This window comes from Hesperophylax consimilis, chromosome 25, assembly GCF_061612785.1.
Source record: "Hesperophylax consimilis isolate HC1 chromosome 25, BYU_Hcon_1.0, whole genome shotgun sequence".
NCBI lineage: Eukaryota > Metazoa > Arthropoda > Insecta > Trichoptera > Limnephilidae > Hesperophylax > Hesperophylax consimilis.
The window spans coordinates 22,778,450-23,066,807 of NC_142860.1; the positions used below are offsets into that span (position 1 = coordinate 22,778,450).

The following is a 288,358-nucleotide window of genomic DNA, read 5'->3' on the forward strand; positions in this document are numbered from 1 at the left end:
AATAACAGCAAAACAAAACTGCAATTCTAACCTCCAACCAATTTTCGAGAATCTTCACTTTGACAAAGAAAAAGTGACATTTGACATTCGCGAAAGAAAAAAAGGTGCTGCCACTCGATAAAATATTTTACAGTGAACGTGATAATTCTACAACGGCATGCATTAAGTATACACCAAAGAGTTAAAGGTGGTTTGAACGGTATGTTGTCGTTTTGCAACAATATGCATTTAAGGGTTAAGACCTGGCGTTTCGAATTCACGTGTTCGAAGCCTGGCGTGCCCTAATAAATTTGCTTTAGGTATTTCATTTTATTTATTTATCATTAACACCCCTTTTAAGGCTTCTTTTTTTATTTTTTTAATTTTAATTTTTCGAAGAAAAGTTCTTCTGAAAGCTTATCACTGTGTGATGGCACTATTTATTTTATTAAAACACAAATAACTTTGTTTACATCACTTTATTATATACAATCTCTACATGTTTCGTGAACGAAGGTCACCTCAGCAGGACGAGGTGAACTTCGTTCATGAAACATGTAGAGATTATAATATATAATAAAGTGATATTATAAACAAATGTATTTGTGTTTTAATAAAATATTGCTATTTTATTAAGAATCTGTTGAAATTATTAGTGATTCGGTTTAAAACATGATTGCAGGCCTTTAACAATAATAATAATAATAATAATTGGATAATTTGCAGAGCGCCGTTTTTGTGAAAAATCACCTCAAGGGCGCTGAACGCTAACGAATGAATTGAAAGGATTTCTCATAAACTTTCATTAAAACATCTATTTCGTTGTCAATGACAATGCATTCTATCACTTTTGAGTGGCAATCGCGTTCACACACGCATTTGTCATATGACATTATAGCAGTTAATATACGAAATAAATGTCGGTCCTACCCGAAAAAGTTATGGCTGAGTTGTGAGCGCGGTTGATTCTACTAACTGTAAATGTGGAAGTGGGCGCTCGTGTGTGTGCTTCAATAATAATAATAATATAGGTATGGCTAATTTACATAGCGCCGATTTCGTAAAAAAATCACCCCAAATACTAAAATTTCTGAATGCCACCATTGATAAAATGCATTGTCATCGACAACGAGTTTCAGCTGGATCGGATGTCGAGAATTGAATTAATATCCACTTACATGATTCCATTACATTCATTCAGTCATTTACTCATTCAATCATGAAAACAAAATATAAATTCAAATAAATACTGTTACGTATTTTAAAAAATCAATTCATAGTCAGATATAAACTAAAACTATTTTAATATTACTAATTCGTTTTTGCCTCACCTTCAATATCAACAGTTCCTAGCGGAGGATTCCTTATATTATTAATAATAATAATAATAATAATAATAATTGGATAATTTGTATAGCGCCGTTTTTGTGAAAAATCACCTCAAGGGCGCTGTACAATTTATTTCCTAGGATCTACATTTGTTATTTAGACCAACTGTGCCAGCACGAGGTTCGTCATCCGTTCAGGCATGTGTCTGCCGCCAATATAGCGCTGACATGTATCTGCTGCCAATAAAGAGCGCTGACACAACATCCTCACATAGACAACAAACCTTGGCAGCACCGCTGTGACGCTCGACGAAGACAGAAGATGGAGACTCTGCTGCAAGAGTCCTAGGTAGCGAAGGAACTGTACCAGCTGCTGCAGGGAGAGAGACTACCCCGTCCACCAACTGTGCCAGCACGAGGCTCGTCATCCGTTCAGGCATGTGTCCGCCGCTAATATAGCGCTGACATGTGTCTGCTGCCAATAAAGAGCGCCGACACAATATCCTCACATAGATAACAGACCTTGGCAGCACCGCTGTGCAAAATCACCTCATCCTAGTTTACCTTAGTCTCTCCAGTCACCTCCCAGCCTTTCATGCCACCTAGTGCATCCTCTCGACCCTTTCAGACTCCTTCCTGGCTCCAATACATTCTTTCTATTGTCGTGATCCGACGATTTCACACCTCTGTCTCAGACCCTTAGGGCTCGCTTATCGCAGGCTATCATAAGCAAAATCTTGAACCAAAGTCAAAGTGAAGTTTATGAGTGTCATCTGTAACAAAATACATAAACAAAAACAGAAAATAAAAGCAAAGACAAAAACTTTAAACAAAATATGGCTTATCTGTCCTCCATGCAGACATCCTCGGTTGAAAAGGTCCCGTAAATCCCAACACCACTTGACACTTGAGTCAGGTATAAAATCTTCGACTGCATTGAGAAATCTTCGTTCTAGCTTCACTTTTAAAAATTAATCGGTTTAAAATGCTATAATAATTGCAAATTCCGGCTAAACGGTAGAAGTTACGCACATTTCGTGAAATAAGAAGGTAAGCACTATATAAAACACGGATGCTGAACAATTTTCAGCGATCTCTTAGCAAGGGAAACCTTCTGAAAGGATCAAACAAACCGGAGCGGTTAAAACACGTCCGCAACGAAGAATAACTAGTATTACCATAAACAATTAAGCAGCTGGTACAGTTCCTTCACCACCTAGTATTCTTGCAGCAGAGTCTCCATCTTCTATCTTCGTCGAACGTCACAGCGATGCTGCAAAGGTCTGTTATCTATGTGAGGATATTGTGTCAGCGCTTTATTAGCAGCAGACACATACCTGGATGGATGACGAACCTCGTGTTGGCACTGTTGGTGGACTCTCTCGCTGCAGCAGCTGGTCCAGTTTCTTCACCACCTAGGATTCTTGCTGCAGAGTCTCCATCTTCTATCTTCATGTCACCTGTTACTCTTCTTCATTTTACTTTACTTAACTTCACTTTATTTTGGTAATATTTATATATTTTTTAATACCTGCATCAACTGTAAAGCGCCCCTGAGGTGATAACTCACAAAAGCGGCGCTATAAAAATTGTCCAATATTTATTTATTTATTACACAAAAAACATAAAAATTAGCCAAAGTGGCGCCAAAAGAGACCACATGCAATCACGAGCACCCATTTATCCTGATCTATTCCTTGTCTAATTCTTGCCATATTTCTAACGATTCTCTCAGCGAGCTGTCATCGCCGACACGGGCGGCTCATTAAAACAATCAGAGGACCACGTGGTGACACGTGTACTTGTGTTAACACGTGTCAATGCATTGGCGGAGATTTTGTAAAATATAAGAACGGTTAAAGTAGCTAAGTAAATTACTAACTAACTTAAGTACTTAAAAAAATTCTAAAATAAACCTTAAATTTAAAATAAACCTTGAACACAATCTCGCTAATGAATCCTTGATAAGACCTATCTTTTTCAGATGTTTCTATTTTAAATTTTCATTCAGTAATTAAATATTACAGTTTGAGGTTTTACTCATAAAGTGGTTCTAAAACATAAATATTCATCCTAGATTTGTGTCAATAGATGACGTTCATTAAAAATAAAAATAGCATAGGTATATTTATCCAAGACACTGTCTAGATTACATTTAAATCGAGTTAAATATTGGGATCATGCATAGTGATAGCAGCCAATAAAAATGTGCGGTGAGAAAATTAAGATACTTTTGGTAGTTTTTATTAAGTTAAAATACAGTAAAAATATGACTGAAAGAGACAGGGTCCCATTAATTCAGTTGGTAGAGCGGCGCCCCGGTAAGGCGAGCGTCCTGAGTTAATTTTGTAGATGCGACCATATATTTTTCTGTTTCAAATTTTCGACTTGAATAATTAAATATTACATTAGTCATTCAGAATATATCTGACCACATATTCACGCAGGTGACCTTTTCGGAATAAATATATTGTAATAAATGAGTTGCAAAAATATTATTATTTTGAAGAACAAGTGTTCCGACTTCCTCATAACATATACGAGCGTTACCGATAGTGTGTGATGCGCACAGCTCATGCCCCTAGGAGGCGCTAGTGTAGCAGGTTGCCAGCAGAATGTATGGGAAACGTCAGAAGTTGGAGATATTATATAAATAGAGATGTTGATCTTCTTCTGTTTCGAATATTTTGAATTAATTATTGACTGTTGCTGGTAGGTACCGGATACAGTATTAACTTAACTCCATTTAATCTACATGTTATTTTCCTTCAATATGAAAGTATCACGCAAGTTTAAAAGAATATCTAGTTAGAGTAGAATGTCCCTGATCATACGAAAGGAGAACATAAAAAAAAATTAACTAGCATTATTTATATTTATTTTAACTTATCTCCATCTACACCACTGAAAGAGCTTGTAAAAATCTTACACTTAAAAAAGCTCTACAGTTGAACATGTGAGAATTTCGCCGTTAAATTTATAGTTTAACTCCTGATTCCACTTTGGACCACATCTGCTTTGAATAAAGGCAGTTTTTGTTAAGTTAATGCGTGTATCCAATCACCACTAATCTTTATCAGTTCTCAACATACTTATACTTAACTCTGATTGGTGCTAACAAAAAAAATTGCTTTTGGGAAAGGCGCTGAAAACTTTCATATTAAATTGGTGTAGGGTGTAGGAAGTACTTTTGACATGATCTCACTCAAGTATTTGATTTATTTTTTTGTACCATATCTTCCTATGGCATTTACAACTTATTTTATTAGTTATTTTATTTTTTGGAAAAATCAGAAAACAATACGACCACAACTAGGATTCAAATCCAGGACCCTTGCCTTGCCGGGGCACTGCTCTACCAACTGAGCTAATCGGACCCTATCTCCTTCGGTCATATTTAAAAATGATAATAATAATATTTGGATGATTTGTGCAAAATCACCTCAAGAGTGCTGTACAAAGATATAATACATTTCTAAAATGATCTATGTTGTTACTAACTATATATGAAGATAATATACAATACAATACTTACCTGGTAGGTCACTTGAGATTAACATTAACTAATTGTTTATTAGCGAAATGTAGATACATGATTTAGGACATAATTGGAAAATTGGATATAATTGGACTTTCTCTCAGGAATAATATATTTAATTCAAGGGTATGATAGCTTAAAAAGCTAAGTTTTTAGTTGAGACCTGAATTCTGTTAGACTTGTTATGGATCTTAGTTCCGGAAGAAGTTTATTCCAAGCTTCGGGCACAGATGCTCCGAAAGCGCGATCACCAAACTTAGTATTTGGCTTGCGCTTAGGTTCCGTTAGTCTGCCTAGCTGTATCATACTTCGAATAAGAACTACCGACATTACCTTCATTTTTCTCACCGCACATTATTATTGGGTGCTATCTCTATGTATAATCGCAAGATTCAACTCGAACTAAATGCAATCAAGACAGTGAATTAGATAAATATATCTTATTTTTATTTGAATGTGCGACATCTATTGAAATTATCTGCAAGTCTAGGCTGAATATTTTTATTTTTTTGGAATAACTTAGTGAGTAAAACCTCAAATGCAAGGGTCCTCGTTTCGAGTCCTGGATGAGACCGTATCGTTTTCTGATTTTTCTATTTCAAATATTCGTTCAGGAATTTTTAATAGTGTCTTCAATAATTAATTATTTTATTCACTTTAGTCTACTTTCACATAAGCCTATTTATAAGTCAATTTTCTCTATAGCACGCCAAAAATCTTTTCTCGGTCAGAGGTCCTGAAAGAATCCAGTTCAAGTTCTGTTGGATGGTATTTAAGTCACTTAAAGAAATGGCTCCCTCTTACTATCGTAACTGTATATTTCTGAAAATGCAAATTCATCTAAGTCAACCTTTGAGTCCGCAGCGTCATCAGCAGGTTGAAGGAACACAAATTCAGTGAGTGTCCTTTCAAAATGTCAGCACCAATAGTCATGAATAAATTTTCATATGATTTAGAACTAAGCTGAAAATGCATGTTTTCAGACACCTATTATATCCACAAAGTCAGAAACCGTCCACTTTCACAGACCGTGGCATTTTAGATAATTAAATATGTAAAAATAGTTAGTAACTTGATTTTGTATTTTGGTATTTTTTTACATTAGATCCAAACAGGAGGCCTTGAGGAATAAAAATACCCTCAAGGTCTTCATCTTTGGGAGCGCAGTGTGGAGATCCTTTAGGGAAAGGAAGAATAGGAAGTTCTGGTAATGAAAATGGTATGAGGGGTGGGTAGGAGTCTGAGGTTCCTGGTGGTCTAGAGTCCGGCTGGAGAAGTTGAAAGGTCCGCCTTGCAGTATGGTACTCCATATTCCAAGGTACCCCTGCGAAGTCACAAAACGTAGCGAACTACTTGGAGTGACCTACGGCAGGAGTGTTGGTTATCTAATAAATGGTTGCCGGTGCGGCGGTACCCACACCCGCCTTAATATCGCATTAAGCCTAAGTAGAATTTTTAGGCTTTTCAATGTCATTTAATAAAAAATATCTGTCACAAAATTGAACAATGTTAATGCAAATATTTAAAATAAATATCAACTCAACTTTTGCCACTAATCTTCTAATAAATGCAACATCAATAGTAATGATGGATAAAATACATGTAAAATCATGCAATACGCAGTGTTTTGTAGTGTCATCTGCGTGCTAAGTCGTATCTTCTCCAAGCTTATTTTATAATAAAAGCGAATTTTTCTGAAGTAAGATGGTTTCTGTGTCTGTTTGTACGTAATCAGATAAAGCTTAGTAAGTCATATTTGTACAGCGTCCTTGTGGTGATTTTCCACAAAAAATGAGGCTAAAAATTATCAAATTATCATTATTACTTCGATACTGAGATGGTAAACAAAAATTCAACCAAATTCAATCAAATTTTAGTTTTATTTCACATCCTGATGAAGCTCGACTGTAGCGAAACCGGTAGATGTAATAATAAAAAAGTCGTGGTTAATAAACAAAGTGTTTTATTTGATGTACCGATGGCTAGTTTCATACCTAAACGGACCCTCCCAGATAATAGCAGTAAACGGTTTCAATTCTGAGATTGTCAATGTACCTTCAGGTGTCCCTCAAGGATCTCACCTGGGACCGTTGCTTTTTACTATGTTTATCAATGACATTGTAAATGCTTTAAGCATGCTAAAGTTTTACTTTTTGCTGATGACATGAAAATATTTTTTTCTATTAACTCTATTACTGGATGTTATAAACTGCAACAAGATCTTAATAGGCTTAATGATTATTGTACTGTCAACTATCTCCACATGAATACTGCCAAATGTTATGTAATAACCTTTACAAAAAATACAAATAAAATTGAATATAATTACCATATTACAAACAGTCAACCACTCAAAAAAGTCAATCAAATTCGAGACCTCGGTGTACTGATTGACGACAAACTTTCATTCAAGGCACATGTGGATAAGATTGTCAAGAAATCATTGAGCATGTTAGGATTTTTATTCCGTATTGGAAAGGAATTCAACAATATCCATACACTCAAAATTTTGTATTACTCCTACGTCCGTAGTCATCTTGAGTACGCTTCTGCCATATGGAATCCTTTTTATAACATTCACACAAAACGCATTGAAGCTGTTCAAAGAAAGTTTGTACATCACTTGAACTTCAGGAGACAATTACGTTATTACGATATGGAAAGCTCTATCAAGCACTACGGACTTAAAACATTAAAAAGCAGGAGAGACACTGCGGACATGATTTACTTACACAAAGTCTTGAGTGGTCATATTGACTGTCCAGCCCTTTTGTCATCAATCAATATTAGAGTCCCAAGTAAGAAAACTAGAGACAAATCATTGTTTCATATCGAAATTGCTTCAACGAGTCTCAGGCAAAATTCTTTCTTACTAAGAACTTGCAATTATTATAATAAAACTTATTTTGATGCTGATATCCTGTCGTGTACCTTAGGAGCTTTTAAACAAATTGTTAACAGAGTATTGTAATAATTAACCCTTTTCTAAATTTAATACATATTTAATACATTCATCATTTATGCATTATCACTCTTATATATTATTTGTATTTAATATCAAATGTACGTGTGTGTATGTATGTATATATGCATGTATGTATGCGTATGTATGTATGCAAGTATGTATATGTATGTGTGTACATATGTATTTATAAGTGTATATGCATGTGTATGTATATATATGTATGTATGTGTTTATACATGTATATATACATTTTCTCTTATTATTTCCTTGTTTTTAACATTTCTTTGTTTTTAACCTTTCTTTGTTTTCTTTGTTTGTTTATTGCTTTTTAACCTTCTTTATCTTTATTGCATGATGAGAACATTGGTTATTGGGTTGTAACCTAATTCTTTTACTTATTTTTTCTCTCTCTCTATGCATGTTATGTTATAAACCTGTTAATGTTCCTAATAAAATAAAAAAAATAAGATTTAATATATAATGTCTAACCACAAAGTGATTGCTTCCTACGAAAAAAAAAATCAACCATTTTAGACAGTATAACTTAATGCTTTAAACGTATTGTCGAGCATTTCATATAAAAAATAGCGTTACTAACATTCCAATGCATTCCCTTATAATCCTGACTAGAGACCACCTATCAAAGCTTGTAAATATGGCATAGTGGCGGGTTCAGACGTTTCGATTTTACTTGAACAACTTTTAGTGAACGACAAAAATTGAAAAATATTTAACTCGAACCGATATTGATAATCAAGATTGCGTCAACTGAAATTATTCGTGAACTTAAGAAAATATCATTGAAAAAGCACAAATTCGTCATATTTGGATTTGAAAATGGATTTTTGAGAAAAATTGAATTAGTCGCATATAATACTATTTTGAGAGAGATAGCATTTAAATATTAGAAGATACTGAAGGGTATCGAAATCATTTACGAAATTTGGATAGGCAATTTTGTACAGTTTCTGAATTCCACTGCACGAATAGTAAAAAAATATTTATAAATAGCAATATTTTATTTCAACTTAATTAATACTAAGAACAACAATTTATGACGGTGAGATGGAAATACATACCTACACAAATTCGGTTATGTGCTTGGGTTATAAGTTATAAACCGTATGAAGCGTATAACTTTCAAAATTAACAAAAAAAACGATTCTGAAAAAATGGAACTTTAATGCATCTTTACTATCTCCCCCGAAAAATTATGTTATTTTTTGAAACTTTGCATACTAAGCGTGCATCGGAATTCGACAACTTTACCCTCATAAAAAATATAAAAATAGCTACATCTACTAGGAGTTTTATTTTCAAGTCTCCATTATTTTTTGATTTCAATATGTTTTAATGTTAAACCGAACTAGAGATTGCTTCCCACCGTCTGGAGCCAGTGAAACTGGCATCCCCAATTGGGGTATTTTGTGAGGCTGTTAATAGTGGGGAGAGGAAGGAGATGGGGAAAAGAAGGTGGAGAAGTACCTGGCTATTTAAATCTGGTTCCCAAATAGGCCGAAACCATTTCGAGCAACGTTTAAATTCTGAATAGTGGTCTTACACCAGGGTGATACTAAGAGTATCTTCCACTCTGGAAATAACAATACTAATCCTAAATCTTTCTTGTACATTGTTCTTAGTATTTAATTTTAATTATGTCCCATTTAGAAAATAAAATTAAATTAAATTAAATACATCTTTTTTTGATCCCAAAGACAGGCATCGCTTTGGCAGATGTTAATAAACCAGAACATTATGTCATCCAAAAACTACAGACACTTTTTTACGAAGATGCTATGTTCCTAAATAGAAACGTCTTCTTGCGCTAAAGGACACAAGGAACTAAAAATCGAGTTGAAACACGTGTCGATTTGGTGGAAAACTCGAACGATGACTCATACTTGAACAGCAAAAGTAGACGGGCTTTCAACTCTAGTCGCTCAGCTTAAAACTGTGTCGATTAGCTTTCGAGTGTCATTCAACAGAGAGTTGATCAACTAAAATCGCCACGTCTGAACGGGGCATAAGCTATGAAGTTTGCTGTCAGATAGGCACTTTAAAACATAACTTAATTGGTACTAGTACCAACTATGATAGTCCTACTGGTTTTCGAAACCAATGCTTAGATATTGAATAGTATTCACATAAAACCACGTCCGTAATTTAGAAATTACGTGTTATTTACACAAATAGTCCAACAATGCATCCACGAGAATTTACAAGCAGAGATCATAAAGAAATTCCATTCAAACGATGCGTGAATAATAATTTTGTGATTTATGCGCAGAGTCAGCTGGAAAGTACCTCTGTTAATTGAACGCCATCGTTACCCGCATACTTCTGTGCCTATAAAATAAACACTCACTTAAATGCGGGCCTTAGCTAATGCCCATAAACTATGCCTTTCAAATCCACAATGCTTTCTCGGGAACATAAACACGTCAACACTTTGTATCGGGCGCTGGAATGGTCGGTGAGAGATACTTCTTAAATAAATAAGCTCACTTAATATTGTGTGCGTACAAAACATACCGACACTATTATTAAAGTTAAAAAAACGTTTTGCAGAATCTGAGCTTTATATAGCTTAGATTTTTTGCTGGAGCTTTATGTTAAGAATGACGAGAAAAATGGGAAAAATTTAATTCAAGTTTTCTTTCAAGTTTTTAGGTCAAAGTTCGTAAATTATAATACATACAAAATTTTGACTTCAAATTCAATTTCAAACCCCTAATACAGAACGCCCCGGAAAACATGGCAAGACCAAATTTATAATAAGCCAGATCACATCTGCCCTGATGATGGACACTGTAATGCTATCTAAAACGTTGGCTAACGAAGGAGGTAGCGCAACACGGCATAGTACCCCAACAATAAGCCAGAAATTCATAGGAGTACCTAATATTTTTCCTCATTACGAAACGCTCGTCGAACGTGCAGCAAATATACTTACTACATGGTGTTTTTAATGAAAAATTTATGAAATATCCCTAAGTAACTCTTGAAAATTTTCGTTTGAGTCGATAATATTATCTTCAATAATTAAATATTACGATTTGAGGTTTTACTCATTAAGTTAATCCAGAAAAAAAAATATTCATACTGGTTTTGTAGAGAAGTTAATAGATGTCGCACATTGAAAGAAAAATGGATATATTTATCCAAGGCACTGTGTAGACTGATTGAAAAATCTTGCAATCATACATAAGCTGCTAATAAAAATATGCGGTAATAATGATGATAACAATTATTATCTTCCTTTTTGTAATAATTAGAGATAGTGATATAACTGGGATCTCCCGTGCTGAGGATTTCATTCACATATTTTAAAAATGAAGATGATGTTGGTAGTTCTTAGTCGAACTATGATACAGTTGAATATGACCGAATGAGATATAGTCAAATAAGCTCAGCGGCAGAGCAAGACCCCGGAAAGGCTAAGGTCCTGGGTTCTATTCCTAGACGTAAACACAAAAACAAAACAGTGATACACGACTTTTACGGAATCAGTAGATTTTTTACCTTTAAGGTTAAACGCAACGCTCGTTGTATTCTACGTGTTCACAGATGGCGTTAATTAATTAATTTTGTTTAAATACGCTTTTGCAAGGTATTGCTTTACAATATTAAGACAAATCATTTGTTTGCGCCCGTATATACGCAATATGAATATGAATCAATAGTTTTGTTCGTTTAAAGCAGTGATACTCAACCTTTTTCTTCTGGGGGCCACATTCATATGTTTGTAAAGCTACGCGGGCCGCAACACTATACTGGTCAGTGTTGCCAACGGTGTGAGCTTGATTCCCCCTTTTATTATTCGAAATCCATGGGGGGGGGGGGTTGTTAGAGAATTTCTGTAAAACATAATAATTCCCCACAAAAAAAATTCAAAATGAGTGCTCCCCGAGTGCGATACATCGCCTTCGTTGGTAGTAACAAGTAACACTGGTAACCATTTAACTTTGGAACTGTCAAAAATTTATGTGTTGCCACGAGCAAAATTATTTGCGCGCATATTTGTCTGTCAAATCTTTGTTTTTTAGAGATAGATCCAAGCTTGTGCAGTTATGGTGTGCAGTAGCAACACTCTTATACCATATTATATTATATAGATAGTATATTATACTTATACTATCCTCTTCGGGTTTCAATGTCTGTACGTCAAAGTCGCAATTAATCTCAACTTAACGTGATATAGAATGCCAGATTTTGTAAATCATGTTCCTGATATTAAATGTATTGAGGGCCGCACAAAATAGCTCGGCGGGCCGCATGCGGCCCGCGGGCCGCAGGTTGAGTATGACTGGTTTAAAGACTTAATTCTTTCGAGAAAGGCACACAAATACAATATTTTACCGATGATTCAATCCAATATTGTATTTGTATGCCTTTCTCGATAGAATTGAGTTTTTATATGGACAAAACTATTTATTCATATTCATATTGCGTATATGAGGGCGCAAACAAATAATTTGTCTTAATACTGTAAAGCAATACCTTGCAAAAGCGTATTTAAACAAAATTAATTTATTAACGCCATCTGTGATCACGTAGAATACAACGAGCGTTGCGTTTAACCTTAATGATAAAAACCTAAATATGAATTGATATACCTAAACAGTATTAAAAATGTTATTTATTTATCATATATGTGGGAGTATATAAGAGTGTATTTGCAAAGACCTGTTAGATAGGAAGCCTCAATATCAAATCCTGCAATTGTTTTAACTGACCAAAGTACCCATCCTAAAATGTCTCCACGACTGGAACAATTGTTGGAAGAAGAATAAGATGTCAAAACCTACCATACAAACTCACAATATGCTCAGTGAAATTCCTCAGACAAGAAGGATTGATGTGTGATATAAAGAAGACCGCGAAATAAAATTTTGTGAATTTAACATATTACTAGTGAATCATCTTGAAGCAGGCATACTTGGTGGTTTTTGTCGAGTCCTTTGATTCCTATAATCCAATCTGGGCTTATCTTATTTTCCAGAAGCCCAGATTTAAATTATTGACGAGAACTGTCCATCGAGTTTTGCGGATGTGGAGAAATTAATTGCCCCATATACCTAATATGATTCCAGGTGATATAGTTTTTGGATTGGTCCTTCGAGTGTGTTGTCACAGCAGCACCTTCCAACACCAACTCATACAGTGAGTCGCAGTTTGGTGACACCATTTATTATATGTTATGATTTTAATCGCATTAATTGCGTTTGCATGTATGTAGTGTAAGAGAACAAAATCTAGGTTATTTAATCTAAATCTGTAACATGTGTAAAGCTCATCACTAAAAGGAATTTAATTGATGTTAATTCGCTCGCGTTTAAACATTTAATATTAATACTACGTACTGTTTCTTTCTTATAAAAGCTTTAAGTGTTTCTAATCTCGGGAACTTTTAGCAGAGGTGATGAATGGCGAAAGCTTTACGGCAATAAACTAATGGAGCGCTTTTATTATTACAGGGAATTAAAACCTAGAAGCTTTCAAATTACTCATTTGTTTTTCGGGAAATAAAAACACAGTTAAGTGATTCATATCATATCTCGCTTAACTTGCGCTCGTAAATATAATTTAATAGCAGATAGGATGAATGGATAAAATGTCACATGCCAAGCAAGGCTGAGGTCCTTCAATGAATAAATATTACAATTTGAGGTTTTACTCACTAAGTTATTACACAAAATAAAGAAACATTCATTATAGACTTGCAAAAGAGTCAAAAGATGTCGCACATTACAATAAATACAGATGTATTTATCCAAGACGCTATCCCAATAATACTCCAAACTAGACAAATGCCTGCAGCATGGTGGCAACACAATATAAAGAAGAACATATTATTATACAATAATATAATTATATACATATAGGTAATAAAACTAGTAATTAAAATAAAATAAAATAAATAGCTTATTGTCATTGATGTCGCTATTCCAAATTCCTGTATTATTCAACAATCTGTTTCTGAAAAAAATAAGAAAATACATAGATTTAGGAAATGAGATTAAAAGAATTTGGCATTCTCAGACTATAAAAATATTACCATTTGTTATTTCGGCTACTGGCATTATACCTAGCTCTCTCATTCAAAATTTAGGCGTATTAGATCCGTCAAAGAATTTATATTTAAAAAATGCAAAAATCAGTCATTTTAAATACAAGTAGGATTACGAAAGATTTTTTAAATATTTATGTTGAGGGATCAGTAGGATTAATAGGTCCAGTTAGGAGTTCTACCGAGCCGAACCCTCTGATATGAAAATATCTGGAGTCGGTATAGTTTTGTATTTATTATGCTTATATGATGCACTTGCATAATGTGGATTGACTAGATGATCATTTGTGGAAAAGTGTGTGGAAGGGTTTAGTTTTTCCTGTGGGGAAGATTTCATCCATTGAATCCACCAGGAGTGAATAAAATATGAAAACATTGTCTAAACGATTTAGTTTGCGAAGAATCTTGCAATCATACAGAAAGGTTGTACCCAATTAGCGTTAATAAAATGAAGATAATGTTGGTGGTACTTAGTTGAAGTTACAGATAAAACATGACAGAAGGGGCTAAGGTCGAATTAGCTCAGTGGTAGAACAAATCCCTGGCAAGACTGAGACCCTGAGTTCAATTACTACATGCAACCGAATATTTTTCTGTTTCAAATATTCGTTTTAGAGTCTTTAATATTGCCTTCGATGATTAAAACAGAATCTCACTGTTAGCTTTTTTATTTTCATTTATTTAATTCTTACATTCTATGTTGTATTAAGGCGATGCCATACGTAGTAATGAAAAATCATGTGTTTTTGGTTTGAAAATTTTGTCGCCTAGAAATGTTTCAGATGCTTTAATTAAATACTGCGAGTAGAATACATCTTGGCCTTTGAAATAATCGAGTATTTTTTAGATTAGTCTTTTTATAAGGACAGAAAAAATAATGTATAAGGCCTATGAAAACTGCTTTAAAGTTCAAAATCTCCTACTTACGAAACCATTTTTGGTTATGACTTTATTGTATAATGTGGAAAATTAAGTTATCTATAAAATGATCGAAAAAAATTTAAATATTTATGCCTGAATATCCAGATAATAAAATAAAAGTCACTTTTTGGCCATGTTTTTTTCTTGCATAAATCAAAACAGGCGGATGGATGATTGTTAAGCGGGTATTTAAACCTTATCGCCCTTTACGTAAGGGTTGTTATTGATAGAGGCTCAATTAAAAATAATACACAACGTAGTGTATCGCCATAAACAAAAATGACAAAAACGGTCACACACTAACTCCATTAATTTTTTTTTATTGAGGTATTTACATTTATAAGTATTGTTGGAATACAGTTTAGTTGCAAAAGTTTACAAAGGGAATCTAGGGATCAGTGTATCCAGTATGCGACCCACTGCAGCACAAGGCGATGGGTTTAGAGACCAATTGTAGAGATTAAAAGGTCTCTCCCGATCTGGCACGCCACTCAGTTGCTGGGCAGGCGCGTTCTGAACACACGTCACCCGATGAACCCGGGCACCCCTGCTGAATCCCCAAACGTAGCGAATCACTTGCGGTGGGCAATGGCAGAGGTGTTGGCTATCCAATAAATGGTTCCCAAGGCGGCGGCACCAAAACCCGCCTTCAAATTTAGATTGATCTTTCAATGAATTAGTATTCCAGACTCTCCTTTAATAATAATGATATTTGGATGATTTTTATAGCGCGGTTTTTGTGCAAAATCACCTCAATGATCTCTTTTATTACTAACTATATATGAAGATAATATACATTACTATACTTGCCTGGAAGATCATTTAAGATGAACACTTAATTAACATTAACTAATGGTTCATTAGCAAAATTTAGAAACAGGATTTAGGACCTTTGTCACCATTGTTCTTCTATCTACAATCTACATCCTTTCACATTTCCTACAGCTATTGGTGAAGTTCACTTCAGGCGTATTATTTCATTCATTGCGAAGCAGTGTTCAGGTTAAAAAATAAAACAGGCTAATGTGGAAAACAACATGAATGTGATGATATTAAATATCACGGCCAAATGCATTATCAAATTTAAAAAAAAAACACTGTGTTTTAAACCACTAATTTATTATTTTTTTTACAATAGGTGTCGCATGACTAAATTTCCATATCATTATCAGGCAGTTACAGAAAATAATAACAGAACTTGAAAATTAACTTTGAAATTTGACGAATTGTTCGAATTCTATGAAACAAACCATCATTAGTCGTTAAAAAAAAGTGTTTGATTCATTTAAGCCTTCAGTACTTTTAACACTTTTGTTACGTTTGTAATTTTTTCTGTGTATTTCAAATGCGATATCTACATCTTATTTTTTAATTTTGAGTAAAAACAAGACAAAATTATCTTACCGATGTATGCATTTAAAATAATCATTTCAAATTGTAAATAATAAAATTTTAATATCAAACCTGAAAAATGTTGTCAAAAACGCTATACTCATTTTCACTTAATTTTTTTACTCCAATCGTAGAAAAATTGTAATAACTCGATGTTTCAAAGACATATTCGTTTTGTTTGGTGAATTTGTATGAAAACGTTTACTTCACTTATATCTCGTTTATATAATAAAAAAATATATATAATAATAATTAATAAAGTTAAGCCGACTGTTACGATAGCGGCGCAAAATATGAATTGTTTATTTTAGCTATTTTTTGGATTTTATTAATGGCATCTAGTATAAATATTTTAGACAAACTGGAAAGAATAATTATTTCTATTTCTAACATAAGATAAAATAAAAATTCTAAAATATGGACGCCCGGTCATATATGACCTTAAAATGCTGGAGGGGTTAATTACGTTTCAAACCACAAAGATCTATGAGGACAAAAGTATTATCGTGATTAATTTGTAGGTTATCACATATGCACTGATGATGGAAACTGAAAAGCTCACCGAAACGTTGGCTAAAGAAGGATAAAGCGCAACAAGGCATAATAACGCAAAAATTAATCACGATTACTACGTAATTGTTTGATTTCTTAATTAAATTGTATTACGCTCTCATAAAAATCGATAAAAAGTCGAACATCGAATGTAGGCTTCGTGTATGTACGTTGCCATTTTTATTGTTATATTTCATGAACACGAAAAGTTTTATAGCTGACAAAAGAATATTGATAACATAGATGTATTGTATTTAGATGAGACATGAAGCGAAAAAATTGGTTCCGCTTTTCTATCTCCAACTGACCTCCAATTCCCCCAACGCTCAATTCGTTCTACGCACACTGCTTATCGCGTTCTAATATTGGTTCTAAGTTTCTAAGAGATATAAGTTCGCAGTATCGCCTCTAATTGTAGCTATGTGATCGATAAGCAATAAAATTTATCGCATGGCTTAAGGAATCACGCTACCCGATGAAAAAATTCAGGACTAACCACAAAAACAAATTATACCCAACTATAAACGAACTAATTATTTTACAGATATAATGAGCTGTTACAAAGCTTGGTACCTACTGAATATTATTGGCACACATCAATCATTTTCCGATTTTTGCAATGCTATAAAAAAAAGTATTGCAATGCTATAAGAAACTATTACCAATGTTGAATTTGTCTAATTTGAAACCCGATACCAAAAATAGAGTACCTAACTATTCGATTACACTGTCTGAATTTTGACAAATGTGCATATTAACCTGCATAAAACATAGATTAACTGACATTAATAAAAAGGCAAAAGCATACATTGTTGACTGGTTACGTAATTTGTTGTATCAAATCATTATAAAATAAAATATTACTCCCATTCTTTTTGTAAAGAGCGTTGATATTGAAGTATTATGACGTGTTCGATTGAAAAAAGTATCACTAGAAAGGTTTGATCAATTATTTATCTGTCTTTACATGCTTTTTGCTTATCGTGAAGGTTTATCTGGTCAATTTGGAACATATAATGACCGAATTTTGCACTACAAACTACACTCACTGACGGTCAGACATAAACTTTCTGACGTACTGGTCCTACACAAAATTATACATGCATCAGTTGATACACCAAACATTTTATCCCAAATTAACATCAATATTCCATCAAGAAAATCAACAAGGAGGATGAAATAACATTTTCTATATTAAAGCCTACCACACAAATACAGGATATTTTCCCCTGTACCGCAAACATTAAGAAATTATAACATTATACATGGCTTTAATAATGAAATAGACATTTTTAATGACCAATTTAAACACGTCAAAAAAATGTATTACATTTAATCATATTTAACTGATATTGTGATGAAACCCTTTATTTAAAGAGAAGCAACATTGTACCTACCTAATCAGTGTCTCACCAGTACAGGTGTGACAATAACAAATCTTTTATGAACATATTTGTATTTACCTTTTACCCATTCTTATTTGTTATTTACTTCTGCATATTTAGCTTATTCATTTTGTTACTATTTTGTTATTATCATTTTGTTATTATTATGTATTTAAACATCCATGTATGTAAATTCTTGGGCACCATGCCTGTTCTATGTAATTAAATAAAAATAAATAAATTAAAGTGAATTTTTTTCAGTAAAATTATGACATTCATTAAGTATTGATATTAACATGAATGGTAGCAAGTCTCAGTATTTCCTATCTTTCTCCGTTTCCTTCAGTCTCACAACATACCCCACACTAATTGGGGATGCCATAGTCCCACTGGCTCCGGATAGATGGGAGCAGTCCAAGAACAATGTTCGTCTTCACACCATTCATCCATCCATGTTTAAGTCTCTCGCAAGCTAACGTATTGTGCCCCATCGTCCTGTAGTCTTTAGTTTTGGTTTGAAAATAGTGCGACGCATACGCCTCGGTCGCGTACGGTAATATTTAGACGAATGAATGAAAATCTGTAGTGCTGCGTATGAGGACAATTGATCTAGCCCGTCAGCGTAACGTCATAGGTTGACAGACGCTACGCCTGTTAGGTACTATTTCTGGCCTTAAAATATGTCTATCTTTGGTTTCCCTTTTAAAGTTTCATTGAGTCATAATTTTACAAAATTTTGAAGAAAACAGTATGTTTAAAATGTTGCTTGTGTTGTAATGGAGGACTCCAGTCGAGGAATCGAACGCAAAACGTCTGTGTCGGACCCAAACGCCAAGCCAACTGATTCACTGACAGGTCATTGTGAGTCGTATATGAGTTTGTGTTTGACCAATTTGTCTTCGAGTATTCGGGTCAAGCATCGGGTTCACATCTAGACGTCACGGGTTCAATCCTCGTTTAGCTAAGTCTTCAATTATTACACATGTAACATTGACTACTTTTAACGACAGTAATTAATATTACTTACAGATTTATATTTGTTCACATGTTACGCAAACCATAAATTCGTTGAAAATAGTAAGAACATCATTTACAAATAGCAAAAATTAAATTGGTCCCAAAGACGTTCCTTGGGGAACACCACTGAATGTAAAGTTAGAATAAGGGAGTACCGAGATATCTACCGAATTGTTTTCAGGTAATTCGTAACCACAAATGTTTGTCTACTTTAAAAAATGTACCCATTAACTATTTATTAATTATTGTATGACATCGTATCATAATTAAAGATTACCATTTTCTACACATTCGCGCAAAGTTTCATCCAATCTAATGCAAATTATATCGGTGCCAGAATGAAATAATTGTAAATAATAATCCGCAATTTACCACCCACGGTATTAGAATAAACAGCCAAAGGCAGCCTCACATAAACACGCATTAATGTTCCAACAATCAATCTCTCAGCCATCGGATAAAACAAATTTTAATAAATCATCAGATTAGAAATCGTGAAAAAACTCACAGAACCACGTAGATACTTGGCTATGAGGCTGGGTGTCTATCTCAAATCATCTCGCTCAATTTTCATACGGATTCTAAAAGTTTTTTTTGTTAATTTTCAATCAATGTATTTATGTGAAGAAATTTTGTCACAGTTAATGGTAATATTTGTGATCTACGATTAATGTTACTGAGTAAAGATAATTAACCTACAATTGCAGATAAATATCACCAGAAGAGAACAAATGGAAATTTTCGCAAAAAAGAGATTTTTTTAAAAACAAAAGAGTTTTGAAAAAAATAAAGGAATTTTATTAAGTTAGATCGACTATTGTCTAAATAAAAGGAGCATTATCATATTCACAAGAACTTTGAATGTTGGTTATACAAGTTTGTATTCCATAACAATTCGACTACCATAATACGGACATGTGTCTAGTGTGGTAGTCGAAAAGCATGTAAAAAACCTGTTTCTAAATATATTTTTATGAATAAAGAAAAAAAAAAAAAAAACAATTTATTTTTGTTGTGTGTTTTTTAGAACACATACAGTTGACATGCCGATGTTTAGTTTTGTTTTAAAATATAACATATAATATAAAAAGTGGCGCAAAAATCACCATCTATCGGAATATGCTCTTATTTTTGCAAATGGCGTCTAATTTGTGACCTAAATTATGGATCGTATAAAACATTGGGAAACCTTGGCTCGCTCGATTGGACACATCGATTTTTTTTATTTACACACAAAGGAAATCGAGTGATGGCTTTTGCGTCACCTTGTGCAATTATGTAAAATGTCGATTTAAGAATTTTTAAAGCATTGTTAAAAAAAATATACATATGTGAGTCCCAACTCCTCCCAACCGTCTGGAGCTAGTGAGGCTATGGTACCCCCAATTGGGGTATATTGTGAAGATGAAGGTAGTGAGGAGGGGAAGGAGATTGAAAGAATAGGAAGAGGAACATGGGAGAGTACCTGGCAATTCAGATGTTTTCACCAAACAAGGGTAAAACCATTTAAGCCAACGTTTCAATTCTGAATGGTGGTGTTACACCAGGGCGATACTGGGAGTATCTTCCATTCTGGAACGTGCCGGGAGTAAACTACATATATTTTGTTAAGAATAAGTTGTGAAATGACACAAATTAATAAATAAAATTTCCTTGTGCACGCCGGGATTTGATCCCCCGACCTTAACCCTCTACCACTAAGGACGTCGAAGAAACATCAAAATCTAATGCCCTTTTAAATTAATTCATCTCTGAGGACGGGTTGTTTCAGAGAATTTGAACAATTCATCAAATTTCAAAATTAATTTCCAAGCTCTGTGAAAGTCCTATTGAAGTTTATAGTATATCAACATGGGCCAGTTGCTTCACAGAACTGAAATGATAATAAAACTTGAATAGAACTTTCACAGTTCTTGAAAATTAACTGTGAAATTTGGTGAACTTTTCAAATATTCTGAGTATTACTCAGTATATACCCGTCCTAAGAAAACCACTTGTATTGAAGAGATGTATTATAGAGACATATTATTATGTATCCACCATGTACCATCTTTTAGAACAAAAATTAAAATGAAACAAATCATTTGGAACACATATAACTTGGTACCAAAACTCGGTACCTACTGATAAAAGGACACTTAGAAATAAATTTTATTTTTCTGATGCTGGGTAACACTGTTTGAGAACCCCTGCCCAATCACGCCCTGATATTCCACATGATTTTATTTTCACAGATTTATTAAGCTCTGATGAAACTCTGCAATCCAAACACATCCATCAATCACGACTTGAGTTTGAGCCGTGTAATATGTGCTTTACAATAGCCACGACCGTTACAATGTACCAAAATACATATACTTAAGCTCGTTGTATTAATATTACGATCGAGACGAGATATTGCAGTATAATGATATGATATATTAACAATTTACTTTGCTTTTCCCACAATATTATGTTTGCATCTGGTTTAGGTTTTGTAATTGGTGTAAATTATATCGTGGGTGATTTTTTTTTAGTATTTGGTGTAAGATTGCGTTGGCTGGTTTATAAGTATATATGTAAGTAGGTACTTTTAGCTTAAATTGAATGGGAAAACCTGTCTAATTATGATTGTCTTTTTTAATTATAATAATAGATGTTTTATTATCTTCCTGTTTCTGTAAGAATACCCTCACTGTACCTCATGATATCTTCTCTGGGATCTCACGTGCTGATGATTTCAATTACATATCAACAATAATGCAAAAGTTAGATAATGGAGAAAAGTGTCTTGAATTCTTCATTGATCTCCGCAAAGCATTTGAAAGCATATCACACTCAAAACTTACTGAAAAACTAAAGCAAATTGGATTGGATGGAATAGTGCTATCATGGTTCCAAAGTTATCTTAAAGAGAGATTTCAATCTGTCAAAATCAATAATACCCTAAGTGAACCCAAAACCTCATATTTTGGCATACCACAAGGAACTGTCATCGGTCCAATCCTTTTTTATTATCTATGTAAATCAAATGTTCACTCTTCCTATTGTTGGAGAAATCATTTCTTAGCAGACGACACTGTAGTTATCACAAAAGGCAAATCATGGGAAGAAACAATGAGGAAAGCCAACATCAATATAAACATACTTAAAACATGGTTTGTCCTAAATTTTCTCTCACTAAATACTGAGAAAACATATTTCATCCCACTCTCTTTGAAAGAGAAAAAAAATTACACAATATTACCATTAAAATCCATTCATCACAGTGTGAAAATAAATAAAATGCGACAATGCAAATTGTTTACCAATAACATGCCAAAATAGTATAAAGTATCTGGGTTTCATAGTAGATAGACACTTAAAATGGAACGAACAAGTTCAAAATACGGCAACCAGAGTAAGAAAACTTCTTTGCATATTCTTTAGATTGAGAAACATCCTATCATATATTATAGATTAAAACTATTTATTTCTCTCTTGCCCAATCTTATGGTATAATTGGGTGAGGGGAGACTTTCAAAACCAACCTCTTACCTATAAAAAGGCACAGAGTTTGATTCTAAAAGTCATCCTACGAAAATATTTCTAACAACACAGTTATTTAACTGTTTTAGGGTTCTCAGTCTAAATAATATATTCAAAAAGAGCTTATTGTTATAAACTCATAAAGATCGTTTCAATCCTACAATAACATTTACAAAAATAAGTAACCGATCAAGATCAAGTGGCAACTTTGATCTCCCTAAATTTAAATTGAGTGCTTATAAACACCTTATATACTTATCAAGGTACATCATTTTTTAATGCACTTCCACAAAAAATAAATTCAAATCGGAAAAAAATTTAAAAACCTTTAAATCACAAATAAAACAACTACTTGATCAACCCAATAATAATTAGAAGTTTTAATTTCATAGAACGAATTTTTGCGTGTCTTTTGATTACATGTAGGTACATATTACTAATAAATTCAATGAAAAAAAAATACACTTTGTAAAACACCACTTTTATTATAAATTAATATTAACAGCCAACCAGGTTTCGCTTAGCTTAAGCTTCGTCAGGGCTTATTATATCAACTAAAGTTATTTTCATACAGACACATGTATATAGAAGAAAATAAAACAATGAGTGAAGGAGATAGAAATAAAAACAGACACCTTATTAGTGCTAGAACGAGAAAGGATGTAGACTGATTACAGGATGGGTAGGAAGGGAGGGGGAAGGGAGGAAACAGTTTTATCAGAGGTTAACGGAATAAATAAAATTTTGGACTATCAGTTAAATTGATTCGATTGTTGATTATATTTGATTTATTATTGATGGCTTTTTTAATTTCGAGGGCTTCTAAATTGTTTAATTGTTCCTGCGATAAAAATATTAGTAATAATTGATCAAATGCAAATTTTAATGTTACATACTTAGTATATGATTAATGATTTAATTTCTTCATTAATTAACAAAAATATATATATATATATACACATACATATTTTTTTTCTTTTTTTAACAAATCCTCTTGAAATGTTATACCAGCATTCGAATTACAAATAGCTTATTGTCGAAATTTATTATGTACCTTTTCTTGCAATATTATCAGCTCTGCTTTATTCCATCTGAATAGAATAACCTACTTATTAATCGAAATGTAATAATATTATTTTTATTTTTCAACATCCATATTCTTAAATTTATTTACATTTACCTACTGTGTATCTAATTTAGTAAGTGCTATATTAGTCTATTTTCATTATCTATACTTTTGTTATCATGCTATATACATTATGTTTATTTCTTTGTTTATAAATAAAAACTTTCTTTCTTTTCTTTACCTTGCGTATACTGTAATGGCACTACTCCCCAACTCAAATACGAAAAACGTTTTTTTCTATTGAATTGGGAAGAAAACATTTTATTGTAATTAGTTTTTAGTACCATATATTTTGCTTCTGTAATATGTATAATATGTATGTATTTCAAATTAAAAAAAATATATATATATATATACATAAAAAAAAGTAAAATGTATTATTATGGATAATAATACATTTGAGTGGTTTTAGTTTCAGTCTGTATTTGGTGTCAGTATATTTTCTAATTCGGATATCCCGATGTTTCGTATCTAGCTTTTTATTTGAGATTTAAATGTTATAATATTTGTGTGTGTTTTGAATGAGAGTGGGATTTTGTTATAGAGTTTAGTAACATGGTATAGGAAGCTTTTTTGACCAAATTTTGTATTTGTAGTTGCTTGTTGGATATGTTTTTGACCCTGAGATCTAGTGTTTCAATTACATGTGTTAGATGTAAAGGTGTATTGTTTATGATGCGTTATAAATGTCTGGAATCAGTGAAATTGGGTAACGCATAACCATTATTTAATGAATGCCTTGAGCTCTGTGTACGTGTATGAGGGAGAAGGAAAAAGTTGTTGATTGTTGGAATGTGCTAGTTTATTAATTTATTTCTAGAAACTTTTCATATTCGTTTTCTGAAACTGCAAAAACTCTCCTACAGTGAATTCTGGACAAGGCCGACTAAAGTATAGAGTACAATCAAGTGTCACGTGATCAAGTCAGTGCCGCCGAACAACGACAGTTTGAAAATGGCGGCGATTATCGTTTATAGATACTCGTTGTTACTGCGGATTTCTGTTTTCTTTTACCGCAAGCATATTAAATAAAATAAGAATGATTAAACTATTATAAATAGTGAAGCTTACTTAACGACGACATCGTTTTGTACCCACCGCGTGTACTTACCAGCCGCATGACTCTATAGCTTTGAGATGTTGATTTAACTGTCAAAACATAGAAATGATGGGTCATGTTTGGTCCATCTCTTCATTTCAACCCTACTGCATATTACCTAATAATGTTATTTTCATCCTGACCCATAGAAATGATGGGTCATGTTTGGTCCATCTCTTCATTTCAACCCTACTGCATATTACCTAATAATGTTATTTTCATCCTGACCCATAGAAATGATGGGTCATGTTTGGTCCATCTCTTCATTTCAACCCTACTGAATATTACCTAATAATGTTATTTTCATCCTGACCCATAGAAATGATGGGTCATGTTTGGTCCATCTCTTCATTTCAACCCTACTGAATATTACCTAATAATTTTATTTTCATCCTGACCCATAGAAATGATGGGTCATGTTTGGTCCATCTCTTCATTTCAAGCCTACTGCATATTACCTAATAATGTTATTTTCGTCGTGACCCATGGAGGTTTTAAAAAACTAGCAATATTGCTTATTCCTGATTTTTCATATATGTATTACAATGTTGAAACACATCCAATGTCGGATAGTAAACGATAATAAAATTTATTACAGTAAAAGTTCCGTAATAACGAGCACGGTAGAAATATTTAATAAATTTCATATACTAGATGTTCGACTAATTTATACAAAAAAAAAACAATGTTAACTCATCTCTTCAAAAACAAACAACATTTGTTTTTACAAAACAAACGAAACACGCGGCGTAAAACCAATGTGCTCTTTCAAATGAACAAAACAAATTTAACATTTTTGACAAACTTCAAATATCATGCAACTATAATACCTATACAATTACCAGACAAAAAAAGCAAATTAATAAAAATCTAGGCAAGTTTAACATCCTTACTAAACAATGGATCATCAACAAAGATCATGCGATAATTAGTTACCCAACCTAAATATAATTTTAAAGTTCTCTAATCCCAATATTGTTACCAATACCAACCTGATATAACTCTGTCAAATGACTTGTGAACATCATCATTATCACTGAAATGGTGAAAACTAGGATAAATAGGTTACCTTAGGTTAGGTTAGGTTAGATTCATAGGCCTTTTTTTATCACTTTTATTCAAAAATGTGTGTTGAACAAAGATATTAGAGTGCTATGAGCAGTTCATACTGTGTGGAATTGTTTTGCCGAGTGTCGCCGGTTTTGTTCACCAATACTACTGCACACCTTCGCTTGCGCTAAGGTATCCGCACTAATACATAGAACAGATTTCTGTGCGTACACGTCCCGATACCGTTCAAAGTACCCTAATTAGATAGTACTCCGGCTACGGTCCGGCGGCCAACATAGCATATCTCGTTCTTCTAATATCTTTGGTGTTGAATCACCATAATTTATTTATTTATTTATTTATTTATTTACGGACAAATAGTCCATTAACAACATATTAATTACACGAATAAGTTTTATAAACAGAGATGACAGTGAAAGGAGAGCATATATAAATGAGGAGCGAAGACAATAACAATGACAATAATAATATAAAAGTAAGAATGGGAGATAATAATAAGTCAAAGCATGAAGATGGTTCAAAGGGCATTAGAAATTAGACATTGCGTATTGACTGTCGAAAGTCATTTAGGCATATACCACAAAATTCAATGCTTTGACTTGACAGTGAGTTGACAAGTCTCGACATTCTGGACAAAGGAGAATGGTATCCATAATTGGTAGAATGTTGATTGACGAACAGCAATTCATTATTTCGGAGTCTACGGGAAGGGATGTTGAATTGGATAAGTTGCAACAAAGCAGGTGAGTCTGTAATACCATTGATAATCTTAAATATGCAAATCAGATCAGTGTCCCTTCTACGTTTCTCCAAAGAAGAAATGTTAAATAATCCTATCCTAATAAAATAATCCTGAGTTGACATGGAACCATAATAAAGTTTTTTTTAAAGTAACTTCATGGTTTACTACTCTGCACTGAAATGAGATATAGAGTCGAATTACAGACGATGTAATGTAGTTTTTTAACAGTACTAATACGGTATACTGTAGTGAATGGTAGAAAAAGCCGGGGACGCCCGTGGAAGACTTATCGCACTGGAATGGGAAACGGAATCAATTTAATGTAGTTTTTTAACAGTAGCAACGATACTACACGAAATAAATGGTTGATGAACTCGGAGAAGCGAGAAGAAGACATGGCACGACCAAGTAAAACAAATGTTTAAAAGTAAACTTTTTCAATTTTGTACAATTATTGCACTGGACACCTACACCAGTGACATCGACTGTAAAATGCCGGTTTCCTCTCGGGGGTACCTTGGGTAAAGATTTTCAATGAAACACAACTTCGCGAATGTCGTCTGACAACTGAATGGTTGAGTCAGTTGTTTGCGTATTGGGTTAAAATACAGTTTCTATTCGTGTTAATGTGTAGCAAGTATTCTTATATATCAAAACAGAAATATTACAATGCGTCATAGCGCCGAGAATTAATAACTAAGGTCCCACAGTTTTGTCGTGCGAGTAATTCATCCTTGAACTGGCGATATGACACGTGTAAGGTGGTTTAAAATCTTATCAATATGACTCATCGTGCGAGATAAGCCTCAAAGGTTTCGGCATCGTAAAATGTGTGATATCAGAATATTTATTTTCTTAATTATTAGGTATATCCATTTGCTGTCCGGTACAATTATATTACACTAGAATCTATAACTTCAAAACTTTACCCCAAACCATTTATATCCCGAGCAATGCCGGGAAGACATCAGTTAGTAATAATAATAAAATTGATTCTGCCAATCAATAAAGCTGAAAAATTCAAATTAACCGTAAAAGAAATTGAAAAATATGGTTTATAAACGCACATTTCCTGAATCGTAACATGTATCTTGCCGATAATTTAATGACGTATAATTGCGTCGAAATATAGCCCCAACGCGAATTCTCAATCTTGGATTAATTGATTGGTAATTTCATATATTTTTGCGTTATTAATAAATTCACAACAAAACATCTGCGTGAACCATTATTTCGTTTATTTCTTGAGCCAGTTGGAACCAGGAAACCTGGCTTGTGTTGGTGTGGTATAATTACCTACGAGCCGTACTTTTAAATAAAACAATTTAATAACTTTTGCACATGATTATCTTTCAATTTTGGCACTTTAAATATGCTTACCTAACTACCTATTAATTATTGTGATTGATAATTTCTGGTAACATTAACTATTGTGATTGATAATTTCTGGTAACATTAACTATTGTGATTGATAATTTCTGGTAACATTAACTATTTTCATTGATAATTTCTGGTATCATTAATTATTGTGATTGATAATTTTAGGTAACATTCATTATTATGATTGATAATTTCTGGTAACATTTTAGTAGATGAAGTTAGGGACGGACAAGGAAGAAATGGCACGATCAAGTAAATCTGATTCTTCAGACGGGCTGTGTCAACAGAACAGCATGTTCGAGACTATGTATGAATGTAAATGAAGCAACGACTTAATAAATATTGACCTTACCCTTATCTTATCAAACCTTCCCGTGGCCACCCTATAACAAAGTAATTTAACCAAACCAGCCTAAAGTTCCGAGCACCGGGCACACTGGTCAGTGGTGCAACATTCCAGTGGGGCATGAATATTGATAAGTGTGTTTATATGCACGCCTGACCAGGGGCGTACCGAGGAGTATTTTGGGTAATTTATCAATAAAAAGCTATCATTAACTCGCTATCAGAGGCGATGGCTCGTCATCGACATTGTGGGCAGGTAGGGATGGGGAAAAACACCGATGTTTAGTTTAAAAACATCGATATAATAATTTTAATTTTATGATTTCGATATTGTCCATTATTTACGATTTTAACACATGTTTGATAAGAAGATCGATGCAATATCAGTAGACCCTTTTTATTGATAATTTTCATACGATTTTTTTTCGATGTTTTCAAAACATAATGTTACATTATTCAGAGAAAATACCTAACAATCATTGCATATAATGTTATATATAAGATATATCACCATAATAATGCTTGGCTTTTATATAAGAGGAATGTGTTATTATGTTATTTATTTATATATTATGTATTCAGTATACATGTTCAGTGTGTTTTTTAGGATTAAATATAAAACCTTTATTTTTTTGTATATTTCTGACACTTTCTAGTAATGTATTAAAAATCTTAACTCTGAGATATTTAGCGTTGAATTGCCCCATTATTTTTTAACATTGAGAGTTGGGTTGATTGAAGTTTGTCTGGGTTTTCTATTATGTTAAAATGGTGCAGTTTAATTTAGAATAGTATCATTGTAAATTTGTAATTTTGCATGGTAAAAGTTTATGATAAATATAATTTTATAAAGTATACTCGTAGTTTGTTAAGTATTTTACTTGATCGTGGATGAGTTTTTCATTTTATTCATAATAACCTGGAAGATACCTAACCTTTACACATTTTTACAAAAATAAAAATTGTGTAGGTGCCTACATAATAAATATAAAAACATTCAAGTGGCAGGTTAGCAGTTGCATTAAGGAAAATATATTTATTAACGGATTTTTTTTACTTCTAAGAGTCCCAAGTCCTCCGAACCGTCTGGAGCCAGAGATACGATGGCATCACCTATTGGATATGTTGTGAGAGTAAAGAGGTGAAGGAGATGGGGAGGAGGAAGATTGGCAAGTACCTGCTATTCAGATTGAGTCATTAACCACAGCTAAAACCATTTCAAGCATCGTCTCGATTCGGAACGTACCGCAAATATACCTGCTATCCGTATCATTATTTTTAATTATTAAATTGTAAAATAACACAAATTTTAATTCTATAAACATACCGGGAATAGATCCCGCGACCTACGAATTCGTTGTCTAGGATCTTAACCTCTAATGATAGTAGGTATCTATCATATTTCCAAGTCACTAAAATAGCATCGATCTAATTTATATTCGATGTTTATATAATGTTTAGATGTTTAGAGAAAAATCTCATCCCTAACTCGGCAACGGATAAAGATGACTGCGATTAGACCTGTAGTGAAACACGAACTGATTCCAATCGATATTATAATATTATCGACTATCGACATTTCCCTGTATTTATCGATTATTAAATTGGAGTTTGGGTATTAATCGGTCGACTGGATAGAATGGTAATCATCCTGCTGGCGTCGATAATAAATGATTTATTTATTTAAATAATGTTGATTATTTGATGGTGGATTAATAAATGATTTTATTTTCACATTTTTGTATCATTACAGGAACTTAACAACGAACTGCAAAAATACTGACCGGTTTGTGGCGGATGGATTTGGCATCGCATCTGGGTCCAACACAGGCGTCGTGTCCTGGGCTAGCAAAGTTCTCCATCACGACACAAGCTAAATTTTCCGCTTATTGTGGTGGTAGTAGGAGATTTCAAATTGTTTATTTTCAAAGATTGTCAGATTATTCGTAACATGGGAATATAAAAAAATGATATATCGTATCATTTAATATTTTTGATATTGTAGATATGTTTGCAGGAGGCATTGTGCGGTAGATGGGTATCTAAAAAGAGTAAGGTTCGATTCTTACGAACTCGGTCTTGGCACACACTCCTTGCCTCATTTACATTCATACATCGTCTCATAAATACTGTTATTCTGTTTCTTGACATGGCCCAATTAAAGTATATTTTTTAGAAATATTGATAGTTCTAGTCTAATTGTCAAAAAGGGTATTTTTTAACGAAACTGCCCAACTCGATTAAGAAATTATTTCTCGTGTTAATTAAAGTTAACAAAACAGAAAAAATAATTACAAAAATAAGAGAATTTAGTTCACTTGATCGTGCCATGTCTTCTACGGACGTCCCAGACTTCTTGTACCGTTCACATTCGTGTCATATATCACTCCGTTCTTCGTTCATTCGGCCTACATGCCCAAACCATCTAAGCGTCCAGGTCTTCATTTTATTCACCATTCTTAAATCAGCCTTGCATTTTTTGCGATTCTCCACATTTTTCACAGAATCGTACATGGTTTTATCACACATACGCCTAACGGATCTCATTTCTAGAGCATTCAGACTACTCTCATCATTACTCTGCCTCACTGTACACTTCTACACTGATATATGTATCAGTGTATGTACCAGCACTCCATTGTGGACTGCTACATATACCAAACATAAAATCAATTACAAATTTCTTAATTTTTGAAGACAATATTAGCGATTTTTTAACGAAAATTTGAAACAAAAAAAAACACAGTCTCATCTTGGACTTGAATTCAGGACTTCCCGTCTTGAAGGAGCGCTGCTCTACCAACTGAGCTAATGGGACCGTATTTCGTTCGGTCATATTTAACTGTATCATACTTCAAATAAAAACTATTTTCATTATCTTCATTTTCTCATCGCACATTTTTACTGGCTGCTATCTTTATGAACGATCGCAAGGTTGATCTCGAACTTATTGCAAACTAGATAGAGTCTTGGATAAAGATCCTTTTTAATTTTAATTTGCAACATTAAAATACACATAGGATAAATTAATATATCAAAATTATTAATTATTGTTAAGTATTGAATTGTAGTAGGTATTCTAAGATAATTATTATGCAGAAAAAATTAGGAATGTTGAGTGTGCGACAGCGAATAATTTACAATACCCTAATATTTATATTGCTAAAAAATAAGATGCTCCCAAAATACATGTTTAAGAATGTTAATTTTAATTTCGCAATACATGGCTATCCCACGAGAGACTGTGGAGATTTTATACTTCCAAAAACAAATTTGTCAGGACCCAAAATAATCTCTATTTTAAAGGATTTTAGATTTTTAATGAATTACCGACAGATGTTAAAGGAGCTAAAAGCCTTGCTGCTTTTCGTGGTTTAGGCCAAAAGACGATAAAGTTTTAGATGCATTGTAAAGTGTCCTTAAGGCGAAGCATAATTCTAAATCACTATTTTGATAAATCTTTATAACGAATTGGTGTACATTATGAATACCAAAAAATATGCTTTAGATAAATTGAAGGTTTTCCTATCGTTTCGCTTCTGTAGAATACAAATAAATAAAATAATTACTCAATTAAAAATATAAATGTAAACAACTAAATAATTAAATTTACAACAATAGAAATGTATGAACGCATAAAGGAAACAACTTTTAAAAAATACAGTATTATAGCTAAGATTATCTGTGACAGTTTCATTTGATTAACTTTTTTGTTTTCTTATAAAATTATTTTCAAAAAAATTAAAAACTAGTTTTGAGCTTGAAATTGAACCGTTTGTCAAGTGATTTTAATGCATATTACCTACAATATAAGGTATACCTAGAATATACACATTTTTGGCTTGTAGCTTCATTTTAATGTAATAGAAATAAGTTCAAAGGTTTATACTAGATATAAAAAAGAAAAAAAAATTATAACTAAAAAAAAATATAAAAAAAGTAATTGTAAAAGAATAAAACATATACACGCAACACAAAAAATATATAAAACACGCAACACGCACAAACACATAAATCATTATAAATGCCGATTTACATTCTCTTTTAATATTTTTCTTTTAGTGTGATAATTATATTTTAATTTTTAATCTTTATTTTTAGTTTAAATTTATCTTTATTTTAATGTTGTTTTTCTTTTTTTTAAATGTATAAATTCTTACATTATAAAATGGGGGCCTCAGCACGGGTAAACAACTCAGTGAGGCCAACATTACTGAATTAGAATATGAAAAAAAAAATGATATATTTAAAAAAATGTAATTTTTTCCATCAATAAATAAACTACTAAATAAAATAAACATTCCGAAATTATAAAACACTATTCCGATTATCAAACTCAAAGATATTAAAAATAATTTCCTGTATCCCACTCAACTCCCGACAAAATATTTGAGTGGGAGATTCAATATCAAAAATAACACGCATTAATAAATTAATGCTTTCATCCTATCCCATTAATATTATTAGGCAGTTGTTAGATCTGACACGGTTTAATGTATTTCTATATCGGGTTCAACACCCAGAACAGACAAATGGAATCACGTTGTTTGCCTTACACCTTGCATTGGTATCCCGTTGAGATTACTAAACGATATTTTATAAAAGGGATAGATTCCGCATGCTAGATTCTATTCGACAATTAACTCTGGCCAGATGTTTCGGTTGATAGTGCTCGTTGATAGTCTCGCTTTGAAGATTCGTGATTAAAATGTGATGTGATAATTTGAAAATGTGGATTGAAATATTTGTTTTGGTCATGCATTGCATGAATGTTGAAAGAAATAAATCTGTAATTATTACATCGAACTGATTTACCTTCAAGTAGAAAGGTATTTTTATTTATTTTTCATGCGAATGCCGTGCAAGAGTCTCAACTGCTCCCGACTGTTCGAAGGACTAAGGCCCTACACGGAGAAATATGAGTATTGCTTATTTATTAAGAAACTTTACAAATTATTGGTAATCCAGTTAAAAACGGGTTTGCAGGCTTTAATTTAAAAAAAATGTTATTTTTGAATATGATAGAGATCTCTGTTTTGCCGAAATATTAATCACATTAAATTCCTTCGATTGAAAAAAATCGCAAAGTAAGCTCATAAAATTATTAAAAACACATTTTTTCAGTTATTTTGTATGTTATTGTATGAAAAATTCCACATTATATCTTTAAATGCAAATAAAGCATTATTCAAGAAGCTTAATGCTAAATCACTATTTTGATTAATCTTTATAATGAATTGGTGTACACTATGAATGCTTTAGATAAATTGAAGGTTTTTCTATCGTTTCGCTTGAGTAGAATACAAATAAAATAACAAATTACTCAAAAAAAATATTTTTCCAATAGAAATGTACGAACGCATAAAGGAAACGACTTTTATAAACATACAGTATTATAGGTAAGATTATCTGTGATAGTTTCACTTGATTAACTTTTTTGCTTTCTTATAAAATTATTTACAAAATAAATAAAGACCAATTTTGTGCTTGAAATCGAACGTTTGTCAAGCGATTTTAATGCCTATTACCTACAATATAAGGTATACCAAGAATATACACATTTTTAGTTTGTAGCTTCCTCTCAATTATTGTCGTTTTTTTAATATTAGCGCGCCCCCTCTAACATTCAAGTTTACATATCTCCCTTTCAAACGATCTTTTAACGCTTACTACGCAGCCTTAAGGCGATGCACTACGTCGTGTAAAATTTTAAATTGAGCCGCTATCAATAACAACCCTTACGTAGATGGCGATAAGGTTTAAATTCCCGCTTAACACCAGCCGCCTGTTTTGATTTATGCAAGAAAAAAACATGGCCAAAAAGTGTCTTTTATTTTATTTTGTGGATTTTCTGATCATTTTATAGATAACTTAATTTTCCACATTATACAATAAAATCATAACCGAAAATGGTTTCGTAAGTAGGAGATTTTGAACTTTAAAGCAGTTTTCTATGCCTTATACATTATTTTTTTCTGGGCTTATAAAAAGACTTATGTAGAAAATACTCGATTATTTCAAAGGCCAAGATGTATTCTACTCGCAGTATTTAATTAAAGCATCTGAAACATTTCTAGGCGACAAAATTTTCAAACCAAAAACACATGATTTTGCATTACTACGTATGGCATCGCTGTACCTATGTTGATATCACTACAGCTGCTTGCACTAATAATATATTTTAGAAATGTATTTCAACACAGAATATAAGATTTGCACTCAGATATCTCAGTGTAAGTGGGCTATTCATTTTAATCGTTATTCTTTAACGATTTATTCATTTTTATTAGCAAACGTGAGTAAAAAATCCACTGTGAAAGGATTTCACATAAATTTGATGCTTTTGTTATCTTAATGTCTTCATTTAGAAAGTAAGTTTCTAACATTCTCGTGCTTCGGTACATTGATTAACGTTACACCAGTAAATGATGGCTTTTGTATGTTTTAATTAATTAAATTACCCATGTTCAAAAATATTTTGTTAAATTATGTTGATAGTTGCTTTGTCAACAGGGATAGATGATACTCTGGATGAATTCTATCATCTTAATCGGATTTTTAATGAATCTTGTAGGAATCCACTATTCGTGTTTCTGAAGAGTAAAAGCATCTTATGTTTGGTGAATCTAAAATGAGAATAGGTACGGCAGAAGAGTCCCAACAGCTTGAAGTGTGGCATCCGAGATTTGTGGAATATTGTCAGGCTAAAGGAAGAGGAGAGGAGCACGATGAAGTTTGTTACTGGTGTTTTCAGATCTGGTCACTAAACATGGCTAAAGCCATTTTAACGTTTCGATCATGAATCAAGTATTGTGTCTTTCATCGAAGTAGCAGATAGATAGGTGCTTACTCTCAGTATCATAAAAGTCCCTCCTGTTACCAGATCTGAATAACCATGCTTGGTGACCATATCTGAATAGCCAGGTACTTTCAAAACCTCATCTTCCCCACACCCTTCAGTCTCACGACCATTGATGAATTCTTTGGCAGTATCTATTATATAAAATTGATTGTCACAGGCGACGGTGTGGATTTGATTTGTATATAAATCTACAGTTTTATTCCGAGGCTTATGAAAATTTGCACACCTGACCTTTGAAACAAGAGGAAGGTCACTGTTTAAGTCTGATTATGAACAACTATTTGTGAAGTGAGAGCAACGCCGGGGAGTTTTACTATGATCGCTCTTTTAGTGTAACAGTCTCTCATCTGGAATAGACTTCCCCCAGTTCTTACTAATCTCCAGAATTTGCCTCAATTTAAACGGGCTTTAAAACAAAATTATTTAAAAAATTTTACGATTCATAAAACTTCACTTCTTTTCAATATTTAATTATAAGCCATATTCTAAAACTTCCGGTAATTGTTTGGTTTCGATAGCTTCCTTATTGTACCTTTTTAAAATGTCTGCTCAGAAGATTCTCATTTCTGAGCACAAACTGCCTGCTTTTTTATATTTTGTTTTAGTTTTAATATTCTTGTTTTGTCCTGTCCTGCGGTTATTGTCATTCTAAGTTTTGTAATCACTTTGTATAAACAGGATATTTAGTGTTATAATATTAGATCTGTATTGGGTAAGGCACACTGTAGGAATAATTTTAAGAACATGATCACTAAAACTGAATTACCGTTTTTAAGTTTGTTATAGTTAAGCGCACTTTAAGTGAAATGACACTAATAAATGCCATGTTATTATTATTATTAACTTATAAAATGTGATGCTGAGAGTATGAACAACTCGAGATTTTTTTCCTTAGAATTAAAAATTGTGGTTGGAATCCATTTTAATTTTAACTTACAACAATACAAAAGGCATGGCGTTATTCTATTTACATACTGAATTTTAATTTTCTAACAAATCCTAGGAGAGATAATGGCTGCCATTAAAACTGACGACTGAATTATGTTCCTGTTAATTTTCTATGACCGTCCGGCGCTCTCGAGAGACTGGGCACCTAATTATTTCCCATATTATATTGTGTTGGGAAAAACAGTGGCGTGCAACGAGATTTACTGTGTACGATATATTTATTTATTTCGTAATTGTAAAAAGCATTCACTTTGTGGCTCATCATAATTTATAATAAAAACACATAAATTTGTTTTTGACCACTATTGTTTTATTTTCACTCTACCGGTTTCGGAAGAACCCTTCCTTCGTCAGGAGAATATTAAAAACTGATCTACTACACAAAATATTGACATATATATATACAAAAATGTTAAGTGTTTGGGGGAGGGGTGGACAAAGTGTAAGGGGTAATTACAGGAATTCCAGGAAGAACAGAGCTGTTAACTGGAAATATGTCTAGAATAGGACTATAAGACAGATTAATTTGGTTATTTATTATACTGGAGTTATTATTGAGGGATTTTCTGATTTCAAGTGCTTCTAAATTATCTAATTTTTGCCTTTGTTACTACGGTGAAGAATTTTAACCCCTGTATCTTTACTAAAAGTATGATCGGTGGAAATGAGATGATTGGCAAACTCTGAAAAATTATTGTTATTTAAACATCTTAAATGTTTCGTGATTCTAATATTTATATTTCTAGTTGTCTTACCTTATGTAGAACGATGGACAATCATTGCAACATAGTTGGTAAATGCCTGAGTGGCTAAATTTGTGATCTTTATCTTTAGTATTTTTAAGTAATTTTCCCAAGTTGTTATCAGTATAGAACGCGGGTTTAATGTGGGTAGGCAAATTTTTTGTACTAAGTGAACTAAAATTGGACATGTATAAGATTTTACGCCATTGAAAGGGATTTAATCCCTTTATTTTATTGCTACATGATTTAGAGAGTACATGTGGTTTTTTGTGATATTTCACCCTCCATGCTAGGGATGACCCTGTGTTAGGGTGGGTGAATTTTACAGTTTGCGTAGACATAGAATCTATACATTACTATAATATTTAAAAAAATGATGTATAGCTAGTTTGTGTTGCAAGAAGAGAATGGAGAAGTTAGAGAATTAGATGAAAAATTTGAGAAATCATTAGTAAATAGATCACACTAATTAATTATGTGTATACTATACCACTAAGGTAGAGAATAAGGATATATTATGTTTTGTCTGAAAGGTAATTAAATTGATAGAGTCTAGAATGAATGGGTATTTTAGTTGTAATGTATTTCGTGTGTAAGGATCTATTTCGTAATTTGTTTTTTAAAGGAATGGGGTTGACTCACGGTTGACTCGTTTTTAGGTTTTCAGGGATAAGGTTAAAGATTTTAGGAGCTAGTATAAAAAATTGCCTTTGAGCTGACGTGGTATGTAGTGAAGGTACTTTGTATTGACCTTTGGTTATTGTTTTGGGGGTGTAGTTGTGTTGTAAGAGAGTTTTCTTTTTATATTTGAACAGGAAATGTATAAGCGAAAATTTTAGGTGGACTTGATGATAGTCAAGCTTCGATAATGATGTGAACTCGTAAATAAAACAACAGCTCATACAACAAGTGTTTCGTCAATTTTATGAAACGAAAATACTTCTTAAAATTGAAACGAGGAATGACATTCTAGGACACCAATGTGTCTCTGACCTTATGTGCTATTTTATTACTCTAGGTCTAGAAATCTACCTTACCGACAACTTTCGATAACTCTGTTACTAGAGCCATCTTTGCTCTGTGACTGAAAATCACATCTCAAAATATCACAGATAAATATGGCACCTGAAAAAAGGAAGAAGCAATCGAGGTATCTTTATAAGGGTGCGTATAAACAAGCGAACCGAACTGCATAGTTGAAACACAACGCATGGAAAAGGAATGAAGCAACTGAAAATCCAAAAGTAAGCCAAAATACTGTTTCTTAGTGACCGGAGTCGCAGATATTGCATGCGAATCATTTTGTGATTTTATTGTGGACTGTGGTTAACAGTTAGAATTGGAAAGGGATTCTGACTTACCCGTAGTCTTTGTTTTACGTCTTGTTGCCAATTGATATTATGGCCTTGAGGGATACTGCGAAGCATTTTTTTAAAAATAAGTTTTTATATATAAATGCAGATTTTGTAAAAATATTGTCTATTATATATTTATATGAAGAAAAAAAGGTTTCCATCAAACCAAATAACACTGAAAAAAATTTACAACATATATGCATTAGAGTAGTTTTTTAGCTTTTTTTCGACATGCCTGGTACACATTTTTAGTAAAATATTATAATTCTAATTATAATATCAAACATTAACGGGAATATAAAATTATAAAGACAAATTAGACACGTTATTCGAAAACAGATTTACAGATTATACCAAATGAACGTAAAATGTAAACACCAAGTATGAAACCAGTCAGGCCTGTAATTGATTACCAGTAATTCGCTTGACTGCATCAAAACGTAATAATGTAGGTTTATAATTTGGTTAATAATGTAGGTTTATAATTAACCCTTTTCTAAATTTAATACATTACATTCATCATTTATTCATTATCACTCTTGCATATTATTTGTATTTAATATCAAATGTACGTGTGTGTATGTATGTATGTATGCATGTATGTATTCGTATGTATGTATGCAACTATGTATATGTATGTGTGTACGTATGTATTTATATGTGTATATGCATGTGTATGTATATATATATATGTATGTATGTGTTTATACGTGTATATATATATATACATTTTCTCTTACTATTTCCTTGTTTTTAACATTTCTTTGTTTTTAACCTTTCTTTGTTTTCTTTGTTTGTTTATTGCTTTTTAACCTTCTCTATCTTTATTGCATAGTGTGAACATTGGTTATTGGGTTGTAACCTAATTCTTTTACTTATTTTTTCTCTCTCTCTATGCATGTTATGTTATAAACCTGTTAATGTTCCTAATAAAATAAAATAAATAAAATAATAGTTACCGTTCGGACTGGCCTCTCTACTCGAATTAAACGCACTGAGAGAGCACTTTACATGTTCACTGCACAGGTTTTCTTAGTTGAATCATGTATAGTAAATTGTTGCAATGTCACTGATGTAAGTATTTCGGTACACTGTCAGAGAGGGATAGGTAATTGGGTAACAAGTAAATCGGGTGCAGAGGAGTGCAGGAACGTATGTTAAAGAAACTTTTGACAATATCCAAACTGCTCGTGATACTAGAACCAAAGGACATAATTTCTTACAAATCCCTTTCGCTAAAACAACTTTTGGCCAGAGAAATTTTAGATATTTTGCAACAAGGCTATATAATGCTCTCCCACTAGCCATTAGACTGAACGATTTTTTTCGACATATAAAACAGACATCAAGTCTTGGATCATCAGCCAAGACAGATCCAAGATCAAAAATTTTATAAAAATCCCTTCATAAGTATGTACTCTAACTAGATGCTGATTAAAACATTTATCATTTATTATTTTTTATCTTTTACACAATGTGATTTAATGTAATGAAATATTTTGTGTATCAAAAAATATGTAAACATTAATTTATGTATAAAATACGTCTGTCTCGACACAGGTTTATCCTAGTGAGACAGACATCGAAAAAAAAACCTGTAAACAAAATTTTATCTTGATAATAAAAAAAATAAAAAAGGGAGATCCATATTCCGTCATATATACTTCGTCAACAGTAAAGTTTTTCAAAGAAATACTGAACAAGCACTAAGTGTATTGGTACATACATTCACAAATACACACCATCCCAAGTTGTTGCTTGCATTGGTCTCTTTTGAACCTAAACGAAGATAATTGTGTACCTACTGCTGATTTAGTAAAACGATTTGTAACAAACGTGATGGAACGCCTTTTCTCAACAAAATATCAGTATATTCAGAATATATCGGAACACATGCCCTTGCAGCTGCGCCTGATGAATATAACGACGAGATGCGAAAATATTATAATTTTTATGAACACGATGTTCCGACATCTTCATAACACATTCGTGTTTCACTGGTAGTAGGAAATCCATTCTTTACAACAGGAATATGAATATTTGACAAAATTTTCAATAAATTAGCAATGTTTTATATCAGTATGTTTTCTCCGTGTATTACTACATAAACTTCTTACAATTCTCAAATCATAATTAAAATTTCCTTCGCACGCCACTGACTCCCATAATATTATAATGGACACGAAATGTGAAACCTAATGTTTGAATCAAGCCATGATTGCCAGTAATTAAAAACACGAGGAGACATTTGCATGTCTAAATTAGCCGCTTTGTCAAAATAAATTGTTGAATAAAAATTAAATTAATTAAGAGTTAGGTACTAATTTCAAAAAGTAGAAATTTAAGTTTTAAGCTGAACGTATAATTTCATTAATTAATATATAAGATCTGTCTCTTTATTTGAATCTCTTTTGTTTGGAGATCCAACACGCTTTGGCAATGAACTTGCTTAGAGAAAACATGCAGATAAGCGTACATTATTTAACTTAATTAGACAGATTTCCGTTTCGATTTTCTTAATTAGGATACGACATGTTTTTTAATGTAATTATCAACTTGTTTATAATCATTAAGTTTTTTTAATTTTTGAAATGGGACAATCAACAACTTTTATTTTATTATGTTTTTTTTGTTATAGGATGTCGCGAAAACTTGCAAGATCTTTGAATATGGACCCAGAGGTCACGGGTCTGAAGCCCAGGCATTTCTAAATAAAATCTTGCAATAATAATAATTGTAGAATTTTTTTTCGTTAATCCACATAGGAATGCTCGAAGTCTTGAAGAGACCCATGTTAAAGGAGAGAGGAAAAACAAAGTCTTTCCACAGTCGAGCTGTTGAACTCAAAAACGAGTCCAAGAAACGATCCGTTCTCATGTGATAAATTTCAAGCCGTGTCCAAATGTTCGGCGTGAGTTTGACATATTTTTTCGACTATGCACCGGTGTCGAAGGGATCAATGACGCCAGTTCCTCGGAGCATCTTACATTGAAATACTTGTAGAACGATGACAGCATTCCCATCTGATGCCTTGTATTACAATCGGGAATCTATCATTTTTTATAGCGCAGTTTACTGATTGTGCACGTTATATAAAAAAAAAACAATTATGCGAATATCGTACAAGAGGCCCAACTGCTCCCATTCGGTAGTGGAGAGGGAAAGGAGACGGGAAAGAGAAAAAAAGGTGAAAACGTACTTTGCTATTAAGATCTGGCCACTAACCACGGGTAAATACATTTCAAGCAACGCTTCAATTCTGAATGGTGGTCTTACACTTTACTGAAAGTATCTTCCAGTCTGGAACGTTGGATGCTTTTATGTCTCATCTATGGTTATTGGTAATGTTGAAGGTGTCAAGACTATTATCTAATAATAACAGAGGACAAAGCATATAATATGAACTTTAATCAGTAGCAATGAACAAAGAAAATTGTAGATACCTAGCTACAAATTAGCTACAGCTGAAGAAATCAACAAAACATGCATAGGTAATATTACGTTTTCTGCACAAAAACATACATCAGTTATATTAAGATTTCTGCACAAAAACACACATCAGTAATATTAAGATTAATGCACAAAAACACACATCAGTAATATTACGATTTCTGCACAAAAACTGACATTAGTAATATTATGATATCTGCACAAAAACATACATCAGTAATATTACGATTTCTGCACAAAAACTGACATTAGTAATATTATGATATCTGCACAAAAACATACATCAGTTAAATTACGATTTTTGCACAAAAATACACATCAGTTAAATTACGATTTCTGCACAAAAACACACATCAGTAATATTACGATTTCTGCACAAAAACCTACATCAGTTAAATTACGAATTCTGCACAAAACACACATAGTTAAATTACGATTTCTGCACAAAAACACACATCAGTAATAATACGACTTCTGCACAAAAACATACATCAGTAATATTACGATTTCCGCACAAAAACTGACATTAGTAATATTACGATTTCTGCACAAAAACACACATCAGTTAAATTACGATTTCTGCACAAAAACACACAGCAGTAATATTACGACTTCTGCACAAAAACCTACATCAGTTAAATTACGATTTCTGCACGAAAACACACATCAGTTAAATTACGATTTCTGCACAAAAACACACATCAGTAATGTTATGATAGGTCTGCTAGGTTTTTACTAGGAGTGTCATTAATAGCTAACTATGTATAATTGTAAGTGTCATTAATTAACAGTTCTTAGACTCCCCCTCTACACAAGCCAATCAGCCATTTAGTTATTGAACCGATGTAGAACATTTTGCAAATTTAAATTTTAAATTCTGTTAGGATTTTACTATATAATTTCAGTCCCAGATTTGAATTTATCTTTTGATTCTTTGCCGTATTGCTCTAGGGACTATGAAAATATTTCTGGTGGGTTCTTGTTATTTTATATACGTCCCGATGTAGTTTTCATGTGGGGATCGGTATGAAAAAGAGCATCGTGTAAAACGCTAAAAAAAGTTCGAAGCCCGTGGGGCCATGGCATCACCAGTTGGGGTATGTTGTGCGACTGAAGGGAGTGGGGGGGAGAAGGAGATAGGAAAGACGAAGGTTGAGAATTAACTGGCTTTTCACCAAACGTGGCTAAAGCCATTTCAAGCTTCGTTTTGGTACTGCGCTGTAGGTACCACTAATTGGTCACAGTTTGTATAAAACACTTTCATATTGATTTCCCAACAATCTGGAATCTTGTCTATCAGGTAATTATTTCGTTATTTCACTTTCAGTAAGAAATGTGACTCGTCCCTCGTATTATTTGCTATAACGAGGAGAACGTGGAATTTCCACCCTCGTTACAACGAATAATAATTGAAATAATTAGACCCATAAATCCGAGAACCGCTTTTACGAAAATGTCGGTTTCTTGAAACTTTCGACCATTTCACAAGAACGACGGTTTTTTTAAATAATGTATCGAACCTCACGCTTTTTAACAAGCTGCTAGACTCCAAGTTGTCTACCAACGTTATTTTTAACTTAATGCGTGAGAAGAAACTCAATAAAATTATAAATGTAATTTGTTTAACTCGTCGGGTCTAGACGGAGAAAACTTACTGATATGAATTATTGTTAATTTATTAAAAATCTGGACAAATTAGTCGTTTTCCTGTTAAAGACGGGAATGGAGGCCAATAACGAATGATTTGACAAATTTTATAAGACGAATATGTTTTTAGAAAGTCACAACATGTGTTCTTCAAAATAATATTATTTTCGCATCTCGTTCATTATATTTATTCGGAAAACGTTACCTGCGTGAACACGTGTTCAGATATATCCCGAACGACTAATATTTTATTAGTAAATGGTCATGCAGTAATAACATTACTAACAATTTTGTTAAAAAGCTGTGCTTATTTTTCTCCGTGAAGACAAAAAATCACGTCATCGAATATTCTCGCTACATAATATTGATTCACTTGTTTTAAACAAATCCCTAAATGAATTACTGTTTTTGAGAGCATATGAAAGACTCTGTCAAATTTTAATATTACAATTGAACATATGCAATAAAAATAAAAATAATTTTTTGATTGCCAACATTCAAAATACTTTTTTTTTTCTACTGACTTCTGAAAAATCCTCAGGTACATCTATATGCAGACGCATGAAACTTATCCAAAGTTCATACACCATATAGACTTACTTGAAGTAACAAATAGATTTAGCCTAGTAAACAGACGTTATCCAAATCTCGCAATACTTAGTTTTAACATATTTCATAACTCTATTGGTGGCCCGTACCTCTTAGAATGCTATGGCTTATACGTGCCTGAAAACTGCAGCCGTAGTCGTCGCCATGACTTATTAAAAATACCACACGGCAGAGCAGATGTTCTAGCACAACATTGCATGACACGAGGAATGGTGCTATTGAATGAAATTTTTAAAATAGTGGATGTATTTAATTCCTCTTTAAATCTTCCCATATGCTTAGAATGTCAGAATGAGAAGATTGTACTGTAAATAGATTCATAGTCTGTCGAACAACACAAAAAAATTACACAACATTGGTAAATCTTATGATATGTAAGCTGATGTTTTTAATACGGCTGTATTTAAGTATAAACCTGTACTAAACATTTTAGGAGTGTATATTTTAACGAAGTCACTTTAATTTCTTTCACTTAATTTGTATATAGGAATTATTTTGTTTTGTTTATATATCTCATAATTTTTCTTTTCTTTCATCCTCTATATTGTACTATGGCTGTCAATAACTCTATTGTATCTAAATGGCATTTGTGCCGTTAATTATACATGAATAAACGAATAAATAAAAATAATATTTGTTTAATTTTTGACTGCGACTATGTTAGGAACACATTTTATATGTTATAACGCATAGACTAAATTATAACGCCATCTGTTAATCAATGGTGTGTAGTATGCAATCAACGGTACTACCCAGCCTTGATTAGTTTACAAGTTAAAGTATGCTAAGTGACACATGGTCCTTTCGCGCAAAAAAGAAAGAAACTAAGTATGCCTAATTTTAATTTTGGGTTTCGATTGCACAGTAAATTTACTGCGACAAAGGTTCCTACCAAACAGCCTCATAAATCTTCATATTATTAGAAACTCTATCTTTTTAATTAGATAATTTATTAATAAAAATACATTTTATTACGTGAGCACTTTTTAGTCCAGTATAATTAATTTATTATTAATTACGCTGCCTCTAGTTTATAGGTAACAGATCTGGAATAAATGCGAGCACTTTGTCGCCTCCGGGACATGCAGATATACAACTCAATTACACATTTCTGTTAACGATTTTCGTCACCTCCGATAAGCACCTTTCTACTTAATTAACATAGATATGATTATAACTGTAGGGATGAAGCTCGGAAATGAAAATATGTAAAAGTATTGCCTAAATATGGCAGCACACAAAACCGTTTTATTTTATTTTAGATTATACAAACAAACAGTACATTATTTACCGAGATGAAACAATATACAGAATTAGATATTTCATGTTGGGTACCTATGATATGTTTCCTTGTAATGTCTGCTAAGTGGTATATTTATTCCTTAATTACCAGGTGATGTATGTAGTATATCGGTGTGTGTGTGTATGTATGCGGATTGAACAGTTTATATTATTGACATGATGCCACGTTTGAATTTGGACAGTGAATCCGAAAAAATGTCAATGTTTGAGTTTAGACAAATATCATTTAGAGTATGAAGAGCTGGCCTTTATATTGCAAAACGTAAAAAAATGTGTGTTTATGTTCATAATATTTAAAAAAAACTTTACTTTAGTTCAAGTGAGTAGGGAAATATGCAAAAAAAAGTATAAATTTTGTCATCCACCGAGGTCAAGGGGTAAGGCTCTCGACTAGCAAGCTGGAGGTCGCAGATTCAAATAAATGTTAATTGAATAGTTTGTGTTATTTCACAAATCACTAATTTAAAATAATACAGGGTTTTCCAATAAGAGGTGTTATTTTGATATTCAATCGTAAAAGATCAATGGTTTCGTTGCTTGTGTGGGACGTAGAGCCGATTTGTTGAAAGTAAACGTTTTCCAAATCAATACCATCCAATTCCGGCCATAAAAAATCATTAACCATCTCTCAATAGCGATCCATTCACGGTAACTGTTGCTCCAGCCTCATTTTCGAAAAAGTAAGGTCCAATGACTCCGCCGGACCATAAACCGCATCAAACAGTCACACGTTGAGAATAGAGAGGCTTTTCAACAATAAGTCTTGGGTTTTCCGAGCACCACGTGCGACAATTTTGCTTGTTGACGAAGCCACCGACGTGGAAATGGGCCTCATCACTCAAGATGATTTGCATTTGATGCACTCAAGTGAATTTTAATAATTTCAATGCCTTGTTGAAGCGTGTATCGTTCCATTTTAATTAATGGCGTAGTTTCTACTCGCTTCAAAAGTAACATCTACCGAAATAGCGGGCTATTCAAAATAACACCTCTTATTGGAAAACCCTGTATATAGTATGTTAAGCTCTCAGTATCACCCTGGTGAGAAACCATCATCCAGAATAGAAAAGTTGCTTCAAAAGGCTTTAGTCGTGTTTGGTGATTAGCTCTAAATAGCCAGGTTACCCTTCAAACCCTTCTTTTAACCCTTCCTCTTCCCGATCTCCTTCTCTTCCTCGAACCCCTCAGCATCATAACATACCTCAAATGGGGATGCCATATTCCTACTGGTTTTAGACATACGGGGGAATTTGGGACTCTTGTACTGTGGTATTCACATAATGATAGATTAACAAGTTGATCATCAAAGGTTCAAAACAAAAAATAACACGTTTTCATAATTTCCATAAATAAAATCTATTTCATCATCCTTAATTTTTTGCACATGTTTATCAATCCCCCTATCTATTATTTTAATTAATTACCATACTTAATTAATCTTTATGGATCCTGTTCGCGAATTTTTTTCGGCAGCTGGCGTGTTAACTATTCGTTTTATTACAACGGCATTATATCTCTGAATTCGCGTGGATAACTACACGTGAATTGAAATAAAACATGTCATGGTAAAATGATACTAGTAGGTAGGTATTACGTTTGTAGGTAGATAGATATATAGTTTACCCTTAAACAAAATAAAAAACTTTTTAATATAAATACCGCACAAGAGTCCCAACTGCTCCCAACCGTTTGTAGGTAGTGAGACAAAGGCATCAACAATTGTGGTATATTTTGTTTTTTATATTTATATTTTATATTTTATTGTATTTATTTATATTTTTGGTTTGTATAAAATCATTGATTCAATGTTTGATACCCCTGAATTATCTCTTTTCATTCTCCAAGCAGGTCAATTACAAGACTGTACCTACCATATTATTGAAGCAATTCTATATCAACGTCCCAATATCACACTCTTATGCGACGGATTCAACAGCTAGGAAACAAATACTATCTATTTAGTACATCAATTTCAATATATAAGCATATCCTATTGAGATTTTTTTCATCAAGTAGTGTAATATTTTAATACAGGTATTTAATTTGACTAACACATAATAATTTTGTCAACTCAACAACAAGAAAAAATATTTTGGATTTTTTATGTTTTATGCTGTGTAGATCAATTTCAGTGATATTTTGACTTTATATTTATTTTTCTGCAATTGTTTTAAATAGTCGTTTCCTGTACTATTTTCGTGTATAATATCGTAAATATTTTTTATATATATATGTATGTAAAATCATTAATAGGCGTGAAATAAAAATAAATAAATATTGTGAGTTTGAAGGAAGTAGCGCTCCCTCTAACATTAGTATTTTCATATCTCCCTTTCAAACAATTTTTGAACGCTTACTACGGGGCCTTAAAAATATGAAGGAAAAAAGAAGGATTACCGAGCAACTTTAGTCAGTAAGATACAAAATGAAGTAAAGTTTTATGGTGATATTTCACAAAGAATGGCGCTATAGAAATCAGCCAACTGCAGTTATTATTATTATTATTTTGGCGTTCGTTTGGTTAAAACGGTCTTAAACCAGGCTTGAGGCCGCCTTTAGCACAACAACGTTGAACAGGCGTGTAAGAATTTAATTAGTGAGACTAACTAACTAACCATCACGCCGTTTCCCCGCACGGGTAGGCAGAGAGGACGGACCGCCAAACAACTCGGTCTTGGCACACACTCCTTGCCTCATTCACATTCATACATCGTCTCATACATACTCTTCTATTATTCTGACTCTTGACATGGCCCGACTCGAGTATCTGATTCACTTGATCCTGCCATGTCTACCTCGGGCGTCCCCGACTTCTGCTACCATTCGCATTTGCATCATATATCCTCCTTACACTCCTATCTTCGCTCATACGCTCTACATGCCCAAACCATCTAAGCGTCCCTTTCTCAATCTTACTCATTACGCTTACATCAGCCTTGCACTCTTTGCGGATCTCCACATTCCTCACACGATCAAACATGATTTTACCACACATACGCCTCAGGGATCTCATTTCAACAGCATTCAATCTACTTTCATCCTTTTTTTGCCAGTTCCATGCCTCACTTCCAAACATCAAGGTAGGTACCAGCACTCCGTTGTGGACTGCTAACTTCGCTTCTTTGGACAATGATTAATAAATTGGTTATTCTTGACTATGCATGCAATTTTGTGTAGGTATAAGAGATTTTGAATACAAAGAAATTAAAAAAAATAACAAAATATGTTAATGTTTCAGTGGTAAACAAAAAAAGATACCTACATTTTTGCGAACAAAGAAACAGATAAAATTACGATGTAGTGTTCGTTGAACAATACCGAGTCATTACCAAGATTATGCAGCATTTGATTGGGTTAACTTTACAAGTAAATTACTTCCAGACAAACACAAAACAATTCATAACAACTGTCATAAGAGACATTGAAAAATGTTTAAGTAAAAATCAAATTGATTGTGAAAAAGTGAACAGTATACATTAGTCCCAACAAAGTGTGAATAACCCTTATAAAAGCAATCAAATTAATTACCGCTGCTGCTGGAGAATTATTTTCGCTCATTTAACCAGAAAGAAGGACGCCCCGCCGTTTTAAAAAAATTTGCAATCGCCAGAAAGAAACACTAAGAGTAAATGGCAGTTTGTTGAAAAAATAATTAACCTCGACGAATGGGTTTTATTCGCGACAGTAATAGTTAAAATAAAAACTAATGGCCCGAGAAACTACTCGATAAATCCCGCGTCAACCAGTTACCATTAAAGTTAATTAATTTAATTGAATTAATTAGCCAATTACCATAGTTTTTGGGCTAATTTTGAATTTTTCAAATAAATTTCTCAATTCTGGTAACACCAAACTTAGGACGGGTTGTTTCGGAGAATTTGAATAATTCATCAAATTTCATAGTTCATTTTCAAGTTCTGTGCATGATTTTTTAAAGTTCTGTTTTTATTTCAGTTTTGTCAAGCAATAGCCTACAATGATATAATAACAAAATTTGAATAGGACTTTCACAGAACCCGAAAATGAACGTTGAAATTTGATGAATTGTTCAAATTCTCCGAAACAACCCGTCCTTAGTGAAGTTGTTTTGTATAAATTCACATCCTTTGGTACGTACAGGAAGATTTTAGTTTGTTAATTTATATTATAAATTACTGAAAAATGAGTACCTATAATTGGTAATTTATTAAAATTATTCCCAAATTATTGGTAATCCGGTTAAAAATGGGATTGCAGGCCATTTCCTGATAAACTTTGAGTAAGTTCCTGAAACATTGCACCTGCATTTGCGATAATATATAATGACCAAATGCGAAAATATTAGGATTCTTATGAACACGTGTTGCGGCATTATGATAATATATTCATATATTACTAAAAGTTTATCAGCAAATCTATTCATTCGATAACTGCCTGCAATCCTGTTTTTTACCGGATTACCAAATTTCAAATTCAATTTTAATAAATCAACAGTATTCATTTTTCTCCGTGGGCTGTATATTGAGATCCCTGAGGCGTATGTGCGTTAAAACCATGTATGGGCTGATGTAAGTGTAATGATTAATTTTATGGGGGGTGGGGGCAGTCAGCAGTTGAAATGCTTACGCTAGAATGCACCTAATATGAGGCATACGAATAAAATATTGGATTGAATCACAGTAGGTATTGTATTTGTATGTTTTTCTTTGAGGAATTGAGTTATTGATAAAGGAGAAATCCATTTATTTATGTGAATCTTGCGTTTGTACGGGCGCAAACAAATAATTAATCCTTATATTGTGGAGCATAACTTGCAAAAAGCCTATTTTAATAAAATAATTAAATCAACCCCATCTATGAATATTTATATATTTTATTTTATTTAGTTTTACGCCCGGCCGGGCTTTTAAAAGGATTTTAAAAACAGAATATATCTAGTGAGCTATTGAAAATTAAACAAAAAAAATTACAGCATGATATAACAGTAAACTGATAAAATGAACAAAAAACAATATAAGTAAAACATACAACAGAAACATAAAATAATATATAAACTAGAACAATACTACATACAAGAAAAATTACTAAAACTACTTTACCAACTCTACTCTAATTTGTAGGATTCAACAAAGTGCTGGTATAGATTACGCTTAGTTCTATAAATGGAGTCAATAAATATATTAATAGTAGGTACCCTTAAACTTGTTACACAGATTATGCATCCTATTGGATAATGAGTTAGTCTGATATTTGGTTGTGTATGTATTGCAGAATAATGTTTTAGTATGGGAACATGTTTTCTTGTGTTCCTCTTCGGCACGTGAAATTTAGTAGTGGCGACGATGGCAGGGCTGTCAATTAAGTTATTAATAACTCTGTGTAATACAACCAGGTCTGACATAATTCTCCGGTCAGACAGTGTTATTAGATGCAATTGATTCATCAAACAGAGATAATTAATGTATTAATTTGGAATTCTGAGCTTAAAATCGACGTAAAAAAATCGTGCTGAACTCTTTTACACAAAGGGGACCAAATAGATGAATTATATGCCACGAACATGTTATAACGAACTTCGCGATTAACCTTCATAAATCGACCATATTGTACTCCATATCTCCAAGCGGTGTAAGTTACAAATATAAATAGGTGACCATACAGGACTTCGATTCTCGACGAAGTAATAACTTGACGTTTGGCGTGTGTAAGTATGTTACCTTCCACGAGACTCTTAATAGAATCATCATAGAATAAGGGCGTCGACCAATGTATGTAATTTCGACGGCGATTGCGAGCGGCTTGAATTGTAGAATTGTTACCCAGGAGATGCAATTCTAACAGCGATTTCAAATAGGAGCAGTAAAGTAGTTCAGACTCAACGTTATGAAAAGTCCTCGTGTTACGTTTTACGAAACCTAAAATTTGCTAAAGGCGAAGCTTAATGCTAAATCACTATTTTGATTAACTTTTAATTAATTACCGACAGATGTTAAAGAAGATAAAAAGCCTTGCTGCTTTTCGTGGGTTATGCCAAAAGACGATAAAGTTTTAGATGCATTGTAAAGTGTCCTTAAGGTGAAGCTTAATGCTAAATCACTATTTTGATAAATCTTTATAACGAATTGGTGTACATTATGAATACCAAAAATATGTTTTAGACAAATTGAAGGTTTTTCTATCGTTTCGCTTGAGTAGAATACAAATAAATAAATAAATTACTCAATAAAAAATATAAATCCAATTTTTTTTTTCAATAGAAATGTATGAACACGTAAAGGAAACAACTTTAAAAAAAATACAGTATTATAGCTAAGATTATTTGTGACAGTTTCCCTTGATTAACTTTTTTGCTTTCTTATAAAATTATTTACAAAATAAATAAAAACCAGTTTTGTGCTTGAAATCGAACGTGTCTAGACTCCGTTTGTCAAACGATTTTAATGCCTATTACCTACAATATACACATTTTTGGCTTGTAGCTTCCTCTTAAATTTGTTTTACCTTCATATGTGTGTATTCAATGACTGACGAGCAAATATTATTTATACTAAACCATTAAAATAAAGTAGTTTTAACAGGATGTGCTACGAGCAGAGCGTTCGGAGAAGCAGAAGTATTAACTACATATAAATTTGATGAAACTTGATACCATTTAGGCGATAAAACTCAATTAAATGGTCAATCAACGCGAAATGACGTGTTCTTTGGTTTTCACACATTTGGACATAATTTAGGCGGTCATTTTCTATTAGTTTTAATATGGTATTTATAATATTTGATGGATGGCTAGACGCGATGCAAACAGGTTCTATGCTAACTGTGGTGTGATGTTATTTATATTATTTTGATGTGTTCTCTAGATGTAGATGGGAATTATTTATTTTATTTTAATTATTTGTGTTAACAAATGACTAATTGCCCTTGTTTTATGTCTGCGCATATAATTTTGCTTGATAAGTATTTTGGTAAAAGGTTTTCTTTATTATTTTATGTAGGTATAAATATCATCGCATTCAAGGACAGCGTCTGTTTCACTGCTAGACAATCTAGTTCTTTTAATATTTAAGTTACTTTTAAATATCTTAAATTTTATGATTATCCAACTTATTTATTGCAGATTGATCCTTTTTAACTAGCTACGTAAATATTATGTAAAAGTGAAATTTTATAGGTGTATTTGTAAGGTTTTGCAAGGTTTGCGGAATTGCGGTTATAAAAATTTTTGCTAAGGATATAATAAAGCTTTCAAAAAATAAGTTGAAAAGAGATATTTGTCATGTAACAAAAAAAATATAATTTTGAGAAGGACGTAAGTAGAAGTGGGCTGGAAGATTGTTTTATTCCGCGTAGGTAGGTCTTACGTATTTACAAGACGGAAAATGTGATAGTAGTAAACCATAAATAAACCACTCACCTACTAGTAAAAAATATAACGTGGAAATGATACTATTACTGATATCTATGGTATAGTAGGAATAAAAATGAAATTGTTTACTGTCATCTATTGTCGAGTAGTCAAACCATTTTGCCAGTTCATAAATAACCCTATTACTTCATAGATGTCTCTCTATTATACATTTAAAACATTTTTAATTTAATTTAAAGAAAATTAGCCACACATCAGCAACAAAAAGTTTATTTAACATTAAAATAATTTACACGCAGGAAAAACATTTTGTTTTAGTTTCCATTAGTTTTCTGCGTTCATTTTTTTTTGGGGGCGTTGGCAGCCGTGGTATTGTATTACACACATGAACATAGCTGCGCATGAGCTCAGCAACTTCCGCATTGATATTACTAAATTTTAAATCTGACATTATTATTTATAATAAATACAACAAAAAAACTGAGAAGAAATGTTAATATTTCTTCTTGTTTTATATTTAATTTGGTTTAAACATGATGTGGTAAAACGGATTGACAGAAATTAGGTCTCACATGGTTCAAAGGTGATTGAAATTTATTTTTAGAAATGCAAGGACAAGGATTTTATTGTGAATAAATATCACGCTCGATGTACCGAGGTTATGTTTATTTCTAACCTCAACGGTTCATATTTTGTCCTTCAAATAGTTTCGTTTCCTTGTTCATTGAGTTGCTACGCAGGATTCCATGAAGAGAGAATAAATTGCGAAATACACTGAAGTAATTTATTAAGTCATAAACGCAGATGACTCGAATAAAAAACGAAAGTGGTCGGAAAACCTTGAAAAATAATGTTATGTTTCTTGACGGAAATGTGATAAATAATAACATTTCCATAAATAGCAAACTTAGATAAAAATTAATTAAAAATGTAATTCAAAGAACAACAGTTTCCAAAATATTATTATGAGCGAGAGCCGTAAACAACATTTTGATAATTTCATTCTAGATTGTTCCAAACAAATAATACAAAACTCGCGGTAAATTTATATTTTTGTAAATTATTATTGTTTCAGTAGTGACATTTTTGTGCAGAATAAAAAGATTGGTGGCTAAGCTAATGTCACCATCATTTTAGTTGAGCTGTTTGTCGCTAGATGGCAGTGTCAGTAATGTTTTAACGGAATAAAAATCAATTCAATAATACACATTTATTTAAAATAAACTATGACGTGTACCCGGCGTTGCACGACTTTTCCATACTTTCTATAAATATAATATTCATATATATATAAATTTGTATTTTTGTAAAATCATTATTGTTTCACTAGTGACATCTTCTGTGCAGAATGAAAATATTGGTGTCTAAGTTAATACAACCAGTGGCGGTTTTCTCTAAAGTGCGTTTGTGCGGCGAACCCCCATTAAAAATATGAGAAAATAAAACATCCTTGTTTTATAATAATATAAGCACATTATAGATAGCACGCTATTAAAATTTCGCCTTCAAAACCCGCGCCACCGAAAAATACGATGCCTATTCCAAATTTGTGCGAGTTAAAATCCGCGCCAAACTCTCCATACAAAATAATCTTAGCCGGTACAGACCCTATGACGGTGATATATACAACATTTGGTCTTTCTTTGCAAAAATAAGACAAATTGTGTGCGCCGAACACGCGTTGTGATATCACGTGACCTCCGAACATTGACGAATGTAACCGAAGAAACCCGAGAACTTCGCGGCCGACGTTTGAACTTTGAACCATAGGGATGCAAGTTAAGTGTTATTTTTTTATGTTATATTATGGTATTTAACTTTGTAGTCATTTTTGTACATATTTTTGTTTTCTTGTTTCTGCATTTCTCCAACCGTTTGCTTATGGCATTTGTAAATCTACTACCTATTTTTAAATTTATTTCGTGCCACCTTTATTTGTTTTTTTGATGTTTTAAAATATCTATTATATATTCTACGAAATTATTCTTCTCTAAAAAACAATAATAATTAGCAACGTACCTACATTGAGTGCTATAAAAACATTAAACAATTTAATTCCTATAAAACTTTTCTCATTATCTAATAATTGTGTCTAGGTAAAGTGATTTAAAAACAATAATATGTAGGTACCCCTCCCACTAACTTTATTTAAGTTGTGTGACTGCTGCCGTATTCGACTATTTGACGTAGGACAACAGTAAGTAAATTTTAATTAGATATGTTTATCTTCTCTTGAATTTCTGAACCCCCTGTTAAAAAGACCACGAACCGCCACTGAATACAACCACTATTTTAGTTAAGCTGTTCGTCGCTAGATGGCAGTGTCAGTAATGTTTTAATGGAATAAAAATCATTTCAATAAAACGGATAATAATTATCATTTATTTAAAAATAAACTAGCTGATGTGTACCCGGTGTTGCACGACTTTTCTCTACTTTCTATTTATATAATATGCATGTATTATATATGCTCGGGCCAGTTATTGTTGCAAAGTATTTGGTTCTGTTGTTTCCCACCCGCGTTCCGCGCCTTTTACCTACATGAGTCAGTTGTTTAAGTATCGCGCCGCCCGCAAGGTTCAACCGACCGCTTCCGCATAACCTATCTTGAGTTATTAAAACCACCGCGCCGCGCTATAAACGGCAAATGTTATACCGCAAAGAACGCCGTGAAAAGTGCATAAAAATAGCAATCTATAACGCATTGAACCATTTCGCAAATCCAATATCACTATTCCTTTCCTTGACCTCCTCCAATACTAACAATTACCCCACCGGTGATTACCGCAGTGCAAAGTGGAAAGGTGCCGACAGCTTGGAGATATTGGGAAGTCGATCAAACAATATCACAAAATACCGCAATTACAGTCCATTCACGCCGCAACATTTGGTCCTATTCGAGCCGCATTATTTAAATTGAGAATTACATTTTGGTAATTCTAGAACCATATTTGTTCCTATTCAATCGCAAATTACATTCATTTTGTGTAAGAATTCAGTTAGCAATACTCGTCCGCTATTTGAAATTACATGCCTAGGTATAGGTACTCCTTGATATCTTGGGTAATTAAATTATTTATCCATGTTGTTGTAGCAAATTTATTCGGTGCAAATCGCAAAGATACTACAGTGTAATATATTCGTCTATATGTATTAATGCCAACCTAAGTACGTACGTAAACATCGCTTTGAGTATCGCTCAATATATTTAATTATTTGGAAAATAACTTCTCCACTATAATTCGTCAGTACAAATTGTCGCCCAGTACACTTGTGTTTCTTGCGCATTATTTTATAAATAATTAAACTTTTAGTTTGCAAATAATTCTAAAAATGGAAGACAAACTAAAAAGACAATTAGTTTTACTAAAAGGTAAAAGAGATATTATACTAAAAAGGGTTCAAAATTTAGTTTTGCTTGCAAATAATTTGCCAATCAATTTCGACGCGTCACGCTCAGGTGAAGCATTTATGTCCGAATCTGAAAGTATTTTAGAAATTAAAAATAAATTTGAATTAATTATTGATCAAATTAACGAGAATACTCTTACGTCAGACCCGAATTCTGAACCAGATTATTCAAGCTGGGAACAGTTTGAAGAATTATACACACGTATTATTCGCGCACGAAATAATTTAAAACCAAATTTAGCTACAAAACCGCAAACATCTACATCTGCGTGTGCTGCTACGACTAATAATAATAATTTTATTCAGTTACCCGCTATAGAATTACCTACGTTTGATGGACGGATGGAAAATTGGCACATATTTTATGAAACATTCAAAACAAATGTTCATTTAAATTCACAACTATCTGATTCGCAACGCGTACAATATTTAATTGGAAAATTAACTGGAACCGCGAAAAATGTTACGTCAGGTTTAGTGCCAACTGGAGACACATATAAAATAATCTGGGATACGCTAGTCAATAAATATCAAGATAAGCGATCTCTTGCCACTTATTACCTGAATAACATATTTCATTCAAAAACCGTAGCTCACAACGCAAACAATCTGACAGTTTTTATAGAAAAATATTCAGCATCTATCGCCGCACTAAAACAATTGGGAATAGAAGACCTTTCGGATTTTATATTACTACAATGCGCTTTGCAGAAGTTAGAGTCGCAAACTGCACAAGCATTTGAGCTCTCAGTTCGAGAAATTGAGATTCCCACCTGCAAGCAATTGGTGTCGTTTGTGCAAGATCAGGTAAAAATTCTGCAACGAACTTCAACAACTCGTGGACCTAACACCGCCAACACACATTCAACCAGTTCCGGTGGAACTGGTCGCACAGCTCAACTCCGCACACATCATACTTACACGAGTACGCAATCAAAATGCCTTTATTGTCTAAATGAGAACCACACGCAACTGTACACTTGTACACAATTTTTAAAATTATCACCAAAGGAAAGGTTTTCCTTCGCAAAGGAAAAATCTTTGTGTTTTAATTGCTTGAGCCCGCAACATACATCTACAAAATGTAAATCAAAAGGCACTTGTCATAAGTGTCATGGCAAGCACCATACTTTTCTTCATTTTGATAAACCCAGTCAAGCAAACGCCTCCACATCCAATGGAGAAACTCAACCTAACGATGCAGAACCGCCGATATGTACTATGTCAGCAACCACGCGACAAGGGTCAACCACTGAAGTTCTTGTTACCGCCAAAGTTCACACTGTTGGTCGAAACGGTGAAGAGAATACCGTCCGCTGTCTTCTAGACCCAGGCTCACAAAAGCATTATATAACTTCACAATGTTGTGAAAAATTAGGCCTGGCAGTCAGTTCAGGAACGCGCTTCGCAGTCCAGGGTTTAGGTGGCAAAACGCAATCAATAAGAGGAAGTGTCACATTGACAATTCAATCTAGGATTGATCCCTACTTCAAATACTCCATAACCGCTCTAGTTTTAGAAAAAATTACCGCTCATTTACCTACTTGCAAGGTGGACTTGACGTCATATAAATTTATAAATGTTCCGCTGGCAGACGACACCTGGGAAATGCCAGGCCCAATCGATTTGCTAATTGGCGTCAGTCTGTTCTCTCAACTGTTGCTACCAAATAAGATAATCACCCCCGGTTTTCCAGTCGCGATTCAAACCACATTAGGTTATGTTTTTATGGGTGACGCCCCAGTAAATTCTCAACCAAACACCGCATTAACTTTCTGCGCTACGCACGAAATTGAGAACTTAATGCAAAAATTCTGGGAAATCGAAGATATTGGTTCGGAACCAGTTCACAGCCTCGAAGAAAAAGAAGCTGAAGACATTTTTAAAGGCACCACAACTCGCCTCGAGGACGGTTCTTATGAAGTGGCTTTGCCATTCAAAAGCAACCCTTGTGACTTAGGTGATTCATTGCAAGCTCCGCAAAATCGGTTTTATGCACTAGAAAGAAAATTTAATCATCTGCCAGAACTAAAACCGCTTTATGATGAAGTGATAAGAGAACATATTCATAAAGGTTATCTGTCCCAGGTGGAAGCCTTACCGTCAGAAAACGCATACTACATCCCGCATCACGCAGTTAGGCGTGAAGATAAAATGACAACAAAGGTGAGAGTGGTTCTGGACGCAAGCGCAAAGACAAAAACTGGTTTATCTTTGAACGATATTTTACACACGAGACCAAGCCTACAGAATGATTTATTTTGCATTCTTCTGAATTTACGCCTTTTTCCTATCGCAATATCCGCAGACGTTCGTCACATGTATTTATGTATAAATGTTCGCAAAGAAGATCGTCGTTATCAACGAATTTTATATAGATTCGAACCGCAAAAGCCGCTTCAGGCTTACCAATACAATCGCGTAACATTCGGTCTTAAATGTAGTCCGTTCTTAGCCCTTCGAGCAATCAAACAATTAATGTTAGATGAAGGCGCTCGCTTCCCTCTTGCAAGGGATATTATTAATAGAGATGTTTATGTAGACGACATCGCTAGCTCTGCTTTAAATGAGCAAGAAGCTATCCGCGCGGCTGAAGAGTTGATTGAGCTCTTCCAGTCAGGAGGTTTTCAACTCGCTAAGTGGGCATCCAATTCCAGCACAGTTTTAGAAAACGTTCCATTGGAACTTCGCCTGTCGCAAAGTGTAACTTTCGATAATGATGCATCGCTAAAAATCCTTGGGCTACGATGGCATCCTTCGGATGACATTTTCGCATTTGAAGTTACTCCAGACAATCGAACTTGTACGAAACGCAATATTTTATCATCTGTCGCTAGACTCTTTGACGTGATGGGTCTGGTAGCACCTATAATTGTACAAGCCAAGCTTCTAATAAAGGAGCTGTGGAATTTGAAAATCGATTGGGACGAAATCCCACCCGCAAGTATATCACAACAGTGGCAGCAGTTCAACGCGGAATTGCCGTCAATATCGTCGATTCGTATTCCACGTCATATAGGAGTCACGGAAGGATGCACGTTAATACTTGTTGGATTTGCGGATGCCAGCGAAAAGGCATATGGAGGAGTGGTATACGCTCATGTGACCACTCCTGATAACCGGATTAAGGTTCAATTAGTTTGCGCAAAATCAAAGGTAGCACCGCTAAAAATCGTCTCCTTAGCACGCCTAGAATTATGCGCTGCATTATTGTTATCGCACTTGTTAAAAAAGGTAATTGATAATTACTCCGCGAGGTTTACTATTCATTCAACATTTGCCTTTTCTGATTCGACTGTAACTTTAAGTTGGATTCATTCATCACCTCACCGCTGGCAAACCTTTGTTGCCAATCGTGTAGCAAAAATACACGAAAATTTAAACAGTAGTCATTTTTATCATGTCGCAGGTGCTGATAACCCTAGCGACTGCCTGTCAAGAGGTATGCTACCATCGCAATTGATAGCAAACGAAATTTGGTGGAATGGTCCAAAATGGCTTTGACAGCCAAATTTCGAGTGGCCTATTTCACCATTTAAGCACGCAAATTCAGAACAGTTACCGGAATTGAAACCCAATCAGTATGAACAGCCAACTACTTTTGGCTTGTGCTCTCGTGTAGCTGATCCACCCGAAATGAAAACTAAAACCGATAATCGCCTCAAGACAATCGTGTCACCTTTATTATGCACATTGGCTTCTCGCATTCATTCGTGGTCGAAATTGATTCGAATTGTCATTTACGTGTTTCGCTTCATTAGGAAATTGCCGCGTAAATTTGAGTTAAGCCATATTGACATTGCAGAAATCGCTATTATAAAGGCAGTTCAGCAAGTACATTTTTCCGATGATATGAAGCCAGTGAACGACGGCAAGAAAGTACGGCAAGTTCTTGCTAAATTAAATCCATTTATTCAGGACGGTCTCCTAAGAGTAGGAGGCAGATTGAGAAACGCCGAACTCGAATTTGATAGTCGTCATCCTATTTTATTACCCGCTCATGATCATATAGTTGATTTAATAGTAGATTATTACCACACTAAGAACTTGCATACGGGACCCACCTTACTTATGTCTCTGTTGAGGCAAAGGTTTTGGATACTTTCTTCGCGCAATTTGATTCGGAAACGCGTGCATCAGTGCAATACATGCTTTAAAGTCAATCCCAAACCGCAATTCCCAATAATGGGAGATTTACCCGCTTGCCGCGTCCGCGAAGCTAAGGCCTTTCTGCACACGGGGGTCGACTACGCTGGGCCGCTTCAAATAATCCCGCATAGACGTCGGGGTGTTAGAAGCCAAAAGGCATACATTTGCTTATTTATCTGTCTGGTGACCCGCGCGGTTCACATTGAACTCGCTTCAGACCTCTCAACCGAAGTCTTTCTCAACGCGTACAAACGTTTTCTATCCCGTCGGGGGCCTGTAAAGGTAATGTGTTCTGATAATGGGACAAATTTCGTAGGAGCTAAATCGCATTTGAAGGCTTTATTCGAACTTTTAGAGTCACCGGACTACAAGAAAGAATTCTCAGAAAATTTGTTGGAAAACCGTATCGAGTGGAAGATGAATCCTCCACAAGCACCCCACTTCGGTGGGATATGGGAGAGTAACATTAAGTGCATTAAATGTTACTTAAATAAAGTTGTGGGTACATCTCATCTCACATACGAAGAGATGCAAACGGTTCTTCATCAGATTGAAGCTATTCTAAATTCACGCCCATTATCAGTGCTCAGCGTTACCGATGTTTCGGCTCCATTGCCTTTAACACCCGCGCATTTTTTAACGCTCACTCCATTACAATCTTTACCCGCTGCTGATTTGTCAGATGCGCCAGTAAATTTGCTGCAACGAAAACATCTTGTCGATCGTCTCGTCCAGACTTTCTGGAATCGATGGCGAATGGAGTATCTGAACACGCTGCAATCGCGTCAGAAATGGAATACAAATTCGAATCCAATAACGAAAGGCACCGTGGTAATAATTAAGAGTGACAATATCGCACCACTACAATGGCCTATTGGCGTAGTGGTAAACGTCCACCCCGGCGTAGATGGGGTGATCCGCGTTGCAGACGTTAAGACTAACTCCGGAACATATCGCAGGGCAGTCGTTAAACTCTGTCCCCTGCCTACACAATAACTTTAACGTTATCTTAGATTTAGTTAATTTAGAATTTAGTTCTACCGCGGGTTCGGTATTGTTTATTGAATCCTTTCATAACGTGTTTCTTTGTGTATTAGTGACTTTGACCATTGGTCAAGGCGGGGGGCATGCTCGGGCCAGTTATTGTTGCAAAGTATTTGGTTCTGTTGTTTCCCACCCGCGTTCCGCGCCTTTTACCTACATGAGTCAGTTGTTAAAGTATCGCGCCGCCCGCAAGGTTCAACCGACCGCTTCCGCATAACCTATCTTGAGTTATTAAAACCACCGCGCCGCGCTATAAACGGCAAATATTATACCGCAAAGAACGCCGTGAAAAGTGCATAAAAATAGCAATCTATAACGCATTGAACCATTTCGCAAATCCAATATCACTATTCCTTTCCTTGACCTCCTCCAATACTAACAATTACCCCACCGGTGATTACCGCAGTGCAAAGTGGAAAGGTGCCGACAGCTTGGAGATATTGGTAAGTCGATCAAACAATATCACAAAATACCGCAATTACAGTCCATTCACGCCGCAACAATATACATAAATAAACCTACAGAACTACTACTACTAGAAATTCCCTGAAATATAGTGATAGATTCCTCCGACTTCAAGTGAATGTGATATTATTTTGAATGTTATTGAATAACATATAATACCTATACCTATATTATTTCTTAATACTTAAATTTAAATAGAACTTTGTTATATATTTTAAAAAATAATTATTTTGCTTACGTAGGTATATAATTTATTATTTACCAATTTTAAATAAACTTCCTTTGTTGAATATTTGTAAAATATCTACTCTATTTTTTCTACTTATTATTTTTAAAACCCATTTTTATTATTTGTTAAAACATAACCCATTTACGATTTTAGTTCGTAAGTTCGAAACAGATATGTAACAACTAGCCCTTATAAATTAATATTCGGTTCATTTTTGAGGCATGCTCTAATTCGCACCGTGTCCAAATAAATTCAGTGAAATTATTCGGGGTGAAATGGCTCTGCCATGTGAGTCCGGCTTTAGCAATTTCTCATTGTGCGCCGTTTGTACGACGTTTGAAAAGCATAATAATTATCGCTTGTGATTTTTTAAAAATTGGAACTGATCTAAATCAAGTACATATTTATTATGTTGTAAGACAAGCAACAAAGTACCCACCTACACTATATTTTCCAGGGAGGTTATTTTTATTCTGTATATTTTTTCTTTTGCAAAAATACGACTAGGTTATTGAACAGAAACGTCAAAAAACACACGAAAGCTATTTGGCACTATTAATGACATGATAATGTGCATTAATTTATTACTTTTTCAGTCGTGTGTAATTTATTGATCACATATTCAGTCGTGTGTAATTTATTGATCACTTATTCGGTCGTGTGTAATTTATTGATCACTTATTCAGTCGTGTGTAATTGATAACTTATTCGTCGCGTGTGATTAATTGATCACTTATTTAGTTGTGTGTAATTTATTGATCACTTATTCGGTCGTGTGTAATTTATTGATCACTTATTCAGTCGTGTGTAATTGATAACTTATTTGCCGCGTGTAGTTTATTGATCACTTAATTAGTCGCGTGTAATTTATTGATCACTTATTCAGTCGTGTGTAATTGATCACTTATTCGTCGCGTGTAATTTATTGATCACTTATTTAGTTGTGTGTAATTTATTGATCACATATTCAGATGGGGTAAACAGAGATGATGGACCGCCACACTCTTTGTTTCTTTCACATTCATACATCGTTTCATTCTCGATTCTCATACATACTCTCGTTACTCTGACTTTTATACTCCGACGGAGTTCCCCGGGCGTCCCATGAAACATGAAACAGAACAATACACAGAAAAATAAAAAGATAACGGTCACAACTAGGAATTGAACCCAGGATCTGTTGTCTTACCGGGAGAGGCGTCACCACTCGACCATTGGAACCTATTTATTAAGCGTCACATCTGTCGATACCAGCAAGATGATATTATTGTTAATTCTGAATTTGATTGTTAAAAAATGCATATACAGGGTGTATCGGCACGTACCCGACAAACTTTAACCAGCTATTCCTTAGCACATTTGGAGTAAAAAATGTTATGGGCACTTTGCTGTCCGGTTTAACATTTTTTTTTTAATAAAAAATTTACTATTCATATTTTCACCACATGTCACCAATGTTTTATCCTTTGTCAAAGTTTGAAAACCCGTCTGGCAATATTTTGTTCGAGTTTCGTTGAATAACGTATGTACGTACCTACGTTGCCACGCTTTTACAATCACAACGAAATGGCACGGCACCATTCGTCTCATTTTTAACTATTATTATTTAGTGTGTACGAAAGAGCGAGGACACTTTTTGACACACTTGCTAGTAACAGCTGTTGAACACGAGAAACAATGCAAATGACAGTGACGGAGTGTGGATTTTTTTATTTATTTTATGTTTTTAATGGAAAAAAATGTTACCGGACAGCAAAGCGCCCATAACATTTTTTACTCCAAATGTGCTGAGGAATAGCTTGTTAAAGTTTGTCGGGTACGTGCCGATACACCCTGTATGTACCTCTGGAGTTTCTCACAAACTCTCTTATTAAATAAAACTCCGGCTTCAATAAGACACTTGGGCTTTTAATATTTTAGACTGACAATGGGCTCTGATATCATAATTAGAGGGTGGTTGGCATGATCAAGACTCCAACCTTGAGGTTCCCACCTTATTAATCATACACTCGGCCCCTACAATACTCGACAGCTAAACGCCAACTATGGGTAACCTAATAGACTAATCTAGTGCCATCTATGGGTAAGCTCTTAAACTAATATCAAGGATATTACAGATACCCCTTTAATGGACACTTTCAGCATCACTGGCACAATTTTGAATCCATTTATTTCACAAAAAAGACGAAATAACTTCTTTTGAATAATAATCTTTATTAAGATAAAATTTATAATCTTTGCTCATTCCTAGTCAATACAATTACAGAAACGACACATAACAAACAATAATTACATTATTAACAAACTTTAATTCTAAATCACCTGTCAAGCACATGTTTAAATATTATTTATACTTTTTTTACATTGAATTAATTACTCGAATTTCTTTGCGTAAATGAGGCGCTCGGTGCAAGAACTGTCTGATTTTTCTTGCAATAAATTCTAAAATTATTTTTTATTTCGTAATTATTTATATGAATAATTCACAAATGTTACATTAATGCTGATATTATACAAATAGCTTGCTTTTTGTTGTTGTTTTTGGATGTACAAAACTTTAAAGAAAATACAAAATGCGACATGTAAAACAAAATGGCAATATTAGGAACGTTTTTTTAAACAATTCATTTAATGAAATAATATATATTATAAATATGAAATAAATACGTATGGAATGACTTCCGACCTTTCTCTTTTATTCCCTCTTACACTCCAAAATTTACGCTTTCAAAATTGAACACATTTAACATTTTGAAAAATTCTACTAAGAAATAACTTACAAAGTTGGGGACAATAGTATTTACATAACGCTTGTAATACATTTACAAAATCTTTTAAGCCTAAAAAAAAATATGTATCTCAAGTGCTCTGAATAAAATAAATTACTTAAATATCTTTAAAATGTCAAATATCGTAATTAAATTGAAATCGATGGGCGTTAACAATAAAATTATTAGATTACAAAGGTTAAAAACACCACAAAATAAAATTAAACAGCTTTTCACACTGGCAATATGTAGGTATAGTTTAAGATTCATGAAAAAATCTGAACTATAAATGCAAGGTGCAGTTCGAAAAGATTTTTTTTTGCAGAAAAATTAAATAAAATGTTCTTTACAAGGTATTTAGCAAAAATTAATTGTGTATATCTGTGGAAAATGTTTTTTAGTCAGTATAGCTGAGCGAAATTTTCGATTCATTGCGAATGCGTTGATCTAAGATTTGTATATCTTCGACATTTATAATAATTTGGTTACTAGCATTGGTGATGATGAGAAATTAAGTGAACAAAATAGGTTCCAATTTTGTACGTCCATTGGCTTCCAAAATTCTAACGTAGACCGACTAGAAAGTGCGAAATCCTTGCTACTCGCAATGCGAACCGATTATCGCTAGTGGAACATGTTGTGACGACATATTAGTAAGCAATGTAGCCTCTACTGTAAAGCTCTATGGTCGCTAGTTTGGAGGGCCAATACATATATAGGGCTCTCTACATAGAATAAAGAAGAACACAAGAAACGTGTCTCTCTACATAGAATAAGGAAGAACACATAAAATGCGTCTCTCTAGATAGAATAAGAAAGAACACATAAAATGCGTCTCTCTACATAGAATAAGAAAGAACACATAACATGCGTCTCTCTACATAGAATAAGGAAGAAAACATAAAATGCGTCTCTCTACATAGAATAAGGAAGAAAACATAAAATGCGTCTCTCTACATAGAATAAGGAAGAACACATAAAATGCGTCTCTCTACATAGAATAATAAATAACATAAGAAATGCGTCTCTCTACATATAATAAAGAAGAACACAAGAAGTGCGATGTGATATAAAGTCTATGATGATGTCAGGCAAATTTGAGAGAGACAGAGCTAAATGGGCTAGAATTAAAAGGTATTCAGACAGTGACAATCGCTATCCATTCAAATCCACACGGAAAGCATTTCAAGTATGTATCTACATACGAGTATTATCTATTCAGTGGCTTTCAACTAAGGCCCAGTTGTTTCGCGAAAATTTAAATGTACCTAACATTGTCATGAAATGACCACTCAGCGCTATTTTGTATTTTCACATTTTATATACCCTCGTTAAAGGCTGATTTTAGATGTGGTAATTATTTTAGAAATATATTTGCTATAGATTATTTAAGAAATATATTTGTACAGCGCCCTTGAGGTGATTTCTCACGAAAACGGCGCTATATAAACTAGCCAAATATCATTATTATTTCAACTTTCAATGAAATTGATTATAGTTATCTGCAGATGAAATTTTGTCCAAAAGCAGAAACGGACTTATAATAGGCATTTGAAGGGAACCTTTCTGCCGTAAAAAATGGAGCTGAATGGCTATTTGACGACTTTATCACACATGAATTTTTGCTAAACAACTGGGCCTTAGTTTGATAACCTTCAACTTAGATTAATTGTAAATAAAATTTTTAATTTTACTAGTGTCAATAATATTTTTAAGTTGTACATTTCTCAATAATAATTTTTGCTTACCGTGAGTAGAAAAAGTACAATTTTCGCGTGCCTTTCCAAAGTGTGTTAGTTAACGAATGTATCTACATACTACCAGTACCCCGCCACAGGTACTGTGGCTCAGTATGTCTGTGTAGATAGAGAAACAATAGTGTGTGTTGCTTCAACGTCCAACAGATGGCGCTGTTTAAGAAAAAAACATGTTTTTCCAACAGATGGCATATGTTTTTACCTGTCGCAGGTGACATCTATATAATATGGGTGCATAAAAACACACGCCTATTCAAATTTTACGTTGTGTCAAAATTTCAAAACAATCGGCAAAGATTTAAGATTTTGAACAAACGAACATTTACATTTTTATTAATTTAGATTTCAAAACTTATAATTTACTGTATTAACCTCAAAAACAAGCCTTTTTTTACACATTGGCACGATCTCATTTCTTGGGAATTGGCAAATATTACATAATACTGCAAATATTATATACACGCACATTAATTTCAGCAATTCTAATAGTAATTTTGCTGCGCATCTTAATTGCAACTACGAATGTAAAAAAAATTGATTGATTCGATATTTGATGCGTACCTAATAATATTTTCACAATCATCAATATTTTATACCTAAAGACATATAGGAACTAGTTGGTAAAAAAAATAACATCAGCAATTTCTTGTAACATTTAAATAAGAACTATTTTTTAAGTGTAGAGAGGTTGTCGACAAATTAAAAAAGGTATTTACAGATATAATCATTAAACTATTCACTAATAACAAAAAATCGTTTACAAAAAACCACAGACCTCTTTAAAAGTCTTCTAAGGATATTCGAAATTGTCGGAAAAAACAACCATTAATTGCTAGAAACCTTTGTACAAATGGATTAAAACTCAAATTAGAAACTAAATTGGGTACTGTAGAACAATTTATGTTATTGGTATCAATATCCACTTCGGTTTAGTTTTAAATATTTTGGAAAAGTCATTATCTCAAATCAAGATTAAAGCGAAGGTAACAACAGATATGTCGAGACAAATCAATCATTGGCGGCTCGTGGATTATGAGTGTGCTTATTAAGAATAAAATAAATTAAATTATTTATGTTTTTGTAGCTAAAAATAAAGAAGTAGTGAATGAATGTTTTGAAGAAATTTCAGCAAAGAGCTGCCCCAGAGTACGGAAAATTCCGCAAATAAGAAATTATTTAAAAAATCATTTATGAAACATCACCGACTTTTTGATCGTTCTCAGGGAGCATAAATTATTTCTAAAATGAATACTCATATTTTGAAGAATATTAATTACATAATGTTTTCAATTTTACAATTATTAGGGTATTTTTAGAATTACAAGACAAAAAATCTTATTTCTACTTCATTTTGTCGGAATTTTCACAAAACATCGAATTATTCACACAGTATGTTGTGGCAATCGATATTGTGTTACATTATTTACGTTGTTGTAATCGAAACTTTGCTGCACAAAACATAAATGTCATGGCAAAATATAACTTATCATTTAAGTTGTGTTATGTGGCAATGGACAATTTGTTGAATTATTTATGATGTTGCAATAGATATTTTGTAATTACCTATATTGCTGCAATAAACAAATCGTGACAATACTTTTGTTCGAGCAATTGACCCTTAAATAGTTATATTACTGCACAAACAATTTGTTGCAATACCTACTACTGTTGCAGCAATCGGCATTTTCATAAATGTCTTTATGTTGTTATTATTATTGATTTCGATACAATGTTACGTCACAAAACAGACACTATAATATGAATAAAACTATAATATCTTATTTCCCTAAAATTGAAATGGAATATTTTCTTAGGAAGTAAAGAGAAGCCTATAAGACCTGCTTAAAAACTACCCTTAAATTGAAATAATGTTAATTTTACAGACAACACAAAAGTAAAAATAAAAAAGCCTAGTATTTAATACATACAGTTTGAGCGTCGTTTTCCCCTGACTAAATAAATAATGTACACTTTAAAAACTGAACTCATACAAAATATCCACAATGTTCATGCTTATTTGTGCTGGAAAGCAAAATCAGCCCTTCTGCTGTCTTTGGAACACCTTTTGACAGTTAGCCTCCAAAATGCAACCCTGAAATCTGGTGAATAAAACGCGTAAATAAAAGGGTTTATAGCGGAATTAAACCAGCCCAGCCAAGTTAAGAACGCCATTAAACCAGGCTTGACATAATCCCTGGGCAGGAAAGGGGTAAGCAGGTAATACAGAAAGAACGGCAACCAACAAGCCACAAAACCACCCACAACAATGCTGAGAGTTTGAGCAGTTTTCGTTTCGCGTCTCAAAGACGAAACTCTATTGTTTTGGTGTTCCACTGTATGGTCATTGACGAAGTGTTGCTTTGATCTGATGGAAACCCTGCTTACTTTGCTTGTCTTGTATGTTACAGTGGCACTGCGTTTTAATTTAATGTCTTCAGTATCTGTTTGTATTTGGAAGTTGGTAACGCTTCTGTTCATGCTATTGCAGCTTCTGCGATGATTTTTCTTCTTCTTTTTGATATTTTCGCAGCTGTAGCAGCACTGTCTCGACGGGACAAGTTCGTAGTTCTGTGGGGGTTCCTTGGCCTTGGTTTGAGGCTGCGCTGGGTGGGCTGGATGGTTTGTGGGTGGGTTGGTCTCCCCGTTGGGGGGAGGGGGAGTCACGTTTGGGGGGGCGGCAGCGGAGGCCTGGTTGAGAGAGTCCGAAGTCTCGGATTCTGCGCGGAGACAGGCCCAACGGGAGAATTTCTGAAAAGAGAAAAAACGTTAGAAAAGCTGGATGAATGGATATTACATGGCTGTAAGATATCAACAACAAATCAACGGCGCTTTTGCCTATAGGGACAAAACTTTATTGTTAATTTTATTAAAAAAATTTCAAAACATTCGTTTTCCTACTAAAAACGGGACTAGAGGCCTATTACAAATGATTTGACAAATTTCATAACACGAATATGTTACGAGGAAGTCGGAAGACGTGTTCTTCAAAATAATATTATTTTCGCATCTAAGAGTAGTACCACACGGAGAAAAATGACTAATGCTAATATATATTTAGGATTCTCTTCAAATTAATGATAATCCGATTAAAAACGGAATTGAAGGCCTTTAACGCATGGTTAAATACATTTGGTTTATGAAACGGATTTTTTTTATCGTATAACCTGATAATTCATTCGTTGAAGGCCTACAATCTCGTTTTAACCGGATTACCAATAATTTGAACAGATTTTTAATAAATTAGTAACGATCGTTTTTTTCACTGTACATATTAATCTTTATGAATTCTTCACAAAACATTTATTTTCCCTTACTGTAAATATTAAATATTAAAATAAATTAGGTTAAGGTTACACAAAAAACTGCCTAAACATAATTTGAGATATGTACCCGACAAAATGTTATTTCTACCGTTATACAAATAACATCTTGCCAAACAACCACCAAATTAAAACACGATTAAATATGTTTTATTTCTGATACGTAATACACATAGAGTCTAATTTTAGAAACAGTATTGATTACATAACCCCATAAACTAACATACATAAAATATCAAATAACATAATTAACTCTCCAAGGTAACGAATTACTTTTTCAAATAAATAGCGCGCAATGATAATATTAATTCAGTTGTAAATCTGGCGCCACGGGATGGTGATTATTGTGTTTGCTAAATTGGTGTAAAGTAGGAAAGGCGCCCTAAATTATATTTATATCCACTGAATCTGGGTTCAACCCCACGCGCTTAATACTTAATGCTCTTATTTATCTTAAGGCGATGCCATACGTAGTAATGCAGAATCATTTGTTTTTGGTTTGAAAATTTGGTCGCCCAGAAATGTTTCATATGCTTTAATTAAATACTGCGAGTAGAATACATCTTGTCCTTTGAAATAATCGAGTATTTTTTAGATAAGTCTTTTTATAAGCCCAGTAAAAAAATAATGTATAAGGGCTATGAAAACTGCTTTAAAGTTCAAAATCTCCTACTTACGAACCCATTTTCGGTTATGATTTTATTTTATAATGTGGAAAATTAAGTAATTTATAAAATGATCAAAAAAAATTGAATATTTATGCCTGAACATCCATAAAATAAAATAGAAGGCACTTTTTGGCCATATTTTTTTCTTGCATAAATCAAAACAGGCGGATGGTGTTAAGCGGGAATTTAAACCTTATCGCCATCTACGTAAGGGTTATTATCGATAGCGGCTCAATTTAAAATATTACAACGTAGTGCATCGCCTTAAGACGAGACAATACCCTAAAATGTGTATTGGACAGACCTGCGGTTGAATTTGCCATACCAAATAATTTTTAATAAAAGTAAAGTAAAATAAAGTGGGAATCTTAACGATATAAGTTATAAGTCGTGTAAAAACAATATTTGACAAGCAGCCCAGCGTAATGAAGGGACCTACGGTCAACTTTGCCCTGGCAGGCCAAGAGAATTGATCTTTCCGTGGAGTTTGTTTTAGTTATTTCCGATGCACGTAATACTAAAATCTTAAATATTTATAGAGGGATCCATTAGAAAGTTACTAATTCATTATTAGAAAAATAAAATCTAAAGCTTACCGCCAATTTTATAGTTAAAAAACGTTTTACAAAATTTTTAAACCAAATTATATAAGGGTAAATAAGGGTTATAATTAAATATTTTAAGGGTAAGGTCCTGTTTTCATTCATCTTAAATATAAATGTTGGGAAGTAAGAGTTTCACAGATGCACTCATAGAGGGCAGTGCATAGAGATTGCGTGGAAGTCCGCAAGATGGCAGCTAGTGGCCAGTGGTCGCCTTGGCGGTGAGAATGCTACCAGACAAACTTACTGTTCTCAGATCACTTTTAGCCAGCTTCTAGTTAGGTCGACTATCGAGTCACCATTGTAATACGCGAAGTATTAATAAATCCCCGATTTATCACAAAGAACCATTTATTTATTATCTCCTTCAACAACGAGTTTGAGAACTGTTTGTGGGAACACAACAATAAATAACTCACACTCGTAAAGATTCTTCTAGAAACATTTGAGATTTTAGTAATACGTTTATCAGAAATAATTAAAACGTGAGCGTCGAGTAAACCTTAGTTATTATAGTCTTATATAGCCTTAATGCGTAAAGTTATTTCACGAGGTTTCTAAGCGCTTTTAGCGCACAAATGTACATTGTGATGTGAATGTTAATTAACACGGTTAGCGGGCACTACAGACCATTCAATTTGGTTGAGCGGATGTATCAATATGGTTGAGTTGAACGTAAAGTTTAACCACGTGGAGAGGCGTTGTTTCCAATGATGGGGCGTGGCTACGAAGATGTACGGTTGTATAGCCAGAGAATGCAACAACCGCTATCAACCACCCAACCACCAACCAAGTTGGATCGTCTGTTTGGTGGATCAGCGGTTGAACCAACTTTGTTTAGTCTGCCTAGGGATCCGTCGTACGTAGTTGTTAGTGAGCGTACATTTAACGAATAAAAATAAATAAAATTTCAAGTCTGACTAATGATCGACTGATCTGACTACACTTTTTTCGTTCCATAAGTCAATTTTGACCTTAGTTTGTCTATTTCATTTCATGTTAATAGGTTACGATGCTACTGGATCAACTGCATTTTTATTTTAGTTTAAAAGACATGCTGCGTATGTTCCCCAGAGGAGCAGCCGAAGAAATCGAACCAACAACACGGTTGAACCAATCAAATTGAGTGGTCCATAGGGGTTTTTTTTTAAATGTGAATACCGCAAAAGAGTCCCAACTGCACCCAACCGTCTGGAGCCAGTGAGAGTATGCCATCCCCGATTGGGGTATGTTGTGAGGCTGAAGTTAGTGGGGTGGGAATTACCTGGCTATCCAGATCTGGTTACCAAACACGGCCAAAGCCATTTAAAGCAACGTTTCAATTTCGAATGGTGGTCTTACACCAGGGCAATACTGAAAGTATCTTGACTTGCCCAAGCCGGGATTTGTACCCGTGACCTCCAGATTGCTAGTCGAGAGCCTTACCCCCCGACCACGGGGGTTATACACTTATGCTAAGCTATCTAAAAAGAAACATAATACTGTTAGTGAGATCATTTTACTATATTTTTTAGTATTAAAATTTTAAATTATATATCCCTGTCGAAGACTTAAAATACAATTTCTTATTAAATACTCTAAAAATACAAGCATTAGAAGATAGACGTAAAATAAACGATTTAACGTTCTTATTCAAAATACTTAACTCTAAATTCGACTGTTGTGAACTCCTGCAACTTATAAACATACATACACCCACAGTAACACGACAAAATACAATATTCTACAGCAGCACACATAAGCGTAACTACATTGCCCACTCTCCGATACAACGACTTCACACCATGGGAAATCATTACTTGGGTGATGTTGACATATTCAATACCAACTTGGCAAGTTTTGTGGATCATTTAAAACATTTATTTCAACAATACTCCTAAACTATTTTCACAATTTACATAAATGAACTTTGCAGCATGGAAATAGATGGAGAAATAATTAGTTACGCAGACGACACAGTTTTACTATTTAAATCTAAGGATTGGAATAAGGTTTATAACATAGCGAATCTAGGAATCACGCAAGTGAAAAAATGGTTGGACTCAAATACACTCACACTAAACATATCGAAAACAAAATTCACAACGTACAGCATAACCAACACAGGACAGCCAAAAAACAATACAAACACCATAAAAATACACGAATGCATAAACACCAACATCTGCGATTGCCCCCCTCTAGAAAAAACAGAACAAATAAAGTATCTAGGAATCGTAATTGACCATAATCTTAGATGGACACATCACATCAAACAAATCACAAATAGACTCCTCAGAACAATACACATTTTCCTAAATATAAGAAACATTTATAAAATAAAACAATTGAAAACAATATATTATGCACTATGCCAATCAATAATAGAATATGGAATAATTGCTTGGGGAGGAGCAACAAACGCAGCTATCGCTCAAATAGAAATCGCACAGAAAACGATATTAAAGGTAATACTAAAAAAACATAAACTAACCGACACAGACCAAATATTTAAAAGCTGTGACATACTTGATATACGCCAATTATATGTTAAAACTCTACTAAACTACATTTTCGACCAAAAAAACAATCCCCAACAAACACAAAATATCACTAATAGACCGGTCAGAAAAGCGTATAAAAAAAACATAAAAACTCCGACGGTAAACACTACCATTGGACAAAGACACCATAAATACCACGCAATTAAAGCATTCAACAGTCTTCCACTTGAAACAAAAATTGAGGAAAATAAAAATAAATTCAAACACAAAATAAAAAAAAATGGATTAAAGAACAAAAAAGACAATATTTCCAAAATTCTATAACATAAGAGAATAAAACATATACACGCAACACAAAAAATGTATAAGGCAAGCGGCACGCACAAGCACATAGATCATTGTAAATGCCGATTTCCATTCTCTTCTAATGTTTTTATTTTGGTGAGAGAATTGGATTTTGATTTCTAATCTTTATTTTTGATGTAAATTTATCTTTATTTTTGATGTAAATTTATCTTTATTTTAATGTTGTTTTTTGTTTATATGTATAAATTCGCATATTTTAAAATGGGGGCCTCAGCACGGGTGAACAACCCAGTGAGGCCAACGTTGCTGAATTGAAATGTAAAGTACTGTAGAGTAATGTATCAATAAATAAAATAAATAAAAATAAACACATCATGTAAACCTACAAATAGCTGTAATTTTCTGTTTTTGTTTCTTGTGTTTGTATGACTTGTTGCATATATTTTATCAAATGTAATTTTATTCTTATTTTTTATGTTTCAAAGTATCTGTCAAATTAAAATTATACTACCAACCATGTAAAAGCCCTCTGAATGTTAAAAAAAAAAAATAAAAATAAATAAATATGACTATGATATTATAATGATCATGTCTGGAGTAAAAAATGTACATGTAATTTTGCTATCCTATGATATTTTTTTTCAATTAAAAAACATACACTTTTTTTTAAATATTGCCACTGATCACAGTACCATACGGCGCAAATTAACACATGTTACACGCTCCATCTCATTTATACGGTGCTGCTTGAACGAGACGGAGTACAATCACGTGATGCACTGTGTTATACCTATCCAATGGCGACGTGTGATGGATTTTTTGTTGTTGTTTTAATTTAAGAAAAATGTAACCGGTCTGGAAAATGAGATTAACAATCAACATTTTCTACTGCAAATATGCTTAGCAATCGCTGGTTAAATCTGTCGGGTAGGTCCTAAGTAGGTACATCCTGCACGGAGAAAAACGAGTATTACTAATTTATTAAAAATCTCTTAAAATTAATGGCAGTTTGGTTTAAAACGGGTTTGTAGGCAGTTTCCTGATAAAATTTTAGTTAATTCCCTATGTATCGGAACACTTGTTCATGCACCTTCCTTTGCTTTGATGTGTTCCGACATCGTGAAAACACACTCGTATTTTACAATTAGTTTATTAGGAAACCTATCAATGTATTCGTTAAGGGCCTGCAATCCCTTTTTCAAGAGGATTATGAATAATTTGAAGAGGTTATTGATAAATTAGCAATATTCAATTTTAGTAATTTTTCTGCATTATTATCTCTCAAGTTATTATATTTGTATAATGTAGGTACATATAACGGTTTCATTGTATTTTATTTTTTTCGAGTATAGCGTCTTTGAGACGATTTTTCTTAAAAACACCGCTATGAAAATAATAATCTTGAATTATTTATAAGTGTAAGCAGATAAATCAACAAGCAAACCACCTTCATACGAAGAGAAACGATTACAATTTAAATTCTCATAGTAACATCGTGCAATCCTGCTCTGAAATATACCAGTTCTTGCTTTCATATTAAGGACTAAGTCTCAGTGAAATAATATTAATATTAATTTACTTGAAAGATTATTTATTGCGAAACTTTAGGGTGGGAAAAATGGTAATTGAAAAAAAAATAAACTTCTCGTAGAGCTTAGCGCCCACCCCCAACGGGCTACCCTTAAAATAAATGACTTGGGTGAATAACGCAGGATTTAGTTTAAATTTGTTGTTTTCTATGGGCTAGCGACAAGGGATAAAGCTTGATATTTTATGAAAATGTTTGACATGAGTTTGAAACGTCTTAATCGGAGGTTGTAATATTCTGTACGATTATCAGCAGGTACCATGAAATGTTACATATGTGCCGAGTATCTGTAAAACTATTGTTGAAACGTTGCTTGAAATAGCTTTAGCCATATTTGGTAACCTTTACCTCGCCATTACCGTCAGCCTCACAACATACCTCGATTGGATATGCCATAGTCTCACTGGCTCCAGACGGTTGGGAACAGTTGAAACTCTTGTGCGGTATTCACAAAAAAGTATACGAATAATAATAATCACCAGTAATCCATAAAATTTCTATTCTCTACTATTATTATCTTGTCATCCGATATAATTATGTATCTATTGGCAGGGTGGCTCTGAGCCAAACGACGCCTGGCGCGATTACAATTTGACGCCCCTTGCCAAAACCAGTAGACGCCTATGTAGGTGATCACTGTAATCCCGATGATTTGTATTTTTGTGCAGCACCGTTTTTGTGAAAAAAATCTCAAGGGCGATGTGTTAGGAATCTTAGGTGTTAGGTATATAGGTGCACCTCGAGCGGGCTGCTTCAATTGCGCCCGAATTTATCTGTAGAATTATCATATTCGAAAATTATCTCCACATTTTTATGTTTACACGACTATCTTATCTATACAATTTTCTGTAAGATTCTCTACACATTTATCTATACAATTATTCGATTGAATATCTGCAAGATTAGCTATAGCAATATTGATTCAATCCGGTCGATTTGACTATTGTCGAAAAAAAAACTTTTCGAATTAGATTCCATTAAAGCTAACGAATTTTTTGTGATGAATGCATTAAGAAAGCGAAACAACTGTCATTCCTGAAGATAAACACATGTAAACATCTTAAAGGCCTCTGTGAGTTAACATATTAACAAAAATTCTATAGAATATTTCCCAAAAAACTATCTATCCTATTATGATGTACAAAAAATCTTATTTTCTATAGCCAACATCTGGCAGTACGAGCAATGTTTTTTGTTTGAAATCTCTTCTCGAATCGTCAGATTATTATACTTCTTAACTAAATTAAGTGTTTTTGTTTCGCAGTAGTGTAGTAGCTCAGTCGACGGATTACCACCAAATCAGTAACACATTGAAACTTATGTTTTTAGCCGTATTTATTGAACAAATATACTAATCGTATTTAAGGCGATGCCATACGTAGTAATGCAAAATCATGTGTTTTTGGTTTGAAAATTTGGTCGCCTAGAAATGTTTCAGATGCTTTAATTAAATACTTCGAGTATAATACATCTTGGCCTTTGAAATAATCGAGTCATTTTTAGTTAAATCTTTTTATAAGCCCAGAAAAAAATAATGTAAAGGCCTATGAAGGCCTTTAGGTTATGATTTTATTGTATAATGTGGCAAATTAAGTTATTTATAAAATTATCGAAAAAAAATTAAATATTTATGCCTGAACATCCACAAAATAAAATAAAAGGCACTTTTTGGCCATGTTTTTTTCTTGCATAAATCAATACAGGCGGATGGTGTTAAGCGGGAATTTAAACCTTATCGCCATCTACGTAAGGGTTGTTATTGATAGCGGCTCAATTTAAAGTATTACACGACGTAGTGCATCGCCTTAACAGCGTTCCTTCAAAAGGGATAATTATTCACCCATACAAATTTAAAAATCTCCCGTGATAAAATAAATGTCACCGACGAGATTCGAACCTGCAGTTTTCTGACTGCCGGTCAGCTGCTTTAACAATTAAGATACGTCGGCTTATTCCAAACCCGCCAAATAATTCAATTTGTACTAATATTTTTCATTCAACAATTATTGTTTATTACATTTTTTTTCACTTAAGAACAACCAACTTTGTTTTTGAATTTCCCACCAGATGGCGTTGAGATATATATATATATAAGGTATAACTTCATTTATTGGTGAAATTTTGTTAGCATTTATTTTATCTCGGAAGATTTTTTCAATTTGTATGGGTGTTACAGGGTAACAATTTGTTAATATTTTTTTATTCAATTAATTTTTATCTATAATTTAAAAATCATTAAAAAAGTATGTATTTTAAAGGTTTTATAAATAAGTTTACAAAGCATAATTATAATATAAATATATTTGCTTGCAACTAGTAGGTAATAAAACTTGCTGTTTAAAAACAGCTTCATTGATGTTAACAATGTCGATATCTGAATTGATTCTTTTCACAAGCGAGATTGCTTTCCTCTCGGCAAGTTAGTTCTGCAGGCTGGGAGATAGAACAGTCTATGTTGTCGGTGACGGAGATAACCATCGGGAATATGATAGCCGAGTTTTCAAACCATCAACGAATCAGTTTGATGAAACGTACACATCCCTTCTGACTAGTAGATGGTTCATTCTTAGCATACCCAAGTGAAAATTAGCAGGACAGAGCCACGGATAGCAGCCATTCTCGCAGGTAGAGAAATTGAAAAAATTCAAATATTCACCTCGTTCGAAAAACGAGCCATGTTTAAAAAAAAACAAAAGATATCGAAAAGTTTAACTTAATTTGAATTTGAACAAAACGTTTTAAATAAAGAACAGAACACAAAACCGTTGATAAATCTTTAAATGATGAGACAAAGCTTTATTAGAGTTGCAAGGCTCGCTTTTTAAATTGATATTGAAATTTTATTGTAATTAAAACACGAGGGAAACGTTTTCTTATTGTCTTAAGGCATTTAAATTATTCCTTTAAGCAGGACGGAAAAGAAGAAAAGGGAAATAAAAGAGGAAGAAAAAGTTTAGGCCATTATTCTTATTTTGTTACAATGGTTCGTTATAAGTTATAATATTATCTCGTCGCTGTAAAATATTACGGGAATTATTCACAAATTAAAAAATAAATTTGACTAACTTCGTAGTAGGATCCTTGACTCCGGACTCAATGATCACGGATTCGAAGCCAGTGTGTGGTTAAAATGATTTTTAATTAAATTTATGGGTCTTTTCCCAACATAGACATATTTACATTCTACTAATAATTTTCAAAAACAATATATCGTTTCAAGTATTACTAAAAAAAAAATTATCCGAAAAGAAAAATACAAATATTTTTTAATGATAAACTTATATTTATAGGTAAAGATTTTTATTCATAGCACAAATGATAATTAATTATTATAAGCAACATTTGTTGAATGAAACCCTAGTAAATATTGAATTATTTGTCGGGTTTGGAATAAGCCGACGTAGCTAAGTGGTTTAGACAAGCTGACCATCAATCAGAAAAATACGTTTAAATGTCAAACAAAATCAATTTTGGTAGGCGGAAACGGGTAGAGCCGCCCCGGATGATTATTGTATAACCAACACCCTTGCCATAGGCCACCCAAGTGGTTTGCTACATTTGGTGACTTAGTAGGGGTGCCCGGGTTTAGGTGAAGTTTGTCTAGGCCTTAGCTGGGGATGCGTTTGCCGACCTACTGCGTGGCGGGTCGGATCAGGAGAGACTGGATGGAGACCTTTTGACATCTCCAGCCGAACTCTCTCGACCCATCGACTTTCACCGCAGTGGGAGGGATGAATTCATCCGTCTGTCACTCCTAGACACATTGACCCCCATATTCCTACACACCCCTTATACATAATCACACTAAAAAAGGACTTGATAATTTTCTTTACCCGGTACAAAATTATTTATATCGTTAAACATCACAGGTAATTTATTGTTTTAATGTGAAGCATTTTCAGGCGTATTTTCAACACAATGTGACTAGTATTGTGATGGAGTAATATAAACAAAAACATACCCTGTGTTTCAAATTTTGAAAACTAAAATGTTTCGCATAGACAGGGAATAAAAAAAATGACGTTTTGATAGAAGGTAGTTCTATTTTTGAATATGTATTATGTTCATTAGGGGGTTGGAAATCTCATTAAAAATAATAGTCTAGGAAAATCGGTGTAGTGCTTTTTTGCTTGCTTTCATTTTGTATTTTAATGGAATCTGTTTTTTAAAGAATTATAGACAAAAGCAATGCAGTTGTTTTGATGGGAGAATTACACAGCATCCGCAAAGATGACAAAAGGCCTTGAAGAAAAAATATTTTCCTCAGGGCCTCCAGTGTGAAGATAAGGCGAAGCAATGCAAGATCACGTAAAATCGTGTTTTGGGTTTGAAAATTTGATTGCTTAAAAATATATGAATGCTTTAGTTAAATACTTTGAGTACAATACATTTTGACCTTTGAAAAGTTCTTTATAAGTCTACAAAAAATAAAGATTACAACGAATAAAAAAATATTTGATGTGAAAAATCTCCTAATTACGAACCATTTTTCGGATATTTTTTTATTGAATATTATAAAAAATTTAGTTCTTAACTTAAAGAAACATGTATTTGTTATTTTGTTAATGAATTTAAACGGACAGAATCCATTGATTTTGTAACTACGAATTTCACACATTTGTCATCTGAAAATCACATAGTTGGGAACACCACATTATTTCGGTATTTACAGTTTAAGGCGAAGCTTAATACCAAATCAATATATTGATTAATCTTTATGACGAATTGGTGTACATTATGAATACCAAAAAATATGCTTTAGATAAATGGATATTATCCTATCGCTTCGCTTGAGTAGAATACAAATAAAATAAAAAAAATATAAATGCAAACTACTAAAAAACATATTTTTTCAATAGAAATGTACGAACACAAAAAGGAAACAAATAAAAAAAAATCAATATCATAGCTAATATTATCTGTGACACTTTCACTTATTAACTTTTTTGCTTTCTTATAAAATTATTTACAAAATAAATAAAAAAACAGTTTTTGGCTTGAAATCGAAAGTTTCTAGACTCCGTTTGTCAAGCGATTTTAACGCCTATTACCTACGATATAAGGTGTACCAAAAATGTACACATTTTTGGCATGTAGCTTCCTCTTAACGAATCTAAAACATATTTTTACGGAATTTTTACCTAATAAATCTAGAGAGAGATACAGAATAAAATATTTAATTATTTAACATAGAGTCCATTTCTCTAAGCTTAATGAGGTAATATCCTCTTACTAAATTCAAAATAGTGTGCGTTTCAATTATTCACCTTTCAGTAGCGCCGTCCGGCAAGTAATTGGTCGGTAAATAACTGATTGGCATAGTTGCTTCTTGCCCCAAACTCCCTGGAGATGTCCAGTTCATTAGGAGAGTTAATATCCCAAGTGTTCTCAGGCATTGTTTAATTTTGTAATTAACTATAATGGAACCCGCGGGGTTGGTTAAATCGTCGTAAAAATGGCCTCCGGTCGTACGTTATAATACGCGGCTGGTCGCTGTTGGCGGGCGAATAACATTATGAATCTTAACAAGCACTGAAAATTGTCGCTATCCATAGACATATGAATATTAGTAGACCTGCCCTAAGTGATTAAAAGCGTATTATCCCCACTCCCCATACCGGTTCCATTGGAGCCGGCTGGGCTCGCGTATGGCCTCAAGTGAAATTTGAAAACGTGACGTCATCATTCTTGTGCAAACTATGGTCGAGGCATCATCGGTTGTTGACTAAATGTTGACCTAATGCTATGAAAACGTGTAAAAATAGATGTGAAAAAGAGAATAAACCCAATTGTCGTATTACATTCCATATATAAGCATTATTTTACTTTATTTTAAGCATATTCACATTGTATAATATGGATCAGTTGTAGAAACATGTCTGGACGCGAAACACAAAGCTGGTTGGTTGCTGGGAAGTAAATTATGAACATTTATAAAAGTGTCTTAACTAAATACTTAAACGAAATATTCGACTCTGAAAATAGAACCGAATTTTTTTGCCGAATTTGGACTTCGCAAATTTGTTCATAACGTGGCGAGTAATTTGCGCACCCATGTAAAAATGTCTATTCATTCAAAAGCAGATTTTACTTTTAAAAAGTAAATGGTGATATTATAATGCGAGATGCCTATTTACTGTCAGATTGATTTATTGACGAATCACAGTCAGCTTCACCCCCTTCGTTCTTCAACAGTTGATTTTACCCCTCGCCATTATCTTCTCGTCTATTAATTCCTATGTCTGTGTCGCTATCCCTTGATTAGCTGAAAATATCATAACATTTTTGAGAGCTGTATAAATGTTAAAGTCAAGGTAATAAACCTATATGGTTATATAGCTTTATTTATTCCGGAATGTAGAGAGGTTAAAGCAATCCCACACATCTCATAAAGTATACACAGTGTCCGGAAACTCGCAGTACAAACGGGAAACTGATGAATCTACATCACATTTGGAGCCAATTTTGTGGTTTGAGTAACTTTAGAAATAGCTGTTATATATTTTTTTTAAAGAAAGACAAACATTCCCGGGTTACGAATAACCTGACAATATTTGAAAATCTCCTACTACCACCACAGTAAGCTGAAAATGTTGCTTGTGTTGTGATGGAGGACTTAGCCAGCCGAGGAATTGAACACACTACGCCTGGGTGGGACCCAAACGCGATGTCAACTCGGCCACCGACCGGTCTATTTTATAATTTTTTTAATGGTAAACTAATGTTTATAAGACAAGGTTTTATGCGTAGAGTAAAGGATAACAAATAATTATTCGCCTAAAATATCAATACAAATGGAAAATATCTCTCGAGTAAAAAAAAATATTTGACAAGTTAAAATATTTCACGAACAAATGTAGATATAATATGTCTCGACGCCATCTAGTGGGAAATTTAGCACTAACAAAGCCTTTCCTACAAAAATAATGTTGGTTGTTTACAGTTGGAAAAAATATAATAAGCAGTAATTGTTGATTGAGGTACTAGTAGATATTGGATTATTTGGCGGGTTGGAAATAAGCCGACACAGCTCAGTGGTTCAGAGCACCTGACCGGACATCAGAAGGCACGGGTTCATTTCCCGTTGGCGGCATTTATTTTTACTCGGGAGATATTTTCAATTTGTATTGATATTTCATGCGACCAATTATTTGTTAGAAATAGCTTTTTTGATTTGAGTTTTTTTTTTCGAGTAATTCGAGTCAACAGTTGGAATTCTTTAGCTCAAATTCGAAAAAACTCTGTCGCTATAGGGTATCAACTGAATAATGTATTTTAAAATACGTAGAAACATTAATCCGGTAGACATTTTTTAAGCCTTTAGTTGCCGAAAGAAAGGAAAAAAAAGTTTTAAAATTTACTGGAAATGCCATAGAAAAAAAGTTTTTTCTGGGTTTTCTATTTGATGTAATCTCGTTTGTAGTACAAGTATCCACACACTGTAGGTATGCATATCAAGGTGTTTTCTGGCACTTTGCATCGCTGCTAACTGTATCGGGATCCGTTAAAACGTTCTCCGGTCGTACGTAATATAACCCAGCCGGTCAGTTTTGCCAGGAGAATTAGAATAAAAATCCTGAGAGATATTAAAATCAGTCATAACACCTTAATTTATAAGTTTTAAATATTGTAATAGTTTGGACAAGTGAAGAAATGTCAAGGTTATTTTCTAGGAACGTGTAATGTCAATGGTAGCTTAAGAACGTGATAATCAACAGACAGAACTAAAGTTAATTATTTTAATGAAGGACTTTTGCTTTAATTTGCACACACAGATGACTCCAGGTCTCACACTATAAGATGAGTAGGGACTATTATCATTTTACATTCCTTCCATTATCTTTTATTACACTCAATGACTCCAGAGAGCTTGATTACGTACCTCGCGAATGGAATAAGATGTCATAAGAATTTAGTGAAGGAACTAAGTATGAGAGAGAAAAGTTAAATCTGTCCTTCATAGTTAAATGCACTTTGTAATACATTGTACAGTGTACAGTATGACCTTTCAAGGACAAGATTTGTCTCAGATTATTAACGATTTTAAATCCAACTATATTTATAATTTAAAAGCTTTTACTCAAATATATTTAAACTTGGAAATTTGCCACCTGGCAATTAGCTCGTCTTTATAAAATTTGTAAAGTAATTAATTAATATCTATAAAATAGTTTTTTCTTTTTTACGCACACAAAACTTTTTACGTTAATGGTTTTTCCGAATATTCATGATGATTTCAAAATCAATATAGGTTAGTACCTATGTAACTATTATAATGGAATAATATAATGCGTTAGATGATTTGTGCAATACCTTGATTTCTAATTTGGGAGGTGGGTTTGAGACCCGCCGCCCCTAGAACCATTTATGGGATAACCGACACCTCTGCAGTAGGTCAGCCTAAGAAGTTCGTTACGTTTGCTGATTTAGCAGGAGTGCCCGGGTACATCAGGTGAGGTGTGCTCAGGATCCAAACTTTGGAGAAGAAACAGCTGAAAGTAACCCTGTAGTGACCGATGTTTTCAGATTTGACCTAAAAAATTCCAATTTTTAACTCGATTTACTCAAAATCGAAAGCCAAACCCGAATAAGTTAAACCACAAAATCGACTCCATACGTGATGTGTTTACATAGATTCACCAGTTTTCTGTTTGTACCACTAGTTACCAAACACCACATACTCGTGTATTGTAAACGCCAATGAATCGTTACACGAGTATAACGTAATTTAAATAATTAAATATTACTATACAATTGTATAATTGTAATTAAAATACGAAGGATATCAACATAGGTCGATTTTTGGAGAAATTATTTTTTTAATTTTTATAAGACAATATTAGCGATTTCTAAGCAGATATTTGAAACAGAAAACGATACAGTCACATCTAGGACTTGAACTCAAGACCCTTGCCTTGCCGGGGCACCGATCTATATTCGCATAATTCGAATAAGAACTACCAACATTGTCTTCATTTTCTCATCGCACATTTTTATTGGCTGCTATCTTTATGTATGATCGCAAAATTCAACCCGAACTAAATGCTATCTAGACAGTGTCTTTAGTAAATATGTTTTCTTTTATTTCAATGTGCGACATCTATTGACTTTTTCTGCAAGTCTAGGATAAATATTTTTTTTATTTTTGGAATAACTTAACAAGTAAAACGTCAAATTATAATATTTAAGTAGGTATTAAATATATGCAAAATCTTAAAAAAAGTAATATCTATCTATATTGAATAGAAAGGAAAAAAAAACAAGTCTAGCTTTGAAAGGTCAGTGAAAGATTGAGTTTTTTCTTGTAATTCTGTTAATAAATCAACGCCCAAAATTGAATAGATTCGTAGTCAAAGCTTTCAAAATATTGACATTACGTGCTTTAACTACGACAGAAAAAAGATAAACTTTGTTTGAGGGCCCTAAATGTCACATTTAAGTGTTTACTTGTATTATTTTGCTTAAGAATTAAACGCAATTCTGTCAAAATAAACTACGGGTCAATCAAAGGCACTTTATAACTTTATTTGTGTAGGTTGTTGAATGTACCTGATATTATTAAATTTATATTATGAGTAACATAATTCCTAATCCGCATTATTACTTGCGTAAGTGAATATTAAAAAAAATCACGAGAGGTATTATTTACTACGAAAATATAAAAATTCTTTTAGAAAATTACACTTGCTTATGTAGAAAATAATTTTAAAAGATCTATGGTTTTTTTCTGTTGGTTACGCTATTTACACAATACACTTCTCATTTACACATACAAAACCGCTGTAATTTGAGATGATATTGGCGTAATCTTTGTCACCCGTCATTCATCATATACATCCTACATATAATATTTGGGGGTGTACCATTTATTAGACCTCTACCGTAGATTAAGGTTTGGTTCATGGGGTGAGGTGTGTTCGGGATGCGCCTTCCCCCCAGCTGCGTGGCGTGCCAGATCGGAAGAGGCTGGTTTGGGAAGACCTTGCGCTGCAGTGGGAGGTATATATTTATATGTCCGTCACTTCTGGACAGACTGATTCCTACCCAACCCTTATACCCTTTGCCTTCCCAGAACTTCTTCTCCTTCCTTTCTTTAAAAAACATCGTCCATACAGCCTCCCAAACTGATGTAGGCCCTGAGGAAGAATTTATTCTCAGGGTCTCCTGTGTGGGGTCAATAAAAAAAAAATCTCATCGCTCGTGTGTTCTCGTTCGCTCGCCGATTTCTTCACATCCTACCGCTGAACCACGCAATTTCGCTAATCGCCTTTCCGCAAAAACAAACACTCGCCTAAAGAAGTTTGCCGCCTGCTTTTTTGTGAATGCCGCGCGTGTCATTTACATAGTGAACCTCTAATCGACTCTTTCGCAAATGAAGATCAACCGGATGAATTCGATAATTTTGCTTCAAATACATGGTGAGTCCTTTCTCCCTTTCTTTGCAACGTATTTGCAGCGGTCATTCGTACACAAAATTTCACAATCAACGGTCCTATAAGTAGGTACACATCATTATACTAAATTACAAATCACCTGTTTTTAGACATCCTTAGAACCAAAAGTGAATAAAATAATACCTATGATATCTTAGATCACAATGCAGAACTGTCGTTAACAAAGAGGATTAGACGTATATAAATACCATCCTACCGCTAATTTAGGACATTCGCCTTCTGACTATCCAAGTTCAAATTATAATTATCACGAATGTAGGTCTACTGTGGTTCACAGTCTGAAATTCTAGATTGAACTGATGCCACTGTAGCATCCCACCGGAACTACTGCACAGGTGTATTTTTTGAGTTATAAAACGCAAAATGTTAAAAGAATTGAAATAATTCAGAACAGAGGTATGAGGTTTATATTGTGCTATAGCAGATATACTAGGATAAAAACGATGCAACGCGAACTCAATATTCTAAGTGTGTGGCAATGTTTGATCTATAATACCCTAATATTTATATATAGGTACAATACAAAATAAAAAATAAAATGTTATCAGATAATATGTTTAAAGGTGTCAGTATTAATAGTGTCCATGGCTATCCTACGAGAAGCTGCAACGATTTTAGACTTCCTAAGACAAATTTATCGGCAACACAATACAATATTTTTTTAAAAGGTTTCAAAATGTCGAATGAGCTCCTTTTAAATGTTAAGGAAAATCTTTTAAATCTTCAATTTTTCGAGGGATATGTCTCAATGTTGTGAAGTTTAAATACTAGTGCGTAGGTAATAGAATATTTTAGAGTAGTTTTAAAATTAGATATAAAATGTTAGATTTTATAACTAAATAAAATATACTTAAAAGAAAAAAACTGGCCGTGTAACACAGTAAATACCCATAAGCGCCTAAAAGAGACATTCTGCCTTAGATACCCATCAGTGGTTAGAAAAAAATATTATAGTAAAGAATTTAGTTACCTTGGGACCTTTGATTGTCGTGGAAGACAGCTGCTGGTGCCTCCTAGCCACCACACAGGATATCCTGACGTACACATACAGCATGACCACCATGGGGATAAAGAAGGATCCCATGGCGGAGAATACCACGTAGCCTGGGTTCTGGTTGTAGCGGCATTCTCCTCGCTCAATCTCGTACCTGGAAACAGGGGACGTTATTTAGTCACTGGTACACGTACAGCATGACCACCATGGGGATGAAGAAGGATCCCATGGCGGAGAATACCACGTAGCCTGGGTTCTGGTTGTAGCGGCATTCTCCTCGCTCAATCTCGTACCTGGAAACAGGGGACGTTATTTAGTCATTGGTACACGTACAGCATGACCACCATGGGGATGAAGAAGGATCCCATGGCGGAGAATACCACGTAGTCTGGGTTCTGGTTGTAGCGGCATTCTCCTCGCTCAATCTCGTACCTGGAAACAGGGGACGTTATTTAGTCACTGGTACACGTACGGCATGACCACCATGGGGATGAAGAAGGATCCCATAGCGGAGAATACCACGTAGCCTGGGTTCTGGTTGTAGCGGCATTTTCCTCGCTCAATCTCGTACCTGGAAACAGGGGCAGTTATTTAGTCACTGGTACACGTACAGCATGACCACCATGGGGATGAAGAAGGATCCCATGGTGGAGAATACCACGTAGCCTGGGTTCTGGTTGTAGCGGCATTCTCCTCGCTCAATCTCGTACCTGGAAACAGGGGACGTTATTTAGTCACTTGTACACGTACAGCATGACCACCATGGGGATGAAGAAGGATCCCATAGCGGAGAATACCACGTAGCCTGGGTTCTGGTTGTAGCGGCATTTTCCTCGCTCAATCTCGTACCTGGAAACAGGGGCAGTTATTTAGTCACTGGTACACGTACAGCATGACCACCATGGGGATGAAGAAGGATCCCATTGTGGAGAATACCACGTAGCCTGGGTTCTGGTTGTAGCGGCATTCCCCTCGCTCAATCTCGTACCTGGAAACAGGGGACGTTATTTAGTCACTGGTAAACAAGCAGATACATAGTTATTTTGTTACTAGTCACAACGCAGATACCTGGAAATCAAGAAAGTTATTTAGATGTACTTGATGGATAAGGCTTCCACCCACCAGCTCCGTTGCGGGCCGGATCAGAAGAGGTCGATTGAGGGAGACCTTTTCCAGCCGGACTCTGTCGACTCATTGTCTTGCACCACATTGGGAGAGATAGAATCATACGTCCATTATTCCTGGAGATACTGCCTCCAGATTCCAACCCACCCTTCATTATTTTTTTCTTCCCAGAACTTCATATTCTTACTTTCCATAAAAATACCCACTCTTTAGTATTCCCAAAGTTGGTATATAGGTACCCTGAGGGAAATCACTTTCCTCAGGGCTTTGTTTGTGGAGTTAAATGTAAAAAAAAATCAGATGGACATCCTTTACGCATACATTATTTTAAAAACACTTCATATAAGTTTATTAACGATAAGGACATCTATTTGTCTCCGGTGAAGCTAAATAATGTATTTTAATGGCGATTTAAAATCGTTCACATTAATGTACGGATATTTAAACGTCTTGATTTGACATACGAAGATAAAAGAGACGTCCGTCAGTTGTGACTCTCATTTATCAATCGGAAACAAGAGGCCGAGTGGTCCATTATGAAATAACGCGTTGCCAACGCTTAATCTTGACATCTCTAACACAAAATATAACACGTATTTGTAAACAGGTGAGAATCTCTCTGTGTTTTGTTCCTAATTTGCTAAAATTTAACAGCCTGAATTTAACTTCAATGCAGAAATTAATCTTTTTTCTTTTTCAGAAAGTATCCGTGTTCCTGACAGGAATGTGCCTATTGTGAGGCAGTACTGGATTGTGATTATATCATGCAAGGTAGAATTTCATCGTTCTACCTTATTCATCAATGATTTAATCTGTATATTTAACTTATCGTCTTGCTGAAATAAAAATGCTTAACATGTAACTGAGTTTTTCATTTTCCTGTCGTGAGGTAATATTTTGACATTTCAAACATTTAAAAACAAAATTTTATGCTAATAAGTAGGCTACGAATGAGATTGTATTCAATGATAATATTAGCATATCTATGTTTAAATAGAAGACCAATTTATTTCATACAAAATCCTGAAGATATCTCCGAATAGATTAGCTGCACTGTGGCTTGTAGATATTCACTATTGTATCGATAATCAAATACATAGTGTTGTAATAAGAGCAACGTGTTTGTTTAAAAAATAACCTGATTTACATCTGAAGACGATCCTTTGCACTCTCAACAGAAGTACATTGCAATCAAAATCAGAAATATATAATTTCCGTTGATTTGTAAAAAATAAAGATTTGTGGCAAAAATAATTTATTTTCCACAATCTAATAATCAAGTTTTGGTACTGTGTAAAGAATCTCTTCAAATTATTTGGTGATCCGGTTATAAGCGGGATTGCAGGTCGTTTCCTGATAAACTTTAAGTAAATTCATAATACATCCAAACACGCGTTCATGCACCTGCATTTGCGAACATATTAGGATTTTTATGAACATGTCTTCCGACATTATGATAATACATTCGTATTTTACTAACAGTTTACCAGGAAACCTATCAATTCATTCGCTAAGGGCTTGCAATTCTGTTTTTAATCGGATTACAAATAATTTGAAGAGATTCTTAATAAATTAACAAAACTCTTTTTCTCTGTGGTCCTATGTAGAAAAGTACCCGAGATTTGGTCGAGTCTTTACTGGGTTCTCTTAGTATTACTTTTAAGTAGGTACATGTAGAGATTGAATGAAATACGTCAAAAAATTTTGTTGTTTGCATGGTAAAAATGTGTAAGTACTACAAAATGAATGAAGATCATGCCTTCTGTGAAATCTAAAGTTCAAAAACTATTTACCGTTGTGTTATGGCAATTACCAACTACTGTGTTTAATAATTTATCCGAAATGAAAGAATACAAAATGAGAATATGTAGTGAATTTATTTAAATAATAAAACAATAAAGATCCTTCCGAGAAAAAAAATGAGGATCTGGTAGTGAGAATATTACATGAGCAAATTCTTTACGTCATAAATAAGATTATTTATAAAAAAATTCGTGATATAATATTTGCTTCATCGTGTGTCAGAATACTGCCAACTCTATTGGTTAGGCTTAAATAATTGTATAGTATTAAATGTAACTTTGTGGCTACCATTACAATTTAATGAAACGAAACAAAAGTGTAATGGCACAGATGAAAATCAAATTAAAGGAGGATTAATGGTCCTTTCATCACAATATGTTAATGCTAAAAAAATATATAAAATGTTCAAAAAATTAGTACGGGAAGTTGTTATATGAAAGTTGAATAGCAGTAGTTATGTCAAAATAATGCAATAGTATATATTTTTCCCTACCCTTGTGCTAAATTAATAAATTATATAACTATATTATTTCACATGGTCACCCTACATGCTTACTACTTTTGAAATAGGTTCCTTCATCTTAGTAGATACCCATTATTTATGCAATGCTTACTACTTTATTGAAATGGGTTCCTTCAGCTTAGAAGGTAACCATTACTTATATAATGTTTACTACTTTATTGAAATAGGTTCCTTCAGATTAGGAGGTACGTATTATTTATGCAATGCTTACTACTTTATTGAAATAGGTTCCTTTAGCTTAGTAGGTACCCATTGTTTATGCAATGTTTACTAGTTTATTGAAATAGGTTCCTTCAGCTTAGTAGGTACCCATTGTTTATGCAATGTTTACTACTTTATTGAAATAGGTTCCTTCAGCTTAGTAGATACCCATTATTTATGAAACAATATTGTTCTTTCAATATATATTTATTATTTTGTTTTACTTTTATTATTTTTTTAAATTATTAACTTCGAAACAGGCTAGTCCTAGTGAGGTTAAAATTTTAATGTAAAAAATGATACCGCATATAAAGAAACAATTAATAAATAAATGAATGTGTTGAAAATCTTCCTTCTAATATAATTATTATTGTAACTTAATGAACAGGTAGCATTCTGTTGATGCACTCATTTCTGATTATGCAATAAGTTTAACAGGGCAACTATTTTGAAAGTCTCAATCTAGTCACCCCTTTCTCTTATTTCTTTTAACGTTGGTATTCTTAGTTCCTTGAGTCTATCTTCTTATGGCAAGTCTATTGAAGTTCTATTGAGGTGTATTAATAATAATAATTACTCTGATTTCGCTAATCAATGCAAATACTCTCAATATTAATAACAATGGAAATCGCTTGGATATCTTAGAAGCTATAGAATTGAAGAAATCCCTTAATAATGATGAGTCTATTAAACAAACAAAACATATTCTTTATAGCTCCACCTCAGATATGTATGCATTCATCGTTCGTTCTATCTCCTCCCACCACTCTTCACTAATCCCTGGTTACGCCTCCACCCCCACTTTAACACCTAATACAATATGTTCACCCATAATTTTGTAATATTATCTTGTTAAGTTGGATCATTTTGTATAGTTATTATTTACATATTTTGACCTGCAAAAGGAACTGTTGTTCCGAAACCGGTTGAAAAAAAATAGTGTTACATTGTTCCATTTTATCAAAAATTTGTATAAGGTTGTTTTGGGTTTGTGTATAATTGTACACAGAAAGAAATAAATTTTGGGTCTCAGGCTTTATTACTAAAACATTAATTATTTAAGAACGTTTTATCGTTTTGCCTTAATAATATATAATGAAGAAACAGAGAATTTTAGTTGTGGTGCAAAAAATATTCTGATTTTCATGAAGACGTGTTCCGGCATCATGATAATATACACCTAATTTAAAGACCTGAAATTTTTTTCGTAGAGCATGATATCCCGTGTTTAACCGGAATTACCAATAATTTGAAGAGATTCTTAATAAATTTTCAATTGTGATTTTTCTTTGTAAAGGTACATATAAATTATGGTGAATTAATCCTCTTCGAAAACCACATCCTCTGTTATTTTTTTTTGACACACGTCCCTTCAAAAATGACACACATGCCTTCTAAAATACTATCGAAATCAGAATCGTCGAATAAGTATTTTTGTCTGACATTAAAGCGTAGTGTTGCCAATCAAAAAACGTGTGTTTCAATTTAAGATTAATGAAATAAGATAAGAAAATTTATATAAATCCACAAATAAATAATGACAAGAAAACAAAACATTTGTAATTCATACAGTGTATAGGCGCAGAAAAAATATTAGTAAACAAAAAGCAGAAGACTAACTTACTCAACCTATATTTATCTTAAAAAGATTGCCTGACGTAAAAACATTGCTGGCCATAAATTTGTAAAGTGAATCAAACTAAGTTTCCGAAATTCCTTAGATTAAAATGCGGAATTAAACGAATGACGAATTTTGCTTCGGAACTGAAAACTTTTCCCCGCTATGACTGAACGAAGAAAACGGTTAGAGGCAATCAAAGTATTTTAAAAGAAAGTTAACTTAAAACAAAACAAACTACCAGCCAACGGGAATCTTAAGCTGCGGAATAGTCAGATTAAATCTGAAATAATTTATAAGGATTCTGTGTTTCTTGTTTTTGTTGGTGACTTTATCGGGACAGGTTTATTTGGAATTTTAGAAGCCGACATTGGATAGAGGATTATTTCTAACTAAAACAAGCGAAACATAAATTAAAATTTGGATAATTTTAAATTAGGCGTACAAAACATAAATGTGTAATTTAACTTTCAGTTGGCAGGTTGAGTTTTAGAATCTTAATCATCACGTATGATTAATTTGTTATTGTCTTTTAATGCTTCATTATTGTTGGTAAATTGCTCATATTTTTACACAATATTGTAATGTTTGACGCAATCATATGCATCTCCTTTAGCATATATTTCTGCATTCCTCCGCAGAAACATATTACCTGTTACTCAATCGCCTGTCCCTGTCTGATAGTGTGAAGTATCTACATACCTACATGAGGTTAATCAAAATAGTGATTTAGCATTCGCCTTAAGTTACAAGGTTAGAAGTTATAAATTGCAGCTAACATAAAAGAGTAACTGCAAGTAATTTCAGTAAATTCGAAAAATCAACAGACTTTGATATATAAAAACAAATATAAGTAAAAATTCAACGATTGATCTGCCTGAATATCATCAAGTCATCTTCATCCTGCAGACAGCAGACTCCATCCCGGAACCACTGGGTGAGCCATGAAGTACGGCGTCTTCCCCTATATCTTGGTTGTCGGTGCATGGGTGCATGCGTGATTTGAAATTGTATTCCTAGTTACGCGTAAAATTATTCAAATACGATGAATTTATAATTTTCAATATTGGAACTGATAAGTATAAATTCAATCAGTCACGCGATAAAGTAGACTAAAATCATTTCAATAATTAATAATTATTTAATTAAAATGTGTATTTCTTCTGTTTAAATGTTTGACAGATTTAAATCTAAATCACTGTCTTGCAATTTTCAGTAGTCAGGTAATAATTCTGGTCGTCTGTCTAATTATTATTTGGCAACAAAAATATTTATTTATATTATGAAGAAAATTGACAAGATTTGTTTTTGTGGGCTATAATCCCGGCACAAATATTTTATAAATACTTTCAACTTTAAAAAATCCTACAATTCTAACATCCCGTGATTTTTCACGGGTTCGCGCTAGTATCTATACTGCTAATAAAACAATCTCCAATCTCTAATCAGCCAAACCTCCTTTAAATTCCAGAGACACTTTAACTCCTGAAAAGTCACGAATTGCTAGCTTACATTGATGTATTATATTTAGGTGAGACACGAAGGAAAAAAAAGGTTCCACTTTTTTACCTCCAACCGACCTCCAACTCTCCCAACGCTCTCGCACCGCTTATCACGTTCTAATAGTGGAACAAGTTTCGACGAGATATTATTACGCAGTAGCGCCTATAATTGTAGCTCTATGCTGTCTAATGGATTTGTTTCCTGCCAAGTATTTTAAGAAGCAATGGATGTTCTATTTGCTTGACTTGTCAACGATCTATTGACATTTGGTGTAGATTCCTAAACCTGGCATATTTGCCAGCGGAAACCAATAATTCTCTTACAACTGACAGGAATTTACAATGTACGCAGTTCCGTTTTACTGTGGATAAGCGTAAGAGTGGAATTGAGAATTTTTCAAGTAGACTAAAAGGCTCACTAAAAATCATTCTTAGAGCAAATCTAAAATTGTAATCCGCAAACATTTTTCGCTAAACAATTATGAAACATTGAGCACAGATACATGTCAATGATGAATAATCTGAAGTGTTCATGGATGGTTCGAATTCTGGGATTATAATTCAGAAGATGCTGTAACCTTACGAGACACGTGCAGGTGTTGAGAGTTGAAAATACCAACAACTCTAGGAATTGAAGAAGATGAACACGCCTAGATGAGAAGAAGGTTTATACACCCAGGACGATCCCAAAGAACTCCAACAAGGGACCAGCTACTATCAAAGGAACGCCTTGAAATGAGCGAACGTCCCATTGTAGTATTTACTTATCTCAACACAATGTTTATGCTCTTATTTGGATGCTATGTGGAGGGTTCTCTTAATTAAGGAAAGATGGTAAAGAAAGTTCTTTGAAGATGAAAGGTGTGAAGGTTGTGTATGAATTTGAGTGTCAGTATGTTTGGGAGTGACAGACGTATGACTCCATCTCTTCTACTACGGTCCAAGGTGATGGGTCGAATGAGCCAGGCTAAAAAGGTTAAATGGCTTCCATCAACCGGCCTCTTCCGATCCGGTACGGCACGCCACGCCGTTGGTGGGCAGATGCATCCGCTTCGTTAACTCTGGCACCCTGTTAAGTCCAATTGCAAACCAATTGGAGTGACCTGTGGCGAAGGTTTTAGTTACTCATTGAATGATTCTTCAAACTCAAAAATGGGGCGTTGGCGGACGGATGAAAATGGCCAACAAAGGGATTATAGCGTACATAGCAGGACACTATCGATTCCAATTTGGGCGGCCATTGGGGTATTTAGTTATTTTAATAATACTATACTGACCATCCCAGCATGGGCGGGCTCGTGATGGCCAGTGCCACTGCCCATACGGCGAGGATCATGAGCAGTGCCAGGCGCTTGGATCTCCGCCTCCTGGAGTACTTGAGGGGCTGCGTCACGGCGAGGTAGCGGTCCACGCTGATGGCACACAGAGATAGGATAGAGGCCGTGCAGAGCAGCACGTCCATGGAGATCCAGATGTCACAGAGTACCCAGCCCAGTCGCCAGGTACCTGAAAATACAAAAAAAAATAAGGTCAGTTAATGCCACAGGGGTCTGGAAGTCCGCGGAGTGGTGGAGTCTCATTCAACAGAGTTGTTGTAGGGTGGGTCACGATTTTCAGCATTTAAGGAACAATTCAAGAAAAATAGATACCTACTGAAAATCAATGCAGATAAAGCACGCAAATATCCTCTCTAAATCTAGAAACCAATATTTAACTTACATACGAAGAACGTGTAGACGAAGGAGTAAAGATTTACTTTATTAATAATGTCGTGAAGAGAATAATAAATTATAATTTTTGTTTTTTTTTTATTAATTACTAACAAATATACTTTATCGCTAATTTGAAAAATTGACACTTAAATTCAAAGCAAATTTCACTGAACCAGATTTAACGTAGGAATAACTAACGCATATCATAGACAACCAAAATAAGGAAGTTTAATTTACAGTCTTCCCTGGGGATTCAAATCTGGGGTCGTTAAATCTAATTTTTTGATTTCCCAATCTTCTTATTTGTTATTTTCTCATATTAATGTTTATAGACCACATCTTCATGTTTGATTTCATCATCTTCATGTTTGATTTTCTAATCTTCAAGTTTGTTTTCCTCATGCACATTTTTAATTTCCTCGTCTTCATGTTTGCTGTTTTCCTAATAATAATGTTTGTCGACCTCATCTTCACGTTTGATTTCCATATCTTCATTTTTATTGATTTCCTCATGATAATGTTTGTCGACCTCATCTTCATGTTTGATTTTCTCATCTTCGTGTTTGTTGATTTCCTCCTACTAATATTTGTAGACCACATTTTCATGTTTGATTTCCTTATATTTATGTTTGATTTTCTCATCTTCATGTTTGATTTCCTCATATCCATGTTTCATAACTGTGGATTGGAATGATTGCATTTCAATTTTTTTAAAGATTTCTGTTCTTTCTTTCTTTCGGTCTTTTTTGGGATTTGAACCTCAGGATGAAAACTGTCTTTGAGCAAGGGCTGTTTTGATTTTAAGTCATACAATTTGATTACTCGATGGACGTCGAGTGTCTAGAAAATGGTCAATGGATGGGTGTACGTGGGGTTGTCTGTGAATTTTAAATATATATTTTTCTTACGTTCTAAAAAGATTGTATAGAATACATCAATAAACTATCACAATACACCTATAAAATAAAGAATATACAACACTTTGGTAGAGTCCTTTTGTACCCTTAGTAAGTCGTAATATTTATAAAGTTGAACAGTTTTGTGTTCATCCTTAATTTTATTTATCAAAGGCAACTTGCAGACTAGGACACCTTCCTTCGGGCAATGGGCACATTAAAGATAATAGGTATCCATATAACGGTTTGCGAAACCCTTTGAAGATAACCAAAGTGTCGATTGACCGTTTGAAAATGCCATTTTTTCCAGAACATGGATCCGAAATATTAATACGTTTTATGTTTTTCATTATCAATCGTAATTATTGATTTGTTATTTTTTTATTATTTCAGTTAAGCAAAGGCAGTGTTATAAGCAGAATATTTTAACTAAAAGTTCTATGAACAGTAAACCACGTGTTATGATTAAAAATTATATTTCTATTTTTCTTTATTTCAAATCAAAACCAAAATTACCTTTGATATCATTAGATGTGTAAGAATGTACTTAAATACCTTCCTACTTAACTAATAAAACACATATATTATGTAACTTTTTTATTTATTTTAACTCAATGACATTTCTTTTCACAAACTTTCTTCAGTTAGGTAGGTACCATAATATTTTTAAAAAATGCGAATAAGAGAGAGTAAATAAACAATACGATTTCACATTTGAAAAGATAATCTTTTCTAAACCATAACGGCCATCATCTTGTAACCGGAAAAAAATCACAAACAACAAACCGAAATTTGCTGAAAAACTTCATACAACGTCGGAAAAAACAACATCAATAATGTCGAATTTTTCAAACATATTTATCAGCACTCTGTCACACTCAAAAATCACGATCACTGCTGATGAGCGTAAGCGCTCTGAGCTCATGGCTCCGGTTCAATTGAGCCGTCGTTCAATTGAGTGAGTCATGGCCCATCGCTACAAATACTAGTCAAAGCCGCACGTGAAACATGATTTCAATGCTCTACAAAAATTTAAAATATAAGTGAACAACGTAAACAATTATGAAGAGTGGAAAAAGTGGCATCAATTTTTGTATCTGGTTGCGTCAGGTCTGGAAACTTCTGCTCGAGATTAGATCTGTATTGCATAAGGCACATTTAAGGAATAATTTTAAAAACATGACCAGTACTAATAAATTACTATTTTTAAGTTTAAATTAATAAAGCGCACTTGACATGAAATGAAACTAAACTGAGCTATATAAATGAAAGGTTATTATTATTATTAATAAAAGAAAAATAGCAATATTAAAGGGTATGGATATTAAACTGCGTCTGCTCTCAACTCAAGATTTTCTAGCGAGACAGACACATAGTAAATCACCTATCTAGTAACGACGTATAAAGATGAAAAAAATAATGATTTTGCGATTGGGGCCAGCTTTAAAATTTAAATAGTTCATTCTCATGGGATTAATACGTGCGGTTTTGATAGTGGGTTTGCTAAAAGCTTCAGTGTGACCATCCGAAACATATAATCGTATTTAAAGTCTTCACGTTTGATGGTCTATCGGAGGCTAATGGCCGGAATGTATTGGGGTGGATGGTACTTAGTGGCCCGAGGGAATGAGGGATAATATTGACTATGATATCGTCAGAATCAGGTGGTTGGATCTCCTCATTAAATTAATGATATTTTTGAGTATTAAAACAATTGTTATTATATTGTGGTGAATTTTAAATTGGAGATTAAAACCATATCGAATTTTGGCAGTGGCGCAAAATTGATAATTTGGTGATGATAAGATGATTCTTCGTGGTCGAGGGGTAAGGCTCGGATTCAAATCATAACATTTAGCACCCTAACGTGCTTAGCTATGTACTTTCTATAACAAGCTGATGTCAGCAGCACGAAAATAACCTCCGACAGATGAAACTTTTCTCCAATCAGCCTTTTCCGACGGTCTCTAATAGGGTAACAACAAAATAATTCCCCTAGCTTTAAACTGAAGAGCACAGACAGGAGAACTTTTGTGAAAAAAGCTCAGTAAAATAGTTGGAGTCTTTACAAGATTTTTAACTCCTGAAGACTTGGGGTGTTCGGTAGACTGACCTTTCAAAGTCACATTTACTTAACCTTTGGTAGCAGTTTTCGTAGCAGGAAATTTTTCAGATTCTTGACTTTACCCTGCCTGAAGGAAAATGGATACTACCTGTGGCTCTATTCAGCTCATGTTCTCCAATTCAATAAACTCTATAAATTGAATTTGCTTTGACTTTTAGTGAAAATTGGAATCGATTGTGGAAACAACTCAGACAAGCCATTAAATGGGCATCAAAATTATTTATTGTATTTTTTGTTTTATTGAGTTTTATTTCAATGTAGTACATTTGTTACATATATTTTGTTTAAATTGCTACCGGTTTACACACCGTTTGAACACAACCCTGTCATTAACTAGCAATCTTAAAACTACGTAGTTAATGACATCGTTAAAGTAATCAAACTTTAAGTAACAAATGTACATTATAAAATAAAACTCTATAAAACAAAAATGTCTGGAAATTGTTACATATTTAATGCCCAAGAAATACAAAATATTTTATTTTAATTAATTTATTAATGATTCGATGATTGAAATGTGTGATGTCGTAATTTTTAAGTGTAAATTAATCATACCTAAAATTGACAATGTTTGTTTTTGACAGGCCATAATAAATTTGGAAGACTGCTCGAATGTGGAACGAGCTACCGGAATCTGATTTTCCTCCTTCATATAATCTAAGCCTCTTCAAGTCCCGCATTATTAAAGCCCTTCATACAGCCCCTATCTTAACCCGCCTCAAAACGCTGCCCAACCGTATGGCACCATAGCTCTCCTGCCTTTGCACTGTACAGACAGGGGAGCTCTTGTAAGATATCACATAAAAAAATTTCAAGCCAAAGTGCAAAGTTCACGAACTGACAATAAATACCAAACATGCCCGTTGTAACTCTGTACAAATAATACAAGCCATATTACATGAATATTTAACACGTATTTTTCTCATCAGGCGGGAAGGTGTATAACGTAACACGGTAACATGAAAATCTCCGACATTTTCAATTTTTGTATGTAGATTTGTTAATACGAGAAATGGAAACGTCAAGCCAACATGTGCGCTGAAACTCTACTTCTGGTTTCAGAAAATACACTGCCATGTCTGCCATGCCTAAAAAATATATTTCTTCCATAGCCCGAATGCGGCTGGGTCACAATTATTGTCTTAGCCATCTTGCCACGTTCTACATAGTCAGTTTGCCGTACTGTGATTGTGGGTCACAGGATACTCTGGACCATAATTTCTTTGAGTGTCACCTCAATGACCAATTTCCAAACTTCATGCATGAATTGGTAAAACTTGATATTGAATTCCCTCCCCTGCCTTATTAGTCTAAACACTACTAAAATTTACCATTTGTTGGGAAAATTTATATATAAAAATGGCCTTAACATCTGACTTTAAATCACATTTCTTTCACTTTCATTTGTATACATTTGTTCAGGTTTCTATTTTATTATGTTTATGTTAGGTTTAGATATTTATTTTACGTATATTTATGATGTATAATCGTATGTATATTTATATTCTGTCATTTGTCGTATTTGTTAATAATAAAAAAATGTTAACTGGGTATGGCCAAGATCACCCCTAGTGGGCGAAAGCCAAAATAAAGAATAATAATATTTTTAAAAATTACTTCACGTTTTCTGAAATTTTTGACATAATAAAAATATTTTGTATATTTTAATAATTTTGTTTCGTAGAAACTTGTTTTTCAAACATTTCCATTAAGCAACAATAGGTATACCATTGTTGACTGAGTGTAGCGAAGTCCTGTTTTAACTCGACCGTTCGGCATTTCGTCTGCTTGTACAATTATTGTCTGTCCGTTTTTGCTGCCCTTCATAGAAAACACCGATGAAATTTTAAACGAAATAAACATGTGATATTTTCAAATTTTTATCTAAATTAGATGCAGTTAATAGATTCTGTTTCGATAGCTCTTGGAATATTTCCAGCAGTTAATTTTTTGGCTATGAAATCTAGAAAGAGGAACGGAATGGAACTCTGAAAGGATACAATTGGAACAATGAAAGTCCTTTGGTCTCGGTGTCCTCGACGTTCCCTCTCTCTGTCAGCAAGAAAAAAACTCCAATGCGAATTGCACTTCGCGGAATTGCAAACTAGCAACCTGTTATGAGTGGCGCTGCAGAAATGGTACTGGAAGTACTTCCCGTCTCTTGGTGACAGAGTTTATAGGACAGAAAGGAAGGGATTAAACTATTGGAAATAACAATCTGCTATATGCCAGAACAGACAATATATAAAGGTTTATTTATAATAATAACATATCGTATTGCAACCTTTTTATTTTAGTAATAAAGCTATAAAACCACTCGAGCGAATGGTGTCATAAATATCTAAATATTAACATGGAAACAAATAAAACTGATTACTGCGGTTTAAAACCGAAGAATCCACATAGATTTCGCCGTTTATTCCATATTTTTAGGTACCATTAATTTGGCAAGTGACCACTATAATAATTTTAGCAAACTGCTCGAAAGAACATCGCTCGAAAAACAATAATAGACAACAAATGATGTCAGATAATGTCCGCCATCTTAAGATGTACTAAAATTTGGAACACAAATAAAACACATTCTTTTTTTCATCGTGAATTCGTAATATGAAAGGACAACCCTAATGAAAACTGGACAAAAAAGACCTTGCGAAAGATCCATTATGTCCCGAAATTACCGTCCTACAATTTTCTGTCAGTAATTAGAAGAAAACAGTGCGGAAAAACTTATGGCGAATTTTTCTGGCCAGATAAATATTGCACCTGGGTATTCATTTAGATGGATAAAACCAAGTATTTTTAGAATCCACCTGAAATATTAAGATATATTTTTATTTTATTCGGTTAAATTTACTTTGTATTTTCAAGCATCAGTGTAATTAATTCCTTGTTAGCAAAACACGTCGGTAATTTTGTTAGCATAATGACAAAAACATTTATTTTAAATTTATGTATAAAATAAGGTAAAAGTGAAGGTAAAGTATAAATCTCTCGACTAGCAAGCCGAAGCTCGCTGATTAAAATTTCGGCGTGCGCAAGTAAATTTAATTTCATTACTTCGTGTTGTTTTACAATTTATTAATTTAAATTTAAATATAGTATACTTGCGGCACGTTCCATAGTGGAAGATACTTTCAGAATCGCCCTGGTGAAAGACCACTATTCAGAATTGAAACGTGGAATGAAATTGCTTTAGCCGTGTTTGGTGACCAGATCTGAATAGCCAGGTGCTCCGCCATCTTCCTCTTCGCCATTTCCTTCCCCTCCTCACAGTCTTCACCCTCACAACATACCCCCGATCAGGAATACCATAGTCTCACTGCCGGTTGAAGGTTGTTGGAACTCTTGTGAGGTTTTGCAATTGATTTCATTTCATGTTCCTAATAAAGCCACACAAACTAACATTTATTTAATTGCATCAATAATGTCAATGCCTAATAACTCCCTTATACGCAGATAAAAAATAGTAATGCAGATTTATTAAGAAAATGGCTATTTTAAAATATTTACGAAGCTCTGTTTTAACTCGATCTTTTTGCAATTCGTCGGTCTGTAAATTGTTTTCAAGTTCCGGTTCCGTTTCAAAATGGTGCCGTGTCGGACGTTGATTTTTTTATCACGCCAAGGATCGAATGAGCGTGCATCCTTATACAAGCTGTCAAATCGGAATAATCAATATTATAGTACTGCCTGAAAAATAATTAAAAAAATAATTGTCACGGAGATAATGATGTTACTTGGACAAATTGCATAAACCCTTATTTGAAACTAAAAAAAATGCTGTATAAAATATAAGGTTTATTATTAAGTACTTAGATATTTAATTACCTACGTACAAATCTCGAGATTTCAGGGGAAATTGTGGTTTGGATTTATAAAAAAATAAAGTAAATTAGAAACATACTTTTTTGATTCGAGGTTTACTAATCACAGAACTACTAGTGACTTTCTATACGATCTTACACGGTATTGCTTCTACTGCCATAGGTCACCTCTAGTGGTTCGCTACGTATGGTGACTTAGCAGTGGTGCGCTGGTTCATGGGGTGAGGTTTATTCATGTCTTGGTGGCCTAAGCGTCCGCCCACAGTGAAAGGGATGATTCATACGTCTGTCACTCCTGGAAGTTTAACCCCTTTTACTCCTCTCCTTCCTAGAACTTAATCTTCTTCATTTACTTATAAAAACACTCTACAAGGCTTCCCCAAATACGGCACTGGCCCTGATGCAAAATATTTTCATAGTAAGAAGCTGATGTAAAAAAGCAGTAATTGTTAATTTTCTGAAGGCTCCGTAGTAAGTTTTCAATAAGAAGCATAAGATGGTTTGAAAGGAAGATAATGTATAAATACCAATGTTAGAGGGAGTGCGCTATTAACAAAAAAACGATAATAACTAAGCGAAAATTATAAGAGTATCAATTTAATAAAACGTGACTCTTATAAAATAGAGCAAAAATCTTTCAGCAATTGCCTATGTTGCATTTAAAGACACATTGTGAAGTTTTTTTATAACTACATATAACATATTATATAAAAAAAAAACAGAATGTGTTTTTAATATTTTAGAAGAAAACTTTGCGATTTTTTTCTATCCAGGGAATTTCATGTAATTACCATTTCGGCTGTACAATTGCATAGATATTTTCTTAAGGCGATGCACTACATCATGTCATATTTTGAATTGAGCCGATATCAATAACAACCCTTACGTAGAAGGCGATAAAGTGTTCAAGAGATATACGTTATACTTGGTAGAAATTCGGAATAATGGGACTTAATTTGTTCAAAAATAAATAATGGTTTTCTGGGCAAAACTCGATAGGAGAGCTGGTTTACCATAAAATTACGTCAGCTCTTCAGTGTGTAGGCAGGCATTATGTTTATACTTTGTACACGCATAATTCTAATTCTGAGCACAATCAATAATAATACTTCGTCGTCACATCTTTCAGAGCTTAAACAAAGCCTGAAGAGCATTGTCGCCTTCAACAATACAATAACCATTACAACCGAAAATTATAGCTACTTTTAAAGTGTCCCCCTTTGCTGGCGCCTAATACCCGTTATTCTTGTGTAAAGCCGACCACAAAAAATATCCTAACTGGGATATCGCTATCATTTGGCCCGCGTGACTAAACCAGGGCTTCACAATAAACTTGGTCTTATTATATTATACGGTTATCGGTCATCTTTTAATTCGAGATACCGGTTTTCATAATCGAACCTAATTTTACCCAACTCAAGTATTTGATTCACACAATGTATTCTGGCGAAAACTCATTCTCATAGGTAGTCACTTAACTCCTCCAGCATTTTAGGGCCATATATGACCGGGTGTACATATTTTATAAAATCTATTTTTATATTTTTTTCTAATCATAGAAATACGTAATTTTTTTACATTAGAAATTAAAATAATAATTCTTTCCAGTTTGCTTCTGGATGCCATTAAAAAAATCCTAAAAATAGCCAAAATGAATAATTCAATGAACAATTGGTTTATTTTTTACTCTATGAACTAGATAAAAGTGAAGTTACAGTTTTCTTACAAATTCCCCAAATAGAACGGATGTGTTTTAGAAATATCGAGTTAGCTCAATTTTTCTACTATTGGCGTAGAACATAACGTTAACATATGGTTAGTAGGGTCATATATGACCGGGCGTCCATATTTTACAAAAGCATCCTCATTTTTTTTCTATCATATGGAAATAAGTAATTTTTTTTAATTTTAGAAAGAAAAATAATAATACCTTCAAGTTTGCCTCAAATATTTATTCTGGATGCCATTATTAAAATCCTAAAAATAGCCAAAATTAATAATTCAACGAACAATCGGTTTAACCTAAAAAAATATTTTTCATTAAACTATACAAAAGTGAAGTTACAGTTTTCTTACAAATACCCCAAAAAAAAAACGAATGTATTTTCGAAATATCGAGTTCTCTCAATTTTTCTGCAATTGGAGTAAAACATTACATTAAAATATGGTTATCGTTTTTGACAATATTTTTCATGTATGATATTAAAATTTTATTATTTAAAAATAGTAATGTTTATTTTAAATGCATACACCGGAAAGTTAATTTTATCTAGTTTCTAAAACAGTATTTGTTTTTACGAAAAATTAAAAAATAAGATTTGAAATACATATAAAACATTGCAAAGTAAAAAAAATGTGTTGAAATTACTGAAGGGTTAATATTTGTTATAATAAGCGTTAATTGATCGTACCTTTCCTTGGACATCCTCGATTTTTTTTAATCTAGTTACGAGTCATTAAACAAACTGGTGTGTAAAATGTTTAATGATGTGTAATCGAATGACCGTTGATTGTGTATATTTGAGTACGAATGACCACTGCCCATGAGAAAAATAATTTCAAGGAAAGGAGAAAGGACTCACGATGTATTTGGAGCAAATTCTCTGCTTTGTCCAGTTAATATTCATTTGCGAATAGCGGTCTAGCGGTTCACTATGTAAATGACATGCAAGGCACTCACAAAGAAACGACGGTGAACTTCATTAAGCGAAAGTTTTTTTCTATGGAACTACGAAGACGGAGGAGAGGTTAACGGTAGGATGTAATTTTGAAGAAAACAGCTAGTAAACCGACACGGACAAACGGTGAAAGATACTCGTATGACGGGAGACAAGGTATTTTTTAAATTACGAAAAATACAACAATACTATCTCCCAATAGCTGTCTTATCTGTATGGGTATTGTGTAAAATAGCGTTATGACATATTAATTTAGATTGTCACTGCGGGAAATGTGAAACATTCCTTGAATGAAATTATTCAATTAATATAAATGGAACAATACACGCTTCAACAACGCATTGAAATTATTAAAATTCACTTGAGTGAATCAAATGCAAATCATCTTGAGTGATGAGGCCCATTTCCACATCGATGGCTTCGTCAACAAGCAAAATTGTCGCATCTGGGGCTCGAAAAACCCAAGAGTTATTGTTGAAAAGCCTCTCTATCCTCAACGTGTGACTGTTTGGTGCAGTTTATGGTCCGCCGGAGTCATTGGACCTTACTTTTTCGAAAATGAGGCTGGAGCAACAGTTACGGTGAATGGATCGCTATCGAGAGATGATTAATGATTTTTTATGACCGGAATTGGATGGTATAGATCTGGACAACGTTTACTTTCAACAAGACGGCGCTACGTGCCACACAAGCAACGAAACCATTGATCTTTTACGATTGAATATCAAAATAACACCCCTTATTGGAAAACCTTCTACTTATATCATCAAACATATTAATTTCAGTTGTCGGTTGAATGAACTCATATTTGCTGTGAATTATCTCAATAATTTTCAAAATGGGAATAAATTGTGTGAATAATAATTCAGATTCAGACCAGCAATTAATTCAGTACCTACCAATAAGAATAATTATATATCTGTTTCAGATTTTGAACAAGTTGTGATGAACAGAAGAGGACAGCTATCATATTATTGAGCTCGTCAGCTTATAAAAAATTGATAGCAAGCTGGAACGCTCCAAGAATCCGTTTAGCGAAAACCTTTAAAATATTACAAAAATGGCGCTAAATAGCCATTTGATGATAATATTACATTTGAATTTATGAGAATTTCAACCACAAAAACATAAACTCACCCACAAATCAGAATTATACACACCGATTCAATAACTACACGTATAAAAACTCACCCACACATCAAAAGTATACATACCGATCCAATAACTAACTACACATACACAAACTCACCCACAAACCACAAGTATACATACGAAACAATAACTGCATCTACACAAACCATACATATTCCAAACAAATTAACCACACGAATTCGGCCATAAACCACAAGTATACCTACATACCGTTCCAATAACTGCACATACACAAACTCATCTATTAACCACAAGAACACACACCGATTCAATAACTGCACGTATTCAAACTCACCCATAAACTACAAGTACACATACCGATTCAATAACTGCATCTACACAAACCACAAGTACACAAACCGATCCAATAACTGCACGTACACAAACTCACCTACAAACTACAATATAGTTGGCACTTTACTAGTGCAGACTTACTAAGTCAAAAATCACATGATATTATAAATATAGGATTTGTCAATATTTGAAACTTGAAATATTACGACTTCAAAAATTTATACAAAAAAATATTATTTATTTTTTCGGAATAACTTTATTGAGTAAAACCCACAGACATAGGAATTAATAGACGAGAAGATAAAGGCGAGGGGTAAAATCAACTGTTGAAGAACGAAGGGAGTGAAGATGACTGTGATTCGTCAATAAATCAATCTGACAGTAAATAGGCATCTCGCATTATAATATCACCATTTACTTCTTAAAAGTAAAATCTGCTTTGAATGAATAGACATTTTTACATGGGAGCGCAAATTACTCGCCACGTTATGAACAAATTTGCGAAGTCCAAATTCGGCAAAGTAAGGCAGCTTCTATATTCAGAGTCATAGTTAGTTTCAGAGTATTTAGTTAAGACACTTTTATAAATGTTCATAATTTACTTCCCAGCAACCAACCAGCTTTGTGTTTCGCGTCCAGACGTTTCTCGATGTGATAGTAACAACTGATTCATATTATACGATGTGAATATGCTTAAAATAAAATAAAATAATGCTTATATATGGAATGTAATACGACAATTGGGTTTATTCTCTTTTTTCGCATCTATTTTTACCAGTTTTCATAGTACAAGTAAACATTTTGCCGTGTTATTTCGTAAAATGAACCGATGATGCCTCGACCATAGTTCGCACAAGAATGATGACGTCACGTTTTCAAATATCACTTGAGGCCGTACGCGAGCCCAGCCGGCTCAATGGAACCGGTATGGGGAGTGGGGATAATACGCTTTTAATCACTTAGGGCAGGTCTACCTAATATTCATATGTCTATGGTAAAACCTCAAATTGTAATATTTAATTATTGAAGACAATATTAGCGATTTCTAAACGAAAATCTGAAACAGAAAAATCAGAAAAGGATACGGTCACATCTAGGACATGACTTGTGTCCCGGCAAGACAAGGGTCCTGGGTTCGTGTCCTAGATGTGACCGTATCCTTTTCTGATTTTTCTGTTTCAGATTTTCGTTTAGAAATCGCTAATATTGACTTCAATACCTAATTAAAAAAAATATAAGTTTCAAAAATACAATAATTAATCAATAAAATTGTTTTGGTAAGATCTTTATCGTTCGTCTGAATTGTTACAAGAATCATTTCCAGATTATGAAAATGGCACTTACATTTAAAGCAAATTCGAGTTCTAGAGTTCATTGTTCGAATTTACAGACAGAACCCCAGCCAAAATTAGTATTTTTAGTTTAATTTTTACATGGCCATTTCGCGAATGTTTTTTTCACTCTAACAGACAAGCCTTTGAGGTGATTTTTCACAAAAAACGGCGCTATACAAGTTATCCTGTAATTATCATTAATATTAACTGGCGCCAATATGCGGTTGAATTTTTTTCATAAAATATATTAGGTTTTATGTTTATTTGAATACGTTAAAACATGCACATAGTTAACCGAGTTCGGTTTGAACACATTCGGAGACCCTACCTAAAACATCTATATAGTTAACCGGCTTCGGTTTGAACACATTCGGAGACCCTACCTAAAACATCTATATAGTTAACCGAGTTCGGTTTGAACACATTCGGAGACCCTACCTAAAACATCTATATAGTTAACCGGCTTCGGTATGAACACATTCGGAGACCCTACCTAAAACATCTATATAGTTAACCGGCTTCGGTTTGAACACATTCGGAGACCCTACCTAAAACATCTATATAGTTAACCGAGTTCGGTTTGAACACATTCGGAGACCCTACCTAAAACATCTATATAGTTAACCGGCTTCGGTTTGAACACATTCGGAGGCCCTACCTTAAACATCTACATAGTTAACCGGCTTCGGTTTCAATACATTCGGAGATCCTACATAAAACATCTACATAGTTAACCGGCTTCAGTTTCAACACATTTGGAGGCCCTACCTAAAACATCTACATAGTTAACCGGCTTCGGTTTCAACACATTTGGAGGCCCAACCTAAAACATCTAAATAGTTATGTGGTTTCGGTTTCAACACATTTGGAAGCCCTTCCTAAAAAATCTATATAATTAACCGGCTTCGGTTTCAACACATTTGGAGGCCCAACCTAAAACATCTAAACAGTTATGTGGTTTCGGTTTCAACACATTTGGAAGCCCTTCCTAAAAAATCTATATAATTAACCGGTTTCGGTTTCAACACATTTGGAGGCCCAACCTAAAACATCTACATAATTAACCGGCTTTGGTTTAAACACATTTGGAGGCCCTTCCTAAAACATCTATTTAATTAACCGGCTTCGGTTTGAACACATTCGGAGGCCCTACCTAAAACATCTAGATAGTTAAGTGGCTTCGATTTCAACACATTTTGAGGCTCTACCTGAAATATCTACATTGTTAACCAGCTTCGAAATCAGAACATTTGGAAGCCCAACCTGAAACATCTAAACAGTTAAGCGGCTTTAGTTTCAACCCTTCCTAAAAAATCTACATGGCTAACCGGTTTTCATTCGGTTTTCCTTCGGTTTCAACACACTTGGAGGCCCTACCTAAAACATATAGCTAACCGGTTTTCATTCGGTTTTCCTTCGGTTTCAACACATTTGAAGGCCCTACTTAAAACCTCATTCCCAAAACGGGTCGCACCCTGTGAACAAAGATATAAAATCAGAACCCCAATTCTTGCACGATTTAAATTTGGTTTTCAAATTAAACGATACGGCTGTTTAATGTATTCAAAAGAAGCCACTCAAATTCATTTCGGTTTCTTTATGGGGTCGCTTAAACTGGGAACGTAATTTCGAAAAAATTACAGCATCTTTGTTCTGGAAAAACGACATTTTGGTGCCATCTGCCGACTGTAATGGAAGCGGCAAGAAATATAGAGCTTAAAAAGAGAAGATTTAAGACGAGAAATTAGAATGTATCTTTTAAACACACTTTTTAATCTTGGAAACATGGCGCCGTTTGTTGTATGTAAGCAATTTATTGGGTGGCTTACTAATAATTTGAAAACCGCCGTACAAAAATAATATCTAAATATTCGTTTTTTTGTAATCAATAAACTGTTGTGGACATAAAATTAAAAATAATCACTGATGGTGAGAAATAAATTGCAACAAATTACATCGAAATACGGCAAAAAAAGGTTAATTTCCTGTCAAGGTTTTTGGGTACTTAGTTAGATGTAAGAATTACAGTGATGTGACATGTATTTTATTCTTACTTTTAATATTTAACATTCTTATTTCTTTTCTCTTTAAAATATCTTTTTATCAATCAGTTTATTCTTTATTTTGATTTCTAATATGGTTTCTTTAATAATAAGTATTGTTTTAATTTTTGTTTTTCAAACATGTCCTATTCTTTTATGTTTTGTTAGTTGTTCTACGAAATAGTATTTTGTTATTCATAAATAAATCAGCTACGAAATTACCAATTTCCTAATTTGAGAATATCACCAAAATTGTAATCTTTTAAAATTTTTAAAATAAAATAAAAAAATAAAAAAACTGTTTTGAACTAGCGCAGATCAGTGAAATAAAAACAATGGAAAAATAAAACGTGTGTATGATCAGAGTTATCCTTTATTAATACAGGCCATGCCGTAGATAATTAAATGACAGTTATAGAGATCTGTTTTCGCACTGGGTTAGTATATACAAGGTGCCCCAAAAAAATAGTTTCATGCGAGAGTCTAGAGCAGGGGTTCCAAACCCCGTGCCCGCGGGCACCATGGTGCTCGCAGAACGATTCGTATTTGCCCGCCACTATTAGACAGTTTTTTTCATAAACATTAATTAAAAATGTGAATTATTTTTATTTATTTGTTAGAGTTTTAATTTTGAGTGCCTAAATTATTAAATACGTTCGTATATTTGCAATATTGTATGTATGAGTGGTTCCTTTGCTGACAGTACTTGTCGCAATCTGTCTAGCGGCGAGCCATACAGCACTCTTCACGCTAGCCTGGAACGGAGAGTTCTATTTGCACATCACTCCTTGTACACGCAGAAAACCCGAAGTGAACGAACGCCACGAACTGAGCCGATGAACGCTGCAGGCGCCAAAAAACATGGCACATTATTCTACCAGCTCTGTCTGTCAGTGAAAGCAATAAGCATGGCCCCGACAGCCAAACTGACAGTAGTCACGTGCTCGTACCGTCCCGATCGGTTCGGCGATCATCGGCTCACTTTGAGTTTTCGGCATGTACAAGGAGCGATATGCAAATAGTATTCCCCACCTGGAACTGCATCGTTGTCATTTTGATTGCGATTGCTGCCCCGAGTTTGTCGATTAAAAATAGGTGGTGCCCGCCACCCTACCGATGTTTTAAAATGTGTTCTAGTGTAGAAAAATGTTGGGAACTCCTGGTCTAGAGGGACCCATTGGGCTACCCAAATCACCCACTATGTATGTTCCGCGATTTTTCGTAGTTTTCAAGTCATGATTTTTTTCGTATTTTTTTGTGAAACTTTTAACTTACGAGAGATTATTGGTCACAGAGACATTATGGGGATACTTGTATTTTTTTGCTATTTAAGTGAAGTAGTATGCCTTGTAGACACAAAAATAATTGTGGGCAGATCTGATACATAATAAATATATAAATAATGTTTTCCCTGCTATGTGATTTTTAACAACTCCTGTCACTGAGCAATAAATGTTTATAATAATAACCGAATGGAAATACCCCATCAATTTCTGTGCTCCTAGTATTTTGTTTCGGCAGGTTCACGTTTTACTTTCTATATTTTTATGCATAATTGTGACATAGCACCAAAGCGGAAAATAACACAAGTTAGTTACCTCGTGACATTTATTTTTTGACGTTTATTGTATATTAAAAATATTTGGCGCAGACCCGTGATGTCTTAATTCATATTTTGAATAAGATAATTGAAATAATTTTCCTATTAAAATATTACGATTTTATAGGTAGGAACTTACTTTATCGCTTGTTTAAATTTTGTACACAATCAATTTGTAGCAGTTCGCTTTTGCCCCGCTACCGTTTTAAGACAAACTTAAACAAACTTTAACAAACTCCATCCAAGACCGCCTTCGTCTATGGGATCCGTGCTCTATGGGTTTTCCTAGAAGGAAGCAGAAGAGATAATTTCCTAAAGCCAGTACCAATCGGACAGCCTTGCGGAGAGGGCGCGCCAACTGATGTGATACGAGCAACTGCTCCAGTCGACATATTTCACGGGAGACGCTGATGGCGGACATAGCTAGTTTATTTATTTATTATTGGATAATTTGTATAGCGCCGCTTTTGTGAGATATCACCTCAGGGGCGCTTTACAGTTGATGCAGGTATTACAGAAAATATAAATATTACAAAAATAGAGTGAAGTTAAGTTAAGTAAAATGAAGTAAAGGAACAGGTGACACGAAGATAGAAGATGGAGACTCTGCAGCAAGAATCCCAGGTGGTGAAGAAACTGGTCCAGCTGCTGCAGCGAAAGAGTCCACCGCGTCCACCAACAGTGCCAGCACGAGGTTCGTCATCCGTCCAGGTATGTGTCTGCTGCGAATAAAGCGCTGACACACTATCCTCTCACAGATACCAGACCTTGGCAGCACCGCTGTGACGTTCTACGAAGATAGAAGATGGAGACTCTGCAGCAAGAATCCTAAGTGGTGAAGGAACTGGACCAGCTGCTGCAGTAAGAGAGTCCACCGCGTCCAACAACAGCGTCCAGGTATGTATCTGCAGCTAATAAAGCGCTGACACCTCACATAGATAAGAGACCCTGGCAGCACCGCTGTGACGTTTGTCAAGTCCATCATTTATCTCCATGTAATCCTGTTCCTGGTAATTGTTGAAGTGGTGCATTCTGTCCGCAATAAAAAGACGGTTGGGTAATAAATTGCCCTGGGCTTAGTAAAAAACTTGCCAGTGTCCAAGCTTGCCCAGTTTCCGAGAATTTTGTTGAAAACATCTGGAGTGCATTTACCGGTCGCCGTTCGTTTCGAAAGTCCGATATTTTTGAGCAAATTTCAGAATATTCACTTTAAAACACTGCACTCAAATCACATATTATAAAGTTCTAATAATTATTAAGTTTATTTTTATTTAAGTTCAAATGTTGATGGATTGATTTTAAAAATAATTTCAAAGGGATGTTGCCTCATTTCCCTTGAAAATACTAAAAAAACACAAAGCGGTTGGAGGAAGCGTTAGGACGCGTCCTGCTGCCACGAAGGGCGCTACAACAGTTATATTTAATCGCTGGTCATCATGCCAATCTCTCACTTATTTACAATTCTTTCTTAAGAGTTGTATGGCACCCATTTCAGTGAATCAGGTCAGATATTTTATGTTATAAACAGTGTAACACTTTTGACTAATTTATCGCTACTTTAAAATTCCTTCCGTGCGATCAATTCTTCGAATTGTCGCACACCCCTTGAGATCATGCTAATCTTGTTATTTGAGAGTCTCTAGCTCTATTTGTTATTTGAATAAATATAATATTAATCATCGTACCTCTTTTATTCAATAACAAAGCAATCCTCATTGTCTTTTACTAATTATGTTACAATGGCCCGAGAGTGGTTGAATTTGTACGTGAGATTATTGCATTAAACTGGCGACCAATCGTGTCTAAATTATTATTAGCACAATTGTCACAGTTACAAAATTCAATTTTTGAAAATGAAACTTAAATTCAAAGCAAATCCGAGTTCTAATGATTGCCAAACCGTAGTTAAAGATACCTAACCAAAATTAGGTATTTTGATAATTTTGAAGTTTAAAGAAAGTTTGCGTAATAGTCATGTTCATTATCTCCACTTTTGGTTGTAGATAATAACGAAGTCAATATAGTTCATCACTCACCAGAGATATGCTCCATAAATTTGACAACTCCAATTTATTATAAAAGTTTAGGAAAACGTCTAAAACCAATCACTGACAACTCCACTGCGTCCTATTGTTGTTTTATTATTTTTTCACAATTTATTCACCGATCTATCAACATTTCTACCCTGTCAAGAGTTCTTCATAAAATATGTTTGAAAAGCGGTTTATTTTTGTGTAAACGCAAATAAATCAAAATAATTATCTATTCCCCCCTTGACGGGTAAAAGTCACACATTTTGGATTGGAAGCCATCTATCGCCATGTCACTTTTTCAGATGTTTTTTTGTCACACATCCGTTACTGATCATTTTCCCCTTTTTGGCACTTAGAACGCTTGAATACTGAGATCCAAAGAGTAACTTATTAAATTGTTTGTAGTATTTCGAGATTGATAATATTTTGCAAACTTACATGAGATTTAGAAAAACCATCTCATTCTCTTTTCCCACCCGTCAAATATAAAAAAAAAAAAATAGTTTCACGGAGGAGGCCACGAGGAAAATAATTTCACTCAGGGCCTATGTCATCTTTAGATATGCTGTATGAAGGGGTTTTTTAAGGAAAGGAAAGAGAGAAAAATCTGGGAAGTAAAAAGGTTGAGGGATTGATAGGAATCTGGGAGTAACGAACGTATAAATTCACCTCCCCCACTGCGGTGAAAGGCGATGGATTGAGATAGAGTCCGGCAGGAGAGGTCAAAAGGTCTACTTCAATCAGTCTCTCGGGATCTGACCCGCTACGCAGTAGATAGGCAAACGCATGCGCTGCCAAGACCTAGAAAAATCTCACCCCCGTAAACCCGGGTACTCCTTCTAAGTTTCCAAACGTAGCGAACCACTTGGAGTGACCTATAAAAGGGGTGTTGGTTATCCAATAAATCGATCCCGGCGACTGTCTCTAAATTGAAACAAATTATCAAAATTTGTGTTTAGCAAGAATTTATAAAAAAAGTAATTTTAAACTCTGATGAACGACGGTAACTAGTAGTGATTAACAAAATAAGTATCTTCAGAATAAAAGAAAATAAAAACACAATTTTAATATCAGATTCTTGTATTATCATTTACCATATTATTTAACTTATGTCACTCGTACAAATATTGATATGGAAACATATGAAATAAATTTCGCAAATTATGACAAGTGATCATTCAAAGCTTTTTGCAAATTTGCCATAATATGCCAAAAATCGCTCGAGTAGATATCATTTTATACTTGGCATTCATGTCAGACATAATATAATGGTTAGATTTTGATTGCTTTGTAAGAGAGTTGGCGTGTTAACTTCATCCCTTGGGAAGGATTATTTCTAATAGATTTTCTTACAGTCTTGGACTATAAAGTGAGTCACGTAGTGTTTAAAGGTTTATTAACTACCCGTGTCCAATTATTTGGGTAGTTAAATAAACATAAATTATATACCTCTGATGTGTTAAGATAGAAAGTTCAACCCTTTGAAAACGTCTGGGATTTCTTTGTTCAATATTAAATTATTTTATAATGTCATTAATAGATCTATTGAAAGCTCTTGTGTTCAGACGAAACATGGAATTATCTTAAGTATGTTTTACAATGTACTGTAACTGCACTAAAAATGACATAGAGTCTTACTAACAAACGCGTTTTCAACTCAACAAAACTGACAAAAAACCATTAATGTACGTGAATTAAATACAGAAAAACCAAAACCGTTTATTAGTAAGGGAGTTGGAGTGTACTATATTATTTGCTTATTTTTGCTGATTTTCTAATTTTATTATTTACAAGCTGAAGTCCCCGGCGTTACCCGGGCTTTATGCAGAGTTTTTTTGAAATATAATGTAGACAGTCAACTTCCTCTTGTTTTGCAGGTGATTGGTGCAGAATTTTACTAACCCCGGAATAAAACTGCAGATTTGTATAAAAATTAAATCACACCGTCTGCCACGTGGCCGTCCACCCGTCAGAGACCACAGACACTCTCCTTTATACAAGGTATCTGGGGGTAAAGTGCGCTAACGTCGAGAAGTGATTCTAAATTATGGTAAAAGTAAAAAAAAAACAAATAAGTTTTTTCGAAATTCCATTTTTTATTTTTCCATACAAAAATAATTTTTCCAAATAAGAATATTTATTTTCCAGTATAAAACTATTTTACCTAAAAACTACCTTAAAAAATTGGACTTAAAAAAATATTATTTTTCTTTTTTACTTGTAAAATCATGTAAAATCGCCCCCCGAAGTTAGCGCATTTTATCCCAGGACACCCTGTATAAATATAAGATAGATATAATGCATGGTTATTGTCACGTATTTGGATAGAAAACCACTTCTTTTGATTTGCGTAGTAAAGAGTAAGAGGAAGATATGTTAAACGAATTATAGAAAAGCGCGGTCTCGTTCATCCTCGTTTCTTAACCGACCATCAACCGAGTTAGACGTTATTCAGCGGATAACGGAATCATTTATATCGCGTGTCTAATCTATTAAAGTGCTTACAAGAGTCTTCTTATTAAAACAACCGTCACCACAGTAAACACCACATAATTAATAATATGTACTAAATGACAGTGGTATAACATTGGCGCAGCCGGTAATCGTAAAAATCTCATTAATTATATTATGACCCCAGCTTTACCAACAGTAACTTTTATAAATATTTTTTCTTATTCGAGAAATTAAAAATACTTGACAAATGGCATTAAAACGATTAATTGGATATTTCAAAATTCCACAAACTCGAGGTAAACGAAGAAAAATGAGTGTTGCTAATTTATTAAGAATATCTTTAAATTATTGGTAATCCGGTTAAAAACGGGTTTGCAGGCCTTTAACGAACGAATTCACAGTTTTTCTTACAACATTTTAGTTAATGTGTGTTCGAACACGTGTTACGATATCGCGGTAATAAATTTGAAATTTTCACAAAGATTATTTATTTATTTATTTTGTAAGAAACAAACAGCTTTTATATAATATGCAGTGATAGATATAAATATACAAGTTAATAAAAAGTCAAGCCACAGAAGTTTCTTATGTTAAAGTGCATTAGAAATGAAGTTTTAGTTTCTTAATATTAATTTGGTGTTAAAGGAAGGGGAGAGGAAGAGGAAAATAGGAAGAGGATAGGAGATGCTGCCGATACATTCCACACTCCCATATTAATAATCGATCGTACGCATTACTTCATGTCGATATTTCTTTAGGTTATTACCAAAAAAGTCAATGCTGTAAAATTTTTTATTATATTGTGCACATATACGAGGAATTGGTGAATTTTTTCGAATGTTTGTACTACACGTGGGTAGATAAAATAAATCAGATTGTCGGGTTGATCTAGAAGGAATATGAAAATTTATTAAATTGGAAAGTTCTGGAGAGTCCAAACCAATATTTAGGATTTTAAATAATAGGATTTGATCAAAAATTAGACGTCGTGTTTGGAGGGAGTTTTTTTTTTTTTTTTTCCATTATTTCTGGCTTTCACCCTTCAAGGGTGTTCTTGGCCATCATTTAAAATTATTGAGAAAGGTGTATTGAAAGGTGAATTTAAATATTAATTTTATTTAAATAGGCAAATTTCATAATTATAATGAAAATTGGAGTCGAGTTCAGACTTAAAAGAGAGAAAAGAGAATTTTAGTTAAGGCTTGATAGAAGAGAGGATATTTGTTTAGAGAGGGACAACCAACAAATATGTGATCTAAGTTCCCACAGAAGAAAGAAAAGAAAGACCACAGAAAGACCACAGAATGATACACCATAAAGACCACAGAACAATAGAAAGACCACAGAATGTACAATCTGGGGAGTCAAGGACGTGAATTTTAAAAAGATGGGAAGGAACGGAACAATGACCGATCCTCATTCGAATGAGTGAAGAAATTTCTTTTTTGGAAAAATGAGGGAATTGCTGAAACCACGGTTTTGATGGTATAGTCCTTTGTATTGAGGCATAGCAGGCTCCCTTGGATTGACTAGCAATGTGCCAATACTCTGACCAAAAATTGCGGGATCTTTCTTTGATGATGGAAAAAATGTCAGATAAGGGAATGTGGTTTACGAGGGTAACAACAGGGTTGGACGCTCCTTGTTTTGCCAAGGCATCCGCAATATCATTACCCATGATACCAACATGTCCAGGAATCCAAATCAGAGTTACAGATTCACCAGAGCTTTGAATGGATGCTATCATCACTCGAATAAGGCATACAAAATGATCATCAGGATGAAGAAGAGGACTGGATTTAAGTTTTTGGAGGGAACTGAGAGAGTCAGAGAGAACGAGGGAATGTTCAAAATTATTTTTGATTATATATTTGAGAGATTCTATTATTGCAATGCACTAAGCTGAAAATATTGAAAGTTGATTTGAAACTGAATGAAATATTCTATCATTAGAATTATTGTGGTAAACGTTAATACCTATACCACAGTTAGGAGAGTCGGGAGATTTGGATCCATCAGTAAATAAAAGAGAAAAGTTGGGCCATTTAGATAAAATAATGTCATTGAACATATTATTGACAGTTCGGGCCGGGAGATTGGAATGACTTTTAAAGATTCCGATCCCTTCTAATATTGTTGGGGATAGGGTGACGTGACTATATTTTAGTTTGTATAAGGGAAGTAGATCATTTTGGATGATGTGGAGCTCTGAGAGAGACTTAAAATTTTTACAGATGTCAGGAATAGGTTTAGTTGAAGCTCTGATTGTAGATGAATGGGTTGAGTCAATGAACAACGAGACGCTGGGGATAACCTGATGACATTTAGAATTTAAACATTTAAGAACAAATTTGTCAGCAAATAGTTGACGCCTTAAATAAAGAGGAGGATCAGAACATTCTACTTGAAGGGAATTGATGGGTGACGATTGCATCGCTCCAGTTATTATTCGCAAAGATTTAGATTGAATTTTTTCTAATTTATTAAGTACATTTTTTGAGGCAGTACTAAAAAGTGGGCAGGCATAGTCGAGATGGCTTCGAATAAGTGCATTGTAAAGCAACTTAATGCAAGTAGGGTGAGCTCCCCACCAAACGCCAGATAATGATCTGATGATATTTAAATTTTTTTCGCATTTAGTAACTAAATTATTAATATGGGAAGACCATTTAAGTTTCCTATCAAATGTTACTCCCAAAAATTTTACTTCAGAAGCGTTGGAGATTGGAGAATTTTTAAATAAAATTTGAACGGGGGGGTTTTTATGGCGGTTTGAGAAGGTGACACACTGAGTCTTTTGGATTGAAAGTTCAAGACCATGTAACGTGAGCCATGTGCAAAGGGCATTCATGGCTTCGTTAAGATATTTGACGGCAAGAGGGATGATTTTGGATGATAAGAAGAAAGCTATGTCATCTGCGAACTCGATAATTTTTATTTGTGGGGGAATAGTGACATGCATATCATATGTGTATATATTATACAGTAAGGGGGACAATACATCGCCTTGTGGTAAACCCTTCCAAATAGACCTACTTTGAGGAGAAATATCTGGAAGTTCAATGAAAATTTTTCTATCTAGAAATAGATTAATAATTGATTGGACAAACATGGGGGGAAGGCCAAGGCCTAGAAGTTTTTTTTTCAGGATTGGGATGGAAACATTGTCAAAGGCGCCTTCTATATCTATAAAGACGGCAAGACAAACTTCCTGTTTAGAAATTGATAAATTAATATCAGTGCTGATGATGGCAAGGTTATCCTGAGTGGATTTTTTTTCCTAAATCCAAATTGGGATGGAGAGAGAAGCTGTTTACTCTCGACAAAAAATTCTAATCTGTTTTTAATTAATTTTTCATAAAGTTTACTGAGGGTGGATGAAAGAGCGATTGGCCTGTAGTTGGATCCAAAATTTGGAGATTTGTTTGTTTTTAAAATAGGGATGATTATTTGAGAACTCCAGTCATCAGGCATTATACCAGTCTGGAAGATTTTATTTAAGATGCTTAAGAAGTGGTTTAGAACATTATCATTACTATTTTTGATTATGCTGTAAGGTATACCATCTCTGCCTGGAGATGAGTCCTTGACTGTTGATAAACCATTTTTTAGCTCAATTAAGGTGAATGGAGAGTCTAGCCAATGATAAGACATGGGAGTATTATAGATGGGCGTTATTTCATCTAAGTTAGGAACAGAAGGGGGGGAAATTTTGTCCAAGAATTCATCTATCCATTTAGAATGGGACGCTCGAGGAGATTCTGAACTGAAGGAGGATCGAAATCTTCGGATCATAGACCAAACTTCCGAAATTGGAGTGTTCGGAGATACTGAACTGCAAAAGTTGTACCACCCGGATCTTTTTTTTGACCTCAATACCCTTTTGGCATTGGATTCAGCGTTTTTGTATATAAGATAGTTCTCCATAGTCATATTGTAACGATAGGAAAGAGATTTAGCTTTCCGAATTCTTACTACTTTGGAACATTCCTCATCCCACCAGGGAGTTGGAGGGAGTTTTTTGAGAGATTTAGTTTTAGGGAGAGGATTTGATTTATTTATTGCAGCTATGAGCATTGATTTGAAGTTATTATAATCATCTTTGACGGAAAATATATCGGTGGCGGGTGAATTTAGTAGGAACTTGTCCATATGAGAGTTAAATTCATCCCATTTGGTGTGTTTCGTTTTAATCTTTGTCGAAATATGAGACTTGTCCGATTGGAAAGAAGTTTGATAAGTAATGATGATCGGGAAATGATCACTGGAGCAAGGGTCGGGGGACACCACCCACGAGGAGAGAGAAGCCAGACTAGTAGAACATATCGAGAGATCCACTGCACTGGGGTTTGTGCTGGGGCGTGAGATCCTAGTAGGAGATCCGTCATTCAAAAGGAAAAGGTTGGATTGATCTAGGAAATCCATCACACTTCGACCATCTCGGTCGGAGAAAGCAGAACCCCAGACGGGGGAATGGGCATTAAAATCGCCTAATATAAAGAAAGGAGGGCTTAGTTGACTTACAATTTGCAACCAAGTTTGTTTATTGAAGTGGGCTGTTGGGGGAAGATAGACTGAAATAAAGGATGTGTCCTTTATTTTAGCTGCAACCATTTGGAAGTCAGCATTGGGGGGTTTGATATTATTTATTGGGGAAAATGATATGGATTTTTTAATAAAAAGGGCAGCACCGCCGCCCGAACCTTCCGGGCGATCGTCGCGGAGACAGGAATACCCTCCCACATTAAAGTGGGTGGATGGAGTAAACCAAGTCTCCGAGATAGCAGCCAAAGAAATAAAGTTGGAATTTAATAGGTTAAGGAGATCAGATTTGTTAGAAATAGCACTTCGGCTATTCCACTGAAGTATTCTGACATCCTGAAGAGCCATTTTGAATAAATGATTTCAATGTGGAAATAATAGTAGCAGCGTTGGACGGTAGATTAGTTTGAGAAGAAATAAGGTCAATTAGAAGAATAATAAGAGTTTGGATAAATGAAGAATTGTCTTGGGAGAGTTTTTCAGAAAGTTTAAGAGAGTTCATTGAGGACGGATTATAATTATTTGCACACCCATTTGTAGCATTTGAAAGAGGTGAACCATTGGGATTTAAGAGCAGTGAGTTGTGTTGTTGCTGATCGTATCCAGGAGCCGGTTTAGAGATAGCGTTTTTGTATGTGAATTTAGTTGAACGAGAAGAAGTTGTTGTAGTGGAGGGAAGAGGGTTGGATGAGGAGTTGCTGGATAAAGCCTCAGCAAATGATTTTTTGACAGGCGGGAATAATTTAGAAGCCTGCAGAAAAGACAAGTTCTGAGAGGCCATAGAAATTTTAATATTTTTTTGGCGAGATTGTTCTGGGCAAGATGTGTTGATAGCTGTATGTGAGCCTGAGCAGTTAAAACATTTAGGTGAGGAGGAAGAAGGACATTGGTCAGTTGCGTGGTTTTCTCCACATTTAAAACATCTGGGTTGAGATCTGCATGCAGCTTTGGTATGACCAAAACGGCAGCAATTGAAACATTGAGTGGTGGGATATGTATACATTTCAACTGGTAATGAGTTGAAGAATAAATATATATGGGAGGGAAGAGATTGACCTTCAAAGGTGATAACAACAGATTGGGAGGGCTTCCAGGTAATTATACCCTCAGAGGAGTCCTTGTAATTTAGCCTCCTGGCTTTTATGGGATTGCCAATGTGTTGGGGGGTTGAAAGTGAAGACAGAATTTCTTCGATGGACAGATCGGTCGAGATACCTCTGACCAGGCCCATGCGAGTGACATTAAAAGTAGGGATATATGCCTTGAACTTTGAATTAGATGAAATGAAGATATTTTTGATGAAACTGTTGGCAGCTGGCCCTGAGAGGAATTCGACGGAGATTCGGAAGCGACCCTCGGCTTTTACACCTCCAGGTTTGATTGAAAGATTCTTGCTATTTGATAGGAATTTGCCAAATTCAAGAGGGTGGATGGTTTTTCCTTGCTCAGTTTTTTGGGCGTATGCTATGAATGGGCCACGGGAATGAGGAGAATAAAAGTTTGTTGGAGGAAGTTGAGAAAGTGCTGGTGGGGACAGTGAAGTCGAAGGCGAGTCAAGTTTTATTGGGGAAGAAGGAGTAAATTTCCTTTTTTTGGTAGAAGTCAAGATGACAGAATCACTGTCAGAAATTTCTACATTTTCCCCGTCTGGGGGGTCTGGAGAGGGATCTGGGGGCTTTGTAGGGGGTCCAAGAGGGAAATCTTCCTCCATTATTCACAACAGTAAACAACTACAATAATAGTATGAAAAATGACAGAAGTAAAAAAGTTTATAAATATCTGGAAATCAGCAGCGAAAAGTGACTCCTGGAAGATCAGGAGGGAGAAGAAACCTCAAGGCACAACACACTACACTTTTTTTTTGCCAGAAAACAAAAAAGAATGGTAAAAAATTAATTTTAGATAGAGCAAAACAAAACAACTGATGACAGCCAAATGTTATTGTTGCAATCTTGGAGGGAGTTAAAATTATGAAATTTAATGGATTCGGTATAATTTGAGAAGTGTAAGTTTATGTTAATTATGAGGAAAACCTGTTAAATCATACGTTAAAGATCGGCAATTCCATTTTTAACCGGTTCACCAATAATTTTAAGAGATTCTTAATAAATTAGCAGTACTAATTTTTTTCCGAGTAGGCATGAATTTTTTGATGAAATTTTTTGCGCTTATTTTTTTAAATTGGAGAAAGAATTTCTCATCGTTCGAGAGTTTTTACTGCTCTAATCCGATATTTTCCTTTTTTTATGTCATTTAAACAATGCCTTCATCAACTAATCACTTCCTATAGCCCCTTTATCCTTCCGCCTCAAAGCGTTGCCCATCATGGTGGCGATATAGTTACGCCGTCTCTACACCGTGCAGATAGGGGCGGTTTTGTCTAGTCACACGTTTATTTATATTGTAGCTTATTTTACCGAAAAATAATTCAAAGATGTTCTGCCAAACATTGGTTACTTACCCTACATATCTACAACATCAGATCAAGGTTAACTGAATTTTCTACATTTATCGTGGCCGTGGCCTTCGTAGTCCAGGGGTAAGTATCTCGACTAGCAATCCGGAGAACGCGGGATCAAATTCCGGCGTGAGCAAGTAAATTTTATTGGATTAATATGTGTTATTTCACAATTTATTCATAAAAAATAATATAATGTATATTTGCGGCATGTTTCAGAGTAAAATATACTATCAGTATCGCCCTGTTGTAAGATCACCATTTAGAATTTAAAAGCTGCTGGAAATGGCTCTAGACATGTTTGGTGACCAGATTTGCGTTAAACTTTACCTACAGCTACCGTTTTTAACCCTAGATTCATAACCATTCGTCCCACAGACCGCACAAAACGTAAATTTGTTTCTAGTGTCTCGAGTGAAAGAGATAGAATGATGACCTCTCAAGTACCTTCCTAGATCGCTTGTTCATTAGTAACCCGGGTGTGCTTGCCTCGCAGTGAAGTCTTGTGGACAAGTTATAGACCTTTGAACGTCTGAGAGACGAATGTTTATGAATAGTGTAACTTTTGACGAGACTGCAAGTTATTTTGAAAACATTGTTTTTGATGAGTTCTGATTATACAGAGTAAACGTAAGTATATGATATTATTCTATATGAGTTATTATTTATAGTTACATCTTATTTTATCGTTAAAAATGTATTATTGTGTGTATTTTACATCAAATCTTTTTATTTTATTTTAGAATGGATGATCGGCAAATTGATGACTATTTGAATCGTTTATCTGATTCTGGTGATGATGATTTTACCAGTCAGCAAAAGGACGTAGAAATCAGAGATGTCGAAGATCATGTGGAATTAGATGAAATGGTACCGACAGATTCCGACAGTGATAACGACATGGTTACGTAAAAGACACGAAATGCCAACTTTGAAGAGATGCCTAAAAAGGAAAATCGCCGAAGTTTTAGATGAAATGCCTACCATTGCCACACCTGGTCCAAGTGGTACTCAAAAAAGGTTTGTGGTTATTGTGATTATAAAAAACGGCATATGACAAGGTTCCAATTCAAGCAATGCAAAAAGTTTATGTGCAAGGACCATCGCGGCCTCATGTGTGTGGAATGTACCGATGAAATTTAATTTTAACTCGTTAATTATTTTTTTTGTTACCTAATTAAACATATTAAAGAGTGCCATACTTAATTAATTTATTTTATTTAAAAGTACCCCAAAACTCGTCACTTAAATTTAGTCGTCTGTGAGACGAATGTTTATGAATAATGTTCCTCTTAGATAAGGTTATGAATCTAGGGTTAGTATGCATTTAAAAAAACAATCATTTGATTCAACGTAATGACAATAAACGACAAATTTTTGCATTTACGATTTATAAAAATATTGATATTAAATATTATTTACGTAAATAATAAATTTTGTATTACATAAATTTGCCACCTAACCATTTTGACAAAACACCGATATGAAGTTCGCGCATAATTCGCGTTTGTTTGTAGGCAGTGTAGAAAACCTGAAACACATAATCGGCATAATAGACAAGTATTCGGGATCGCTGGCCACGCACCCGTTAATTATTGGGCGAAATCTTTCGCTATCCTAAACTAACCTATAATAAACCAACCTAACCTAACAAATAATAATCCAACCAAACCTAACCTAACCTATCCAAATCTAACCTTTAATAACCAACCTAACATATCCTAATATAACTTATAATAACCCAACCTAAACTAACATAACCTATCCTAATCTTACCTATAATATCCCAACCTAACCTAATCTAACCTATCCTAATCTAACCTATAATAACCCAACCTAACCTAACCTATCCTAACCTAATCTATAATAACCCAACCTAACCTAACCTAACCTATAATAATCCAACTTAACCCAACCTATAATAACCCAACCTAACCTAACCAATTCCTAATCTAACCTATAATTACTCAGCCTAACCTATAATAACCCATCCTAACCTAAACTAACATATCCTAATCTAACCTATAATAACCCAACCTAGTAATACTAACCTAATATTTTTCAAAATCTGTTGTTTATTGTCATTAAGTTGAATCAAATGATCGTTTTTTTAATGCGTATTAAAAACGGTAGTTGTAGGTAAAGAATTACCCTGATCTGAAAATTCAGTTACTTCCCCATTTTCATATTCCCAATTTCCTTCACCTCTCCACTATCTTCAGACAACATTCAAACAGTCTCATTGGCTTCAACATTTGGGAGCAGCTGGTACTCTTTAAAAAACATAAATTTTTCAAAATGATTTAGAAAACATCGACATTTTTCGTAACCAAAGGTAAAGCAGGGTGTACTTGGGCCCGGGCTAGTTATGGGCGAAAAGAATTATCGAACCCAATTTATTGGGCAGCATTATGAATATAAAAATAAATTACGACCCGACTGGAACATAAATTGGGTTTTCTTTATGGGAATTGTAAATTTCTTCTTCGTCGAAGTAAGCCCGGTCTTACTAAAACATAAATAATCGGTTTATTTCTAATAATTTTACATGATTTTCATATATTTATAAGACATTACGTTGGATATTATTGTATTTCCGAGTTTTATCACATACTTTTTTATTAAATAAAACTCCGGCTTCAATAAAACACTTCGACTATTACTGTGATAGGTTGACAATTATGGGGTCTGATATCGTAATTAGCAGGCGGTCGGAATAATCTGGACTCCGACCTTGAGGTTCCCATCTTATTTATTATCCACTCGAACTCTACAACACTCGATAGCTAAATGTCATCTATAGATAAACTAATAGACTTTTTTTTATTTTTTTTATAGTGAATACCTCACAAGAGTCCCAACTGCTCCCGTCTGGAGCCAGTGAGACTATGGCATCCCCAATTAAGGGGTGTTGTGAGGCTGAAGGTAATTGGGGAAGGGAAAGAGGAAGGTGGGGAAGAACCTGGCTATTCAGATCTAGTCACTAAACACGGCTAAAGCCATTTGGAGCAACATTTCAATTCTGAATGGTGGCCTTACACCAGGGCGATACTGGTAGTATCTTCCACTCTGGAACGTGCCGCAAATATACTATATATTATTTTAATTAATTAATTGTGAAATAACACAAATTAATCAAATAAAATTTATTTGCGCACACCGGGTTCGAACCCGCGACCTAACTAATAGACTAATAGACTAATCCAGTTCTGTATATGGGTGAGCTCTTATAATAATATCAAGGATATTACAGCTTTAAAATGGAGTAACTTATTATTATTAGTAACTTCACACCCAATCTGGGGTACACTTTAAATTATTGATAAGCTGCTCATTTATAGATGGCGCTAATTTAATTATTTTAAGAAAACACTATTTATGCATGTTATGTTTTAATATATAAAGACGATTTATTTGTTTGCACCTGTACATACGGTATTTGAGTTTGAAGTGCCGGCCCTGAGTCAAACGGAGCCTGGTGCAAGTCAAATTTTGATGCCCCTTGTCAAAATCCAGTGGACGCCAAGCTAGTAATCTGTAATCTGTAATATTCGGATGATTTGTATTTTTGTGCTGCGCTGTTGCTATGAAAAATAATCTCATGGATAATGTGTTTGGACTGTTAGGTGTTATCAGCGCCTTGGCGCCTTTGCAATTCGGTGCCCGGAGCCCGCTAATTGTGCCCGTATAGGGCCGGCCCTGTGAATATGAATAATTAGTTTTGTCCGTGTAAAACTCAATTCCTTCGAGGAAGGTACACAAATACAATTATTGAAATATTCGAGTTTTTATACGAAAAAAAACTATTAATTCATATTAATTTACCATAATAAGCTACAGTATATACAATTGCAAACAAACAGTTAATTTACTGTAATAAGCTACAGTATGTACAATTGCAAGCAAACAATTAATTTACCGTAATAAGCTGCAGTATGTACAGTTGCAAATAAACGATTAATTTAACGTGATACGCTACAGTATGTACAGTTGCAAGCAAACAATTAATTTACCGAGATAAGCTGCAGTATGTACAGTTGCAAATAAACGATTAATTTAACGTGATAACCTACAGTATGTACAGTTGCAAGCAAACAATTATTTTACCGTAAAAAAACAGCAGTATGTACAGTTGCAAACAAACAATTAATCTTAATATTTTGCATAAAGTGCTTTTCCTAAAATAATTAAAAATGAACGAGCAATAAATGAATAATTTTAGTCTTTTTTATTACAATACAAGCTGTACAATTCCACGCGTTGTTGTGGTTCAGTCTCTCTGTGCTGATAAAGAAAAAATAGCGCGTTTTGCCTTTACGTCCAACAGATGGCGCTGTTTTTTTACAAAGAGCATATTTTTACCTGCCATACACAATATCCATATAAAATACAAGCGTATTCGAATGCAAAGTTGTGTCAAAATTTTAATGCAATCTGTGAAGAACTTTCGAAGATTTTTGATTTTGAACAAACGAACATGTACATTTTTATTTGCTTAAATATTTACAGGCAAGTCATTTTAATGACATATTTGAATGTATTTGTGCACACCGAAAGTATCGAAAGGTTCAAACAGTTTTACGTTTGATTAGGTCTAGATCTAGTCACTAAACATAGCTAAAGTAATTTCAATCAACGTTTCGAATCTGAATGGTGGAATCTTTGCTGAATCCTCAATTCCATAATATCAATTTTCGCTTTGAAGGGTTTTATTCCAACGGCTCGTTTATTTTGCGTAATGAAAAAACTGAGAAAAGTATTTTTTATTATTATTGTAATTTATTAAAATTCAATTTTGTCTGCCGCCGAAAATTGGATAGAAAAAGCCTGTCACAAGAGAAAACACCGGAATTAACAGCAACACTGTTTGTCAATATTATTATTTGCTATTACCTACCTTGAAACGGTTTTCGTGTTTTAGGGAGTATACCTTTTTGGTTTGTGAATTTTAAACAGCTCTACCAAGAAAATATTTGTCGTGAAATAATATATTACATTATATGCCGGGGTATAACGGCTATTGAAATCTTTGGTATTAATTAAAAAAAGACCTATTACATTTATCGTTCTGTTATAATTTAAGAAAGTTTAGTACATATTATATCGTTCTGTTATAATTTAAAAAGATATAATACATATATTGTTCTGCTATAATTTAAAAAGACATAATACAGGGTTTTCCAATAAGTGGTGTTATTATGATATTCAATCTTAAAAGCTCAATGGTTTCGTTGCTTGTGTGGTACGTAGCGCCGTTTTGTTGAAAATAAACGTTGTCCAGATCAATACCATCCAATTCCGGCCATAAAAAATCATTAATCATCTCTCGATAGCGATCCATTCACCGTAACTGTTGTTCCAGCCTCATTTTCGTAAAAGTAAGGTCCAATGACTCCGCCGGACCATAAACCGCACCAAACAGTCACACGTTGAGGATAGAGAGGCTTTTCAACAATAACTCTTGGGTTTTCCGAGCCCCAGATGCGACAATTTTGCTTGTTGACGAAGCCACCGAGGTGGAAATGGGCCTCATCACTCAAGATGATTTGCATTTGATTCACTCAAGTGAATTTTAATAATTACAATGCGTTGTTGAAGCGTGTATCGTTCCATTTTTATTAATGGCGTAGTTTCTACTTGTCAAATGTCAAAAATTGACAGTTTTAAAAGTAACATTTACCGAAATAGCGGGCTATTCAAAATAACAGCTCTTATTGGAAAACCCAGTACATATATTGTTCTGCTATAATTTAAAAAGACATGATAAATGTATCTTTCTGTTATAATTTTAAAAAGTTATTATAAATAAATTGTTTTAATATAATTTAAAAAGACGTAATACATATATCGTTCTTATATAATTTCATCACGGGCCAGTTGCTTCATAGTACTTGAATAATAATAAGACTTGAATAGAACTTGAATTTTAACTTTTAAATTTGATGAATTGATAGGAATGGGTATTATTATCTTAGGAAAGGGACGCTTAGGTGGTTTGGACATGAAGAACGCATACATGAAGAAAGAAGTGTATATGAATATGAATGGTAGAATATGTAAGGGACGCCCGTGGAAGACGTGGCACGATCAAGTGAACCAAATACTTGAGTTGGGAAATGTCAAGAATCAGTATAACAGAAGGGTATGTCTGAGATGATCTATTTATTTATTTATTTTTTTATTTTTTTTATTTTGTACAATATTTTTTACATTTTAAGTTTTCCAGTAATGTAGGCCTCACTGGGTGGCTTGCCCGTGCTGAGGCTTTCATTTTATAATATGAAAATATAATCTACATAATACATAAGAGAAAATAATACATTTAAAATTAAAAATACATAATAATATATTTAAAATTAAAAAAATAATACATAGAAAATAATCTTGTGTGTTTGTGAGTGATGTGTGTTTATATTGGTTTTGTGTGTTACGTGTAGGTTTTGTTTTTATTTTATGCTATGACATTTTGGTAATATTGTCTTTTTTGTTCTTTAATCCATTTTGTAATTTTGTGTGTGAATTTATTTTAATTTTCCTCAATTTTAATTTCAAATTTTACACTGTTGAAAGCTTTTATAGCATGGTATTGGTAGTGTCTTTGTCCAAAGCTTGAATTTACTGTCGGAGTTTTTATGTTTTCTTTGTACGCTAGTATTGTGAATGAGGCAAGGAGTATGTGCAAAAACAAAGTTGTTTGGCGGGTCATCCTCTCTGTCTACCCCCGCGGAGAAACAGCGCAATGGTAAGTTAGTTTTTATATAATTCAGATTTTTAAAATAAATTTCGCCCTTTCGATCCAAGATTCTTCTAAATATATTAAACAAATATCGATGAATTAAAAAAAGAGTGGTAATATTTTAAATTGAAACGCCTGAAAGTATCGAATTTATCACCGTCTCCGATCGTTTACACTCCTTTGTGCCGTGAACTGTTTTCCTAAAAACAGGTGGGAGAACAAATTGAAGTAATTTGCATAATGGTCATTCCAAACTGCGTAATATCTATGAAAAATTGCCTGATTTTGATTTAAAGCTAATCGTATAGATGATTTTTATATGGGATATTTATCAAACATTTTATTGAAAAGGCTTAAGTTGTTTTCGGGAATATTACCCCCACGTACAAATAGTTGGATAGTTTTTTTTATTGAATATATTTTTAGCGAAGAAGGCTTCGATTCGGGATCTTACGTGTTGAAATGATATATTGTCATATAAATATATTTAAAACAATTTTAAATTTAATTTTGCGTTCTATTCGGTCGACGTTTGGTGAGGATTATTACAGAATACCTTTTTTTAAATGTAAGTTGAGGAATTTAATATGGTGTGTGAAATGTGCGGAGTCAGGGGTATCTGGCCACCGACTCAGCATCTTCAATCTTCATCTTCTTTTTAGTGTTATTTTTTAATGATAAACTAATGTTTATAAGACAAGGTTTAATGCATAGCATAAAGTAATTGCTTATAATTATTTGTTATTCTTTTTAGTGGATGTTGTGACTCTGAAGGGAGTGGGGAGCGGAATTATATGGAATATTGTTATGTACTACCCTGCTCTGGTCACAAAACACGGCAAAAGTTATTACAAGCAACGCTTAAAATTTTAATAGGAGCCTTTCACAAAGGCGATACTGAGAGTATCTACCACTCCAGATGAACATATAGCATTGATATTGCCAACATATGTATAGTGTGAGCTGTTTAAAAACAAATTTAAACATACATATTATTATATTTACCCATTTTCGTCATACATGGATACTTTGAACTTAGCAAAAAGAGTGTTCAAAGCAATAAAAAAATAAAAATGAATATTTACCCCGACCTACCTTAGCAGACTCCAAAATGATTTATTACCGTATTAAGTGAAATTGCTTTTCACGACTCTCGTCACCGCTGTATTCAAATCGGAATTATTTCGATTTAACTTTCTGAACACTTCAATCCGATTACGCATTGACTTGGTTCTTCAGTTTTTTCTTTTTTCAAAGCCGACGCCAGGGTCAGTTGTTACACCATGTTACGGCTTAGGTTTTTAGTTTGGCGTTACGACATCACGAAAAATATTAAAAATATATAAAAAAACTTCAAGGTATCGCAATATTACGTGTTATGTTTAGTTTTGATTAATTAACTATATTTCAAAAAGGACCAAACTACATGGCCATTAAAGTATATAACAACCTTTCACTTAGCATCAAACAAATAACCGACATACTTAAATTTAAATCATCAATAAAAACATTTCTCTTAAACAAATATCACTTCACCTTAAATGAATACCTTATATAAATTAAATACCTCTGTTTTTTATTTTTTTATTTACATACATTTGTTAACATGTCATTGTTGGGTTATGTAATATAATGTGTATTTATTGGGTTAGGTTAGGTTAGGTTAGGTAGGTTAAGGTAGGTTAGGTAGCTGGAAGAAATAGGATGTAACCTATAAGCTATAAGGATGTAACCTATAACCTATAACCTATAACCTATAACCTCTGTACTCTGTATTTTTGTGCAGTAAATATTTTTCTGAATTTGAATTTGAATTACTAGTTTAGTGCCGTAAAAAAATGACTGGACTAGCTATTTAAAAAATAAACCTACTGTTTATTGTATCTTGGATTTATAGAAAACAAATATCATGGGGTAATAATTTAAAAAAAATTGTAAATTGATTTGTCACAAATTCGAACAAGCGATACAATAATATACATTTTCAATTTGGGAGGCGGGTATGGGCTCCGGGAACCATTCATTGGATAACCAATATCTCTGACATAGGTCACTCCAAGTGGTTCGGTTTAATAAAAACTTAAATTAAATTCTGTGAAACAACCCGCCCTCAGTATTAAATATTTCTTTAAAAAGTTTAAAAAATAAACAAGAATCGTTGCATTGCATTTTGAAAGAGAATTTAAAAAAAACGGTTGTGATGTGTTACGATCACAGACATAGGAATTAATAGACGAGAAGATAATAGCGAGGGGTAAAATCAACTGTTGAAGAACGAAGGGGGTGAAGCTGACTGTGATTCGTCAATAAATCAATCTGACAGTAAATAGGCATCTCGCATTATAATATCACCATTTACTTCTTAAAAGTAAAATCTGCTTTTGAATGAATAGACATTTTTACATGAGAGCGCAAATTACTCGCCACGTTATGAACAAATTTGCGAAGTCCAAATTCGGCAAAAAAATTCGGTTCTATTTTCAGAGTCGAATATTTCGTTTAAGTATTTAGTTAAGACACTTTTATAAATGTTCATAATTTACTTCCCAGCAACCAACCAGCTTTGTGTTTCGCGTCCAGACATGTTTCTACAACTGATTCATATTATACGATGTGAATATGCTTAAAATAAAGTAAAATAATGCTTATATATGGAATGTAATACGACAATTGGGTTTATTCTCTTTTTCACATCTATTTTTACAAGTTTTCATAGCATTAGGTCAACATTTTGCCGTGTTATTTCGTAAAATGAACCGATGATGCCTCGACCATAGTTCGCACAAGAATGATGACGTCACGTTTTCAAATTTCACTTGAGGCCATACGCGAGCACAGCCGGCTCCAATGGAACCGGTATGGGGAGTGGGGATAATAAGCTTTTAATCACTTAGGGCAGGTCTACTAATATTCATATGTCTATGGTTACGATGTTTGAAATATCGGTCAAAGGCCGAAAATAAATTGAAAACCTTTCACAAAGACAGAACGTTACCTTCTTTACTGGATATGAATACAAAATAGCAATGTCCATCCCTTGTTCTGAAGGCATATTATTTATAGAATTAGATTCCAGCAGAGGCGGTCAGCATATTTTTCAATGAAATAGCCGCCGCGTGAAAATGCTAAGAGAAGTAGACTGGAAATCTTACAAGATGGATAGAATTTTCTTTCGTTATTGATGGATATTTTGATGTTTATTCATGTGTAAGAAAGCACTTGTGGTAACCTAAATCTCAACCTAGTTCGATGGCAACCCTAAAGCCATGAGAAATAATGTTTTATTGGTGTTGTTACTCATCTTGCTACAACAATTTAGATACATTTCGTACAATTTTGAAAAATGATACAAAATTAAAAATATTTCTAAATTTTCAAGATTTTCGAGAAAAGCAAAAAAAAATGTTAAAGTTTTTATGAATGCTGGCAATATTTTGTGATTCGATCAAATTTTAGCTCTGTTTTTTTTTTATAAATTATTTTTTATTTTTAATACATTTTATTTTTAATACATACATAATTCATTTTACATCTTGGGTCTTTTTACTACTCTTCCATTGAAAGCATTTGATTATTAAAGTGATTTATTTTTGGGGTATTATGATTTGTAGCCGCTACCTACTTCTTTAGCCAACGTTTCGGATTGTATTACAGTGTCCATCTGCCCTGATGATGGACACTGTAATGATATCCGAAACGCAGGTTAAATAGGAGGTAGCGCTACACGACACAGTGCCTCAAAAATAAACCACTATAAGGTTAAAATTTCATGAAAAACTGATCAAAATTTAATGTAGGTAAAAGGCATCCCAAGAACATTAAATTAAATGACCGTTTTGAAAATGATTTTCTCGCGGCAACTTGTAAAAATATTTTTAACTGGGTTAATATTCAAGAATTAATGCAATTGATAAGGTTATCATATCAATGATTTACGTGCTATGGATATTTTAAAAGGGTAAAAAATACTATTAAATAAATCTCTCAGAGGTCAAATTCAAGACAAGAAATCGATTTATAAAATGTGATGTAACACGCAATTTTACTAAAGTTGTCCGGAGGTAAAGTGGACTAACTTAACCGAGGTGATCTTGCATGACAGTACAAGTAAAAAATTCTAAAATCCAACGTTTTAAGGTATTTTTAGGTAAAGAAAGTTGAATTGTCTGTATGAAAAAAATATTTTTTGTGAATAAATAATGAAATTTCGAAAAAAACTTGTATTTATTTTTTACTTCTACCTTCATGTAGAACCACCTTCAGAAGTTTGTATAAATTACCTCCGAACATTCTGTATATTTTAATTTACGATCATAACGAATACGTTAATTACATTGCGTTCAACACCAAACCGAGTACCTTTAAGCCCGGTATTCAGAATTTCTTCCTATTTATAACATATTTCTCTTCAACACTTTAAGGTTTTCAGTTACAAAAAAATATATGGAGGTTTTGAAGATAATATCTTTACATTTGTAGAGCCGACACGGTATTTGTATGAATCTCCCTGGATAAAAAAAAATCGCAAAGTATGCCCCGAAAATTATGAAAAACACATTTGGTTCAGTTATTTAAGATGTTATAATTGAAAAAATTCACTTTGTATCTTTAAACACAACTTAAGCATTTATCAAGATATTTTTGCTATACTTTTTATTATTCGTGTTTTATTAAATATTTTCACAATTTTCGCAAAATTATCACTGTTTTTAACATTGGCGCGCTCCCTCTAACATTTGTACGTAAATATCTCCCTTTCAAACATCATTTGTTTTCTTACTGAAAGCTTACTACGCAGCCTTAAGGCGAAGCTTAGTGCCAAATCACCATTTTGATTAATCTTTATAACGAATTGGTGTACACTATGAAAACCAAAAAATATGCTGTAGTTAAATTGAAGGATTTCCTATCGCTTCGCTTGAGTAGAATACAAATAAAAAAATAAATTACTCAATAAAAAATATAAATGCAAACTACTACAAATTTTTCATTTTTTCAATAGAAATGTATGAACGCATTAAGGAACCAACTTTTAAAAAATACAGTTTTATAGCTAAGATTATAATTATCTGTGACAGTTTCATTTGATTAACTTTTTTGCTTTCTTATAAAATTATTCACAAAATAAGTAAAAACCAGTTTTTTGCTTGAAATCGAACGTTTCTAGACTCCGTTTTTCAAGCGATTTTAATGCCTATTACCTACGATATAAGGCATATATATATAGTATACATATTTTGGGCTTGTAGCTTCCTCTTAAGGGTTGGGCCACCAAAAGCATTTATTAAACCTGCGTCATAAACCAATATTTCAAATTAAATCTACAGTACATTTGTAGAACTTTAATATTTACTTTCTTTCTCAAATACGGATGAAGAAACGATATAGACAGATATTTTTTCATTAATTATAATAATTTCTTCTCTAATTCTTAAAACAAATGATAGTTGTATAATGTAAATTTATCGAAAGCACTCTATCTAAATAATTGATTCGTTACACAGTGGCTTAAAAGCTTTTTTGAAGCTTCGTGTAAATAAATACAGATTTCTTAATTTGTTTATTAGAAAAAACTCAGTCATTCGGACAAATCGGCAATATACTGTCGAGTATTTAATTGAAATCTGACATTACTTTGGGTTTGTTCGTGACGTACTGGGAAGACCCAAAACGCATAGAGCACGCATTACGAAGACAATTTTATATACATTATATAACTTTAATACGTTTTTTGTCTTCAAAAAGAGCTGATTTATATAGAAAAATTGTTAAGCTCTGGGTATGCACTGGTCTGAGGCAGTCAACGCTTAGATCAGCAACATCAGCAGCTGTAGGCAGACTGATAGAACCTACGCGCAAGCCAAATACTAAGTTTGGTGATCGCGCTTTCGGAGTATCTGGGCCGAAGGCTTGGAATAAACTCCCTCCGGAACTAAGATCCATAACAAGTCCAACAGAATTCAGGTCTAAACTAAAAACTTACCTTTTTAAGTTGTCGTACCCTTAAATTAAATATACCAATCCTAAGAGAAAGTCCAGTTATATTCAATTTTTCAATTAAGTCCTAAACCCTGTATCTAAATTTCGCCAGTAAACAATTAGATAATATTAATTAAGTGTTAATCTCAAGTGACCTACCAGGTAAGTATTTTACTGTATATTTTCTCCATAAATAGTTAAGTAATAACACTGTAGAAATGTATTATAAGTTTGTACAGCGCCCTTGAGGTGTTTTTGCACAAAAACGGCGCTATAAAAGTCATCCAGGTATTATTATTATTATTATGCAAAAATTAAGTTCGTTGATTTTAGATGAAATAATAAAGTGTATTTTTTCTCGTTTATGTTTGTGAATATATTGTACATAATACGAATATATTAACATGTGAAATTGAAAGGTTGTTTTACTCCTGTATGAAAATTCTACTGTAATGTAACTGCAAAGTCACATATGTCAAATAAGTAAATATAGGTAGGTATATATAAATAATTGAAAATTTCATTCATATTAATGGAGACAACACACGAGGCTGGATCGTGATAGTTCTTGATAACCGGCACTTGATGACTTCACCAAAACTAATCGCCGAAAACCACAATGATTTAACTAAATATTATAAAACTGAAATACCGGGGGTTCAATAGATTAAAATAAAAAAAAAATAAAAAACTATGAACACCGGAAACTGTGTGGAAGATTTAGAGTATATTTTTCTGATGAATTGTACTAAAAATGTGTAATTTTAAGATATTTACTAATGATTTTTGATTTTTAAAATCGCAAATTCTGAAACGGTTCCAACTGGGTACAACGTCAGTATTACATAGAAACCGCCACTGGCTGGTAAGATGGCTGTCAAAAACTTTGTCCGGCGTGACGTCAACCCGACCGAATTCACAATCAAAAACGAACATGTCGTTTTGGCGGCAAATCGAAAATGGCACATAATCCTTATTATAAACAAAACGCCAATTTCCTCGAGAATTAAAAAAAAAAACAGTGAAAATACCCTAATAACTATATCCTATTTATAATAAATATCTTACGGTTCAATCTACACATCTGCTCTGATGATGGACAATATAAGGTTTCTAGAAACTTTGGCTTTTTTGAAGGACAAAGCGTAACATGGCATAATAAACCAAAAATGGAACACGATAAACTTTTGGTCGTGAAATCTCAAATCATAACATCCAAAGTTGATAAAATTGTTGTTCAAACTAATGAATTTTTTTAATCAAAGTTCTTCCCTGCATTTTTTACATATCTGCAAAGTGATTTACATTCGGAATGTTGAACAATAAATGATTTAATCTTATTTAAAATAAATCTTATCACATTTTTGCACGGAACTACAAAATTTACGATGAAACTTTGTGACAATTTTCGTGATTTATTTCCTGACGTTAATTTACTGACAAAAGTAACTAGCTTAAAATAATATTTTTCGTAACTTCGTTGTAAAGCAGTTTTAAAAATATATTTTCTCTACACAGGAAACCCTGTCATGTTTGGAGATTCTGTGCGAACCCATATTATGTTACAGGAAGGAGAAAACCCAACAGTTGGCAAGATATAAAGGCAAGAAAAAGTTAAAGCACACACACAGCTAAAGACTTTTCAATCAAATCTTTAATTTATTAACCACATAACGGAAATCTCTAGCGAGGGTTTACAAATTTTGAGATTTTTAACTAGGTTTACTAAAAATTTTAACAACATAATTCTCAGTTGTTTCGCATATTTGTATGTCTCACACAAAAAAATCAATTTTCCGCCTAAATTGTCGTTCTTCAGATTTCCTTGGTAAATCTCAAAATCTGTCTATTATGTTGTAAACAGTATAATATAATTTCGTATGTTTTTTGTCCTTTGAAGGGTTCAATTCCCCCCCCCCCCCTCTCAAATAAACTTCTTTAGACACAAACCGAAATTCCTTTTGATGCCGGGAATTTAAATACACCTTTAACCTAAAGTCCTTTATTTATATTATGTTATTCGCGCCAGTGTCACAGTACAGGCTTTTACAAATTTTATATTATAATTATGACATAAAAAATAAATTTTATGTTAAATTCACTAAATTATTAGGTTATACGAACAGTACAAATGAGTGATATAGCATAAAAAATATATAAATATTTGTGCTTTATTAAAGAGGTATGATAATATTATATTATAGCTTTCTTGTATCTACATTGTATGAAAACATCTATTACATCTGCGAAAGCACTCTAAATAGCTACGAGCGAGTTTTTGAAAAAGATTCTTGATCAAAGCTTATGATTGATTTAAAAATACGTATTTTTCCTATGAAAAAATTCAAGGAGGCAAGCTCACCATTCGAGATTTTATGCTTCTTAAGTAAAAATTTTTTTGATTCACCTATAAAACGTAAAATTAAAAAATATTTTTGTTTCAATCTAAATGTGCAGTTACTTATTAATTTTTTTTGGTGTTCAATTTTGAAAATTTACATCCCTTAAGTTTGTTTTTAATACGTGTTTCGCAGGCATGCACAAGCAGGAAATCAAAGTTTTGGTAATTTAGCCAACAACGCGGAAGAAGCCTAAGTTCTGTTATAAAATTATTCCATCCATGTTAAAAAGCGTGACGAGAGTTTCTAACGAAACCAAACAAAGTCGTAATTGACAAGGATAGCAAGGATGTATATACGCAACAATCAAAATTTTATAGGTTTGAATTTAACTTCAACAAAAAAAGATTACAAATAGCCTAATGCGAGTAACATCATAAATAATCATTAGTTACAAGGATACAAACGGAATTTTAACGCAATACCCACTATAGTTACAAATACATAAAACTGGGGACTTTGATATTTATACAGCGTCCTTAGATAAGCTCCTTGCTAGTATTATGGTGTGTGGATCATGATAATCTACATACAAGCAATGTGATTCTTCCTCATTACAGCTCGGTGAAAAGAACAGCAGAATTAAATATCGAGACGAAGTTATCATTGTATCGCTCCATACATTCTGTCACCAATTCTGTGTGTTGAACGAGAGAGCGCATTTTTATTTATCTAGTAATAGGCGTATAAAACAATATAAATGTTTAATTTTACCATACATTCAAATTTTAATATGCAATATTTAAATTTAAATATTCAATATTTAAATTTTAATAATTTATGTGTTTTTTTTTTGTGAAATGTCCGCCGGTCTAGGTTAAAGTGTTATGTAAAATAATAATTATAACCATAGGTTACGTAAGATTATGTTTTTAATACTTTTTCAACACTTTTATTGACTTTACATCAATTCAAAAAGTGTGTTGAATTGCCATTTTCCTGAGTTAAACAAATTCAATTTATATTAAAACTCTCTACTAAGTGTGTCATTAATAGTGCTTATACTTTGGCAGGAAGTGAACAGTGCCATATTTCTCTCTATATTATGTTGATGTTTCCATTGCTTACATCAAACAAAGAAAAAATTATAGGATCGAATCCATACAAAGAAAATTAACCCGTGTATTCGCTTGTCATGAAGGTTCATCTGATCAATTTGGAACATTTAATGACCAAATTTTGCCCTGTAAATTATACTTTCTGATAGCCAGACGTAAACTTTCTTATTTATTGCTTCTGCATAAAATTGTTCACCAAACATTTTATCCTAAATTAACATCGACACACCATCAAGATAATCAACAAGGAAGATCAAAGACATTTTCCAACCACACAAAAATACAGGATAGTTCTTCATTGTACCGCGAACATAAGGATACTATAACACTATATATTGCTGTAATATTGAAAAAGACATTTTAAATGAAAATTTAATCACTTAAAAAAAAAGTTTTACCATTAATCATATTAGCTGATATTGGATGCAGCTCTTTATTTAAAGACAGGAAATATTGTACCTACAAATCAACAGGTGAATGGTATATATAAGAGTACATATGACAATAATAAATTGTTTATGTATTGAAGCCTGAAACAACGGCAAAGAAATACAGAAGGATGGAGGGAAGATATTATACTCTTACAAAATACTACTAAAAACACACACGAAATGGTGTTACCGTAATGACTGTTACCGAGTTTTTCTTATTGTAACAATTGATATTTTCTCTTGTTTCTTACTTTAAGGGTTGTTGAACCGTGTTTTGTTTCCAACACCTTATTAAGCCAATGAATGGGTAGACTGAATGGACAAATGAATCTGGTTTCAACCCAGGCTTCGTGGGTTGATTCTTCTGCAAGCCAAGTCCCTTATTATTGCTAAAGCAACGTTTTCCCCCAATGATGTTGACAGTAGAAGTAATTCAAATATTGTAAGTTAATTTGTAACCGGGAATGTTAAGTTTGTGTTTTTTAACAATTTTTACCAACAAGTCCCAACGACATGGTGAATTTTCTTGTGAGGTATCTAAAATATGCTACAAATTACTTATTTTTGAAGTTGTCTTTAAAAAATGCTATTTTTGAAACTAGATTAAATTATCTTTGAAATATTTGCAGTTGCAAAAAAATTTGATCTTCCTAAAAAATAAATTTGCAATAACAAACATGAAAATTTTGACAGAAAAACTTACGTAAGAACGTACATAATTTTGAAATTATTCAATATTTATCAAACACATTTCTTTTGTGCAGGTAATAAGTAATACATTTGTCATTTTTATTACTTTATACCTTTAATACAATAAAATAATATAAATATTTTTTTAACTTTCAACTGTCAATGTAAAAAGCCGAAATTCGTAATCATGCATTTTGACAATTTAAAAAAAAATTATCTATGTAAAAATGTGAAAATATTTGATGTAAAAATGGACTCACCCAAGTGTGCTTGAGTTTGAGATACCTATCTACAAAATTAACCCAAGCTACAATCAGAAGAAGAGACCAGTGCATTACGGAGAAGATATTGCGTGAAATTAAATTAAATTTAATTAAATTTACCAACAAAATGTTTATATTGTGTTATGTTTAATAAATAAGAGAAAAATGCTAGGACCTGCAGACAACTTGCCTTGTGGCAGCACAGAGTGAATACTTTTTTGGCATTATTAAAATTGTTGTAATTTAAATGTTTTATAATAAAAAAACTGAATAAGTATTTTTAATTTAATTTACATTCATATGTCTTAGATTCTTTATTATTTTGCTCCCACCCGTCCATCTGAGGCTGGCAGTACTCTTTAGAACATCAGTCCATTTATCTGTGGGTAACCTGTCTTGCCTTCTCCAACGTTGTTTGTATTTCAACGGTCTTCTGAGCCACATGCCCAATATAATCGCACTTGAATGTGAAAATGTGATAGTCATTTCACTAGTTTTTGCTTGATTCTAATTCATGTATGGGTCTATCTTTTTTGCAAGGATATAATCTTTGCAATGGATTTTCTACGGATCTTTGTGATTGCTTTATGATGGTTTGTGAGTGACCTCTGTTTCTCTTTTTTTAATTAGTATTAATGTTGTAAGATATATTTGCGGCAAAATGAAAGAAGGGCTGTTAGAATTTATTAGAGTTTTTATTTAATGGAGTTTCAAACCAATTATAAAATTAATATAGATTAACTGATTTAGAACATAGATGGCGCTATTTGAGTAGTCAGCAAATAATGAATTGTTGATTTAACCCCTTCTCTACGATCAGTGAAACTAGGTTATTTAAGGTATGAATTTAATTAGAGAACCTTACTTCTCTTAGATATTTCTAGCTAAATAAATACAAAGTAATTATTATATTTTCTGTCCGTTGGTTAAGTGATCTCTTCAGAGTGTCGGTAGCAATATAAACTTTGAAAAGCATAACAATACATCGATGGAATTCAACTTCTCAAAAGTGTTTTATTAACAATGAAGAATCTACCTTTTGTTCAAGTCCTAACTTTGCACAGGGGCTCTTGACCAAAAAAAAACAACTACGTGACCAAATTTCTAATATTTTACTCTGGTTATAACTTACTAAACTATAAAAATAGTATATTTGCTCCTGGTTACAGAGTGCAAGATACTCTCGGTGTCGCCCTTGTGCTTTTGGAAATTTTGCTATGTTTAGTGACCACATCTGAGGAGTCAGTTGTTTCCCGACCTACCCCTTCAGTAAGGGTGTCCACTGTCCAGTCCAAGAGACCAGTGTCTCTTTCACATCAAAACTATGAACAATTGGACTGTTACTTAATTTGAGAAATTGGCATCAAGTAGGTACCCATCATAAATTGTGACATTGAATCGTATTTTTTTTATTATGATTGATTTTTGGGGTAATATACCATTTATCGCTTCTTTTTGCTAAGGGTAACCTTGCAGTGTCCATCATCTGAACAGGTGGAATAGTCTTCGTAGCATTCTTTAGTTATATTTTAGTTTTGTAGTTATTGGAAATATATTTACTGAAAAATCATTTAATTTTTCACAAAATATGTAAAATATATTTTTTTTAACCTTGTGCAACAAAACCTCGAAAAGAAAAGATTGATGGAACAAATTAACTAGAAAACCATAAATAAAACATTGGATAGGAAAAATCGAGTGGAACAAGTTAACCAAATTTTACGAAAAGAAAACATTAAACGATTAAACCAATCAGAAAAAAATAAAATTAAAAAATAAAACATCAATCTTACAAACCAACTAGAAAACCATAAATGAAACATCGAAAAGAAATCACCGATCTAACAAACTACCTAGAAAACTATAAAAAAACGTCGATTAAATAAACTTATTAGAACACTAAAAATTAAACATCGAAAAGAAAACATCGTCGTTGAAGTTGATAATGGAAAGGCAAAACCACGGAGGAAAGAGGAAGGTGGGTAAAACCTTATCAAGATTAGTTTGTAAGAAGATTAAATTGTCACCCGTCCCATAATAAATTGGTATAGGGAGGACGCAATAAACACCTTTGGGATTTTACCATATTCGGGCCAACAAGAAGAAACGCTGTCTATATTATGAAGTTAATTATGTAATATTTTGTTGAAGAATTAAGTGGAAAATTCAAAATTTAAAAAAAAAATGTCAAAGGAAGCAAAGTTAGCAGTCCACAGTAGATTTCTGACATCTGATACTGATAACTTTTATGTATTACAATGTGGATTGAAAGTGAGAAGTAGAAGGACGAAAGAAGCCCGCAAGCAGTAAAAATTAGACCCCGTGCGTGAGTAGTAAAAATGAGCAATTAACGAATAAGGCTTTACTTATTGTTAATAGTCTCCATAAAACAATTGTACAGAGTTTACAGATGTACATACAGGTACAGTTAAAGACTAAATGCTCTCGTGAAAGTCATGACTACATATTAAATACATTGAAATGAAGCTGGGTTCAATTACTCCATTCAGAAATTTTGTCAACGTCAGCTTGAAGACGCACGCAATACTCAATATTTACAATTAATTAAAAATAACTTTAGGCTGTCAGTGAAAAGAAGACAACGAGAAAAACTCCATTAATGTCATTATTTAAAGAAAATAGAAAAGAGAAGAGGCCCTAAGATTAACCCTTGGGGAACCAAAAAAAAAACAAAAAACTCAAAGATTCCGGATGTAGCAAATTGCTTTCGGTTATTGAGGTAGCTTTTAAAAAATGTAAGTATTCGAAGGGAGAAATCCATTTGGTTTGGAGAAACGTTCACGATACTAGTTGGAATGTGGACAAAAATAAGTGTGTGCAAGGGCAGATTTATCACTGAGATAAAACCGCTTTTCTGATTTTAAAGCCATTTTTAAATTGTGAATTTGAAAACCGAAACAACTGTTGTAATCGCAAGGCGAACCAAGAATGGACTGTAAAATTAATTGTGAACTTGAAGTTGACACAACGATGGTTAGAAATGGTGAACAGGGAGTAAGGAAGGAATCCGACTTACCCCTTTGATGATCGTCAACGATGTTGCTGGTTGGTTTCACTCGCAGGAGATGATTTATTTCACACGCAACTTCCACAACATCTGGGTTGGGTAAGAAACACACTGATGGGAACCGAATATATTCACTGCACCGTGTTCTACCCCGAGTTGATATCAATAAAAGCACTGATCATAAAGAGATGTTCATCAAACCGGCTTCATCAATAAACTGATTTGACAGTTACGTTTATTGTTGTAAATATCACACAAACGTGGGTACAGTCGGATAATGACAAGTACTTGTAGGTAATAGGATGGGAAAATTTCAAGGACAATGTTAAAGGAAGATAGTTGCGTCAACAACTGTCACAATAAAACTTAACCTAAGCACTTGCAATAAAAAATATTCTGAATTTAATTAATTTAAAATTATAACCACAATAGTTTTAAGATCATGGAGATCTTCAAATTGAACTCAAAACCATAAATAAAACTGCCTGTTTTTACTTCTTGTGCAAATCCCTGGAGAATATTTAACTTGCGGAGATTATTTCACAAAAATGGCGCTATGTAAATAATCCAATAAGTATTATTAATTATTATTTTAGTGGAGATGCTTTATCATTTTCTTGAACGAACAAGATTTTAAGCCCTTTATCTTGATATTTACTAAAGGATTCCACGAGTTCTAATTTTATGTTCCTGCCCCAGAGAAATAATTTGATCGTAAGGGAATACGGCAGAATCTCGTTTGCCTTATAATACCATTATTAATGTATGGAGGCATTGCTGTAATCAATATTATATATTGTCTAAACTCTGATAAGAGGTGAAAGATGAAATATAATTATTTATTTAGATAATTAATGAAAACAACCCAGGGGAAATTTGGAATAATTATATTTGAAAACTTACCATCGATGGAAGAATGAGTAGGTTCTTACCTAGTCCAGTTTTCTAATGTTATAATATACTCCATATATTATGGTGGTATGATAAAATTATTCACTGAGATCTAAGGATAAAATGCAAATATTTGTTTTCGTCGAGGTCCTAATGAAATTTAAAATAAAAGATTTGTTTAACCCAGTGTTCCGCAAAGCGTGTTCCGCGGCACACTGGTGTACCGTGGTCATCAGTTGGTGTGCCGCGGAAAAAAATCAAGGTATTGTGAAGATAATAAGAAAGCAAATGGGAGCAGATCATCAGTCACTTCTGTTTATACAGAAGTACGATGGCTTTCTGGCGGAAATGTGCTATTTCGGATTTACGAGCTAAAAAGACGAGGGTCCCAGACGTTTTTAGAGGCCCGGGGTTCAAATTTTGCTTCTGAGTTTAAAAAAGTAGAATGGGTAGTAAAACTTGCATATCTGGTGGACATATTCGCTCATTTAAATGAGCTCAACAGAAAAATGCAAGGCAGGAATTCATATATTTTAACGTCTTCGGACAAAATTGAAACCTTCGCCCTTAGTTTTACTAAGCAATGGTAGTAATGAATTATTTCTAAATTTCATGGCCTGCCGATTCAGAACAAAAGTGCAGGTTTCGATAGTGAAATACATGCAGCAATTAGCAGAAAAAATGAACTGTTATTTTCCTAAGTGTGACCTACAACCTATAGACTGGATTCGAAATCCACTCTCGGATAATATTGGTAAGTGTCCAAGGGAAATCCTTGGAAACTTACCAATAAACGAGCAGGAAGAATTCATGGAGTTTAAAACTAATCGGACATTTAAACTAAAATTTTCCAAAGTAGAGCTAGCACATTTTTGGCGGCATATAAAAATAAGTATCCACTGCTTTCAAAGCATGCTGTTGAAAATAAATTACCATTTGCAACAACCTACTTAAGCGAATTGGGATTTTCAACTCTCACTACTATTAAATCGAAAAAAGAGAACGCCTGAGGACGATCAATGAAGAGATGAGAGCAGCCTTATCAACGATTGCTTCAAATTTTGATCGCCTGTGCTCAGTTAAACAGGCTCTCATTTCTCACTTAACATCTTTTCATATTAGGTATTTTGATTTTAGTAATAAATAAATATTGTTTTTTTTTTGATGTACCTCTAAATTTTCTTGATTTGATAGGTGTACCTTGAACACAAAAAGTTTGCGGAACACTGGTCTAACCGATCCTTTACAGGCAACTGTAATATGCCGCCCATTACAGACTGCTAAAGGCTCGCTAATTGCGATATCTATTTGACCGCTTGAAACCTAAAGACTAATTGGCTATGTACATAATACCTACCAAGAAGAAATGCTTTGTTTAAAAAACCCAAGAGTGATTTTTTTGTTGTGTTATTGCTTTAGAAAATGTTTAAATACCACCCTTGACTATGTCAGTACAATACTTCCTGAGTGACTGGGAACACAAGACAAAATATAACATTCACCTGCAATACATGCACAACCAACTATTGGACACACTTACTAATCAATAGGATACATGATCTGGGCAACAAGTTTAAGGGGACTATGGATATACCTATTTATTGATTCCATTTATAGAACTAAGCGTAACCTATACCAGCACTTTGTTGATTCTTACAAATTATAGTAGCAAAGATAATGTGGTTTTAGTGATTTATCTTATGAGTAGTATTGTTCTAGTTTCTATATTATTATTTAATGTTACTGTTACATCATGGATAAGTATCACGGGGCCTAACAACAAAAAACTGGTGTTTTGAGATAAGCTTAGTTTCGGTAATGCCATAATCATATTTATTAGTGACATGAAATAGTTAATAACGATGCAGTTGGGCATACAGTTAGACATATGAGCATGACAATCTTTATTTGCGTTTATCTCAAAATGTTTTTGTAGATCGGCCCCTGTGATCCCAAGCTCCAGACATGTTTTACTAATATTGTTTCATATTCAGTTTTTCAGTAGAACGTTATTTCATGCTTTAAAAACTTTGTGTATAGTATTCGATAGCTCACTAGGTATATTTTGTTCTTAATAGCCTGGCTGGTTATAAAAGCAAATAAAATAAAATAAAAAATTAGATATCGTAAAATCTTTTCAGAAATTTCTCAATGAATGACTCATTTAAAAAAAAACTAACCCTTTTCTTCTAACATTTCTTTGTCCCAAAATCCTTATACAATACGTTCCCAGCATATGTCATTATTCCATAGATTCCTTATTATAGGGATGATAATACACTGGATTGAGACAAGCAGTACACGTCGAAGCCACAAAGTCACAGATAGTATCACACCCATGCGATGAGTAAATCCTGCGTATTTTTATATTTACCAAATAACTTAAATACCTTAATTCTACAGCATTTTATTATTACAATAAAATATAATTGAGATAAAGTTCTCGAGTTCGTGATAAAGATCTCTATTTCCATGTGTAAAGTGGCGCCAAGGGTTTTTGCAAAATAGTTGTCTATCTCGTTCGTAATAACCGCCTGAGCGTAATAACCGCCTTGAATGACGTCAGAACTGAGCCAGAGCGTTTAGATTTTTTGATTGCTCAATATCCATATACAACAACGAATACAAAATTTGGATAAAAAGGCCTTTTATACTACGGGACTAAAATCTCCAGAGAAATACTCTCATTCATGATAAAATTATAACATTTAAATCTCAAATAAAAAGCTGGATATAAAACATGAAAGAATCTGAAATAGAAAATATACTGACACCAAATACAGACTGAAACCTTGACCACTCAAATGCACTAACAGCACTTCATAAAGTTTTCTAATTCTTAAAGAAAAAAACATTTCGTTTTTATAATTACTTCATATCGCTCATACTATTAAATTTTAATATGTAAATGAAATCCCCAGTGAGGATATCACTATCTGTATTTGTTACAAAAAAGCAATATAATAACACGTATATTATTATTTCTGTAATTTGTACAGTTTAATTTACCGAATAAACACAGCAAAACATATTTAAGTAGCCAGAATTTTTTGTACGAATAAAATCATATTATTGTTTCTTCGAACTCCTTATTTAGAAATTTTTATCACGAATCATTTTTTATATAGGACACTTACATAACATAAATCTGCAAGAGACAAACAAATTTCATTATTTTTATGTGGACTGGGCAAAAGTAATGTCATAATATGAATTGGTTGCCATTTTGTTAGAAATAAATAAAACAAAATACCTATGTCTTTACGGAAAGTTAATTCAAATATTTGCACGAGACGCTCAGCCAAACGCTTAACGCGCACATGGTATACTACGATGAGGAAAACGACCAAGAAATTCACCTTGCGTTAAAACAACAGACCGGAAATTGGTCAAATAAGCAGTAACAATAATTCCGCCTTCTTCAGGTGTGTATCGCTCTATTGCTTGTTGTCAATCAATTCTCTATCTGTCTAAAACATCAATGTTAAAGCACAATGACATTTGACGCCATTTGCAATAATTATGGCACATCACATTGTGACATTTCTTTTGCCCGATCTTATATATGTAGAGATCTGAATGGAGAGTTACTATTAAGAAAATCTTAGATAACGTCAAATTTATAAGAAACTTTTTTGAAGTAAACGACAAATTATTAGATTCAGTATTAGAATATCTTGTACAATATTAAGATGGATTATTTGTTTGCGCCCGTTCACAAATAATCCATCACCAATAGTAATATGAATATGAATAAATAGTTTTGTCCATATACAAACATAATTCTTTAAAGAAAGGCATACACACAATACCGGTTATACAATCTTAATTGTATTTGCATGCCTTTCTTGAAAGAATTGAGTTGACGACAGAAACAATTCAATAAATCCTAAAATTTTAAAGAATAATTTGTAAAAAGTGTTTTTTTCTTAAAATAATTAAATTAGCGCCATCTATGAACGAGCAGATTGTGAATTCCTTTGTTTACGCTTAACAGACTTATCTTTATAAGTGACTATAAGATGAAGTGAGAAATTAAGCTATTAAATAATTAGGTATTATTTAGTTATTGTTCAATTATTCTTAAATTATCATTAAGTCATTTTTTTTTTGAAAAAAAAGATAATACTAATAAGTTTAAAAGAGACATTAAATACAAAAAGAAAAGACAAATAAAAAGGTAATGGTCTCAACTGGGAATCGAACGCAGTGTCTCTGACTTACCGGGACAACGCCTCAACCAACTCGGCTATTGGGACCTTATTTTACATAATTTTTATCGATCTAATATTTCACATTTGGAATGAAACATATAATGTTGAATTGATTCCTAGTTGAGATCATTGCCTTTTTATTTTCTATGTCTTGTTGTGTTTAATGTTTCGTTTACATTAAATTTATTAGTATTATATTCTTCTTCAATGAGTATGACCTTATAGTTGGGTATAACCTTCAAAAGATATTCCAATTAAATTGATCATTTGTTTATTACTTCACACAGAATATTCCGTACCCGAGAAGCATACGGATGCAAGTCCAAAAAGCTAAATATTCAGGAGAACAAAAATACTTTTTTTCTGTAAGTTTTGCCTCATAGTTCTTCTAATATCTTTGGTCTCATAACTTCTGCAGATAAATGCAAAAAATATGCTTTATAATATAAAGCATATTTTTTACACAAAACACATAATCAACCTCACAAGTCATCCTGTATCGAAGTTAAATTAAATTATTATGTTTTTATTAAGTTATTATTAAGTTTTTATTAAGTTTTTATAAGGTTTTTATTAAGTTTTTATTAGGTTTTTATTAAGTTTTTATTAAGTTATTATTAAATTTTTATTAAGTTTTTATTAGGTTTTTATTAAGTTTTTATTAAGTTATTATTAAGTTTTTATTAAATTTTTATTAGGTTTTTATTAAGTTTTATTAAGTTATTATTAAGATTTAGTAAAGTTCTTATTGACATTTTGTAAAGCTATGTATTACTAAGTGTTATTGATTAAATACATATTTTTTTATTAAATTTACAGTAGTGATGCTAGTGAATGCAAATATAAACGTGAAAAGATAAACTGATTTTGATCCACGAGTAAAAAAAAAAACGTTTTGTATTTTCGTAATTATTTGAAGTAGTTATTTGAATAAATTGAATTGATTTAAGTAAAAAGAAATAATGTTGATTAGTTTATTTTTGTCTAACTATGTTTTATTTCCACATGTCTTGGATCTAGTAGGGATGTAGGAATGTACCAGATTAAGGGAAAATTCATTATAACATGTCTTTGTTGTTGAGTAGGGGCCTAAAAAACAAACAATTACTGGTCCTGTCACTTGATTGACAAATAAAGGTCAAATGTTCGAGAGATGGAACCCCATTTCAGACAATTTATGGACAAACAAGATAGTTGTAATAGTGATGGGCGTGTTCGAGAATGTCTTCCACTTGATTGATTATTTTAATTATTCGAAACATATTTGGACTTCACAAAAAATACACACAGTGATTTAATATTACGAGAAGTACTTGTAGGTAAGTTCAAATGTAGTAAAGTTTCTTAAAATAAATGAGAGTCAAAACAAAATTAGGCGTAAAACAACAAAAAATGTTTAATTTTATGATAAATTTAATGTTAATATTCAATATTTAAATTTATATGTTTTTTTTTAATGAGCAAAAGATTGACAGGGAAGAGCGAATGAACGCAGAAAAGAGTGTAAAGAGAATATATTACATGAATGTGAATGGTAGCAGAAGTCGGGGACGCACGAGGAAGACATGTCACGCTAAAGTGAAGCAAATACTTGAGTCGGACCATGTATAGAGTCAGAAAAACAGAAAAGAGTGTGTATGTTACGATGTTTAACTGTGAATAAGGCAAGGAGCGTGTGTTCAGATAGAGTAATTGGGCCACTTACCTTTCAACCTAACCCCTGCGTGGAAATTGATGTAATTCCTTAAAAAATTACGGTTATAAAATAAATAAGAATCATAAAATTATTTAGAAATCCGAGAATACCTAGGGTGGTGTTTCATATCCCATCCTTTCACTGCTAATTTGTTATTAGTTAAAAAAAATCAGTTATAAAATTAACAGTGAAATAGGTACTGACCCTGAACACGATGATTTTAATACATAAAATAATAAACAACCTTTTCAAATAAAATTACCTACGACAAGGACATTTGATTTTTTTCTCAGAATTTCTTCACTGAAATATGTTCTGATTTCTAGTATTACGTAGTGGAATCCGAAAGCTTATCAATGCAAGCAATTCTGTACTATCAAATGCATCATTTAGAATATTGTGTAGAAAAACCAAGTCAGTGAAATTGCTTCTGTCCGAAAATGTATTATTTTAAAAGAGTGTTAGAAAAACTACAATCTTTAATGGTGATCACTGCGTATCAATGTCACCTCATTAACCACACAGCAAATAGGTCTAATGTGATATTTTATATTTACTACATACCTATCTCAATTTTAAAAATATTTGTAAATTACACCAACGAATTCAGTACAATCATACATAATAGAAAAAAAGAGAGTTATGTAATGGAAGCATGTCGACTTTTGCCGGGTTATGACCAAACTGTACTAAGAAAGCGGCGGAGCCAATGAAAGCTAGGCTTTTGGTGTGTAAGTTGAAAAAGGCGTTACGTTGCTGATTTGCAGTAATATAATTTTGCACCTTTAAGGCGATGCCATATGTAGTAATGCAAAATCATGTGTTTTTGGTTTGAAAATTTGGTCGCCTAGAAATTTTTCAGATGCTTTATGAATACATCTTGGCCTTTGAAATAATCGAGTATTTTTTAGATAAGTCTTTTTATAAGCCCAGAAAAAAATTATGTATAAGGCCTATGAAAATTGCTTTAAAGTTCAAAATCTCCTACTTAAGAACCCATTTTCGGTTATGATTTTATTTTATAATTTGGAAAATTAAGTTATTTATAAAATGAAAGAAAAAAAAATATATTTATGCCTGAACATCCACAAAATAAAATAAAAGGCACTTTTTGGTTATGTTTTTTTCTTGCATAAATCAAAACAGGATGGTGTTAAGCTAAGTCGTGTAATATTTTAAGTTGAGCCGCTATCAATAACGACCCTTACGTAAATGGCGATAAGGTTTGAATTCCCGCTTAACACCACCCGCCTGTTTTGATTTATGCAAGAAAAAAACATAACCAAAAAGTGCCTTTTATTTTATTTTGTGGATGTTCAGGCATAAATATTTAATTTTTTTTCTTTCATTTTATAAATAACTTAATTTTCCACATTATACAATAAAATCATAACCGAAAATGGGTTCGAAAGTAGGAGATTTTGAACTTTAAAGCAATTTTCATAGGCCTTATACATTATTTTTTTCTGGGCTTATAAAAAGACTTATCTAAAAAATACTCTATTAATTTAAAGGCCAAGATGTATTCTACTCGCAGTATTTAATTAAAGCATCTGAAAAATTTCTAGACGACCAAATTTTCAAACCAAAAACATATGATTTTGCATTACTACGTATGGCATCGCCTTAAGCGATAGCTTGTCATTTCTCGGTGGATTCATCGGCTTTAAACCGCAGTAATCAGTTCATATGTTTCCTTGTTAATATTTTGAGGAATGATGTTAATTAAATTTAATTATATTAAAGTGAAGGTATATAATTACAACCAATCTCTCGACTGGCTAAGAAATAAATAAATGTTTTCCCAATTTCCGATCAATTTTGGCACACTTCAGATATCAGGCCTTAGGCAAGTGCCCCGGTTGTTGAACCCTTGTCCAAATTTGGTGTATATATAATAATAGACATGTGTATGTGAAATGTAGCGACATACAATTCCAAATGGTCCATCCATCCATTTCATCACTTGACACTATAAATCTCTCAGTCTTGTAGTAGAAAAAAATGGATTCTGTTCTTATTAAGCCATGATCGATGGGTTTCATAATGGAATAATTCTTCTTGTTCATTTTATATTCTGTAGGTATCATAGACATCCAAATTAAAATACTATTTTTACCCCAGGAGGTTTCGATAGTGCTTTGGATAAACTATACATCAGTCATACATTGAGCGCTGAAGAGTTAAAAAACTCAAACTGAAATAATCAAGCCATGCGCAGTAAGTAAAATTGGCTAAAGTATGGCAAATATTGTGGTACTTTTCTGCACAGGAGCTGAATGTTCGTTTTTAAACGAACCGCTTGGTGTAGCGACGCTAAAATTGAGTGAGGTGGGTAAATTATAACACATTTGTAAAAGTATCTAACTATATAATCTATCTAAATATTCAATTTCGTAAACAAGCCCGACATTTTTTTTACCTGATTTGGGATTTGTAGTCAAGTTTTTTAAGCAGCCAGCAATCAGCGCGCCATTTTTTAAAGGACTAGGAATTCGTAAGTAGATTTTATTTTCGAGGACTGAATATTGATATTACAATGTGAGTTGCTTGTATACTATCAGATTCATTTATTGACAAAACACCAAAAGTGGGACGGTCACGCCGCCTTCCCGATCTGCGCATCTTGGTGTTTTACCCTTTTTCTGATTGGCTGGTCTATGAATTTGAATGTCTGTACCTAGAACTACTAGTGGTATTTAAGTTGAAACTTTGTAAGAACCCGAGAGGAACCATATGACCCGTCATACCGAACCTAAAAGAATCTCACTCAAACTATAGTTTTTTTTAAATTTTTTTTATAGTGACTACCTCACAAGAGTCCCAACTGCTCCCGTCTGGAGCCAGTGAGACTATGGCATCCCCAATTGGGGGATGTTGTGAGGCTGAAGGTAAGTGGGGAAGGGAAAGAGGAAGGTGGGGAAGTACCTGGCTATTCAGATCTAGTCACTAAACACGGCTAAAGCCATTTGGAGCAACGTTTCAATTCTGAATGGTGGTCTTACACCAGGGCGATACTGGTAGTATCTTCCACTCTGGAACGTGCCGCAAATATACTATATATTATTTTAATTAATTAATTGTGAAATAACACAAATTAATCAAATAAAATTTATTTGCGCACGCCGGGTTCGAACCCGCGACCTTCGGAATGGCAGTCCAATGCGTTACCACTGGACTATGCCGGCCGTCAATAGTTAGGTACATTAACATTTGTAAGCATTTAGGGATATGAGATTGGATTCAAATTTGTAAAATTTATAGCGCATGCCAGTGGAAAAATAACGGATAGTGACAATTTTGAAAATGTCAATGCAAATAATTTTCTGTTGAAAATATTTTATCATTGTTACCTAATTTGTTGCTTGTCAGCATTTTTCACACAAATCCTTCAATTTTGAAAATGACACTTAAATTTAAAACAAAGGTTCTGTAGTTCGTTGTACCGGAGTTACAAACAGAGTCACAACCGAAATTAGCATTTTTAATCAGCTTATATTAAATTAGCACCTTTCCTTTTTAAAGGACGAGTCAAGAAAGGGTCGCTCAGATGTTTTGGGTATGTAGAAAGGATGCGAAAATAAAGAAGCTTCAGGAAAACCTATGAAGTGGAAGTAAATGGTAAAAGAAGTTGGGGACGCTTCAAGAAGACACGCCACGATTAAGTTAATCAAATACTTCGGGTTACGTCAAGAATAATAGTATGAGACGATGTATTAATGGAGACAAACGGAGTCTAGAAACGTTCGATTTCAAGCAAAAAACTGCTTTTTATTTATTTTGTAAATAATTTTATAAGAAAGCAAAAAAGTTAATCGAGTGAAACTGTCCCAGATAATCTTAGCTATAGTACTGTATTTTTTTAAAAGTTGTTTCCTTTATGAGTTCATACATTTCTATTGAAAAAATATTTTTTTTAGTAGTTCACATTTATATTTTTTATTGAGTAATTTATGTATTTATTTGTTTTCTACTCAAGCGAAGCTATAGGAAAACCTTCAATTTATCTGTAGCATATTTTTTGGTATTCATAATGTAGGTACACCAATTCGTTATAAAGATTAATCAAAATAGTGCTTTGGCATTAAGCTTCGCCTTAATCTGAATCAAGACAGGAATGTGTGCCAAGACAAAATTGTGTAGCGGTCTGTCCTCTCTGCCTACCCCTGTGAGGAAATCACGAGGTGGTTTTATGGTTAGTTAAGTACATATAATTTTTATTTTCTTAAGCTCGATGTGACAAGCAAACTGTCGTCAACAGATTTCTGGGTTTACACAATTTGAATCAAGATTTTCCGGAAATCCTTGGCAACCCGCTGGTTGACATCAATATATAAAGGTAAATTGGAGACCTACGTTAAATAATACGTGTCTGAAATTGTCAGCCGTATTTGTCGCTACTTCTTGTTTAAGATACGATAAGTCTACGGCAAAATACACGTCATTGCTTGGCATGTCATACGGAGATAACTTCCTGAAAATATTGCTAATTTACTACAAAATCTCTTCAAATTATTCGCATTCCTGTTAAAAACGAAATTGAAAAGGCCATTAACAAAATAATAGATAGGTATCCTAAAAAAGCTTGAAGTAAAATATCAATGTTTTGTCACGATCTCGAAGTTATCACATTTTTGCATTTTGTCCAGTTATATTATTAAGACCAACGCAGATAGATGAACACTCGTTTCGATATTATTACGAATTTACCTTCACTCTATTAGAAAACGGCTTTCTGTTTCATATTAAACAGAATGACTAATAATTGACCGGTCGCGTCGGTGGCTGAGTTGACATCGCGTTTGGGTCCCACCCAGGCGTAGTGTTTTCGATCCCTCGGCTGGCTAAGTCCTCCATCACAACACAAGCGACATTTTTTCGCTTTGGATGGTAGTAGTAAGAGATTTTCAAATATTATCAAGTTATCAGTAACCCGGGAATATTTATCTTTTTTATTAAAAAGAAAAAAAAATTGAAGAGACTTTCATTATACAGGATTTCCCAATAAGAGGATATTTTGAATATTTTGAATTACCCGCTATTTCGGTAGATGTTACTTTTGAAGCTGTCATTTTTCAACATTTGACAAGTAGAAACTACGCGATTAATAAAAATAGAACGACACACGCTTCAACAACGCATTGAAATTATTAAAATTCACTTGAGTGAATCAAATACAAATCATCTTGAGTGATGAAGCCTAATATCACCTCGGTGGCTTCGTCAACAAGCAAAATTGTCGCATCTGGGGCTTGTAAAACCTAAGAGTTATTGTTGAAAAGCCTCTCAATCCTCAACGTGTGACTGTTCTGAACAAGTCATTGGACCTTACTTTTTCGAAAATGAGGCTCGAGCAACAGTTGAACGGATTGCGCTATCGAGAGATGATTCATGATTTCTTATGGCCGGAATTGGAATTTACTTTCAACAAAACGGCGCTACGTGCAACACATGTAACGAAACCATTGATCTTTTACGATTGAATATCAAAATAACACCTCTTATTGGAAAACCCTGTATAAGCTTTACTTGTTTTTCATCATGCTTGACAAGAGGAGTGGTGTACTAGAATGAAATTTCTAGATACCGATAATTTAAATAAATATAAAACTTTAATTTCTAGATACCGATAAATTAAATATATTTAAAACTTTTTTTACACGTTTCTCGATCGTTAGGAATGGTAAATTAAGAAATCTGTTACTGTAAATGGATGATTAATATGTCATAAAATAATTAAAAAAAATAACTAACTCACCATCACGTCGTTTCTCAGGGGTAGGCAGAGAGGACGGACCACCAAACAACTCGATCTGGGCACACACTCCTTGCCTCATTCACATTCATACATCATCTCAAACGTACTCCTTCTGTTATTCCGACTCTTGACATGGGCCAACTGGTACACTCGATCTTGCCATGTCTTCCTCGGGCGTCCCCGACTTCTCTTACAATTAACATTTGCGCAGTATATTTCACTTAAACTTCTTTCTTCGTTTATTCGTTCTACATGCATAAACCATCTAAGAGTCGCATTCTTAAACATACTCATTACGCTTACATCAGCCACGAATTCTTTGCGAATCTCCACATTTCTCACACGATCATACATGGTTACACAATCTCACACGATTATACACCGCACATACGCCTCAGGTATTCATAAGGCACTCCATTGGGCCAACCCCTGTTATACCCTGCTTTCATTATTTTTATCATCCTTTCCTTCTCTCGTAATTTATATAAAATACAATAATTTACTGAGCGCAGCGACATACTATTTAACTCGACCGTTTTGCATTTCGCCTGTCCGTAAATTTGTTTGTACGTTCCCCCTTTCTTTACAAGATGGTGGCCATCACAATGGCTCAGTAAAGATTCTTATGTCATATCTGAAAACTTCTTGTTAATTTGTACATTCGTATCGTAATTTTTTATTATTGTACCTACTTGCAAAAATAATTGTATTTGAGATAGTCACGTTTCTTTTGACAAATTGTATGATTGCTTATTTGAAATTAAAAATAATTTTTCATGAAATATGTGTGGTTCATAATTAAGTAGATAGTATTTCGGAGGCAATTTTGGTTTTGATTTTTTAAATAAGAAAAAAATTGAAACATTCTTTTTTGGACACGACATCTACATTTCACAGAAATACTTTTAAGTAATTGTAGGTTAGGTACCATCTACCGATGTTAAAATTAAATGTAAGTTTGTATGTACGAGTAGCATGCAACCATTTTTCTGGTAATACATTTTGGTGAGGAAGGATTTTAAGTCATTTTACCATTACAATGTTTCTTCTGAGAAAACCCGACGCGACATTTTAATAAAGGAATGTTATCCAACACAAAGCCTCCGAGACCGTATTCTTTTTAAATTAGGTTAAGGGGAGGATGAGGTATATCAGGACAGGGAGAATGGTTTTACTTGTTACGCTAAACATAAATATGTTTAAATGCATGTACATCCAAATTGATAGAACCGTCGTCGGAGCATGTAAATAGCCAAAAAAACACGGACTTAATTATACCCAAGAAAGTATAACTGACAAATTACTGTCACCTCAAAGATTATGGTCAAGAATTGCCTAAACGTATGATAAAAACGTGCACTAATCTGTTGTAGATCCCTTCCTGCAATCGTAAGGTTTCGTCTGGCCCATGCAATATGCGCAGCAGATTTTAGTCTCATCAAGCGGCACGTTAATCAAATTGTGAGGAGCCGAAAATTATTCAACCTTGCAGATGCCAAATTTAAAAACAACAGTATTTGACAATAGACACAGAAAAAGCACAATGACAAGTAGTTCTGTTTTTGAAGCATAGACTAAAAAAATTTGCCATGCTTTCAGATTAGTGCACATTATAAATACGTAGAGGCATCAATTACAATCTTTTAGGAACTAATTTAAAATATTAGGAAATTATAAACTAACCAAATTAAAAATAAATTATATTATGGAGCTTAACCACCCGACAATCAGGGAAAGGGGAACCAACTCACGATATACAAATCCTATTTAATAAGGCGTGCAAATTGCTGGATGCTTAAAAAACTTAACTACAAATCATAAATTGGGGAAAGAAAGTGGTCGCTTGTGTCCACAATTGAATATTTTGTTACAGTATTTAGTTAGATACTTTTACAAATGTTTTTTTAATTTACTCATTTTTAGCGTTGCGTTACTTTAGAAAACTTTGTTTCTCTGCGGATTATGCTTATTTAAATGTGGGCTCTTCTGCGGTCAATGTATGACTGATGTCGTAGTTTATTCAAAACATTCTCGAACCCTCCTGGTGCTAAAAATATGGTCACGTGCTTTGACTCCAGATTTCGTGCTAGGACAAGTCTATCAATTTGAATGTCTGTGTTTAAATGTGAATATCACACAAAAGTCCGGAGCTAGTGGAACTGTAAAATACCCATTTATTTATTAAATTCAATTTGTACAATATGTTTTAAAAACATTACAGATTGGGTTCTAAGTCGTTATAATTGTACTGTTCTTACAATTATTTGCAGTGACAAAAACCTTGTAAAAGCGTTGTAGGAATTGAAAAAAATATCAATCTTTTGATCAACTTATGAAGTACTTGACTCTCCCCACGGGTGAGTTCATGAACAAACTGGTGCGGTTCACTTTACAATAAAGGAGGTTATGGTGACTTTCTCGAGAGGGAGACAGAATCTCACTGTTAGATATGTATTTGTTTATTAAGAGATAAAAATATTTAATCAGAGCGATACCTCTACGTGTCTCTAAAGAGTGATATTTGGGGTATTTTGGGAGACTGAAGGAATAATAGAAAGAAAAGAGAAATGGTAGAGGAAGGTTGAAAATTACCAAGCTAATCAGATCTGGTGATTTACACTGGATAAGATTTTTAATAATGCAATCGGAAATAATGTATTATGAATGGTATTTTTTCACAAGAGCGGTATTGATAATATCTACACTATACAACTTCTGACTAGTAGATATTTTAAATTTATGTTAATGGTGTCAAATAATTAACGAGTATTTAATTTTTACGCAGTCAGACACCGATAGACAGAGATAGCTATTTTAAACTCCATACAAACAAAATAAACCAAGCATCATAAATATTACAAAAGAAAGACATTTTCTATATTAAAGCCTACCACACAAATACGGGATATTTTTCTACTGTACCGCGAACATTAAGAAATTATAACATTATACATGGCTCTAATAATGAAATAGACATTTTTAATGACCAATTTAAACACTTCAAAAAAATGTATTACTTTTAATCATATTAAGCTGATATTGTGATGAAGCCCTTTATTTAAAGAGATGCAACATTGTACCTACCTAATAAGTGTCTCACCAGTACAGGTGTGACAATAACAAATCGTTTATGAACACATTTGTATTTACCTTTTACTTCTTATTTGTTATTTACTTCTGCATATTTAGCTTATTCATTTTGTTACTATTTTTGTTATTATCATTTTGTTATTATTATGTATTTAAACATCCATGTATTTAAATTTTTGGGCACCATGCCTGTTTTATGTACTTAAATAAAAATAAATAAAATAAATAAATAAAAATTACCTACAGATATTTCACTCCCTGGTGTAGGGGGAGAAAATTGTACACATCAAACGCCGTTGAGTCACGTTGTGCTATATCTGTCACAAAATGACACGTCCCCATAAAACTAGTTGCGTCTTCTTTTCTAACATGGCCAGGTATATGACAGTAATAAACAGTTTCGAAAGAAAGAACACCGAGCTTTCTCTTTGCATTTAAAAGTTTACCATATAAGTTTACTAAAGTTCAAAAATTTTAAACAGAATTTAAAGCCGTATTATTTTTAAATTAATCTCTTATCATATAAATTTTATTTAATGGAAAACAACAGTTTATAATGTGGTTGGTTTATTCAAGTGCACCTCACCCAACTGAGAAACTAATTATAGATTTTATTCACTAAACTAAATATATAGTATTTAAAAATTAACAATTACCAAATATTACTTATAAAATTATAACAAGAAATACTCATTAATACACGTCATCACATAATATATCATTACATTTTTTGTAGTTTGGTTTAGTTGAAAAATGAATAAATTTTATATTTATTTTCGTTATAATATTTAAAATATCTACATCAAAGAGAATGTTTGTGTATATTAAACACACGGCAAGGCAAACAAACGAACGTGTGCCATGTGGTATGGGCACTTTAAAATCAATTCTGTTTAATAATTCAGGACAAACAGTAATGTTGGTCATGATTTTATATTGCAACATCGAATTTTGTAATATGGCATTTTATTGTCTAGACTCGAGGGGTTAAAGTTAACAATTTGGAATAAATAGTATTACAGCCCTTCTGTACCTACGTTAAAAGATTCAGTAGAAAAAAATCTTGTTTTCATACAAAATGGCAACATCTTAAGATCTAGGTAGACGCGAGCATCAAATGCCTCAAATATATTTCAGGTCACAATAGAGCTTTGTGTTCCTTTTTTATTTCGATCTAAAATAACCTGTTTTCCACAATCTAAATAACCTCAAAAATCATCCAACATAGGTAATACAATTGGCCATTAAAATGTTAAATTGCGCCCGTTTATCATTATTTTTATCATCTCACATCAAAGTAAAAAATTTATCTGTAATTTTGGTAGTATAAATATTCAAAAGAAGAATATGCAAAAGCCAAAAACGCTTTAAAAAGAATCAGCCTTCCACATATTTCTCATTATTTCAGTCATGGCGAAACCGTAGACCGTGGAAGTAAAAACTGACGTGTTATTTGCTGTGGTGTGGCGAGGCGAGGAGAACACAAGTAGAAGTCTTTCGCACATGACGAACATTATTGCTGTAAATGCCACTGGCAGAATCTAAAGTATTATTTTATGGGTTAAAGAGGTTTAGTTATTTGTATGGTAAATAACTTATATTGTATATCAAACGTTGACTGCCCGGAGTTGGTCAAACAAAATACATGTACACGCACCTTCTAGATGTAACAGACAGAAAACCCTTTTTTATATTAAAAATTGTAAAACCAATTCTAATCAAAATTAATTTATGAACAGAACCTCCAATTGGTACAGCAAAAAACTTGCAAATATAGACATACATGCTGACATATTCATTGCTAGTTCTATCGTTACAGAAGGTCATTATATCAAATTTGAGGTGTGAATAACACAAAATCATGATGATTAAATTAATTGTACCTTTTTTTATTATTTATTTTTATTTCACTTAGCGGTAATATTCCCTAATCCCTTTCCCTCCCCATCCCACCCCAAAGCTAAAAACTGTTTCCCACGCTATCCTGTATAGTTATAAAGACATATATTGATCTATAATGAATTATACAGCTTTACTACATTTGTTCTACTTCCATTTTTTAAATTTGTTTTATACTTTTTACTTAGTTCTACTTTTTATGGTGACCGGATAAATCATCACAATGATAATTCATCAAATCTTTAAAAAGTTATATAAAGTCATGGAAAGTGATAAACAAAAACTTTATTAACTGGGTTAAGTAGGTTAGGTTAGGTTAGGTTAAAAAAATAATTATTTCATCGTTTCTAATGACTGTATAACACTTTTTAAAAGTGTGTTGAATTGTCACCGTGTTGAGTTATAATGGAACCGCTTTTTATATATTAGTCTACATTCACTAAATACTTAGTTGTATATTTTCAAATCAATCACCTGTGAACATTAATTAATGGTCTGTTTTTTTCCATCCTCCGCCGTATATTATATTAATATTAAGACTGTTTATGTTTTTTAAAATAAATAACAAAGAAATTGGCCCGAAACCTCAAAATATTCGAGGTTTTCTATTTGTTTTTTAATGGGATAGCGAATAAATGATCCAACTGGACGGAGATAGTTGAACAATGGGAGGAGAACAGGAAGAGAGAAAAATGAAGGTTTGAATGGCTGTTCAGATATAAAGGATGCTGTGAGAAATAACAACCAACAAATGCAACTTAAATTCCATTATTAATTCTTTAAAATGCATGCTAACATATTTCTTATACAAATACAACAACAAAACACTCTTATAACACAATCACACAAGCAGAACTATAACCAACCGACATTACAACGTACTGAAACTTCATACTACATCATTACCAAGACAATTCATCTACATAGCAACTAAAATCTTCAACATCATCCCTGATAACTTAAAAATCGAAACCCAACTCCATACTTTCAAAACACAAATAACGTTAAGCACCCTTACATCTACAATACATTTCAATCATAACCCCCATATATTCTACAATCTAACCACCTAATCTCCCTTCATAATATGTATCTCACATTCCTTGTTTAAATTTCTTACTTAAATTATCGTTTAAAATATTTATAGCTAAATCGGATTTGAATAATTTTATAAGAATTATTTTATGCATATTATGAAACATTTAAATTTGTAAACATCACTAGCCATAACACAAGGACATACCTAGCATGGCGGGTGAAATAATACTTAAAAATGTATCTAGTGTAGAATTTTTTTTGCAATTAACTAAATAAAACAAAATTGTAAAATAACCTATACACAAAAAACAAAAAAAAAATTGCCGAGGTCGGATTTCGATCCCGGTTTTGCGCAAAAGTGCTTACCGCCCTGCGTAGATGTCGTCAATGGTTTAGTTTTTGAGATGTCTGTAATTTTAGGTATTAATTTATTTAAAACAATAAAGTTGATATATGAAGGTATAATGGCCCTCTGAAACTGTCGGAATAAGTGTGCAGAGGTAGAAAGAAAATATGTGAAATAAAAAAGCTGTTGTTTTCCCTTGTGTTCTGGGGAGCTTATCAATCAATTCTCGTATTATAATGTCACACATTAATTCCACAAGGACAACAGTATGTTTTACGTGAAAACATATTTTCGTACAGGAAATGAGTTTTTTACATACATAGTATTTTAATACCATGTTTCCACATGCGATATCTTTATGAAAAAATCTCCCATAATAATGCGGGTGGAAGATAAAAGTAATTTTCTTACGAGTTATTTAGCCAAGAGTATGTATGTATTTAACGCATGTATTTTATTTGGGGAATGTGTGTATTTAACGCATGTATTTTATTTAGGGTATGTATGTATTTAACGCATGTATTTTATTTTAGGTATGTATGTATTTAACACATGTACTTTATTTTAGGTATGTATGTATTTAACGCATTTTTTTATTTGGGTATGTATGTATTTAACGCATGTATTTTATTTGGTATATGTATGTATTTAACGCATGTATTTTATTTGGGGTATGTATGTATTTAACGCATGTATTTTATTTGGGATATGTATGTATTTAACGCATGTATTTTATTTGAGATATGTATGTATTTAACGCACGTATTTTAGTTGGGGTATGCGTGTATTTAACACATGTATTTTAATAGTGGAATATATGTATTTAAAGCATGTATTTTATTTGAGTTATGTTGAGTATAACACAATGATACTAAGTTCCCTTATACGGTGTCGGTAAGGGTTATTTTATGGCAAATATATATTATAAATTTTTTAATTTTTATATGTAAAATTTTCAATTACACTAACATTGAAGGTGGAAAAGGGAATATTTGGTTGGAAATTTTGTGGGTATTTAAGTGTCAATCCACCCGTCAGTGTACTAAGGTATCTAAGTACCAAGGTACTTAATACTACGGTATCAAGTACCATTTTTATTATTAATTTTTTAACGCTTCTTGGGCTATTACATAAACAAGTATAAATGAATAACATTACACAGTGCATTAAAATTAACTAATAATATATATTTCATTTTTTATTTCCAGCTGCATGAATGGAATATGCAATTCAATTTATCCATATTGGCAATATCGCCATAATATAATATAAAAAAAAGATAGTAAAAATATGAATCAACTTAATACACGTAATACAAGTACAGCAAATACAAAAAAGAGCAAAAAAGGTAATGATACCTTCCTAAAGTAAATAGCAAAAATTAACATTTAAATAAAAAGTAAGGTTGAAGGTAAATATTTAAATTACGAAGTAGGTTACAGATTATAAAATATGATAGCTTAACAAAATATTTGATATTTCTGATTTAAATTTTAGCATACAATAAATGTAAATATCATGAGACTGAATTTATTTCCAAGCCTATGTAGCTTTTGGACTGGGGAATTATTAAAATACTTTGTTTTAGATGAATAAACAAAGAACAACTCGGGAAGTCTCGTGTTACAATTTAGTACTCGGGTCGTTATTAAGGCATTATTATGAGATGCGTATGCAATAAGGGTCAGCAGCGTTCAATTGACGTCAAACCCGTTTTCGACGGGTCGCGTTGTGATCGAATACTAGCTAAATAGTATGGCAGATACTCACGAGCGACACGTATGCTACGTCACTCAAAATTAGGTAACGACTAGTACATAACATGATTAAATAATCTTCGTGTGAGAATGGCCTATGATCAATTTGTTTCCAATTTTTTTTTTCTTTATTCATAAAATATATTTGAATACAGTTTTTTACATGCTTTTCGACTACCACACTAGACACATGTACGTATTATGGTAGTCGAAATTTGTGTATAATTATATAAATGTAATACATGATTCATTTGTTAATATATTATTTTGTGAAATGCAATGTATTTGTAAAATAGGTAATACTTTAACTGAAAATAAGAAAGAGATGAAAATAAAGATAAATTAATTAATTATTTTAAAAAGAAATTTTAATCAGAATTTAAATGAAATAAAGAAGAATAAAGCAAATGAATTTAAATTAATGATATCAGACATTCTTTAAAATAGTTCCTTCCCTTCATAAATAACCAATTCAGAATATATAATATTAGGTAGATTGAATCTTGTAAAAATAAAGATACATATAAAAATAAGGTTGAATACAAATAAAAATAATAGATAATGTTAGGGATAGTAGAAATAAAAATAAAAATAATCGCATCAGCGTAATACAAAGTTTTTGTTGAAAGTTAATTTAGAGATAAAATTTTTACTCGAGAAATATGAAACCATAGTTTAAAAAAATCACTAGTTCTTCTTTTTACGTAAAGGCCAACTGATAACTTTTCCATGTTTAAGGCTTGTTCCAAATTTTCAACATATATTGTAGTATCGTTCATCTTTGACAGCTTGCCAATACCACACTAGTAATAGCGTTAACCACTGTCGATCACATTATGCCGCATTGACCCGATCGCATGCGGGCCTGAACAATTAAGCCAAAAAATAGACCGTAGGAACTTAACGCCGTAATTATTAGTCTGAAAACTCTATATTAACTCATCGTCCTTGGTAGTTTAAGGATTAAAACGCCCATAAACTGTTATCGTGATAGGAAATAAGGGTTTATAACCTTCACACATATTAAAATATCTATGCGTAGGAGAGGTTCAATAAGATATTAGTTAAACGAAGCTTGCAGAATCTCAGAAGGGTGTAAAGACGATTTCTGAATACATTGTTAAAACTTTTCTTATCATATAAAGTTGAATTTCCGTCGAAAGATAATTTTGTGAAAAAATCACAAGATTATAAAATATTTATTTGAACAAGACAAATTTTTTGATCTACAAATAATCAGACAATGTTGAAGGCGATACAAGACTCTTTTAACGAGGGGTTGCTCTAGGCTCACATTTTAATTACTTCCATAACAAAAGTGTCTTCTGTTTTCAGACCAATACCTACGAATGTAAGTTATTTATATTTAAGATTAATGAAACAGTTTGAAAAATTATTAAAATGTTTTTCAATTAGAAAATTTGCGGTAAGCACCACGCTTTATTTTTCTAGACAGTGAATTGTTAACTTACCAAGGACAATTATAAACATTTGAGATATTAGTTATACATTTATCAGAATTAATTAAAATAAACCCCTCAGTGTTTTGTGACGATGAATTGTTTTAACGCCTTTTCCGCTCCAACCAATAAGGAGGCTAGGATTCAAATTTTATTGGTTTGAATCTGCGCAGTTTTGCTTTGAGTTGAATCGAGCCGCCTGCGCCGTAGCAAAAACGTCAGCTAATGACAGTTGACGAAAACACCGTAAACGAGAAAACAACCGATGTGTCAATTCAAGTTTTAGCCAGAGTTATAATTAGTTCAATCTTATACGAGTGCCTGTGAATTTCTCCACCATACGATCGAACCATATCATCCAACATCATAACCAACTCTTCCGTAAGTCACATTTGCGAATACCTATCTTTTTGGTTCGCTGAACGGAGCGTTAATTTATATAGGCACATACCTGCCTAGATTATAACCATTATAATCTAACCCATGTGTCGATAGTCTACGCGATTGTTGCACTCCTCAGAAAGACCAATTTTCTAGGCCTGCTTGAACAAATTCGACCGTAGGTCCGTCCGTCTCCGGGGCCTCGCGTCGCAAAGTTTTATATAAGCCTCCTTCACTTACATCGTTATGATTCCGACTTTATTTAAGAGTATTGTATCGTTTTAGCCTGTTGACAGTGGGGTTTTGGAGACAATTATAGATAATTTATTTCAAAACCATCAGAACACAGCAAATATAAAGTAGTTTCTTAATTGGACCCCCTACTAGGTACCATCATTTTAAAGCGGAAAATGTTGATTGTGCAACAATGGAGGACTTAGATAGCTAAAATCACGATAACTGGGCGGGAACCAGACGCAATTGTCCACTTAGCTACTAGCCGGTCTAACTTGATAACTCAACTGTATGTACTATTGTATAATACTTCGATAAAATAAGATAAAAAGTGATGACTTCATTTGAAAAGCACAATGCACTATTAGGCATATTATAACCATTTTATTTTTCTTATAAACTTGAACAATTACTACCAGAAGGTTATTTTGTAACCGAAATTAAGACTCAACAAAGATAAGTCTAATCACCCTTAAATAAAGGGTTTGAGATCATCAAAATTTAAACAAAAGCTTGCTTCACAAATAAATTACATTTAATCTGGTAATTCTGTGAACAGTTAAGTAGAACTCGCATCCAAAGATGTAGGTCTATAATTTTCTTAAATTTTAAACTATACACCATATATTTTTGGTAACTTTTTTTTTATTTCAAACAAGTATTTATATTTGCCAATGAAAATTCTTTTTCAAACTCTCTTCAGACAGGTACCAATATCCTAATATTAAAAAAAACGGCAAATAAGAATGTGCACATAAACACGATTTGAAAATAAAATCTTTTCTGAAACATTAAAATGGCAAATATGATTTAAGATTTTCACGTCCAAAAGTATTTTTGTTATTTATTTTTGGGGTGTTATGCCGTGTTGCGTTAACTCATTATTTAGCCAACGTTTCGGAAAACATTACAGTGTCCATCACCAGGGCAAATGTGTGATGTGACGTGATTAAAATGGCCACCATCTTAAAACGAAAAAGAAACGTACAAACAAATTTAAAAATAGACAAAATGATGAACGGTCGAATTAAAACAGAACTTTTTTTTATATTAACTCCACACAGGAGGCCCTAAAGAAAATAATTTATTAAATCTTATTTATTAAAAATTTTCAATTTCAATGTATTAAACAATTTTTTCAATGTATTAAAGGAACTTTAGAAATAATTAGCCAATAAATTATATTCTTCATGAAATAAGGTTGCATCTTTTATCTCTTTAAGTTTTCAAGGAATGTCTATATTATTTAAGTGAAATTTTATGAAGCAAAATTATAAATTTTATTTGTGATCGAATGATGCTCAATTCATAAAATGAATATCCGAAAGAAAACAAAAATGTTTGATATGCAATAGAAAAAAATAACAGAATTTTGAATTAACGTATTCGAATACAAACCGAAAATATACCATAGTTCGTGCAAAATAATCTGCCTCAGAACATTTTTGAGCGTGCAAATTCGTCCATCCCGACAAATCGGCAATATTGCCGATCACTTGAATTTAAACCGACCAATACTTTGGATTTGTTCTTGAAGTTTTTTTTTTTTGTTGTTTGTTTTTGGGGTGTTATGCCGTGTTGCGCTAACTCCTTCTTTAGCCGACGTTTCGGACAGCGTTGCAGTGTCCATCATCAGGGCAGATCCGGTAGATCTGAAGATGTGTAAATTTTGGTTGTCGAGTTTGTGCTTATTTATTTGTGGCCTGGGCCCGTCCAAGTGCGAAATGCCAACGGAAGTGGCGACATCTTGTGGCGAATTCTGAAAGCACAGTATTTATGATAGCCTGGGGCCCATCCAAGTGCGAAATGCCAACGGAAGTGGCGCCATCTTGTGGCGAATTCTAGAATTAGAAAACCGATTGACAGCGGTTAGAGTAGATGTACCCAGTATCAAGGTATAAATGCAATGGTTTTATATTGTATTATTATATGGTATTGGAGTATACTTAGACATGTTATTTGCGTTTAGCTTTGGTGTAGCCGTCAATTACCGGATACCAAGAGCTGTTCAGCTTAGCTCCGTCGTCTCTATTGATATTAAATGGATTTTTGTAGATTTCAATTGCCTCCATAATCAGGCGTGATCTATAAGTTTTGGGTCTTCCCAGGACCTCGGGAGCAAATCCAAAGTAATGGCCGGTTTCAATTAAGTGTTCGGCGATTGCCGATTTATCAGGGTGGCCAAGTTTACAAGCACGAAAATGTTCTGCTATCCTTTTGGAAATCGTCCGCTCTGTCTGGCCTATATAAACTTTGTCACAACCAGAGCAGCTGAGTTTGTACACTCCATCTGCTTCCAGAGGAAACTTAGTCTTTGCAGACCTCAGTAGGTCTTGGATTTTGGTGGTGGTTCCGAAGACAGTTTTCGCACTTGGATGGGCCCCAGGCTATCATAAATACTGTGCTTTCAGAATTCGCCACAAGATGTCGCCACTTCCGTTGGTATTTCGCACTTGGACGGGCCCAGGCCACAAATAAATAAGCACAAACTCGACAACCAAAATTTACACATCTTCGGATCTACCGAATCTGCCCTGATGATGGACACTGCAACGCTGTCCGAAACGTCGGCTAAAGAAGGAGTTAGCGCAACACGGCATAACACCCCAAAAACAAACAACAAAAATGCTTTTGGCCGTGAGAATCTAAAAACTTACTTGTTCTTGAAGTGTTGGAAAGAAACAAAACGTATCGAGCACGCCTAATTACTGGTGGAATTTTCAATTTGGAAGGCGGGTTTGTGTACCGCAACTCCGGCAACCATTTATTGAATAACCAACACCTCTGCCGTAGGTCGCCCCAAATAGTTCGCCAAGTTTTGTGATTTAGCAGGGGTGCTCGGGTTCACTGGGTGAAATGTTTTAATGATGCGCCTGCCCAACAGCTGCGTGGCGTGCCAGATCGGGAGAAGTTGGTTTGGGGAGACCCTTTGACCTCTCCAACTGGCCTTTCGAGTAGGAGGGATGTATTCATATGTCCGTCACTCCTGGACACACTGATCCTTAGATTCCTACCCAAACCTCATATCCTTTACCTTCCAAGAACTTCCTCTACTTCCTTTTCTTAAAAAAGACCCTCCACACATATTCCTAAAAGAAAACATATGCCCTGAAGGCAATTATTATAATGAAAACAATTATAATGATATATTGAAACAATTTTAAACTTTTTTCCACTTAATTTTATTTTTGGCCGTTACCGTTTTCAGATTATTACGGCGATCAACAATCTAAAGATGGTTATAATCAGCTGAAACCGGTTACGATTAAAAATAAAATAAGAGAAAAAAGTTTTAAATTTTTTCAATATATTATTAATATTGACGACGGGCAAAGCTTAATAGTTTTGGCGTCTGGTATGACGGATACACCAAAATAAAACGCCGAAAACAACATTAATTTCACTAATTTTATAATATCGTGCGCAACATGGTATTAATTCTAAATACACAACACATCACCACAATCTGCACATCTGCCTTGATGATGAACTGTAACGCTCTCCAAAACGTTGGCCAAAGAAGGAGGAAGTGCAACACGGCATAATAACCCAAAAATTATTCACGCTTAAACTTTTGGCTATGAAAATCTAAAATCATAACCAGCATAATTACCTATAAATTAATATACGTATCTTTGGATCTGGTTAGTAAATATAGTTCATTATTTTTACTGATAAACAAATGTTTAAGAGACAAGGTTTTTTATGCATAGCGCAAAGGATAACAGATTATTTTTAAGCAATAATTATTATTAATAATACGTTAACTATGGGTTCGATTCCCGTCGGCGGCATGTTTTTTTTCTCGGAAGATTTTTTCAATATTTTTATATATGTGTTTCGGGCTAATTACTTATAAATAATAACTAAAATTAAAGTCAATTCAATGCAGAGAGAAGGACGAAAAGCCCGTTTGCAGTTACTGCGGTCTCGATCACACATACAGCGAATGCGGGAACATGAACAAACAACATAGTCCTAGCACACGTCTTACAGAAAAAAGGTCTGAAAATACCTAAAATAACAAATAAGTATGGAAGCCGAACGCTGGAGTACTGCGTACCAGTGATTTTTAATAAGCTCAAAAAAATAAAAGTTTAAGCATGAAAACTGTAAAGATGTGGCTTATAAATGAAAAATCTGTATATCTATAAAAAAATAGAGTAAACAAAGAAGAAAAGGAAAACCATTATTTGAAATTATTGGAAAAACATTAATTCTAATATAAATGAATGAATTTATTTATTTACTTTTTCACTAACAAGATTTTTATTTCCATAAAAAAAAATTATAATAACATTTTTCACTTAGTTAACTAGAATTTTAATTCTATTGCATTGTTCTACAGTACGATGTTATTCACTTTCAATGTGTGTTATCGTATTGTTTTACTTTTGAATGTGTGCTATATTGTCTTGTACTTTTGAATGTACGTTATCGTATTGACATTCAAAGTGTTAGTGTACTTGGGACGCTTTAGTGGGTTCTATGATTGTATGTGAGAGTCTTTTATTTATTTTATATAACGGGAGACTTATATTGTATTATAATTGTATATTGAGATAGAACCTGCAGACAAGCAGCCATGTAGCAGCTTCGTGGGACTATTTATACATTGTCTAAAAAAAAGCGTAATTTTCAGTCAATAAAGGTCAGCTTAGTAAAAAAAAAAAAACAAATTGCAAAATTTGTTGTATTAAAAATGAATAATATAAAATGACATTTCCAGTTAATCATAGGGCCAATGACAAAAACAACTGTAAGGTATATAAAAAATGCTCGAATCGTTGAACAAAATATTGAATATTAATTTTTACATATTAAAAAAATGCTACAATATATTTTAAATATGAATTGACATTAATGAAGATAATCAATTTAATATACATGTGTATGTGATATGACACTATACTGTTGGTAGCAAATGAATGTAAGGATTTTAATGTATCTATCAAACTGTATAACTAAAACTAATTTACTTTATATTGATAACATTGTGATATGTATCCTTCTCGTCAAAATAATTGTTTATCTTTATTCGATCCTATTACATTCTAAACATACGGATGTTAGTATTTCAAGTGAATCTTCTCAAATTAAAAATGTCTTTTAGATTGAGAATATTCACTTGAAATCCTACCATCCGTCATATTCTAAACATATGGATAGTAGGATTTCAAGTGAATATTCTCAAATGAAAAAATGTCTTTTATATTGAGAATATTCACTTGAAATCCTACCATCCGTAATATTCGATCCTATTACATTCTAAACATAAGGATGGTAGGATTTCAAGTGAATATTCTCAAATGAAAAATGTCTTTTAGATTGAGAATATTCACTTGCAATCCTACCATTCGTAATATTCGATCCTATTACATTCTAAACATACGGATGTTAGTATTTCAAGTGAATCTTCTCAAATTAAAAATGTCTTTTAGATTGAGAATATTCACTTGAAATCCTGCCATCCGTCATATTCTAAACATATGGATAGTAGGATTTCAAGTGAATATTCTCAAATGAAAAAATGTCTTTTATATTGAGAATATTCACTTGAAATCCTACCATCCGTAATATTCGATCCTATTACATTCTAAACATACGGATGGTAGGATTTCAAGTGAATATTCTCAAATGAAAAATGTCTTTTAGATTGAGAATATTCACTTGCAATCCTACCATTCGTAATATTCGATCCTATTACATTCTAAACATACGGATGGTAGGATTTCAAGTGAATATTCTCAAATGAAAAATATCTTTTAGATTGAGAATATTCACTTGCAATCCTACCATCCGTAATATTCGATCCTATTACATTCTAAACATACGGATGGTAGGATTTCAAGTGAAAATTCTCAAATGAAAAATGTCTTTTAGATCGATGATGATAGAGATGTAAATTATTGCAAAGTTAATAATTTGTATAAATGGATTCAAATACAAAGAAAAAAATAATCTAACTTGTGTAAAACTAAACATAAGGTCAATATGCAAGTACTGGGATCTCTTTCATGCTTATTTTAATGAAACTTAAGCTTTATGAAACAGCAATACGTTCGGAATAAGTTGGTTTCTATGAAATTCCCGGATTTAATCACTATTGCAGAAGTTACAAATCCCGTGGAGGTATTTTGTTGTATGTAAAAAATAATTCGCCTTCTCGCAAATATTTATAGATACAAAATATTTTGAAAACCTTTTTGGAAAATCCTCACGAAATTTTAAATCTTCTAGCTATATACCGACCTCCGAATTTAAATAAACAAGCAATTTTGTCTGAAATATCTTCTGTGTTTAAAAATAATATTGACCCAAATGAAAGTGTTTTTTTTTATATTTTGGTGACATAAATTTAAACTTATAAAATAGAAATGATTCAGTCATAATAACTTGGGAATAAAAAATATAGAGAAAATATTGCAAATAAACAAAAAATTAATGCAATATTTTTCTTATGTATGTTTTTCCACTAAATATTTTCTTCTATTATTTCGCTTTATAATTTACCACTTGTTATATTTTGACACTCTTACAAAAAAAAAAAAATTAAAAAATATGACCTAATTGATAATTCACACAAATAAACTTGCGAAATGTGACCTTAGAACGGGGTACCCCAGTAAGGTCACATTGTTTTCAACAGTTGTAAAAAATAAAAAATAAAACTCATAAATAAATATATAGATATTAAATTTTTAGGTAGGTGAAAAAATACAAATAAAATGAACCTCATATTTTTATTTGCCTGGGCGATCCAGCGACCTCTGGGTCAGAGCCAATGAGCTTTCCCCTCTTAGATAGAGGTCGTCTTATACGTTAAAAACAAAAGCTAGTAAATATTTTATTTCTCTGTAAATAGTGAAAATAACCTCATGATTTACGACGGTCGGTAGATGTAAGTATCATGCATTTTATGTAAATCTTCCGTTACTTTAGTGTATTTTCTGTGGGTTGGATTTAAAAGTTGGTTTATGCTGGTTTAATTTATGTTATTCTAACCCGTCTTTGTCTGTGATTTAGGATCTTGTAAATATTACTTTCACGTTCTCCTAATTCTTCGGGCCTCGACGTAAAAATAGTGCGTCGTGAAATATTCCCGTCTGATATACAATTACAAATAGATTCACTATTTTTAAATGTATCCCGACACGAATGTTATTTTGATGAAAACCGTATGAAAAACCAGATGAAAAACTCTTTCACATTTAAGAGAAAATATTACAAACGGACAAATGAAGTTAAAAATATTATAATTTTGAGCGCAAAAATTAAATTCGCTTACATATATTTTTTTCGAAAAAAATACTTAACTTCAGATCTACTCCCCCACCTTCCTCTTCCCCATCTCCTTCTCCTCCCACTACCTTCAGTCTCACAGTTCTAGACAGTTGGGAGCAATTGAGACTATTGTGCAGTTTCACGCATAATTAGACAAAATTTTAACTAAGGTAATGTAATTATATAATAGTAAGGGGTAATAAAATTCATTAAAGCCTTTAATTATTAGGAGACCAAATTTGGCCCCAAACATCATACGAATTTGGGTTGATGATATTTAAAGGGTTAACAACGACAAAAATGTCAAACCCTGAGTTGGCAAACTGTTTTCAGTTTTATAGAATTAATTGAACTTATACGGGAGTGTCTATGGTAAACTTTTAAATACAAAGAGAAAATTCTGTTATTCTTGTTGTTGTTGTTGCTGTTGTTGTTGTTGTAGTTGTTGCTGTTGTTGTTGTTATGGGTTGTTGTTTTTTTTTAATAATGATTTTTTTTTTTTTTTTTTTTTTTTTTCAATTATTGTACGACAGACAGGTAAGTCCAATTATGGTACAATTTTATTAAAACTAACAATACATGTACATATATTTTTTAAAACATGGTATAGTGATATTAAACACATCTATATCCGCTGGTAGGGCATTTAGTAAGGTCATACCTCTTGTCATGCTATGTCGGGCAATGACATCTGTCCGACCCTGCGGTATACAGAATAGGTCGTGGCTACGATTTCGACAGTATTTATCAGGAACGAATAATCCACAGCATGACAGGAGATATGGGCAATCGATAAGGTTTTTTAGTAACTTTAATTCAAATACCATGAGTCCGGCATTACGCCTAGTCTCCAGGCTTTGGTAATTTGTCTCCTTTAGCAGTTCCACGTGATGCATGAATTTCGGATATATTCCGTATGATCGCATGTAAACATACCTTAGGAATTTTTTTTGAATTTGTTCAATCATATTTATGTATTTAAGTTGATAAGGTATCCAGACAGTACTGGCGTACTCCAGCTTGCTTCTGACCACTCCGTTGAACATGGAGGTCATTGCTTCTTTGTTATTGAATTGTTTGCAAGTTCTAATTACAAAACCAAGAGTTTTGGAGCAAGCCGAGGTAAGCTGGACTATGTGGTTTGAAAATGTCAGCTTGGGATCAAAGATCACCCCAAGGTCCTTGATGATGTTTACGCGTGTAAGTACTTCACCATTCATTCTATACTGGCAGAATACCGGATTTTGTGAACGACTATAAGTCATAACAACGCATTTTTTAATATTGAAGTTAAGTTTATTTTCTACCGACCATATCATGATTGAATCGAGGTCGGCCTGCAGTTTCGAATAATCATAATCTGATTCGATTTCCTTCATCAGTTTCATGTCATCTGCGAATAGTAGACATGAGCTGTGACGTATACAATTTATTATTTATTATTTATTTATTATTTTAATTTTATAATGATAATGAATTTATGCTAAACTCATTATATAAGGTACTTACCCCATAATTAAGCTGAGCTTGTGTGTATGGTTGGGTGTGTAATTATAGTCAGTGTTAATTTTTTATTTCTATGCTGAAGAAAAACCAACTTTTCCATACTAATAATGCAAAAAAACAGTAATATTTTTCAGACGCCGATATATTCCACTTGTCTTCAAGTCAATTTACATCTTTTTCTATCAACTTTACTTAAGGCGATGCACTACGTCGTGTAGTATTTTAAATTGAGCCGCTATCAATAACAACCCTTACGTAGATGGCGATAAGGTTTAAATTCCCGCTTAACACAACCAGCCTGTTTTGATTTATGCAAGAAAAAAACATGGCCAAAAAGTGCCTTTTATTTTATTTTGTGGATGTTCAGGCATGAATATTTAATTTTTTTTCGATCATTTTATAAATAACTTAATTTTCCACACTATACAATAAAATCATAAAAATCCGAAAATGGGTTCGTAAGTAGGAGATTTCAAAGTTTAAAGCAGTTTTCAAAATCATTTGCCTTTACATTATTTTTTTGGGCTTATTTTTATAAGTTTATAAGTTTTTATAAGTTTTCATATATCTTTTTAGACTTGTCTAAAAAATACTTGATTATTTCAAAGGCCAAGATGTATTCTACTCGCAGTATTTAATTAAAGCATCTGAAACATTTCTAGGCGACCAAATTTTCAAACCAAAAACACATGATTTTGCATTACTACGTATGGCATCGCCTTAATGTTTTTCTTTAATTATATTTTTCTGTACAAAATACGAATTTTATGCGGAAACCTCAATGGTTCATGCCACAATATAGTATTTATTATTTCAATGAAATATGTACAACTGTTTATTTCCTCAATAAACTAAAATATATATATATATATATATATATATATATATATATATATATATATATATATATATTTTAAAGTGTTCACTGTTCATTTTTAAAGTTAAATGTTTTATTAATAATCGTGTGTTACATTCTCCTAACACTAATTCCTTCATCCACGCGCTATACGTGTCCCTTGCTTAATCTTATTCATTACGCCTAGCATTCGTTCCGGATCGATTTTGTAATTGGTTCTTGGAGAGTAAAAAATCGTTTTTACTCTTCATGTTTTCACAATTTTCATTCATCCAACAGGTTTTAGCAGGTGGTTACAAATATACAACTTTTCCAAACGTAGATTCAGATATTCCCTCCACGTAAACTGACAAGTAAGACTAAAAGCCTCCTTGATTCCACCCCATTAGTATTCCCAATGAACCTACCGTAGTAACGTAAATCCGAGAAGCCGTCTAGATCAATCCTTTACCTTGACGGCGCCCCATCAGTTCAAATATTGTAGACAATTATAAAAATGTTGAGGATACATAAACAACTAGACGGAACCCCATAAATAATGGGTGTAGGCATATTTAAACGTAATTAATTATCTGTCCGATACATTGGTTACATAAAGAGGTAGCGCAACACGACGCAATACCCCAAAAATATATCATGATAATTCTTTTGGCCGTGAAATTTCAAAGCATTTTAGTAATGAAACTGACGAGAGGAAAACCATTGAGTTGTCCAAGAAATTTCACCCTGAAAAAGCTATGCGAATTTCACAATGTCTAAAAATGTTTTTTAACTTAAAAAAGTCATTTTTATTTTTTCTTCAAAGACACAGACTAACGACGGGTTGTTTCGAAGAATTTGAATAATTCTTCAAATTTCAAAGTTAATTTTCAAGTTCTATTATTATTTCAGTTCTTTCAATAACTAGCCTATAATGATATAATAACAAAACGTGAGTAGTACTATCACATAACCAGAAAATGAACGTTGAAATTTGATGGATTTTTGAAGTTTCACAGTTAATTTTCTAGTTCTGTCAAAGATTTCTTTAAGTTCTGTTATTATTTCAGTTCTGTCAAGCAACTAGCCTATAATGATATAATAACAAAACTTCAACCAGACTTTTACAGAACCCGAAAACGAACGTTGAAATTTGATGAGTTGTTCAAATTTCAATGTTGATTTTTAAGCTCGATGAAGGTTCTATACAAGTTTTGCTATATCATTACTGGCCAGTCGTATCACAAAACTTAAGTAATGACAGAAGTTGAATAGAACCTTCACAGAAATTGAAAATAAACTTTTAGATTTGATGAATTATTCAAATTCTGTGAAAAAATCCGTCCTTTCATTCAGGAATAAGTAAATTACTGATTGACTTTTGTAGAAGAGGAGTCTGAAAAACTGTTCAAAATTGTCACTTCAAATTATTCATAGTTACCTAGTAATAAAATAGTAGACGAATTTAATAAAAAATTGCAAATTTTGTGATTTTCACGAGTATTTGATTCCTTAGAGCAGGGTAAGTGAAGCTGGGAACTAATGTCGACCCGACAACATATAATGATACTTGTACATACATATTTAATTATAAAAAAATATAAAGTTTTTTACACGATTTTGAAAAATTGTTGCTTTTTGTTGAAATTATAAACCTTAAGGCCCCAAAGAAAGTGTTCAAAGATGGTTTGAAAGGGAGATATGTAAATACGAATCTTAGAGTGAGCGCGGTAATATTAAAAAACGATGATAATTAAGCGAACATTATGAAATATTGAATAAAACACGACTCGTTTGAAAAAGAGCAAAAATCTCTCGACAAATGCTTCAGTTGCATTTAAAGATACACTTTGAATTTTTTCATGCTTTTAAAATTTCAAATAACAGAACTAAACGTATTTTTAATAATTTTCGGAGCTTTGCAATGTTTTTCTATCGAGGGAATTTCAAATAATTAATGTTTCGGCATCACAACTGTATTGATATTTATCTTCAAAAATAACATTTATTTTTTTGAGAACTAAAAAACTACAAGAGTTAAAAAGAGACTTCTTATAAATCGGTAGAAATTGGGAATGCGGGGGCTTAATATATTACCACTTCTATATACAGCCTCACATTTATCAGGGCTGAGCTACACTGTAACTAGGAAAACTTATGACATTACATAAATCGTGTATTTGATCAAAACCTTGATCAGAAATCATAATATTACTGTAATACGTTTTTGTGCAGTTTGTCATCGCTTTATTCGGATGTAGCTAATTTGTTGCAAAGTTCCTACCGTTCTATTTGCTCATTGCTACTGTTTTTCAGTTTTATAATAATAATAATAACATAACATTTATATAGCGCAGTTTTGTGTTGTTTCACTTCAAGTGCGCTTAACTATAATAGACTTAAAATAAAATTTCCTATTGTGTTCCTTTTAAAAAAAATTAATTACATAATATGAAATAAAGAATAAACGGTTTACACAAAAGCAGAGAATAAAATTTAACAATAACAATGCTATTTTAGTAGAGGATAACAATAAAAGACAGTGACAGTGCACGAAAAATAAGAACTTTAAAATTAAAATATTATATAAAACAGGAAAACATTAAAATATTATATAATAGGTGGACATTAAACATAAAAGTACAATAAGGAGGAAACCGAAACCAAACAATTACCGGAAAACTTCAAAACCTGGCTTTTTATAGTATATTAAAAAAGAAGCTTAGATTCATGAGAATATAAATGATTTTAAATTATTAAATATGATTTTTTGAAAATATAAATGATTATATAAATATAAATGATAATAATAATAATAATAATAATAATAATAATAAATAATATAAATGATTTTAAATTATTAAATATGATTTTTTGAATAATTTTGTTTTTAAAACCCGTTTAAATTCAGCCAAATTTTGTATATTGGTAAGGGCTGGGGGAAGTTTATTCCAAATGAGTGGGCCAGCTTTTGTATTATACCTATGCTTTGTACTGTGATATTATTGGATAATAGTATTTTAACAACTTTGGAAGCGGGTACGGGTACCGCCGCACCGGGAACGATTTAATGCATAACCAACACTTCTGACATATGTCACCCCAAGTGGTTCGCTTCGTTTGGTGACTTGAGCAGAGGTGCCTGGATTCATGGGGTGAGATTTGTCCGGGTCTTGGGCGACAGATGGGTCTGCTGTCCAACTACGTAGGAGTTTGGATCTGGAGAGATTAGTTGGTTGAAACCTTATGATCTCTCCAGCAGGATACTTTGTATCGCAGTTAGAGGGAGGGATTCATACATCCATCCCTCCTGGAAACACAGACTCCCAGATTCCTCCCCAACCTTCATACATTTTTCTTCTATTCCTTTCCTAAAAAGACCCTCCACCCAGCATCCCCAAGAGTGAAATGGGCTCTGAGGGGAATTATTTTCCTCAAGTCCTCTTGTGTGGAGCTAATGTACAATAAAACAAACATATCTTTTTATAAAAGAAAGTTTCTCTCGTCATTGAAAACTGGCAGAATTTTCCTGTCGTGGTCCGTCCATTATACGTATTATTTATCAGCAACGGCGTAAGACTCTCCCAGGAATATACAATTTACTCAAACACCTGCCAGTACTATACTAGGGCAAAACGTAGCGATAAATCGTCACGTAATTGATTGCTTGGTTAAACGTAGTTTCTACGCGATACAAAAAATGATTAAGACCGCATTAAGTACATACGATTCGAATTAGGTTTGTTTTTATAAGCAAGGCCCTTCTTCCACAGGGATACGCAAGTTTCCGATACTGACGTAGTGTACTCACGTCGCAAACTATTTATCGCACACAGTTCATAGACTTCGTTACTGAAACCACAGACCCGCATTGCAACCAATCATTTTTGAATTCTCGAAACGTGAAAACTAGAATGTTTTCATAACCGCAATCACAACCAAATAATTACATTAGCTGTCATTTATAAATCCTGTCAATCTCTATTGACTGTTTTGTTCCCACTGTGGAGAATCACTTATCAACCTTATAAGTTAATTTTTAGATGTGTAATCCCTAAACGCAGAGACCTGAACGGCTTAAAGATAACCATAGATCATTCCGAGTTCAAAAGCCGTTCTGACTAGTCCTGTTATACGTTTGTCATTCTCCACATTAAAGCCTTAGTTTAATGTAAAATTGTAATCTTTTAAATCTGTTAAAATAAAATTATCCTTCTGAAATATAATCGTGTTTATTGGAGTCAAAATATACTTGGATGGTGACGTTATTTGTAGCACAGGTAAGTATTAAATACCCGACGTCCCTAACCTCCATAAATGGTGATCCTCGACGTGATATGGTTATCTTTAAGCCGTTCAGGTCTCTGCGTTTAGGGATTACACATCTAAAAATTAACTAATAAGGTTGATAAGCGACTCTCCACACCACCATTGATCTAAAGCACACACTGTTACAAAATGTTTGACACAAGTGACACCTTGTTCAAAGTCTCGACGACGCGAGACTGGCGTTGCCGACCAGATGTATGGTGGAAGTCGCCAAGTCTACGAAAAATGTTCGGACCTACACATTATCTTACAGGATAAAGATTAATCTAAAAAAAACTCAAAAACCTTATTTCTTCCTCTTTATTTTATTGGATGAATTGTGTTACTTCAAAATATATTAATTAAAAATAATGTATAGTATACTTACGGTACGTTCCAGAGTGGAAGATACTCTCAGTATTGCCCTGGTGTAAGATACTATTCAGAATTGAAACGTTACTTGAGATGGCTTTACCAGATGGGCTCTTGTTTTAAAGGTGAAGTGTGCAAAATTTCATCAATCTCGCTATTAAACTAGAGATTCGTACAAAAAGTCAAACAAACGGAGCGCCGTCCGCCTTGTGTAATATTTATATATAATATAATATTTATAATAGATAGATGTAGGTATTGCATAGGTACCTTATCGGTTAGCCAAAGTTGCGGGGTTTGTAATGCAAAGACGACATAAGACTCTAATAATGGGGATTTGCTCGACGCTCACATTTTAATTATTTCTGATGAACGTATTACTAAAATCTCAAATATTTTTCCAAAAAGGGATCCCTTCGGATGTAAGTTATTTACATTTAAGATTGATAAAAACAGAACCTTACCATTCAAATATTTTATGTAAAACATTTTGATAAATTCGTAAAACGTTTTTGAACTACAAAATTAGCTGTAAGCACCATACTGTATTTCTTCCCGAAACATTTGAGATTTTAGTAATAGGTTTGTCCGATATAATTAAAATAAACCCCAAGGAAAAATCGATTTTCTTGGCCTGCGATGGCAATGTTGACCCTAAGTCCGCCCATTATGCCGGTTGCGCGCCGAATATTGTTTTTATATGATTTCATCACTTATGTCGATAAGATTTCCACTATATTTTAGAGATTCGATAAAGCAAATTCAACGGCTGGTGTGTCCAATACACAAGGACCGCGCGTTGAAAATTTTTGTACACGGCTGCGTCACTTACGTCGTTAAGATTCTGGCTTTATTTTAAGGTATTGTCTCGTCTTCAGGAGATAAAGAGGTCTCAAAAATACGCTGCACGATCGCGTTCAACGACTAAACTATTTTAAAATACCCAAGACGGGACAACTTGGTGTCACAGACAAAATAGACTAGTGTGGATCATATTTACGTGAGATTTATGAACGTAGACGTGGCGGATGGCAACTATAGAAAGGTTTTTTTATAAAGATGCTCATAAATGTGAAATCGAATGCATGGAGAAAAAATTGTACCGCTGATTTATTAAAATCCTGTTAAAAATTTATGGCCAGCCATTTTTGACCGGTCAGTGGCTGAGTTGGCATCGCGTTTAAGTCCCAACCAAGCGTTATGCGTTCAATTCCTCGGCTGGCTAACTCCTCTATCACGACACAAGCAACATTTTCCGTTTACTGTAGCGGTAGTAGGAGATTTTAAAAATTTTCCAGATTATTCGTGACCCGGGAATGTTTTTCTTCCTTTTAAAAAAAACATATTAAAAGATTAGTCCATTCAGAAATTATCGTAACACGTGTACATGCATCTACGTTTTTTCTTATAAATATAATGAGAAAGTGCGACAATATTATAATTCTAATGAACAAGTGTTCCGACATCCTCATAACACATTCGTGTTTTACTGATGGGAAATCCTTCGATTCATTCGATGAAAGCCTGCATTCCCGTTTTTAACTGGAATAAGAATAATTTGCAATATTTCACATCTGTAGGTTTTCTCCGTGAACGTTTGTATACAGTTGAAATTTTTTATGACTTCAGAACGGGTTGTTTCCATGATTCGTTCTTGTAATCAACATCTCAGTTGTGGAAATAATTGCTTTTGTCTTTCCTTCCTCCTGCAACACGAGTCTCTGCAAGATTCAAGTTCCCTCCTTCATTTCTTAAAAAGGACCCTCCTCTTGGCATCCCCAAGGATGACATTGGCTCTCCGGGCTATCTTTATAAAAAAGATTTAATGTTTTTATAATAGTGCAGTTAATATACATAAACAAAAGATTTAATGTTGTTATAATAGTGCAGTTAATGTTAATAAACAAAAGATTTAATGTTGCTATAATAGTGCAGTTAATATTTATAAAAAAAAGATTTTATGTTTTTAAAATATTGCAGTTAATATTGATAAACAAACATTTAATGTTGTGATAATAGTGGAGGTAATATTTATAAACAAAATATTTGTAGTATGTGTAAGTAAAATTAGTAATTGAAAACTATTTTACTGTAGGTACTTATCATTTCATGTAAAAAAGTAATAATTATTTTGAGTTCGGCAAAAAAATTATATTTTTCAAAGATAAATAAATCATTATATCAGAAATATGTATTGACTTTATCTTTTTTCAATTTGCACAACTTTTAATAACAACCACGAAAACACTCGTACATTGATTCGAAAATAATTCAAGATTGTCAAACGCTAAAACGTCTCCCACTGTGTAAATTACATGCATTCTATACCGCTGTAAAACATTATTTTAGTCTATGCAATTTGATTTATTGACTAAGCGTTGCCAAGTTTTGTTTTAACTGGACCACTTTGAATTTTATTTGTTCGTTAAATTAATTGGTACGTTCCGGTTCAAAAAGCGTTTTATTGGTTCAGTAATTATTCTTAAAATGTGAAATCATTGAAATTAATAATTAATTTAGTAATTTCTTACAAATTTATAATTTATGAAGAAAATTTGGTTTTGATTTAAAATAAGGGAAAATTACCAACATGCTTTTATAGAGGCGAGGTCAATGTTCACAGAACTACTTCTTAGTAATGGTTTTACAAAAATTACTGTTCTTCTTCATGGGCTTTCAAACCTGTCAAATTCTACTCATCTATCCTTAAATGTACTAACCTCGTACATCGTCTAAATTCACTTATTTTAAACTACATACATTCAATTCCAGGTAGGGTTCTGTCTGTCCTGCTACTTGAGACTAGAGCAGGCATGCCCAACCTTAGGCCCACATGACGATTTTTCGCGGCCCAAAATGAAGTTTTCAGCTTTCTATGTTTTACATTTTGGTATTAAAACAAAAAAATCGTTCGTATAAATTTATATTTTTTGAATTTATAGCATTATTGTTAATAGACCTCGGACTCTCGATGGGGATGTTGATTTTTATCTTGAAAAGTGCCAAGCGCATGGCTTCACTACAAATTTATCTATGCAATCAATTGCATTGGGTATATTTTTCTGACATGCTTTTAATAAGTGGAGTGTGAGTTCAGATGAAACACATTGGTGCGTGTGTAGTGAATATCGAGAGAGCACGTCGGTTAAACACGTGCCATTTTTTAAATTTTATTTATAATGCGCCAAAGGCAAACAAGTGGATGATGCAGTATTTAAACTAGAATTATAATTCTGAGGAAATATAAAATGCATCACCATTCGTGCAATAAATAAAAACCCCCATCGAGAGTCCGAGCCATATTTGTTATATTTACTATACCGGCAATACAATAGTGGGAGTGAAAGTGATTTTTATTTAAGGTTATTAACAAAATTATGTGCGCTACCCGACTCACAAGACAATATCTGTTCTGAGCCGGGTAGCAGTATAGTTACATATATTTTGTAAACACATCAGGCTTAATGAAAACACAAAAGAATAAAAAAATAATGTAGATGTAAAATATTACATGCATATATGTAATATAAATTTTTTTTATATAAAAGCAAAAATATTGAACAAACTTTAGTGTGAGAGAAAAAATGCAACAAAGAAAAAAAAGGAAAAAAGAGAGAGAGAGAGAAAAAGAGTATGCAATATATGGGAGACACATCAGAACCCGTTTTCGGTGTAAAAATTATATTTACTCAAAAATTATGTTTATTAACACGGACGGTTTGCGAGTAACTTGTTAATATATGAATATATTGAATATAATCTGAGCATTGACCAATTGAGTAATCGTACACTTTTTAAGCAACTGTTTGTATTATTTACTCATGGTAACAGCGATGCCATTCCTACCGAAATTAAAAAAAAACTAATTTTTTTGAAAACCTACCGAATTTACCTAAATTCCACAAATATTCACAAAAATGGACGGAAATTTTAGATTTCTTTGGCCAACCAAAAGATTTGGGTTGGTCACCCCTGGACCAGAGACCCACTCGGTTTGTCGCAAACTATCCACGAATACGTCTCATCAGTCTGCAAAATAAACTACTCTTACCCGGCTTCATAAAGCGAAGCCTGCTTGAGGCATCCCGCTATCCCTGCTGTAAAGCCTTCCTTTAGCTATCTAACATGGTTGAGTAGACACGGCGACTGAGACCCGGCTATTGAGAGACGTAGTTCGTACGGTCATGTGGAATAGATGAGAGGTTTCTTGACTTTATTTGTTAGCATATAACATGTTGATTTTGGGATAGCAAAAATGAAGTTGAAACGTCGTTGAATTCAAAAGCTAACCACTCGAACGATATTTTATAATGTATGGTAAACAATGGATAACATTAAGAATAAAAAATTTCCACTGATGTATCTTAATTTAATAGAGAAAGGGGTCACATTAGCATGTGGGGATGGGATGGTGGGAGGGAAGGGGACGGGATGGATATGGTCTATGTTCAATAATATGTATTGTGTGTTTGTTGTTTTAAGAATTCACTGTATGAAGTGTTAAAAATGGTGAAGCGCTGAGAATGAAATGTGTTTTGTTTTGAATTAGTGTTGCATTGAGGGATGTTTAGTGTGTGGTTTTCTCTGTTTGTCCGATGTGCACTGTTGATTGAATTTATTGAAAAAAATCCGGGCAATCTATCAAAGGGATGGCTATTTTTTGTAAAAATAATACATCTGCGGAATATCCATGAATTTCCAGTGACGACATCTTGAAAAACGCTGCTGACTCCTCATAACAATGAGGACGATAACAACGGAAATCAAGGCATCGTCCCTATCCGTCCTGCCCCACTTCATCCCCTAGTGTCCTCGGGAATATCTCACTCCCCATTAACATTTATTCGAGGGTACTCTCGGGAAACTGGCTAAGGAACGCGGGTGTTTGGGTTCGTTGTGGCCAGGCCGCTCGCAAAGCTCACTCTTGCCGGGACTGCGCCGTGATAGTGGGGTAAACTGTCCTCGATACGCGGCTTGTATATTTTCATGTTTTAAGGCGAAGTCGTGTAATATTTTAAATCGAGCCGTTATCAACAACACTACTTACGTAGATGGCGATAAGGTTTAAATTCCCGCTTAACACCATCCGCCTGTTTTGATTTATGCAAGAAAAAAACATGGCTAAAAAGTGCCTTTTATTTTATTTTGTGGATGTTCAGGCATAAATTTTTATTTTTTTTCCGACCTTTTATAAATAACTTAATTTTCCGCATTATACAATAAAATTATAACCGAAAATGGGTTCGTAAGTAGGAGATTTTGAACTTTAAAGCAGTTTTAATAGGCCTATACATTATTTTTTTCTGGGCTTATAAAAAGACTTATCTAATAATACTCTTTTATTTCAAAGGCCAAGGTGTATTCTAGTCGCAGTATTTAATTAGGATATCTGAAACATTTCTAGGCGACCAAATTTTCAAACCAAAACCACATGATTTTGCATTACAAGTAATGCATCGCCTTAATCATACTAACATCTGTAAATATTGTTTTCTTTCTTTGCTATTTAACTTTAGATGTCAAACCATCATGCGAACACATCTCTGATGTCCTTATTTTGAGTTACTATGAATGTAAGTATGAATACATTATTTCGTAGTAACAATCATGCATGTATGGACATTTAAGAGTATAGAATCGTTTTAAAAATAAATTCGGCTTAAGTAGGTTAAACAATCAGTTTCCTCACACAGTCATTGGCAAAGTGTAGATCCCCTCCAATGTCACGCGTAAAAACTTTTTTTTTCACTGTACGACAGATTATTCATTCAATTACAATATTTACAATCTTCACATATTGACTTCTTAACATCTGAGAAGATAATTATACAAATAAGTCTGCTACTGCTTCCGAAATTTCATTCAACAGAACAATTCCTCGCGTCATGTTATGTTGTGCTAGAACAACTATTCTGCCGTGTGGTAACTTGAACAAGTCGTGGCGACAACTATGACTGTAGTAGACTTATTATTACAAAGCAGATCTTGTTCATAAATAAACACTTTTTTTATTAGATACTTAAGAAAATCAATATATAATTTAAAAAAAACTGATCATAAAACTTAATGACCTTTAAATAAGATACATAGAATGTCTCAGAGACTATATGTCTTAAATTTATCTACTTAAGTCGGTAGTTTTTTTCCAATATCTTGGTTACTAATAATAATAATTAATAATTTATACAGCTCTATTAATTCATCTTCCACTCAAGGTGTGCTTTACTAATAGCTTAAGCCCGCACTACACAAAACATTTACTCAGGTAATCCATTCAAGGTAAGCTCTGGGCCCCGATTCTCGGCAAAGTCATTCCACTCGAACAATGACTTTTGACGTTCGGCGTATGTAAGTATGTACCTTCGACGAGACTCAAAAATAAGAACGTCGACCAATGTATGTACTTTACTAAAGCAATTGTGAGCGGCCTGAATTGGAGAATTGATACCCTGGGCTTACTTAAAATCACCCAGAATTCTGTCCCGCTATATTATGATAAGCAACCTAACTTTCGCACATTGAATTGAATAATAATATTATTCAAACTGTGCATAGTCGTGAATTTATAATGGATATTGTAAATATTGGGATAGGTAACTTACCAGATAAAAACGATAAATTAACAAAACAAACAAAAATAGTGATGCTTCAATATTGACTGGAAATAACGAGAACAAACACCATTATTTTTTCCAAACAAACATTGAATTAAAATGAAACATTCAAAATAATAACTTACTTGTATTGCTAACCAAACGAAATAGGTTTAATATTTACGGATACCGCGGGTTATTTGAGAAACTGCTGACAGACCATTTTACTACAAAATTTAAATTTGTCTTACAAATACTCAACAAAACTGATATTTTTTTTTAATTTAAGTAAAATGTATAAACAAATATTAAGTGGGTGATAGTTTATATATATTGTAAATAAAATTACGATATTATACAAGGTGTCCGGGGGTAAAGTGCGCTTACTTCGGGGGGTGATTCTACATGATAGTGCATGTAAAAAAGATGAAAATAACTTTATTCGAAATTCCAAAGTTTTAAGGTAGTTTTTAGGTAAAAAAGTTGAAATGTTTGCATGGGAAAATAAATATTCCCGGACACCTGTATAAGACATAAAATAAATCGATTTTGAGTGAATTTAGAGGTAACTTTTACATTTATAATAATGAAAAAAGCGTTGTTTTTAGTAGAAATTTAAATTTATTCACGACAAATTTATTTTTCAACTTAAATCGGTGGTTAGTACTTTAAATTTACGCCCATCAAAATGTTTTTTTTTTAAAAATATAATTTTATTTGACATTTCATCATATTTACATGTTGAAATTATCTTCTTTTACTATTTGTAAAGAAAAATATTTCTTGATTTTTTCAAATCAAGAGATATTTTTTTTGTTTTGTTAATGTTACTCAGGAGGAACTTTGGTATTGAAAGGGTTAAATGAATCAAGTTTTATCCGTAATGAGTAAATGATTCTTATTCCATGGTTGAAGAAATTTCGCACACTTTTTCATGTGAAAACGCACAAGAGTCCCAACTGCTCTTAACCGTCTGGATACAGTGAAACTATGGAATCCCCTATTGGGGTATGTTGTAAGGCTGAAAGTAGTGGGAAGGGAAGTAGACGGGGAAGTGCAAGGTGGGGAAGTACCTGGCTATTCAGATCTGGTACCAGACACGGCCAAAGACATTAAAAGCAACGTTTTAATTCTTACACCAGGGCGATACTGAGAGCATGTTCTACTCTGGAAAGTGCTGCAAATATACTATATATTATTTTAAATGAGTAATTTGTGAAATAACACAAATTAATCAAATAAATAAACTTGCGATCTTAAGCTTGCTAGTCGACAGTCTAACTCCTTGACCATAGAAGCCGTCTTAAGACTTTGACCTTCAAAAGAAGATGAAGGTCGCTGTCTAAGTCTAAATTCGATAAACTCTGTAAAATACGGGCATCGCCGGGAAATTTAGCTAGAATGTTGAACAAAAAATTGTTTCCACACGCGTTCATTCTAAAAGCCATACTCCCGAATATAAAAAGCTTTCTGCGCAGCGTTCCTTTCGCAATTACCGAGCACTACGTTCGATAAGTATCGATCTGATCCTTTATCCGAGTTTTCAACAGTGCTGTGGATTTCCCACGGGTTGGCGTTACCAACTTCACTTACCACCCACCTATGCCATGCAGCTCGTTTTGCTGAGAGGAGGCCCGAACGATAGGGGTCACGGAAAGCCCTAACACCTGCCTTAAGGTGAAGCTAAATGCTAAATCATTATTTTGATTAATATTTATAACGAATCGGTGTACATTATGAGGTGACCGGATAAATTATCACAATGATAATTCATCACATCTTTAAAAAGTTATATAAAGTGATGGAAAGGGATGAAACAAAAACTTTATTAACTGGGTTAAGTAGGTTAGGTTAGGTTAGGTTAATTTTTTTTTGTTCATGTTTTCTAATGACTTTATATCACTTTTTAAAAATGTGTTGAATTGTCACAGTGTTGAGTTATCATTGAACAACATTATGAATACCGACAAATATGCTTCAGATAAATTGAAGGTTTTCCTATCGTTTCGCTTGAGTAGAATACAAATAAAAAAATATAAATGTATTTAAAGTTTTAAAAACAATTTTTTTTCAATATTGAAACGCAAAAAGGAAAAAAAAAACTGTATTATAGTTAAGATTATCTATGACAGTTTCCATTGATTAACTTTTTTGCTTTCTTATAAAATTATTTACAAAATAAATATAAACAACTTTTGTGCTTCAAATCAAACGTTTCTAGACTCCGTTTTTCAAGCGATTATTTATACATTCGTGACAATATAAGGCTTACCAAGAATATAAACATTTTTGGCTTGTAGCTTCCTCTTAAGTGCAGCCGCTTCTTAAGTTCATACGAGCATACATCCCGCCTAACCACCACCAGGCCCCTATAGGCTCTCTTTATTATTTTATAAATTTTAATAGATTTCAATTTGGCAAATTTCTCAACTATCATACTAGGCTAGGCTAGTCGAACATAATTTATGTAAGAACAGCAAAATAATATTTTGTAGAACAAATAATAAAACATAAGGGAAAAATACAAATTACGGTAAATCAAAAAATACATATTATTATAGAAACCATATTAAAGATTAAACTGATTAATATAAAGATTTTTTTTTCATTAACACTGGTAAGTCGTGGTACGTACATACTTATCTAGAGATGTACCTGGTATGATTTAAGATTTTCACGGCCAAAAGTATTAAAGTGATTGGTTTTTGGAGTATTATGCCGTGTTGCGCTACCTCATTCTTTAGCCAATGTTTTGGACAGCATTGCAGTCTACATCATAAGGGCAAATGTGTAATCAAATTGATATCACGATTCAATACAATTCAATTCTGTTTATTCATTTCAAAAACATTACAAAATTGTTAATTTCAAGGCGTTTTAAAAATATTTATGTAGTAAGAATTCTTAGATTAATATTGACAGTTTGTATATCAACTATACAAGTAATAATAGAGCTTGCCTTTTAAAGGAAGCTTCATTGATGCTTAAAATGTCAATATCCGAATTGATTCTGTTCAACATCAAGATTGCTCTCCCCACAGGCATGACCATTGGCAAGTTAGTTCTGCAGGCCGGGAGATAAAAAGTCTATGTTGTCGGTGACGTAGATAACCATCAGGAACATAGAAATGAATGCTCTCCATGATGAGCGATTTTTCAAACCATCTACGATCAGTCTAAAGAAATGTGTAGCAATGCGCACATCTCTCATGACCCGTAGATAGTTCATTCCAAGCATTCCCAAAAGAAAGTCAGTGGGATAGAGCCACGGGTAGTAGCCATACTCCCTCATGCAGAGAAATCTCAAGAATTTCTTCTGAACTCTCTCCAACATGAGAAAATACTTTACCTGGTGTGGAATCCAAATCACCGACCCACTTTCAAGTCTACTCCTTACTAAGGAATTAAATAAAACTATAAGCACCCGGTTATCTCTAAAATTCCTTGCAGTGCGTAGAACAAAGCCCAGAATTCTCAGTGAAGTGCTACATGCCGTCTCAATATGAGCATGAAATGTCTGCCTACTATCAAACATGATTCCAAAATCCTTCTTGTCGAGACACGTTTTAAACTTCGAGCGTCCATTGTATACTGGTAATACCAGGTATGAATCGCGTAGTGAATGACAAAATTAAACATTAAGGACGGGTTGTTTCGGAGAATTTGAACAATTCTTCAAATTTCAAATTAAATTTTCCAGTTCTGTGAAAGATTTTTTCGAGTTCTGTTATTATTTTAGTTCTGTCATGCAACTAGCCTATGATGATATAATAACAGAACTTGAATAAGACTTTCACAGTACCCAGAAATGAACGTTGAAATTTGATGAATTGTTCAATTTCTCCGAAACAACCCGTCCTTAGAAACATTAAACTCAATCCGATTTATTTTACTCCATTCAACAATTCTATCAATGTCTGACTGGAGTTGATTGTAGTCTTCTAAAGTTAGTATTTCTAAGAAAAGTTTTAAGTTATCAGCAAAGAGAAAAATCCTAGAATGCAGAATTAATTATCAAATATCGTTTATAAATATGGAAAAGAAAAAAGGGCCTAAATTACTGCCTTGGGGCACCCCCGATCGTACAAAGAAATGTATAGATTGGAATAGTCCGTGAGACACAAACTGCTTTCTGTCTGCAAGATAGACAGCAAAAAGTAAGTAGTCTTATGGAGAATCCTATTGTAGCCAGTTTATTGAGTAAAACGTCGTAATTAACAGTATCGAAGGCCTTTGAAAAATCATTGTATGAACAATCTACTTGATGGCCTTTGTCTAGTGATTTTAATACTGTATCCGTAAAAACCAATAGGATGGTTTCTGTCAATTAACCTTTTCTAAATTCATGCTGTTTAGAAATTAAAAACGGTTCAACTTGTGGTAGTGTGAATTTATGAAGAATCGATTCGAACAATTTAGCCGGTGCAGATAGTATTGCAACCGGTCTGAAATTTTTCACAGAAGTCTTTATGCCGCTTTTATGAATCGGACAAATTTTTGATATTTCCCACAAATCAGGAAATACACCAGTTTCTATGGAAAGGTTAAATAAGAAGCTTAGCGGCAGTTTTAAAATTCGGCACAACCTTTTATGAATAATACCGGAAGAAAATCTGGACAAAGTGGATGTGTATTTTTCAGTTTCAAAATGGAAGATTCGATATTATGCGTGACAGCTGTATCGCATTCCGAAGGTATTAACAAAACTGATTTTACTATCATCAAACTGCAGTGTGTTAATGCCTTCGGAAGGCAATACAGCTGTTAAGAGCAATGGTAAAAAAAAATATTTACAAAATTTTAAAATATAAATTGGATAGAGTTCTACGAATTAAAGACAATAACAATTATAAATAAACTACAAATGAACCATACTTAAAATGAGAACCCCCTATACCATAATGCTCTATCTACTAATTTAAATCATTTTTTTATTAATTATTTACAAAAACTGTGGGCGGTAAGAAGTTTAGGATACCTCCTTATCGATGGCATATAACGCATTCAAAATAAATTTATGAAATATCATACATGAAAATTCACTAATTAATCTTTGCCTTATTTAAATTTATACTCAAAATTTTAAACCATAACCTACTAAACATTTGTTTCTTATTAATTTTTAAATACATTTAAGACGTACACGACATGCAACGCTATTCTTCACGCTTAATTACAACACAAATGCAGCATTTGATTCGCCAAATTAATCATGCTCTTCATACCTTCAATTATATTCGTTTAGACGAATATAATTGAACTCTAACATTGACATTTTTTCGGATTCACTGCCCATATTTAAAAAGAACACCATGTCAATAATATAAACTATACCATTCACATACATATATTATACATGCACTCACACATACAAAAATTACAGTACACAACATACGTCACCCGGTAATTACTACATGCCACATGAAAGAAAACACATCATAGGTACACACTATGATATATTTAATACCTATAAATTGTTTCAACACTGTATTACAGAGACTGCAACCAATTTACTGTTTTCGTTCTATAATACATAGTGCGTTTTATGTTCCTGGTCGATTTTTTTGGTCGTCATTTTAGTTTTGTATGACGTTTATCAGTTTGCTTTTGAAAGTCATAGAGAGAGTGTCAAAAACAATTTATTAAGGGGCATCTAACGCTGCAACAACGTGTTGAAATTACTAAAATTTTTATTTAAAAAATTGTTCAATTTTGGACCTCAGAGACTAGCCCCCATTATTCCCTAATTTGACCCCTCTCGATTTCTTCTTAATAAACCAATCTTGATACTTAATGACAACATTCCGGTCGGTTGCGGAGTTGACATCGCGTTTGGGTGCTACCTAGGCGTCGTACGTTCAATTCGTCGGCTGGCTAAATCCTCCATCACAACACAGGTAACATTTTCAGCTTACTGTGGTGTTAGTAGGAGATTTTAAAATATTGTCTGGTTATTTGTATCCCGGGAATGTTTTACTTTCTTTTAAAGAAAAAAATATTCGAAATGAAAAGCTGAAATAACGCCAGAAGTGGAATTTTTATGAAAAATGTACTTAAAATAACTTGCCTTTGCACCACGGCCAGAGGTGGCCACTTGACTGACATCGTATTCCATACACCATATCATCAATCAATAAAATATGAAATTGTATTTCATTTAAAAGTTATAAACATCGACCTGGAACATAAAAGCATCCTGTACAAAATAAATAACAAATACCTCACCTGTGAAAAAAAAGGAATTGGATTCATATACCAGCCGTTTGTTATAAAACATTTGTTTGCTATTACGACCTATGATGTATGTCAAATGATCTATCTACAGATCAGTAATGAAGACCGATCTTATCTCAGGCATTGATTCAACCCTTAGCCGATAGCCCTTTATGGTAATTGATGGCCGGTGATTGTACGAGGTTAGACTATCGCTTAGGTGGGTCGGGAGGGGTAGGTAATTTTGGGGGTGACATGTGAGGCCCATCTGTCTGGCAATGTGTACCCTTGAGATAAACGCATCAGCTATTTGTCTGTTACCAAATCACCCCTTCTGCGGTTAAGGGATGAACTTAGATTATTTTCGTTATTGTAGAGAATGTTAAAAATAAACGAATCAAAAATTCTAATTTCGGTTGTACCTGTGTCCTGCGTAATTCTGGTTCAATGAACTCTGGACCTCAGATTCGCTGTGAACTCAAGTGTCAGTATAAAATGATTGTTTTGAGAATTCAGGCAAGCGATAAAGTACCAAAGGTAATATTATATTTTTACGAGAAAATTATTTTAACCATACATTTGAAATTTATATTTTTTTGGTCAAAAATCTTGATAAATTAAGACAAATTTACATTACAAGATGTTTGGCTAACATGAAATAATTATCTATTCTACAAGCTAATGCTTCTCTCGAAAAGTAGTATTAAATATTGTCATTGTAATTGTAAACCTTACTAGTAGATTAATGAAAGTCGTAGATAGTACCAGAATAAATTGTTTTGGTGAGACACCACTGGGCAGAATTGAAACTATTCTAGAAATTTATTCCATTTTATTTAGTATTTAGTGACAAAATCTAAATAGTCAGGAATTTTACAACTATTCTCGTTCACATTTTATTTATCTTTCGATTCTTTCAGGCTTATAAAAAACAATTGGGGTTGCCATAGGCCCACCGGCTCCGAGCAGACGGGGCCTTCACGCCGCATAAATATACAATCAAACAAAAATGGATTCTTTCAATTATCGTCCTGGAGAGGGAACACAATTCAAAATTGAAAAGCTGCTTGAAATGCCGATTTGGCCGTGTTTGGTGAAAATATCTGAGTATCAAGCATTTTATGCTACCCATAATATTATTACCCATAACCGCCTCCCAAAATGAAAATTTGTGTAACTAAAATTACCGGTTAACTAACTGACCCTGTTAACTATTTTATGCTACATTTAAAGTACGGAAATTGCAAGAGAATGAATAGAATAATATTATAATACTATGGCTAGTACAGATTTAAGTGTTTCATAATAGTAGTATTAAAACTGCTAACCGAACAACAACTACGAGGAATCTCATTAATTAAGCGCAGCAAGAATCTAATTATTTCGCTCGGTTAATGCTAGAATAATTTAACCGTAGTCATAATAATATGCATGGAGCAAACTACATACAATGTTTAGAGAGGTGCAAATAACTATGGGTAACGGAGCGGAAAATTGATAAAAGGGGAGGGAGACTAAACAGTATAATAATATTAGACAACTTTTATAGCGCCGCTTTTGTGAGATATTACCTCAGGGGCGCTTTACAGTTGATGCAGGTACCTACTACAAAAAATATAAATACTACCAAAATAAAGGGAAGTTAAGTAAATTAAAATGAAGAACAGGAACAGGTGACATGAAGATAGAAGATGGAGACTCAGCAGCAAGAATCCTGGGTGGTGAAGAAACTGGACCAGCTGCTGCAGCAAGAGAATCAACTAATAGTGCCAACCCGAGGTTCGTCATCCATCCAGGTATCTGCTGCTAATAAAGCGCTGATACAATATCCTCACATAGATACCAGACCTTGGCAGCACCACTGTGACGTTCAACAAAGATAGAAGATGGAGCCTCTGCAGCAGTCTATCGCGTCCACCAACTTTAGAAGCACGAGGTTCATCATCCGTCCAGGTATATGTCTGCTGCTAATAAAGTGCTGACACAATATTCTCACATAGATAACAGACCTTGGCAGCACCGCTGTGATGTTCGACGAAGATAGAAGATGGAGACAATGCAGCAAGAATCCTAGGTGGACATGATTTAATCATTGAAGACATTATTAGCGACTCTTAAACGATAATCTTTAACCGAAAAATCACAAAAAGATTCTGTCGCATCTATGAAATGAACCAAGCCTTGTCGGGGCTTTACTCTACCACTAAGATAATTCGACCCCATTCCATTTGGTCATGTTTCAAATGTATCATACTTTGACTAAAAACTACCAACAACATCTTAATTTAATGATGATTGAAAGATTCTTCCCGAATTAAATGCAATCAAGAAAGTTTCTTGGATAAACATCTTTTAGCAACAAAAAAAATCAATTAAAGAACCAATGACCCTAATATAACATTAATCAATAAAGTAAGGAAAATTATTTATTCCCCGCTTCTAAGTATTTTCATAAAACCTTAACAATATAACATATTTACATGAAATAATAGCTGCTACATCATTATTAAACAATTAAGATACCATTAATGTGGGGAAAACAGACTACAAAATACCACCAAAGAATATGAAATCTATTGTCACAATTATTTTATCATTAAACCGGTTTAACCGGTAATAAATCATTTTAAATTGGGAGGGGGTAAAATAGAATCATATAAATAAATCGTCTAAACGTGGCTAAACCACAGTTTGAAAATGGCCTTGAAAGCCGAAACAGCTGTAACAATAACAAAGAAAAAAAATACTTGCAGAACTTATATTATTTAATTTGATTTTAATTAAATTTAAAAAAAAACAATAAATAAATCTATTTAAAAAAAAATTTAATGTTCGACATCTATTGAATTTTTTGCAAGTCTAGGATGAATGTTTTGAAGAAAATGTACTGTCATAAAGTATAAATTATTAAAGCATAAAGTTTTTATAGTTTTAAATATTTGTTTCTATTCTCATGCAGTTTGATGGTAAATAGACAATAAAAACATGAAATATTGTGGTGGTTTGTAAGAATCTAAGGAGATTACTTTATGTTAATTATCAAGTAGTTGTGTTTTGTGAAAGCCTCACTTGGACAACCTGCTTTGAAGTTATTTCGCGTGTTTTAGAAGTGTTATGGTAGCCCCAGTGATAAGTAGTACGTGACGTCATCGAAGATCGTCTTAAAATGATCTTATAAAAATCTTCGCGTCTTTTGTGAAACCAAAAGATATTATAATGTTGATGTGGCATACGATCTCTCTCTGAGACTAATATATTGTATATTAGGTTAGTGAAAGTAAAAAAATATATCATAATAGTATATGGACATAGTAACAATGTAGTTACAATTTAGTGAAAATAAGAAAGGATGCTACTTGAAGCGAACTTATTGGAGCATTTAAAATGAAAAGTATAGTAAAAGAAAAAAAATATTTAGGTGATAAAATATATAAAAGACAAAATATGTAGGTAATGAAATATATAGATGATAAAATAAATACGTGATAAAATATAAAGATGATAAAATATGTAGGTGATAAAATATATAGGTGATAAAATATGTAGGTTAAAAAATATTGAGTTGATAAAATATATAGATGATAAAATATGTATATGAAAAATCTATAGGTGATCAAATATATGTAGTTGATGAATTATGCAAGTGATAAAATATATAGATTATAGAATATATAGGTGATAAAATATGTAGGTGATAAAATATATGTAGATGATAAAATATGTAGGTTAAAAATATATAGCTGATAAAATATGTAGATGCTAAAATATGTATGTGAAAAATCTATAGGTGATAAAGTACGAAATTGATTATAATGTAACCCTTTGGCATGAAAACTCATAAGGATTCTAGGATTGTTTTTATTTTTATTTTTAATTGGACGACCGATTATTTATCCAGTTACAGTACAATCGTCTCATTCTGACACTCACTTTTGGAAGATAGTTATGCGAAGATATTAAGACTATTTATAGAGGAATTAAATACATCCACCGTTTCAGATATTTTTTTAAGTAGCATCATCCCTCGTGTCACGCTTTGTACTACTAGAAAATCAGTTATGCCGTGTGATATCTTGAACAATAAGTCATGGCAACGACTGCGGCTGAAGTTTTGTAGCACGGAAGAGCCATAGTATATCAAAAAGAATGAACTATCAAAGAGTTATGAGTTATATTATTTAGGTGTAAAGTTATTATACAGTTATATGTTTCCAGGCTAAATCAATTTTTTGCCTCAAGAAAGTCTATATACGGTGCATTAAACTCAGATAAGTTCCTCCCATATATACGTATCTGAGAAATATGTAGCCGGGACGAGTCAACGCTACCGGAGATAGGAAAACACTCTTGTCCAGGCCGTCGCCCAGTGGCAGGGTGCGCCCCTACACAATAGATGGAGAATTACCCTCAAGCTACCGCAGTACAAGTGCTAAATATGTTTACCATTTTTTTTTTTTTTATTGTATTATCATGTAATTTATTTAGATGTATTTTTATTCATGGCAGACAGAGTATTGCACTCACTGCTCTGCTCAACTGAAATAAACAAACATTAATGTTATTATTATATATACCCGACGTAAAAGTTGTTAAAACTGAATATAAACTTGTCAGAATGTGAAATATTTTCCACAACCCTTAAGTATAAAAGGGTAGAACGATGCCTGCAGAAATGTTACATGTTTATTCGGAAGGCCAAGTGACATATCTGAGTCGTGGTCCAACTCGAGTGGGGATGAAATGCTGAAAAGTCTCATTTTACTTTTTAGGGTCGTCTCGCACCATGCTCCTTTAAATAATATATAAGGGACCCACCCTTAGCAAAATGAAGGGAAAATAAAAGTTCTCGAAAAAGGTAATTCTAGCTCAAAAAAAAACTACATCATCGGTTGGACTGTCAGTTAGAAAAATGACGGTTTTATAAATAATGTCCGTAAGCTAAGGTCCGTTAAAACGTATTTTTTTATAAATCGTTAAAAAGCTCTACAAAGTACCTATGACAAATAATGTATTTTCGGTTTTAACCCTTCAGCGTTTGAGGGCCATATATGACCGGGTGTCCATATTTGATAAAAGTATTTTTATCTTTTTTTCTATGATGCGGAAACACTTAGATTTTAAATTTTTAAAAAAACTTCCATGTTTGTCTTAAATATTTACACTAGAATTTATTGATAAAATCCTAAAAATAACAACTCCTTAAGTAACAATTAAACTTAAAAAATATTTTTTATTATATAAACGAGATAAAAGTGATGGTGCAGTTTTCTTCTAGATTTCCCAACACGAACGTGTTTTCGAAATATCGAGTTAACTCAATTTTTTCTATGATTGGAGTAAAAATGAGGTTAGCGTTTGAGACAAAATTTTTCAAGTTTGATACTAAAATTTTATTATTTAGAAATAGCAATGTATATTTTAAATGCATACACCTGAAATAATATTTTATTTTCTTCTTATCTAGTTTCTAAAATATTATTTTTTGTTTACGGAAAATTAAAATAAACTAAATGTATATAGCGCATTTTATAAACACAGATAACACTGAAATTTGTACAAAAGCGATTAATGTACTGAAGGGTTAATATACAAGTACCTCCTTATTGGTTAAGAAAGTTATCTTGTAATTATCGCAGGTCTCCAATTCTTCGGAATCCTATTTTTCAATGAAAATGAATAGATGCGTATTTTATTAATAGAAGTTGAATTGTCATAAATAAAATGAGACAAAATGTTAAGAATTATTAATGATTTCAAGTCAACCAGAAAAGTTATCAATAGTATTTTTAATGATTTTTTAGAGTTGAAAACAATAAAGATTTTTTTATTTTTTGTTATTAATAGTATTTAAAAATGTAAAAACATTTTTTTTTTGTTTGAGGATAGAAAAATTTTCATGAAATAATAATTCAGAGTAATACGTTTATGTGACCATGTGTATCCCGTGAGTGCCAACAATAGTTGAATGATAGTTATGTATAAAAACATTAAAATGATTACAGAACTTTATAACAATGATCAGAAGTAGAAAAAAGATATTTAAATCTTTTATGCAGTTTTAACAGTATCCATAATCTGTGAACATAATATACCATTTTTGAGACTAAGAAAAACAAAACTAAATGGAGTCTTATAATTTATCACATCATGGGAAAAAATTATTCTGCCGAATATGGAAATGTCTGTTAATATTTTGAAAATTTCACTGCACTTTTAGTCTTAAAAACACTACTAATATAAGTATAGCGCCAATTTACATAAATGACGTAGACATTGGAACACTTCGAAATACTTTTACATGCTTGCTGTAAACTAACAAATAAATAAATTTAACAATGGGTTCTATCGAGTGCAAGGCGTACTGGATAGATAAATACACAAACATACTAGAACACTTGATGAATTCACTTATTTAAAATATTCCAAGACTCACCCATAAGATGCAGCGCCACAGCAGGCGGCATGACACAGATCCCCACCAGCCAATCTGCAACAGCCAAACTTGTGACGAAGCAATTAGTCACAGTCCTCAGTCTTCTGGTGGTCAACACTGCCAAGATGACCAAAGTGTTGCCGATGACTGTCACTACAATCAGGATACAAAACAGGCCAACAAGGCTCACATCTCGAAAAGCCAAGGTCCCGAAAGATTCATCATCAAAACGGTTGATGGTCACGTTCAAACCAATATCATGAGACGTAGAATTATCAAAAATTTCTGGTCTTGTACTGTAAGTAGTTGTCGAAAAGTTAAAAAGGGAGGATGCAAAGTCTTTTGGACTATATATGCCATCTTCCACATTGTAGACGGTGTCTTCTGGGATGTACAGTGTGTCTTCTATTGGCAGTTTTTGGTTGTCTAGTTGGTGTATTGATGCTGGTGGTTGGTGGACGTTATCATTAGTGTTGAAGTAGCCCTCATCAAGTTCTGCAATCTCTCTTGATAATGAGAAAAGGTCTTCTTGAGGAAGGTCTTCCTTGTCGGTGGGATCCATCCCGATTGCTTTTGAGAGTCAATGATCATTTCCTGCAACAAAGAAATAATACGTTAAAAATATTTAATATTTTGGTCATTCTTTTTCAGTAACTCAACATAGGACGCCACCTGAAAAATATTTAGAGATAATAAAAAAAGGAGAAGAAGGAGTGGACATGGGTTTTGAAGAGATTCATGCTGGAGGAGTGAGGAAACACAGTAGTAGAAATGACCCGTTCTCAAGTATCATCAAACGGACCGCCCATTTCTGCATAGAGTTAAGAGTTTTTTTGGGAATTTGGGGCTCCAGAACAGAGGTGACTGTAAAATTCAACAGTGGGGTGCACTTTCAATTTGTACAAGGTCAGCAGTTGTGTACGATTAAAGTATATGTGGGTCCTCTATAGTAGGCCCAGCTTCTGGGAGGCTAACTTGACTCGGGCTTCGATAGAGCCCCCGTGCCTGGTTACTTACAGTGTTGTTAGATAGATAGAGAAGATTGCTTTTGTTGAAGGAATCATCATTCCTTTTTTATGACACAGTATAAGAGTTCTAGTTTGACTGACGATAGTGGAAATAAAGAAAATCTCTATTTGGGGAATGTTGAAATTCTGAAGTTGTACATATATGGGAAAGAAAAGTAGAAGAGGATGTTTTGAAATGCAAATATGATAACTAACTGCAAATACACAACTTATACTATAGGAGTGTTGTTCAGCGAGGTTTACGTTAAAAAATGTTATGTTTAAAAGCTTCAAAAAAGTTTTTGCGATTCCTGTACATGCGAGAGTTTGGGTAGTACTTTCTGTTGGTAACTGTCAAGTGTTAAGTTTTAATTGTTAATTTTTAAGTATCAAATGTTAATTGATGATTGTTGATTGTCAATTGTCAATTGTCAATTGTCAATTGTCAATTGTCAATTGTTAATTGTTAATTGTAAATTTTCAATTTTCAATTGTCAATTGTCAATTGTCAATTGTTAATTGTTAATTGTAAATTGTTAATTGTTAATTGTTAATTGTTAATTGTTAATTGTTAAATGTTAATGGTTAATTGTTAATATTTAATTGTTAATTGTTAATTGTTAATTGTTAATTGTTAATTGTTAATTGTTAATTGTTAATTGTTAATTGTTAATTGTTAATTTTTAATTGTTAATTTTAATTTATAATACTTAGGTGTAAATTTATAATTGTTAATTGTAAATTTATAATTGTTTATCGGTTATTGTTTCTTTATATTCTTCACTTCAGATTTTCTCGCTGGAATGCAATGACTAGACTAGACGTTAGGAAAAAAATTGCAATAGTGTTAGTAGCACGTAAGCCGTTCAGTGGGTACATTTGCAATCCCGATGTTCTGGAACGTATTACGCTTTTTGTCCCCAATAACTTCACACCCAGCAGAAGCTTTTTATTATTTTAAGAAATAGGATCAACCTATCAATGATAACGCCTTTGGAGAGATTCACTACACTAAAACTACCTTTCTTCTGAGGTAGGTATTTTTAAATCAAAATTCAGTGACAAGATTGTAATAAATATTTTTTTAACACATAGCTGCGTCTCAATTAATGTAATGAACGTAATTAATAATAAATTTTGAGTAATGTTATTAGATTCACTGTTTTTCACAATAAATGAATGTTGTGTAAAAAAGACAAGCAAACTACAATTAATATATTTTTTCCACCAAAAAAAACGGCTTCGAAAGTTCAACTACTAAGCCGAAGGTCGCAGGTTCAAATCCTGGCGTGCGCAAGTAAATTTTATTTGATGTATTTGTGTTACTTATTTATTTACTTTACAATTTACTCATTTTAAATAATATACAGTATATTTTCGTCACGTTCTAGAGTGGAAGATAATATCAGTATCGTCCTGGTGTAAGACCACCATTCAGAATTTAAACGTTGCTTGAAATGGCTTTAGCCGTGTTTGGTCATCAAATCTGAATAGCCAGGTACACCCTTACCTACCTCGTCCCATATCCTTCCCCTCCCCATAACCTTCAGCCACACAAAATATCCCAATTGAGGATGCTGTAGTCTCACTGGCTCCGGACGATTTGGAGCAATTGGGACTCTTACGCAGTATACTTTTTTTTTAAATATTGAAAACTTAAAGGCTTCGAACAAGTTGTCGAATTCCACCTCATGCTTAATTTGCAAAGAAAATTATAAATATGACTTGGTTTCAAATCAATTACGACAAGAGACAACTATTTATTTATATATTTATTTATTTATTTCACGCCTATTAAGGCTTTTACATAAATATATATATAAAAAATATTTACGAAATTATATATAAAAATAGTGCAGGAAATGACTATTTAAAACAATTACGTCTAAAAGGGATCCAAATGATAATCTAGTCTCCTTCAACGGAAGCAATCTTCCGAACAGGCCTTCCATTGATATGCTTGGTATAACTATAAGTGACCAGCTCAGGTACGGGGGCTCCTTCGAAGCCAGAGTAAAGTTGGCCTCTCAGAAGCTGGGCGTACTGTACAGGGCCCGCAGATACTTTAATAATACACAACTGCTGACCCTGTACAAATCGCAAGAGCGCCCTACTGTCGAATTTGGCAGCCATCTCTGGTCCGGAGCCCCTAAATACCTGAAAAAAACCCTAGACTCTGTGCAAAAACGGGTGGTCCGTTTGATAGATTCCCCAATCTTAACAAACGGACTGCAATCTTTAGAGCACAGGCGTCAGGTAGGTATGCTGTCCTTGTTCTATCGGTATTACAATGGAAGATGCTCTGTGGAACTAGCGTCATTGATCCCTTCGGCACCGGTGCGTAGTCGGGATATACGCCAAACGCGCGCCCAACATTTGTACACAGTTGACACTTGTCACATGAGAACGGGTCGCTTCTACGATTCGTTCTTAAGTTCAACAGCTCGGCTGTGGAACGAACTGCCGGCCTCTGTGTTTCCTCCCTCCTACAACTTGGGACTCTTCAAGACCCATGTTCACTCCTTCCTCTCCACAAAAAGACCCTCCACACAGCATCCCCAAAGATGACATAGGCCCTGAGGGAAATTATTTTCTTCAGGGCCTCCTGTGTGGAGTTAATATAAAAAAAAAAAATTGCAGAAAAATAAATATAAAGTCAAAATATCACTGAACTTGATCTACACAGCATGCAGGCACAAAACATAAAAAATCCAAAATATTTTTTTCTGTTTCAGTTTACAAAATTATTATGTGTTAGTCAAATCAAAATAAATAACTTTATTTAAATATTCCACTACTTGATGAAAAAAACTTCAATAGGGTAAGCTTATAGGTATATTGAAATTGATGTACTAAATATATCAACAACATCGTAGTATTTGTTTTCTAGCTGTTGAATCCGTAGCATAGGAGTGTGATATTGGGACGTTGATATAAAATTGCTACAATAATATGGTAGGTACTGTCTTGTAACTGACCTGCTTGGAGTATGAAAAGAGATTACATATTATAAATCAGGGATATCAAACATTGAATTAATAATTTTATACAAACAGGTTAAATCGGAAATAATTCTGCGATAAGATAATTTTATTAAATTTAATGAACAAAGTACGTTGTCGTAATTCAGGTTTTCTCTAAGAATGCCCCTTTTAAAATTTACATATCTTTTAAATTTATTTTGGATTCTTTCAATCGCATGTGAATGAACCTCATAATTTGGGGACCAAACCGTGGAATTGTATTCTACATGACTCCTTACTAGTGACATATATAATGTTTTTACAGTATTTACATTATTGAAATCACTAGATACCCTTAAAATAAATCCCAAAATTTTCAAAGCTCTATTGGTTATTATTTCATTATATTTATCTTTATTTTTATTATGTCTGGAGAGATGGTAAAATATGCATTAAAATTAATTTTTTTGGATACATCTTATGTTTGAAGGTTAGAAAATACGCATAAATTATTAAAATAACCCAAACTAACAATCTCAAAACCTATTTTGTGCATACTTACAACTCCCCCGACTTAAACAGTTGTCTGAAATTTATGTTTAAATTAAGTTTTTTTGAAGTGAAACTTCTTTACGCGCGTCATGCAATTTCGAGGACCGGAGTAAAACCGACTCATGACCGAAACGAAAATGCGGGTACCCCCACCACCGATTAAAGTTCATTTGATCTAGTCAAAGTTTTGAAGTAACATATAAATGCTTCTTAGCTCATCCCGACAACTGGCGTTGGTGGTGTAATGGTCAGCATAGTTGCCTTCCAAGCAGTTGATCCGAGTTCGATTCTCGGCCATCGCACATTATTTTTTTGTTTTTAACGCCTTTTTCATTCAATATCTTATTTTTTAGTAGGTCAGAACATTTTTTAAAAGAAAATAATATTGCAAAATAATAAAAACACTTATCTCACTGTGATAAAACATTACTCCGCTAGAGCGCGCTTTGCGTTATTGTGTTGGATTAAAATTATTATCTAATCCGTATATTATGATAATTGTATTACATTTATTTAATTAATTTATTTATTTTGATAATATGTAATAATTTACAGAAAAAAAAATTAAAACTATCTCCCTCTGATAAAATATCCGTTCGCTAGAGCGCACTACGCGATCTTGTGTGGGATTCTATTTCTGTACATTGTACATTATTTTTAAAAATATATTATATTTTGGGTGTGATGTAGGTAACATTATAAAACATAACAAGCTCTCATATTTTCAGAACCTACATAATATAATCAATTTATGCGGCTTTGCTTACAGTTGGTGCTCAGCGTGGTTGGCTTTCAATCAGTTAAGCGAGGTTCGATTCTCGGCTGTGGCATTTTTGAAGTGAAACCTTGTTGAGGTGGGGGAGCCGCTCACGAACGTTCTCTCTCTTCTCTTCTTTCCTCTCTCTCAGACACCAGCGAACTGCGCCACGCCAAGCATCAGCTGAAACTAGAAGTTTCACTTCTGTCTTGCGTAGGCTTGACACACCCACTTTTTTGAGCCTGAGCTATGAAGCGGATTTTTTTACCCTATTCCAATTTATTTTTTATACTTAACGTATTCTGCCGCATGCAAAGGATTTTAAAAAAAAACACTTGCTTTTAACTTAAGGTAAATTTTGGATAGGGCCTGACACGCTTATTACGAATAATTTTTAGAAAAAAACTTTATATTCGCCTTAATTACTATAAAAGAAAACTTTTTGCATTTCGGGCGGCGGAAAATTATGCATTTTGATTTTCAATTGCATAAAACCAAAATTCACTTCGCGAATCGATGTGGCGACAACGCGACGCCATTAGGAACGCACTGTTATGTTGGTATCACTGATGCATTAACAAGAGCTAAATACGACCGTTGCTATCTTCGTGGGATGCCGGGGTTTGTGTAATATGGTTTGTGATACAAAGGAAAGTGCCCCTTAATAACGCCTGCTCGCGTCAAGGCAAGAAAAACATCCCAGTTTTCAACTAGTTTACCGGCTACGCTAGGTTTGTGTAACATGGTTTGTGATACAAATCAATGTATCAGCTATACCAACATAACAGTGACGTACCTAATGGCAGCTGATTGCCGCTGCATCGATTCGCGAAGTGAATTTTGGTTAACGCAATTGAAAATTTAAATTCATAATTTTCCGCCGCCCGAAATGCAAAAAGTTTTCTTTTATAGTAATTAAGGCGAATATAAAGTTTTTTTCTAAAAAATATTCGTAATAAGCGTGTCAGGCCCTATCCAAAAATTACCTAACTTAAATATCTAATGGAGACAACTATGTTAGTCGGGGGTCTAGGTAAACAGGCACAAAATAGGTTTTTAGGGCGTTAGTTTGGGTAATTTAAATAATTTATGCGTATTTTCTTGCCTTCAAACTAAACTATGTTTGAGAAAGAGTGGAACGTTAAGGCATCTCTTACTATCTCTCATGATATAAAAAATTAGTTCATGTAGTAATTAAGTTGAAACCGAGTGATATTTTTAGTTTTAATCCGACAAGTTTACCTTTTTTTATTTTCTACCTTCTCCTAACTAAAAACCATATTCAGGGGTTATTCTTACCTTAAATTACTTCATTATAATCTTCTAGAGTTACTCTTTCAAATTAAAATGAACACACAAATAACCTATAGCAATAAAACAGATTTATACATGGTTTTAAAATGTTGTGTTGCTCAGATGCGTTCTATCACCAGCAAGAAACAGAACAGAAAGACGACTGCCGTTCAAATAATAACTGACACAATATTTGAAGAACTTGGCAAAATATATTAATTACATAAATTCAGTTTCAAATATATGTCTGTCACATTATTCAGTTTCATTTGTTTGTTTTCAAAAATCGACTTCCTTAAAATTTTGAGCAAGAACGTGAAAAAAATCTCAATAAAATTTGAACCGAGAAGTGATTGATATATTTGATTTACATTATTTTACCAACATGTACAGCTTGATATAACATTTTAGAAGTGAATTAAAATGATTCAATTTTTTTCATTACTATGACAACACTAAGAACCTCAATTTTTCTTAGAAATTTGTTGTTTTTTTTTAAATGCGTTAAATGCAATATTTTCGGTTCATGTTGTTGGTTTGAAATTAAGTAAACTGTATTGCATTGTATAATTAAGATATTTATTTTAAGTCAATTAATACTCATGTTCAAACAAAAGACAAAATAATACAAAAAAAGCAACTGCACGGAGAAAATTTAAATTAAAAACAAACTAACTTAAAGAATATAAAATGTTGGTAATTCATTAAAAATCTCTTCAACTTATTCGTATTGATGTTAAAAACGGGATTGCAGGCCTTTAACGAATAAATTTATAGTTTTCCTCATAAAATTTCTGTATAACACAAATGTTTTATCGCGATGTCGGAACATGTGTTTATTCAAATCTAGCCTTGGTCTCAACAACATGTGCGGTTTGCCACTATTAAACCGGTCTCGGACGATGAGTGCCAGACCCCGTTCCCGCAACATTATTTAAATCTACCACGCGCCCGTTTTGCGCGTGTAGACGATCACAACCTTGGTTACCACTCCACAATGACTGTGAGTAACACCTCGATGGCCTCGCAACTCCTGCATCCCCCGGGACAACTCATGTAAGCGTTTACCAAACCTTTGTCCCATTATATTCCTTCTTTTAATATCTGTTAAACACGTCTGCCAGTCAGACTGTTCAATTCAATCAGCCAGGAAATAATTTAAATGTATACTGTGTCCCCATTTTGTGTTATACAATGTACCTGTTGACTGTAAATACACTCATTTATCATTACCATAGGAGTTTCATTTGACGAGGGAAGTGGAGTCTAGATTGTTGAATGTCCCCCGTGTAAAGGCATTCCTTGCCGACCCTAACCTGAGCTGAATAATTAGATTTTCATGATTCTACCACTGACAATGCCAAAGCTCAACACAATTCATAAAATTTCAATGTTAATTTTTAAGTTCTGCGAAGGTTTTATGCAAGATATAACATCAGAAATTAGAAGAATTTTTCATAATTCTCCGAAACAATCCGTCTTTAATGTAATTATCCACAACCAGTTGGTTTTAAACGCTGTTGATTGGTGCAATAATGTATATTTTATACGTCAATTAATACTCATGTTAAAAAAAAGATAAAACAGTACGGAAAAAAGCAACTGCCAAAATGCAGTTTTGACAGCTTCGGATCATTAAATATTCCAACACCTGTGTCGAATGAAAAATATAAGCAACAAATAATATGGAACACAAAAGGCGCCTATACATTATTCGAGATTGATGGGGCCAGTCATTTTCTCAAGTGTTCTTTGATGCTTGAATCTGAAGTCTGGCGAGATTCCATAATGAGGACATTTCCAGAGTTGTGTATCCTGTCCCTTAATCCTGCAGCCCAGGTTCATAAGAGGGCTGCAAAGCCAAGAATTCGTATTTTTGTTAGCGTTTTGGAAGCTCTGCAATATATGGGAAGGCCACACATGATGCAGTAGGTGTTTTTATACTGCACGCGAAGCTTTTCCATACTGCCCTTCTTAAAGTTGGCATGTATAAAAGTATGTACATTACGTAAGGAGTAACAACCTTTTTGCAAGTAGGCTGCAAAGCAAAAACCTTCTTCTGAGTATGTTTGACTTTATGCTGAGCGTTCGACTTGGTCAGTTGATGTCATCGTCCATCACCTTACTGTTGATAATGTGTTCTAAATACTTTGTTTTTCTACTACTTTCAGAAGCTCTTCGGTCAAAAAATCTGGTGGAAAGCTTTTAGGACCCTGTTCGTATCTGATGATCTACTGTGTTATATATTTTGGGATATACAAAATGTTCTAGTGCAAATTTTTTCACATATTTTAACGAATATTTGCAGACGGCATCTTCAAAAACATGTCATCTGCGTAACTCAAATTATTAGCTCGCTGTCCTCCTATGTAGCATCCTACCCCAGCATTGCTTAAAGTGTTTGTAAGTTCCATGTATACCTTAAATAGTACTGGAGACATTCATATTCCCTGTCGTACCCCACTTTTTAAGTAAAATGGTTCAGAAAATCCGTCTTTCCACTTTACAAGGTTTACTTGCTGCCGATGCCAAGTGTCGAGAATCTGTACGAACCTCAATGGGATCCCTCTTTTATTAAGTTGGGCATATAATAAATGGTGAGAAACTCTGTCGAAGGCATTACTAAGGTCCAAAAAATAGGCGAACGTTGTGGTTCTTTTCTTTTTGTAGTATTCCAATGTTCTTTCTACACAGAAATCGTTCCGTTGACAGAGCTTACCTTTTCAAACCCATTCTGATTTATATAAGTTTTAATGTGAATACCGCCCAAAGTCTCAACTGCTCCCAACCTTTTGGAGCCGGTGAGACCATGGCATCCCCAATTGAAGTATGCTGTGAGGTGTGTAGGTAGTGGGGAGTGGAAAGATATAGGGAAAAGGAAGGTGAATGAGTCCCTGGCAGTTCAGATTAGGTCACCAAACAAGACTAAAACTATTTAAAGCAACGTTTCAATTCTGAACTTTGTTCTTACACCAAGGCGATACTTCCAGTCTCGAACGTTCCGCAAGTATACCGTACAAATTAATTGAATAACTTGTGAAATATCACAAATTAATCAAATAAAATTTATTTGAACCCGCTACCTTCGGTTTGCTAGTCAAGAGCCTTACACCTCGACCACGGAGGCCATCAAGTAAATACCTTAAGCACCGCATTCCGAATCTCTCACCTCGACCACGGAGGCCATCAAGTAAATACCTTAATCCCCGCATTCCAAATCTCTCACCTCGACCACGGAGGCCATCAAGTAAATACCTTAAGCCCAGCATTCCGAATCTCTCACTTCGACCACGGAGGCCATCAAGTAAATACCTTAAGCCCAGCATTCCGAATCTCTCACTTCGACCACGGAGGCCATCAAGTAAATACCTTAATCCCCGCATTTCAAATCTCTCACCTCGACCACGGAGGCCATCAAGTAAATACCTTAAGCCCAGCATTCCGAATCTCTCCCTTCGACCACGGAGGCCATCAAGTAAATACCTTAATCCCCGCATTCCAAATCTCTCACCTCGACCACGGAGGCCATCAAGTAAATACCTTAAGCCCAGCATTCCGAATCTCTCACTTCGACCACGGAGGCCATGAAGTAAATAACTTAATCCCCGCATTCCAAATCTCTCACCTCGACCACAGAGGCCATCAAGTAAATACCTTAAGCCCAGCATTCCGAATCTCTCACTTCGACTACGGAGGCCATCAAGTAAATACCCTAATCCCCGCATTCCAAATCTATCACCTCGACCACGGAGGCCATCAAGTAAATACCTTAAGCCCAGCATTCCGAATCTCTCACCTCGACCACCGAGGTTATCAAGTAAATACCTTAAGCCCCGCATTCCGAATCTCTTACCTCGACCACGGAGGCCATCAAGTAAATACCTTAAGCCCCGCATTCCGAATCTCTAACAGTTTAATAATTATTTCTCTTGAATACTTTAAGTTTTTAAGTTCCTAAAAAAATATTTGTTGTTTTTGAAGATAATGTCTATGCGTTAATCCCATGAAATTCTCACGAGAGAAAAAAAATCGCAAAGTCAGCTCCGAAAATTAGTTTTCTTCCGTTATTTAATATGTTATAGGTATGAAGTGTGTATTTAAACGTGACTTATTTCAAACGAGTCGTGTTTTATTAAATATTTTCACCATTATTGATAAATTATTATCTTTTTTTAATATAAGCACGCTCACTTTAACATTCGTATTTACATATCTCCCTTTCAAACCATCTTTGAACGCTTACTACAGAGCTTTAAGCTTTCCGTAAACTTTGAGATATTGCAGCAGAATATTAAACGTCATCTATGTAGGTCAATGTTTTCACATGAAAGAATTCCTACCATATTATAACCAAACAAACTTTCACAGGCACACGTGCAAGCAATAGGTACCTATGAAAATATTTATAGTTCTAGTCTTTATATTTCATTTTCTTTATGATAATATTATACGTCCGTAGGTATTATCTACCAGAAAACATTTCTATGTTTTGATATCATAATGATATTAGTTATTTTATCATATTTACGAGTAGATTGGTACCTGTATTTAAGGGCTATGGTATTAAACTTCACTACAAAATCCCACTTCCATTCAAATCTCAAATAAAAAGCTAGATTCGAATCGGGAGATCAGAAATATACGAAGAAAATATACCTACTGAAATATATAGACCGAACCGAAATCACTCACTAAAAAACAACATTTAATATATTTAAAATTATTTCAGAAAAAAATACAAAATATTTACAATTACTTAATATTATCCATATTACAAAATTTTAAAAATATGTAAATAAAAACCTCAGCACGGGAGATCCCAGTGAGGATATAATTAGCTCTATTTGTTCCAATAATAAGATAATATATATATTTTTTTTTACTTTATTATTTATACTTTATTGTTTAATATTCAAGTTATTCAAGGATGGGAATTTTGCTACCAACAAAATTTTATCCTTTGTTAAAAAAGAAGAAAAAGCTGGTTTGAAAGGTTCTTTTGTAGAAAGAAGAAAACATTTCAAATAAAAAGTGAGTAGCTTGGTGTTTCCATAGTAAATAAAAAAATTATAAATATGAACGTCAGAATTCCAATACTTTTTTTGGGGTACTATGCCGTGTTGTGCTACCTCTTTAGCTAACATTTCGGGGGCATCCAAGTAGAAAAATGATGCTATTAAATAAGTTATAGCATGCCAGTTTTCTGATAAAATATTAGTCATTCAGAATATATTAAAACACGTGTTCACGCACCTGTTCTTTCTTATTAAAAATCTTGACGGAATGTGATAATATCAGTATTTGTACGAACACGTGTTCCTCGTGCCTCATAAAACGTCTGATTTAACTGATACCTTGTTAGAAACTCTGTGCAGAAACTCTCAGTAAGTTTTCTCCATGCACTGAAGATGGACTCTGCCATTCTGTGCGAAACGTCCGAAAGGATGTAGAACAAAACAGCATTATAAAGCTTTTAGATGATCTCAAATCATTTCAAACTCTGTGATTTTTTCTTAACAAGTTGAATAACAGAACCAGATGTTTTTTAAATAATTCCTGGAGCATACTTTTTCGTTTTTTTCCACCTACGGAACTTCATATGATCTATTTTTAGTATAGAGATTATCTTAAAAAAAACATGTATTTAACATTTATTCAATAAGAGTTTAAAACTTTAAGTTTTTAAGGGAAGTGAGTCATAATTCCGTATAAATTCAGGTTATAACGCGCCGCGTAATATTTACACAGCCACCATTTGTAAGCAAGGGAGTGAATGTTTAAAAGCAGGAAGGTTTACACTTCGTATAGGAGGAAATGATTCGATAGACGCATATTTAAGCATGCAATAATATTAAATTACATATCATAGATTATTAAGGTTGTTTACAGTTAGCGCAGTAGGGGTGTGCTGGCGCCTGCTGTTAGCTAGCTTGGGGATGTTATACACTTTACGTTGTATGGGGTACGGTGTACAGGTTTGGATGGCACTTATTATGTGAAGGAAATCTACTGTTGTAAGGAGGGGGAGAGGCACCCAAACACCCACTATTCAGGAGGCCCTGGGGAAAATAATTTCCCTAAGGGCATATGTCGTATTTGGGTATGCTACATGGAGATATATGACTACGTCTTTTTTATCAATAAGCCTTTAATAATGTGATCATTTCCTAATAAAATCATTCAAAACATATCTATATAATGGACGAGATGCGATACTATTATTATGTTTTTGAAGAACACGTGTTCCGACTTCCTCATTAAATATTCGTATTTTACTGATAGCTAGTTATGAAATTTGTTAAATAATTCATTATAGGCCTCCAGTCCAATTTTTAACAGAAAAAACAAAAAAAAATATTTATTATTAATATTTTTTTTTGTTCAAATCAAGATATTTTTGTGTCTAGCAGGACCTATCTTCGAGCAGAATGATTCATAATCACTTTTCTATGGTTAAATGAATAATATTTTTTTTTATTAGGCAATTCACCCTAAAAAGAGTGCTTTGTGATTTTAACAATATTTCATATCAGTAAATTATCTTCGTGTAATGTGGAGGATCATTTAAAGAAAAAGAAGAAGATGAAGTTCTGGGTAGGAAACAAATAAAAAGGGTGTATTGAAATCAGAGAGCCAGTGAATCCAGTGATAGATGTATGAATCCACTCCTCTCACTGGTATGCAAGCCGATGGCTCGAGAGGGTCCTGGTGGAGAGGTGAAAAGGTCTCCCCTAACCAGCGTCTTTCGATCCATTTCTGGGCAGACGCAAAAATCATGCATTTACGCAAGTAACAAACAATAAGTTTTTTAAAAATATATTTGTTCCTTCTCAGGCCATCGCTATTTGTTGGTTTCCTAAGTGTATTAGTTGACGCGTCTGGAAAAATCCCTAAGTTGTAGAGGAGCACAAAAGAAAATCTAACACGTGGGGTTGTCGGCGGAAAATTCAATTAATTTCTTTTTCTTGGCGTAGCAATTTAGAAATGCCTTTTTGTATAAGACGTAGTAAAAGGGTAAAGTGATATTTAAGAAGAAAACTTAGTGCTATAAAAAAATTTTAATTTATTAAAAATTTTGTCAAATTATTTGATTTCCTGCTAAAACGGTACAGTCGTCTTTTATCGAATGAATTGACAGATATCATAACAAACTATAAATAAATCACGAATATGTTATAAGGAAGTTCCAACGCGTGATTTTAGAAATTATAATGTTTTCGCGTTTCGTCCATTATATTTATTAGAACAAGGCCACCTGCGTGAACACGTGTTCAGATATATTCTGGACGACTAATATTTTACTATAAAATGGGCATGCAATCACATTTTTAACAGTATTTTGATAAATAATCGGTACTCATTTTTCTCTGTTTAAAATCCTCGGGACCCAGAAATCATATATGGCTTACTTTATAATACTCACTTACTAAATAAGCCTACGTAATATTAATAATCCAAAATATGTTTTATCTTCAATTCAGAATAGAAAATATTCTCGGTAATACAAAACAGAAAAAAACGATGGATTAAACTTCATTTAGTAACTGAATCTGATCCCAACACTGGAAGGAATGGAAGAAGGCACCCGGAATGAGGCAATCTAAAGTACTCATAAACGGACCGGACCCTAACCGAACCAGGCAACTACTCGATATGGACAGAAACTCACTGAGGGAACTGGTAGGACTATTAACGGGACACTGCCATCTCAGGAGACACATGCAACTGTTGGGAGTGGAAAACACCAACATCTGTAGGAAATGTGAAGAGGAGGAAGAGACTCCAATTCACCTATGGTGCCAATGTCCCGCTCTGCTGGGAATAAGGCTCAGATACCTGGGAAGACACAGTGTGGAACCAGAAGACATCGCCACATATCCAATGACAGCCCTGGTGAACTTCATAAAAGGGACCGGGTTACTGGCAAGGGAATGAGGTAAAATGGGAGATAGTACAATGGGCCTATGGCCTAAGTGCTCGCGGGGAACGTAAGTAAACCGCCTCCAACTTTAAAAAAAAAACTGAATCTGAACAGCCAGGTGGTTTCCAACCTTCAACTTCTATTTTATATCCCTTGATTCATACCTTCACCTCACAACTCCTAAAAACTGCCCAACTGTCTCCAACAGACAGAAATCTCGCGCGGTATCACGAAGAAAAATCAAAAGGTAAAAAGGTTTTTTTTCCATAATTTATCCATTTTTATTTATAATAACTAATAATAACTTTTAAAATTTCTTTTATAACTTAAAAATAAAATTGAACTATCCTCCCCAGGGACTGACTAAAATGATTGAAAAACCGCTATTACATAAACCAAATCCTAATTGGATGGTACTGAGATTTATTTCCTAAATAACAGTTGTAAATTTTTACAATATCATCCAAAAGTTGATTGTTGGTCATCGACAACGAGTCTATCTGCTGAGTTTCAGCTCGATCGGATGTTGGGAAGTGGGTTAATTTCCACCACCAAGATTGCATTTTATTTAATCAAGAAAACCAACTCGAAATTCATTTAAAATTAATTAAAAAATACAGGAGAGTATCAACATGTTCAATCTTAAAACATAATCATTGTAATAACTTTTTACTACTTCAGATTAAACATCTGTTGACTTGAAATGTGTTGACTTTGCACCCTCAAGTCTGTTCATAGTATTAAGGAATACCGCTAAAACTTCGCCAAAATTCTCAATCTTTCCTCCCGAATTTTCACATTCCCAGGAAAAAACAAAGATAATATTTATATTCCTCCATGTCAAAATGTAAGCCTCTGTAAGCCGGCATTATTTCCTGTAATTTCTCTCGATTTCTCGGGCTTTTCTGCGATCTCTCGGATTTTATTATCCTTTGTTCAAGTTCTCTCTCGTAAGGCAAGAAATATCATTAGATTATGTGAGAATTTGACGTGAAACGGATTATCGAATTGTAGAAACTCACGCAATTTAATAAATTAATATTTGGTGTGAACAGATATAACGAGAAACAGTGTATGGATGTATTTATTGTAGTTCGTTTCAACATTAATTCATCTCCATTTTACATTAAGATGTTTGTGTGGGTAAGTTTAGGTTGTTTAGGTACATGGTATGAATTAAGACTCAAATATATACGTACGTTTGAATGTAAGTAGGTATTTAAGAAAGTAAGGACCCCCGCGGTAGGGCGGCTTAAAGATTCGACTACGTGTGTGTTTTATTGTAATATTTTATAATTCCTTAACATTAAATAATATAAAGCGCATTTGCAGCCCATTCCATAGTGGTAGATTCTCTCAGCATCGCTCTGATGAAAGACTTTAAGAATTTGATTGAAAGGACTTTAGCCTCGTTTTGTTATCAGATCTTAATATCCGTAATTTGAACCCAACCATTTTCTTCTTCATCTTCTCACCCCTCTCAATCCCCTTACAACATACCCCATTTGGGGAGGCCACAGACTCATTTTCTCTGACTTGGGAGTAGTTGGGACTCTTATGCGGTATCACAAAAGATAATAAGTTACGTATGTACCTACGCTTTAATTCTCTCGGATATTTTTTTACAAACTTAACTGCACAAACTCAGACGGACTAATAAAAATCGCTCTATCTCCTGTTATATTACGGTCAGCAATATGATTTAAGCGGTGTTAAAAATGGCAACATCATATTTATTTCATAATTTATTTATGAAACGAAATCAAATTGTAAAGGGACGATAATCTTATTGAAATTAAACACGTTTTTTTTTATTTCTAGTAGTTAAGTAGTATTTTTTTTACTAGAAACATCAATCGGTAAGCTACAAAACAATCCTAAAAAAATTACCATATTTATGAAATCTATACTGACTTGCTTTGTGATGAAATTAGAGTTTTAATATTTGTAAATGCCTAAATGTCCATTTGTAACATTAAAATCTGCTTTAAAAATAATATTTTATTTAGGAACACATTCAAAAACAGCAAATCTGTTTGAAAATTAATTTTTGATGTTTCGAAAATCCCAAAATGCCCGACGGGTTAAGTAGGTACTTGAGTACATTTGAAAAAGTATGTAGAAAAATAACAACACACTATGTCCTTAGTGAAACAGGCACCGTAAATATAAATATATGTATGCCAATTTTATGTAGGTGTAATAATCGTTAATCAATAATCGAAAATAATAATTTCGGTTGCGTGTTTGAAACTCTGGTCTAATGAACTATAGAACTTGGATTTGATTTGATTTTAATTAGGGATATTTTAAAAATTAAGATAAGAGATGGTAACTACCTACATATAAAGTGGCTGTTTTAATGATTTAGTAAAGATTATTTTTTTAATGTAAAATAGGCGTGTTGTTTGGACTCCCTTATACGCATTTTTTTCAATTCTATGTTACTTACCTGCCCGATTAAAGCTATATGGTATAGTATAAAAAATATATGGCTTAAAATTATGCAGGTAGGTATTTAAGTACCTACTTACAACACTGATGATTTCAGAATAAATTAGAAAATTACAAACGGATTTTTTTTATAAGAGTTTGATTGTTTACATAACAACTAGCAAATTTTTAAATTAAAAAAATGATATAGACAGTATTTAACAATAATTAAAATGGTAATTGCTTTTTTCACGAGTCGAAAATATCAATACTTCGAACATATTCGATACGCCAAACGAACCGCGGTCTAGCCAAATAACAGTACTTATATATGGAGACACAAAAGGTTCTGCTTGGAGGTTGTACTAGCAGCGTTTCCGTGTTGTAGTATATCCATAGACCGAGTGCGAGCTTACAAAGTTCTTGCGAAGCTCCAGAAGTGCCTCGCACGAACTTAGTTATTTTAGGGCGAGTATTTAAGGGATTTGGGCCTGAAACAACTTGGAGAATTGTTTTTCATTTCATAAATAATATGGTGGAATTGGGGTGGATTCATTTATAAGAATCAATGGTGTAGAGATTATAGAGAAAGCTAGGTCGATTGGAGTAGCCAGCAGGAGTTTTGTCTCAAAAGGGCCGGCTATAAGATATCATAAAGATTTCAAAAATATCCGTACATTAAAATTACTTAATACAACTCTAGTCAGAAGTCAATTAGAATATAATTCGTCTATATGGAACCCTTCCTACAAAAACCATGCAAACTCCATTGAAAGAATCCAACACAAATTTCTCAGAACAATTAACTTCAAATTAGGAATTCCCTCTGACGACATTGATTACGATTCATTATTACAATTAATGCATCTCTTATGGTTAAAACATAGAAGAATACTTAATGATCTATTTTTTTTAATTTAAAATAATCAATTACCGGTTTGACTCCCCTGAATTAACTTCGTTGATAAACTACCATGTTCCCTGTAGACCAACTAGACTCAAGTCACCTTATTATTGCAACAATACTGGAACTAACGCAGAACAAAATTCAATAATCCATCGCTTGCACAGATTAGGCAATGAATATTCCAACATCGATCACACTGATTGTCTATTATCATATGAAAGATGCATACAACAAAAATTGTCGAGTAATACCATACCATCATAATGATTATGTACTTCAAATTAAAAACTACTAGTACTCGATAGGTAGAAGCTGATATCAGTGCATTATATATCATAGTCATCATAGGGACTATGTAAAACTTTATCGGACTGTCAAGCAGTGTCGCACATTATTATTATACACGCGATTCTCCCGGTAGATTTACGTAATTTATTACTTTTGTTTCCTTTTCATATTATAATAGTATATATTTTATTCCTTTCATTTTCTAATAGTATATACCTTTCTAATATCTTTTATTTTATTTTTTACAAACTCTTAATGCCTTTTAGACATTTTATATGCACTTCATTCTTCCTTATACTTTATTGTATATTATCTGATAGTATTATTGTCCTAGCGTCTGAACGATGTAGGCCCTCTGATTGGTCAAATTAAAATTGTCTGTTTCGGGTAAATTCAGCTAACTTGAAAATTAAGACACGATTTCATACTAAAATAGGATCGCCTCATAATAATACAAGATTTCTTCAAAAGCATCGTTTCTGCTCATATAATTTTTGGATAATATCGAAGAAAATAAGTTTTAAAAAGTTCATAATCCATTGGATTAATTACATTACAGTGAAAATTATCCACAGTTACGTGATTATGTTTGACGTTTATAAAAAAATCACGCGTTCCTTCAATGGCCGATACGCACGGCTATAGATTAGATGGCCGACAGAGCGCACCTCTGGCGGTATAAAAACGAACCAAATGAATGGCGCGAATATTTAAATATGCAGCTCACAATATTTGACTACTTACGATTAACAATAATTAATAAGAAGATTACTTCGGGAAGCTTATCACTTTGTAATGGCATTTTTCATTATTATTTATATATTTTTTTGTTTATTAATTATATCTGATTTTATATTGACATGTTTTCTAATTTCTAAAATTTAAAAATGATTTATTTGCGATGTTTTATATCCTGAGTGAAGTATTTTAAGACCTGAATTTCCATTTAGAGCCCTGCGATATTTTTTAGTTCTGACTTCAAAGTTTCTATTGGTTCTACATTTGTAAAATAAATTACAATCATTCCAGTTGAGTTTTTAAACTCCTTATTTTTTTGTTTGAATTTTGCTATCTTTATTATCAAGAATATATTTCTTCATTTTTGTTGTTTGTTTTTGGGGTGTTATGCCGTGTTGCGCTAACTCCTTCTTTAGCCGACGTTTCGGACAGCGTGTCAGATGTGTCACATTTTCGGATCTACCGGATCTGCCCTGATGATGGACACTGCAACGCTGTCCGAAACGTCGGCTAAAGAAGGAGTTAGCGCAACACGGCATAACACCCCAAAAACAAACAACAAAAATGCTTTTGGCCGTGAGAATCTAAAAACTATTTCTTCATTGTTATTAGTGTAAAACGCTAGTTGAATAGTACCAGGATTGTTTTTATATATAATTTTAGAAGTATCGTTATCCACAAACAGAATTCTACGCCATTGTTTATTTCTATCTTTAGACAGACCGTTTGAAGAGAATATGTTTATTTTTTTAAATTTAATATTTCAACTATAAATTTATTAGAATAACCGTTATTAAATGCTATTTGTCTTATGGATACATTGTTTTATGGTTATATGCTGTTTGTTTTTTTCAGGTCTTAAAATACTTCACTGTAAATAATTTTGAAATTTTAGAAACGAGGAAACATGTTAATATAAAAGCAGATATAATTAACAAGATTTTTTTTATAAACTCTCTTTTAAATATTTTCCCACTCAACTGGTCTTTCCCGTCTAACGATATTGTAATTCCTAATTACTTCTTGAGCGAGTTGTGCTCCGCAGACTTACTCCAATTCTGGAGAAAGTGGTCCCACAAGAGCAAGCTGGCTTCAAACCAAGCCGTAACTGTTGTTATCAGATGTTAGCACTGACAACACACATTGAATCTGGTTTCCAGAAACGGCTTAAGACTGCGGCAGCGTTCATTGATCTCTCTGCGGCCTACGACACGGTGTGGCACAAAGGCCTCCTTGTTAAACTGTACGACACCATAGAGGATGGCAACACAGTACGACTCATTGAGCAACTGCTAACTGGCCGTACCTTCAGGGTTTTTCTAGGAGGGCGAAAAAGCAAAAAAATACCCCTCAATAATGGCCTTGCCCAGGGCTCAGTGCTGGCCCCATCGCTATTTAACATCTACACTCGAGACCTCCCTCACACTGAAGGCAGAAAATTTGCTTACGCAGATGACATCGCCGTCACAGCTCAAGCCAAAACCCTTAAAGCAGCAGAAGTTATCCTCAATTCTGACCTAAAGGCTTTGGAAGAATATTTCCTCAATTGGCGACTAAAGCCAAATGGGTCGAAAACAGTTGCGACAGCTTTTCATCTTAGCAATTCACAAGCGGATGCCAAACTCTGTGTTCAGTTTGATGGAAAAAATATTTACCATGACCCTCACCCCCGCTATCTCGGAGTTACTTTGGACAGGAGCTTGAACTACCGGCAACACATGGAAACAGTGGGTAAAAAAACCAGGACAAGGCTTAACTTAGTTAATAAGCTAGCTGGAACTAGCTGGGGATGCGACGCCAACACGCTCAGAACAGCATCCATTGCCCTGGTTTTCTCAACGGCTGAATACTGTGCTCCAGTATGGGCTAGAAGCGCCCACACTTCCATGGTAGACGTTCAGCTTAATGCCACAATGCGAACCATCAGCGGGACTTTAAAATCTACTCCTCTCCCTTGGCTCCCCGTACTTGCAAACATAACCCCGCCAAACATCAGGCGAGAAATTGCAACACTGAGGGAATACAAGAAGGCGCTGCAAAAAAGCGCAATACCTCTACACGAAGATGTCGTCTCCCACCCGGCATGTCGCTTGAAGTCCCGAAAGCCCTTCTGGGCGGAAGGAGAGAGGCTCCTCCGACTACCTCTCACCCCAGAAGATAGGTGGAAACTTGAGTGGCAAACGGCCAACGTGGGAAATGCCCATCTCATACAGGACCCCACCGATAGACAGCCTGGGTTCTCACTGCCTCGCAAAACCTGGTCCGCCATCAATAGGTTAAGGTGCTCCCATAGCCGCTGTGCCCACATGATGCACAGATGGGGCCTTAAAGAGTCGGCGATGTGTGAATGTGGTGCGGTGCAGACTACCGAACATGTGGTCAACGAATGCCCGCTCCATTCATTCCCCGGCGGGATTGATGAGGTCCACATGGCGACGCCTGAGGCCCTAAAATGGCTCGCAGATCTAGATGTCCCCCTCTGACCCCCCACCATACGAAAGAAGAAGATTCCTAATTATTATAAACCCAGCCTCTCTATCCCATACTCTTACCCCTCCCCCCTCCTTCCACTTCTTCTTTCCCAATTGCAATCTATATTTAATTTTTGACTTCGGTGTATACACAATAAAATGTAAACATTATACTTATTTATTTATTGGACAATTTGCATAGCGCCGCTTTTGTGAGATATCACCTCAGGGGCGCTATATTGTAATAATCTACCTTTATATATAGAATTATATTCTCCTGATGATGTTGTATATATAATCTAACTTTAAACTTTATTAGATACAGTAACAGTTGTAGGTAAAGAATTACCACCAGTTGGAGTAAACACCTTTTAATTTAACCGACTGCTAATCTCATCGCACAATTACCCTCCTTTTATTCATAAACACAAGTACAATTAATCAATATGTAATAATCTATTATTTAAGTCAACTTTGTTATAACTATCTTTAATTGTGACAAACTAAACGATCTTGATTCAACTTATAGACATTGACGGTTTTAACACATATTTAAGCACTGCAAGTCTCCTATGAGCTAATTATATTAGGTACCTAAGATAACAGTTAATATCAGTTGTAGACATGTAGTCAATAATAGTGTTTAATTTGAAAAAATTTATCACAAATACGTAAAATTTCATTTATTCAAACAACTGTCATTCTTATTATGCGTAAATTTAGCATGTTATTATTAATTAACTCCTTCCTGTTCCGTGTTTTAACAATATATATACTCACCCTCTCTCTGTGAATGTCTTTATATCTATCTATTAAATGTAACTGTTGTTAATATTACTTAAAATGGGCGAAGCCCAACGAAGAGCCGCCCGCAGGGCCTAGCAGAAAAAAACCCGCGGAGCGGGTTTTTAACTGCTAATTACATATAATTTCTTACTTTGACTTAAAACTATACAACAGATTGCTACTGATATTATATTTATATCTCTTTTTTCATACTCTTAACCTTACTACTATTTACTGATTACACCATTATACTTACATTTATATTGTTGAATTCCTTATGTTGCTGTACTATTCTCTCTAATTTAGTATGTGAATGGCACAGGTTGTGCCGTATATGTGAAAATAAATAAATAAAGCAATTTTTATAACTTTTGTGATTGCTTGTTTTTTTATCATATTTATACAGATATATAAATTTATTTATTCACGCTTTGAAGTCTTTTATAATTTTTATACATTTTTAAAACGTTAACCCCACACAGGAGGCTCTGAGGAAAATAATTTCCCACGCGGCCTACGTCATATTTGGGGATGTTTGTGGTATTTTTACGAAAAGGAGGGAGAAAAAGTTTTGGAAAGGAAAAAGGTATGAGGGGTAGGTACGAATCTAGGGATCAGTTTGTCCTATACAATGTCAGGTAAGTATAAGAGAGACAGAACGCGTGCTAAATGATTTATAGCCAAAATTTATTTTTTTATTAGTCAATGTCACAATTAATTCAATTCAACTTTATATGGAAGGTACTTTCAGTTTTTTTTCTTTATTCTATGTGTAAACTCAAAAATACGCACAATCAGGATATAACAGGACTGATTAATATAATTTAAATAATTGTTTACCGCCCTTGACACCCTTTCCCTAAAATTATGTACATCTATATCCTAGTTTATAATAACTATGAAAATATTTGGATAATTTTTGATTTTTTTGCAAAATCACCTTAGGGGCGCTGTATAAATATATAAAATATTTTTAGAAATGTTCATTGGTTATTATTCTTATTTAATTATATTTTCTACATGCAGTTAATATACAGTACCATGCTTACCTGGTAGGTCACACGAGATTATTGTTTATTAGAGAAATTTATATTCGGTTCGCACGCACAGGTCATACTTGAAAAATTGGACTTTCCGGTATTTATTTCAATAATAGATATTTATGTTCTTTAGTTAGCGTGTTTAGGAAAGGAAAAGCAAATTTTATGCTGGGCGGTACTACAGTACAAAGTTTTGCTCAGAATTCATCTTCCTAAACGTGATTCATCCCTCGGTATAAAATAGATATTGAATAATGTAAGTCCAATAAGAAAAGTGTGATTAGGATGTATTAGGACGGGTTGTTTCGGAGAATTTGAACAATTCATCAATTTTCAACGTTCATTTTCAAGTTCTGTGAAAGATTTTTTCAAGTTCTGTTTTTATTTCCTTTTTTTCAAGCAACTAGCCTACAATGATATAATAACAGAACTTGAATAAGTCTTTCACAGAACCCGAAAATGAACGTTGAAATTTGATGAATTGTTCAAATTCTCCGAAACAACCCGTCCTTATAGTCAATACAAGATTAATAGAGAATACTCTCAGGCAGTTATATTTAATTTAAGGGTATGAGAGTGTAAACGGGTAAGTTTTTCGTTTAGACATTGAGAAATTGCACCATCTTGAAGATGAACGTGATATCCTGAAACCGATAACAATCAATGAATATTTTTTTTTTCTCAATATAATATCATAATAATGCAATTCCACACAAATCGGCAGATAGTATCAAAAATAGAAATATGTGCAGTTTGAACAGGTTTTATCCTAATAAGGGCATCTTCGAATTGCCACATTACAAGCCATGATTTTTATGTACTGCCCAAAAATTCCAGCCAGTTGGAATATGAACTATTAATCAATTTATTTTTTTACGCCCTACATGAAAGCAATGTAAACGTAAGTAATACAGTTGTGTTTACTAGGTATTTGTTTTGTATACTAACAATAGTATAGTAAGTATATATCATTGATTTATAAAGTTTTAAAACGTAATGCATGAGTAAGCACATTTGAAATACGGGACGGGGAAGAATTAATGACCCGGTTTTGAAGAGGTATGAAAAAAAACTTATAAACTTAGAGACTTTAAGCAATTTTATTACTGTCTGTATATAATTTTTTTCATCCAGTTTTAAATAACACTTCAGCAAAATGGCGGCCTTCAGCAGAAATACGCTAATGTAGTCTATTTCTGAAGTTGAGGGCTGCTTTTCATGCAGTAACAATTGCAACAATTGAATTTCGAAACTAATCTGGGAGATCTGTGGTTCAAACAAGATGGGGTACAGCACACACAGCTCGGATTTCTATGGCCAAATTGAGACAAATGTTCCCTGTTCGACTTGCGTCTCTGAGGGGTGACGTGAGATGGCCAGATTTAAGCATGTGCGACTTTTTTCTGTAAGATTATTTGAAGTATAAAGTTTTCAAACGTTTCGCCAACACTTTAGAAGAGTTTAAAACCCGAATTATCAAAGAAACATTGACCATACCCCTTGATTTGTCTGGTCAGTACATGTAATTTTGTAATGGCGAGATTTCATGGATAACATCCTTAACTATGAAAACACCCAATCTCCTCTCCCTCATCTCCTTACTTTTCCCACCACTTTCATCCTCACAACATAGTAATCTAACAACCCTAATTAGAGATGCCATAATCTCACTGGCTTCAGATAGTTGGGATCAATTGGGATTCTTGTGCGGTATTCACATAAAAAAATACTGCCCCAAGGTCTGAAAATTTGTCGCTACTTAAAGAAATGCATTATATTAAGTTCAAATTAATTTTGATAATATTGGGTTTGATTTAAATTACCACAAAGGAAAATTAAAATAACGACAAGAAATCTTATGCAGTGCACGGAAAAATGCGTATTGTTGATTAATAAAAAATCTCTCATATCTCCCGTTTTTAACCGGATTACGAATAATTTGAAGAGATTCTTAATAATTTAGCAATACTCATTTTTTTCCGTGTGTTTTGGCATAAAACTTCTAAAACACTTTTTTATAGTTTTCTATGGCATAGTTATCGGCATTTCCATTGTATTTTAGCTATATTTTACAAATTACCACGAATATAGTTCATCAGGCATCCGCCGCACTTTGACAGAAGGTTGGAATATTTCTGCATTGCAATAAAATCCAAATAAATGGAATATTTCTAAACGTACCAGAAATCTGAAAAATGCTTTTGAAAAGTGATAAAATACGCTTTCAAATATTTTTCTTAGAAATAAACATATTGTTTTTGAAATATGATTATTTTCAATGCAAACATAAAAAGTTTAAAAATGGCTCACATTACATTTTTTCGAACTAAAATTACTGGTGACAAAAAATAAATAAAAACACATACTTTATTAGACAAATGTATAACGAACTTTATTGTAACCTTCTTTTTTTTCGTTTCATATAAAAATAATTTTTTTTCTATTGGTGCCCTTTTTTACTCATTTAAAGTACGCTCTAGCGTGTTTAAATCGCACTTTATGGAACGCGCGTTTTTTAAAGTTACCATGGCAACATCAACAAATCAACAAAATGTGAAGTCTAAATGCTGCTTTGGTATTTAAATTATGAATGTTAGAACTCATTTTACAACACACAATAACTAGTAAAAACTGTGATGTCAACTATTAATCTTATGTGACAGATTGCAAATTAATGTTTGTGTTTTTCATTTCCATGACAACAAGATATTGTGATGTCACATCACGAATTCATTAATAGTTCTTATTTCCAAATTTTGAATAATAATATCAATATTTATGTTTTCAAAGTGTACCAATAAAAAAATAGCGTAAAGTATTCGTGGATAACTGGTCTTTAAAACACTTGCTTTATTTCGAGCACTCGGCTACGCCGTCGTGCTCGAAAAATCGCGCGTGTTTTAAAGACCTGTTTATCCACTTATACTTTAATATACTAATAAAAAATTCACAAAGTTTTTTTAAAATTACGTTCGGAACCTTTGATTTCATAAAGGTATATATATTATAATTCTTCTTTGTGAATTGATTAAATATCAAACGTGGTATTTTCTCTTTCTAACACCATTAATATAATATTTATCACCATGGCAGTACGGGAGATACAATGATTTCTCTGAGACCATACGAGTTGTTACCAAAAGCGAAAAAATTAGCATGAAGGGATAAAATTTAAATTGTACATTTTATTTAACGCCCATGGCTTAAAATGTTAATTGTCTTTAAAATAGTAATTGCTACTACGTGAGGGATTAAGTATTATTACAATCACCCAGAAAAATATAGATTGCAGAATCGTGCATTGTATAAAAAGCGTGGTATTATATTTATTGATACTAATAAACTTTTTTAGGATAGTTAAATTAAAGAGCGTAATGTCTTGTATTACGACAATGCAATGTGTAGTGATGCAAAATCCTGTGTTTTTAGTGAAAATTTGATCTCTAAGATTTGTATAGACGCATAACATAATAATAATAACGAATAGCCAAATTGCGATACTTGCCCAGCTATTCCAAGTAGAATTAATTTTGAAGGCAACAATAAACTCACTACTAATTACTCTATTATAATATTTTGATAGATAATGCATTTGAAAAGGTCACTTCTTTATACATATTAATATTCTGTCCAAATAAAATATTCTCTGTTATTATAACATTTTAGGCTTTAATAGAATTTACTTTATATTAATTACTATTCATTATCATAATCACCTCATACCTCGATTTATGTCAGGTTTTATGCAAACCTAGTATTCATTCAACTATTTCTACACTAGTGGATATTTCTTTTAATTATGTTTTGTTTAACTGCACTTCTATTAACAACTGTATCACTTGCAACAATATTTTTGTATATAAATTACTTGTTCTGTAATCACTCTATTGTAAAAGCCATGTTATGATCTTTAAATAAATAAATAATTAAAATACTGTGAACCACGGTAAGAATACATATAGACCATAGACTCACAAAAAACATTTTTAAAAGCCTGGAAAAAAAATATGTTGCGGACTTATAAAAAAATTTCAAACTTTAAATTTTATTCATCATTCAAATTAAATTGTTTCCTAGATACGAACCTTTCTTTCAATTAACGGGACCTTACTTTAACGAAAGATAAATTCGATTAATTACGATTCCCGGGTTACGAACAATTTTTGAAAATTTCCTACTACAACCTCAGTACACGAAAAATATTTCTTGTTACGTTATGGAGTACTTAGCCAGCCGAGAAATTGAACTCACTACGCCTGGTGGGACCCAAACGCGATGCCAACTCAGCCACTTAGCGGTAACATCTATATATATATATATATCTATGCGTTTTATTATTCCTCCAAGATATTGTATAATATATATTGTTCTTTCATCACAAATACGTATCTTAAAATCAAATCTATTTTGGAAACGCTTTTCGAAAGCTATGCAACTAACTGATATCTCCTTTCCGTCAAAATGCATAAATTCAGTAATTCACTTTATTTATCCCCCAATAAGCAATTTTTTTTAAGCCGTAATCCTTGGAACTTGTAACTCGTAACCTTCTCTCGGTGCTGGATACTTTTGGAATTTAAAAGAAATTGATTAAATCAGTCGAGTCATCTGAAATACGAAGACACGATTAATTTCAATGTTGAAAGAATTTATTGATTAATACGAGACTATATCCTAAAATAAAGCCAGATCTTAACGACGTAAGTGAAGCAGCCGTTCACAAAAATATGCTGCGCTCGGCCCTGGTGTATTGGACAGACCTGTGGTTGAATTTGTCCTATCAAATAGCTGAAATAAAGTGGTAACCTTAAAGATATGAGTAATGAAGTCGTGTATAGTAATATTCGGCGCGCGGCCCAGCGTAATGGATGGGACTACGGTCGACTTTGCCCTAGCAGGCCTAGAAAATCGAACTTTACGTAGGCTTTATTTTAAATGTTTCTGACGAACGTTTTACTATAATCTCAAATGTTTCCAGAAGGATCCTTTGGGAAATTACTAATACATCATTTAAAAAATTATATCTGGTGATTGCCGCTAGTTTCATCGAGGAAAAACGTTTAATAAAACTTTCAAACTGTTTACTTTAAATATTTTTGCGATAAGTTCCTGTTTTTATTAATTTTAAACATAAATAACTAAAATCTCCATAAATATTTAAGACTTTAGTAATACGTTTATCAGAAATAATTTAAATGTAAGCGTCGAGCAAACTCCCGTTATAAGAAACGACAGGTGACCTTGCAATAATTTATGTAAAGTTTTGGTAAACAGTTTTCTATTGGTGCATTACCATAACTTATATTTAAAATTTCGTAAAGAAGTTTCAAAAATGTGTTGTAGCTATTGGAAAAGTTGTGTCATCTAAAAAATAAAGTTAAAAAGATATAGCCAATGTAGTTGGAGCCAATTAACAAATAAAAATGCAACTATTGTTATGTATGCCAAAACTTTGAGAATAATGGTTCATGCGCGACTTTTTATCGGTATTCCCTTTTGTATCACTTTATCAGACATATTGATTCCAGTCATCCGTGATGATGCGCGTTAGTTATTTTTGTTAATTTATTTTTGAGGGAAAAAATTCCCTAAAAAGGAGAGAAAGTGCTGAGAAGGAAAAAGGTGTCAAATGTGGGTAGGAATCTGGTAGTCAATTAGTCCAGGAGTGACGGACGTATGAATTCATCCTTCCCACTGCAGTTCTAGGCGATCGGTCCGGTTTGAGATGTAAAAAGAACTTCCTCAACCAGTTTGTTCCGATCCGATCCAACACGCAGTAGGTGGGCAGAAGCATCCGCCGCCAGGAGCTAGACAAATATCATCCCATGATCCCGGGCACCCCTGCTAAGTCACCAAACGTAACGCACCACATGGGGTGATATTTGGCACTAGTGTTTGTTAATCGTCGAAAACAATTGTAGAGAATCCGAAATTTAGAAAACACATTCCTTTTATTTAAAGAATTTGCACGAAAATTGTTACCTTTCTTTTAATCTAGTTTATACAATAAAAAAATGATATAAAAAATATATTATAATTCCCAGAGAACAACAACAAAAATGAAATTTTCAATTCATTGTAAGCGTATTATAAACGTTGATTCATTTGATTTGTATTTACTTATACAAACATTATATATTTATGTTATTAAAAACATCATTTTCATAGAATTCTTATTAAATTCACGCGTTGACAGTCAATTAAAACTAATGTGTCTGAAAAAGGCACTCTTTTTCAAGACGGGAATTTCACGTAATATTCTACTGAAATACGACGGTGCCGTTTCTTTGGAGACCATGTGAAGATTTTTTTTACTAGTTCTAACTCGAATATAAACTTTTACAGTCTTTATACAATATGTAACAAAAACACCGTTTAACGGTTGTGAAGTTTGTTATGTTTTATAGTTCGATATGCATATTTGTTCTTTTACATTTTTTTGTGTTGAATCTCTGTCTGTTATGTGCGACATTAATAAAAAAATTATCTTTTTTTATTTTTTTATTGTTTAACTTATAACATTGTTACATTTTACATAAAATTAGATGATCATAGGTAATAGTGAAAAACATAAGTTATTGAATTTCTACTCCAATGAAGAGTGCTAGCTCTTGAGCTTGGCGTAGGAGTTATTTGACAATTATTTCATGTTTATATCACTAATTAACATAAATACGGTACAATAAATATAAACTTAAAAGAGGATTGTGACGTTAATTTTGGTTGTAACATGAATTGAAGTTATAACATTTGATAGGTGATATTAATTTTTTTTAAAGATAAATTTGACCTTCTTTTTGAATAAAATAAAATCTGGTATTTTTTTCACTTCTTCGGGAAGACTATTAAAATATCTTATGCCTTTGTAAATGTAATTATTGTGCATTTGTTGTGTTGAAAATAGAGGAATTTGGATGTTAAAATTATGCCTTAAGGATGAGTTAAATTTAAGTTTTTTTATTACAGTTTCTTTATATATTTGTAATATTGCATCTTTTTTATAGAGGTCTTCAATTGTTGGTACTTCGATTAAAAATTAATTAAAAATAAATTTCTTATTATATTATTTTAAAGCATTCCATCTTTGGTTCTGATAGCTTTAAGTGCTAGCTGGGTTACCTAATGGTACTTTAATCAATATATCCACTGAATTTCAATTTCTATCCGAAGTTCTAGCTAAAGGACGATTAGTTTAAATGAATTGGATGTTTAAGATAGAAATCAGAGGCACTCTAATAAAGTTATATACTATACCAATTGCCACAAGTAATCCGTTGGAACATTGACTAATTGTGTGCATACCAGTTCACAACGTAACACCTCACACAAAGAGAGTTTGTTGAATATAAGTTTTAGTTGAAGCGGGTAAAACGTTACAAAGTTCACACGACAGTTTTCTCGTACAAAAGGGATTAACTAGTTTTTAATCGTTATTAATGGGTATTGCTGACGTGATAAAACAGAAAAAGGCAGAATGGAAAAATTCTAATCTGAGGTTGTTATATTTGTGGTTTTATCGGAATATTTTCAGAAAATTTAAGAGAGATGAAACATTAACAAGATTTCTACGAGATTTGGTTGTTTTGAAATGTTAAAATATAATTATTAAATATTTTTATAGCGGTCCGACTTATTGAGTAAAACCTTAAGTTGTAATATTTAATCATAGAAGAGAATGTTAACAAATCTCAAACGAAAAATCAATAGATGTCGCACATTAAAAATAAAAGTGGATATATTAATCCAAGACACTATATAGGTTGCTATTACATTTGGGTAGAATCTTACAACCACTAAAGACAGCAGCCAAGAAACATGCTTTAAGAAAATAAAATAATGTTGGAAGTTCTTTGTTCCAAGTATGATACAGTTAAATATGACTGAAGGGGATGGAGTTGGATTAGCTCAGTTGTAGAGCAAATCTGAGGTTCTGGGTTCAATTCCTAGATGTGACCGAATATTTTTGGTATATTTTTCGATTGAGACTTGTTTATATTATCTTCAATGATTAAATCCAATATATTCAATTTTTTTGTGTTTAATTCGTTGAATTCCAGTTATTAAAAAAAAAGTAAGTAATAAATTTAATTTAATGACGTTATTTTAAAGATTTGATTTAAAGTTTTTACAATTTTTACAGCTGTTTCGGCGTTCAAGACTATTATTAAACTATACCTAGTTATGACACATTGAGACGACTTCTTTACATAATTGATTTTATTTACCTTGCACTGTTTTTATTTTCATAATGTTTATGTGATTTATTAATATTTTTGGTAAAACCAACGTATGATGCATTTACCGTTAAAATGTTGATTTTTATCTCTTTTTTCCTTTCCCTTATACCTCAAACCAGCCACCATTAAAAATGGAGAAAAAAAAACATACCTTAATCCAATCACAGTGCGTTTACGTTTCTTATGGTTTTAATAGTTTTTTTTCTCAGAATGTATGAAGATTTATTTCTCGGTCTTAAGGCTTCGTAGTAAGTAGAAGATGGTTTTAAAGTGAGTTATTTAAATACGAGTGTTAGATGGGACGTGCTAAAATAATGATTATAACTAAGCAAAAATTCTGAAAATATTTAATAAAACACTACGCGTTAGAAATATAGCAAAAAGTTTGTATCAAAATTAAATTTTTACGTTACCTTTGAAGATAAACTGTGATTTTTCAGAGCGTACTTCGTGTTATTTTCCATCGAGGGAATTTCATATAATTACCGTTTCGATTCATTCGACAAATGTATAGATATTATCTTAAAAAAACAACATACTTTCATAAGAACTAAAAATAATTCAAGTATTTGAGAGAAATGTGCTATAAATCGGTAGAAATTCAGAATGCGGGGGCTTAATGCTAAAAGTGCCTACATCAAATATATAAATCGCTCATGTATGAAGATTGTTTACTGTTTTTTTGTATAAAAAACTCTGAAACGATTCTTTTGACTTCTACGTTACTACATAAGATAGATCAAAATTTCATCAATATTAACTTGAGAGCATCTGAAATTCAAGTAATATATTATATTCAATAACGTTAAAGAGTACTTTCTGATACTCAAAAAAAAAATACCAACATCTGAAACGGGTACTTCTAGCATAAACCCCTGGTTTTATTTAATATATTTTAAAATTATATTACATTGAAAACCAGCTTTTGTTTATCTTTAAGAATGTATGTTTTTGAAAGCATAATATTATTTTAAAGGCATTATATTATTTTAAAGGTATAATATTATTTTAAAGGCATAAAATTATGGTGGTGCGCAAATCCTTCGTTCGCAATTGTGCGGGGGGTTGCGGGTGCGGTGGTGCGATATAGACTAAGACAAACAAAAAACGAATTGAATTGCCTTAGTGTTTCCAAGAGGAAATGATTGGGAAAGGCCAAAGACTTACCCTGGTCTCGTCCTCCATAAGCCGCTGGTTCTTTTCACTTATCAGTTTGCATACAATTAACATTCGCTCACTTAACACAAAACAAAAAAAACAGTGAAATTCACTGCGGCGGGTAAAACGTTTCACTGGACGATGTGTGCTCCAAAACAGTCACAGCCGAGTTGAAACATATGCGGGTTTCAAGATGACACGAATGTTCGCGGTAAGAATGCAACGATAACAATACTCATTGTCTTTGGCTCGGATCAAGGAAAGGGGACAAGGGGCAAAGGGGGGTGAAGGGTACACATTTAAGGCTTTTCAATTTTAAACCTCACGCGCAACTAAATTATTTTATAGGAATAACATTATTTTAAAGGCATAATATTATTTTAAAGGAATAATATTATTTTATCAATAATTGCAAATTCACTTTGTTGCTTCATCGTAATTAAATATAATATTACGTTTAATACTATGTTTCACTGGAGTTTTTTAGTCTTTATTTATAACAACCCAAGTGTTTACCTCGGGGAGTTTGAATGATTTGGGGTAAAGTTTTGAGGTTGCGAATTCTAGCGTGCCTGACAACTAGGTGCATTTTTACATGGAAATAATATTATCGTGTTGTTTTAAGTATTTGTTTAACCGTATCGTGCCATATTTTTCTCGAGCATCCATAAGATAAAAATATTTTTACTAAAAAAATTAATATATTTAGAATGTCATCCGTTTACATTTTCCTATGGAATAAAAGGACAGTTTGCTGTCCTTCGTGTAAATTTCCTAATCCAATTTTTATATCCCGTGGAAAATAAGTTGCTTTCGAGGTAAGGATAAAATAAAGTGAAATATTTATTTCACCTTTCTGGTTTTTAGGATTGTGGAGCTATGTTACGCTTTTTCATCCTTTTCGGAGTCAAATAAAGAAACTGCTCTTATTGAAAATAAAATGGTAACAGATGGTTGGGAAACATGGCGCTTTACCCGAAATGCTGAAACAAAGTTAGTACCTACTTTTTTTAGCAAAAAACACAACTTTTCTTTTATTCAATTTAACCACAGAAAAGATAATCCGAAGAAGTCTGATTTATACCGATTTGAAAAGACACTCATATCCCAAAATAATATAACTAATTTACGTAAGAAAACCCCAGATAGGTTAATGAAACTAATTATCTAATCGTAACTTATATTTGGGGTATAACGCACCGAACACGCAAAATTTTAAAAGTTAAGTCGTTTATTTTACGCCTGTCTTCCAATGTATGTATTTTTAGAGTATTTAATAAGAAATGATATTGTAAGTCTTCTAGTGGGATATTTTAATGTACTATATAAACAATCCCAAGCTTCATAATTTTGTAGATCACAGTTATACAACAAGACTAAGATAAGAATAAAGGATGATAGTACCAAAAATGAATACCTACATCGTTTCGACAACGTTTCCATATATTTTTGGATCCTGTGTTTAATGGGTTCAAGCAGCAATGCAGTAATGTTAAAACAGACCCTCTTCAAAAGCAAACTACCGTATGGCTGATAGAAAGTGGAAGAACGAAATCGGAAAGCTTCCTAAATGAAATTATTATATGACTGAAAAAAGACCCTTAACCTTTTCCCTTACTGTGCTAAAAAAATCCACGCATTTCGGTGCTGTGTAGTCAATACACATATTAAAATAAGCGATTCAATATCGGAAAAATATAAATATTCATAGCTAATTGCTTACGTTTATTATATTTTATATAAAAAATGATAATAATTGTAATTTAATTGCTGAAAACATGAAAACACCATCGGCAGATGCTAAAAAACCGTCCGAGGAGTCCACATCTAACGACGGTCCGCGACCGACTGGCTGGCGGCTCGGCGGCTGGCACAAAAACCTAGTGCTCCAACTCAAAATAAACTGCGGATGTGTGGATGTCTCATGTTCCCGCATAGCGAACTAAAGTGGGAAATCAATAGCGTGTCATTTCCTCGCACACTCTTCGCGTAACAGTGTCACACGGTTGATTGTATTGGTGAATTTGTTCCTGATTTTTAATAAAAATCTCTGATTTTTAATTGAATTTGAAAACTATGTAAAAAGTAATTTTTTAATTCAGTGCATAAATGTATAACGGGGGAATAACTTAAATCTGAACCGAGAATTTACTATATTTATAGAGTTATAAAAGTTATTAGAAGCAATGTGTAGTAAATACACACCACAGATAAGGAAAGGTTAAGTGAAATCATTCCGGCTTTATCTCTATTATCGTATATATAGGTATTTATCATTTTTGTTTTTGTATTAAGATTAATGTAAAACATTGTATTATTGTTTTTTATATGTTCTTATTTATGTTACCACAATAATACGGGCATTTGTCTAGTTTGGGGTATTATTAATAATAATTATTATTTTTTAAAAACTTCCGATTTAGTTGTCCGGGTTAAATCTTCCCCAAAGGAAAAACTTAACCCTTCCACTCACTTTTCCACAAATGATCATCTAGTCAATCAACATTATGTAAGTGCATTATATAAGCAAAATAAATACAAAACAATACAAGAACAACAACACGTCAACTCACCAGAGATCAAATGGGAAAAAAAAAATTCACCGTCTCCAGATATTTTCATATCAGAGGGTTCGGCTCGGTAGTACTTCTAACAGGGCCTATAAATCCTACTGATCCCTCAACATAAACATGTTAATATCATAATAATAATTATTATTATTATTATCTACGGATGAGTTCTAATATTAAGGATATCACAGAAATCAAATAATTTGAGATGTATTTTCAAAGCTCCATGCACACAAGTTGCCCGAAAAAAAATCATTACAAAAAAGTAAATACTGAGTGGTAGAGAGAATTACGCAGATATCCGCGATGTTAAAATTCGCCCCTGGATTAAAAAGTCACCCCGTATTACAGTAGGTACTTTGATAGAAGGTACAATTTGCAGAACGTGCCTTATCCCATGGAAGCAATAATAATGATGATAATTTCCATGTTATTAGAAGTTTGGATTCCCATTCAAACAGTGATGGGAATCCATTGTTCAGACTTGGTCCTTATTCTAACTTCCATGTAGGTATTATATGTATTCCAATCAAGTTCCCAGAGATTGGTTAGGGAAATACTACGGCGAGATTCCTAAACGGGGGGAATATCTAAATTCTACGTTGGTATATTGGAACCCACAAGCAACTCAAAGTCATTAAAATAATCATGAATTAGAAATAATTGATTCGTTATGAATGTTACCTTAGTAATTAATTACATAACTATAAACATACTAATTTTGATTGTGACTCTGTCTGTAATAAGGGTTTAATGAACTTTGATTTTCAATTTCATTTTCAAAATTGGAACCTATTCTGGGAACAATTCTGACAAGCGATAAAATAGGTACTAAAATTTCTGTATTTTATTTAATTAATGAATAATTCTATATTGGAAATGTGCGGGTATTTCTTTTGTTTAAATATTTGAGCTATATCGTAATGTTCCAAGATTACTAACGGTGTTCATTTGAAAGGTGATTTAAAAATTTTATAATCTATATCGTCACTAAAATTGATTATATGTTTTTGTTTTAAAGCTGAGGCAAATATTATCGATAAATCATACGATTTATGATATCCCGTGATTGTTAAAAGCAACGGCAAACTCTTACAAAATGTAGCGAGCTGTTTGGCGGTCCGTTCTCTCTGCCTACCCCTGCGGGGAAACGGCATGATGGTTAGTTAGTTAGTTTTATAAAACTTCAAATGACCTTTTCAAAACTATAAAAATAATCAAAAGCAGTGTTAATTTTTTTTCAAAATGCGTGATGGTATTGATCAGAGAAGTTTTGTACATATTTTTTTTATTTGAATGTTGCATAACAACTTCAGATTGTCCGTAGCGTGGAACTATTACATCTACAATTGGGGTATATTGTGCCGCTGAAGGGAGTGGCAAAAGGAATGAGATATGCGAACTATGTTTCCGACAAAACTTAAGCAATAGACAGCTTACTCTAAGGTCAGCAGATCTAGATGTTAGTAATCGTCTAATCCAACCTTCTAGGTCAAATCGAGACGTATACTATGATCGCTCTTTTAGTGTAACAGGCCCGCTCATCTGGAATAGACTTCCCTCAGCACTTACTAATCTCCAGAATTTGGCTGAACTTAAACTGGCTTTAAAAACAAAATCATTTAAAAAATCTTACCATTCATAAATCTTAACTTCTTTTCAATATTTCATAATAAGCTTCATTCTAAAACTTCCGGTAATTATTTGGTTTCGGTTGCCTCCTTATTGTACCTTTTTAAAATGTCTACTCAGAAGATTCTCATTTCTGAGCACAAACTGCCTCCTGTTTTATATTATGTTTTAGTTTTAATATTCTTGTTTTGTCCTGTCCTGCTGTTATTGTTATCCTAAGTTTCGTCATCACTTTGTATAAACAGTATATTTAGTGTTGTAATATTAGATCTGGAATAATTTTAAGAACATGACCGTTACTTCTAATTTACCGTTTTTAAGTTTGTTATGGTTTAGCGCACTTGAAGTGAAATGACACTAAACTGCGCTATATAACTGACATGTTATTATTAATATTATAACTATGGGGAAGAGGAAGGTTGGGAAGCACCTGCATATTCAGATCTGGTCAACAAACATGTCTAAAGCCATTTCAAGCAGTGATGATACTGAGAGTATCTACCACCTTTAGATGGGGTGAATGTGAATAGCGGATGGAGTATTAAAATAAAAACGAATGTCCTAAAAAACACAGCGCGATAAGGGGAGTTTATTTAATTTATTTATTTATTTATTAACGCCCTTTTTCGGGGTTTTTATATGAGAATATTAAGATATACACATTATTTATTGTGCATAACTGAATTGTTTCATTAACAACATTTTATCTTTCTTTAAACATAAATTGAAGATGTCCACTGACTTGGTATAATTGTTTCCCTTCATTAGTATTCTGGACAAAGAGGAATACATATGGTAGTTAGTCCCAGAATTTTCGCACTGCAATAAATTCTTACTTCTAGTATTACGTTGTGGAATCCGAAAGCTTATCAATTCTAGCAATACCGGACTATCAACTAAAATTAGAATTTTATAAAGAAATACCAAGTCAGTGAAAATTCTTCTGTCTGACAATTTGAACATATTCATATAATTTAACAGAGTGTTGTAGTTCAACATAATTGAATATATATATATAGGTATAATATTTGGTAGATTTATCTCACAAGCCTCATACAATTATTGTTAATATAGTTTAAAAAAAAATTAACCTAAAATAATATTCTGTGAAATACCTAATAGCGTTATTATTTTTTATTGATAAACTGATGTTTATAAGACAAGGTTTTATGCATAGCACAAAGGATAACAAATTATTATAAGCAATAATTAGTCTCCTGAAATATTAATACAAATTGAAAATATCTCCAGAGTAAAAATAAATGCCGCCAACGGGAATTGAACCCATGCCTTCTGGAAGCCACGGGTTCAATTATTTGTTACCTAATAATTATTTGTTACAATAGCGTGTATAGTGAATTCCTGTTCTGTTTAAATAAATCTATTTTAATTGTACTTTTATTTTCAGTCGTAAATTATTGAATGAATGAATGATAAAATTAAAGAATGAATGAATGAATGAATGAATTAATGAATTAATGAATTAATGAATTAATGAATTAATGAATTAATAAATTAATGAATTAATGAATTAATGAATTAATGAATTAATGAATTAATGAATTAATGAATTAATGAATTAATGAATTAATGAATTAATGAATTAATGAATTAATGAATTAATGAATTAATGAATTAATGAATTAATGAATTAATGAATTAATGAATTAATGAATTAATGAATTAATGAATTAATGAATTAATGAATCCATTAATTCATTAATCAAAAGTTGACCGGACAAGTTTACACCTTTTGAGAAGTACCTAAAGACAAGATATTTTGAGCATATTGTAACATGTATTATCGTAAAAAAACATTGTTCTTTTATGGGTTTATTTTCATTTGATAAATAAATACATAAAAAATATTTTTTTTAAATACTGGGATCGGGTCGGGTCTTACCAAAACTAAAAAATATTCCTACCAAAATATCAACCAAATATTTTATTCTCTGTAAAATTCATTTGTGTGAAACTTTTAGTATTTTATGGCAACTGATATCCAGAACTTTACCAAGTATATACCCGACTATTAGTGACTAATTGGTCTTATTACATTCCATTTAATGTTTCATAATGACAAGGTTAAAGTTTACCGGTTACATCTCAATATCACATAATAACCACATTATCCCTGAGTCCTAATCACACGGTAAATTAGCAATAACTAATAATCAACACCAAACATGCCCCCTCAAAGACTTGCTCAATTATAGTGGGTCGTGGTGAGAATGTCTTCATAACTATTTTAACAGACGTGATAATACGTAAAACACGTGGTGGTACTTCCTGGATCATGGCTCGTAAACCTTTTAATTAATTTTTTTATTATTATTTTTTTTTTTTGGTAAACTAATGTTTAAGACAAGATTTTTTTATGCATAGCACAAAGGGTATCAATTATTTTACAAGCAATAATTATTCGCCTGAAACACTCATCCACACATGTAACAAGCAGTAATTGTTGAATGAAACACTAGTATATATTGAATTATTTCGCGGATAAGAGATAAGCCGCCATAGCTCAGTGGTCAGAGCTGTCGACCGGAAATCGAAAGGACACGGGTTCAAGTCCCGTTGGCGTCATGTATCTTTTATCAGGAGATTTTTCAATGTGGATGAGTGTTTCAGGCGAATAATTATTGCTCGTAAAATAATTATTACCCTTTTTTTATGTTACACCTCTCAAAAGTGCACCTGTCGTTAGCTATTGCAACTTGTTACGTGCAACTGTTGTGAGGTTGGTTAAAGTAGGGGATGTAGGAATAAATATACGTGGATCTTAAAAAGGATCGGATAATATGAAGGAGGAAAATAAAACAATAAATTAATAAACAAAAACTAACAAAAATAATAAATTAACTTTTATTATATCATTCGCATTGGTTTTGTTTAGGTATTACGATAAAACATTTAAAAAAAATGGTATGGTAAAAAAATAATAATGAATTCAACGCATTATTTCCCACACTTCATCCTGTATCACAAAAACATTTCGATTTACACATTAAATATTATAAATATTTAATAATATTTTTAATATTATTAAATATTTAAAAATCCCGTAAAAATGACGTCATATTATAATTGCATAATTATCGTGAAAGTGAAAGTTCCCGGCGTTGCCCGTTAGAGTTATGCAGAGTTTTTTCAAATCTCATGTAGACAGTGACCTTTAGGTCAGGTGTACAAAATTTCATCAATCTTGCACTTTTGTATACAAACCAAATCCACGCAACGGTCCCACCATATGCCACAGAAACTCTTATACTATTGGGCCCGGTCATAGACATATGAATATTAATATGAATATTAGTAGACCTGCCCTAAGTGATTAAAAGCGTATTATCCCCACTCCCCATACCGGTTCCATTGGAGCCGGCTGTGCTCGCGTATGGCCTCAAGTGAAATTTGAAAACGTGACGTCATCATTCTTGTGCGAACTATGGTCGAGGCATCATCGGTTCATTTTACGAAATAACACTGCAAAATGTTGACTTGTGATATGAAAACTTGTAAAAATAGATGTGAAAAAGAGAATAAACCCAATTGTCGTATTACATTCCATAATTAAGCATTATTTTACTTTATTTTAAGCTTATTCACACCGTATTATATGGATCAGTTTTAGAAACATATACTATCACATCACAATGTAGCGATTCTCAAGTGTGCTCATCGTTGTTTACTGGGGTAAGTAAATTATGAAACATTTGTAAAAGTGTCTTAACTAAATACTCTGAAACTAACTACGACTCTGAAAATAGAAGCTGCCTTACTTTGCCGAATTTGGACTTCGCAAATTAGTTCATAACGTGGCGAGTAATTTGCGCTCCCATGTAAAAATGTCTATTCATTCAAAAGCAGATTTTACTTTTAAGAACTAAATGGTGATATTATAATGAGAGATGCCTATTTACTATCAGATTGATTTATTGACGAATCACAGTCAGCCTTACCCCCTTCGTTCTTCAACAGCTGATTTTACCCCTCGCCATTATCTTCTCGTCTTTTAATTCCTATGTCTGTGGGCCCGGTCCATTTAACATACATAGAATACATGCCCAAGTCACATGCATATGCAATATATGCATATGGTCACATAGATATTATTTTCACGTTTCATTTGATGTCGATCATTTCAGCAGATTGTGATATTGTTCACTACGATAAAGTTCTAAATTTAAACCGCCTTGAAATATATGTCGACAGTATGACAGATTGCCGTGCGAATAAGATCCTTAAACACTTTAAAAATACATTTATTGAATTTCATTTTTCATTCATCTCATATTCAAGTGTAATAAATGAAAATTCTTAATTGATATAATTATTAAAATATAATTAATATTACTTAATTTATAAAATATAAATTTTATAAATGAGGTAAATTAAGGTTGATTATTAAATCTAAACAATATTTTTGTTGTAAATTATAGAAATGAATTTGAATTTGAAAGCTCAAACAACTTAAAAATGAATTACGACACATTTTCCCATCAAAAATCCATCCATAAAAACGCATTAAAAATATTGAAGTGGGGGGTGTAGGGAAATTAAAATTTGTGGTTTTTGTATTTTTGGGTGAGAAATCTAAAAAAAAATTTTTGAAAATTAAATTTAATTCAATTATTATATCGGGTCCAAAACTAGATCCTAAATTTCAAGCTGGAACCAATCATACATACACTTTCGCAAAATTTCATTAAAAATGGTTGGGCGGTTTCGGATATTAGCGTGTACGAACACAGTGATATGTGATTTTTGTATAAAAATACGTTAGATATATATAAGATTTGCCTCAGGATTATAACCAATCAAAAAATTAATAAGAGAGACGATCAGAAATTAAAACTGAGAAATCTGATAACTGAGTATAATTATTATTTAAAAAAATCGTTATTTCTGATACCCTTTGAAAATTTTTCCCTTGGTATTACTTGTGCATTTTTTAAATATATCTACGTGTAAACGACTGGTGTTGTTTTTTAAATTTTTAATTACATAATTTTATAATTATTTATAAGATGTGTGGATATAAACTTTAAAAGTTAAAGGTTGTTTTTATTAAATGATAATAATAATAGAAAATAAAAATAAAATAAAATAACAGACCGAACGATTAGTCATAATAGACCCGATATAGTTTTACATGACAAAATTTAAAAAAATAACTTATATCATTGATCTCGCTATTCCAAATTCCTGTAATATTCAAAAATCTGTTAATGAAAAAATAAGAAAATACACAGATTTAGGAAATGAAATAAAAATAATTTGGTATTTTCAGACTATAAAAATATTACCATTCGTTATTTCGCCTACTGGCATTATACCTAGCTCTCCAATTAAAAATTTAGGCGTATTAGATCTATCAAAAAATTTATATATAAAGATGCAAAAGTCGGTCATTTTGAATACATGTAGGATAACGAAAGATTTTTTAAATATTTATGTTGAGGGATCAGTAGGATTTATAGGCCCTGTTAGGAGTTCTACCGAGCCGAACCCTATGATATGAACATATCTGTAGTGGGCGAATTATTTTCCCATTTGATCTCTGGTGAGGTGACGTGTTGTTCTTGTATTTTTTGTATTTATTTTGCTTATATAGTGCACTTGCATAATGTTAAGTGACTAGATGATCATTTGTGGAAAAGTGTGCGGAAGGGTTTAGTTTTTCCTTTAGGGAAGATTTAACCCGGACATAAATCGGAAAAGATATAAAAAAATATTGTAAAATTAAAATTTAAGAGATATTTCCTTCTGCAAATTTTTTTTCAATGCGTAGCAACATATTTCTCATTTGCCGAATTCGCAATTTTCGACTTTTTTTTAAATAAAGAAAATTTTCTGAAAAATAAAAATTTTCTTATTCTTCAGTCCGCGTGCACAAGATTTGCGATCCCTAAACTATGTAGTAGTAATTATTATAACTATTACACTTCAACGAAATATTATCTTCCGGTATTACCCAACAACTTTCCAGTTTGAAAGGTTTATTTAGTGCTACATAAAAAAAGTTGAATTGTATACGAAGGATTGAAACAACTCTTCTAATGTTTGATGAAGATTAAATTAAACTATTTAATGTTTTTATTTTCCTTATTTTTTTACTTTAACTTCACACATGATACCCTGGGGGAAATAATTTCGGTCAGGGCCAACGTCATATTTGGGGATACTGTGTTCAGGATATTTTTAAGGAAAGGGAGGAGAGGAAGTTCTGGGAAGGAAATATATACATATAAGGAGTTGGGTTGGTAAAAATCTGGAAGTCAGTGCGTCCAGGAGTGACTGAAGTATGAGTGGCTACAAGTCACCAAGGTAGCAATAGTGACAACAAACTTGTCAATCCAACTTGTTATATCTACTTTATTAGTTTAATGTAACGAACCCTCCTTTTACTTCATATGCAGAATCTTCAACCACAAAATCTTTATCCGAGAGAATATTTCAATCAGATGATTGGATAAATATATCGAGTGCATTATCGGCTATGTCTTTATTTTCATTTATCTTCTAAAAATGCATCAGAAAGTGAAAATACAGGGTTGGAAATCAAAATGTTGTATTCACAAAACGGGATAGGGAATGGGTACAGCCGCACCGGGATCCATTTATTGGATAATCAACACCCCTGCCATAGATCACCTCAAGTGGTTTGCGACGTGAAGTGACTTAGCAGTCCCCGGGTTCATGGGGTGAGGCTTGTCTAGGTCTTGGTCACTTATTACGTGGCGGGCCTAATCGGCAGAGACTGGTTGAGGGTCACCTTTTGATACGTCCAGCTCCCAGACTCTCTCGACCCATCGCTATGCACCGCAGTGGGATATATGGATTCATACGTCCGTCACTCCTGGACACTTTGACTCCCAGATTCCTACTCACCCCTCTCACCTTTTTCCTTCCCAGAACTTTCTCTCCTTCCTTTCCACAAAAAGACCCTTAGGGCCTCTTGTGTGCAGCTAATGTAAAAAAGATGTGTATTCATTCATCCCTGGTACGCTGATCGGCCTAATCACGTCTTACCGCCCATCAGATGTTTTAAAATGGTATTCCCAAAAGTAACAACGCTATTTCTAATACCGTATGGTATCCGCGGTTAACTTGAAAACACCAACTTTTAAAATGATGTGACTCCGTAAATTCGATGAAGATGAATAGATACCCACAGAAAGATGAATAGATGCTCGCAGAAAGATTAATAAATGCTCACAGAATGATTAATAGACACTCACAGAAAGATGAATAATGAATAAATGCTAACAGAAAGATGAATAGATGCTCACAGAAAAATTTATAAATGCTCACAGAGAGATGAATAGACACTCACAGAAAGATTAATAGTAAATATATGCCAACAGAAAGATGAATAGATGCTCGCAGAAAAAATAATAAATGCTCACAGAAAGATGAGAAGACACTCACAGAAAGATGAATAATGAATAGATGCTAACAGAAAGATGAATAGATGCTCGCAGAAAGTTTAATAAATGCTCACAGAAAGATGAATAGACACTTACAGAAAGATGAATAATGAATAGATGCTAACAGAAAGATGAATAGATGCTCGTAGAAAGATTAATAAATGCTCACAGAAAGATGAGTAGGCACTCACAGAAAGATGAATAGATGCTCGCAGAAAGATTAATAAATGCTCACTTAAAGATGAACAGATGCTCATACAGAAAGTGAGCAGTATTTTTTTTAATTATTTTAATGTTGAATTCCCAATGATTTAGACTACGAGCCGCCACTGAACACATTCTTAACACATTATTATTCTAAAGCTCCGTGTTGTTTGCCAATGAATGTGTGTTTAAATTGTATAAACACCCCTTAACGTTGAAATAATACCGTCGGAGAATAATAATTACTATTTATATAAGTGGTTTAATTCTTGGGTTTAATATGACTTCGTTAAGCTACAGTCTTTCTACGCTGACATTGCAAGATTACGTGGATTCAATTCTTCTGTCGGCTTCTCATCGTATGAAAATTTCTCCATCATTGATGTTAGTAGAAGATTTTCAAAAAGGTATTGTCAGGTTATTCGGAACCTGGGAATGTTTATCTGACAAAAATCTATTAGAAATATTTGTTATTCATGCTATGAAGAACTCTCTTTTTGCTAAAGTGATGATGGTTATATGTTGATGATGGATATAATTTACGGATGGAAAATACCTCATTGTTTTAAACCACTTTAATTTGGTCGACAAAGGGGAAGGGGTAATTAGAAGAGGTACGGGGAGAACAGAAAGGTTTACTGGAAATACGTCTAGAATACTTAAGATAAATTTAACTGAACCTGGGACCTTTAATATTTATCCTATTCATCAATGAAGTTACTAGCATTTTCTACAATGTAGAAGTTTTACTCTTTGATCACGATATGAAGCTGTTTTATGTCATTAGTGATGTACGATTGCCTAATCTTGCAAGAGAACCTTAATAACTTTTTCCAATGGTTTTCTGGTAATAAACTTCAGCTGAATATTAACAAATGCCAAAGTATGAGGTTCTGAAAAATTAAACATACAATAATATATAATTATTCATTGTGTAATGTTGACTTTTTCTCTGTACTCAAAATATTTGACGTGGGCATAATTTTTGACCAAAAATACTGCTTTCTATCTCATATAACTTCTGTCGCTAACACGGCTTTGAAAATATTGGGTTTTATAATAAGGATTTCCGAAGATTTTGAAAACATTAACAAAATAAATTTTTTGTACACATCTCTCGGTAGAAGCATTCTAGTATATAACTCTACAATTTGGTCATCTGTCTTCAATATTCATATTGATATCATGGAAATAGTTCAATGCAAATTTTTGAGTTGTATTCCCTACATTTTTTTTTCTTATAAACATTGAAAGTGACGGAAGAAATTTTTTTGATCTTATATTTTTTAATAAAATTGTAATTTATCAGTTGTAGCCCATATACATTGATGTTGATTCACTTTCATGTTCCTACCATTAGATAAAGGTTCCTTGTATGTATTATTGTAATAATCATACTACGGCTACAATTCTGTTGTATATAGATTACACAACACTGGTAACTGGTATGCAATGTTAGCTGGTGTTAACGAGTAATGAATTCATGGAAATATAATCTGTACTGATTAAAAATTTTAGCAGTGCATAATATATTAATGAGTTCACTGCATAACAGATATTTTGTTTATTCTTTATTTCTTTAAATAATTTTGTACTTTCTTTCCTTCCATATTGTACTATGACTGTCAATAACTTTCATGTATGTAAATGTCTCTAAAATACATAAATAATAAAAATAAATAAACTAAAAATAGACAAATAAGTAAAGACAAATATGTAATCATTTTTTATAAACTCACACATTTATGTATGCAACAAAAACATTTATAAATTAACGCAACAGAATCGAGGAGTGACTAAAAAATAACAGCAACAAGGAAATAAAAATATTTTCAAGTAAATCATTGCAATAATATGCGAATATAAATTTAGGAGATGGCCATTATAAAAAAAAATAGTAATTAATTGATTAAATTCTAAATTATTCGAAATGGCACATTTAAAATGGAACAAAAGGACATTATTTGATTTCTGCACAGAGATGTTCAAGATTATCATTATGTGGCATCGAATCATTAAGTTACATAACAATTGAGACATTTTGAAATGACCAGAGAAGGCTTTAGCCTTTAAGTTAAAGCCTTCTCTGGTCATTTCAAGTCCTACCCTTATCACTTTCAAGATATCTGTAGTTGTTATGTAACCAAGCACCCTAGCAAGGGAAGGATCAGAAGACCATCTCTATTATCGGCTTTACATGTTATTACTTCTTCATTAGCATACCTTGAACACATGCTAAGGCAACAAGTACTTTCCGTCTGGATAGGTCGTTAGAATGGTTGAGGGCTGAAGGGTGCAAGATTTAGGAGTCTAGGAGCTTTGAGATTTAGAAATATTTGGCTGTGATAAGGGGGTTCAAGTAAAAAAATAGTTTTTACGGTTATCATCCGATAGGAGAAGAAGTTTTAATGGTTGGGTGTGGGCTAGGAAAGATTTAAAAAAGATATATATGAATACCGTACAGGATTCTCAACCGGTCCTAACGGTCTGTAGCCAGTAAGACTACGGCTTCTCTTATTGGCTATGTTGTGAGATTGAAGGAAGTGGGAGAGATAGTAGATGGAGAAGAGGAAGGTGGGAAGTACGTGGTTATTCAGATGTGATTCTTAAACATGGCTAAAGCACTTTCAAGCAAATTTTCAATTCTGGATGGTGGTCTTTCACCAGGGCGATACTAAGAGTATCTTCCACTCGTGAAAATTTCGCAAATATATAAAAATTAACTTTAGATGAATACAATAATGTAAATAAACAAAATTTAAACTGAACCCGCGTCTTCCGGGTTCAAAGTAGAGAATATAACCACTAAACTATAAACCGTCAAAAATTTTGTCAAGGATTTTAAAAATATAGCTCTTAGACAGTAGTAAAAAAAAAACATAAAACACTCCGACGGTAAACACAAGCTTTGGACAAAGACACCAATAATACCAGGCCATAAAAGAAATCTACAATCTTTAATTTGATACAAAAATGGGGAAACAATAAACATTTCATGTACAAACTTAAAAGATGGTTAAAAAGACAAAAAAACGAAAATTACACATATTTTATACCGTAAATGAATAAAACATAAGTAATACACAATACCATTAAAATCACACATCATTAATCATCATCTCTCAAGTAACCTACCAGGCAAGTTTAGTATAGTACTGTATATTATCTGCCTGTGCAAAATATAAATAAATAACACATATTTCTATTTGTAGAAATGTGTTACATATTTGTACAACGCCCTTGAGGTGAATTCGCACAAAAACGGCGCTATACAAATCAACCAAATTTTATGACTATCATTATTCAAAAGCACCTCACCATATTGCACTATTTATTAAATTTCATTTAATTAAATCTTAATTTTATTTTTTTATTTCATATTAATTGAATATAATATTGACAAATGCGATACCAACGCCAAACAAAACGAATTTATGAACAGAACTTGCAGTTTGTAGGTACAGCAAAAACACTTGCAAATATAGACATACATGCTGATATATTAATTGCTAGATACTATCGTTATAGAAGTTCATTGTATTTCATTTTAGGTATGAATAGAACAAAATCATGATGATTAAATTAATTATGCCTTATTTTATTTTTAAATTGCTAATTTACTATTCTTTTAAATTTCCAACATTCCCTCCTCCATCCCACATGTCTCCCACTCTATCCGTACTGTATACTTATTTTTTTTTCTTTCCTTTATTTGTAAAATATATTTGTATACAGTTTTTTACATGCTTTTCGACTACCACACTAGACACATGTCCGTATAATGGTACTCAAAAATTGTATAAAATTATATAAATATAATACATGTTCATTTGTTAATATATTATTTTGTTAAATGCAATGTATTTGTATATTAGGTAATACTTTAACTGGTTTTCTAGTTAAGTAGATTTCACAAGAATAAACCAACCGTATTGCAAACCGATGATTTAAATGAGATAAAATAAATTTAAAAAAAATGGGCAAATAAACAAATGATTTCACTTGTTGATATAATGAAAATAAAGATAAATTAATTCATTATTTTAAAAATATATTTTTTGTTATTGGTGCCCTTTTTTACTCATTTAAAGTACGCTCTAGCGTGTTTAAATCGCACTTTATGGAGCGCGCGTTTTTTAAAGTTACCATGGCAACATCAACAAATCAACAAAATGTGAAGTCTAAATGTCAATTGTGTTTTTCATTTCCATGACAACAAGATATTGTGATGTCACATCACGAATTCATTAATAGTTCTTATTTCCAAATTTTTAATAATAATATCAATATTTATGTTTTCAAAGTGTACCAATAAAAAAAATAGCGTAAAGTATTCGTGGATAACTGGTCTTTAAAACACGCGCGATTTTTCGAGCACGACGGCGTAGCCGAGTGCTCGAAATAAAGCAAGTTTATCCACTTATACTTTAATATACTATTAAACAGAATTTAAATGAAAAAAAAGGAATAATAAAGCAAATGAACTTAATTTAATGATGTCAGGCATTCTTTAAAATAGTTCCTTCCCTTTATAAATAACCAATTCTGAATATATTATTTTGGAATCTTAATAGATAAAAATGTTAAATGGAAAGACCATATTAATCTCACTATTGAAAGAATAAGAAAATTTATCTATATTTTCTATAATATACGAAATATTTTAAATAAGAAAGCTATCAAAATTTTCTAGCATTACTTCAGTCCATATTGCAGTACGGGATCATTGGGTGGGGAGGGGCTTTTAAGGCTTCCTTACAGCCCATAATTACAATTCAAAGAATAATTATAAAAATCATCCTTACGAAACTATATGACTCTAACTTCACTATGAATTTAATGTACCATCTATCACAGAATTGTATAAGAGAAACGCCTTATATCAAATTTATAAATAATATTTTATATATAAAATTCACCCCTCAGATAGCACAAGCAATAGATTCAAAACTAAACTAAGCATAGGGATGGCTTGATAGCCATCCCTATGCTTAGAACGACCACGGCTCAGCACCACTATTCGTATTTAGGTGTAAGATGGTACAATATATTATCGTCCAAAAATAAAATTAGTGTAACCGAAACTGTGAATTATGAACAATTCAAAAGTTAATTAAGTCCCTAAAATTGAATAATGATATATTGTACCCCTAATTTCCTAACACTTACTCAATCTGTAAAAAAAATAAACATTTTTAACTATCTTTAAAAATATTTTTTTCTAATTTGTGTACCTGATATAGGTATTGTACCCTTAATTTTCTTACGCTTAATTAATCTCTAATAAGATATATTATTTTAATTGTCTTTAAAAAACTATTTTTCTAATTTGTGTACCTGATTTATTGTACCCTTAATTTACTCACGCTTACTTAATCTGTAAAAAGATAATTGATTTTAATCATCTTTAAAAACAAACTTTTCTAATTTGTGTACCTCTGTTTATATTTTGTTTGTATCGATTTCATAAGTTTTTGATTATTGTTTAAAAAATCATTAGAACTAAAGGTAAATACTCTTCCCATAAACACGAGCTCCTGTAGCTCAACTTATGGAATAGTAGAATAATAATATATAATAAAATAATAATATGTAAAAAAAATAATATTAGGTACATGATCACATAAAGGAAAGGAGTTGAAGTAGGTGAATAATGTAAAAATAAAAATAAAGTAGTATAACAATTAAAAATAATAGATAACGTTGGGGATAATAGAAATAAAAATAAGAATAATCGCATCAGCGTAATATAAAGTTTTTGTTGAAAGTTAATTTAGAGATAAAATATATTCTTGTATAATGCATTATATGAACACATAATATATTCTTGTATAATGCATTATATAGGTTTTTTACATTTGTTCTAGTTCCATTTTTATACATTTTAATACTTGTTACTTAGTATTGCTTTTTTATATTTTTGTCTGCATTCACTAAATACTTAGTTGCATATTACCAATTCAACCATCTGTAAACATTTATAATTGGTCTGTTTCTTTTCCATCCTCTTTTGTATATTAAATTAATATTAAAACTGTTTATGTTCCTTAAAATAAATAAATTATTATACTGTAAACAGGGGGCCTCTGCACGGTTAGAGCACTCAAAGAGGCCCACATTATAAAATAATGTTTTAATATATCATTTGTAAAGGTATTGTTAATAATAATTTTTTTTAATTAATTAACTTAATTTTCCCAAGCATCCATTTACGTTGCCAGGTACCTGGAAAGGAATGTTAATTAACAGCCACCATTAGAGTATTATAGATGTGTTTCCAACGTCTTCACGATGTAATGGAATCTATTAATTATTATTTCAAGTAGCACAATATAACTAGCGAACACTTAACTAGTCAATACACCTTATATAAGGCCTGGATTACAGAACAGGAGTGTAAATATTTGTATTACTGGAGGGCTGTAAATTTGCAGAGTCACGTGGGGCAACCGGTTTCAATTAATAATTTTGTATTATTTAAGCATTGTTTTAATGGTTTTTAAAATAATTTTATTCTCTAATCGTTTACACGACATTGACTTGGTGATAATGTATATATTATAAATTCTCCTGTATTTAGAATTAAAGGATATAATCGAACTTTAAGCTATTTTTGAGGTTCTGTAAATATTTTACGTTTTGTTTTCTCATTGATTACAAAAATAAATTATTTGTTCAAAACATAATATTATTTCCTAACAAATAATATAAAAATTTCTAAAAACTGCGTCATAAATTGGAATTATGCTGCGCTTGCGGTAACATCCACTTAAGGAATATTTTTGCATTGATAATGATTGATTATTAAGATAAACACAAAACTCAGACGGTTTACTAATCAAAAATTTCTACTAAAAAAATTACACGCATTCCAACCGCGCACACTTGACCCATAGGCGGAGTAAGCATACGCATACCGTAGTGTAAGTGTTGGCACTCTGTTTTCAATCTGCTCTTTAATAATCTATCCGAGTGTTTTCTTATTCTCATATTTCATTTTAACAATGAAACATGAGAAAAAATATGTATGTATATTTAAAATCATTTTTATGCAAAGGAGTGTTCGTATCCAAGAAACTGCGCACTCTTAACCCCGCACACTTATTCCATCACATTTTTCAAAATTATTTGAACAGATGAATTGTTATATGTATGAGAATCGCCTCTTTGCATCTGTAAAATTAACATTATTTTACTAAAAATTGATATGGATAACACCGTTCTGACACTAATGATTACACAATAGCACCCATAGGTAACAGAGGCGTAAAAAATAAGAAATCCATCACAAAATAAATTAACATGTCATATTTTATTTTCTAATCTGGGCTCACTGAAAAATACGAAAAGTTTCAGGGCGTAGAGCATTACAGAATTGAGGAATAAGGGCATATGAATCATGCACAGATTTGTAGCAAACGTCGCTGCGTATCCGTTACCCACGTGACTCTACAGTAAACTTTGGATGGTGACAAAAACTATTCGTTTTATATTAGGAAAGGCCTGTTATATTCTAATTTTGTACAGACCAGTTAAAAATCACAGGATAAAACAAATTAAAAAATATAAATGGTTTCCTCGTTGTGTGATTTTTAACAACTACTGTCACTGAGCAATTAATTTTTACAATAACAACCAAATGGAAATACCCAATCGTATTTTTGTGCTCCTGGAATTATATTTAGTTTTTTGGGTGGATCCGCGTTTTGACGTTTTATTTTGAATTATTTGAGTTTCATGACATCTTAATAATAATGAATATTTTTTTATCATGTTCAACATTCTATATTAAATTTGGTATACTTTGTATGATGAAGAAAAAAAATATTAGTTTTGAAACATGTTGATGAAATCATAATGTTTTTTTCTTTTTATTTTATGTTTATTACCGGTTTTTAGGATGTATAAACTCTTGTAAGGTATTGCGCTATTATTAAAAATAAAAACTTTTTGTTAAAAGCCGATATTTTGTGAGCAAGGATTATTTAAATTACCTCAGTCGGTCGCAGACTGTGCGCCCCTGGTCTAGATTCTTGAAGGTTTAAGGGTGAGCATTACTAGAGCGGGAAAGCAGGAAAGGTAAAGTGAGGTTGGCAAGATATCTACATAAGGTTCAGCCCCCCAATCAGATGACAAGTTGTGGTCTGGGTTATACCTGATTGAAACCCTTGGATAAATTATTCCGTAGGCTGTGGAACAGGGGATATTATTGGGAGCCTCTGTTCTGGAAAGGCAATCAATCCTAAAGTACCAAGTAGTAAGTGCTTTTTTTGTGATATTGCAAAGGAGTCTCGAAGCTCGGAGGATTCGCAATAATGTATGCGAATAAGTTTGTGATTTTATTGTGGACTGCAATCAATATTTGACACAATTTTGGGGAAGTTGTGGTTAACAGTTAGAATTGGAAAAGGAGTCTGGCTTAACCTTAGAATTTTCAATCGATTTATGAACGCGAGGAAAACTGGTTGGTCATCACATGTTCACTGCACCGGTTTTCTTAATACACTGGTAATGCATCCATATTTTTTTTCAAAAACACTAAATGTCGGTACACCATACTGTCAGACAGGTACAGGTAATTGGGTAACAGGTAAAAGAGATGCATGTAGTTGCGTCAACACTTGCGAGTCAGTGGGAATATGGTATAACCAAATATTATGGATTGAATAGGTCACGCAATGAGCACCGTTGCAATGACGGCAATAGAAAGAAATGCTAAAAATAAAAACACAATAAAAATATGTTTAAAAAAAAACTTTAAAATTTTCCTCTTCTTCCCCTGCAACCATCTAATATCTCAAAACGTACCACAAAACGTAATGGCGTGTTTACACGAGGACAGTGTTTAGTATGGTATCAACTAAATCATTTAGCTAATTTTAAGTCACCGTCCGCGTGTGCATTGTGCATTAGGTGGTAAGTAGTTAGTAACCGTTTATTAGCAATATAGTTGATTGGAATAGAACCCTGTGCGTGCGTCTTGCAATTAAGGTAAGGTAAGTGTGCTGTCCTTTAATTATAGTATTACTCTTATTTTAAACTATTATTCGATATTTTTAAACGCACTTTCACAAGTAGGTGGGGACTATTGTCGTTCTGTATGGACACGCACACAATCAAGTGACATAAATCACTACTTAATTGCACATATTTGGACGGCACGCTTAGGACAGTGATTTAGTTACCACTAATCACTGTCCTAACCACTGTCCTACTTATAAACATGCCATAAATGTGTATTCTACAATTTTTCTGGCTCCGGGAACTATTATGCGATATTAAAAAAAAAAACAGATTTAGAATAAAATTAAAATATCTGTTTGCAAAATAATAACATAGCAAAAGTGCAATTATAAAAGCGCACACTGTAAAAAATTCATAGAAAGTCTGCTTTGACAGAAGCAAAATTCTTTTAAGAGTGTGACAAATATCTTGAGGTTACAAAGCTCAGGGAAAAAGTTAATGAGAATACGTTTTCTTTGATGAAATATTTCAAGAGACATTCATTAAAATGACATTATAATTTAAATATACTTTTTTTAATAATTATATTTTCTTGCTACATATAGCAATCTAGATGTATTAGAAAACTCATTTTGCAACTGGAAGAATTAACGAAACATAAGTGGGAGGTGATTCTGCATATTATTTTAAGGGGAATTAAAACTATAAATTACGCATTTACAATAAATTTAAAAATGTGTTTTTATTTAGTTCAGATAAACATAAAAAAAAACAAAATTTAATTGAGTGGTTTAAGACGCCTGTCACAGTAAGACAAAAGTTCCTTTGTATTTTGTTAAATATCATGTTTCGTTTTGATTTATTAGTATTATATTGTTCTTCAATAATACATATAAGACAAATTAAACAATGTGTTGCTCTGAAATAAAAAGTTTTAATTTCACATTTAGTAAAATACTAATTAAATTATCGTAACGTTACAAACATTACCTGAAATACAAAGAAACGATATTTAAAGTTTGATCTTTTTATACAAATTAAATAGTTTAATTACTCAAATGTCAGCCGAATAGCGAGTAAACACTAATGCTACTTAAAGCAATGCACTACGTCGTGTAATATTTTAAATTGAGCCGCTATCAATAACAACCCTTACGTAGATGGCGATAAGGTTTAAATTCCCGCTTAACACCATCCGCCTGTTTTGATTTATGCAAGAAAAAAACATGGCCAAAAATTGCCTTTTATTTTATTTTGTGGATTTTCAGGCATAAAGATTTAATTTTTTTCAATACAATAAAATCATAACCGAAAATGGGTTCGTAAGTAGGAGATTTTGAACTTTAAAGCAGTTTTCATAGGCCTTATACATTATTTTTTTCTGGGCTTATAAAAAGACTTCTAAAAAATACTCGATTATTTCAAAGGCCAAGATGTATTTCACTCGCAGTATTTAATTAAAGCATCTGAAACATTTCTAGGCGACCAAATTTTCAAACCAAAAACACATGATTTTGCATTACTACTTATGGCATCGCCTTAATGTGTAACCAAGACAACACATCTCTGACATTTGGAAAGCGCATAAAATAAAATAAAAATTCATAATTCAAACAAAAAGGAATCATAGGCATTTATAGGTAGGTACATATTAGTACTTATCCCTTTACATTTATTTATATATTTTTGGTTTAAGGCAAAGCTTAATGCTAAATCACTATTTTGATAAATCTTTATAAAGAATTGGTGTAAATTCTGAATACCAAAAAAATATACTTTAAATTAATTAATAAATTAAAGGTTTTCCTATCGTTTCGCTTGAGTAGAATACAAATGAAAAAATAAATTACTCGATAAAAAATATAAATGTAAACAACTAAAAAAATATTTTCCAATAGAAATATATGAACGCATAAAGGAAACAACTTTAAAAAATACAGTAGGTATTATAGCTAAGATTATCTGTGACAGTTTCATTTGATTAACTTTTTTGCTTTCTTATAAAATTATTTACAAAATAAATAAAAACCAGTTTTGTTCTTGAAATCGAACGTTTTCAAACTCCGTTTGTCAAGCGATTTTAATGGCTATTACCTACAATGCAAGGCATTCCAAGAATATACACATTTTTTGCTTGTAGCTTCATAATCCATTTTTACATAACTTTTCTTCGTTATTAATAATAATAATAAAAAAACTCGGTCGTACTTAGTGCATCAAACGTGCAACTGACGGTATTATAAGGGAGATCCGATAATGAAGGTAGTTGTTCAGTGGTTCTTCATTACCACCGGGGTAATTCATTGTATTAACTATTTTTCCGCCATCTCAACATCACAAATGCAAAATTTACAAAAGTCCAAGATATTAAATTATTGTGTGATTTCTGCTGAATAAATAATTTGTGAACTTTGAATTACGTTTTCTCTGTGAAATTTTGTTTCATGATTTTCGGATAAATTTTCAATTAGAATTTTGGTCTATGAGCGGCTGCGAAATGTATTTATCAATGTCAGCTTTGGTGGGAAATTGATTGGAGAATTGGAATACGGTATTAGTTTTCTGTAGTTGAATCATTCTATTGGAAGCAGTGACTAATGAATAAAATACACAAATTAGTGTTACAAAGTTCACATTGACTGCTGAAATAAAAAAAAAAAACTTTTAGGTCGAGCAATTACTTAAGAGGAAGCTACAAGCCAAAAATGTGTATATTCTTGGTATAACTTATATCTTAGGTTCTATGCATTAAGATTGCTTGACAAAAGGAGCCTAGAAACGTTCAATTTAAAGCAAAAAAACTGGTTTTTATTTATTTTGTAAATAATTTTATAAGAAAGCAAAAAAGTTAATCAAATGATACTGTCACAGATAATCTTGGCTATAATACTGTTTTTTTTTAAAGTTGTTTCTTTTACGCGTTCATACATTTCTATTAAAAATATTTTAGTAGTTTACATTTATATTTTTTTATTGAGTAATTTATTTTTTTATTTGTATTCTACTCGAGCGAAGCGATTAGAAAACCTTCAATTTATCTAAAGCATATTTTTTGGTATTCATAATGTACACCAATTCATTATAAAGATTAATCAAATAGTGATTTGGAACTAAGCTTCGCCTTAAGCAGTTACTGGAACACACACTTCGTATGTACTGAAATATAATGTGTATAAATTTTCGTCAGTGATATTGTCCTTGAGAAACATTACTGAGAAACAGCCTCAGACCAATATTTTTTTCTGCAAATCACAAAATTGTTTTATTATATTTCCCGTTACAGGTATGTTCGTACGTGTGTGTAAAATTACTAAATATATATCACTGAAAATTTAAAAGTTTGTTCTTTTTAGTGACAGGGGTGCTTAGATAGTGTTTTAAATGGTAGAAAAGTTGTGAACACATGAGAAAGACATTCGTATTAGCAAAGCATTTCCGGGTCCTCTAGTTGTCAAACATCGTTTAAATATTTGATCAAAAAAATTGTGGGTTTTTCTAGCATTTTCCATATCGATGGTCAACTACAATGAATAAGTACTCCCAGGGTTTACACGGGCTCAAAGAGCGCGAAAAATAATGACTGAATAAGCTCCTTTCAGTACTAATACATCAAACCATCCATTAATTTTAATAAATGTGAATAAAATGGTTCTGAAACATTCATTTGCGGGTCGTTAGCAGAAAATTTGTAATTTGAAAAAAAAATATATATATAATACATAGATATTATGTTAATTAAACGTAGAAAAAAGTCGAGCAACGATAGGTACTGTGCATATTATATTATAAGTAGGTACTATTTCGCTTGCTGGAATTCTGTATACGGTTCCATGATAACTCAACAAAGTGACAATTCAACACACTTGACTCTTAAATTCAAAGCGAATCAGATTTTCAATGTGAAAATTGCACGAGTTCTGGAAAATTTAGAATAGTGTATAACCCATTTCAAAACATTGAAATTATAATAATAATAATAATAATAATAAGCCTTTTATTCTGAACTTCTGTTAGGTACATTAATATTAGAAATATTTTGTTTGTTATAATATATCCCGAAGCTCAGTTTGCCTCTTGGCATAGTCCTCCTCTAACAATTTCCATTGGGACCTGTCACGCGCTTCTCTTCTCCATTGATGTCCAGCCGTGAGTTTTAGTTCGTCTTCCCATTGAAATTAACATTATTAAAAAAAAAACAACAATCATAGATTATAGATACAATGTAGATGCGCCATTAACCATTCCCCGCGTGAATAAAAGTGTCGCCAATATCGTTTACCCATACTACTGCAAATCGCATCTAAGCACAGCTGTGTCCTGCCATTTTTCTTCACATTTACCATGGCATAAACGTAAATTATTGCATGTTCGCTTTGCTAAGCCGTGCAGTTTGATCTTTTTTGGTCTTCCCATATTTCTATTATGCATTGGGTTTCCGGAAATCCTTGGAAACCCGCTTAGTGACAGCAATGATTAATAGCCCTGTCCCAATGTAATGCTTCATTAATGTTAGCTATTTATTTAAGGCAAATGTATTGTTTTCTACCAGCATGAAAATACTGAAATATTTTCATTAAAGCTTAATTAAAAAGCCACATCGACAAACGTAATTAATAACGGACTTTACTATTTAATTGTTTACCGAGTAACATTGCCTTTGGTGTTAAAATTTCATTTTTATTTTATAGACAAAGTTGTTTCTTTCAACATCTACTCATAGTGTCTGCCATAAGCCATTGCCGTGCGAAATCATTAATTGTTGGACAACTTAATAAATGTGTAGAAAATAGACGCAAAGGTTAGCAGCATCATCAGCTATCGGAAGGTTGAAGGAAACAAAACACAAACCAGATACTAAGTTCAAGAGCCAAGACCTCAAGACCTTATTTATCAAAAAAGGACACCTGCATTAACGCATATTTCGATATATTTTATTAAGAAATGGTTTGTAATAACGTTTTTAACAGGATTTCAATTAATCAGCCATACTAACTGTTCGCCGTGTACGCTACTGGAACAAGTGTTTGAACTTGGATACTTCTTAGTTCCACGGTCGAGGTATGGATTTAATTAAATAACACTTTGTGGTAGAGTTAGCAATTTAATTTCAAGTTGGAACTACGCTAATGGCTGCCTACGCAATGCATTTTGAAATATAACCTTTTGTTTTCCAATATAATCCTAGCAATGTGGTTCATTTGTTGTTCTCCGTCTCAAATGGAATTGTTAATCTATTTATTTATGTAAAGAAGAGTGGCTGAGGCGAACTGTTAATCACGGGCTTACTCATTTTAGTCCCTGGGGAGAAAAGTTCAATCCTCAGTAAACCGTTAATACATCTTAGTATAAAAATAACTTTTTTTCGTTTTTTATAGGTTGTTTTTTTAATGTATTTTAAAAATTTATTTTTCGGTCGGGATCTTTGGTTTCACGAAGGTATAGGTACGTTTTAAATCTTTTGTGGTTATATTATAGATTTGAATACAATGCGTAATGTTTACTCTTTTTAATACCGTTTAGATCATACTTTTCACCATGACGGAAAAGGGGACACGACGATTTCTTACGAGCTGTTCTCAAAAGCGAACAAATTAGCCTAAGGAGACCAATCTAATTGTCCCTTTCTTTATCAAGTTCATTTATCTTAAAACTGCCTAAAATAATTTTCGGATTACCTTAAATAAAAATCAATCGTTGATGGATTGTCCACACACTATCCTTGGGGATTTCTTTTCAGTAATTTACAATCCTTTCTCCAATATCTACTAGTTCATACAGAAAGCAAAACCAGAGCGTTCGTTCAATTGACTGAGCGTAGCAAAATCTCGAAATAACACGACGTTTTTGAAATTCACCTGTCTGTTAAAGTCCCGTAGTGAGCGTTCAAAGATGGTTTGAAACAAACGTTAGAGGGAGCTTGCTATTGAACGAACGCTCTGGTTTGAAACGAATGTTAGAGGGAGCGTGCTATTGAACGAACGCTCTGGTTTGAAACGAATGTTAGAGGGAGCGTGCTATTGAACGAACGCTCTGGTTTGAAACGAATGTTAGAGGGAGCGTGCTATTGAACGAACGCTCTGGTTTGAAACGAATGTTAGAGGGAGCGTGCTATTGAACGAACGCTCTGGTTTGAAACGAATGTTAGAGGGAGCGGGCTATTATTAAAAAAACGATAATAATTAAGCGAAAATAGTGAAAATATATAATAAAACACGACTAGTTTGAAAAAGAGCAAAAATCTCGCCACAAGTGTTTTTTCAAGACCGGTCGGTGGCCAAGTTGAAATCGCGTTTGGGTCCCACCCAGGCGTAGTGTGTTCGATTCCTCGGCTGGCTAAGTCCTCCATCACAACACAAGAAACATTTTCAGCTTACTGTGGTGGTAGTAGGAGATTTTAAAATATTGTCAGGTTATTCGTAACCCAGTTTGTCTTTCTTTTTGAAAAGAAAAAGTAAGTAAAAGTTACATTTAAAGATACACTGTGAATTTTTTCATGCCCATAACATATTAAATAACAGAACAAAACGTGTTTTTAATAATTTTCGGAGCATGCTTTGCGATTTTTTTCCATCAAGGGAATTTCATATAGTTAAAGTTTCGGCATAACAAATGTACAGATATTATCTTCAAAAATAATTTTTTTTTGGAATAAACATATCTATGTATGTACAAATTGAAACATTCTGTATTTAAAAAAAATTACATAACTGTGATGTATGGTAATAAGTTGAATATTTAAGCGATAGATGGCGCTAGTCATAAAGCTTACTCCAGAGTCCGACAGATGTCGCTAGAGTGTAACAATTATTTGGGAGATGAGATTGACAGGGAATAAGCTTCTTGAACCAGAGAATTACCAACCCTCGGGTAATGAATAGTGTAGCTAAATTCAGACCTATTTATTTATAACGTCAATAAACACAAATATAAGTAGAACCTTTTAATTTTCAACAAAGAGTTCCCAATCCTTAAATCTCCTAAGTAAGATAAATATAACAATAACCTACAAGGTTGATAACTAAATACTTACTTACATATCTCATAATTTCAGTAGAAATTTTGATTTTGATCTGTTAAATTAGAGATAATACTTAAAAAATACTTTTTTACGCGAAGCCGAATTTTCACAGAAGTAATAGTTTATTTACGTTGGAAAAAAGTTTCACGAGCTTTTTCGCAAGTAAAAGTTCGATAATAAAGTTTTTATACACGTATAACCATGAAATTAAGTAAAATCCTAGCGAACGTTTTTAAGAAACCTTTATTCAGTAGTACATTTTAACAGTAAGCCTCGAGGAAGCAACTGGTTACGGATCTTTCACGATTAGAGGGGGATGCTGTCATTTATCTCGTAAAAGCGATCTGAGCCTTAAGGCGTTAAGGGTAGTCAGCGGCGTGAAAAAAATGAGTATTTTAAATTAACATTTTAAAATTTTATTTTGTTTAAAATACTATTTTTTTCACGCTACTGACTACACCTAACCTAACCCCTTTAAGTATCAAGATTCTTCTAATCTTACCTAATGTTAAAGCTGTGTAAACAGAATCTACCGCAATGAAACTAATGAGATTTAAAAAAAAAATCGTGGCAAGGTTTTTGTGCATGTAAATATGGTTTATTCAGCCAATTTCAGCTGAAACCATTGTCAAACTATTCGAAAAGAAAAAATAATTTGACAATGATTTTATGATTTCGTAAGTTCTGGTATATAATATAAAGTTTGTGTATGATTACAAACTCGACAGAATTCCAAGTCAAAAACTTTTCACCTTCATAGTTAAAGACAAAATGAAACTAGGATATATTTATTCAAAACACTCTCTAGATTGTATTTAGTTCAAGTTCAATCTTGCGAGCAATGCAAATGTGCGGCGAGAAAATGAAGATAATGTAGGTAGTTCTTATTCGAAGTATAACACAGTTAAATATGACCGAAAGAGACAGCAATGTGAGTTCGACAAGAAAAAATAATGTGATACTGCTTTCGTGATTTCCTGGCATATAGTAGAAAGTTTGTGCATTTTTATTTAAAAAATTTATATAATATGAAAATGAATATATTTGAATTTCAATCATGAAAATACTCTGGCAAAAATGATAAAAGCCTATTCATTATAACTGTGATTGTATGCACAGATAATACAGGAAAAAAAACAAACTTCAATAAATAAATGACTAATGGTTTTTTTGATATCAAATTAATATAATTACTTCTTGTCTTAAGTGATTTTTTTAATTGAGTTCGTATTCTGGATGTTGCTTAAAGTTTAAATGTACGTTTCTCATTTTGTGAGTACTTAAGTATACAGTATTATAGTACAGTATTTAATGATAATTACTAATTAACTAAGAAATGTTTTGTATAATAGAAAAGTAATTGTAGATTACCTTTAAGTATATGCCGTCAAATCCCCTCGTCCCTGTAAGTAAAAGAAATTAAATGTTAAGTATCTCTTATATTGTTTTTACTTTGTTCATTTTATAAGGTAATTAATATAACAAAGTAATAATAGTTTTATCTAGTAATATTTTCACGTATTTAACTATAACGGTTACCTGAATAAATTCATTACAATATTATTTATTTATTGAACACCCGTAGGGCTTTTACAGACATAATACAGTAACAATAACGCAGAAATTTAATACCTCAGTACATAAAATAACTATCATTTTATCATTAGTTACAATTATTATGTATGCATGTATGCACTTAAAATAGTTTGTTAATTAAATTTCATAAATTTCAGTATTCATAATATTTGCTCTTCGTAAACGTGACTAGTTTTTTTTTTCTAAATGAGAAATGGCGAAATGATTTTGGACAAAGAAAATTCAAATACTTTTGCACTGAGTTCCGTAGTTCATCAATCTATCAATCTTAGATATTCGACAAGTATACATAAAGACAATTCTTATATATACATGGTAAAAGATTTGATGAAAAAAACATAGTAAGAATTCACATCGAAAATGCACACGGCGACAGTTCTCTTATATCGTTCCCATAATGTTCAACTCACTAAAGATACAAGGAAAACGACAAATTTCTGATAATATTTATGCTACTAACGTTTAGAATTTTTTATTCACAAACAATTTTTAACAATCTTGAATTATTCCAAGAATTTAAAGTTTTAAAATTAAATACAATCAATCAAAAAAAGATAGACTAATAATGGAGTCATTGAGCACCAGACCGGGAACCACTGGACAAATAACAACGGTACAACAACATTACACATAATCTGCCATTAAATGTTTAAACAAACTCCCTAAAGAAATACAAGCCGAAAAAAATATTAAAATATTAAGAATGAACTTAAAATACGCTTAACGTCAAACTAATTAAGCTGTGTGGTATATTATTGTATAAAAAATCAGTGTTCAAAATAAATGTACAAATACACAAAGGAATATTTTCTGTAAAATATATATATTTTTTATTTTTGCGTTATTTAGCTTATATACATCTGTTATTCTTTACACATATGTTCATAATTTAAAATTTTATATGTATGTTAGTAATCCTAAAATTATTTAAAATTAAAAACTCAATACGACACTCCCTCTCTAAACACGAGTTATTCCCATTTAGAGAGGTATTAATTAACAGCTTGGAACATTTAGTATATACTTACCCTTATGCAGATCATTGGACGGTCGGTATATATGCTTAGTTATTACTTTGTAATTGTCTTAATATTGACCCTCTGTCAGCTGTACACTTACTGATGTTCTTACATACTTCTATCAATATGCATTATTTGTTATCACCCTGTGAGTAATAAAAAAATAAAAGGGAACTTTAAAAATACCTCTATTATTTAAAAAAGCTGATTCGCTTAATTATTCGTTTTTTTGAGTAATTATAATTTTCTTTTTATAATTTTTTTAATCTCTATTTACATTCTTTTAACAAGTATTCAAGTATTCAACAAGTATTTATTTAAATCAGTTTATTTTAGGTAAATTAATAGTTTACAATAAGTTAGGTTTATACAAGTGCATTGTGTAATTCCCATAACTGAGAAACCAATTATATAGATTTCCTCATTATAAAAATGCTTTGTATTTAACAATGGGCATTATATTTTAATACCCATATATGTGTTATCAACAAATTTTGACTTCCAAGATACGGGGATGTGTCTAGTGTTGTTGTCGAAAAGCACTTAACATAAGTAGGTATGTAGAAAAACTGAATACAGATTAATTAATAATGAATAAAAAAAACAAAGACCAAAATAAAGAAAACGATTAATGCAAATGATTAAAAAAATCAATACCTGACTAAAAAAATCAAAGAAGAAGTTATTTAACATTTTGAAAAAAAAAGTTACGTGATGCGAATAAGAGTATTCTAAAAGCTAGTCCGCCTCAGTACAGAAACCTCTGCAGAGGAAAAAAAATATCATTTTAATTTGTTATTATGCCATACAATATATGTAGATAAAATATATGCGTATAATACTAAGTATTTCTCATTTCCCAGAATACTAAGGAAGGAAAATAATTATATCGAGTCAGTGGGAAATCTTCAATTCATCACTTAACAATTACAAAACTCTTTAAAGTTACAATAGCTACGAGGGTTTGTCATAAGATCTTGCAAATAGTTTTCTAACCCCGAAACAATGATGGCTTGATGTAATTGCATTAAAAGGTCTAAAATTAAATTCGCACCAGCTGCATGGGCTTAATGCCAGCAAAAATATATTGGAAAATTAGAAAAGAGACAAAAAATGTTATTTAAAGGCCTTACACACCTCCCTGCAATCGAAGGCGATTTAGGCTGGCCGCATACATACGTTTTCGGTATTCGATTTCCGAATTCGTTTTCCTTATTCGGACATCCGAATGCACGGAATCAGTAGAAAATACATTAACTGCCGCACACGTTCGTTTTAGTTCCGAACGGAACAAATTCCTTACGCACGTTCCGAATGCGAGCCGGCGCGTTCGGAGAAACCGAAAGGAAAAAACCTAATGACGTCATGTGGAACGCAGCTATTGCATACATTTTGTTTGTGCCGACGCAAACGTTCGGAAATTTCCGTTCAGTAATTCAGTGTTGCCAACGGATCTTGACCTAATATCGCCGTTTCTCATACATAAGGTAATCAGTAATTCAGTAATTCAGTGTTGCCAACGGATCTTGACCTAATATCGCCGTTTCTCATACATAAGTAGCCGAATTTGGTGTTAGGTGGGACTTGTTTAAAATTGATTTTTTTACGTAAAAATAAAAATTTCGTGGGGGGGGGGGGGTGGCTAGAGAATTTCAAAAAAATAAAATTTGTCCCCAGAAAATAAAAAAAAATCAATGGGTGGCTAGAGAATTTCAAGAAAATATTAAATTTGTCCCCAGAAAAATAAATTTCATAAGGAGGGGGTGAATAGAGAATTTCGGGACATGTTTAAAATTGATGTTTTTGAAGTAGCTTAATTGGCGACCAGTCGCCTTTTAGATTTTTTCGGCGCCGATTCTCGCTGTGAGTAGCCTAAATGGCGATATATCGCCCTTGTTGGCAACACTGGTACTGACGTTTATACATTCCGAATGAAGAAAAACGAACGTTTGCGCTAGTCTCACGGAATTCCGAATACGGAAAACGAATTCGGAAATCGAATACGGAAAACGTATGTATGCGGCCAGCCTTCGGGATGAGGTGGTGGGAGTGAATTTGGCGTCTTCTCTACACACTTACTCCTGCCGCAGTGTAAAACTGATCGTGCAGCAAAGCGCTTGTCAATCAACAGGATGTCACTACACACTGGGATACTCAGACCAAATATCGGTCCCGATTTAGGAGTTAGGGGTTAGGGCCAATTCGTCTACTCACGCGGTGATTAAGGAAGCGATCTGGGGTGTTCGCTAACGCTTTTTCGATATTGCCTCCGATTGTAGGGAGGTGTGTAAGGCTTTTTAGATACCTATATATGAGAATGCATGGAGAGTACTTACGATTCATGCATCAGGAAGATTTGCTCACTAAAATGAACTAACAAGGTCTCCAATCGAGGAGGAGTATGTCCCTTGCAGTAATGGCGTATAAAATATAAATATATTAATAATTTAAAATAAAGCACATACCTCCTGGAACGCTATAAGTTGTTTGTACCGAACAACTACATCCTGGGAAGGCACCATGTTTTGCTATGCATCCCATATAACAGAATGGACGTACTGGCTCGGTATGGCATGACACGAGGTATGAGACTGTTAAATAACTTTTCAAGGGCCGTTGACATTTTTAACAGTAGCCTTAAAGGATTTAAAAAGCATGCGAATGCCACATGTTGCTAATTATAATTTTAATGTAAAGTTTTTTTTTCTTTAAGAATGTATCTAAAAATATATTGTTTATGCAGAGGCAGTTCAGAAATGTTTATGAAATACTTTATAGTTTTTACTATTCACATGTAAAAGCCCCTGAAAGTGCGTTAATAAATTAATTTAAAATATATTTATTGTAATTAACATTAAAAAAGGATTATTGAATTAAAAATGCAATATGAGAAAAAGAAAATTCAAATTCGTATTTTTAAATTTCCGAGCAAAATTTCTATTTGATTTATTTAATTCACAAATGAGAAGTAATGGAGAAAAGTGTGTATTAATCAGATATTTAGTTTTTATTTCATTTAAAAAGCTCAGATTATAAATAAAATACCAGCGGTTAACGAAATACACGCCTGGGAAAATGTATCGGTAAATTTTCACCACTAAATTTAGCGTAGGATGTCATTGTTAACCAGATAATTAAATTATCTGCTTCCATAAATAGGAGCCATTCATTATGTTAATTTATCTCCTAAGGCCAAGAAAATATTATTTAATTATTTTTTACAGCCTTGCTAAATATAAGGGAGGTTTAAAATTGAAGACCTCTTTGTATGTGACGTAATTCTTTACGTAGGATGTTTTGCAGGGGAGGATTGTGAACAAAACAAACACGTTAAATTTGTGGTAAAAGTTAAGCTTGAATGAATAATTATTTAGTATTTCGGGTAACCACACACAAGAGGCCCTGAGGAAAATAATTTTCCTCAGGGCCTACGTCATCTGCGGGGATGATGTAGAGAGGGTTTTCTAAGGAAAAGAAGTAGAAAAAAGAGAGGAAAAGCTAGGAAGGAAAATGGTACGAGTGGTAGTTAAAAATCTGGGAGTTCATTTGTGTGTCTAGGAGTGACAAAAGCTTGAATTCATCCCTCTATCTGTGTTGCAAGGGGAGAGATGAATTCAAAAGATCAGCAAGAGTCCTGAGGAGAGGTATAAAGATATCACTCAACAAGTCTTCTCAAATCCGTCCGGCGTATCCGCTGCCAAGACCTAGTCAATCCTAACCCCATGAACCCAGGCAGAGGTTGCTTACTCACCAAATATAGCGAACCACTTGTGAAACCTATGAAAGAAATGTCGAGTATTCAATAAATGGTTCCCGGGGCGGTGGTACCCATACCCACGTCCCAAATTGTGATTATATAGTAAAATATAGTTACGCAATCTAGTAAGAAATTTAGTGAATTATAGTAACGCAATGGAGCAAAATTCCCAAACTGAGATTAAACGTCCCAAATTGAGATGATATAGTGAAATATAGTTATTTACACAATGTAGTAACAATTTAGTGAAATATAGTAACGCAATGGACTAAAAATTTAGTTCAACTTCGTTACTTTTGACACGACCGCGCAATGTCGTTTTGGGGAATCATAATTTCTTAATGATTCTTTATTGTTGTCTCAATCTTAAAAGTAATATCGATATATTCTCATATATTTAATATAATTACCTATCCTCAAAAAAGGAGACGACACTGACATAACCAATTATCGCCCCATTTGTATACAGTCAGTACTTTCTAAGCTTTTTGAATCAATGGTCCTTGATGAAATCTATCCCAAATTAATAAAACTAATCGACCAAAAACAACACGGTTTTATCAAAGGTAGATCAACCGCAACTAACGTAACAATATTTCAAAACTTTATATTAGAATCTTTTGCAAAAAATAAACAAGTCGACTGCATATATACAGACTTTTCAAAAGCATTCGACAAAGTATCCCATAAACTACTAACCCGAAAACTATTTGCCCTAGGAGTAAGAGAAAACATGCTAAAATGGTTTACTAGCTATTTAACTAATCGTAAACTATTTGTTAAAATAAAATCTTTGCTATCGAAAGCTTTCTGTGCGACCAGTGGCCTACCGCAAGGTAGTCACCTTGGTCCCGTTTTGTTTCTCATTTTCATTAACGATATAACAAATTGCTTCGACGATGTCGAGGTATTGCTCTTTGCTGATGACATCAAGCTATACAAAAAAATAACTGATGTAAATCATTGCCAAATACTACAATCAAATATTAATAAGTTTAAAGATTGGTGCGTACAAAATAATCTGTTTTTAAATGTAGACAAATGCAAAACCCTGACTTTCTGCAGAAATAAAAATCCTGTTTTATTTGAATATTCCATTAACAATACAGCTTTAGAAAGAGTCACGGAAATGAGAGATCTCGGAATTATTTTGGATGAAAAACTAAGTTTCGCCAATCATATCCACCAAATTGTAAACAAAGGCATGAAAACACCAGGCTTCGTATTAAGAACAACTAAAAACTTTAACTCCATACAAGCCATTAAACTGTTATACATATCTCTAGTTAGAAGCATAATTGAATATAACTCAGTAGTTTGGTCTCCCTCTTACAAAATTCACATTAATAACATTGAGCGAATACAAAAAAAATTTCTGCGTTTTATAAATTTTAAATTAAATATCCCACTAGAAGACTTACAATATCATTTCTTATTAAACACTCTAAAAATACACACATTGGAAGACAGGCGTAAAATAAACGATTTAACTTTTTTATTCAAGATTCTAAACTCTAAATTCGACTGTTGCGAACTTCTGCAACTCATAAACTTACGAATACCTACAATAACAACACGACAAAATACACTATTCCACTGCAACACACATAAGCGAAATTACATTGCGAACTCCCCAATACAACGGTTTCACACTATGGGAAACCAATACTTAGGTGATGTCGATATATTTAACATTAACTTTGCGAATTTTGTGGATTATGTAAAAGACCTATTTCAATACTATTCCTAAATGGAAGTTATATTTTTGTAAACCAGTCAAATCGCTGTATTTTTTAATTTATGTTCTTGATATTTTTAATTTTGTTTCTCGCATATACTTATGTAATTTTATTTTTATTATTTCTTTCTTTTCTTTCTTATGTTTCAAAACTGTCATTAAATTTGTACCACCCACATGTAAAAGCCCTCTGGGCGTTAAATAAATAAATAAATAAATAAATAATTTTCAGTTATTAAAAGTTTTCTACAACTTGATATAATAATAGATAAGTACAGCAAATTCTTTATCAAGTTTTTCAAAACCTTCTCCTCGCAGTATTTATTAGTAGTAGTATTTCTAAGAAAACCTCATTGGTGAAGTTTGGTTTTTAATGGGTTACCGTAACTAGAATATTTTTTATCTTTTTTGATACATTTTTAAGCCCCTGCATTTGGAATTTCTACCGATATAAAACATATTTAATTTGAGCACTTTAAATTTTTTAGTTCATATGTTGTTTTTCAAGATAATATATATTTATATAAAAATTTGTAGTGACGGTCCGGTTATTATGTGAAATTCCCTTGATGGAAAAAATCGCAAAGTAGGCTCCAAAAATTATTTAAAACCCATATGGTTCTGCTAATTAAAATGTTGCAGGTATGAAAAAAATCACAGTGTATTTTTGAATGTAGTTTAAGCATTTCCTAAGACTAATTTTACTTCGAATTAAGACTTTTGCGCAACCTTTTTGAATACATCTCGCATAGTAATTGCGTACTTCTCTGTTTTTGTATCTACGAAGTTGTCATTCCTAACTTAGTTCAGGATGATAACAAAATAACTTATATAATATATAATTTTCCGAAGAAAATTTCTTCTGAAAGCTTATCACTTAGTGATTTAATTATTTATTATTGAAGTACTCAGGCCTTAAAGTAGTGCACACAGGATATAAGGCTTCACAAATAACCAATTTAGAAATTAGAAAACATGTATATAAAAAAAGCAGACTTAATTAATAAGCAAAAAATTTATAAACGCTATTTTAAATATTTTTCCCCTAAACTGGTCTTTCCAGTCTAACAATATTGTAGTTCCTAATTCCGAAAAACTCCGCCCACTTTTACCCCTCCCCACTCCTTCCACTGTTCAATTGTAATCTATATTTAATTTTTGACTTTAGTATATATTATACTTCCTCCTGATGAGGTGAACTTTGTTCATGAAACATGTAAAGGTTATATATATATATATTAAAGTGATGTAAACAATGTTATTAGTGTTTTAATATAATAATATAATATATCTACATCTAGCCAAGTAGTAGATCATAAAAATGTTGATAGGTAGCTGTTTCCGAGCTTTCGCTGACGCTTTTGTGTACTGAAGATTGAAGATGTGGCAAGTAGGAAATAATGTAAAATTTTAATGAAGAATATAGCGGAATAACTAAGGGATGATAAGACATGTTTTTGTCTTTTTTTTAAATTGAGGTTTTTGTTTGAAAGTGCTTGAAAAAAGGTAAGAGATGAAAAAAACTGATTAGCTCGTTAAAAGTTTTCGAGGAATCAGCAATTATTTATGTTGAGCTTTTACATTCTATTAATTTGCGTCTTGTCGCAGTGGTTAAAAACATAAACTTGGAAACACAGAAAAATTATAGCAATAGTATTTGACGGCCTGATGAGATACCAGGCTCCAAGATCCAGGATGCGGATAATGGCTTCCGCCAACACGGTGGTGACTGCAGCCTACAAGCACGAATAAGAAAACTATACTTGGAAAGTGAGCGATGAGCCAGATAAGATATTGGGAACCAAGACTAGCATCTTTACAAACTGAGCTATTTTTTCTCATCTTCACCGACAAAATTTAATGAAATGAAAACATAAAATAAACAAAGACGCCGTATTTCATGGACACTTCATTATAAAATTATGATTAATGATCCTTACTACCTTGTACAAACACTTTCCTTATAAAAGTTTTTGAAACTAAAAATAATGAATATTCACATATGTTATATTTTTAATTTCTTAGGCAATTGCTTTGTAAAAATTTTTAATAATTTAATTTTTTATACATAAGAATATTTTATTTTATTTAGCTTATACCATTACAATTATTCAGTTTATATCTAGGATATATGTTTTCTGAAACTACTATAATAATATTACATTACAAATTTATTTTCAATTTGGGAGGCGGTTTTGGGTACCGTCGCCACGGGCACCATTTTGACGGTCCCGAAGAACAATTTTTTTTTACTGTTTTTGAGCTCAAGAAATTTAGTGTTGTTGTTAGTGATGTTTTGCATTAAACCCTATTTATTTAATTGGAGATATATATTTAAAAAAAAAACAATACAAATTCAGAAACGAAACATTAAACGGCTCAACTGCAAAACTACAAATTTGCACATGTGACATTGTTTTTCATAACAGTCGATTACTGGATAACCAACACCTCTGCCATGGGTCACCCGAGTGGTTCGCTACGTTTGGTGTTTTGCAGGGGTGCCCGGGTTCATCGGGTGAAGTGTGTTCAGGATACGCCTTCCCACGAGCTGCGTGGCGTGTCAGATCAGGAAGGGCAGGTTTGGGGGGACTCTTTGACTTTTCCAGGAAGGGATAGATTTATAAGTCCGTCACTCCTGGACAAACTGATCCCTAGATTCCTACCCACCTCTTATACATTTTTCTTTCCTAGAACTTCCTTTCCTTCCTTTCCTTAAAAAGACCCAATTTTCATTAAAAATATTATACATTGGTTTACACGGTGTCCCGCAAACTAGTTGTAGAAGCTGGTAACTGACAGCGCTTGTGATCGAGGGATAAGGTTTTCGACTATCAAGCCGAAGGTCACGGGTTTAAATTCCCACTGCACAAGTAAAGTTTATGTGATTGATTTGTGTAATTACATAGTTCTATCATTTATTATTGAAAACAATATATATTGCACTCTGCCAATCAATAATAGAATATGGAATTATTGCTTGGGGAGGAGCAACAAACTTGGCTATCAATTACATAGAAACCGCACAGAAAACGATCCTAAAGGTAATACTAAAAAAACATAAACTGACTGATACAAACCAAATATTCAACAGCTGTGACGTACTAGATATACGCCAATTATACGTTAAAAAACTACTAAACTACATTTTTGACAAAAAAAAAAAATTTAAACATACACAAAATTACACTAACAGACCAGTTAGACAAGCGTACAAAGAAAACACAAAAACTCCGACAGTAAATTCAAGCTTTGGACAAAGACACTACCAATACCATGCCATAAAAGCTTTCAACAGTCTAAAAATTGAAATTAAAATTGAGGAAAATAAAAATAAATTCACTCACAAAATTACAAAATGGATTAAAGAACAAAAAAGACAATATTACCAAAATGTCATAGCATAAAATAAAAATAAAACCTACACGTAACACACAAAACCAATATAAACACACATCACTCACAAACACACAAGATTATATATTAAATGTATTATTTTATTTTATATTGTAGATTGTATTTAGATTATATTTTCATATTATAAAATGAAGGCCTCAGCACGGGCAAGCCATCCAGTGAGGCCAACATTACTGGAAAACTTTGAAATGTAAAAAAAATTGTACCAAATAAAAAAAAAATAATAAAAAAATATCAGGTATATTTGCCGCACGTTCCAGAGTGAAAAATACTCTCAGTGTCACACTGGTGTAAGACCACCATTCAGAATTGAAACGTGGCTTGAAATGGCTTTAACCGTATTTAGTGACCAGATCTGAATAGCCAGGTACTTCCTCAACATCTTTTCCACATCTCCTTCCCCTCCTCACTACCTTCAGACTCACAACATACCCCATTTGTGGATGCCGTGGTCTCACTGGCTCCAGATGGTTGGGGTTGGGAGCAATTGGCATTCTTGTGTGGTATTCATATAAAAAAAACTGGTAAATCTAAAAATGTATTGTTTTACTTGGAAGCCTATTTTTGCTTCTTATTTTTTTAATAAAATCCTGATAAATTCTGTTGATCAACACAAGTAATAAACTGTTCTAAAAAACATTATTTTCACACACAGCAATATTTGCACAGGTAATTTTATTTTCCGACTGAACTATTTCTGTTTATTTGATTGAGGTGGAAATGACATTTTTTCGCTTACCTATAAAATCAGTCATAAAATTTCCTCTAAAGTAAACTTTTACCTTTGAACCTTGAACCCTTGAAAAATAAAAAAAATGTTGACGTCCATTGTTTTACTGGGAAAGTGGGCAAATACAAGCCCTTTTCAATTGAAACACCTTCGAACATTGAAGTAAAATGTGCTAGAATTTTATTATGATACAAAAACAGCAAATGATTTTTTGTTAGACAAAAAAAATGCCAGTATTTTAATTGCATTATTCAATTAATGTCTGAGCGAAGTCCTATTTTTATGTCTAACCTTGATTGTATTTTTGTTTGTTCCGTTTGTTCACCATGGTGTTCATTTTAAAGATTCAGTAGGTTTTGTTAAATGTGAAATCTCATTATCTATTTGGACTTTCGTATTCTCATTATTTCAATATATTATTGTACCTATCTGTTTGAATGTTGAAAAAAAGAATTGTCATTGGGATTGTAACATTTCTTTAGATTCGATTTAGATTGTAAAATTCCTTATTTGAAAATATATGGTTATAATGAAGTTGTTAAATACATAGTACCTACTTACAAATCTTAAGATTTCAAAGGAAACTTTGGTTCTAATTTATTAATGAAGAGAAAATTAGAGACTCATTTTTGAATGCGAGATTACTGATCACAGAATGACTATTGATTCTACACAACTTTGTTAAAGGTATGTTACCTACCTAGCTTTAAGTTACTTTAACCCTCAGAACTTTAGCACATTTACCGATATATTTCTTCACAAAGAAATTAAAATAAATAAAATCTCAGAAGGTTTTATAAATTTTATTTTAATTACTTTTGGAGCATTTTGTTTTATTAATGTACAAATTTTAATTATTCTGTGGTTAATTTCAACGTTTGATTTGATATTTGATATAAAGCTTGCTATTTTTTCTTTCTAACACCTTTTAGTTCACATTTATTAACAGAACAGTAAGGGAGATAAAACAATTTCTACGACACATGTACGATATATGTTTCCAAAAGCAAACAAATTGACTCTATAGGTATTATCTGTTTGTTCCTAAAACCGAACAAATCAGCCTGTGGGGTTAACATAGCTTTGTTTTTAATATTTCTTGTAATATTTTACTCTGCAAACATGTATGTTCAACTGTATTAATTAGGTGGGTCAAAAAATAGTCAGATTTAAATCAGGATTGATATAAAATTTATGCTCTCAATAAAAGCAGTTGGTGAAATTGAGTTTTTGTCATCAGAATTACAGTGTAGGGCAATCCTCTTAAGCCTTTATCAATGCCCTTGACCCTTTCTTCAGCATTACAAAATCAAGAGTGATTTATTTTGTATACCTTCCCTTATAAAAGGATGCGAAGAGGCTTCATTATATTAATAATGAATGAAGAAATCTCGGTAAATAAAAAAAAATTTGCTTGTCATGATTGGGGTAGGTAAAAAATTATCCCCTTTCTAAATTTTCCACTTGGTTAGGTTGATTTGAATTATCTCGGTAAGCCGTGGCAATTTCTGATTTTTGCTTATCATTCAGAACCAAAGGTTAGATTGCAATATTCATGCTAGATTTGTTTTTAAGTTACCAATTTGAACGTAAAAAGGTAATAATATAATATAATCCTTCTTGAAATTGAAACAACTTTAATGGAAAATAAGTAACAGTTGGAAGTAAAAAAAATATACGGGAAAAATCCTCGACATTACTAAAAAAAGGAAATGTTGTCAAAAAGGATTGTTTGATGGATGATGAAAAGGAGTGTTTAATCGTCGTTCATTTATTTGGGAGGCGGGTTTATGTACCGCCACCCCAGGAACCATTTGTTGGATAACAAACACCTTTGCCATAGGTCACCTCAAGTGGTTTACTACCTTTGGTGATTTACCAGGGATGTCCCGGTACATCGGGTGAGGTGTGTTTAGAATGCGTCTTTCCACCAGCTTTAACAACAACTTTTGTACTTTTAAACTACCTTAAGACGTTGATATGTCGACAAAAATGTTGATCTTATTTACTTGTACTATCATAAAGATAGAATCACCTCCCAAAGTTTGTGCACTTTACCCCCGGACATTCTGAATGTATCTTGTCTTATAAACAATTAGTTTTTATCAATTTAATTTAAATTTATAAACAGGACATACAGAATATTATTTTGAAACCTGATGAAGAAACCTTTGTCATTGAAACACGTTGAAAATTTTTACTAAAGGTATTTGTAGAAAAAGGTTAGTTTTTCTCATTTAATTTAAAATGAGCCGCAAAGAAAATTAAATTATGAAAAATTATCTAATTTGAGCCCACAGTAACCAACTGACTATTTATCTTTGGAGAAGCAGTCGATTTAAAATTAGTGTGAATTAATTTTTAAAATATAAATTAAATATAATGGACGAAAGAGACATCTCTGGTCAGTTTTGGATAGATTTTGCTCTGCCAGGAGAGTGATGACGAATTCCAGTCACCTTTGCATTGATCAGTTGGATTCATCCGGATTGTATCATTTGTCAAAAGAGGTCTATTTAAGACTAAAATGATTGAAATATTTTTGTCACAATAATGTGGCAGTGCGTATTATTACAATGTGCTTATTCATCTTTATTAATAATTCTACTCTCTTGAGAGCTGGTTGACATATTATAATCTCATAGTGCGAATGCAAATATATTATTGTGCTGATCTGCCGTTTTGCCGCCGAATTTGAAGATCAAGGAGAAGAACTCAATTGCAAGTGGTATTCTCTGGTGAGTCTTTCTGTTTATATGTATTTGGTGGCTGGTTTATAAGTTGTCTTCTCCTGCAGAGTGAATTCAATGATCAATCCATTTTTTTTTCATAGAGAATTAAAATATTCCCTGATGGTCTGTGCTATTTACAAGCTAGATTATCACCAATCTTCCTGATTGCCTTGTAATATTTACAGCCTACAATATAATCAGTGGAACGTCTTCATTTTATTATATTCATCTATTATTGTATATTGTCCTTGGTTTTTGTTTTACTTCTACTTAAGTTTGGAATCTTTTGTTTCACTTGTGTATACCAAATATCTCAACCCAAAATGAGCTTTTCATATTACGAAATTGCTTAGCAAGACATTTAAAAAATAAATTATATTATGAAATGAAAAACATCCCTAGAGAGAAAATTTAAAAAAATAATGTATCACTATTATCGCATATTTTACGTATAATTGCAGTTGTATATTCAAAATCCTCATTACCGGTCTCTCCTAACGCAGTTTTTATCTTTAAAAAATATTCTATAGTTCGATGCTGAAGGGAATTAAAACATAACAGCCCCATTTTCAGCAAAAATTTTCAAGCAACATCCTGTAGTTAAGGCAGTTTCTTTAAAAAGATAGCAGTGTTAGAGATTGATTTATTACTTTCGGAAAATTTATCCGAAAGCCTGAATTTTTCAACCCGGTTAGTTGGCGATGCTCAAAAACTTTTTGGAACGCTTTTCGGTTTAATTTTAAGTACCAAATACGTTTAATAATGAAATGTGGCGTTCCGCATGGATTAACGTTTGGCGCATTTTTATATTTTGAAATGGTAAAAGTAAATATTGCATAAAAAGCATGGATAGAAGGTGGATTATGTTTTTTTGTATTGTTCCCAGAGTATTTCAGATAAGGGTGTGTGTAAATAAAACTGAGCAAAGGCCTATTCAGATATAAGCGATATTCGCTGCCACTGTGAGTAGCGAAAATATACGCCGTGTATTTGTATGAGCTTTTGCGGCTAGCGCAAAATAGAACCCCGCCGATTTCGCCGTATCTTTTATCTTTTAGGCAGTATCTTTTCGCTTATTTTGATTATAAGAAGTTTTTTTCACTGGTCACGTACGATTACAGTATACGTATGTATTAATGAACGGTCCAAACATGACCGACTAGACAGGCAAAAAATCAAAAACGTTTCTCTACCCACAGATGAAGTGAAATCCGTCTAGGTTTGAACACCGAATCCACTCGGTTTACGCTACCCACAGCGGCATTTTTTTTTTTATTTATTTAAATTAACATAGTAAGAACATATTTAAAATAAAGGTTAAAATGTTTTCCTTTACAAGAGTCAAATACTCGTGTGTAAAGGGAAAACAAAAAAAAACTTAACATACATATTAAAATAGATGAAAAAAAAATCTTATAAACATTTAAAGTGAAGAGATTTTTGTTTTTTTTTTTTTTATATAATAATATATAAAGTAATACCGTGAGATGTCATCGTCTTTCTAATTCGCTAAATTATTTAAGGTAGTGAGGTTTATTTTATTTTTGAATTTATTATGGTCCTGTTCTAACCTTATTCGAACTTATTAAAATCTGACGATATCTGAGTTAAGTAGAATTTAAAAAAAAAAAAAGATTTTTTTACAAACCATTATCAAACCGATGATTAAGTCGGATGTGTTTTTCATAATTTTCGTAGCATGATGGCGTTTTTTTTTCTGTCGACAGAATTGCATATAATTAATAATTTTTCTGGTAATAATATTCCTTGCAATAACGAAAGATTTTTTAAATATTTATGTTGAGGGATCGGTAAGATTTATAGGCCCCGTTAGGCGTTCTACCGATCCGAACCCTCTGATTTGCAAATATCTGGAGTCGGTGAATTATTTTCCCATTTGATCGTGGATCAATTATTTGTCGTAAGTTGATTAAACCACACCACTCTAGTGTACGTGTAATAATGTTGTGCAAAACTGGTGTGCATTAATGGAGTACATAAGCGACCCATTGTATTTAGCCTATTGCTCTCAACACGAACCATGGCATAGTGTGACTTCTTATACAGATCTTTGTGGATTTGAAGCAGCGTATTTTTTGTAAATGTATGTTTTAGTGGTGGGACTTGAAAGTCTTGGAAAAGTTGTGAGGTTGGGTAGTGTGATGGTTTTTTTATTAAAATTTTTATTAACAGTCTTTGAGTGATTTCCAATTATCGCTTATATCTGAATACGCCTTTAGAGGTAACCTACAGCTTACCATACTCAAGCTTATATTACGGTTATGCACGGATGATTTTTTGTAAAGATCTCACCTAGAAGTGTTAAGGTACTTTTTAGGTAGAGGAGATTTCTATTTGTTGGGGCAACAATTCTGAACTTTTTATTCTTTATATATTTTAATACTTAACTTTTAACCTACTTTCATAAGTGTAAAGATAAAGAAATTTTCTCATCTTAGATTAAATTACTCAGTTATTGTATGACATAATTATGGAATGGTAGAAATTGGTATAATTATTTAGCCACTGTTCATATATATATTTTTTAATTTTCCTTAAAGATCTTCTTCTGTACATTCCATAACTTATTTATTTAAAAGCATACGGCACAAAATGTGCCATTAACATAGGTATAAAAGTCACTATACTATGAAGTAAATATTTTCATATCTTAATATATCTGTTAAAAATGTATTTTTATCCCAAAAAACAAAAGTACATACATTATCGGGTAAATCTTGTAATTTTAAATTAAATGTAGTAGCTGTACTGTATAATTATTAAATACATAATGTGTTAGTATAGTAATGAAATCTATAGTTAATTTCTCAGGTATAATTTCACGGCTTTTACATGTTTTTTTTATTTATTACAAAGAAAATCTAAAGAATTACAATAATTAAAAATAAAAATCAAAGCAAGATCAAAAAAGGAAAGAAAAATCAAAAAACAAAATCAAAATGAAAATAGAAGACAAAATAAAAAAAAAACAACCTCTAAAACAAAAACAAAGTCAAAAACGAAATAAAATCGAAACTAGATTCTCCACCATGCAAGATGGAAAAATATAACACTTGGACAATTACAATACATTGATAAGATAAGTTGGTAAAATAAACAGAGCTACGTAGTTTGTATCGTTAAATTATATTAAATTTGATGTTCTTTTTTTCTGAAATAAATGGGTAATGACTTGTTTATATTTGGTAAATGCTGTGTTGAATATTTCAACAACATCTTTATAGTCATTACCCAAATTTGTATATGGTGAATGGGGGTATAGAATTTTGATTGATGTTATATTTTATATGATAACAGACTTCCTTCATCATTGATATTTTTTAAATTTATTTATTTCATCAAAAAATTACAGAATATATATAATATATCATTAGTAAGTTGTATAATTATATGTAAGTTAGAAACAATGAAATTGTTGGAAGAATAATGTTACAATAATATGGCAGTTTCTAATATAAGAAAAAATATATATGAATGTAAGAGTGTTATATAGAAATGGCATAATATACTATATTTTAGGTTGTGAATAACCTGCCTCACTAGGCGAACCTGTATTGAGGCAGAATTTTTAGTTAATTATTTCTCCATTTAGTCTATGGTTTGCTAATATGTAAATGTTTAATATGGGTTCCCATACAGCAATCCATTATTTTAGGTTACATTATTGTTTACATATTGAAGATACAGATAGAATAAGTTTAAACACAATACATACTATAATAACTCACTGTGACAAGGCATTTGGTTACTTTTCATTATTGTTTGCATTTACACAATACGTATATAGTAAGTTTTAGCACCGTACATACTGCAATAACTGTCAATGACAAGGCGTTTGGGTGAGGGCACTAGTGTAGGCTCGATCATTTGAATAAATCCAAATTTTAACATTTTTTTTAAACTCTTTCCGTGTTTGACTCTCTTTAATATTTTCCGGGAGCATGTTGAAGATCTTTGTGGCAAAGTAGCCAAAGCTACGTTGACCAAAGGTGGAAGAAAGTGCTGGAACTTGCAACATGTCTTTGTTTGAATTACGCGTAAATCTAAAGTTAGTTTTTTTTTCGTAAAGCACGTGTTTGTTTTTAAAGAGATGCATGAGGATAGTTTTTACATAGATCTGTCGAACATCAAATACTCTCATTATGTTGAAAATTAAGTTACTGTTTGCAGTTTGAGGAAGTTTGATAATAATTTTCATAATTGTTTTCTGCGCCTTTTCAACAGGATCTAGAGCTGATGAAGTACCCCCTCCCCATGCAATGATACCATACTCAATGATAGATTGGGTTAATGCAAAATAAATCGTTTTTAGAATTTGTAAGTTAAGGAAGTTCCTTACGGATCTGAAGAAATGTATTGTTTTCCTAATTTTATTCGCAATGATCTGAGTATGTATATTCCATTTGAGGTATGAGTCAATGGTGAGGCCGAGGTACTTCATCTGTGGAGTTCGATCTATATAGGGGCACTCATTGCATACATTGGAATTCGTACAGTTATGTATTTTTATGGAGGTCATCATCATTAGGTTGGCCTGCAGTATTGATGCTTGAAGTGATATATTTTGTTTTTTTCGTGTTAAGGGTAAGCGTGTTTATATCTAACCATTTTTTAATCAAGTTAATATTTTTTCAGCTTTTTTAAATACAGCTGACCAATTGTTGCCTTCAAGCAGTAAGACAGTATCGTCGGCAAAGCTAACAATGCTTCCCTCAATTTCAAGGTTGCAAAAGTTGTTTATATAGAGTAAGAACAGAGTTGGTCCCAATACGCTTCCTTGTGGAATTCCATAGTCAGTTGAGCGCTGGTTACTGAGGGTATTATGTATTTTAACCTGTTGTTTGCGTCCATTTAGGTAGCTTTTAAAGAAGTTTAGCTCTTTGTCCGTGATGCCGATTTTTTCAAGTTTTTTAATTAGTTTAAAGTGTGATATTGTATCAAAAGCCTTAGAGAGGTCTAAAAAGATTGAAATACATTTATTTCCCTTATCAAGGCTTTTTACAATGAAGTCTGTCACCCTGGCAATAGCATCTGAGGTACTTTTGTTTTTTTGAAAACCATATTGATTTTTTTAAAGTATTTTATGGCTCTCGATAAATTTTAAAAGTTGTGTATTAATAAGGTTTTCAAAAACTTTAGACAAGCTATTCAGTAAAGTAATTGGTCTATAGTTATTGATATCTGACTTGTTTCCAGATTTGTAGATGGGAATTACGATACTTTGTTTTAGGTTAGAGGGGAAGTAGCCCTGTGTAATACTTAGGTTTATAAGGTATTCTAGTGGCAATGTAATCTCCGAAGACAGCGTTTTAAGGATTTTTGTTGAAATTTCGTCTGGTCCAGCAGAAGAAGTGTTTTTTAGAGAATTAATTGTTTTCAGAATTTCTTCCTGTGACACAGTTTGGAATAGAAATTTTGTATTTATGTTATTTGTTTGAACCACTGCATCGGTAGATTGGGTGATTCCGCTCTGGGCAATTTGAGAAGCAAGATTTGGACCGATATTAATAAAAAAATTGTTTACATGATCAGCAACTATGGAATTGAACTCTGAACATAACAATAAAGTTGTTCTTAAATTATGTTAAAGTGTTGCTATATTGGTGTTTCAAAATAATCAAGCAATATATCGTTTTAAAAAGAAGTGGTAAATGAATGTATTCAAATAATTGGTTTTTCGTTGTCTTGAGTAAACAAGGTGCAATATATCTTTAAAGTTTACATTAAAAGTTTTGACAGAAGAAAACCACAGAAAAACATAAAAATAGACAGGTGATCTGAGATAAACGGACATAAAACTTTTGATTTTTGCCGTGAATAGTGAAATAAATAAATTAACTCAAGATGGATCCTAAAAGTTTTATTGATAAAGCCTCAGATGCAGTTCTAATTCTACAAAATTGCATTTATGACAGTTCGACAAAACTAAACAAAAAACAAATTAATAAATTAACCCCGAAAACAATTACAATTTTGGGGTTAATAAGCAAAATGGCAGCAAAAATGGCCGATATTTCTGGAGAAAATAGAATACTTAAGGAAATTACGGGTAACAATAAGCAATACCAAAATTTGGAGAAAAAAATTATTATCACTCCGAAAGAAGAGCAGACCACGGAGAAAGCCGAAGAGGATATTAAAAAACAAATTGATCCAATTGAAACAGGAGTGATGGGAATAAAAAATGCAAAGGATGGTAAAATATTTGTTACATGTAGAAATAGTCAGCATATTGAAAAACTACAGGAAGACATAAAAATAAAGTTCTGTGAAAAATATACAACGAAGATCCCGGATAAAAGATTCCCCTCAATAAAAGTCGTTGGAGTAACACATAAAATGGATGAAAAAGAAATCGTTCAGAACATAAAAATTCAGAACGAGTTTCCAGAAGAACCACAAAAAATGGAAGTAACTGTAATAAAAAACAAGAAATTAAAAACAGGAGAAGAATATATAATATATTTGGAAGTAGATACACAAACACATGGAATAATGTTGCAAATGCAAAAAATAAATATTGGATGGGAAAGGGTCAGAGTATTTGATGCATTTGACATTAAGCGCTGCTATAAATGCTACGGGTTCAACCATAAAGGGAGCGAATGTAAAAAAGACTCCTTTGTATGCCCTAAATGTACAGGTGGTCATAAAAGTGAAGAATGCAAGGCTATTAGAGGAACAGAAAAGTGTAATAATTGTATTAATACTAAAAACAAGTTGAAGATAAACCTAGACTCAAATCATCCAGCGTGGAGCTTCGAATGTCCAGTATACAAAAGGAAATTGGAATTGGAGAAGAAAAAGGTAAATTTTTTATAAAAAGCAACCAACTGCAAGGAAATATATACTTAAATATTCAGAGTCTGATATCGAATAATGAAGAAATCCAGATACTAATTGAACGAAATGATCCTGCACTTGTAATGTTAAGCGAGACTCACATAACATGCGATATTGAAGATAGCGAAGTTACTTTTGAAGGATATACAACAATACGCTGTGATTCCTACAGTAGACATACAGGGGGAGCAATAATAATTATCAAAAAAGACATATTATATGAAGTTATTTCTAACATACAATATGAAAAGAACTGCTGGATACTAGCGATCAGGATAACTTCTGGATATAAGAAAGGAGTATACGGAGTAATTTACCATTCTCCAAATGCAAGTACCAAAGACTTTCTATCATTTATAGAGAACTGGTGCACCCAAAACCTCGAAGAAGAAGAAAATAATATCCTAACTGGTGACTTTAATATAAATTTCAAAAATTTGAATGATACATATACTAAAAGACTTAAAAAAATTATCCAAGCATCGGGAATGAAACAACTTGTTAAAAGTGAGACACGAATAACGGATAAATCCAGGACGTTAATTGACCTTGTCATATCCAACAGATTAGATTTGAATGTAAAAGTTCTAGATGAGCCAAAAATAACCGACCATAACCTTATCCACATTACAGATAACACAAAAAGAACTAATACGAAAACCAGCAAAGAAATAAAATACAGAAATTATAAAAAATATAACAGTGAAAGCTTAATTGAACTTCTGGGTGATATGAATGAACTTCATCAAATGGAATTTAATGAAAAGTCTAAATCATTAATAAATAACCTTCAAGAAGTAATCGACCAGTTAATACCAATCCAAACTACTAAAATAAGAGGAACAAATAAATGGTATAACATAAAACTACAATCAATACAATATGAAAGAGATAGACTGTACAAAATTGCAAAAATCTCAAGAAACTCACAAGACTGGAAAGCATTCAAAAATGCAAGAAATAAATACTCAAAACAACTAAAAGTTTGTAAGAACGATTACTTCAAAAATAAAATTATCTGTGAAAAAGGAGACACTAAAAAAATGTGGAAAACCATAAAAGGATTAATGCAAACTGAAGATAAAGGGATGAAACATGACATTGAATTTCCACATCAGATACAGGGTAGCATACAGAACTGCTTCAACAAATATTTTGTAAACAGCATAACGGAATTACATCAGAGTATACCAATACTGAAGGAAGACAACAGCGTGAGGAATGTTCCCCTAAACCGAGAAAAACTTGTGTTTAAAGAGATTGATGAAACATATCTTTTACAGATTCTAAACAGCACCAAATCAAAAGAGAGTCCAGATGGAATAAGTTTTACGGTTTTAAGGGATGCAATGCCAGTGATAGGACCTCATCTACTGAACATAATAAATGAATTGTTAAGAAGTGGAAAATTTCCAAACACATGGAAAACATCTATTGTGATCCCGATTCCGAAAGTTGTTAATACCAGAAAATGTGAAGAATTTAGACCTATAAATATGTTACCAAAATACGAACAGGTACTAGAAATTGTAATAAAGAAACAACTCGTTGAGTATTTGGAAAAACATCATATATTATGTGACGAACAATCAGGATTCCGTAATAATAACTCTTGTGAAGCTGCATTAAACATTGTGATTGATACATGGAAGAAAGAAACAGATAATAAAAAAATAACCATTGCAGCATTCTTAGATTTTAAAAGAGCATTTGAAACGATAGAAAGGAAAAAACTTTTGGAAAAATTAGAAGATATAGGTCTTTCTGAAGTAGCTCTAAATCTTTTCAAAGAATATCTCCATGAAAGAAAACAGGTAACAAAAGTGGAATGCTCAGAATCAGAACCGATAGAAAACAACCTCGGTGTTCCACAAGGGTCGGTATTAGGTCCAATTCTATTCATTATTTACATTAATGATATAATTAAAACCATAAAACATTGCAAAATTAGATTATTTGCAGACGATACATTAATCTATATTTCATGTGAAGAGTACATAGATGCAATCAATAAATTAAATGAAGACCTACAAAATATAGCGAAATGGCTGAAATTAAACAAATTAAAACTGAATGTCAACAAAACAAAATATATGGAAATAGGCAACCAAACGCATAACACAGAGTTAAAATTGACAATTAATGACGAAAAAATTGAAAAAGTAAATGATATTAAATACCTAGGTGTGATACTAGATTCAAAACTAACTTTCGCAGCAAATTTTGAATATGTGCTAAAGAAGGTATCTAAAAAAGTCAATTTTCTTAGAAGATTAAGAAATAAACTAAATGGAAACACTACAGAGCTGATTTATAAAACTATAGTTGCTCCACATTTAGATTATTGCTCTACTATGTTGTATTTGGCCAATGAAGGAAACTTGAACAAGCTAGATGTTATACAGAATAGAGCTATGAGATGTATACTAGGAAAAGGAAAATACGCAAGCATAGATCAAATGAGAGAACAGCTAAATTGGATTTCTATAAAAAAGAGACTATTATTTAATGTGTTAATTTTTGTACATAAAATCATGAACAACCAAATGCCAAAATATTTTAAGGATGAAATTGTTTTTAATAGAGATGTTCATAATTACGAAACCAGAAATGTAAATAGGATTAGATTGCCACATATGAAAAAAACAAAATCACAGAACTGCCTAATGTACAAAGGACTAAAAATGTATGATGAAATGCCTGAAAGTCTGAAGAATGAAGGAAGAATGAATGTATTTAAAAAAAAATGTTATATTTATTGTAAAAATATGTAAAATTACAAAATGAAATATGATCTTGTTTATATTAGTTTATATTCAAATGTATAAACTAACTCAATAAATAATAAAAAAAAAAAAAAAAAAAGCAACGAGCTTAGGATTTTTTGTGGTTTCAACAATATGTCCATCAATAGAAAGTTTATTTATGCTCTGTTTCTCTTTTGTAGTTTGCGAGTTTGTGGCTTCTCTAAGTATTTCCCATAATTTTTTGGGATTATTGTTACTTTCTTTAATTCTTTCTGAGTAGTAAATTTCTTTTGCTTTTCTGATGACGTTACAGCACATGTTTCTATATTTTTTTTAATAGTTGAATGTTAGTTGGTCATACGGATTTTCTTTGGTTTTTTTGTGTAGCGTGTTTCTTTTGTGAATGCAATTTATAATGGAGTGGTTAATCCATGGTTTCAAGGGTTTCAATTTGTTACTTATATTTTTGGTCATCGTCAGGGTATGGTGGTGTAATTCGTTTTTCAAATAGTTAATAAAGTATATCCATGCGTCCTCCGATTGTTTAATTTGGAAGAGTTCTTGCCATGATTTGTTCTTTAAATTGGTTATTATATTTTGAAAGTTGATTTTATTGTATGCTAAAGGCAGGCTACATTTATTTATTAGGATAGCTGTTTGTAGTGCAAAGATAGTTGAATAATGGTCCGTGATAGTTGATTTGTAGACGATACTTTTAGATGGTTTTTTTGACTTTACCATAATGTGGTCAATGCATGATATAGATCCATTTGTCGTTCTTGTTGGTGAGTTGACGGTACTCACTAATCCATGAAATTCTAGCATGTTGATATAGTCTTGGCTTTGGTGGTGTTGGTTGCTCGGTAGTACCTATGTTAATATTTAGATCGCCCATTATTATGATATTTTTGGTATTGGAAAGATTTGAAAGTGTGCAACTAAGACTGTTTAGAAATGGCGTGATGTTACGAGTCGATGGCGAGCGGTATATAGCGAGGATTACTGTATCATTGTTGTATTCTATTTGTGTGCAACTTGCATCTTGAATTTTTAGTTCGGTTACTGTGAAGGTTTGATTATGTTTTGTGTAACCAACAATCCCATCGTTCTGATTATCAAACGTAGTTGAATTGTGTGATGTGTAATTTTTTATGATTTTAGGTGTATATGTGTTTGACAACCAGCACTCGGTCAGAATGATTATGTCGAAAACAATATCTATGTGGTGAAGTTGAATTAAGAGTTCGTCAAAGTTTTTATTTATAGATCTTATGTTTTGGTGCATAATTTTTGTATTGGCAGAGTTTCCAATCAGGCGTTTACACATATTAGTATCTGAAGTTGCGTAAGAAAGGTTTTGGTTGTGTAATTCCTCATCAAAAATTCCATTGAGAAAGGCATGTTGATATAATAATTATACGAAAATTTAAAAAAATAGTTTATATGTTTATGGGAGCTCCACTGTCCGTGGCAGTTACCGGGAGTTTCACCCTAGTTGCAGATAGAGAATTACCGAAGTGGATAATTATTGTTGTAGTTCGAAACAATAAATGTAAAGTTTCTCCTTACCGTTTGATTATGAAGGGTGATTGGGCAAATAACTAACCGACGTTGGAGCTCTCCAGAAGCATCTAAACCATTTTTAACAGGTCATCAGCGTGTTTAATGTAGATGATTTTTTCTCCTTCTTTTTTTCTAATCATAATTTTTGAATCTTTGTACCACACATAATTATATCCCCTTTCTTTCGCCTTTGATTTTGTTCTCCATAGAAGGTCCTTGTAATGAGGACTGAGAATTTCGCTGATGTAGATTCGTTGACTTTCTGGATCCTGCGCGGTGGCTGAGCTTAAAAGTTTCCTGTTTGTAAGAAGTTGGTATCTCTTTTGTCTATTGTTTAGTTTAATATGTATTTTTGGGGGGACTCCCGGTCGTTTATCAGGTATCCTCCTCACTTCCACTATATCTTCTCCTTTTATGTCCACTCCTGCAATTGAAGCCACCCGTTTTATAGCATCAGAGGGCTGCTCGTCATTTTTTGGAATGAGGCCGGCAAACTCCAGTGAATCTTCTAGTGATCTTTGATCAACTTCCGCCAATCTGACTTCCAGACACTTTATTTGTTTGTCCTTTTCGACGAGTGTATTCCTTAGTGACTCTACTTCGGAAACCAATTTAGTGATGGTTTCCATTTTAGCAATTAGATCGTCATATTGACGGCTGATGAAATCTCTCGAGTGTTTACTCTCTAAGTTTTCATCGTCAATTTTTTTAATAATTGCCGATTTAAAAGCTTCCAGTTTTGTTACCATTTTTTTTTCCATTTTCTCCATAAGTATGTCAATTTGCGAAGATACATCTGTAGCCAAGCTCGTTGTCGCGGGGATTTGTCCTTTGCTTCGAAGGTTTTTGTCGTCAGACATTTCTTGTTTTTGTGCACTTTGTAGTAGGAAAGGTTGGAAACTGGCTCTACTACTCTATGTGGATTCGCTGCGTTATCTGTGTTGTTATTGTGGCTGAGTGACGTTTGTTTTGGAATGTCAGCATGAAGTGTTAGGACACTATAAACTCACAGATCACTCTGGTTTCGTGCTACCATTTGAATAACGGATCACTTGTAAGGTATTTTTTAGTTCGGTTTAAGTTTTGGCACTGTTATCAATAAAAAAATTGTGGATAGAACTTCAACTGTACTTTTCGATGTGTGTCCATAGACAATATCAAAGTATTTATTTGTTAATCTATGCAGGCGATATATTAAAGAATTTTTTTGTGCATCAGTGGCAGTATTATTACAATAATATGGCGATATGAGTCGAGTTGGTCTAATCTTACAATGAAATAACAGCAGATATGTAACCAAATATGATAAAAAATGTTGTTAGTTTTAAACGCATGATATTTTCTATTCTTATAGAGACTCCAATTCACCTTTGGTGTCAATGTCCCGCCCTGTTGGGAATAAGGCTCAGATACCTGGGACACATTGTAGAACCAGAAGACATAGCCACATATCCAATGACAACCCTGGTGAACTTTATAGAAAGGACCGGATTACTGTTAAAGGAATGAGTTAAAATGGGAGATAGTTCAATGGGCCTATGGCCTAAGTGCTCAAAGGAACCTTATATCAACTGTCTAATATAATAATAAAAAAAACATGCATGATATTGCATAGAAAACACATTCACCCAATTCTTATTGTTTTCAAGTAAATTGTGTGAAAGTATACGTGTCATTAAAAATACGTTTTATAAATTTTAAATTAAATATCCCTGTCGAAGACTTAATATACAATTTCTTATTAAATACTCTAAAAATACATACATTGGATTATTAGAAGATAGACTAGAATAGAATAAACGATTCAACGTTCTTATTCAAAATACTTAACTCTAAATTTGACTGTTGTGAACTCCTGCAACTTATAAACATACATACACCCACAGTAACAACACGACAAAATACTTCTATAGCAGCACACATAAGCGTAACAACATTGCCCACTCTCCGATATAACGACTTCACATCATGGGAAATCATTACTTGGGTGATGTTGACATATTCAATACCAACTTGGCAAGTTTTGTGGATCATTTAAAACATTTATTTCAACAATACTCCTAAACACATCATGTAAACCTACAAATAGCTGTAATTTT

General features: G+C 32.9%; 1 protein-coding gene across 1 annotated transcript; it reads right to left on the reverse strand.

The window, feature by feature from the left end:
* Positions 1-61,099: 61,099 nt before the first annotated feature.
* Positions 61,100-200,289, reverse strand: LOC149411690 (uncharacterized). The gene is made up of 5 exons (XM_089646720.1): positions 199,728-200,289; positions 94,966-95,194; positions 86,893-87,070; positions 69,053-69,249; positions 61,100-61,223 (listed from the first exon to the last, which is right to left on the reverse strand). The coding sequence occupies exons 1-5, from the start codon at positions 200,287-200,289 to the stop codon at positions 61,100-61,102; spliced, it is 1,290 nt and encodes a 429-aa protein (XP_089502846.1).
* Positions 200,290-288,358: the final 88,069 nt, after the last annotated feature.

What these genes read in the sequence shown, in the direction of transcription:
- LOC149411690 (XM_089646720.1), bottom strand. Translation starts at nt 200,289, where the DNA reads ATGGATCCCACCGACAAGGAAGACCTTCCTCAAGAAGACCTTTTCTCA. An exon ending in TGTGGCGCTGCATCTTATGG is followed by an intron (nt 95,195 to 199,727) that starts GTGAGTCTTGGA and finishes TTGTATTTTCAG; the next exon opens with GTACCTGGCGACTGGGCTGG. An exon ending in AGCCCGCCCATGCTGGGATG is followed by an intron (nt 87,071 to 94,965) that starts GTCAGTATAGTA and finishes CCCTGTTTCCAG; the next exon opens with GTACGAGATTGAGCGAGGAG.